The 274,154-nt window shown below is 47.1% G+C and overlaps 1 protein-coding gene, 1 long non-coding RNA gene and 1 pseudogene across 4 annotated transcripts; 2 read left to right on the forward strand and 1 right to left on the reverse strand.

Annotated features, from left to right (window-relative positions):
• The first annotated feature begins 41,928 nt into the window (after positions 1–41,928).
• Positions 41,929–208,835, forward strand: Atxn10 (ataxin 10). 3 transcript variants are annotated; one of them, XM_045152030.1, is made up of 12 exons: positions 41,929–42,049; positions 61,931–62,122; positions 66,289–66,371; positions 81,993–82,089; positions 85,082–85,240; positions 94,218–94,298; positions 110,093–110,258; positions 120,431–120,539; positions 124,719–124,888; positions 183,452–183,515; positions 207,943–208,130; positions 208,553–208,835. In XM_045152030.1, exons 1-12 carry the CDS (start codon positions 41,934–41,936, stop codon positions 208,553–208,555), a joined length of 1,428 nt encoding a protein of 475 aa, XP_045007965.1. In that variant the 5' UTR covers positions 41,929–41,933; the 3' UTR covers positions 208,556–208,835. The 3 variants fall into 3 exon arrangements, with proteins under 3 accessions (XP_045007965.1, XP_045007963.1, XP_045007964.1); XM_045152028.1 differs by lacking the exons at positions 207,943–208,130; positions 208,553–208,835 and adding exons at positions 183,707–183,766; positions 192,231–192,475 and having other exon boundaries at positions 183,452–183,575; XM_045152029.1 differs by lacking the exons at positions 207,943–208,130; positions 208,553–208,835 and adding an exon at positions 183,707–183,942 and having other exon boundaries at positions 183,452–183,575.
• Positions 101,458–101,741, reverse strand: LOC123461436 (annotated as a pseudogene).
• Positions 208,836–222,348: 13,513 nt separating the features above from the next.
• Positions 222,349–227,765, forward strand: LOC123461706. The gene is made up of 3 exons (XR_006637805.1): positions 222,349–222,444; positions 227,233–227,351; positions 227,621–227,765. It is a non-coding gene; the product is annotated as an uncharacterized LOC123461706 (long non-coding RNA).
• Positions 227,766–274,154: the final 46,389 nt, after the last annotated feature.

Raw genomic sequence — 274,154 nt, forward strand, 5'->3', positions numbered from 1 at the left:
CATGAGCCCCCCAGATTTCCCCACTCAGGCCTCTTGACTGGGGGGAAGGAGACGTGGTGGGAGAGGAAAAGCAAACGTGCTTGAAGTGAACAAGATGGAAGGGCACAGCAGATGCTGAGTGAAGATACTTCAACTTGAAGCTGGTGAAATGTTTCACCCCTCTTGGCCCCTGAGGCTGCAGCAGGTGAGGCCAGGGCCGAAGGGATATGAGTGTGCACACATGTGTTTTTCCGTAGCCATGGGCTCCAGGCACAGCTTGCTCCCACATACGGCTCTCACCCCCAGGGAGTGGCTTCCCAGGCTCTGCTCACACAGGCTGGGTCTCACCCTTGAATTCCTTGCCTGGGATTGTGAAAAAGAAAACAATCCCCAAACGCCCGCCGCCACCACGTGCGAGACACAAATCGATGAGCCTACAGCCACTGGGCACGCTCGCTTCTGGAACGGGTTTCTAGAAGCCCAGGACACTCCCCATTCCGGTGGCCGGGACGCTGCGAAGGCGGCAGATGATGTGTTGCTTGCTTCTGGCCAGGACTGACCTTCAAGTGACTCTGGAATCACTCGAGAGAGACCCGGGGCCCCACAGCACACTGACTAACAGCAGAAATACAAACCACGCAGTGACTGCTTCCACCAAAGTCTTCAAACTTTAAGGCAGGAGTTAACAAAAATAAATAAAAACAACATGATTACAAGTGGCACTAATTGTCCCATCACAAGGACAGCGTCTGAACTGGACTTTGGCGTCCTCCAAAGAGCTCCTTGGTGTGTGTGCATGTTGTTGTTTTGTTTTTTCTCTCTGTGTGATGCAATATTAGAGGCTTGCTGAATAAAACTCACAGCATCTCTTAAGAGAGATACAACAACATATTTTTAAAATATTTTTATTTATTCATTTATTCGAGGGGGGGGAGAAAGGCAGCTAAAAAGAGAAAGGATGGGCATTCCAGGGCCTCTTGCCATGCAAATGAACTCCAGTTATATGTGTCACCTTGTGCATCTGGCTTCACATGAGTCCTGGGGCATTGAACCTGGGTCCCTTGGCTTTGCAGGTGAACACCTTAACCACTAAACCATCTCTCTAGCCCAACATACGTTGTTTAAAAATGGTTCCAGGGCCTGTGGTATAGTTCAGCAGTAGAACCCCAGGCTAGCATGTGGGGCCTGGGTTTCATCTCCAGGACTAATAAAGAACTAGTGTAGAAATAATATGGATTCCGGGGATAGGGTTGCAACACAGCGACAGAAAGCATGCGTGCAATCCTGGCTTTGACCTCCAGCCCCACCAAAAGTAGTATACGTGGAAACAGCTCCAGGAAGACAACCTCTTGTGCAGGAAACAGACTGTGGGACGAGACAAGCCTGAGCTGAGTGAGGCAGCCATTTACTTGACAGCTACGTGGGTTTGGACAAGTCTCCTCAACTCTCTGGGCCCATTTCCTGGTGGGTCAGATGGAAACAGTGAGGCTTGCCTTGAGCTGCGGTTAGCTCACATGAATCAGAGAGGGAACTTGGCAGAGTTGTGTCCTGAGTGTGTGCTGGCTGGCTTTGTGTGCAGTCACGCCATTGTTACACTTTATTGTGTGATCTTTCCTTTAACTGTGGTTGGAGATTGGAACCACAGCTTCTACTGAGAACTTTCTAGATCCTGGGAAAGTCTGAGGGAGGTCAAGTGACTTGGTCAAGGTCACAAAGCTGGTAAGAAGATGAGCAATAATTAAAAGAGAGTTCCTGGGCTGGAGAGATGGCTTAGCAGTTAAGGCATGTGCCTGTGAAGTGTAAGGACCCAGGTTCAATTCCCCAGGTCCCACATGAGCCAGCTGCACATGGTGGCATATGCGTCTGGAGTTATTTGCAGTGGCTAGAAGCCCTGGCGCATCTATTCTCTCTCTCTCTCTCTCTCTCTCTCTCTCTCTCTCTCTCTCTCTTTCTCTCTCTCTCTCTCCCTCTCTCTGTCTCTAATAAATACATTTTTTTAAATCTTTAAAAAACAAGAGTTCATTCCTTTCTTCCTATCTTCTTCCTTCCCTTTTTTCTTTTCTTCTTTTCCTTTTCTATTTAAATTTTCCCTAAAGTCTCAATGATTTCAGTTTATATGAATGTGATTTTGTGGTAGTGATTAGGGGCAATATTCACTTTGTCCCCACACAGTAGTTGCAAGGGCAGAAGTTAAGGACCACATTAGCATTCTGAGATCTCTACATGGCCACCGTCAGGCAGGCCACACCTAACTAATCTAGCCAGATAAGTGTCAGGTAGAGTTGGCATCACTGGCCTCACATTACTCCCTCGTGAATTACCTTCTTCCCTGTCCACACTGCTTTCATAACATATGCATGCTTCTTCTGAGGGTCTCTGAGCAAATTTAAACCATCCGGGCAACTGAAGGATAGGGAGATGTACAGAACTTTTGGCCCCAAAGGGCTGAGGATTAGCCACCCATGGGTGAGACATGGTAAGGGCCACTCATCATCCAGCAGCATGTCAGGAACCCAGGATCACCCTCAAGCCATGACTCAGAGGGACACACCTGATGTGCCCGTGTTTTAAAGCAGGGCTGGGCAGATGGCTCACTGGGTAAAGTGATGGAGTGATCACCGCGCAAGCATAAGGTCTGAGTTCAGATCCCCAGCACCCGCATAGAAGCCAGGCATGGTGACAAGTGCCTGTAATCTCAGCACCAGGAAGGCAGAGACAAGAAACTTGAGTTTACAAGCCTACACACTGGTGAGCTCTGTGTTTAGTACAGGATCCTGTCCTGAAAATAAAGCGGAGAGAAACTGAGGAAGACAGCCAACTTTGACCTCTGGCCTCCACATGCACATGGGCACCCACATACCAGTGAACACACATACACACATGCGTGCTCACACAGCACATGCACAGACATAGGCAAAAGGCAAAATACATTAAAGGGGCTGCGTGTCATTCACCTCTAATCCCTATACTCTGAGGTAGGAGGATGGAGGGCGTGAGGCTGACCTGTGCTCCATAGAGAGACTTTCTCAAAACAAAGCGCTGAAGAGAGGAAGCAGGGCAGAGAGAGGGAGAGAACACCTGCTTCTTTGGCGAGTGGTCCGGGAGGAGAACGAGGAGGGAGAATGGGAGGGCGGGGGAGGGGGGAGACACCATGCCTGAGGCAACAAATGCATTCAGACACGTTGTTGATGGAGTGCGTGGGCCACAGCCCCACTGGATTAAAACACCGGGACCCTGTCGTGACAGTTACTGCGGTTAACGATCACCCCCGCAGCATCACCAGAAGTGGAGAGGTGTGAGCAGAGGTGTGAGCAGCTGAGGGGCAGTATGCATGGAGAAGAAAGAAGAGGCAGAAGGAACCATCCACGGGTGTGGGGGGCACAAACAGAATAAACTGGAGGGAGCTGCCGGCTGTTTCCTGCTGAGGTGAGAGCTGAGACCACAGAGGCTAATAAATGCTAAGGGAGATGTTGAAGGAGGGTCTTTTAAAAAAGACATCAAAATGGTAGGGGAGAAGAGAGGGCTATGTGGAAGGGGCATGGGAGAGAGGGGACCAGAGAGTGATGGGAGGGGATTATGATCAAAATACATGATATGCATGTATGAAGATTGTCACTAAATGTTCAGAAAACAAAATAAATGCTAAGGGAGGAGGGTGGCAAGGACAAGGGAGGGAAGGGCCCAGCTCCCAGTTACCCAGGCAACCAGACCCATCCTTCAGGAAATTAGAATGAAAAAGCCACATGCAAATGAGGCAAACTACAATTAGAAGCATTAGCACGCACCAGGCCTGGCATGGAAGCCCAGGGGAGGAGGACGAGGGGCATGCAGAGCAGACAAAGAAGACCCTCTGAGAGTAGCCTAGGGGGTGTGGAGGGCTCCAGGAGTCCTGGTACAGATGCATGAGCAGGGCCAGGCGTGGCTGTGCAGGGCAAGGCTGCCCTTGGCCTGTGTCAAGCCACTTCTACCTGGACCCAGAGAAGTCACAAGTGCCGGAGTGACTTCCAGCTTCCAAGTGAGAAGACTCCGGTGGGAGGATTTCGTGTGGCGCATAACCTCACATGGTTGCCAAGACGGAGGCAGATTTGAAAGCCACTTTCTCCAGGAGGCTTAGATAAGAGTTCAAAGCCAGCCATCGCCACATAACAAGATCCTGTCTCATAAAATAAAATAAAAGTGAGTCTATGGCAGAGGAGTGAGGTCAAAATTAGTGTACAACGTAATCAAGTGCTAGAAGATGGACACGGTTGTGGTTATCTCCTGTGCTGAGACCAACCATAAAGCAGCTGACAGAAGGACGGTATTTATTAGGCTTACAGTCGAGGGAAGCTCCCTGATGGCAGGGGAAGGCATGGCACGAGCAGAGGCTGGACATCACCTCTGCCACAGCAGGTGGAAAATAACAGCAAGAGAGTAAGTGGGGGCTCGGGCTATGACAGCCCTAAGCCCTCCCAACAACACGTCCCCTCCAGCCAGGCTCCACCTCCCATCAGCTGGGAACCAAGTATTCAAACCACATGGGTTTATGGGGGGACATCTGATTCAAACCACCACAGACAAGGAAACTAGAATTAGCAGTCCTCAGTCCTCCCCAGTGAGGGCTGCATCTGGCAAGACAGGCTTTGTACAGGTTTTGCCATTGAGCTTCTGATCTTCCTCCCAGCTCTGACACACATCCTTCCTTGGAATTCTCTCTTAATAAATTGTCTATTCTCTAGCACTGCCTGTATGTTCCTGGTGGGTGTAATTCCTTTTTCTGGGACAGAGGAACTTGGAAGTCTTACTGGGTGTCATTTGGAGTTCAATATCACCTAGAGCAAGTCTCCAGGGCAGGCAGACCTGACTCACTGAGAACCCCAGGTGGTATCCACCCCATAGCTAATCCCCATACCCAAAGTATAAGACTCTTCTCCAAAGATGAACCTCATGCACTGTGACATTTAAGAGCTGCTAACTTTGTCACTCTAAACTGAAACCGACCAATGGGTCCTTTGTGGTTCACTATAAAATGTAAGACATTGAACTTAGAGCATCAAGACTATGTGAACAAGCTGAAGGTGAATCTCTGAAGGAATGAAAATATGGACAAGAGCTTCAAAAGCAACAACTAAGTCGGGCATAGTGGCCAAGCCTTTAATTGCAGTCCTTGAGAGGCAGAGGTAGGAGGATCACCATGAGTTCAAGGCCACCCTGAGACGACAGAGTGAATTCCAGGTCAGCCTGGGCTAGAGTGAGGCCCTACCTTGAAAAATCACACACACACACACACACACACACACACACCTCACACACAACAACTAAGACCTAAGTAGGGCGACTGGGGCACTTGCTTACAAAGCTTGCTGGCCAGGGTTCAATTTCCCAATAACCATGAAAAGCTGGACAGGCATTCAATGCCAGCAGCAGGAGATCTCAGTAAACCATATACACACTAACTTAAATAATTAAACAAATTAAAAAAAAAAAGCTGGGTGTGGTGGTACATGCCTTTAATTCCAGCACTTGGGAGGCATTGTGAGTTTGAGACATCCTGGAACTACAGGTGAGTTCCAGATCAGCATGATTATAGTGAGACCTTACCTAGAAAAAAAACAAACAACAAAAATCCCAAAACCTAAGCAGGCTTCTTAGAGAGTCAGGAGAAAACACGACATTCATCAAACAAGATTAGAATCATCTGAGGAAGGAACGTCCTGAACTCAAGAGAGGACCTGTGTGCAGTGACAGACAGAGAGAGAAACCACATGTAACACGCATGCAGTGAGAGACAGAGAGAGAGAGGACATGCATGCAGTGAGAGACAGAGAGAGGACACGCATGCAGTGAGACAGAGAGAGAGAGGACCTGCATGCAGTGAGACAGGGAGAGAGAGGACACGCATGCAGTGAGAGATAGAGAGAGAGGACCCGCGTGCGGTGAGAGATAGAGAGAGAGGACCCGCGTGCAGTGAGAGAGAGAGAGAGGACCCGCGTGCAGTGAGAGACAGAGAGAGGACTGTTGTGGAAACAAGCAGGGCCAGAGGAACCAAAACCAGCCCTCCTACGTGGACCAGGAGCTGAGTCTACTACCGTGCATCATGCCACACAAAGCCCATTGGTGACCTGATGACCAGACATAGGAGGAGCATCTTAGATTCCTGAGGACAGTCACGTCTCAAGGAGTTAGCCAGGGTCACTTGGCCTTGGCCAATGGCACCCTTGGGGAGGACTGCATGTTGAGGAAGCAGCCCCGCTTCCTGCACTCGCACTGTGTTTAGTACAGGAGAGCTTTGGCTAAGCTGAAAAATCTCACATGAGGGCTGGGACCCGGGTTCAATTCCCAGCACCCACTTAAAATACTGGGTGTGGTGGCTTGCACTATAATCTCAGCATTGGAGAGGCAGAGACAGGACAATCCCTCGAGCTCCCTGGCCAGCCAGTCTAACCTAACTGATGAGCTCCTGGCCATTGAGAGACCCTGTCCCAATGGAGGTGACAGTGCCCTTAAAGATGGTGCCCAAGATTGTCCCGTGGCCTCCACAGCACCCCATCCAATAGTGCCTGGATGTCTTTGTCTTGCCAAACCAGACCAAGGCCAAGGGCTGTGTCTTACCCTCTTTGGGTTGAAAAATAAGCAAATGGCTCTTCTTTGAGCTGCTCTCACCACTAGACTTCACCTTGACCTCAGACTCAAGCTTAGGCAACTGCTGCAGGAGAACAGGAGAGATGACGTAAGAATTCAAAGATGGGCGGAAGAGGTAGCTCAGTGGTTAAGGTGCTTGCCTGGAAAGCCTAGCAACCCGAGTTTGATTCCCCAGTACCCATATAAAGCCAGATTCACAAAGTGGTGCATTTGTCTGGAGTTTATCTGCAGTGACCAAAGGCCCTGGTATGCCCATTCTCTCTCTTAGAGAATGGTGGCACACGCCTTTAATCCCAGCACTCAGGAGGCCAAGGTAGGAGGATAACTGTGAGTGTAAGACCAGCCTGAGACTACAGAGTGAATCCCAGGTCAGCCTGGGATCAAGCAAGACCCTGTCTTGGGAAAAAGGAGGAGGAGGAAAGAAGAAGAAGAAAGAGAGGGGGGGGCTGGAGAGATAGCTTAGCCATAAAGGCATTTGCCTGCGAAGCCAAAGGACCTCCATTCAATTCCCTAGGACTCATATAAGCCAGGTGCACAAGGTGGCACAGGCGTCTGGAGTTCATTTGCTGTGGCTGGCGGCCCTGGTGCACCCATTCTCTCTCTCTCCCTTTTTCTCTCTCTGTGCCTCTTTCTCTCTCAAATGAATAAAAATTAAAATTAAATAAACAAGGCTGGAGAGATGGCTTAGAGGTTAAGGCATTTGCCTTCGAAGCCAAAGGACCCAGGTTTGATTCCCCAGGACCCATATAAGCCAGATGCACAAGGGGCACATGCATCTGGAGTTTGTTTGCAGTGGCTAAGGGCCCTGGCGTGCCCATTCTCTTTCTGTCTGTCTCTCTTCTCTCTATCTGTCTCTGTGCTTGCAAATAAATAAATGAAATAAAATAAAGATTTGTAAAAAAATCTTCAAAAAAATTTAAAAAACATTGAAAAGAAAGAGAGGAAGAGATGCCCACCTCTACAGGGAGATGCACTGTAAGCCCTGTTCACTGCTGGCTGAACAATAGTTTAGGTTCTTCTCAGCAAGTAGATTGTCTCCTCTCTGCGCCACCCGCCCACCGCAAAGGGAAAGTTACAGACCCCTCTTAAAGGGATATTCCCTGCGGCTGTGGCTGTGGCAGTCAGGGAAACGCGATCGAGTTGGGCGTGAGCCTTAATCTATAGTCATTCTATTCTCAGCTGCTTACGTTCGTCCGTCTGACCAGATTCCTTCTTAAGTAGTTGTACCAAGGAAATATGACTCACTGCCATTTGATCTATTGTGAATAAATGGGCTGCTTTGTGGTTGTTGTTCTTAGCTCTGCAAATCCAGAACTTTCCATCCTCGTCAACCAACATTCTGTGAGCACTTGTCTGTAGTACAGCCTTGCGCATGTGCAGTAAGATGACTGAAAATTTTAATGTCAACTAAGAAAATACATCAACATTTTCATTTGCTGGTAATAAGCTATGACGTGTGTGTGTGTGTGTGTGTGTGTGTGTGTGTGCAAACATACATAAATAAATGACACCCGCTGGTGAGAGAAATGCTGTTTGGCTAAGACTAAAGGCATGTTGGGAAGGAAGGTAGTGGAATTAGTTGTCGCTACGGTAGGTATTTCAATGTCACGCCTCGATGGTAATGGGAAGGAAGGGAGGGAAGACAAACGGCCTCTTTAGAATGCATCTGTTTATCATCTTCCCATTGGCAAACACTGGAGAGCAAGCCAGACTGTATACTTTTCCTTGAGGGCTGCCCTTTGGTTCCCAAAGAGATGAAGTCTGGTCTGATGTCAAGGTTACTAAGGAAACGATGTGTGCTTATGAGTGGCAAAGCAAATAGATACACACAACTCGAGTAAATCATTAATTCATTAATATCATTATTGATGGCATCTGGAGAGACGTCCCTATTCCTTCTTTCTTCCAGGCTCTCAAAAGTTTTCTTTCATCACAAAGTCAACACTTGGATGGCCACTTTATGATAATTATTCCCTCCTTACTTGGCACTCCAGAGATGAAGAAGGGCTCACTCTTGGATTTTAATGGATCAAAGAAAGTGGCAAGCCAGGGAAGAGAACTGCTTCATGGGCTTTCTTTCTTTCTTTTGCTGTTTTAATTGACGGCTGTGGTTTTGGTGGAGAATGGAAAATACATTAAGGACGTTTTGACTAAAATGTGAAGCATCTTTACCTTTGACAAACAGGGTTGAGTACAGGCAAGGCCCACCATCTGGCCCAGGAGCATGTCTGTTTCCGGGGAGCCTTTTCCCCTGGTCAGATTTTGTGGCAGGAGGTGGGGCAAGAAGGAGCCCATGAGAGGTGCGGGCTGCAGGTGCTGTTGGGGTGTAGAGATGGCTGTGAGGGTCGCCAGCCAGTGTGCACCTGTGCCTCCATGTAGATCCAGTAGGGCATGGGCCTGGCATGGGGCAAGGCCGGCCACCCCTGGGAAGCTGTGGCAGTGTCCAGCTTCCTGTCAGTCCCAGCTGGCCGTCAGCCCTGGGATTACAGCAGAGGTTAGCAGTGAGTGGAAGGCAAGCTGGGTCAACCATCTACCCCCCTGACCCTCCACTAGGATCCAGGCCACCCTCAGACACGACCCTTGTCAGTGCTGCCTTGCCTCTTGCCCCTCACGTTCAAAATAGCTCTGAGATCCCAGCACCCTGGGGAAAAGGAGGCTGCTGCCAAGGCTGTTCCCCCGAGGGCCGACTGGGGGTAGCAGAGAGGACTGGTCACGATCTCGCCATCGCTCCACCTGCGCGCGCCGCTGTGCGGTCAGCGCCAGCGCTTTATCTCTTTGGGCCCCGACTTCCTCCCCCGCACGCTCTTTGCTCCTTGCAAAGCGCAGCTAGAGCTCTGTGCACGCAGCTTTGCACACGCGGCAGTTACCACAAGTGCTCCAAAGCAGAGGCCGGGGAGACCACAGTGCCGTACCATCACCGTGTTCTGGCCTCTCCACTGCTGTGGTTCACTGAGCCCCTGTGCTGCTGTGGATGGAAGGTTCCCCCGTAGGTCTGCGTGTTTCGAAGACTTGGTCCTCAGCTGATGTAAGTTTGGGAGAGTCGTGGAGCCTCTGGGAGGTGGAGCCTTGCTGGGAGGAGGGTGTCACTGGGGGTGGGCCTTGAGGTTCATTCAGTCCAGCCCCTTGGAAGTCCAGACCTAGGTCACTCCTGCTGCTGATTGTGAAGATGGAGCCACCTGCTCGCTCCGCCATGCTTTCTTCCCCTCAACGAGACTGTAACCCTGCAGTGAACCCTTCCCTCCTCTAAGCTGCTCCTGGTTGGGGGTGGGGTGGCTGAGACAGCCCCCGTACAACCTCAGATGAGGCGGGGCCCTCATACAGAGGGGAGAGCCTCCTCCTTTAGAGCAGGCAGGACAAGCGGTTTGGAATAGCGTTTCCTCTCTGGGAAGGTTGCTCAGAGATGAGGGATGCCAAGGCCAGGACAGCCCAGCACATAGCCAACAGGTAAGGAAGGCAGGACGTGTATATGGATTGACAAAGCCCAGCCCTTGTTTGTGGGGAGGTTTCACTGGAGAGGGAGTGTCTTCAGGAAGCTCCTCCACCACCATGTGCTCCGCAGGCTCTCTGGTCACCTGAGAGGAGGCTACAAAAACAAGCCCAAGGGGTGGGACCCACAGGCCCGAATTTGCCCAGCGCTGCTCATGTGCTGTTCTGAAGCCATGGCTTTGGTCTAGGCTCACTTGTGGCCTTTCATGGCAGCTCTGTGGCCCCAAAGCCACTGGGCTTTGCAAGGACAGGGCTAGAGCTGGGCTCCCTTTGGGCTTGTGGTAGAGATCACATGACTCAGAACGAACACAGATGTTTGGGTTGTGCCTAGTAGTCAGGTCCTCCCTGTTCCACCGGGAGCTAGGCCTTGCAGTGAACTGCCCCAGGCACCTCCTGAGAGCTGTGGACAGACTCACTAAGTCACAGGGCTCAAAATGAAAACCAGCCAGGCATGGTGGTGCATGCCTTTAATCCCAGCACTCAGGAGGCTAGCCTGGAACTACAGAGTGAGTTCCAGGTAAGCCAGGGCTAGAGTGAGATCCTACCTTGAATAAAGCAAAAATAAAGAAAGAAAAGAAATTCAAAATGAAAACCAATTCCTGGTCTTCCAGAAGACCTGTCTACACCCAATTGTGGGGGATGGGACGGCCTTGACCCTCTTTCAACAAGATACGTTTTGTTTTCAAGTAGGGTCTCACTCTGGCCCAGGCTGACCTGGAATTAACTATGTGGTCTCAGGGTGGCCTTGAATTCACGGCGATCCTCCTACCTCTGCTTCCTGAGTGCTGGGATTAAAGGCATGTGCCACCACGTCTGGCATCAAGATACTTTTTATTTCAGCTTCTGGTTTTATGTGTGATGCTTCCAAGTTCCTGTTTTCTGAAAAAGCAGACCAGACACCAGGCCTGGATCTGCATGAGGGCAGCCAAGGCCCTCCTGGATGGAGGCTTTTTGTTTTCACGGCTACCCCTGCCCCTGTGTGCCTGTACTGGCTCTGAGAAGGGTTCTGTGTGGCTGAGTAACCAAGGGCCACTTGAGGAGAGGACTCAAAATTTTGTGCCGAGATGTCCCACATGCTGCCTGGTCTCACCACAGCCTCTGCACAGCCGACAGCTCCCCAACAGGCCCTTCCCTCAGGAACCAGCCTCTCAGGACAAGAATGGGCTCGTTCCATCTTAGCAGCCTGAATTCTAACTGACAAATTGAGTAGGTTCCCTACGGCAAGGTTTCCTGAGCTGTGTCATTCTCACTAAAAATGTGATTTATAATCTATTCCTATTTGCCAGACACTCCTTTCCCAGGAATGAATGCTTCACACAGAAATGGGAGGTCTGCTCTGTGTCTTGACCCCACACACAAACACACTGTTCCAAGCTTTTCCTTAGCAAGTGATCAGAGCCACATCGGTGGACGCACAGCGTGGTCAGATGGGTTTATTTTCATTCCGTTTTACTGTCACCTTAAGCAGCCAAACTTGGGGCTGGAGATGCAGCTCAGTTGGTAGGGTGACCACCTACCATGCACGAAGCCCTGGGTTCCAGCACTGCATAAACAGGGCGTGGTGGTGCACACCTGAAATACAGAGGCAGGAGGATCAGAAGTTCAAGGTCATCGTCAGCTACATAGTGAGTTCAAGGCTAGTCTGGGCTAACAAAGACCATATTGCAAAACAAAACAAAACAACAACAACCAAACAGTAATCCTTGAAATTCAGGTCAGGTCAAGAGTGTCCACATTTTAGAAGTTCATGAAGTTCATGTTTTAATGAAAAGACCTAAATGTTTGACAAAAGAGACTGAAGTGGGGCTGGGGGTGAGCTCAGTGGCAGACCGCCTGTGTAGCGCGTGCACGGCTCTGTGTTTGATCCTAAACATAGGAAAGAAAGGCATGAAGAAGGAAGATGGTGGAAAGAAGGGGAGAAAGAGGGTGGAAAGAGAAATTATACTTTTTATTTTATAACAGAAAAAGTGTTTTTCTTTTTTTTTAATTTTTTTTTCTGTTTTTCTTTTTTTTGCTCCTTGAACAATCACTATTTACAAATCAGCCAGTGTTGTATGTTAGAGCTCAGTCCATGCCCGCCAAGCTTCCTCCAAGGCCTCGGTCAAAACCACACACAGGAAAAAAAAAATTAATTAATTAATTTTTTAAAAAAGAAAGAAAAACACCACACACAGGGCTGGAGAGATAGCTTAGCAGTTAAGGTGCTTACCTGCGAAGCCTAAGGACCCAGGTTTGATTCCCCAGGACCCACATAAAGCCAGATGCACAAGGTGGTGCATGCATCTGGAGTTTGTTTGCAGTGGTTAGAGACCCTGGTGTGCCCATTCTCTCCTTCCCTCTCTCTCAAATAAATAAATAAAAATATTTTTTTAAAAACAAAACCACACTCACAAAGCAGGCGAGTCATCGGGCTTCTCTGGGCAGTCTCGGCTAAAGCTGCAAACCTGTTCTGCCCGGGCCAACCACCATGCGCCGCCTCAGTGGCAGAAGTGGGTTTGATCTCTGCGACTGATTGCTTAGCAGAAGTCAAGCAGCCAGAGTTTTCAACAGTGTCTCCATATCGCGAAGCTTCCTAAAAGTCTTCACGGGGTAACCCGAGCCGGTGAAAAACGACTCTGAGTGTCGATGGGACAAAGCTCCCTTCCAAGGTATAATTAGGGCTGAAGTGGGCCTTTCACATCTGACTTGACGGGAGTCTCCTCTCCGCTCTGCCTGCTCTGGAGGGCTTTAGTGGGGCTTTGCCACTCCTTTGTTAAAGGGGTAGCTAAAAAAATATTTATATAATAACCATTATTCAAGATTGACTCCATCCAATGTGTATGTTCGTCTTATCCACTTTGTGTGTGTGAAAATAATACTGGGTTTTCTGAGTAACGTGTATCTTTTACTTAGATGTATGCATATTTGAGCTCCAAAGTTCTTTGTTCAGAAGCACAGACTAAAGGCATACTGACCACAAGAGCCAGCTGCCAAGGACCCTGCTGCTGAGGGAAGACTATGGTGAGAGTGGCAGGGTGCCCAGAATCTGTGATCGCAGGCAGTCAGGTCGGGTACAACACAGCTATAGAAACACAGACCAGTCCAGATCCAGAGACTCTCACGCTGGGCTTCCAGCCCTCAGCACTGCTGACATTTTAAAGGCCATTTGACTCTCCTGTGCCCAGGGGATGCCATCCTGTGCACTGCCAGCCTCTTCCCACTAGGGGTCAGCAGCAACCTCCCTCCTGCTCCTGTGATTGCTAGCCATCAAACAATGGTCCTGGGTTAGGAGCCACTGCCCAGAGGAAGGCCAGCAGGCACTCTTCATGTACTTACCATGAAAAGCAAAAGCTGCACACAGAATAAAAATTATCAAGTGGCTTCAGAAGGCAGAGTAATACCAAATGGAACAAAACCGTAAAACCCATCAGGGGCCTTTCCCGCTGGACAGCTGGCTCGCGGTCCCGCTGCTTGTGTGGCTAGCACCCGTAGGGTCCTGGCTCAGGACTGGGCTCCTTCCTGCCACAGATGGCTCTTTGTGCACGTCGCCATGCGGGGACCTGGGCCTCTGGGTGACACTGAATCTCTGTGAGGCGCAGAGGAAGGCACGTGCATGATGGGCTGGTGATGGCCCATGGTGAGAATCGCAGGGGGACCCTCTCCTTTCGTTTGGACGCACACTAATGACTTCTAGCCTGGACTAAGACATCACCAGAATCCAGTCCTGACCCAACCCTGCAAGAAGGCATTTCCCAAGGTGGCCACCAGGTGGCACCCTGTGGCTTCTGACAGCGGCTTGTGCCTCCGCCAGCTGGTAGCTTTCTCCAGGCTGGTTTATCTCCCTTTGCTTCCAGCACAAGCATTTCATTCAGGAATTCTCTGTGGCAGGTAGTTAGGCTCTTCTTAGCCTACCATCGTTCCTTCCTGTCTTTCTCCTCAACAGGCTCCTCTCTTTGGGGCCCCTTTTCAGCTGCAATGTGGTCACTGAGCAAAAGAGTAGTTCCCCGGTTTAAAACACTTAGACCTCCATGGAAACAGTCCACTGTGAGCCCCCCGAGAGAGCAGATGTGACCAGCTTCCAATGTCGGTTCTTGTGTCTTCCTGATGTGCAGGGCGCGTCTTCAGAATGGTGTCTCAGACTTCTGATATTGGCATGCCCACGATTCCTGCTTTAGTGTGTCTCCCTATTCTGGACTGTGCACCCTGAGGTTTCCCAGCTTTATGTATATATGTAGGGTCTCACTCTAGCTCAGGCTGATCTGAAATTCGCTCTGTGGTCTCGGACTGGCCTTGAACTCACTGCGATCCTCCTACCTCTGCCTCCCAAGTGCTGAGGTTAAAGGCGTGCGCCACCATGTCGGGCCCTCTCCCAACTGCTTTACTCTCTACACACAGTAGAGTGCAGAGTGTTTAAAGAAAAACCATTAAACAGATAATTCAGACAAGGAAACATATTCAAAACTATGATAGCTGAAACAAGGGAAAGCTGGGCGTGGTGGCGCACGCCTTTAATCCCAGCACTCGGGAGGCAGAGGTAGGAGGATCTCTGCGAGTTCAGGGCCACCATGAGACTACATAGTGAATTCCTAGGTCAGCCTGGGCTAGAGTGAGACCCTACCTCGAAAAAACAAAACAAAAAGGTGAGGGACACTGGGAGCCACGCATGTGTCATCAAGGAGCATAAGTCCAGGCTGGCTGCAGGGGTCGGCTTGGAGAGGCTGGCTGGGGGTAGCATCAGTTGGCATGGTGGAGCAGGCCTGGGCAGGGCACCGGGGAGGGACGCCAGGCTCCCAGGTGCAGGGCAGGGCTTGCGCTGTCGCTTGGAGGCACAGTTGAGAGACGTCTGTGTGGCGCAAAGAGCTCTTGGCTGTAGAGAAGTGCCTGGGAATTCCTGCGCGCCTCTAAGTTATGAGGGCTGCTCAATCGTCTCCCCACCCCAGTCTTGTTTCCTGACATCCCAGGTCGTGTACAAACATCTCCTCTCCTAGAAGCCTAGGATTTTTTTTTTAAAGGTGGGGGAAGAAAACAAACCATCAATTACTTAACATTTTCTTGTGGGCAGTGCTGTCTGTGTGGCGCGCGGGGGGGGGGGAGTTGTATGTGGCATAAAATGACAGAAGTCTCAGAAAACAAGTTGGAGAGTACCTGAGGATAGAGGAGGTCACTCTGGATGAGTGTCCATCCTTGAGGACATCCAGGCCCCTGAGTCATGGCACCAACCAGAGGGTCAGAAGACAAAGATGCACCTGGAGGGAACTTGAGGTAATGATAATAGCTCATGTGTTGGCACTGGCCACAAGACAGACATTTTCTCTGACTGTCCCTCACCCTTCCACCGAGCTCTCACACTAGCCATTGTCCACCTGCACCTTTTGGAGCAGACAGATAGCATTAGGGTTCTGTGGGGACGTGTCTGGGTCCCATGGCGGGGGCGCTCCTGGCAGGGCTCTGACGTTAGTCTTGACTGCGTGGCTCCAGTCTATAGACAGGCCTCCAGCAGAGGCCTGCGCGGCGCAAACGAAGTAGTGTCTGAGGTGAATTTGCACTTGTGCCTAGACTGGAGGGGTCCATGGTGGCCGTGCATGTGTTGTAAGAAGTTGTGACAGCCAGACGTGGAGGCGCATGTCTATAACTCCAGCACCAAGCCACAGAGTGGGGAAACAAGAGCTCCATACAGCCCGAGCCACAGAGAAAGACTTCGTCTCAAAAAGCAAAAGGAAAGCGAGAAAACAAGAAGTGAGGATGGTTGGAAAGAAAGATGAGGAGGAGGGAGGAGGGGCAGAGGCGGAGGAGGAGGATGAAGAGGAGATGGAGGAGGAGATAAAGGACAAGCGGATAGAGAGGAGCAGAACAGGGAAGAGGAGAGTGGAGGAGGAAGGGGAGGAGGCGCAGTGACAAGACCGTATTTATCCATTTACTCGAGTCACCATCCTCACTGGCTGGGTGCCGGGCACCCTCGGTCACATATGCATTCACTCACTCTACCAACCGCGCAGTGAGCCAGGCACGCATGTCACACGACTTACGTCTGGGGAACAGAATCTGGGAAGTGAGTTGGGAATGGAGTCAAGCTGGACTCCAGTCTAGAGCCTCCTCCTCCTCCACGGTGGGGAGGGCCCCGGGGGGTCATGATTTATCGGGGCCAGCACGATTCTGAGGTTTCACTTTCTGGAGGTCAACCACAGCCTGAAAATATTAAACGGAAAATTCCAGGAATAAAGAATTCCTAACTCTCTGTTCTAAGTAGTATGATGAAAGCTCCCTGCCAGCACTGGGCATCCTGTGCACAGCGTCCACGTGGCATGCGCTACCCTGCCCTCAGTCGCCCTCTCGGTTACCCACCAGCCACCTCCTTACCAAGCCACTCTTCAGCGCCTAAGTCACTTGTCGCGTTGTCTCATCAAGTAGGCGCGGTGACATCTCACAGCGTCACACAGAAAAGGTAGCAAGTACAGCACAGGGAGAAATTCTGAACAGCCGTATTTGCATCACTTTTATTATAATATTTTGTTCATATACTTCTACTTTATCATTTTATCTTTGACATTTCTCTTTTCATCTGTTTATTTATTTAGAGACAGGGTCTTACGTAGCCCAGGCTGGCCGCAAAGTCACAATGTCCTTGAGTATGACCTTGAACTTCTGATCCTCCTGCCTCAACCTTTCAAATGCTTAGGATTATAGACATGCGCCATCATGCCCAGTTTTAAAAAAATTTACATTTACCATTTTGCAAGCAGAAAGAGAGAGGCAGTGAGAGAGAGACTGGGCACGCCAGGCCCTCTTGCCTCTGTAAACGAACCCCAGATGCGCGTGCCGCTTTGTGCGTCTGGATTATATGGGTGCACATAAAGCCACCAGGCTTTGCTGACAAGCACCTTGAACTTGGGAGCATCTCTCCAGCCACCGTGCCCAGTTTATGTGGTTCTGAATATTATACCCAGGGCATCCAGCATGGTGGGCAAGTGCTTTGCCAACAGAGTGCCAACCCCTTTTAAATTTTGAATGTTTCTTATTTGTTGTTGTTGTTTTTTAATTTGAGAGAGGGAAAGAGGCAGAGTGTGTGCGTGAGAGAGAATGGGAACACCGGGGTCTCCAGCCACTGCAAACAAACTCCAGATGCATGTGCTACCTTGTGCATCTGGCTTACATGGGTCCTGGGGAATTGAACCTGGGTCCTTTGGCTTTGCAGGCAAGCGCCTTAACTGCTAAGCCATCTCTCCAGTTCCACTTATTCATTTTTTGAGACAGGGTCTTGCTAAGTAGCCTTGGTCAATCTAGAACTCACTATTGTAGACCAGGTTGGCCTTGAAATTGAGGCCGTCCTCCTGCTCCTGCCTCAGTGCTGGGACCACAGGTGTATACCACCACACCTGGCTTTCTATTTTTATTTATTATTAGTAGTATTAATCTCTTGCTGTGCCTAATTTCTAAATTGAACTTTATCACAAGTACGTATGTGGAAGAGAAAACGTCGTGTCTGCTGTTGATAATGTGCGTCTATGGTCGTGGCTGCAAGCACCTACTGGGGACGTGGCATATCCCTTGGAGATAAAGGAGGCTGTGGTACCTGGTACGGGCCAGGAATATCAATGGCTACTTTCAACTAACACTTTGCTTCTTAGGTATTGTTTTCTTTGCCTAAATGAGGCTGTGCGATGTGGTTTCTCTACCGTCCCCATCATGACTTCCAGAACACACCTGTGAGATGACAGGGCTGTGGATCTCTGCCTGCTCCAGGGCTCCTAGCCTGTTTCCTGTGCGTCCTGTCTAGCATCATCCCAGCCCTTTCTGCTTAGGTGTGTGTGTTAGGACTCATTCAGCTTTGGCAGCTAAAAATAGAAAGGAAGGCCCAGAGCTTAGGAATGTTCTGGACACGGACTGGACGTGGCTCAGTAGTGAGTGCCTGGCCAGTATGTGCAAGACCGTGGGAGGCTTCCAGCCCCAACACCGGGACTGAAGTGGGGGTGCGGATGAATGTTATGGACAAAATAATTCATGAGGCTTTGCAATAAATGAGACAATGGGAGCCAAGCCAGCAAAGGGGAGGAGGGAAGGAGTGACACGAAATTGGGGGGTTGGGAAAGTGATGATGGGGTGGTTTGAAGGGGAACTACTCAGTATAAAGAAAATGCTTCTGTCCGAGAAAGGTCTCGAGGTGTACAAACATGGTTCACATGTCAGAAAGATGGCAGGATGTCAAAGGAGGAAGGGAGGGTGAGAGGTGTGGGAAGAGAAGCCCACGTGTGAGTCACGAGTGGACAGCAGAACCCAGATGCCAGCCACACCAGGCCTCCAGGGGGAAGGGCCAGATCTGCATGCCCTTCCCACCCCTCCCCACCCAACCTTCACCTCTGCCGCCCACGACCCAGCCCAGTCATCACCAGATGATCCCAACTGTTCTCTGCGATCCCACTCCTTGACCACAGCTTCCGAGGTTGCCAGGCCTCTCACGCCTCCAGCCCGTCCCAGCCCTTGACCTTGTCTTGATCCCAGCTGCCTGCACTTTCCCATGGCACCAGCCCCCACTGGCTACCCACCTCTGGGCCTCCTGACCACAGGCATCATCTCAGCCCCCCTCTTGCCAGCACCCTCAACTGCTTGGCCCTTGTCCTTCCGGCCTGCTCATCCGGCCTAGCGGGGGATTTAACATCACTCGTCTCTTCCACCCTCTCCCACTTCATGAACCTATGGGAGAAGGCCCACACTGAGGAAGGTTGTGCCCACAAAGCCATGATGCCCAAAGCCAGCTGTTTGCTTTGCACCCTCAGCAACCTCTTCTCCCAGAGTCCCTCCACCAGCAGGTGGCTCTGCCTTCTAGTTCACAAAGGACTGACCCCCGGGAGGGCAGGTGCAGATTGCCTGGCTCTGTGCCCCTAGCTAGAGCACATGGCCTGGTATGAACTCCACAAGGCATCCCACTGTCCTGGGCCTACAAGATGAGAGGACATGCCCGAGGGCCACAGGCAGTGGAGGGTGCCATGGGTGCCCATGGGTGCCACCATGTGTTATTTGCTCTTCTTGTTCCATGATGTGAAACCTGACAAAAAAAAAAAAAAAAAAAAAAAAACCAGCCCAAGGAGGGAGGGGTCTGAAGGAGATATCACGGCTGGGAAGCAATGGTGGCAGAAGTTAGGTCACGTCCACAGTCAGGAAGCAGAGGGCCATAAATGCTGGTGCTCCGCTGGCTTTCTCTGTTTATTCAGTTTGGGACCCTGGCACCTATATTCAGGGAATGTCTTCCCTCCTCACTTAAAACTTTCTGGAAACATCATCATAGATGTACCAGAAGGGTGTTTCCATGGACATCTAAATCCCCTCAAGTTGACAATGAAAATATCATCATCATCTGGTGCATCCAATGGAGAAGGCTCCTACCATCCTGAACCTTTTGCTTTAGAAAGACAGATGGACATTAAATAAGGAAATGAATGACCACAGTGAGCAGTTCCAGCCTCGGTAAGTGCTGTCAAAGGAAGACTGGGCTCAGTGGCTGGCAGCCAGAGCTCCCTGGCTCAGGTAAGGTGGTTAGCAGACACATCGGTAGGAGTATGGTTAATGGCCTACTGCCCTTACTACTTTTCTCCTGTCCCAGAGGACACTAGTGCCAGCTCCCGAGTATCTGAGGACAACGGGGGGTGGCTAAGGTCATGGATACCCGGGTCGGGTAGTGCCCCTTCTGCTCAGACACTCTCTGCTGGCTAACGTATGTGCTGCTGCTATTTTCTTAATGCTGGGACAAGACACTTACCAGTCAGCTATAGTCTTTATTTCAGGCTTCACAGTTTCTAGGGGAGGTCTCATTGTGGTGGAGAAAACATGGCAGAGCAGAGGCTGGGCATCCCATCGCGTCACGCCAGCTGTGAGGTACAAGGAAGGGTGAGCTAACCCATGAGTTCCCAGTAGGGCTGGACTAAGAAACCTCAAGGCCTGGCACCTCAGGGACACACCTTCTCTAGCAAGGCTCCACCAGCTGGGGGCTGAGTTTGAGGCTTAATCACAAATACCTGAGGCCATAGGGGGACGTTTCACATTTGAGCCACTACACCGTGATACAAAGATCTTGCCTCTTGGTGCCTTATCTTCCCTGGCATCTTTCTTCCCCAGCTAAATAGATGATCTCAATCTTCCAGCGTTTCCTCTGTCTAATTTCTTTCTTTGAGAGAGCGTGAGTGAGTGAGTGTGGGTGCACCAGGGCCTCTGCCACTATAAACAAAGTCCAGACACATGTGCTGCTTTGTGCACCTGGCTTTACATGGGTACTCAGGAATCAAACCTGGCCAATCAGGCTTTGCAAACAAGTGCCTTTAACCACTGAGTCATCTCTCCAGCCCTCTTCTTTTCAATTTATGACTTGGTTCTTTGTCACTGCTCCCAAATCTGTGATAGTCCAACCCTGGGCTACTTCTCTTCCCAAGTAGATGGCCTGGCACACTGATCAAAACTGTCCGGGGCCAGAGAGAAGGCTTAATAGTTAAGGCGCTTGCATGAGAAGCCTAAGAACCAATGTTCTACTCTCCAGGTCCCACTTTAGCCAGATGCACAAAGGTGAGGCAAGTGCAAGGTCGCACACACCTACTAGATGATGCAAGTGCCTGGAGTTTGATTGCAGTGGCTGAGGCCCTGGAGGACCAATTCTCTATCTCTCCTCTCTCTTGGTCTCTCTAAAAACAAACAAAAAAACCTTTGTCTACAAATATTTCAACTCTGGTGTCTTTCAAAGCCATCCTAGAACAGGGTGGCACTATGCATTCTGCTTTTGGTCTATGCCCCCCTATCAAGGGTGGTGAGCAGAATGATGTCACCCTTGGGCTGGAGAGATGGCTTAGCGGTTAAGGCGCTTGCCTGTGAAGCCTAAGGACCCAGGTTCAATTCTCCAGGTCCCACATAAACCAGATGCACATGGTGGCACATTCATCTGGACTTTGTTTGCTGTGGCTAGAGGTCCTGGCACACCCATTCTCTCTCTCTCTGTCCTTCTCTCTGTCTCTGATAAATAAATAAATAAATAAATAATTAGAAAAAAAATTAAAAAAAAGAATGATGTCACCCTCCCCCAGGAGACCTCCTCATCCTCATCTCTGGCACCTGCGACTATGCTGCACATCATGGGAAGGGAGAAAAGGCTGCTGATGGAACAAGACTGCTTGCCAGCTGATCTTGAGATGGGTGATGGTCCTTTATTAACCAGTTGGGCCATGTGTAGTGATAAGGGTCCTTCTAAGGAAAATTAGGAGACAGGAGAGTGTTAGAGTCAGAAAAGGAGATGAAACCATGGAATGAGAGCCAGCAGCATCCCAAAGTGAGCAGGTGTCAGCCCTGTGTTGTTAGCTTTGAAGACAGGGGGAGAGGCCTGGAGGTGAGGAATATGAGCGGCTGCTAAACTAGAAAAACCAAAAGCACAGAGTCTTCCATAGAGACTCCAGAAGGATTTGGTGCCTTTAACTCCTTAACTTTATCCCAGTGAGACTCACTCCAATATTCTGAACTCCCAAAGAATAAGGCATTAAATTTCAGGCAACCCAGGCTGGACAGATAGCTTAGTGGTTAAGGAGTTTACCTGAGAAGCCGAAGGACACAGGTTCAGCTCTCCAGGACCCATGTAAGCCAGATGCACAAGGTGGCGCATGTGCACAAGATGACACACGTCTGCAGTTTGATTGTAGTGGCGAGAGGCCCTGGCGCCAATTCTCTCTCTCATAAATAAAATAAAATTAAAACAGAATTCAGGCAACTCCATCTAGTTTGTTGGGTCATCCTTCAGAGAGTAGTGTGCCAAATAGTCTCATCTGTGATCCAAGTCTACTCTTCTTCCTGTGACCATAAGAACTCCTGCCTGTGTGGCCATGGGACGCGAGAACTTGGAGGTAGGCCAGGGCACTGGTGGTAGATGGCAAGAATTTGAGCCACTGCCTTGTGCTATACATCTCCCTCACTGTGGCCTTCCAGGCAGGCAGGCACCTTAACCACTGAGCGATCTCTCCCGCGCAAGATGAATTTCTTGATGATAGCCAATAGATGGATCCTGTCTTCTGATCCAGCCTGTTAACCTCTGTCTTTTGGTTGGGGAGTTGGGTCCATTGATGTTCAGACTTATAATTGAGAGGTGTGAGGTAATCCTGGTCAAGTTGAAAACTTTATGGACTTTGGTGTTTCTTTTATTTTTTATTTTACCCTTATGTAGATTCCTGAGTATGTTTATTCTTCTTTTCTATGCAAAGTACTCCATTCTATGTAGGGGTGGTTTAGTGTTCATATATTTGTAAAGCTTGCTTTTATTATGGAAAAGTTTTCTTTTTCTTATTTTGAAAGATAATCTTGCTGGGTATAATAGCTTGGGTTGGCAGCCCAACCTTTGGATGGACTTGCCTTTGTAACTGACAAGCTATTTTTCTCTCGTAGCTTTTAGAATTTTTTTTTTTCTGTGTTTTGTGCTTTAAAATGTGACATGGGAATTTCTCTGGTCCTATCTATTTGGTATTCTGTATATCTTTTGTACCTGGTTAGGCCTTTCTTTTGAAGTTTAGAAATTTTTCTTCCATAATTTTTTTTTGTTGTTTTTTGTTTTTCAAGGTAGGGTCTCACACTAACCCAGGCTGACCTGGAATTCATGATGTAGTCTCAGAGTGGCCTCTAACTCAAAGAGATCCTCCTACCTCTACCTCCAGAGTTCTGGGATTAAAGGCATGCACCACCATGCCCAGCTCTTCCATAATTTTTTGTTTTTGTTTTTGTTTTTGTTTTTTCAAGGTAGGGTCTGACTCTAGGCCAGGCTGACCTGGAATTCACTATGTACTCTCAGGATGGCCTTGAACTCTCAGCGATCCTCCTACCTCTGCCTCCTGAGTGCTAGGATTAAAGGCATGCACCACCACTCTTAGCATCTTTCATAATTTTTTTAAAAAATATTTTTATTTATTTGTAAGCAGACAGGAATAGAGAGAAGAGAAATAGAGAGTAAGAGAGAGAGAGAGAGAGAGAGAGAATGAGAATGGGTGCACCAGGGCCTCCAGACACTACTGATCAACTCCAGACATGTGCGCCACTGTACATGTGGCTTTACATGGGTCTTGGGGATTTGAACCTGGGTTGTTTGACTTTGCAGGCAAGTGCCTTAACCACTGAGCAATCTCTCCAGCCTCCAAAATTTTTTAAGTATTTCATATATTTATTAGAGGGCGAGACAGTGAAGGGCAGATAGAGAGAATGGGTGTGCCACGGCCTCTAGCCACAGTGCAAATGAATTCCAGACACATGCTCCACCTTGTGCATCTGCCTTATATGGGTACTAGGGAATTGAACCTGGGTCCTTAGGCTTTGCAAGCAAGTGCCCTAACCACTAATCCAACTCACCAGCCCTCTTTCATAATTTTCCTGAAGATATTTCCTGTGCCTTTGATGTGTAGTTTTTCCCCTTCTTGTATTCCCATGGTTTGAATGTTTTTGATCTTTCTCAAGGGTCACACAGTTCTTTCACGTTCTCTTTCCTCAGCCTACTTCCTCCATCTTTACCTCAAGTCCTGATACTCAGTCTTCCACATGATATATTCTTCTGGTGAGGCATTCTTAGGAGCCTTTTCACTGAGCTTTTTTATTTTTAATTTGCATTATGTTTAAAAATTTTTTTATAAGAGAGTGAGAGAGAGAGGAAGACAATTGGCACGTCAGAGCCGTCAGTCACTGCAATCAAACTCCAGACACATGTGTTACCTTGTACACATGTGAGACCTTGTGAGCTTGTGTCACCTTGTGCATCTGGCTTTCATGGGACCTGGAGAGTCGAACATGGGTCCTTGGGCCTCACAGGCAAGTGGTTTAACCACTAAGCCACCTCTCCAGCCCTCCATTAGGTTTTATTCAGCATGTCTATTGTGGTGCATTTGCCTTTCTTGGTTTAATTTTCTCATTACATCTAGTTGATAGTCAATGCTCTCTTGACATTCATTCAAGTCTTTGATCATGTCCTCTTTGAAGTCTTGGAATTCATTCTGTTGTCTATTGAGTTCTCTTTGTCTACTCTCTTTCATTTCATTCAGTTGTTAGTTCATCTTCTCATTAAATTTGTTGAATATGCTTATTATAATGACATTTTGGAATTCTTTTCCTGGAGTTTCCTCTAGGCAGGCTTCAACTATGGGACTAGGCATTCTTGGTGGGGAGATCTTGCCATAGTTTCTTGAGGTATTTGTTTTGCATTGAGGCTTGCCCATCTAGAAATAATCCCTTTGTCTAATGGAGAATGTGGCAACAGTGGCTCCACTGAACCTCGCGTTGAGTACCCTGGTCGGCCTTACTCTGGGAAGACCTGGACAAGCAGTCGACCTGCAGGTCTGGGCAGGATTTGGGTGCGGGGAGTGCTGTGGTGCCGCTTGCCCATGAGGCTTAGTTTGCCTTGCTCAGGACAAGAGTGGGCAAGGAATTGGGATGAGCCTGTGGTGTGCTGCCTTGCTCAGGGCTGGAGTGAGCAGGTGGTCGTGGGCACATCTGAGTGGGGTGAATGTGGGTGGGCTTATCCGGGTTCTGTGCAGCCTAGCTTGCTGAGCTCCAGGCAGAGGCACACAGCAGTCTACACGTGGGTTTGGGCAGGGTAAGCTTATGACATGCTATTTGGCTTGGCTTGTTTTTTATTTTCTTTTTTATTTATTTATTTTTCTCAATTTTTATTAACATTTTCCATGATTGTAAAAAATATCCCATGAGAATACCCTCCCTCCGCCCTCCACTTTCCCCTTTGAAATTCCATTCTCCATCATATCCCCTCCCCATCTTAATCATTCTACTTACATATATACAATACCAACCTATTAAGTACCCTCCTCCCTTCCTTTCTTGTTCCTTTATATCTCCTTTTTAACTTACTGGCCTCTGCTACTGAGTTTTTTCCTTCTCACACAGAAGCCCAATCATCTGAAACTAGGATCTACATATGAGGGAGAACATGGGCACTTGGCTTTCTGGGCCTGGGTTACCTCACTTAGTATAATCCTTTCCAGATCCATCCATTTTTCTGCAATTTTCATAACTTCATTTTTCTTTACTGCTGAGTAGAACTCCATTGTATAAAGGTGCCATATCTTCATTATCCAATCATCAGTTGAGGGACATCTAGGCTGGTTCCATTTCCCAGCTATTATAAATTGAGCAGCAATAAACATGGTTGAGCACGTACTTCTAAGGAAATGAGATGAGTCCTTCAGATATATGCCTAGGAGTGCTATAGCTGGGTCATATGGTAGATCAATCTTTAGCTGTTTTAGGAACCTCCACACTGATTTCCACGATGGCTGGACCAGATTGCATTCCCACTAACAGTGTAGAAGGCTTCCTCTTTTTCCACATCCCCACCAACATTTATGATCATTTGTTTTCATGATGGTAGCCAATCTGACAGGAGTGAGATGGAATCTCAATGTAGTTTTAATCTGCATTTCCCTGATGACTAGTGATGTAGAACATTTTTTTAGATGTTTATATGCCATTCATATTTCTTCCTTTGAGAACTCTCTATTTAGCTCCATAGCCCAATTTTTGATTGGTTTGTTTGATTTTTTATTAGTTAACTTTTTAAGTTCTTTGTATATGCTAAATATTAATCCTCTATCAGATATATAGCTGGTGAAGATTTTTTTCCCATTCTGTAGGTTGCCTTTTTGCTTTATTCACAGTGTCCTTTGCAGTGCAAAATCTTTGTAATTTCATGAGGTCCCAGTGATTAATCTGTGGTTTCATTGCCTGGGCAATTGGGGTTGTATTCAGAAAGTCTTTGCCAAGACCAACATGTTGAAGGGTTTCCCCTACTTTTCCTCTAGCACTTTTAGAGTTTCCGGTCTAATGTTAAGATCTTTAATCCATTTGGACTTAATTCTTGTGCATGGAGAGATAGAAGGATCTATTTTCATCCTTCTACAGATACATATACAGTTTTCCCAGCACCATTTGCTGAAGAGGCTGTCTTTTTTCCAATGAGTATTTTTGGCATTTTTATAGAATATCAGTGGCTATAGCTACCTGGGCTTACATCTGTGTCTTCTATTCTGTTCCATTGATCTACATGTCTGCTTTTGTGCCAGTACCACAGTTTTTTGTTTTTTTTTTTTTTACTATGGCTCTGTAGTACAGCTTAAAATCAGGTATGGTGATACCACCAGCCTTATTTTTGTTGCTCAGTATTATTTTAGATACTCGAGGATTTTTGTGATTCCAAATGAATTTTTGGACTGTTTTTTCTATTTCCATGAAGAATGCTTTTAGAATTTTGATGGGGATTACATTAAATGTGTAGATTGCTTTTGGTAAGACTGCCATTTTCACAATATTGATTCTTCCAATCCAGGAACAAGGGATGTTTTCCCACTTCCTAGTGTCTTCTGCAATTTCTTGCTTGAGTGTTTTAAAGTTCTCACTGTAGAGATTCTTTATTTCCTTGGCTAGGTTTATTCCAAGGTACTTTATTTATTTATTTATTTATTTATTTATTTATTTATTTATTTATTTATTGATGTAATTGTGAATGGGAGTGATTCTCTGATTTCATCCTCTGTGTGTTTGTTGTTAGCATATATGAACGCTACTGATTTCTGTGTATGTATTTTGTATCCTGCTACATGGCTGTAGGTGTTTATCAGCTCTAACAGTTTGCTGGTAGAATCTTTAGGGTTCTTTATATATAGAATCATGTCATCTGTAAATAATGATAACTTGATCTCTTCCTTTCTAATTTGTATCCCTTTTATGTGTGTCTCTTGCCTTATTGCTATGGCTAAGACTTCCAGAACTATATTAAATAAAAGTGGGGACAGTGTATACCCTTGTCTTGTTCCTGATTTTAGTGGAAAAGCTTCCAGTTTTTCCCCATTTAGTAATATGTTGGCTGTAGGCTTGTCCTAAATAGCCTTTATTATGTTGAGATATGTTCCTTCTATTCCCAGTCTCTGTAGGAATTTTCTCATGAAGGGATGTTGGATTTTGTCAAACTCTTTCTCTGTGTCTAATGAGATGATCATGTGATTTTGTCCTTCAACCCATTTATATAATGTATTACATTTATAGATTTGTATATATTGCACCATCCCTGCATCTCTGGGATAAAGCCTACTTGGTCAGGGTGAATGATCTTTCTGATATATTCTTGTATTCTGTTTGCCAATATTTTGTTGAGAATTTTTGCATCTATGTTCATGAGGGAGATTGGTCTGTAATTTTCTTTTTTTGTTCTGTCTTTGCCTGGTTTTGGTATCAGGGTGATGCTGGCTTCATAGAAGGAGTTTGGTAGAATTCCTTCTTTTTCTATTTCCTGGAAAAGCTTAAGAAGCAATGGTGTTAGCTCTTCCTTGAAGATCTGGTAAAATTCAGCAGTGTATCCATCTGGGCCTGGGCTTTTATTAGTTGGGAGATTTTTGAGAACTGTTCGGATCTCCATGCTTGTTATAGGTCTATTTAAGTGATTAATCTCATCTTGATTTAATTTAGGTAGGTCATATAAATCAAGAAAATCATCCATTTCTTTCAGATTTTCATACTTTGTGGAGTATATGCTTTTATAGCATGTCCCTATGAACTTTTGAATTTCTCTGGTATCTGTTGTGATGTTACCTTTTTCATCTCTGATTTTATTAATTTGTGTCTCTTCTCTCTTTCTTTTGGTCAGATTTGCTAAGGGTTTATCGATCTTGTTTATCCTTTCAGAGAAACAACTCTTTGTTTCATTAATTCTTTGGATTTTTTTTGTTTCTATTTCATTAATTTCTGCCCTAATCTTTATTATTTCTTCCCAGCTACTGATTTTTGGTTTGCCTTATTCTTATTTATCCAAGGCTTTAAGGAGAAGCATTAGGTCGTTTACTTGCGACCTTTCTAATTTCTTAATATAGGCACTTAAAGCTATAAATTTACCTCTTAGAACTGCCTTCATTGTGTCCCATAGGTTTTGGTACGTTGTGTTCTCATTATCGTTTGACTATAATTTTTTTGATTTCCTTCTTGATTTCTTCATTGACCCATTCATCATTTAGTAGTGTTTAGTTTCCATGATTTTGTGTATGCTCTATAGCCTTTCTTGCTATTGATTTGTAGTTTGATTCCATTGTGGTCAGAGAGAATCCAAGGAATTATTTCAATTTTCCTGTATTTGTTAAGATTTGCTTTGTGTCCTAATATATGGTCTATTTTAGAGAATGTTCCATGTGCTGCTGGAAAAAATGTATATTCTGCAGCATTTGGATGAAATGTCCTGTATATGTCTGTTAGATCATTCCTTCTATGACCTCATTTAGTCCAGATGCCTCTCTGTTTATTTTTTCCCAGGATGACCTGTCAATTGATGAGAGTGGGTGTTGAAGTCACCCACTACCACTGTGTTTGGTGTTATCTGTGACTTTAGTTCTAATAGTGTTTGTTTGATGAATTTGGGTACACCCATGTTAGGTGCATATATGTTTAGGATTGTAATGTCCTCCTGTTGGAGTGTACCCTTAATCAATATAAAGTGACCTTCCTTATCTTTCTTGACTAACATTGGGCTGAAGTCTACCTTGTCAGATATTGGGATAGCAACCTCTGCTTGTTTTCTAGGCCCATTTGCTTGAAACACTGTTTTCCAACCTTTCACCCTAACATAATGTCCATCCTTTGTAGAAAGGTGAGTTTCTTGGAGACAACAAATTGTAGGATCCTGCTTTTTAACCCAGTCTGCAAACCTATGTCTTTTGGTTGGGGCATTGAGGCCATTGATATTAAGTGATATTATTGAAAGGTGTGTATTTATGTTTGCCTTTTTTTTTGGTGGTTCCGGTTCTACCTTTGCTCTCTTGTGTTAATTAGTATTTGAGTATTGCTTGTTTTTTCCAGGTTCCTTATATGTGTGCTTTTCCTTCTCTTTGGCATGGAGCAGTCTTTCAAGTATTTTCTGTAGAGCTGGTTTTGTCTTCAAATACTCCTTTAGCCTGCTTTTGTCATGGAATGTCCTTATTTCTCCGTCTATTTGAATGGATAGCTTTGCAGGATAAAGTAACCTCGGTTGACAGTTGTTATCTTTCAGAATTTGGAATACATCATGGCAAGCCCTTCTGTCTTTGAAAGTTTGTGTTGAGTAATTTGCTGTAATCCTGATGGGCTTGCCTTTGTAGGTAACTTGATTTTTCTCTCTGACTGCTTTTCTGCTTTTAATATTTTTTCTTTGTGTGTTTGGTAGTTTGATTATAATATGGCGAGGAGAGGTTCTTTCCAGGTTTTGTCTACCTGGTGTTCTAAAGGATTCCTGTATCTGCATTCGCACCTCTTTCCCAATTTGGGGGAAGTTTTCTTCTGTGATTTTGTTGAGGACACGTACTATGCCTTTGGAATGAAATTCTTCTCCTTCTACTATGCCCTGAATTCTTATGTTTGATCTTTTCATAGTGTCCTGAATATCTTGAAATTCCCATTCATACTTTTCTATTAGTTTGTCTTTCTCTTTGTTGGACTGTATTAGATCTGCCACCTGGTCTTCTAGCTTAGATATTCTCTCCTCTCCTTCATCCATTCTACTTGTGAGATTTTCTACAGAGTTTTTTATTTCATTAACTGTTCTTCATTGCTAGTAATTCTAACTGTTTTTTCTTTATTATTTCTATTTCCTTATTTATGTCTTGTATTGCCTTCTTTATTTCATTAAATTGGTGTCCTGCATCTTCTTTGATTCCTTTGATTTCCTCTTTGTTTCTTTTGATTTGTTCTTTGACTTCTTTGAACATATTTACAATCATTCTTTTGAAATCTTTCTCAGGCATTTCCTCCAAGTCGTTCTCACTGGAGGTCATCTCTGATGCATTAATACTTTTTGGTGGATTTATATTGTCTTGATTTTTGGTGTTTCTTGTGTTATAATATATATATTTTTGCATCTTGGATTAAGTTAATGCTTGGATTTTCTAGTTTTCTGGGTATTCTTAGCTGTATCAATTGATCTGATTTATATATCTTCACAGTAGGAGATTAAGATGTTAGGTGTGGCTCTTAACACTCTCAGAGTATCTAGAAATGTGTTCCTAGGGGTTGAGTTTGCCTGCTATGGGAGTATTCAAGTAGGCTGAGTGGAACAAAATACAGGTAGATTCTAAAATTTAACTAAACACTGTATACATTCAATCAACACCAGCACCGAGTATTTATGCAAGAGTAGGTGTTATAACAACCAGATCCTTTATCAACAAAGAGGTTATGATTTCTGGTCTGTTGAGGGTTTCAAGTCAGCTTGTGACCAAGTGAGACCCTTCCCTGGTGCAATCCCAGTTACCTTTTTGGATGATTTTGGTCTCAGTCAAGTAGGCTGGCTAGGTTGCTGGACTGCTGTTCTGTTTTCTGGAGCTGGACACTGGCTTTTCCTGCGGGGCAAACCGAACCTGGCAACTGTGGCTCTGCAGATGGGCACCCCCGCTGCTGCTGCTGAAGCCGCCATTGCTAGAGCCGCTGTTGCCCGTGCCAGAGCCGCTTAGGCCTGCCTTGTGGGCTCTGGATGCTCTGGGACTCTCCTATTTCTCTGCTGCCATTTTAATTTCTCATACACCTCACATTTCAGTAAAAGTGTGCATTTTGGTGGGTTTTCTTTGGCTTTTTCTCCCCTAGTCTGCTTTGGCGTGGTTCCTATGCCACCATCTTAACTGGAAGTCTGGCTTGTTTTTTATTACTGGATAGTGTTCTATTAGATGAGTATATTGTGGAATTTTTGCCCACTCACCACTCGATGGGCATGTGGGTTGCTGCTGGCTCAGGGCTGTTATGCATAATGCTATTATGAATATTTATGTACATGTCTGTGTGCATGTATGTGGAGATCCTGGGGACATGTAAGTATATGGTGAACTTTTAAAGATGTTATCCTACTGCTTTTCAAAATGGCCATGAAGTGTTTGTGTGAGTTCCATTTGCCCTGCAGTCAAAGGCACCTACTACCAGACATTGCTCTGACTTCAGCTTTTCTCATGGCTACACAGTGGCGTCTCATTGATTGCCCCCTTTGCCTTGATAATGTTGGTTAAAAACTATTCGACAGCACCATGTACATGCCTGCAATTATAGCATTCAGAATGTGGGGACAGGAGGATCCCAACTCAGAGGCCAGCCTGGGTTACATAGTAAAATTCCAGGCCAACCTAAGCTGCAATGTAAATCTCTGTCTCAATAGCAAGCAAGAAAACAAACAAACATGTTCCAGCTAACTATCTAAGCTGGGAATTTATTTCTGGACTTGATTCTGCTCCTTTGAGTGATGGCAGTTTTCTTACTGTTTGATGCTGTTGCTGTATTATAAGTCTTCAAATCAAACACTCCAAGTCTTTCAGCTTTGGTCTTTATTTTGAGGTAGAGTCTCATTCTAGCCCAGGCTGACCTGGAACTCATTCTGTAGTCCCAGGCTGGCCTGAACTCACAGCGATCCTCTAATCTTTGCTTCACAAGTGCTGGGATTAATGGTATGAGCCACCATACCCAGCTCAGCTTCGGTCTTTGAAAAAGTTATTTTATTTATTTATGAGAGAATGGGTATGGACATACCAGAGCTTCTTGCCACTGCAGACAAACTCCAAATGCATGTGTCACTTCATGGGTCTGGCCCTACATGGGTGCTGGGGAATTGAACTTGGGCTAGCAGGCTTTGCAAGCCAGTGCCTTTAACTGCTGAGCCATCTCCCCAAGCCTGAACTTTGTTCTTTTTAAAAATTGCTTTGTATATTCTGGGTCTTTTGTTTTTTTTACATACAGTTCAATCAGCCTTTCAAACTCCTTTGCAAAGTTATTATCTAATTGGAATCACATTGACTTTATAGATCAGTTTGAAGACTAAGATCCTAAAATACAGTCGTTTAATTTATAAACATGGTCCATTTTTTCTATTGTTTTATTTTCATTGTGTAAGTCTTACACATCTTCCTTGATTTTTTTTTTTTACTTTATAATAAGGGAAGTTGTCGAGTAGATTTATAATTGCTCATTGCCAGCATATAGAAATATAATGATTTTCATGTACGAATCTGGTATTGTATACCTTGAAACATTAGTCTCTTCTCTGTAGTAGCGTTTTCATAGACTCATTAGGGTTTTGTCTTTTTATTTGTTTGTGGGGTTACTTTTGTTGTTTTTGAGGTAGGGTCTTGGTCTAGTCCAGGCTGGCCTCGAACTCACAATGATCCTACCTCTGCCTCCTGAGTGCTGGGATTTAAGGCACATGCCACCACAACCAGTGTTCTTTTTGCATGTTTATATGTATATATGATGTGAATGTGCATATGTGTGTATTCACATGTGTCTGGGTACGTGTGCACATGTATATACATGTACATGAAGATCAGAGGATAATCTAGGGTGACATGCCTTAGAAATACCGTCCACTTCTTTTGTTGTTTTATTGAGGCAAAGTCTTACTCTAGCCCAGGCTGACCTCAGACTCATGATGATCCTCTTGCCTCAGCTTCCTAAGTGCTAGAATTAAAGGCATGAGCCACCATACAAGGCAATCCCTCTTTTAAAAGTTATTTAGCCGGGCGTGGTGGCGCATGCCTTTAATCCCAGCACTTGGGAGGCAGAGGTAGGAGGATTGCCATGAGTTCGAGGCCCCCCTGAGACTCCATAGTGAATTCTAGGTCAGCCTGGGCTAGAGTGAGACCCTACCTCAAAAAACCAAAAAAATTATTTATTTATTTATTTGAGTGAGACAGACAGAGGTAGAGAGAGAGAGAAAGAGCGAGAGAATGAGTGCACCAGGAGGACCTGTATCCACTGCACACAAACTCTAGATGCATGTACCACTCTGTGTTTCTGGCACTACGTGGGTAATGGGAAATCGAACCTGGGTCCTTTGGCTTAAAAGCAAGTGCCTTAACCGCTAAGCCATTTCTCCAGCCCAATCCCTCTTTTTGAGACAAGGTCTCTCCTTGGCCCAGAGCTCACCAATTAGGCTATACTGGCTGATAGGGTCTTGCTATGTAACTCTCACTGGTCTGTTACTCTGTGTAGCCCAGATTAGCCTAGAGCTCATGACAATGCCCCTGCCTCAGCTCCAAAGTGTGGGGATTATAGGAATGAGCCATCATGCCTGCTAGAGATGGTCCCTTGAACGACCTCCAAGCACCAGCTGGGAGAGAAGAGGATGGGAAGTCCCAAGGTGATGCCGTGATGGTCTGGAACACAGCTACATGAGGGCCGTTTCAACCTGTCAGTGAGGGTCAATGCGCTCTACCCTGGATGGCCCCTTCCGTGGTGAGGATGTCTGCTCTCCAGGCCCCGGAGTCTCTTTTCTTCCGTCTCTGATTGTCCTAGCTCTCACCCTCCCTCACTGGTCTGCTGGCACTGTTTCGAGCACCTGCACGGTGGCAGGCAGTATCTGGGTTCCGGGGCTTCTGTCTTGAAAGCAGTCACTCACTGAAAAACAGTCTTTGTTTCCTGTGGCTTCTTATCAGCCTTTTGTCTTTCTCTACAGTTCTACTGTGACGTATCCACGTCTAGATTTCTTTTCACTTGTTCAGCCTTCTGTTCACTGAGCTTCCTAAACCTGTGGTTTGAAATCAAAGCATCACTTCTAGATATGGCTTCTGACACTCCAGTTACTTGAGGAAGACTCAGTCTATTCTTTGCATTGATTGGGCCATCTTCATTATTTTACCTTTTTCTAGATAAAGTTTTTATTTATTTATTTATTTATTTATTTTTGCTTTTTGAAGTAGTGTCTCGCTCTAGCCCAGGTTGACCTGTAGTTCACTATGGAGTCTCAGGCTGGCCTCAAACTCACAGTGATCCTCCTACCTCTGCCTCCTGAGTGCTGTGGTTAAAGATGTGCTCTACCATGCCCAGCTTTTTTGGTCTTTTCAAAGTAGGATCTCACTCATTCTAGCCCAGGCTGACTTGGAACTGGACTTGAATTCACAGTGCTCCTCCTACTTCTGCCTTCCAAGTGCTGGAATTAAAGGCATGAACCAACATACCCGGCTTAGATGAGGTTTTATGTAGCTTAGACTGGCCTTGAACTTGTGATATAGCTGCGGATGGCCCTCAACTTTTGGTCCTCCTGCCTCCACTTCCCAAGGGCAAGGATTACAGGCGTGCACTGACATACCCACCATGTGCAGTGCTGGGCCTGAACTCAGAGCCCCATGCACGCTAGCCAGGCACTCTACCAACAGAGCCTACTCTACCAGCAGAGCCTACTCTACCAGCAGAGCCTAGCCCCAGCCTAGATATATTGATGATTTACAAGGAGAGGGAGATAGAGGGGAGGAATGGGCACTCCAGGGTCTTGTGCCACAGCAAGTAAACTGCAGATGCATGTGCCATTTATTTAGCTTTATTTGGGTAATAGGAAATTGAACCCAGGCTGTCAGGCTTTGCAAGCAAGTGCCTTTAGCCATTGAGCCATCTCTCTAGCCTCCTTCTGTACTTCTAATATTTTTGTTTCTTCTTGCTGGATAAATTCATCCTCTCTCTCTCTGTGTGTGTGTCTGTGTGTGTACAATGCACGTGTTGTATATGGACATGTGTGCGTGGATGAACATACCTTGAGGTCAGAGGAAGACCCCAAGTGTCCTCCTCTATCACTTGTCCACCTGATTTTCCTGAGACAGACTCCTCACTGAGCCTGGAGCTCCCTGGTTTTCAGCTCAATTGGCCAGAGCTCCAGTGACCCTCCTGTTTCTGCCTGCACCCTTAGCATTGGAGTTACAGGTATGCACAGCCATGACTAGCTCTGAAATTTATTTATTTATTTCAGAGAGGGAGGAGAGATCATGGGTACACCAGGGACTTTTGCCACTGCAAACAAACTCCAGACACACACACCACTTTGTGCATCTGGCTTTACATGGGTACTGGGGAATCACATCCAGCCCAGCAGGCTTTGCAAGCAAGTGCCTTTAACTGCTGGGCAATCTCCCCAGCCCAATGCTTGGCTTTTTCTGTGGGGATCAAGCTCAATGGTTCCAGATTTTGCAGAAAGCACTTTTACCTGCTGAACCGTCTCCCCAACCTCCTGCAGGATTGTTTGTTTGGATCCTCCAGCTCATTTACTCTCTCTAGGTTTTTTCTTTCACCCTATGAAGCCCACCCATTGCAGTCTCACTACACTGGCCTTTCTTTTGCAGCTGTGAAAATGTCTATTTCTGGACTGGAGAGATGGCTTCGCAGTTAAGGTGCTTGCCTGCAAAGCCTAAGGACCCATGTTCTACTCTCCAGATCCCATGTAAGCCAGATGTACAAAGGTGAGGCAAGTGCAAGGGTACACATGCCCATTAGTTGGCACAAGTGTCTGGAGTTTGATTGCAGTGGCTGAGGTGCACCAATTCTCTCTTTCTTGCTTTCTCTGATAAAAAATTGTCTATTTCTTTCTTTTATTAATACAAGATTTCACTTTCTTTTCCCCCTGGTATTTCAAGGTAGGGACTCACTCCAGCCCAGGCTGACCTGGAGTTCATTATATCATCTCAGGCTGGCTTCAAACTCACAGTGATCCTCCTACCTCTGCCTCCTGAGTGCTGGGATTAAAGGTGTGCGCCACCAAGCCCGGCTCAGGATTTCACTTTTTAAGGTTTATTCTTTGGTTGGGCTTTTGGATTTTATTTCTTTGAACATGGTTAACATGCCATTTCCTCCTCTATATCTGGTAATCTCAGGTTCAAGTGCATTTGTTTGCGTTGTATGTTGCTTCCGTTGGTTCTCAAAATATCTTGTTGCTTTGAAGCACGAGTTATTTTTGTGTTGCTCACTGTTCTGGAGAATTATTTACAGGCATAGTTGGTGGCTTTCATGTGCTCCATCATGTGGAGTACAGTGCTGTGTGGCTCAGTCAACCCCCACATGTGTGATGTGGTTAGGCAGCATGGATCAACTGGATGACAATAAAATTTTTGAAATGTTTCATTTAGGGTTTTTAAAAAGTATTTTGTTTATTTATTTGAGAGAGAGAGAGAGAAAGAGGTAGATAAGAGAGAGAAAGAATTAGCATGCTAGGGCCCCTAGCCACTGCAAACAAACTCCAGATGCATATGCCACCTTGGGCATCTGGCTTATGTGGGTACTGGGGAATTGAACTTGGGTCCTTTGGCTTTGCAGGCGAGTGCCTTAACCACTAAGCCATCATTCCAGCCCTGGGGTTTCTTTTTAATACTGTTCTCCTTTAACAAAAAAAAAAAAAAAAAGCTGGGTGGTGATGGCATACATCTTTAATCTCAGTGCCTCAGACTACATAGTGAATTCCAGGTCAGCCTGGGCTAGAGTAAGAACCTACTACAAAAAAAAAAAAAAAAAAAAAAGTATCCCCCTTGTTCAGAGGATAACTTTAAATAACATGACTTGACATTACAAAAGTTGGCTCATAGGTGGTAGTTTGCCTATTTTTACTCTGATTAATTATGTTATTTTTCACCTCTTTCTCAATTCCCCAATTTCTCAGTTCCAAACATCCTTGCAGCACTGCTCTTAAGCCCAAGGCTGGGGTGCAGAAGACAAAATTCCTGCCTTAGGAGACCTCAGATGTGGAAGACAGGCCACACACTGCACATCTTTACTACACGCTGACGAGAAAGCTGGCACCAGAGAGTGGCTCTGACCAACGACAGCATTTCTGAAGGCACACAGGTCTTGTGGAGAGGCTGTGCTTAGGGAGAAGTGGCAGATTCAGGAGCCAGCAGAGGGCCGGGCTTTCTCCTCGCTTCTCACTTGCCTCCATTCTCTGCACCAGGGCTTGCTCCTTGTCTTTTCCTGCCTAACGCCACGGCGTCTTGTTCCAATGTGGCTTTGCCTTATGCGTCACCTACTTTCTGATTTCCCTTTTCTCTTCCCTCAGTATTTATTTTACATTACTTATTTTCATATTTTCTTGACACAGAACCATTCCTAATCCCTTTGCTCTGTAGTGGGCTAGAGACACAGATGCATGGAGGATGAGTTCATCATGTACACCAGCAAGGTGGCACATTCTTGGTTTATCTAGGGCCAGTGGTAATGTAATATTAAAGATGCCATTGGGGCTGGAGAGATGGCTTAGTGGTTAAATGCTTGCCTGTGAAGCCTAAGGACCCCGGTTCGAGGCTCGGTTCCCCAGGTCCCACGTTAGCCAGATGCACAAGGGGGCACATGCGTCTGGAGTTCATCTGCAGAGGCTGGAAGCCCTGGCGCACCCATTCTCTCTCTCTCCCTCTATCTGTCTTTCTCTCTGTGTCTGTCACTCTCAAAAAAAAAAAAAAAAAAAAGATGCCATTGAACCCAAATGGAATACTAACTCAGTGCCATTAGTTGTCAAGGTTGAAATCCTCTAGTCAGTCTGGATGGTCAATACTATCAGTTTGACCAATTTAATTTTCATTTGTTTCTCTTGTTGATACTTCTTTTTGTCTGTCTAATTTTTCCTTTCTCTTCTTCTTTTCCTATCCTTCTTTCTTGCACTGTTGGAATGCTGTCTTCCTTCTGGGTACATTTCTTTTATCCTTTCTTTTTTGAAAATACAGGATACTTAAAAATATTCTTTGTGGCTGGAAGGATGGCTTAGTGGTTAAGGTGCTTGCCTGCAAAGCCAAAGGACCCAGGTTCTATTCCCCAGGACCCATGTTAGCCAGATGCACAAGGAAGCGCATGCATCTGGAGTTTGTTTGCAGTGGCTGGAGGCCCTGGTGTGCCCATCCTCTCTCTCTCTCTCTCCCTCTTTTTCAAATAAATAAATACACAAATAAAATAAAATGTCAAAATATATTCTTTGTGGGCCAGGTGTGGGGCGCATGCCTTTAATCCCAGCACTCACTTGGGAGGCAGATCACCGTGAGTTTAAGGCCACCTTGAGACTACATGGTGAATTCCAGGACCCTACCTTGAAAAACAAAAACAACAACAACAACAAAAATTCTTTGTGGGCTGGATAAATGATGGTTCAGCGGTTAAGGCACTTGCCTGCAAAGCCTAACAAGCTGGGTTTGATTACCCATGTAAAGCCAGATGCACAAAGTGGCGCATGCATTGGGAGTTTGTTTTCAGTGACTAGAGGCCCTAGCATGTCCTTTCTTTTCTTGCAAGTAAATAAATAAAATTGTTCTTAATTAATTAAATAAATAATTAAATTAAATATTTGTGGATCTACTACCACACAGTAAGTCCTTTTCTAGGTGCTGAGCTGTAATGCAAAACAAAAAAGTAGACAAGAGTCTCTACTTTTGTGGACCCTGACTTCTAGCAGCAAACAATAAATTAGCAACAGCAAACAAAATAGATTTTTGAGAGCCAGGGAGATGACTGAGCCATGAAAGGTGTTTGCTTGCAAGAGTTTGACTTCTCATCACCCACATAAAACCTGATACAGAGCTGGAGAGATAACTTAGCCATTAAGGTGCTTGCTTAAGGTTCAATTCCACAGTACCATGTAAGCCAGATGCACAAGGTGGCACATGAGTCTGGAGTTTGTTTGCAGTGGCATGCCCATTCTCTATCTGCTTCTTTCTCTCTTTCTTTTTTTTTTTAAATGTTTATTTATTTATTTATTTATTTGAGAGCGTCAGACACAGAGAGAAAGACAGATAGAGGGAGAGAGAGAGAATGGGCGCGCCAGGGCTTCCAGCCTCTGCAAATGAACTCCAGACGCATGCACCCCTTGTGCATCTGGCTAACGTGGGACCTGGGGAACCGAGCCTCGAACCGGGGTCCTTAGGCTTCACAGGCAAGCGCTTAACCGCTAAGCCATCTCTCCAGCCCTTCTTTCTCTCTTTCTAATAATTAAAAAAAAAAAAAAAAGCCTGATGCAAAGTGACACATGCATCTGTGATCCCAACATGCCTAGGGCAATGGGCGGCAGAGCCAGGAGAATCTGGAAGTCCTGGCACAGCTAGTCTGCTGCACACAAAGAAAAGCAGCAAGGATTAAATAACAGGGACTCTACTCTGTTAGTGAAGTGGGGGCGGGGAGGACAAATACTTTGTGGTGCTCTTCGGGCCTCCACATGTGCACCGTGACCCGCACATATCCACGAACATGTATTAACTCACTTGATCCAGGCGTGGTGCCAGGCTCTGCTGTCTCAGCCTCTCGGGAGGAGGAGGTGGATCGTTTGGGCACAATCATATGAGATGAGCGTGGGCAACGTAGGAGCTAGACACCACCTCAAAGGACAGAGGGCAGGTGGTGGGCAGGGAGGGAGGGGGAGCTGGAGAGTATTTGGGCTGATGAACCACATATCACCTAAGCACCGGTGATGCGGTGTTCTGTGCAAAAGGCGCAGCAAACGCAATGTCCCGAGGCAGGAGGACTCCCTGGGGCCAGTGTGGGGGAAGCACAGGAGGAGGGAGATCTGAGCACACGTGGTCGAGGTGTATGGGAAAGACAAAGCCAACCATCTAGAGGACTTCCCTTTTATTTTAAATTTTAATTAATTAATTTATTTGCAAGCACAAAGGGACAGAGATAGGATGGGTGCACCAGGTCCTCTATCCGTTGCAAATGAACTCCAGATACATGTTTCACTTTTTGCATCTGGCCTTACATGGATACTGGGAATCGAACCCCAGCTCATTAGGCTTTGTAGGCAAATGCCTCAGCCACTGAGCAATCTCTCCAGCCTCCGAATTCCGAATAGATCTCTATGACAGATTTTTCACTGAGTGAAATGTTAGATTGTTTTCAAAATATGGGCAAAGGGCAGGGCTATCCTCCTGCACAGGAAACGAGGGTGATCACCATGGAAGCCAAAGGACCCAGGCTTTACTCGCCAGAACCTACGTGAGCCAGATGTCCACAGTGGAGTATACCTCTGGAGTTCATTTGCAGTGGCTAGAGGCCCTGGCGCACCCATTCTCTCTCTCTAATAAATAAGTAAAAAAAAAATACATACATACATACATACATATATATATATATATATATACATATACATACATACATATGTGTGTGTGTGTGTATATATATATATATATATATGTATATATATATATATATTTCTTTTCAATTTTTTTTTTTTTTTGGTTTTTCGAGGTAGGGTCACTCTGGTCCAGGCTGACCTGGAATTAACTCTGTCATCTCAGGGTGGCCTTGAACTCATGGCGATCCTCCTACCTCTGCCTCCTGAGTGCTGGGATTAAAGGCGTGCGCCACCACGCCCGGCTTCAAATTTTTTTTATTAACAACTTTCATGATTATAAAAAATATACCATGGTAATACCCTACCTCCCCCCACTTTCCCCTTTGAATCTCCATTCTCCATCATATCCCCTCCCCCTCTCAATCAGTCTCTTTTATTTTGATGTCATGATCTTTTCTTCCTATGATGGTCTTGGGTAGGTAGTGTCAGGCACTGTGAGGTCATGGATATCCAGGCCATTTTGTGTCTGGGGGGAGCACATTGTAAGGAGTCCTACCCTTCCTTTGGCTCTTACATTCTTTCTGCCACCTCTTCTGCATTAGACCCTGAGCCTTGGAAGGTGTGATAGAGATATTGCAGTGCTGAGCCCTTGGGTCACTTCTTTCCAGTACCATGATGCCTTCTGAGTCATTCCAAGGTCACTGCTATCTGAAAAGATTCTCTGCCAAAAGTGAGAGTACCATTAATGTAAGGGTATGAACATTAAGAGAAGTGCTTACTGGGCAGTTTGATAAGCACAGTATCTACATTTAGCCAGACAGTATCAGATGTTACACCCCCAGTGCTCATGACTACCCCTGTTTTAGGTTTTCAGTGTCAGGGATGTATTTACCCCCCATGGAGTGGGCCTCCAGTCCAATTAGAGGGCAGTTGGTTTCCACTATGACAGATGTGCCACTATTGCAGCCGTTGGCTCATTTGGTCTGGCTGGCCAAATATAAGGCTTGCAGTGTCCACTGTTGAGGATCTCCACTGGTGATTTCTCTCTCCCATTGAACTGCATGCTGAATGGCTTTTTCCAGCTTGCTGTCAGCTGGTCTACATGGAGGAGGTGATCAGGCAGGATCCTGATCTGTCTTCTCAGTGGGGGCTTGTGTCCCAGCTCCCTTGGCCAGGATCTCCCCCAAGGGAGACTCCTCTTCTCTGGCATCTCCTTACCTTCTGCCTCAGTCCCCCTTCTCAGGGGACATCTCTGCCCAGTATCACCTCCCATGGGGGAGTCTCTTTCCCCAGGTCGCTTCTCCCCAGCATTTTGTCCCATGGGGGTGGGTGGGAATTCTCTGTCCCAGGTCTTCTCCCATGGCGAGCCCCTGTTCCCAACATCTCTTGTCAGGGACAGCTTCTCGATGAGGTCCCCTCTCAAGAAGATCCCCTTGGCTTGGCAAGCCATGGAGGGGGGTGGGTGACTTGTCTCCCACCTCGTCCCCCTGGGACACCTCTGCTCAGCAATGCTCCCTTCAAGGACAGCCGCCATCCCAGGTTCCCTCCCACGGGATGCCCCTCCTCAGCATCCCTTTCCCAGCTCTCCTGACTGCAGCATCACCTCGCCTGGGAGCGGGGGGTCTCTGCCCCCCATCTTCTCTCATGGGGACATGTCTTCCGTCCAGCACCCCCCTGCAGGGACAGCCTTCGCCGCGGCCCCTCCCCCGTGGCGGGAGCCTCGCTCCTGGGGCCTTTCCCACGAGGCCCCCGCCCTCCGCAGGGCGCCCCCTCCCCACGCGCGCTTCCGCCCGCGCCCCTCCCCGCAGGCGGGACTTCCGCCGCGCCCCCCCCCACCGCGCCCCGCCGGCCGCGCCGCGCCTGTGCAGCCCGTCCCCCCTCCGCCCCTCCGCGGCGCCCCGGGCCTCGTCCGCCCCCCGTTCCCCCTCCGCGGCGCCCCGGGCCTCGTCCGACCCCGTCCCCCCTCCGCCCCTCCGCGGCGCCCCGGGCCTCGTCCGCCCCTCCGCCCCTCCGCGGCGCCCCGGGCCTCGTCCGCCCCTCCGCCCCTCCGCGGCGCGCGGCAAGCGACGGCAAGATGGCGGCGCCCAGGCCTCCGCCCGGCCGGCTGTCGGGCGTCCTGGTGCCGGCGCCCATCCCGGACCTGGAGGCCCTCCGCGCGCTCACCGGGCTCTTCAAGGAGCAGCGGAACCGGTAACGACCGCGGGCGGGCGGGCGGGCGGGGGGACGCGCGGCCTGTCGCTGCCGCGGAGGCCCCGGAGCCTCGGCCGCCGCAGCCGGGCCGCTGACCGCGCGCCGTCCTGAGGGGGCCGCGGGGCCGCGGCCGCGGAGAAGCCCGAGCGACGTCCCGGGACCCCGCCGCGGCGCCCTCGCCTGTGGGCGGGACGGTGTTGGACGGCACCTCTCCGCCTCGGGGCGCTTGCAAGCCGCGCTTGAGGGAACGCCGGGGCACCGTTCAGCACTCGGGCACCGGGAACTGAGCCGACGCGAGCCGGCGTCTCCCCCGCGTCGGTGGTACTGTGCCGGCCGGCGGCGTGGGCGATGAGGTGACCTGCAGTCGCCCGCTGTGGACAAAGCAGAGCAGAGAGAAAAGGACCCCAGTCCTTTGATCTCTAGTGGCCCTTTTTTTTTCTTCTTAATATACTTCATTTGAGGAAGAGGCAGAGGAGGAGAGGGAGAGAATGGGCGGACCAGGGCCACCAGCCACTGCACAGGAACTCCACACGTATACGCCCCCTTGTGCATCTGGCTAACGTTGTTGGTCCTGGAGAATAGAACCAGGATCCTTTGGCTTTGCAGGCAAGCACCTTAACCGCTAAGCCATCTCTCCAGGCCCCTTTCTTTTTCTTAAAGATTTATTTTTATTTGTTAGAGACAGAGAGATGGGTGTGGGGAGGGGGAGAGAGAATGGATGCACTAGGGCCTCTGCAAACGAACTGCAGACACATGCGCCACCGTGCGCATCTGGCTTACGTGGGACCTGCAGAATCGAACCTGGGCCCTTAGGTTTCACAGTCAAGCACCTTAACCGCTAAGCCATTTCTCCACCCTCTCCTCCCCCCCCCTTTTTTTTTTTGAGAGCGACAGACACAGAGAGAAAGACAGATAGAGGGAGAGAGAGAGAATGGGCGCGCCAGGGCTTCCAGCCTCTGCAAACGAACTCCAGACGCGTGCGCCCCCTTATGCATCTGGCTAACGTGGGACCTGGGGAACCGAGCCTCGAACCGGGGTCCTTAGGCTTCACAAGCAAGCGCTTAACCGCTAAGCCATCTCTCCAGCCCTCCTCCCCCTTTTTTAAACTGGACCCCTGAGCACTTCTGGATTTCCAGTCACAGTAGAAGAGTAGAGCTGCTGAAAGGGTGTTGAAGGCCCCAAGGTGCTGCTCCGTGGGCTTTTGGGTAGAATGTTAATTTATGTGATACCGCTAGGAGAAATGTTGGCTGATTTGATGCTTAGACCCACCTGTTCCCTGCAGGGCCTATATATACTATAGTCATCACTTGTTGAGCACCCCTCATAACACCCCTTTGCACAGTGCCGAGAATACAAAAATGAATGTGACAGGATTCCTTTAATCGAGTGTGTTAGGGAATAGCATGTTACATAAACCAATGCGATGGAGGTCTACACAAGACGAGGTGCTGACTTGGTCATCCAGGAAAGGCTGAAATGAGTGTGGATGTGAGGGCTAGCTGGAAAGAACCGTGTCTGATGAGCGCCCATGCACTGATTTCGCAGAGCTATAGAGCTGATTCAGTGAGACAATGGGAGACATTCAAATATCAATTCCTTGATGTTACTTCATGGAGAAAATTCAAGGGCCTGCATTTTCACTTAGTCTGTTCTTAGGGGGTTATTAGGATCCGCTGATTGTTTCTTTTATTAAGGGAGTGGTTTGATAAAAATCTGCATATTAGGAAGATCTTTCTGGTCACCATTGTAGAGAATGAAAAACAGAAGGGTGAAGCTAGAGGCTTTTCAGCTAGGACCTTTCAGAAGCCGTGTGAGAAATCCCAGTGGAAGAAGTGCCAGAATGGCAGTGCTGTGGGCTTGGGTAGGAGAAACATAGAAGGGTTTATCAGACTGGAGGACAATCCAGATTGCTAGGGGTCTGGGGTGGGGGGGACATTCAGGCTGCCTCCTATATTTGGATCTGGTTCTTCTGGGCACTGTTCCTATTTCAGGCAGAGACTGGAGATGATCAAAGGTGAACTGGTGGGCAGGTCCTGGGATGGAGAGACAGTTGTGTGGGGGTGCAGAATTCTTGATGACTTACAAGGACATTCTGGGACTGTTCCTGTCTTTTTGTTTTTGTGTGTCTTTAAGCTTGTACCTATAACATCTCATGTTTTTTTGGTCCCAGAGTCCAGTGTGTCTGAGAGGATCCTTCCAGTCCTCACACTGTAGGGATCTTTGGAAGGTGTTTGGTTTTGGTGGTGGGATAATATTCCCTCTGTGGTAGGGCCCAGTGCTGTTGCATAGCATGAACAGGAAGGCAGGTGGACTTGTGTAGGATAGGCCAAGACAGCAGGAGCTGGAAGAGACGTGAGTGAAACAAAATGAGACTCCTTGGTTGTAAATAAGCAGCAGCTGCCAAAGTGCGGGCACAGGTGGGGAAAGGGCAGATGATCTCTGCTCTGTGTACTTGGTGGTCCTTCTGAGACCTTGGATGGTGTAAGATAAGCTTCTGTCTGTTTAGTGCATGTGGAATCATGCACGGTCCAGTTACGCAGATCTGCATGTTTTGTAGACTTCCTGTTCCTCTCAAAGCTGTGCGTCTTGTTCTGCAGCGCTCCCACCCATGGCTCTAAACACCGTCATTCTCGAAGCTGCTTTCTTAAGGCACTGATTACATTCCGACAGTTTATAGAGGCAACTTTTATTTATCGAAGAACTGTGAGGGCAGAGCTATTTGGCTCCTTTTATCCTGTTTGGATATTTCTTTGATTTGATGTCTTTGATCAGTTTGGGAAATGTCAGCTTGTATGTCTTCAAATGTTGCTGTTTTTTCATTTATTCCTTTGCTTCTGGGTCTTCAGTTATGCATGTGTTAAACCTTTAACTACAGCTCTGTGTCTGATAGGCACTTTTCTGTATTTGTCATTTTTTTTTCCTCTCCAGGCTCAGGCTTAAAAATTTTGTACTAACTTGCCTTCTACTTCTCTAATCATTTTTTTTCTCCTTTTGCATCTAACCCATCATTGTATTCTTAGAGTCAGTTATTGTTATTTATTTATTTATGAGAGGGAGAGGGAGAGAGAATATATAGGCATGCCAGGTATTAGACACTGCAAATGAACTCCAGATGTGTGTATTATGTGGGTTCTGGGGAGTCGAACCTGGGACCTTAGGCTTTGCAGGCAAGCACCTTAACCACTAAGCTATTTCTCCAGCTTCAATTATTGTATTTTTGAATAAAAGTGTTTCTGTTTCTGATTGCTGTACTGTATTCAAATTGGTCTTGTCATTTGTCTTAACATATTACAGGTAAAAGCATGTACCTGATAACTTTCTATTGTCCATTTTATCTCTTTAAAATCTTTATTTATTTACAAGGGGGGAGAGGAAGAATGAACATGCCAAGGCCTCCTGCTGCTGTGAATGAACTCCGTATACAGGCAACACTTTATGTATCTGGCTTTAATTGGGTACTAGGGAATTGAACCTGGGTTGTTGGGCTTTGCAGGCAAGTGCCTTAACTGCTGAGCCATCTCTCCAACCCTGTTTTTATCTTTTTTTTTTTTTTTTTGGTGTGTGTTTAGTTATTTGATTCTGTCTTTTTTTTTTTTTATTGAATGCTGAGTATTATCTGTGGACAAATTGAGGTCATAACTCCATACTCTGAAATTCACTGTGTAGTCTCAGGGTGGCCTCAAACTCACAGTGAACCTCCTACCTCTGCCTTCTGGGTGCTGGGATTAAAGGTGTGTGGCACCATGCCCAGCTTTTGTTTTTAAATTTTTTTGTTTATTCATTTATTTATTTGAGAGTGACAGAGAGAAAGAGGGAGAGGGAGAGGAAGGGAGGAAGGGAGGAAGGGAGAGAATGGGCGCTCCAGGGCCTCCAGCCACTGCAAACGAACTCCAGACGCATGTGCCCCCTTGTACATCTGGCTAATGTGGGTCCTGGGGAATTGAGCCTTGAACTGGGGTTCTTAGGCTTCACAGGCAAGTGCTTAACTGCTAAGCTATCTCTCCAGCCCCCAGCTTTTTTTTTTTTAATTTATTTTAATAATTTATTTGCAAGGAGACAGAGAGCATGAGCGAGCATGAGCCAGATTGGCAGGCCATTACAAATGTACTCCAGATGCATGTGCCACCCTATGCATCTGGCTTTACATGGGTACTGGAGAATTGAACCTGGGCTTTTAAGCTTCTCAGGCAAGTACCTGAACCACTGAATTATCTCTCCAGCCCCAATTATGTACCTCTTTTTCATATTTTATTTATTTGAGAGAGATAGAGAAAGAGGCAGATAGATGGGCAGAGAGAGGTAGAGAGAGAGAATGAATATGGGCAAGTCAGGTCCTTCAGCCACTGCAAATGAAGTCCACAGGCATGCACTATCATGTGCATCTGGTTTACGTGGGTACTGGGGAATCCAACATGGGTCCTTAGGCTTTGCAGGCAAACGTCTTAACTGCTAAGCCATCTCTCCAGCCCCCTGCATGCCCTTTTAGTTGGCTATTATTTAAGATGTTTAAAAGAGCAAGTATTGAAGACGTGGAGAAATCTGAACCCATTTACATTGTTGGTAGGAATATAAAATGGTATTACTTACCATGGAAACCAACTTAGTGACCTCTCAAAAAGCCAAGATAATTACCAATAAATTAAAGGAGATTAAAAAAAGATGAATATTGTATGATTCCACTTATATGAAGTGTAAGACAAATTCAGAGACCTGAGTAGGTTATAGGCTACCAGGTTCGGGGGAGGGGATGAGTTATTACTTAATGACTAAAAATTTATTGAGGGTTAAAGTTTTAGAAGGCCTGGGGCCATGGCTTTGTTGGTACTGTGCAAGCAAGAGGACCTGAATTCGGATTTCTACCACCCATGAAAAAGCCAGGTATGGCAGTGCACACCTGTACTCCCATTGCTAGGGAAGAGGTAGAGGCAGGAGAGTTGTAAGGTTTTCTGGCCAGCTAATCTAGTCGAAGTCGTGAGCTCCAGATCCAGTGTGAAGACCTCTCTCAGAGAATAAGGTAGAGAGTGATTGAGGAAGGCACTTGGCTCAACCTCTGGTCTCAACATGAATGTGTACACATTTGCCCTTGCACATACATGTGTGTCCACACACATATACGAACATGCATACATAAACATACATCACACACTCATAACAGGTAAAAATGATTTGAAAAATTGAGAAATAGTAGGAGTGATTATTGTACTATTGTGGATGAAATTAAAGCCATTGAGTTAATTATAAGCTTAAGAGAGGTCTATGTGGTAGGCTTTATGCTATGTATATATTATTTGCTAAATTAATAACAACATGAATGCCAAAATTCATTGAGTTGAATACTTCAGGTGGTAGAGTTGTATGCTCTCTGGACAATACCCTTCTAAATAGGGTGGTCATCAACATGTAGGAAACATAATGTGCTTGGAGCCCACTGTGGTGATACAGTCCTGTAGTTCTAGCATGTGGGAAGCAGAGGCAGAGAGTTGCCAGTTTGACTCTAGCCTGGACTACATAGTGAGTTCCAGGCCAGTCAGGGATATAGAACAGGACTTTTAAAAAAGCTTTAAGGTCTAGGGAGATGGCTCAGCAGTTAAGAACACTTTCTATTTAAACATGAGGGCCTGAGACCAACCAAGTTCAACTCTGAAGAACCCATGTAAATAAAAAGCTGGGCATGGACACACATGTCTGCATGTCTGTAGCTCTAGTGGGGAGGAAGTGGGAGGGGACCTGAGAATTGCTAGAGCTTGCTGACCAGAAATGACAGCTCTGGGTTGTCGGAGAGACCCTGTCTCAAGAAAGATGAACATTTGAGAAGGGGGTGCATGCAACATGTATAAAATTCTACATCACAGTTATTCTACACACAAAAGCAAAACACAAATGAACAAAGTCAGAGAACAGGGCCAGGTGTGGTGGCACATGCCCTTAATCCCAGGCAGAGGGTTGCCACGCTGAGACTCCATAGTGAATTCCTTGTCAGCCTGGGGTAGCTGGAAACCCTACCTTGAAAAACAACAAAGAAGAGCCCACTCTGGCTAAAACAAGAAAACCTCTGGATGGGGAGCGGCTGCCCGTCAGGGGACAGCACTCAGGCGGCGAGGGCAGGACAGCCGGGACCCTCGTTGGTGGGGGTGAGAGGTGCCACTGCTTTGGGAAATGTGTTGGCAGGTTTTTATAAAGTTAAATGCATATCTGATAAAGCCCTAGGTATTTACTCAAGAGAAACGAAGCAGTGGAAAGAGCCAAATGCTGGAAACAACTCGGTTTTCGTCATTGCGGAGAGGGGCTAAAGTACTTGGTAATTCAAGCGAATGCATCACTGGTGTGCACAGAACAATAGGGGAAAATCTTAGAAATGTGTTAAATGGAAGGAGCCAGTTCCAGAGTAGAACTGCTGTTGGTGTTGAGAGTGATGAAGCCGCCCGGGCCCTGGGCTGGACTAGCTGAGGGTTAGAGCGCCCCCAATTCTCCAGGCCAGTGGCTCTTGAGCTCTTGGCTTACAACTAGCAGAGAATTGGCAAGTATAGACATACAGAAGGGTAAAGCATGAAAGATTTTTTTTTAAAAGGAAAATAAAAGCAGAAAAGCCAAGCTAGGAGGGGTACTGAGTTGTTAAATTTGCACGGCAATTTGGATCAGATTTTCTTACGACCTAGGAGATGTAAATTAGGCGTCAAGTTGGAACGAGCCTCACTGGCAAAGACCGGATGTGCCACAAACTAGGAGGGTTCCAAGAAGGAAAATCTCGGAAACCCCAGCAGTAACTTGGATCAAGTCTCTTTCTAAATCAGGCATCCAGTTAGGATGAGCCTCATTGCCAAGTTCAAAAGACCTTGATTGGTCGCTGGGCCCTGGAGGTGAGCACAGACTCAGAAAGGCCGGTCCATGGGGAAAGACTGACAACCCCTCAGGAGAGGGAAGCAGGAAGCCATTCTGTATAGACCGGGCAGTGCTGGTCTGGGAGTGGGTAAGGGCAGCAGCTGGCTTTAGTTGGTGGTCCTTTTCTCTTTGAACCTTTTGTTTGTTGCCTTTCATTTAAAAATGAGCCTACTACATTGCTCAGAGTGGGGAGGTGTTGAAGCGGGAGCATCGTACCACCTTCATTTCATAACAGTATTCTTCTTTCTACTGGTAGCACCATTCTTGAGGGCAAGGACCTGTCTGTGGCATCTCCCATAGCAGCAGAATTTTGTGTACTCAGTAAACGTGGAGTAGAGCATCGAGGAAGTGCCACTGGCTCCATTGAGAAAATCTGTTTCTAGCACTGACAGTACCAGTCAACAGTAATTACTCAACGTACTGAAAAGCTGTCCAGGTTACCATGTCATTCATTCATTCATTCATTCATCCACTCAACCACCTTTATTTGTAACTTTCTCATGGCTGTGATCAAATATCTGACAAAAGGCAACTTAAGGGAGGACTTACGAGTCACCCCCACCCATCTTGGATGAGCAGTGGCTGGCTGCTGGGGGAGGGGTCATGTTCTTCAGTGGTACACCCACTGGCTATCTGTGCTCAGTGTGTAACCCACCCATGTTCGTGTAAGTGACCTGATCAACCCAGTGGGACACACCCATGCACACCCACAAAGTGGGAGGGACTGGCTGGGAAGAAGGGCTGCAGTGGCAGTAGGAGGGGAAGGGAAGGCAATAGGGAGTGAATATGATGAAAATGCAGTATACATGTGTAAAATTGTCACAAATGCTGACATTTAAAATGCACAGTTTAAGGCAGAGTTACTTTGGCTCCCTGTTTAAGGGACTTGGTCTGTCATTTGGTGGCACTTGGAGCACGAAACACGTTTACATGGTGCCTGCAGTCAGCACACAGGTGAATGCTAGTCTCAGCTGGCTCCCTCCTTTTTGCCCTTTGTTTAGTCTGGGGTCCCAGTGGGACCCTGCGGGACGCTGTTGTGTAAGTGAAGATTGACTTTCGTGCCCCCACGCTCGCTACCCACTAGAGCCTTGTGTGTGTGCTGAACCGGCTGCAAGTGTAGTTCATACGGTAACTTGAGGTATCTCTAGCTTGCTTCCAGTTACTAACAAAGAAATAGTGCAAATGTTGTGATATCAAATTTTTAAAATTTAATTTATTTAAGAGTGAATGGGTGTGCCAAGACCTTCTGCCACTGCAAGTGAACTCCAGATACATTAGCCACTTTGTGTGTCTGGCTTTATGTGAGTACTGGGGAATCAAACGCAAGTAAGTGCATTTAGCCACTGAGCCGTCTCCCTAGCCTGTGCAATTGAATTTATAAATGTCTTGTGCTTTTCTCTTCTCTTTGCTCACATATTTTGAGATTAAAAAAATAAATAATTTATTTTGAGAGAGCAAGTGAGAGAGTGAGAGAATGAGAATGGGTGTGCCAGGGTCTCCAGCCACTGCAAACAAACTCCAGATACATGCGCCCCCTTGTGCATCTGGCTTATGTGGGTCTTGGAGAATTGAACTGGGATCCTTTGGCTTTGCAGGCAAACGCCTTAACCACTAAGCCATCTATTCAACCCATCACATATACACTTGGGCTCTTTCATCATGAAGTAATCAGCATCTCACTTGTGTTGTGGTTTGAATGTGAAATGCTCTCTTCTAGTTGTTGTATTGAGGGCTTGGTTGCCAGTTGGGCTTTGAGACAGGATTCGGTCCTGAAAGCTCTGTCCTAATCTGTGGCTGAATCATTTGATGCATAATGAGCTCACTATTAGAAGGTGGTGGAAGGCAGAGGGTGGGCCTAGCTGGAAGTTGCTAAGTAGGCTGTGCTCTCGGCGTTCTGGCTGCTGTGAGGTGAATTGCTCTTTTTGCCACATGCTCCTGCAACATTACTATGTTCTGCCCAAGAACATGGGGCCAACAGCCATAGACTAGAGCCTCGGAACTGGGAGCCAAAGGAACCTTCCTTCTTTTCAGTTGTTTCTGTCAGGTATTTGGTTACAGTGAAAGCTCCCTAATTCCTGTGCCTACCCTGTTCTTACCTCTTGCCAAGAATGTCACAGCATTGTAAACAGACAATTGCCCATTAATCCAATTGGAATGAAAGCAACCAAGGAACAGAATTCTTTGTGCCTGTATAGTCTCAGTACTTTACATCTTGTACATAATAAACATTTAATAGTATTTGAATGATTTTCTTAATTCATTTTCCTGAGTCATTAGATGCACAATAAAAGCATAGAAGAAAGACTAGTGAGGAAGTTTCAGGAAATACCAATTATGGTGCGACTGATTTCAAGGGATAGGAAGTGACTTGGGATTCTGATCTGAATTGCTTGCATAATGTTGACTAAACGTGGTGAAGAAAACAAATAGATTAAGCATTTTAGAAGTCAGCATACCACAGAAGTGAAAAATAAACCCCGTCCATCTGTGTATACACATATACACATGGGTTTCCCCCAAACATTACCAAGCCTGTGGTCAGCAAGTCTGACTGCTCCAAAAGAACAAAACAAAAAACCCACAGGAGTCATCGGCTTAGCTGAGGGTACATGTGGCATTGTGACTACACCATGATTCAGTTCAACTGTGTTGAGAGAGAATGTCAGTTAAGGTGCGCTATAAAAAGAACTGTGTGATGGCAGCCTCCTTTCTTTTTACCTGTGCCATGAGCTGGAGTAGCACAGGGAGCTGTTTGGTGAGGTGTTCTGACTCAGCTTCAAAACACTGAAGTGGTCAGTGTGAAGCCACCGCTCACTCTTCCTACCCTCTGAGGAGACAGGAAAAGAGTGAACCAGCAAATTAAACAAAAGAGGGTAGGATTGTGACTACAGAACCCAGGGAAGTCTTTTATCTTCTCCATTCTTCCTGCCTTTTGTAGTGGTCACCAGACTTGAAGGCTTAGTCACTGTGGGCATGTATACCAAAGAGCCAAGGAGCCCTGGGACTGTCACTTGCCTGGAATAGGCTCTCTGATGGTTGCAAGACTACATAAGCTATAGTTAAAAAGATGACTTGTGAATGAGTAAATGATACTTGCTCATTATAGCTGCTGGGGAGTTTATGGGTACAGCACCAAGAATAAGGTCATTGTTGTTTCTTTCCTTGTCAAAGCTATGTGATCATCACTAAGTTTGCACCAAAAGTTGCAAAAAAACTTAAGGTTCAGCAGTATATTGTAGAAACCTCAGGAACAGAGTCATTAACTCTTCCCAATTGACCTGTGGATTCAGTGCCATTTCGAAGAAAAACTCTGTAAGCATTTTGCTAGAAATGTGACTCCCTGCTGAGGACAACCTCTCCTAGACTTAAAAGTGAGAGGTGGGGGCTGGAGAGATGGCTTAGCAGTTAAGGTGCTTGCCTACAAAGCCTAAGGACCCATGTTCGACTCCCCAGTTCCCATGTGAGTCAGATGCACAAGGTGACGCAAGTACAAGGCCGCACTTGTGCACAAAGGTGGCCCACATGTCTGAAGTTCAATTGCAATGGCTGGAGGCCCTGGCGCGCCACGTCCTGCCCATAGAACCACAAGTGGGGTGGTTCCCTCTGCTTCGTGCTGCATAGCATGGTAGGGTGGTAAATACTTACCTCGATTGTCATTGCTGCTGTCAGACTCCTCTCCTCACACACACCCTACCTCCTTTTTTCTTTGTTTTACATGTGTGTATGAATGTTTGCATGTGTGCAGGTGCACATGTGTGTGCGCCAGAGGACAAACTTGGTGTGCTCCTCAGTTGCTCTCCACTTTGTATTATTTTGAAGCCGGGCTCTCACTTCAGCCTAAGCTGACCTGGGACTCACTCTGTAGTTCTCAGCCTCCCAACTGCTGGCAGGAAAGACATGCACCATCAGGCCTGGCAGCTTTTTGTGACGGAGTCTTTCATTGAACTTGGAACACACTGACTTGGCTGGAAAGTTCCACACAAGATCCTCCTGTCTTTGCTTCTGTAGTGCTGGGTTACTAGTGTGCACCGCTGTGCCTCTCTTCTACATGGGTTCTGAGACCTGAACTCAGGCCATGCTTGTGCAGGAAGTACTTTTCTGACTGAGCCATCTCCCTAGCCCCTGCTTTATTTTCTTTTTAAATATTTTATTTATCATTTACAAGGAGAGAGAGAGAGAAAAACAAAAAGAAAGAGAAAGGAAGAATGCACAGGAGCACACCAGGGCCTCCTGCTACTGCAAACAAACTCAGATGCAATCACCACTTTGTCTGTCTGGCATCATGTGGGTTTTGGGGAATTGAACTTAGGCTGACAGGCTTGGCAAGCAAGCACCTTTAACTGCTGAGCCATCTCTCCAGTCTTCCTTCCTTCCGTCCTTCTGTCCTTCCTTTTCTTTTTTTGAGATAGGGCCTTGCCATGTCGTCTGGGCTGGCTTTACACTTGCAGTTGTCCTGTCTTAGCCTCCTGCATGCTGGGATTACAGACGTGTGCCACCTTGCCTGGCTTCTTCTCTATCTGACTTTTCTTGGTCTATGCCATAAGAGTATACATTATACTGCTGTCGAATCCTTTTTGTACTTTGAAGATCTGTTTGGTCATTCCAGCTCATTCTTTAAAACTTTTAGCCTGGACTCACTGTGCCACTTGACTTGTCTTAAATCTTGGCTCATGTTTGCCTAGTGCGATGCTTGCTCTTGCTTGTCAATGTGAGTGGCTCTAGAATCACCTGGGAGACACACTGTGCATGTCTGTGAGGGGCTCTCTAGATAAGGGTGATTGAGATGGCATGCTCCACCCTAATTGGGCCACAGCATTCCATGGGCTGGGCTCCCAGACTAAAAGGCTGAGTATAAAGAAAGACTCATTTTTGTTTTGCTCAGTGAGCCCTGATTCTCCGGTCTCCATCCTTACCTACCTGGGATTACAGACATGTGTGACCACACCCAGCTTTTCACATGGGCTCTGGGGAGTCAAACTTGTACAGTCTTAGGCCCTCCCAAACTCTCCTATGTAAGTGGCAAGTGCTCTAACTGCTGAGCCATCTTCCCAGATGTGAAGTAAGGTTTTAGTAAAGTTCTTAGTAAAGTCTTACATGTAGTGTTTCTCTTTCTAAGGCTGTGAACTCTGCCTACAGTTGGGTGGTTCGCAGCTTGGTATTAGGAAGTGTCCTTTTCAGCTTTGCACTGTGGCCTGTCACAGCACTCTTGATTGGGGAGCAGCCGATACTTCCCGACAAGTGTCTTTTGTGCACCCTTGCATCCTTGTGTTGAGTTCTTGTGTCTAGTTCAGGTCTATTCTTGTAGCATAGGATGTCACCATGCCTGGCCACAGTAGTGTTTCATGGAAGCTGGCGATCCGTACTTACTTGTTCATGGCTTTCTAGGGCTGCCTCTGTGATGGAGGACAGGGTTAGAAGTGTTGGGGACTTTACAGCTGCCAACGCCTGGAGTACTTTCTGTGATGTCCTTTACAGAAACACATGGTAACCCTGTGAGATGGGCTGGTCAGGCTGCTGGGACCAGCCTGAGTCCTAGATGTTACGGGGATGGGGATGGTTCTTGCTGGTGTCCCAAGGGGTTGAGAGGTTGGAGTTCAGAGACGGATTTCAGGATTTTGCCCTTGGCTGTTTATGGCAGGTGATAAAATGCTTTTTAAAAAATATTTTTTATTTCTTTACTTATTCATTTATTTGAGATAGATAGATAGATAGATAGATAGATAGATAGATAGAGAGAGGGAGGGAGGGAGAGGAAGAGGAAGAGAAAGAGAAAGAATGGGTATGCCGGGACCTCCAGACACATATGCCACCTTGTATATCTGGCTTACGTGGGTACTGGGGTATGGAACCTGGGTCCTTAGACTTCTCAGGCAAGTGCCTTAACTGCTAAACCATCACTCCAGCTGGATAAAATGTTTTCATTTTTGTTTTTAATCAGCCAGGTCAAACTGATGAGTAAGGTTTATGGTTTTATGTAACAGTCAGTATCCCCCCGCCCCAAATCTCTGAATTTCTGTGTGTTTTAATCATCTTTCTCAGCAATATTGGTTAAACTAAACCACATAGGCCTACTTTTAATGTGGTGGGAGGTATCAGAATAGATCTTTTGTTTAATCAAATGTGAGTTAGTTGTAGACGTACAGTGACTAGCAGTTAGCTTCCTTTTCAGTAGAGGTCCACTTGATAAACTCACTGTGAAGTGTTTATACATATGGTCTATCAGGTCTGTCTAACTTGTGAACCTGTGATCACAGTGAGTTTTCTTTAATTTTACTTGAACAGGACTTGCCAAAATTAAGCCTACAGATCTGTTGAAACATGAAGGAAATGAGATCCTACCTTTTGTGCAATTCAAAGGATTTTTTTTTTGTCCTGTAATGTAACATTTCTTTTATACATTGTCTTCAGGGTACACATTCCTATCTAACAGGAGTTCTAACGGCTGGGTTGTAATTGCCTTCTTAAGCACTTTCTGCCTTCTGTGAATGAAGTAGCAAAGCTTTTAAAGCCTCTGTGAATATTTTTTGTTTGGTTAAAGCAGAAATGACAGTGATGATCATTAATATTTGTAATATGGGAATGACCTACTAGTCTTTACCAGTTCTTTTGTTGTCATTAATCATGACATTTGCATCTTCTTGACTGTGAGCACAAGCTTTGCAGACAGAGTCCACTAGGACCAGGATGTTTTCTGTCCTGGTTGTAGGGGAGGTCAAGATGGGGTAGGGGTTGACTGCCGTTGTCCTTGAAGGGGAGCTGCTTTTCCCTGTGGGGTGAAATTTGCTCGTGGGCTATACTCCATAGGAGTGTGATGAACAGAATCACAGCTATTTGGGTTGGGGAGAGCTCCAGGGTAAAGTGCTTTCCTTGCAAGCATGAGGACCTGAGCTTGATTCCTATCCATGCAAAAGTGCTGGGTGTGGCGGTGTGTGCCCAGCTTTGGGGAAGCAGAGATGAGGACCCCTGGGACTCCCTGGCTATTCAGTCTAGTCTAATTGGGAAGTTCCAGGCCAGTGAGAGACCCTTTCTCAAAAAGAGGTGGGCAGCAGACTGTCCTGAGGATAATGCCTGAAGTTGTTCTCTGGCCTCTACATGCACATGACTGAATGCACTCAACCCCTCCCCCCAAAAACCTCCCTGCCTCTTTACTGTATGACTCTAGGAGTGTCTAACCCGCAGCCTGTGGAACTTACTTGAAACCGTGAGGGTTTTGTTGTTGTTGTTTTGGTTTGGTAACATGACTGCATAGTTCCTCAGAGTGAACTTAGTAAGATGACAGTGTGTTATGATATCCTGCAGAATAAACATACCTACGTACCTACACTCTTACAACCCTGTGAAGAAAGCATTTTTCCCTTATTTTTTAAAAGGAAATCCATTAAAAGCATATTACATTCTCTGCTCTTAAGAAACAGAAAATAGGACTGGAAAGATGGCTTAGTGGCTTAAGTGGCTTTGCCTGCAAAGCCTAAGGACCCAGGTTCAATGCCCTAGTACCCACATAAGCCAGATGCACAAGGTGGTGCATGTGTCTGGGGTTTGCAGTGGCAGGAGGCCCTGGCAAGGCCATTCTCTCTATCTGGCTCTCCCCCTCCCCAAATAAGTAAATAGTAAATTTAAAAAATGTTATAGTTCTGTCTCACAAGTTTTATCTGTTGTAGTATTTAGCAAGGAAGGGGAAATTGGATATGTTGATAGGAATCACAGGGCATCTACAAGATGTCTACATCTTATACTATGACTGTTTTTCAAATTTCTGCATGTAGCTGGGCATGGTGGTGCACGCTTTTAATCCCAGCACTCGGGAGGCAGAGGCAGGAGGATCGCCTTGAGACTACATAGTGAATTCCAGGTCAGCCTGAACTAGAGTGAGACCCTACCTCGAAAAACAAAGACGAAAACCCAATTTCTGCATGTAGGATATATGGATCTTGCAATGGAAGAGAAGTGCTGAGCGAATGGCCTCTCTGTAAGGAACTGCCTCAGTGCACACTGACCCCTGGAGCAACAAGGTGCAGGGATGGGCCACTGCCAAGCCTCCTTGTGGCCTGTTTGGACTGAGCATGTTCTGTCAGTGAGGGCCAATTCTGAGCTCTATAAGCTAGTCCGGGGGTGTGGGGTCAAACTGCAGAGAGGACAAGTCATTATTAATAATGCAGATGAGTTATTCCAGTCTTCAGAACAGAGTTCAGGGCACAGAGATGGGAATAGCAAGGGAGTTTCACTAGGGCTGTGATCCTTAATCAAAGGTGAGTCACAGAGGGCTGAGGGTATAGGTCAGTGGAAGAACACTTGCCTTAAACACAGGAGAGCCTGGTGTGGTGGCGCACACCTTTAATCCCAGCACTTTTGAGGCAGAGGTAGGAGGATCACTGTGAGTTCGAGGCCATCCCGAGACTACATAGTGAATTCCAGGCCAGCCTGGACTAGAGTGAGACTCTACCTTGAAAAACTAATAAAACAACTCCCCCCTTGCAAAAAAAAAAAAAAAAAAAAGAAAGAAAGAAAGAGAAAGAAAAGAAACAGGAGAGATGGTTTAGTGGTTAAGGTGCTTTCCTACAAAGCCTGAGGACCCAGGTTTGATTCCCCACTACCCACGTAAGCCAGATGCCAAGGTGACACATACTTCTGGAGTTCATTTGCAGTGGCTGGAGGCCCTGGTGTTCCCATTCTCTCTCTATCAGCCCCCCTCCCCAAATCCATCCACCCATCCAACCAACCAACCAACCAGCCAGCCAACAGATGTTAAGTTCTCCCAGGCAGAGAATGGTGTACGGACAGGTGATAGGACATTTTGGTGGAGAAGGGCAGATTGACCATAGGCACAGAAGACTGGCAGTACATGGTGATTTTCGGTATCCATGGTTTGCATCCTGCAGGGAGCAGGCACTGACCACTGTCCCATATTCTTTCTTCTTTGTTCTACAAATTATTGGGTGCTAGATATATGGTGCTGTATGCTGTTATTATGTATTAGTAATTAATGGTTATTGAGACTTTAGGAGTCTTTTGGTTGGTATTAGAGTTATCATCTATCTATCTATGTATATTTATTTATTTATTTTTGGTTAAAAGTACAATAAAGGTCCAGTACCTATGTGACAAATTACCTTGTGACATTAGGAATTACTTGTAGCATTTACAAATTACAAACTTAACTGCCCTATGGTCTGAATATCAGTTTTTCTAGAAGAATGCTTTTCTTCTGTCTTTAGTCTGCCTTTAATTTTTTTTTTATTTCAAAGCTTGTGCTGTGCCAAATGTTAATCTTGACTAAAATAGATAATTCTAGGAACGATAGTATGGCATTGGCATTATTCATGTGAGAAGTCGAGCACAAGGGAACATCTGAAAAGACTGACTGCCTTCTCCGTAACAGGTATAAATTCACATTTCTTAGCCATCTAAGGAGAACAAGGAGGCATTATTTTAGATTTGTCAAGTTGTAGAGCTCTACTTTTACTTGTCTATTTATTTTAAAAATATCCATCTTGGGAGGGAGGAAGGGAGAGGGAGAGAGAGAGAGAGTGAGTGTGTGCGCACGCATGCATGCCAGGGTCCTCCTGCCACTGCAAATGAACTCTAGATGCGTAGACCACGCTGTGCATCTGGCTGTACGTGGGTGCTGGGAATCAAACTTGGGCCTGACGCTTTGCAGGCAAGTGCTTTAACTGTTGAGCCATCTCTCCAGTCCTTATTTTATTTTTTGAAGCTCTGGGGATTGAACTTTGGTCTTGTGCATGCTAGGCAAGTATTGTACCACTGAGCTATATCCTCAGCCCTCTACTCTCTCACTCCCCAGGTAGGGTCTTACTCTAGCTCAGGCTGACCTGGAATTCACTATGTACTCTCAGGGTATCCTTGAACTCATGGTGATCCTCCTATCTCTGCATCCTGAGTGCTGGGATTAAAGGCATGAGCCACAATGCCTGGCCCTCAGCCCTCTGTTTTTATTAAGATAGAATAATATCATTAAAATGGTACATATTAGCTGGTAGAGGTAATTAGATTTATTCTTTGATATAGAAATTATGATTATTTTTGCTATTCTCCATGGTGCTTTAAATTCTTGGGTATTTTTTGTAATTAGGTAATCCTTAATGCTAGAGTGAGAATGTTAGTGTATGTGGTTTCAGAGCAGTATTGTTAGTCAGAATGTTTCAAATAGTTGCTGAGACTAGTTTAATGCTGTATTCTTTTTAAATTTTATTTTAAATATTTTTAAAATTTATTTTTGAGAGAGAGAGATAGGAAGGTAGAGAATGAGTGCACCAGGGCCTCTAGCCACCGCACATGAACCCAGCTGCATGTGCCACCTTTTGCATTTTGGTTACGTGGGTCCTGGGGAATCAAACCTGGGTCCTTAGGCTTTATAGGCAAGTGCCTTAACCGCTATTCCATCTCTCCAGCCCTATTTTCTTTTTCTAAAAATCTATTTATTTGAGAGCAACAGACAAAGAAAGAGGGAGTGGAAGAGAGAGAGAGAGAGAGAGAGAGAGAGAGAGAGAGAGAGAATGGGTGCGCCAGGGCTTCCAGCCACTGAAAACGAACTCCAGACACATGCACCAACTTGTGCATCTGGCTTATGTGGGTCCTGGGGAACCGAGCCTCGAACAGGGGTTCTTCGGCTTCACAGGCAAGCCTTAACCGCTAAGCCATCTCTCCAGCCTCCAGCCCTATTTTCTCCCCCCCGCCCCCGCTCTTTCTTTCCTTCCTTCCTTCCTTCCTTCCTTCCTTCCTTCCTTCCTTCCTTCCTTCCTTCCTTCCTTCTTTCCTTCTTTCCTTCTTTCCTTCTTTCTTTCTTCTTTTGTAAAGGCAGGATCTCACTCTAGCCCATGCTGACCTGAAACTTCCTCTGTAGCTCAGGCTGGTCTTGCTCATGGTAATCCTCTTGCCTTAGCCTCCCAAATGCTGGGATTAAAGGTGTGTGCACCATCATGCCTAGTTTAGTGCTGTGCTCTTGAATTTCATTCTTTTATTTGGTCATTTCGTCACTGAGACACCAGGTCAGAATTTCATGACCCCGTACTTAGAGTGCTGCTTGAGGGAGAGAGAATTATGTGCATTGTTCCCATTCTTTTTAATTTTTCTAAATAACTTAAAAAATTTTAATTTTATTTGAGAGAAAGAGAGAAAAGGCAGAGAGAGGATGGGTGCATCAGGGCCTTCATCTGCTGCAAATGAACTCCAGATGCGTGCGCCTGTGCCCTATTGTGCGGTTGTGCTGCTGTGGCTTATGTGGGACCTGGAGGTTTGACCATGAGTTCTTAGGCTTCACAAGCAAGTGCCTTAATTACTAAGCCATCTCTCCAGCCCCCCAGATTTAATTAATTTATTTGACAGAGACTATGAATGGGCACACCAGGGCCTGTAGTCACTGCAAACAGACTTCAGATGCACACACCACCATGTGCACTTTGCTCTATGTGGATACTGGGGAATTGAACCTTGGTCCTTAGGCTTTGCAGGCAAGTGCCTTAACTGCTAAGCCATTTCTCCAGCACATTCCCAACTTTTAATTAATTAATTTATACTCTGTCTCTTTCCTGAAACAAATTTGATAGGCTTTAAAAATAAGCACTATTTTAAAAATGAAAGATAAGGGAGGGGCGGAAGAGATGGCTTAGTCGTTAAGGTGCTTATGGAGTCCAAGGACCCAGGTTTGATTTCCCAGTACCCACATAAGCCAGATGCATAAGGTGATGCATGAGTTTAGAGTTCATTTGCATTGGTTATAGGCCCTTGTGCGTCCATTTTCTCTTTCTCTTTCTCTCAAATAAGTAGATAAATAAAATACTTTAAAAAAAGATAAGGGAGAAGGCTGGGGATGTGACTCAGTAGTGGAATACTTGCTTAGCATGTAGGTTTGGCTCCTACTTTCCTCCAGAAAATAGATGAAGAAGGAAATCGAGAAGGGCAAAGTCAGCTAATGGAAGTCATACTGTTGTTAACATGGGCCATCTATGTTACTTTAGACTTATGAGAGACCTATCCAGAGGAAGCTGGATATGACGAGCTATGACTTGTGATCTCTGTTGTATCTCTGTAAGACAGAAACACTCCATGTGATATACAAGAAGCCATGCTGCTGAAACTCAGAGAAGTGTCCCCTGGCCTTGGAAATGAAGAGAATGTGTAGAGTATTTCCATGGTGTCCAGGTAGCATGGTGTCATGGTATGGCTTAATCCAAGGATGCAGTGAAGGGTTCCGTGACTCCACAGTGAAAAGAGGGAACATTCATGTGGTCTCTTAACTGTCCTACATAACAGTTTTTCTGCCATCAGTAGGACAGATTGCTGTGTCTTCAGGGGATCTGTAGAATGAAGAGACTGGCTTGCATTTAGGTACAAAGTTGCCCAGAAGATTCTTTTCAGACCTCGGGAATGGTAGTGTAGGCCTTCCTCCTGGCTTGAGAGGCATGCAGTGACCAAGGTGCTTGGAAGAGCAGTGGCAGGGTTGTCTTTGGACCTGGCATGCATCCTCGGAGAGCTGGCGTGCTTCACACCCTTGCTGGCACACTTTGAATATGTGACAGCTTGGCTCAGGTGCTGTTGGCTTTCACTGTACCTGAGGAGCAGATAGTGCCCTTGACGTCTGGTGGTCTTTGGGAGTGCTGTTTCTCATAATTGCCCATGGGTACAACCCGGGTGATGGCAGATCTACAGGCAAGAACATTGTACCTGAGGTGGATCTGGATTGTCATGGGGGTGCAAATCCCGGAGCCAAGAGACTTCAGCTGGACTTGGGGCTCTAGCAGTCACTGGCTGATTGATGTCTTCTGTCTGCTTTCCTCATCTGTGTGGATCTCAGTAAGAGCTCAGAGCGTGCTCTGTGCATAGTAGGCATGTGATCTACACAGCTCATGTCTTCTTTGTTATAATCAAGGAACTGATCAAGTTTAGTCCTTCCCTGTCCCCAGAGTAGATTAAGCAGTTTGGGGGATGAGACATTTGGAATTAGACTCTTTTTCCCTGGTTTGTAACAACTTTATCCTCTTACAGAGAAACAGCACCCAGAACGATCTTCCAGAGAGTCCTGGACATCTTGGAGAAGTCCTCTCGTGCTGTTAAGCTGGCCTGCAGGGACCCGTCCCAAGTGGAGCATCTTGCTTCCAGCCTGCAGCTGATCACGGAATGCTTCCGGTGCCTCCGGAATGCTTGTATAGAGTGCTCTGTGAACCAGAATTCAATCAGGTAGTGCTTCTTGTACTGGTGTGTGCTCCTGTCTCTGGGTCTTATGTATGCTAACTATGTCATACTTAATGGCTTGATAGTATCACTCATTGTTTTTATGAACTCTGTTTATCTCTATGGGGGAAAAGTCTCCTGTTCCTGTTATCTTTGAAATCACTTAGATCATTATAGGGTGGCGTAACCCGTAACAGTATATTTGGCATAGGAGGTATTTGCATTTATTTGTCTTTCTAACATGTTTTGAGGTTTGAATTCTGTACATAACAATATTTTAAAATTGATTATGATCCTTTGTTCCTAGATTCTGACTGCCCAAGTTCTTGAACTCACTCCCTTTACTTATGAATATTTTAATTACTTTTAATACCTTAGTTATCTGTGTGTTTACTTTAGAATAAGCATGTTTTGTAAATTTCTGAGATGGTATCTTATCTCCTTCTGGTGGGCTTACACACTTTTTTTTTTCACGGTAGGGTCTCACTCTGGTCCAGGCTGACCTGGAATTCACTATGGAGTCTCAGGATGGTCTTGAACTCACAGTAATCCTTCTACCTCTGCCTCCTGAGTGCTGGGATTAAAGGCATGCGCCACCACGCCTGGCCTTCACACATTTTTAAGAGGAGTTAAACATGAGCAAGAGGATTGCCATATTGTTCTTTCTTACACATAGTACTTTCTTCTGAGGACTGAGCACCCTTCCTCTTTGTTTTCATGGAATCTGCTCTTTGTGAAGTGCTTTTACTTGAAATGCAGTCAGAAACCACAAGCGGGATGCTCACCTTTCACTCTGAGTTTGCTTGGGGACAGACCCTTGAGGCTGCCTCTTTACTGATGGGTAAAGGTGGGCTGGAGCAGAAGCCACTTGACTCCCTTGGCTGCTTAGACAGTCTTATACCTGAGGCTTTAATATGATTAATGAGGTTTTTAAGATCAAAGGCAATGAGGAAAAAAAAAGCTGAAGTTGTTTAACATCAATGCTAACCTAAAAACCTGCCATCCATTTGCAGAAAAATGGCTAGAAGTAGTAATCTTGATAATAATGGTTAATATTTTAAAAGGTAACTAGTTATGGCCACAGAGTGGGTAGGAAGGCCCTGAGGCACAGTTCTTCCCCACCCCATCTCAGGGCCTGACTGAGGCCTTTGTGACCCCACAGTGAATACCATAACCTCAGTGAGGAGGGCTTCCAATATAACAGGAGCATGGGTGAGGGGATAAAAGGGTATAAGCTGTTATCATATGTATGAATCAAAATATAATTAAAAAAGATAACAAGTTATGTGTACTGGAAACACTTGTCAGAAGGTTAGTTTCTTTTGTGTTTTCCTAAGCTACTAAGGGGAGGGAGGAGAGTCTGGAACACTAACAGTCCATATACCCCTCTCCCCACCAGTGGCATTCAAAAACGTAGACTGTTCTCACTTTGCTGGCTGTTGCCATTAGCCTGGCAACTGTTGATCTGTGTTAGTGGCAAGAGCAGGAAGAGAGGGACAGGACAGCCTCCTGTCCAGCATGCCAGTGCCATACTCTTCCTCACTGTGTCCAGCTGCCTAGGAGAAGAGGCGGGACAGTGGCTCTGAGCACCTGCCCTGGGGAAGGACAAGAGCGCCTTTGCACGTATGTGCTGATACTGACCATTTGGAAATGCCTCTGCTAATCAAATTTGGAAATTTGAGCCTTGTCAACCAGTCTTTCTCTTTAGGATAAATGTGGAAGCTTCATTCTAACACCTGGCTTAGCAGGTAAGGTGCTTGCCTGTGAAGTCAGAGGACCCAGGTTCGATTCCTGAGAACTTATGTAAGCCAGATGTACAAGGTGGTGCATGTGTCTGGAGTTAGTTTGCAGTGGCTGGAGGCCCTGGTGTGCCCATTCTCTATTTCTGCCTCTTCCTCTCTTTCATTCAAATAAATTAAGGAAAAATAAGATGTTTAAAATTGTATTTTTTTTTAAAAGAAAAGAGTTAATCAAGGGGCTGTATTTTCTGTTGCTGCTATAACAAATTAGCATAAATCTAGGTTTAAAATTTTATGTGTATACATATATATATATATATATATATATATATATATATATATATATATATATATATATTGTTTTTGCCTTTTTGAGGTGTGGCCTTGAACTCTCGGGCTGTCCTCCTATCTCTGCCTCCTAGTGCTGGGATTAGAGGTGTGGGCCACTACGTGTGGCCCAGTAGAACATTTTATTTACATCTCTGGGAGAGGTCCTGAGTCCAGAATTAGTCCAGTTGGCCTAAGGTGGAGCGTCTGCAGAGCTGCTTCTTTGTGGAGGCTCCCAGATGAATTGTCTCTTCTGCTTGTCTTGGCTCATGGCCCTTCTTCCATCTTCAAGGCAACAGTGTAACATCTAATAACTTTTTTTCCCTGGCTCTGACTTGTTATTTCCCTCTCATAAGGACTCTTACTACTAGAGCACACCTACCTGGATTGCCTAGTATAATCTCTCTATGGTAGTTTGATTCAGGTGTCCCCCGTAAACTTAGGTGTTTTGAATGCTAGGTTACAAGCTGATGGAGATTTGGGAATTAACACCTCCTGGAGGTGCTGTATTTGGGGTGGGCTTTTGGGTGTTAAAGCCAGTTTCTCCTTGCCAGTGTTTGGCACACTGTCCTGCTGCCGTTGTCCACCTGATGCTGGCGAGGAGGTGATGTCCACCCTCTGCTAGTGCTGCTGTTTTCCTCTGCCATCATGGAGCTTCCCCTTGAGTCTGAGCCAAAATAAACCTTTTTCCCACAGGCTGCTCTTGGTTGGGTGTGTTCTGCTAGTATTGTGAACCTGACTGCAACACTCTCCATCTCAAAAAAGTCATTAATTTATATGTAGATATTTTCTTGTTTTTGGCACCAATTTTGAATCTTAGAGTGTTTGACAACTCACTGCTGTTCTGAGCCTATGTGAGTTGGCAGTATCTGATACCATCACTTAGAGGCTCATTTTCTGAAGACTGTTGACCAGCTGGAATGAGGTACCCAGGCTGACTGCATTTCTATGTGGCTGACTGCAAATAAGTTTCTCGATTCTCCTCAGTGTTAATTAACTAGAAGGACTCGTGGACCTCAAGAGAGCAGCTTCTGGTTTATTACCAAGGACCCAGCCCAGGAACATCCCAGTGAGAGGATATGCGCAGGACAAGTGTGGGTGGGGCACAGCTTTGGTGCCCTCTGCCATTTTCTGTTTTTTTCTTTCTTTTGTTTTTTCGAGGTAGGGTCTTGCTGTAGCCCAGGCTGTCCTGGAACTCACTATGCAGTCTCAGGCTGGCCTCGACTTCATGGCGATCCTCCTACCTCTGCCTCCCTTTGCTGGAATCAGAGGTGTGAGAGCACAGGTCCTAGGACTATAGCTCCCACCGCTCCCCTTGCTCCAGTTCACGCAGCTGTCGGGTGCCAGCCCAGGACTCTTGCCACTGTAGAGCACGGATCACCTTTCTTCTCATCTCTAATGACATGTTCTTACTTCCTCTGGCTTCTGCCAGCTGTGCCTTCATGAGTGCCTTTCTACCAGCCATCTGTCCAAGGCTGTGGGGGCTCTTTCTGTCATGCTTCTCAGAGTTCTTCTAGCCTTCAGCAAATGCCAAAGTCTTGTGCACATTTTCAGGTCTTTGTCACTGTAGCACCCACTTCTGCGACTCAAATACGTATGCTTTTATTTGCTGCTGCTGTAACATATTACCAAAAACTTAGTGGTTTAAAGCAGCGTGCATTTATTAACTTAGGATTCTGGAGACGTCCACACGGGATTGGCATGGCTGTGCTCCCCTCTGGACTCTCTGGGGAAGGATTGGTTTCCTCCCTTGCCAGCTTTCAGCACCACTGCATTCCTTGGCTCATGGCCCCCTTTCCCCTGGTTCTGACTTGCTTGTGATTCTTCCATAAGGATCTCTGTGATTAAATTGGGCCCCCACATAGCTCAGGACAATCATCTCAAGATTCTTAATTTGTTTTGTCTATAAAGTCCTTTTTACCACATAAGGTAGTAATTACAGATTTTGGGGATCAGGACATGGCTGTCTCTAGAGGCTGTTATTCTGCCCCGCCACAGAAACTATTAACCAGTAGCCTCAGCATTATGCACTAAATCATTTTTTGAAATGCATTGTAGGAAAGAGTGCACATTTAGTTTAACTTTGTCTTTTAAACTCTGCTACAGGGACCTGGATACAATTAGTGTTGCTGTTGATTTGATTCTTCTGTTTCGTGAACTGCGAGTGGAGCAGGATTCCCTGTTGACAGGTACGGTACGGTATAGTTCATGGATCATTTGTTATCTTGAAAAATGTTTAAAACCAATGCCATGTTACTTCAATCGTTGAAGCACTTGTTCTTTATTTCCTTTTAAAAATAAATTTATTTAAGAAAGCGAGATGGAGAGGGAAAGCATGGGCACGCCGGGGCCTCTTACCACTGTCAATGAACGCCAGGCGCATTCACTACTTTGTGCATCTGGCTTTAAGCAGGACCTGAGGAATGGAACCAGCCTAACAGGATTTGCAAGCACGCGCTTTGTACGGCTTGGCCACCTCCTGAACCCACATTCTGTATCTCCTGGGCAAGTGAGACTTGGTCAATGAAACACAGGAAAATTACAATGACTTCTGTTCCTTGTCATGGCTGAGTTGTCTCTTCCCAACTTCTTCATTTTTTTTTGAGGTTGAGTCTCACTCTAGCCCAGGCTGACCTGGAATTCACTATGTAATCTCAGAATAGCCTCGAACTCACAACAATCCTCCTACCTCTGCCTCCCAAGTGCTGGGATTAAAGGCATGCACCACCATTCCTGGCCAGTTTTACCTTTTGTATTTATTGCAAGATGGACCACAGAATGTGAACTGCTCAGCTCACCGGATGCCACGTTGTCCTCTCTATGCACAGCTGGCAGCTCTGTGTTGCTTGTTTTGTGTGTGTGTGTGTGTGCATGCGCGCATGCATATTTGAATGTGTATACACACACATATGGAGGCCAGGCTGACCTGGAATTCACTATGTAGTTTCAGGGTGACCTTGAATTCTCTGTGATCCTCCTTCCTCTGCCTCCCAAGTGCTGGGATTAAAGGTGTGTGCCACCATGCCTGGCTTTCTTCCCAACTTCTTATGCTGAAGTCTTTTGTAGTCTGTTTGAAACTCTGTAGCAAAATGCTTAGCCTGGATTATTAATAAACCATAGACATTTATCACGTACCGTTTCTGAAGGCAGGAAGTCTGAGATTAAGGCACCCCCAGTTTGGATCTGGTGGAGACTTGCTGCAGTTCTGCCTCAGTGAAGATATCTTTCTGCATCATTCTCACATAATGGAAGGACAGAAGGCAAAGGAGCTCTTGACTTCTTACAAGTGCACTAACATTATGATCTGGTCACCTCCCAAAGGTCCTACCTCCTACTGCCAATACATGAGAGATTTGATTTTGACATTGATTTTTAGGGGGACTCAAACATTTCAGACCATAGCAAAATCCTACTTTTTAGTTCCTAGAATGTGACTGTTTGGAGACAAGATATTTGAATAGGTTATTAAACTACAACAGAGCAGTTTGTTATTGTTTTGAGAAAAGGATATGAACACAGACATGAATAAAGCCCATGTAAAGACACAGGAAGCAGATTGCCATCTACTGGCAAGAAGAGTGGCCTCAGAAGAAATCAGCCCTGGCTGCACCATGATCGTGAACTTGTAGCCTCCAGAATGAAAAGACAGATATGTTTGAAGCTGCCTGGTCTGTGGTTCTTTGTTAAGGCAGCCAAAACTCACTAGTACAGCCTCTCTCTCTGAAGAAAATTACCTATCATCCATCCATCCGTCTGTCTGTCTGTCTGTCTGTCTGTATATCTATCTTCCATGTATCTATCTATCTATCTATCTATCTAATCAATCATGATCTATCTATATATCCATCAATCATCTATCTATTTATCTTCTGTGTGTGTCTGTGTGGGCATGCCAGGGCCTCTTGCTACTGCAAGTGAACACCAGATGCTTGCACCACATTTTTTTAAAATTAACGACTTCCATAATTCTAAACAATATCCCATGGTAATTCCCTCTCTCCCCCCACTTTCCCCTTTGAAACTCTACTCTCTGTCATCCCCTGCCTCTCTCAATCAGTCTCTCTTCTATTTTGATCTCATGATTTTTTCCTCCTATTATGGTGGTCTTGTGTAGGTAGTGTCAGGCACTGTGAGGTCATGTATATCCAGGCCATTTTGTGTCTGGAGGATCACATTGTAAGGAGTCCTACCCTTCCTTTGGCTCATACATTCTTTCCACCACCTCTTCCGCAATGGACCCTGGGCCTTGGAAGGTGTGATAGAGATATTTCAGTGCTGATCACTCCTCTGTCACTTCTTCTCAGTACCATGGTGCCTTCTGAGTCATCCCAAGGTCACTGCCATCTGAAAAGAGAAGGTTCTCTAACCAAAAGTGAGAGTACCATTAATACATGGGTATGAACATTAAGAGAAGTGCTTATTGGACAGTTTGCTGAGCATAGTATATACATTTAGCCAGGCAGCAGCAGATGTTACACCCCTAGGGCTCATGACTACCCCTATTTTAGGTTTTCAGTATCAGGGATGTATTCCCTCCCATGGAGCAGGCCTCCAGTCCAATTGGAGGGTGGTTGATTTCCCTCATACCAGACGTGCCACTATTGTATCCATTGGCTCATTTGGCCTGGCTGGCCAAATACAAGGCTTGCAGTGTCCACTGTGGGGTATCTTCACTGGTGATTTTTCTCTTTCCCATTGAACTACATGCAGCATAGCTTTTTCCAGCTTTCTGTCAGCTGGTCTACATGGAGGAGGTTTTCTGCTCAGCTCCAGCAGGATTTCTCAGTGATCTTGCAGCCCAAGTATGTGGAGTCTTCAGCAATAGGGTCTTACCGTCTATTCCTGATGGGAAACCAAGGGCCTCAGCAATGGCCTATATTGTTTTGGGGCATCAGGGATCTCCCTGGCCAACAACTCACTGGGAGGTATTCCATCCCTGGCACTGAATATTTTAGTCTATGGCTCCTGAGTGTTCCATTGTCCAAAAAAGTAGGTTTCCGTATGACTTATTTATTTATATCATCTTAGATTTTGATTAGCCCTCCCCCCACCTTTCCTTTACTCAGTCTCTTCCCTTGACCTCACTTAAGCCTTTTCACACCCATTAATGTATTCTTCTACTTACATATGTACAATACCATCCCATTAAGTCCCCCTCTCCCTTTCTATTCCCTTTATATCTCCTTTCTAGCTTACTGGCCTCTGTTACTGAGTTTTATTTCTACTCACATGTAAGTCCAATCATTTGTAGCTAGGATCCACATATGAGAGAGAATATGTGATGTTTGGCTTTCTAGGCCTGGGTTACCTCACTAAGTATAATCCTTTGCAGATCCATCCATTTTTCCTGCAAATTTTATAACTTATTTTTCTTTCCTGCTGATTAGAACTCTATTGCGTAAATGTTGCACCATTACTTTTTTTTTTTTTATCTGACTTATGTGGGTGTTTTTAAAATTGAACCTAAGCCAGCAGGCTTTGCAAGTAAACGCCTTACACCATTGAGTCATCTTTCCAGCCTTACATCTTTGATACTTATGCATGTGACAAGTGCTATTTAAGGTACTGGTTGTTACTGTGGTTTGAATGTGAATGTTCCTCATAGACTCACATATTGAAGGCTTGATACTCATATAGTAGTGCTGTTTTATTAAATGTTTTGGACACAGGGCCTGGCAGCTGATGCAGGGCTTATATGTCACAGCTTGCTGATGTTCTACCTGAGTTCTCTGTCTCATGGCTGTTTATCACTATAACCAGCCACTCCACACTCACCATCCCAGCCGTAAGCTGCTTCCACCTTCCACACTATTAAGGATTGACTCTCTAAGACTGTGAGCCAAAATAACTTCTCCTTCCTTAAGTTACTCACTGTGATTAAACAGCTGAGAAAAGTAATTAATACAGGCATGTCTCCACCAATGACCAAAGCAGACAAAAATGTGCTCTTAGGAGCTCACATTCCAGTGAGAGCAGAAAATAGCAAATCTATCAAGTAATCGAATACCTAGTGTGGCAGAGGGCTATTAGCTCTGCTTTGCTTATAGCTGTTGATGTAGACTACGGGCAACAGCTAGCTTACTAGCTTGAAGCGTTAGAAAGTTTCTAGACTATTCTGAACATGCACAAAGATTATTATTTTACCATAACACTAAAAATCACATTTACATATGCTCTGGTGTAAGGAATTGAGATAATTACGAGTAACTGAAAATCATTTGATAAAATCTTAATGTAAATATCTACATTAATGTAAATATCTTATTAGATATGCTAGATTATAGCTTAAAGTTTTTTATAATAAAGAATGCCTTTAACCTTATAAAATAATAAAATGAAGTAAACTCCAACTGTATTTAAAATATGATTTGACTTACAAATGGATTTACATGTAGTTTTCCATCCTTGTGCTTGTTCTGTGACATGAAGCATGCTCATAATAATGCTACTAGGCCTGGCCTGCTACTTTTAGCAAATTGGTGAGATTTAGAGGTGAGACTCTGTCTGCATGCACCAAGACTCCAGCTGATGCTACGTCAGTGTGGTATAGGCACAGCATGATGTCATTTAATTCCTACTCTATGTGTTTCTTGGTGTTTGAATTTTAAATTCACTTCACTAAAATTTTTAAGTTTTCTGTTTGGTTTAGAAAACGTCTTTTGGAAAGTGATTTCATAAAATTAATTACATCATTTAAGAATTTATACATTACATGTTTCTTAAGTTTTTCTGAGTAGCATATTTTTAAGTTGTAAGAAATGATAGTATGTAGAATTTAGCTGTAAAGAAGTGTTTTTAAGATCATTTACATTTAGAGATGCTTTTGTTGCTCCATTTTATAATAAAGGAGCTTTGGTGTTCAGAATTGGAAGATTAAACCTAGCAGCGGAGCAGCACATTTTACTGTGCTGCACAGAAAGGCAACATTTGAAAGTGTCTGAGGCATGGTCAGTTCAGTCCAGTTCAGCATGTACTCCATTGTGTAACTGCTGAAAAATACTGCTGTGCTCGATACAGTGTCACTGGCAGGGCTGGGGACACTGTGGTGGGCAGAACGTAGGCTTTTTCTTCTTAATGGTGTAGTCTGAAATGAGCTTGCTAGTCGTGCTGTGCAAATGCTGCCATTATAGGGCTGTTTTTGTGCAGCCAGCGCCTCCTCTTCACGTGTTGGACACTGGCCCCGCTTACCCACTTAGAAGCCTTTCTCCTGCTCTACCTCCTTTGTTCTCAGCTTCCGGGGGCTCCCTCTGCCCACCGCCATTCCTAATCTGTATGTCCTGTGCTCTTCTGCTCCCTGTCATCAGAATCATTCCCGACTCTGCGTTCTCCTTCATCTCATTGTCCTTTTCTTCTGTGCTTCCAGTATGGAGTATTTATTTTGTTTTCACAGATATGTTGGATGAGTGTTTCATTCTTTTTTAACTGTGTCTATGTAATCCAATCAAGTGGAGAGGAGCAGATATCTAAAAATGCCTTTATGATACAGTGTGTGGTAAAGGTTGGTGTCAGAGTAGCTGCTTACGACCTCTTTGACCACTAAGTTGAACGCAGGGCCTCACACAGTCTAGACAATAGTTGAACCGCTGGCCTCTGTTGCAGCCTTCGGTCTGTTTATTTAAGGCAGGTCCAGAGTGGTTACCATTTACCAAGAACTGTGGCACTGTCAGTTCAGTTTCCTGTTTTTTTCTGGCAGTGCCGAGGTAAACTTAGCAGCTACCACTGAGCTGTGTCACCAGTCTGTTTGATGTAACGTAAAATTAAGCCATTTAGGGTTGGAGAGATGGCTTAGCGGTTAAGCGCTTGCCTGTGAAGCCTAAGGACTCCGGTTCGAGGCTTGATTCTCCAGGACCCACGTTAGCCAGATGCACAAGGGGCACATGTGTCTGGAGTTCGTTTGCAGTGGCTGGAAGCCCTGGCACGCCCATTCTCTCTCTCTCTCTTTCTCTGTTACTCTCAAATAAATAAAAATGAACAACAAAAAAAATTAAGCCATTTAAAGTGAGCAGTTGAGTAGTGTTTAGAACAGCCACAATATTGTTTTAACAAAGCCTGTACCTAATTAAAAATATTTTCGTTACTGCCAAAGGAAACCCTATTTTTTTTTAATCCATTTATTTATTTGTGAGGAGAGAGAGAAGAGGAGGGAGGAAGAATAGGTAGGTACGCTGGGGCTCCTCCACTCCAAGTGAACTTCAGCTGCATATACCCCTTTGTGCAATCTGGCTTTATGTGGGTACTGAGGAATCCAACTTGGGTAGTTAGGTTTTGCAGGCAAACACCTTAACCATTGAGCAACCTGTCTAGCCCACAAGACCCTATTTTCTTTTTTTTTTTTTCCAGCTACTCTCTGGTATTTCTTTTTTTTTTTAATTTTTATTAACATTTTCCATGATTATAAAATATATCCCATGGTAATTCCCTCCCTCCCCACCCCCACACTTTCCCATTTGAAATTCAGTTCTCCATCATATTACCTCCCCATTACAATCATTGTAATTACATATATACAATATCAACCTATTAAGTATCCTCCTCCCTTCCTTTCTCTACCCTTTATGTCTCCTTTTTAACTTACTGGCCTCTGCTACTAAGTATTTTCATTCTTACGCAGAAGCCCAGTCATCTGTAGCTAGGATCCACGAGACCCTATTTTCATTATGTAGTTTCTCTCCATTTTTCTCTTTCTCTGCATTTGATAACTAAAGCTGCTTGTTCTGTCATTATGGACTTAATTTGTTCTGGATGTTTTATGTGAATGGAGTGTAAACTTCTTTTTTGTTAAAATATTTTTAAATTTTTATTTTATTTATTTGAGAGAGAGAAGCAGAGGGAGAGACACAGAAAGAGAGAGAGAGAGAGAGAGAGAGAGACAAATAAAGAGAGAATGGTGCACCAGGGCCTCTAGCCGCTGCAAAACAAACTCGAGACACATGTGCCGCCTTATGTATGTGGTTTACGTGGGTCCTGGGGAATCGAATCTAGATCCTTTGGCTTTGCAGGCATGCACCTCAATGGTTAAGCCATTTCTCCAGCCTGGAGTGTAAACTTGTGTCAGAGTAGTTTTTGAGATTCCTCTATATTGCAGCATGCCTCAGAACACTGTTCCTCTTTGTAGCTAGATCATATTACATTGTTTTTATTTAGCCATGCACTGATGGAAACATGCTTGTTTCCCCTCCCCCCCTTTTTTTAAAAGGTAGGGTCTCACTCTGGCCCAGGCTGACATGGAAATCACTATGTAGTCTCAGGGTGGCCTCAAACTCATGGTGATCATCCTACCTCTGTCTCCTGACTGCTGGGATTAAAAGCATGCATCACCACCCACAGCTCTTTGAAAAAAGAAATTCTTAGTTACTTGAAAGAGAAAAAGAGAGAGGAGAGAGAGAATGAGAATATGACAGTATGTCATGGTCTCCTGACACCATAAACAAAGTCCAGATGGGCTTCTGGCATTATGTGGATATTGGGGAATCGATCCTGGGCTGTTAGGCTTTGCAAGCAAATGCCTTTAACCACCGAGTCATCTCTGCAGCCCTGTTTCTACCTTTTGGCTGTGGTGAATAATGTTGCAGTGTTCATGTGCACCTGTTGAAGTGACTGTGTTCACTCCTTTGGAGTATATGCCTAGGACTAGAATTGTAGGCCTTTGACTCCTCCATGTTTAGCATCCTGAGGAGCCATTTATCTCTCATCCCAGTGAGCTTGTTCTTGTTCCCCATGTCCATCCTGGTGGTATGAACTGATGCTCCCTGTCTGCTTTTTCATATGTGGCTTGGGCATTTATAAATCTGAATATGTATGTCTGTTTGAATTCTTTGTCTAGTTTTTAGTTATAGTGGTATTTTATTGTTGAATTGTGGCATTGCTGGTATAATGTAGACACTAGGGATTATGTTGCATCTTTAGATTGAAGAACAATGTTGACTCATCTGGTCTATGAAATGATGTAGGCCATCTCATTTCTCAGGTATATTAGCTTAAGTAGCAGGTCTGGACAGCTGTTACAGAGTTACTACGAGGCAGCGCGGACAAGGAAAGTTAAAGATGCCTCTCACCACCTTCTTGGAGAAGACTGATAGAAAAGCCACTGATTTTTATTTGGAATTCAACAAGGACATTTGGATTCAGCAGAACAATCAAGTGTTTTTGTAATGTGCTGGCTCAAACCTAATACAGTAATCTATAAACAGTCCTCTGGTGTCTGTGAAGTGCCTGCACTGTCTTTTTTAAAGAGATTGTTGCCGAGGTAACTGTGCCAACTTTTTGTTACCACTCCTGAGGTGTAAGAACTGTAATTACATTGTCAAAATAATACTTAGAGTATTATTTTCAGGGAATAATTGCAGTGGTGTGACAAATATATTACGGTCATCAAATTTTATGTAAACAAGCATGAGTTATTTTAATTGAGTTATTGGTGTTGTTTTTGGCATTCATTCTTTGCTAATCTGTGAAAATATACTGGCAATTGAGGGTCTTTGTGTTTTTTGCTGTGTTTCCATAGAGATCAGCTGATGGGCTGCTTGGTAGAAGTAAATGGTCCTTTTACTTGCTGAGTCTTTTCTTGTGCCTGGGTGCCTTTAGTCTTTTCCTTTCTGGAGTTTTGCTCTGGCTTTTCAACAGCTGTTGTGTTGGCTTTGATTTGCCTGATGAATTGTTGAGCCATTTGGCCTGCCAACCAGCTTACCCTGTTGGCCTTTATTTATTTTTAATTTTTATTTATTTTAAATATTTTATTTTTATTTATTTGAGAGAGAGAGGGGGGGGAAGGAGGGAGGGAGGGAAGAAGGGAGGGAGGGTGGGTAGGTGGGTAGGAGGGAGGGTAGGAGGGAGGGAGGGAGAATGGGCACGCCAGGGCCTGCAGCCACGGCAAACAAACTCCAGGTGCATGTGCCCCCTTGTGCATCTGGCTTACGTGGGTCCTGGAGAGTGGAACCAGGATCCTTTGGTTTTGCATGCAAGTGCCTTAACCGCTAAGCCATCTCTGCAGCCCTATTTATTTCTTTTAATTTTATTTATTTATTTATTTAATTTTATTCGAGACAAAGTGGGGGGGGAGGGAGGGTGGGTGTACCAGGGCTCCAGCCACTGCAAACAATCTCCAGACACATATGCCACCTTGTGCCTCTGGCTTATGTGGGTCCTGGCGAGTTGAACCAGGAGCCTTTGGCTTTGCAGGCAAGCACCTTAACCGCTAAGCCATCTCTCCAGCCCTATTTATTTATTTTTAAAATTTTATTTATTTTATTTAAGACAGAAAGGGAGAGAGAGAGGGGAAATGGAGGGAGAGAGGGAAGGAGGGAGGGAGGAAAGAAGGAAGGGAGGATAGGTACTCCAGGGCTCTAGCTACTGCAAACGATTTCCAGACACATGCGCCACCTTGATCATCTGGCTTACGTGGGACCTGGAGAATCAAACCTGAGTCTTTAGGCTTCCCAGGCAAGTGCCTTAACCATTAAAATATCTCTCCAGTCCAATTTATATATTTTTTAAAAAATATTTTTATTTATTTATTTAGTTAGTTATTTGAGACAGAGAGAGGAGAGGAGAGGGACAAAAAGAATGGGCACACCAGGTCCTCTAGCCACTGCAAACAAACTCCAGACACGTGTTACCATGTGCATCTTGCTTACATGGGATCTGGAGAATCAAACTTGAATCCTAAGGCTTTGCAGAAAAGTGCCTTAATTGCTAAGCCTTCTCTTCAGCCTGGCTTTTATTTATTATCTTTGGCAGAATTTTTTTGTTTTATTAGAATACTTAAAAAATAATTTATAGCTGGGCATGGTGGTGCGTGCCTTTAATCCCAGTACTCATAAGGCAGAGGTAGGAGGATCACTGTGAGTTCGAGGCTACCCTGAGACTACATAATGAATTCCAGGTCAGCCTGGGCTAGAGGGAGACCCTACCTTGAGCCCCCCTCCCAAAATCATGTATTTATTTATTTATTGAGAGAGAGAGAGAGAGCAAGCGTGAGAGAGGCTAATAGAGAGAATGGGTATGCCAGGGCCTCTAGCCACTGCAAACAAACTCCATGAGCCATCTTGTGCATGTGGTTTATTTGGGTCCCGGGGAATTGGACCTAGGTGCTTAGGCTTCTCAGGCAAGATCCTTAATTGTTAAACCATCTCAACAGCTCTCCCCCCCACCACTTTTTTTTGAGGTAGGGTCTCCCTCTAGCCCAGGCTGACCTGGAATTAGTATCAGGCTGGTCGTGAACTTACAGTGATCCTCCTACTTCAGCATCCTGAGTATTGGGATTAAAGGCATGTGCCATCACTCCTAGGAGAGAGAGAGAGTGAGGAAGGACGGGTGTGCCACTTTGTGCATCTGGCTTTATATGGGCACTGGGGAATTGAACTCTGGTAATCAGGCTTTGCAGGCAAGTGCCTTAACAGCTGAGCCATCTCACCAGCTCCCTATTGGCTTTTTTTTGGCCTGTAAAATTTTAGATGTTTGGGCTGGAGAAATGGCTTAGTGGTTAAGTGCTTGCCTGTGAAGCCTAAGGACCCCGGTTCGAGGCTCAATTGCCCAGGACCCACTTTAGCCAGATGCACAAGGGGCCGCATGCATCTGTAGTTCGTTTGCAGTGGCTGGAGGCCATGGTACACCCATTCTCGCCCTCTCCCTGTCCCTCTCCCTCTCTCTCTCTGTCTGCCTCTTTCTCTCTCTGTCGTTCTCAAATAAATAAATAAATGAACAAAAAATTTTTTAGATGTTTGAGTATTAATTTTCTAAAATATTCAGTGAAAACATAAATACCTTTAAAAATTCTTACTTATTTGAGAAAAGGTTAGCACTTTTCTGTATAAACACTTAGGCATTTATTGAAGACTGATTTTGAAAAACTGAAAAAAGTAGATAAAAGAAAAATAATAGCTACAGGCTGTACGGCACACTTAATTTTTAAAAGTTGTATGTTTTTCAGTTTTTGTATATGTGTAGGTATGAATGTGTACATGTAGTTGTTTTTTTTTTTTTTTTTTTTTGGTTTTTCGAGGTAGGGTCTTACTCTAGCCCAGGCTGACCTGGAATTCACTATGGAGTCTCAGGGTGGCCTTGAACTCACAGTGATCCTTCTACCTCTGCCTCCCGAGGGCTGGGATTAAAGGCGTGCGCCACCATGCCCAGCTACATGTAGTTTTTTATTCAGTGTCTTTAATTCAGTTTTGAGGTGCTTGGTGCACTTTTTTTTTTTTGCATGTGTTTTCCTATTTTGCCTGTGTATGTGTGTGCATGTGTGTATGTTTTTGTATGAATGTAGGGATACATGTGTGTACACATGTGTGTATGTGTTTTTGTATGCATGTGGGGGTACATGTGTGTGCACATGTGTATGTATTTTGTGTGTGTGTGTGTGCACATGTATAGGTGAGAGGTCAATGTCAGGCATCTTCCTTGATTGCACTCCCCTTCATTTACTGAGACAAGGTTTCTCTGTGAACCCAGAGCTTGCCCACTCAGTTAGCCCAGCTTGCCAGATTGCCCTGAGGATCTGCTATGTCTGCCTCCTGAGCACGGGGGTTACAGGCCGGCTGCCATACCCCTGGTTGATGCGGCTGGTGGGATCCAGACTTTGGTCCTCCCACTTTCATGGCATCTCCGCACCCTATTCGCATACTTTGAAGGTTTCAGTGTTTTGGGGTGTTTGGCCACAGTTTTGCAGTTTTTCTTTGAGGTTTGCTGTGGGAAAGGGCACAATGAAGAATTAGCATCTGCCGCCTTCCCTTGCTCCTCACCCCTCTACCTTTGATGGCGGGAGCCAGCAGCCAGCAGCATTGTTGCTGGCAGTCTGCCCAGCGCTACTTGTAAGCTCCAGGAGAGAGAGGAGCATGGTCTTCTCTGGAGCCATGGGTAGCCCCTCTTCTAGGCAAGCAGAGACCTGACAGCCAGTTTGCTTGCCCCGAAAACGTCTTCTGTAGGAGTTTCTTCCTTTAATTGGTTAAAATCTTCCGAGTCACCTCAAGGTCTCATGTTGTTTTCACCTTCTTCCATTAGCTTGGACTCCTACTGGGGCCAAGAGGCTTCTCTTGTGTGTGCCAGACCCGTTCTACTGCATGTAGGCTTTATGATTCTGGGCAAGTTGAGGGAACTTTGTGAGCTTTGGAAATGGGGATTCTGTTAATACCCACTTCATAAGGTTGTTATGAGGTTTAAAGGAGATGATATAGCCTGAATACATTGTCCATACTAGACACTACCCAGGGGGTTTGTCTCACTTGTGTTGTGTTGTCTTGTTACTGGGGCTTCAATGTTGGGTTCAGTTCCTCAGCACTGCTCCATTTCTCTCCTGCCTGTGGCCCTTTGTACTTATTTTAAAAGTAGCTAGCTCACAGGGTGGGCACTGGCTGGCACTTTGTCAGTTTAAATGGCAGTGGCAGAGTGAGGCCATGGGCGGCACACTGGATTGATAGTTAAGGGCTGCATCTTATGCAAGATGGCTGGAGCTGGGGTAGGGACGAGGCCAGTTGACTTAAACTTTAGAGTCCAGACCTTCTAGTATACCAAAAGATAAAGGGCAGAGATTCAGCCAGCTGGCCCAGAGATGTCAACGCAGAGTAGGATATTCCCTAAATGCTTCAGAGTCCTTGAATGGTGTTTGGATGAGCTCCTACTGGCTGTAAGGCCGTGCGCAGCAGGAGTGATCTCTTTGCTTCTCCTTTACTGTTCTGGAGAGATGAGGTGCATTACCTGCTTTTGAGTGACAGTCAAGGAAGAGTCTATGTGCCACACTTGAGAGGGACCCAGAGCGTGCCAGTGACTACCTGGTGACTACTCATATTGGTCTGGCTGTCTTCCAGCCTCATCAGCTCCAAGTTTATCATACACTCTGCTGCGATACTGGACCTGGATGTTCTGTAAACTCATTGCTCCTTTGCTGGCTGTTAGCTTTGGCCATGTGGGAAATTGGGCTTCTGGAAGAGAGGACTAGGTTGTCTTTCCTTAGTAACTGTCTTGATTTGTAGGGAGCTCCAGGTAATTGCACTTCCTGCCCATGTTGCATTAGACCACAGTTACCTGCCTTGTTCTTCCCATAGATCCTGTGTCTCTCAGTTTCCTGGTTCTCATACTAGAGCCTCTTCCCCTTAGGCCTCCATTTGTGAGGCCAGTAGCTGCTTCCTGTGCTCAGTCTTTCTGTGACCTTAAGATCACCTTTTGGTTTGATTTCTTATGTTATATTTGGTTAAAATAGCTAGCCTGATTTCAGTTTACCTGAGTTGGTCTTGGCTGGTTAAGCTGTTATTATTTTGTGAGGCTAGTGCTTAATGTCACTTCTCTCATTCCCACAGGTCCTTCTTTTCTTCTCTCCACTCACTCTGCCATTGCAAGTCTCCCTCCCTCCCTTCCCCTTCCTCCCTCCCTTCTTCCTTTCCTCCCTCCTTCCCTGCCTCCCTTCCTTTCTTCCCAGGCTGGCATCAAGCTTGTGATCTTCCTGTCGCCATTCTCAAGTGCTGGGACGACAGGCATTCGGACAGGAAGGTCGCATGTAAGGAGTCACTGTTGCAGGGCTTAGGTTAGTGCACTGACTAGTAAGACGTAATGAGAATGCCGGAGAAAGCAGGAGTTACAGGTAGATGCAGCCTCCACTCCCAGGCCTGCAGTCATGGGGTAGGGTGTAGCTGTGGCTCACTGGGTACTAGAGAAGGCACTGAGTGGAGTATGCTGGGATCTACTCTCTGGTGCAAGGGGACCTTGTGAATTTCCTGAGGAAGTGTAGGTTGTCAGCATTGCTGATGCTGCACTGCAGAACTGAGCCTGGACATGCGAGGAGGGAACCCTTAGCAGATGACAACCGGGGTGGCAGGTTGACTGCAGAGATGCCTTTGAGGGATCTGCCCTTATTTTCACCGAGCAGACAGTTTATCTGGAGCTGGGAGGCAAAGTTAAGACCTGGTAGCCACTCAAGAATGTTTGAGATGTGTCCTGTGTCACCACTCATGCACCCTCGGGACCTTGAGCTTCTCTGCACTGCATCCTCACCACCTGCTGCGCTGCGTTCTTTCTCCTTGTTGTTTGGTTGGTTGGTTTTCCAAGGTGGGGTCTCGCTGTGGCCCAGGCTGACCTGGAATTCACTATGTAGTCTCAGGCTGTCCTCGAACTCATGGTGATCCTCCAACCTCTGCTTCCTGAGTGCTGGGATTAAAGGTGTACGCCACCATGCCTGACTAAATTTTTATACTTTTTAAAGTGGTATCTTAGCTTAGTTTTGTCAGAAATGACTAAACTTTTCCCCAAAATGTCTGTACCATGCTGCATTCCTGCCTTCAGTAGATGCCAGTTTCTGTTGGCTCCTTTCCCTCCAGCATTTGGCATTGTTGTTCTTCTGAAGTTTTGGCCAATATTTTGCAGTTTTATAGGGTGAACTATTCCAAATGTTAGTTTCTTATTAAGTCTTACTCAGATCTTTCATATGTCTATCCATCCATCCATCCATTTATCTGTCTGTCTATTATCTATCTAGCAGGGTCTCACTCTAGTATAAGATGACCTAAAATTCATGGTGATTCTCCTACCTCAGTCTCCTGAGTGCTGGGATTAACCTGTCTGGCTTATGTGGATATTCTGTGTGTTTCTTCTAGAAGTTGTTGAGAAAGGGATTTTTTAACTGTGCTTCTTGTCAGCTATTCTCTTCTTCATTAATCAGTTTCTCTTTACATTTGGTAGCATATTATTGGGTGCATTCCCATTTACAATTGGCATATGTTCCTGATAAGTTATTCTGTAATGACTAAAACTTGTTCTATTATTTTGTTTTGTCTTTTTAAACATTTATTTTATTTTATGAGAGAGAGATTGAGATTGAGAGAGGGATGGAGAGAATGGGCATGCCAGGGTCATTCAGCCATTGCAGACAAACTCCAGAATGCATGTGCCATTTTATGCATCTTACTTACATGGGTCCTGGGGAATTGAACGTGGCTCCTTTGGCCTTGCAGGCAAGTGCCTTAACCTCTAAGCCAACTCTCCAGCCCTTACTTTATTTTTGAGTCAGGATCTAACTCTAGCCCAGACTGAACAAGAACTTACTATGTATCCCCAGATGGCTCAAATTTAGGGTGATCCTCCTATATCAACCTCTCCCAAGTTCTGGGATTATAGGCATGAGCCACTGTGCCTTCTGTGGAGTGAGACTTTTATATTAAAATAACAAAAACAGGGCTGGAGAGATAGCTCAGCAGTTAAGGGACTTGCTTGCCTGCAAAGCCTAAAGGCCTAGGTTAAATTCCACAGTACCCCTGTAAAGCCAGATGTACAGAATGGCACATGCATCTGGAGTGTGTTTGCAGCAGCTGGAGGCCTTGGCATGCCCATCCTCTCTCTGTCTGCCTCTCTTCTTTCTCTCTCTGCTTGCAAATAAAAATAATAAAATCCAAAAACATGAACTTCTATTAATAATATGAGAGACTTCTTTTCTTTCGTTTCCTTTCCGTTTCCTTTCCGTTTCCTTTCCGTTTCCTTTCCCTTTCCCTTCCCTTTCCCTTTCCCTTTCCCTTTCCCTTTCCCTTTCCCTTTCCCTTTCCCTTTCCCTTTCCCTTTCCCTTTCTTTTCCTTTTCCTTGCCTTTGCCTTCACCTTCCCCTTCCCCACCCTTCTCTTCTCTTTTTCCCAAGGTAGGGTCTCTCTCTAGCCCAGGCTGAACTGGAGTTCACTCTGTGGTCCTAGGCTAGCCTCGAACTCACAGTGATCCTCCTACCTCAGGCTTCTAAGTGCTGGAATTAAAGGCGTGCACTACCACACCTGGCTTGAGATTTATTACGCTGTATTTATTTATTGTGTCTAATCCAGTGTCTTTATTTCCGGTACTGCTAGCTTTTCGCTGTGGCCTGCAGTTTTTAGGCAACATTGCCTCACGGAATGAAGATTCCCAGTCCATTGTTTGGATCCATGCCTTCCCAGAGCTCTTCATGTGAGTGTGTTGAGATGTTTTTTCTAATTTATGTAAATATGTGATTACAGTAGCATTTATGTGGAGTTTGGAAAGAGGAAAACAAAGCTGTGGTGATAGAATTCAGGCAGTGCATCATCTTTGTTGGGTGGCAGCAGGTAGGCGCGTATGGGTGAGGGGAGGGAGGAGACTGCCCTGCCAGTGTTCTGTGTCTTGCTCTGGGTGTTATTTCCATGATGTGTGCATGTCTGAACATTCTTTGAGCTTTGTACTAGGATGTATGATCCTTGACTACATGTTACATTACAGTTGGGGCTGGGGAGATCGCTCACTGGGTAGAGTGCTTGCTATGCAAGCATGAGGACCTGAGTTCAGAACCTGCATGTAAAACGCCGGAGATGGTGGTCTGTTGCTGTAATTCCAGTGCTGGGGAGGCAGAGATAGGGAGTCCCTGGGGCTTACTGGCTAGCTAGTCTGAGTTGGTGAGCTTTAGGTTCAAGCCTGTCTCAAAGAACCAGGTGGAGGACTGAGATCCCCAGCATTGATGTGCTGGGATTAGGAAAACTGCGATTGACATCTAGCTCACAGAGTCTCTCAGGATGCCTATAGGAGGGTGTGTGTGTGTATATATGTGCTTATATACATTAAAAATCTTTTTGTTTAATAATAACTGAGCTTGGGTAGAAGAAATAACAAGATTCAAGACACAGTCACACACATTCCTTTTTGTGAGGACTCACTCCCATACAACATTGATGGACTCACGCCTGCTGTGTTACGGTCGGGTGATTGGCGTACAGCATAACTTAGGTAAAGACATCGTCCCACAGGTTACGTGCTTTAGTTAGAGAAGTAAAGAAACAGCAAATGCATGTAGCGTAGAACTGTATATTAGGATAAATTCAAGGCATAATAGATAAACATAGTAGAGGCCCTTGAACAGATAGTAGTCCTAATAGTTATGTGATACTTTTATATTTTCTCATTTGATTTCTACAAAACCTCTATGAGATAATTGGAGAAAACTACTGAAGGAAGTTATGTGATCTGCATTTATGAGACAGATAAAACCACATTTAAACTCCAGTTTTGGCATTGTGCCCTTGGACAGGTGAATTTAACAGTTATTCATCTGTAAACCATGGAAATAACTCCTTAGACAAGTATTGTGAAGTGGAGTTTTGTTTGCTTGCTTGCTTTGCTTTTGAGATAGGGTCTTCCTGTGCATCCAGTCTGATCTGGGACTCAGTACCCCAGTTGTTCATAAACTCAACTCACCATCCTTCTGCCTCAGCCTCTTGAGTGCTGGTTTGTAGGCATTTACTGCCACACCTGGCTGTGAAGTTTAAGTAGGGAAATCCTGTGGTGAGAGGCATGAGCCAGGCTGTAACTGCTAGTCAATAAGTTATTGACCTTACTACGGTCATGTAGCTGAAAGAAGAGCTAGGAGTTACATTAAATTTCTTCTGTTCTTCAGACTTGATTATTTAAGAAATGCTTTTAGTCTTTTTTAAAAAAATACTTTATTTATTTATTTGAGAGGAAGTGACAGGGAAAGAGGCAGAGAGAGAATCAGAGAGGGAAAATGGGTGCACTAGGATCTACAGTCACTGCAAACAAACACCAGCACATGTGCCACTCTGTGCATCTGACTTAGGTACTGGGAGGGTCTTAACTTCCGGTCCTTAGGTTTTGTAGGCAAGCACTTAACCTCTGACTCATCTTTCCATCCCCCATTTTTTTTTAAATTTTTATTTATTTATTTGAGAGCGACAGACACAGAGAGAAAGACAGATAGAGGGAGAGAGAGAATGGGCGCGCCAGGGCTTCCATCCTCTGCAAACGAACTCCAGACGCGTGCGTCCCCTTGTGCATCTGGCTAACGTGGGACCTGGGGAACCGAGCCTCGAACCAGGGTCCTTAGGCTTCACAGGCAAGCGCTTAACCGCTAAGCCATCTCTCCAGCCCCATCCCCCATTTTTTAACCTATTGTTATTTTTTGTAATAAGAATGAGCATCTTTAATACTTTACACATGTGATCTTTTTATTTTTATTTATTTAAAAAATATTTTTATTTATTTCTGAGAGGGAAAGATGAAGGGGGGGGGAGAGAACATGAATATGTGCACCAGGGCTTCCAGCCACTGCAACCGAACTCCAGATGCGTGCGCCCCCTTGTGCATCTGGCTTATGTGGGTCCTGAGGAATCAAACCGAGGTCTTTTGGCTTCACAGGCAAGTGCCGTAACCGCTAAGCCATCTCTCCAGCCCCAATCTTTTTTATTTTTAATCAATTTTTTTTAGCTTTTTGCTTCTGAGTAGTAAGTCAACTGTCATTTTTTTTCAAATTTTTTTTTTATTTATTTGAGAGCAGTAGAGAGAGAGAGGGAGGGAGGGAGGGATGGAGGGAGGGAGGGAGAGAGAGAGAGAGGGAGAGAATGGGCACACCAGGACCTCAAACAAACTCAAGATGCGTGTACCACCTTGTGCATCTGGCTTATGTGGGTCCTGGGGAATTGAGCCTCAAACCAGGGTCCTTAGGCTTTAGAGGTAAGTGCTTAACCGTTTAGTCATCTCTCCAGCCCTCAACTGTAATATTGTTATTGTGACCTAATATTATGTTTGCTATTTTTTTTAATGAGAGAGAGAGATTGGTGTGCTAGGGCCTCCAGCCACTGCAATCAAAGTCCAGATGCGTGTGCCACCTTGTGCACATGTGCAACCTTGCACGTGTGCCACCTTGTGCTTCTGGTTTACCTGGGATCAGGGGAGTCGAACATGGGTCCTTAGGCTTCACAGGCAAGCGCCTTAACCATTAAGCCATCTTTCCAGCCCTGTGTTTGCTATTTTTATAGAAAATAGTATACTGGTTTTAAAACATTCTAAATTTTCATCAAATCCTTACAAATATCATTGTGTACTGAACTGCCATTGGTCACTCTTACTGGTAGGTGATGATCATATTTTGTCATATTGCTAAATTGGACTAAAACCTCACTTCTGTCTTTGGAAGGTCTTGCTTAAATCATCCAGACAAGAAAATTGTCGCCTACTCTTCAATGATTTTGTTCACATGTCTTAATCCTAGAAGAATGAAGGACCTGGAAGAAAATCTTAATATTGCAATTAATGTCATAGAAGCTCACCAAAAGCAGCCAGAGTCAGAGTGGCTGTAAGTATTGTGCTAGAAATCTGACTGCTGAACGGCGTCTGTTCCCTTCCCTATGGAGGTTTTATTATTTTATTGAGACAGGTGCTTGCTATGTTGGCCTATTTTTTTTTAATGTGTGTATTTATGAGTGTGTATGTTCATGTGTTGGGTGCGTGTATGCATCCACACACACTCAGAGGACAAGCTTGGGTGTTGTTCCTCAGGAATGCTGGTCTCCTTTTTTGAGATAGAATCTCTCACTGGCCTGGAGCCCACCAGTTAAGCTAGATTGGCTACCCAACAATCTCCAGGGATCTGTCTGTGTCCACCTCCCCAGTGCTGTTAAGACAAATGTGTACCACCAAGGCTGGCATTTCCTGTGGGTTCTGTCTGGGGAAAGGCAAATCACTTTACCAGCTGAGCCATCTCCCTGTTCCTACCATTTGCGCTTGCCTGTGGTAGGTACTAGGGAGCTAAATCTGGACTTTGTACAGACTTGGCACTGAGTTACACAGTCAGCCCTCTTGTAGAAGTTTTAAGTAAAAACTTGAATTAGTTGGGCATGGTGGCACACACCTTTAATCCCAGCACTTGGGAGGTAGGGGTAGGAGGAGCGCTGTGCGTTGGAGGCCAGCCTGGACTACAGAGCGAGTTCCAGGTCAGCCTGGACTAGAGTAAGACTCTACCTCAAAAAAGAAACAAAAAAAGTCTTGAATTATTATTGAACCCTAAAGTTTAACATATGGTTGACAAAGCTAGTGTTTTTGTGCAGAATCTGGAGGATTTGTAGAAGAGGTAAAGTTAGAGTTGGACTTTGATATATAGGAGAGTTTTAAGATAGTAAGGGGGGGGGAAGACAGTCTTGGCATATGAGAGAGAGGCTGATCTGGCTCTCTTGTTCATTGTGTAAATGAGATACCTGTTGCTGTTCACAATATGCCCCCAAACAGATGGCCTGATTTCTTTCTGATTGTTTTTAAAAATCTCTTTCTTTTTTCCCTCCCCTCCCTTTCCCTCCCCTCCCTTTCCCTCCCCTCCCTTTCCCTCCCCTCCCTTTCCCTCCCCTCCCTTTCCCTCCCCTCCCCTCCCCTCCCCTCCCCTCCCCTCCCCTCCCCTCCCCTCCCCTCCCCTCCCCTCCCCTCCCCTCCCCTCCCCTCCCTTCCCCTCCCCTCCCCTTTCCCCTTGAGTTTTTTTGAGCTTGGTCTTTTGGGAATTCTCTCAACTTCTTGAGTCTTGTAGTTTTTTTTTTTTTTTTTAATTTGGGAAGTTTTCATGTATTATCTGCTTAAATACTTTAAAACCCTATATTCTTTTTTCTTTCCTTCTGGGTCTCCATGTAAGGTACCCACAGGCCAAGGTAGAGCCATGTTTGCTGTGACCAGTAAAGACAGAAAATTAGATGAGCAATTGATAGGTTTAGACAGTTTGTTACTTAAATGGACACAGAGACAAGAGCCAAAGGGGCCGGTTGCCTGTGGTCCTGGTCCCACACACCTGCAGTGGCTGGGTAATTCTGATTTGTGTAGAACCCATTGCCAAGACTGCATGAAGCTGCTTTCTGTTCACAGAGACTGTAGCAGAAGCTGCTTACTTCATGAGCTGTTCCTTCCATCAGAATGTATTTTACAATAGCCTGTCTTAGGAAGGACCTCAGGTCTCCTATCTTTTCTTGTTCTAGGGACCATCACAAGCAGTTCAGCCAAGATTCAGCTGAGCTGATGTGTTTGGCCTATGTGAGTGGATATGTGTAGTTACCAAGGCATTGTGGAGGTTTCTCTAGACTCTGAAGATATCAATGTTGTGTTTTGTTGTTCCACAGGTACTTTAATCTCTATTCAGTAGTTTTTATTCTTTAGCATTCATTTCCATTTTTCATGTCAACAGTAATAATTCATAGAATTCTGGTATTGTTTTTACTATATCAGGTTAGTAGGATTGTCTCTTACATTCTTGACATCAGCGATTTGAGTTTTTCTTTTTGTCCTGGGCAGTACAGCTAAAAGTTTATCTGTTATATCCCTCCTCCTGCTGTCTGTGTTGGTGCCCAGAGACGGAAGCTAGATCCTTGGCGTGGGCTCTCCTTTCAGGCCAGGCATTTCAGCGTCTCTCCCTGTGCGCACTGCTCTCTGTCCTTGACGTCTCGCTATGCTCTGCTTCTTCCCAAGTCATGTGCTACTTTCCCTAGGAGTTCTTGAACCCCCTGGTTATTGAAGAGTTGATTTAATTTCCACTTATTTCTCTCTTTCCTAAATTTCCTCTTAATGATCTTTAGTTTCACTCAATTTCAGGTAAATACCCTTTGTATGAATGTTTTTGGTTTTCTGAGGTAGGGTCTCATTCTCTAGCTCAGGCTGACCTGGAATTCACTATGTAGTCTCAGGGTGGCCTTGAACTCATGGTGATCCTCCTACCCTGCCTCCCAAGTGCTGAGATTAAAGGTGTGTACCCCACGCTTGGCTTTAATTTAAGATTAAAAAAAAATTAAGTCATTTTCGTATGTGCATGTTCACTTGTGTGTGTGCATGCCAGTAGAAGCTAGCAGTGGATGTCAGTTGTCTTCCTCTATCATTTTTCAGCTTACGTGTAGAGCTCCCTCTGCTGCAGCTAGCATAGCTGACCAGTGAGACCCTTTGTGTCTCCATTTCCCTAGCTGTGGGATTACCAGTGCACACTTTCATACCAAACATTTTTTTGTGGGTTCTGGGGGTCTGCATTCAGGTTTTCATACTTGAATAATAAGTACTTTATCCACTGAGCTATTTCCCCATTTTTATTTTTACTTTTAACTTTCTTTTTTTTTCAAGGTAGGGTCTCACTCTAGCTCAGGCTGACCTGGAATTCACTATGGAGTCCAGGGTGGCCTTGAACTCAGGGCAGACCTCCTACCCCTGCTTCCCGAGTATTGGGATTAAAGGCGTGCACCTCCATGCCCGACTCTTAGTTTTAACTTTTATTGACAACTTTTATAAGTATAGACAATAAAACTATGATAATCCCCTCCCTCTGCTCCCATTCCCCCCTTATCTCATTCTTTAAAAGTTATTGAAGCTATTTTTGGCCCACCACATGGTTTGTCTTAGAGAATGTTCTATGTACATTTTAAAAGGTGTGTTTTGTTGGGGTGTTTCATTAATTTCTTTCTACGTACCCCCTTTTGGTTTTTCGGTGTGCATCGCCATGCACCGCCTTCCTACCCTCCTGGCCCCCTTTTTGAACAGTCTTGCCTTGTAGCTCCAGCTGGCTTTAATCCTCCTACCTCAGCTTCTCAAGTGCTGAGGGTACAGGTGTGTGCAGCCCTGTCAGCCTCCCTTTCAATACTCTAGTATTTGGCAGTTTTGTTCCACTTATTTTCAGGATCTGTTAAAGTACACATACATAGAAATACATGTTTACAGGGCTGGTGAGATGACTCAGTGGTTAAGGCGCTTGCCTGTAAAACCTAACAGTCAGGGTTCAGTTCCCCAGTATCCATGTAAAGCTGGATGCACAAAGTGATATATGCTTCTGAAGTTTGTTTGCAGTGGCTAGAGACCCAGGTGTGCCTATATATGCTCTCTCTCTCTGCTTGCAAATAAATGAATGAAAATATCTAGAAATACATGTTTACTATTATTACTACTTACTTATGTATTGATCCTTTTTTCTTTATAAAACTTGTCAAAAGTTTTACTGTTTGGGTCTAGAGAGATAACTCAGTTGTTAAGATGCTTGCTTTGCAAGCATAGGACCTGGGTTTCACCCCCAGTACAATGTGAAGGCCGGATGAGTGGCTGTAATCTGAGAAGGTAGATCCGGGCGCTAGATGGCCAGCCAGGGAAGCTCAGGACCTGCCAGGCAGGCACTTGACTGACCGAGCCACCTCCTTGGCTCTGCATTTTATTTTTGTTCCCATTTTAGTAGTCGTCTTCTGTTTACCTAGGTGTTTCTATGGGTGTGTTCTCAAAGTGGGCATTATGTTTAGGCTGTGGGTGGCCTTTTGTGGTGGGACTTAAGAGTTGTCTCTGATCCCACTTGCAGTCTTAGGTGAGGTTTAAACCTTTTTAGTTTTGGCTTCTTGATGTGCACTATTACTATGTTGAAGTTCTATTTAAGTTTAAAATTATCTGCTTTTCTGAACATTATTGGTACATGAAAATACTCGTTTTTGGTGGGGGGTTTCGAGGTAGGGTCTCACTCTGGTCCAGGCTGACCTGGAATTAACTCTGTCATCTCAGGGTGGCCTTGAACTCATGGCAATCCTCCTACCTCTGCCTTCTGAGTGCTGGGATTAAAGGTGTGTGCCACCATGCCCGGCTAATACTGTGTTTTTGACTTGGAACATATCCCTCAATATACAAATATGGCCTTTGAATTAGTATCAGCTAGATGAGTTATTACAGTGGGCTTACTTGAACATGTTTAATTGTTTTAATTTTTAAATATTTTATTTACTTGCATGGGGTATCTTAACTGCTTGGAATAAGGGGTAAGGTCATAATGAGAAAAGTACAAAGCTGGCTTCAGAGTATCTCAGAAGCTTCCAAAGGTAATTAGATAGAATTAAGATAGGAGAAAATGGGAATTAGTAGTAGTCAGCTGCTCTTTTCTGCAGACCAGGTTCTGTATTTGGTAAATAGTGAGATGACAAACCGTACGTTGACCTCCAAAACATTATGTTTATTGTTAGGTCTGAACTGAATCCTGACCATTGGAGCATGCTTCCTCCTGCCCTTCTGATGGCTGACAGAGCTCCAACTGTATGATCTCAGAAGTCATTTCTCTCATTTCTTTCTCTTTATTCTTAGAAAGGACAGATGTATTAATAGCTCTGGGTCTTTTTGTTTGGATATACTGGAGTAACAGGAAGGTGTAGGTGAGAAAGTTTGGCACTGTATTCAGTTTGAATTATTGGAATAGTGTCTTTCTAAAACTGCTTCTTTTATTTACAGGTGTGAAAGCTGCTTTCAAGTCTTTAGATAATCTTCTGTGAATCCAGGGTTCTATTTTGAGTTCATCTAAATCTGACAGGAAATGAACATTGGCTTGTTAGAAGAGCCCACGTGAGTCAAAATGAAATAACACAGGAGAGAAGATAGGAGGGAGCACTTCTTGCTTATCTTGTGTGAAGGAGCTTTCCATGTGCCATCTTGCTCTCGTGTGATTTCTGTCTTGTGAGTTGTACTGTACCACCACATACATAAAGATGGTGGCTTCTTGGCAGGCAGGATGGAAAGCTATACCAAATTCAAAGACTTATCACTTTTACTATTACGCATATTACCTCTGTTTTTTTGGGGTGGGGTGGGGTTTCACACTAGTCCAGGCTGAGCTGAAACTTATTCTGTAGCCCCAGGCTGGCCTCAAACTCACAAAGATCCTGCTATCACAGCCTCCTGAGTTCTGGGATTAAAGGCGTACACCACCGTGCCTGGCTGTGACACACACTGTAATGACTGGTTTTTAGAGTGAGAGGTCTGTTTCAAAGGAGAGACATGAGCTCTCAGTTTTGGTCCTTTAGGATAAACTTTGGTTATTCGTTCTGTTGCTGCGGTGTTTCATTTTTGAGGTGGGGTCTCACTGTAGCCCAGGCCGAGCTGGAATTCACTGTGTGGCCTCAAGCTGGCCTGGGACTTACAGTGATCCTTCCTCCCTCTGCCTCCCGAGTGCTGCCGTCATCATACTATGGATGAACTTATACCTTATTTCTTTCTTTCTTTGTTTTTGAGGTAGGGTCTCACTCTAGCTCAGGTTGACCTGGAATTCACTATGTAGTCTCAGGGTGACCTTAAACTCATGGTGATCCTCCTACCTCTGCCTCCCAAATTCTGGGATTAATGGTGTATACCACCACGCCCAGCTGAATTTGTACCTAATTTCTGTAGAAAAATGAATTTATAACTGAGTAAAGCATTATTTCCGGTTTATTTTTGGTTTATCTAATTGACTTATTTTGCATGAGAAATGTTCATTTCCATACTGTCTTGTTTGTAGGGATGTTTCCTGCTTAATGCATACACACATTACTGTCCACCTAAGTAAAAAACATCAGAAGGGGAACACAATAATCTTCCTTCTTGTTCACTGAATTTTGTTCCCCACAGCTTCTGTGGTGTCCCAGTTCCATAGCGCTTAATGCATTTGCATCCATTAGACTGTGGGTTCCCTGGTGGCAAGATTAGTATTGCTGTTGGATCTTTAACAGGATAGCTCTGGTGGTGTGTGAAACATGTTAGTTTCAATCCTGTGACTCAGTCACTTAAGAACAGTTCAATAGCATGTACACAAAGGGATTCACTGGCTTCTACAACTAGAGTCCTGGGATCATTGGGTTTAGCCACAGGGGCCAAATCACTGATCAGAGTTCCCTGAGCACTGGTGATATTTTCCTTCATGCAGTTTCTCTTAAGTTCTTTTCCCTCTGATGTAAGTGTTCTCTCCTCACACTTCTCCCAGGGATATACAAAACTCTTCTTTATCCTCTTTAATCTGCTGTCCTAGCCCTGCCCTTCACCTCTTTTGTACTAGGTCACTGGTTTCTGTACCCCATTGTTGTAGTGACCTTCTTGTTGCTGGGATAAAGCACTTGATCAAAAGCAGCTAATAGGAGGAAAGGATTTATTGTGACTTACAGTCTTGAGTGGAAGCTCCATGATGGCAGGGGACAACATGGCATAAGTAGAGGCTGAACGTCACCTCTGCCACAGCAGGTGAAAAACAGCAGTGGGAGAATGAGCCAACTAACACTGGCAGGCTAGGGGCTAAATAAACCTTAAGGTCCACCCTCATCAATATACCTTCTCTAGCAAGGCTCCACTTCTCGACTGTCACCAGCTGGGGACCAAGCATTCAGAGCATGAGTTTATGGGGGACATGTGATTTAAATAGCAATACTCATGATGCACTTGGTATACTTTAAACATTCTTCTGTGATTATCTGTTTTTTTTTCTTTTCATTTTTTGAGGCAGGCTTTTTTAGCTCAGGCTGACCTGGAATTCACTATGTAGTCTTAGAGTGGCCTTGAACTTATAGCAGTCTTCCTACCTCTGCCACCTGAGTGCTGGGATTAAAGTCATGCACCGCTACACCTGATCTTTTGTGATTATCCTTATGTGGCTCTTTCTCTGCTGTTTGGAAAGAATATGGTAGCTGCTGACACAGTATTTATAATATCGTGGAATGGTTTTCTTTTGATGGGAGTGGTATGGGTGTACAGAATTGGTTTTTTTTTTAAATATATATTTTTTTAAATTTTTTATTTATTTGAGAGAGAGACACACACAGAGAGAAAGACAGATAGAGGGAGAGAGAGAGAATGGGCGCGCCAGGGCTTCCAGCCTCTGCAAACGAACTCCAGACGCGTGCGCCCCCTTGTGCATCTGGCTAACGTGGGACCTGGGGAACCGAGCCTCGAACCAGGGTCCTTAGGCTTCACAGGCAAGCGCTTAACCGCTAAGCCATCTCTCCAGCCCAGAATTGGTTTTTTTCTTTTCTTTTCTTTTCTTTCTTTTTTTGGTGGGGGGAGGTTCGAGGTATGTTCTTACTCTAGCCCAGGTTGACCTGGAATTCACTATGGAGTCTCAAGGTGGCCTTGAACTCACAGCGATTCTCCTACCTCTACCTCCTGAGTGCTGGGATTAAGGGTGTGCGCCACCACACCCCGGCTTTAGAATCGTTTTCTTTTGATGGGAGGGGTATAGGTGGACAGAATCTTGTTACATAGCTCACCTCAAACTTGCTGTGCAACCCAAGGTAGCCTGGAAATTGGCAATCCCCCTGCCTGAGTCTTCTGAGTGCTGGGGTTGCAGACGTGTTGTGTGGTATGCAGCTTGAGTGAATGTTCTGCTTTCCAGTAGCTGAATTATGAGAGAACTTTAGCATCTCAGTTTTATTTGTGAACCAAGGTTGGAATGCATGAACTGTGATTTCAGCTTGATGGCCTAAGTGAATATGAATACTTGAAAAATTTGATTACTATCATTGCTAATTGATTGAGGCAGGGTTTGACTCTAGCTCAGGCTGGCCTTGAACTCAGAACAGTTCTCCTTAGCTCAGCTTCCCAAGTACTGCTGCTTATAGGTATGAGACACCATACCCAGCTACTCTCCATTATTGTTAGAAATAGCTTATATCCAAGAAGTCAGTGGCAGTTTTAAAGGTTACAGAAACAGTAGAACACTTAGTTGGGTTTTAATTTTCCCTACTCAGTAGCGGTGGTGGTAGACCTGTAGGGCCTTGTGTGTGGAGTTGGCCACGAGCAATGTGCCCAGTCCCAGGTGTGCTGTGGTAGGCAAGGGGCTTCGCCTGGTTTTCATATTTAAGAAGAAAGTTAGTATATTTAATACTTTGTAGTTAATAACTAGTTATAAACATTGTATTCCTTAGGTTTTAAATCTTTCTCTCAGATACCTTTTGGTAGATACAATTCAGAATTAATATTACTCCTGTCTTTTTAGATGTCACAGTTATGCTTTGGAGAAATATGCCTTATAATCTTTGCCCGAGGGCTTCCATGGTGGAGTTTTTAAATTCAGATGAGCACATAGCTTGACAATGTGGATGTTTTCTTGGTAACCTGAGAACTCCTGAAGAGTGGGCGATCCAGCCAGGCTCCTCCCTGCGTGCCTGTGGCCTCAGCCTCATGTCTTGGCCGCATTGTGCTTTGCTTCTCTGCTTCACCCCCAGCACCACCTGACTAAGCGCTGTTTTGTCTCCGCTCCATTTACTGTTTCTAGTGAAGGATGTCCCTTCAACCTAGGTAAAGCTGCAGGAGGAATGTGTTCTATTTGAATCAACTTTAATTATTTCAATAAATTTTTCAAATGTAAAAACTAAAGAAAAATGTTTCAAGGACTTTTTATCATTTTTGCTGCTGGTACAAAAGTAGTATGTGAACCTCCTAAAACCTTTAAGATTGTATCAAAATGAGGTGCTTTTTATGCAAGATGTGACTCTTACAGTAGGTAGGCACATGTCTGTTTTGCTGTTTCTCAAAGCTGAATCTTTTCCTCTTCCTCTCAGGTTCTTAATCGTCACAGACCACTTTCTGAAAAGCCCGGAACTGGTGCAAGCCATGTATGCCAAGCTCAGCAGTCAAGAAAGGTAACCCCCAAACCGGTGTGGTGTTGAGTCTTGAGCATTCCATATGCAGCGTGGACTAAAAGCAGCGTGCTTTCTTGCCAGCACAGACCTCTCAGGACATGCGCTGTGCCATGCTCCTTTTACTGTGTGGGTTGACATCACAGCTCAGCCACAACACGCAGTGCTTTACATGTGGTTGTAGAAGTCAGGATGGTACTGCCAGTACATGTATGTTTAAAAAAGTCCTTGATTTTTGGGCTGGAGAGAGAAATGGCTTAATAGTTAAAGTGATTGCCTGCAAAGCCAAAGTATACAGCTTTGGTTCCCTAGGACCCAAGTAAAGCCAGATGCAAAAGGAGGTGCATGTGACTGGAGTTCGTTTGCAGTGGCTAGAGGTCCTGGTGTGCCTATTCTCCCTACCTGCCTCTTTCTTTCTAATAAATAAACAAATGAAATTTTAAAAAATCCTTGATCCTTATAATGACAGTTTATTCAACTGTCTGTTATAGCTGTATATTTAAATGAGCTAATTTCTTCATACTAATGTGAGTATATGGGCTCTACACTGCTGGATTGTAGTTTCTGGTAGAGAACTCACACAAAATAAATTGATAGCTGTCTATGAATTTATACTCATTTCACTAGGAAGTTCTGAAACCTTGGTTCTGTCTTTTTGATACTACTTTATGGGTCCTGTCACCTGGCTTTGATTTAGCTTCATGACCTGTAAAATTAGAGGATGGAAGAAAATAATTTTCAGTGTATTTTACATTCCAATTGAATGTGTTTCCTGAGCTTATTAGAGATACCTCCTTAGGAAAGAATAATATTTACTCAGAAATCACACGTTAGAAGCTTGCATATTTTATAGATTGCAATTGTAGCCACAGTTTTCTTTGCAATGAATTTGGAACCTCTTTGATTTTTTTTTTTTTTTTTCGGTGAGTGTCTTGTGTAGCTTTGGCTGGTCTCAAAGCTGTGTTGATCTTCCTGTCTCTGCTTCCTGAGTGCTGAGGTTATGAGCTTGCAGTGTGTGATACTAGGCCATTTGTCAGGAGGGCAAGGATTTGGTCCTTTTTTTTTCTTCGAGTGTTCACCTGTCCAAATAGTCCTGAGCATGTAGCAAGTATTCAAAAAAAGTATTTTTTTAAAATCAAAACATGAGTTCATGAGTGAGCAAATACCTGTCAATTAAAAGCTTATTTAGTAGACTGATTAGTATATAACATCATTTACTGAGTTAGAAAACTTCAGACGTACTCCCAGCTCTTCCCTGTTACATCATCATCTCAGTATCCCAGGAATCTCTTGTCTCTTGTCATAGCCCTGCCTTGCCCTTACGACATCTTTGACACCAGTTAGCACATCACCTGTGTGAGTGCTGGAGTTGCTTCCTTTCTCTATCCCGTTTCTGTGACCAGCCATCATTTCATAGTTATCTGTTCCAGTAATAGCCTTTACAGTGGACAATATAAACCTAGTGAAGCAAGATGATATTATAACATTTACTTGTATTATAGCTTAAAAAAAACAAAGAAATTAAACTTTGCTAATACTTCATATCTGGTTTGACAGTAACAGGTTTGCTATAAAGTACATGCACCAGTGGTGTGACATGCGTATCTTTATAAAATTTTTTTTTTGCTTATTTTTATTTATTTATTTGAGAGCAACAGGCAGAGAGAAAGAGAGAGAGAGAGAGAGGGAGGGAGGGAGGGAGAGGGAGGGAGGGAGAGGGAGAGAGAATGAGAGAATGGGCACGCCAGGGCCACCAGCCACTGCAAATGAACTCCAGATGAATGCGCCCCCTTGTGCATCTGGCTAACATGGGTCCTAGGAATCGAGCCTCGAACCGGGGTCCTTAGGCTTCATAGGCACGTGCTTAACTACTAAGCCATCTCTTCAGCGCAATGCATATCTTTTTATTGAACTAAAACTTTGGAGATCACAGAACCCAAAGAATGCTGCTACTGGAGTATGTGCTGAGCTGTTGTCTTTTTCTTTCGTTGTTCCTTCATTTTCAAATACATTTTAAAGTTATTTATTTATTTATTTGAGAGAGTCAGAGAGAGAGAGACAGACAGACAGAGAAAATGGGCATGCCAGGGCATTTAGCCACTGCAAACGAACTCCAGACGCATGTGCCACCTTGTGCATCTGGCTTACGTGGGTACTGAGGAATTGAACCTGTATCTGTTGGCTTTGCAGGCAAATGCCTTAACCGCTAAGCCATCCTTCCAGCCCTGAGTCATAGTGTCTCCTAGTTCTGTCTGTCATTTGTAGACAGTGTATTGCTCTTTATTCAAGGCTGACCTTGGACTCATGACAGTCCTCTGCTTAACTTCTGTGGCTTTGTGCTTTGTACATGCTGGGCAAGCACTCTACCAACTGAGCTACCTTCCCAGCCCCGCTTTGCCTAACTTTTTTTTTTTTTTTGCTTGCAATAAAGGGTTATAATTAGCACTAACAGTGATTTAACAGTATTTCACCAAACCTAACAATGTTTAACTCCTGTCCCAATATCCCAGGGAGCAGTGGGTCCTTCTAGTCTTTTATTTTTAAAATTTAATTATTTTTTTATTAGCAACTTCCATGATTATAAACAATATCCCATGGTAATTCCCTTCCTACCCCTACTTTCGTTTTTGAAACTCCACTCTCCATCATATCCCCTTCTCCTCTCAATCAGTATCCTTTTATTTTGATGTCATGATCTTTTCCTCCTATTGTGATGGTCTTGTGTAGGTAGTGTCAGGCACTGTGAGGTCATGGACATCCAGGCCATTTGGTGTCTGTGGGGGAGCACGTTGTAAGGAGTCCTACCCTTCCTTTGGCTCTTACATTCTTTCCGCCACCTCTTCCGCAATGGACCCTGAGCCTTGGAAGGTGTGATAGAGATATTGCAGCACTGAGCACTCCTCTGTCACTTCTTCTCAGCACCATGGTGCCTTCTGAGTCATCCCAAGGTCACTGCCATCTGAAAAGAGAAGATTCTCTACCAACAGTGAGAGTAACATTGATATATAGGTATGAACATTAAGAGAAGTGCTTCCTGGGCAGTTTGCTGAGCATAGTTTATACATTTAGCCAGACAGCAACAGACATTACACCCCTCAGGCTCATGACTACCCCTGTCTTAGGTTTTCAGTATCAGGGATGTATTCCCTCCCATGGAGCAGGCCTCCAGTCCAATTAGAGGGTAGTTGGTTTCCACCATGACAGATGTGCCACTCTTGCACCTGTTGGCTCATGTGGCCTAGCTGGCCAAATATAAGGCTTGCAGTGTCCACTGTTGAGTATCTTCATGGGTGGTATCTCTTTCTCCCATCGAACTACATGTAGAATGGCTTCTTCCAGCTTTCTGTCTGCTGGTCTACATGGAAGAGGTTATCAGCTCAGTTCCAGCAGGATTTTTCAGTGTCCTTGCAGCCCAAGTATGTGGAGTCTTCAGCAATAGGGTCTTACCATCTATTCCTGGTGGGAAACCAAGAGCCTTGGCAATGGCCTATAATGTTTTGGGTGCATCTGGGACCTCCCTGGCCAACAACTCACTGGAAGGTATCCCATCCCTGGCACTGAAAATTTCCTAGTAGCGATCTACAGCTCCTGAGTGTACCATCTTCCAAAAAAGTAGGTTTTCTACAAAACTCCTTCTACAAAGCCAGCATCACCCTGATACCAAAACCAGGCAAAGATAGAACAAAAAAAGAAAATTACAGACCAATCTCCTTCATGAACATAGATGTAAAGAATCTCAACAAAATATTGACAAACAGAATACAAGAATATATCAGAAAGATCATTCACCCGACCAAGTAGGCTTTATTCCAGAGATGCAGGGATGGGTCAGCATATGCAAATTGATAAATGTAATACATTATATAAATGGACTGAAGGACTAAAATCACATGATCATCTCATTAGATACAAAGAAAGCGTTTGACAAAATCCAACATCCCTTCATGATAAAAGTCCTACAGAGACTGGGAATAGAAGGAACATATCTCAACATAATAGAGACTTTTTTTGACAAGCCTACAGCCAACATATTACTAAGTGGGGAAAAACTGGAAGTTTTTCCACTAAAATCAGGAACAAGACAAGGGTGTCCACTGGCCCCACTTTTATTTAACATAGTACCTGAAATCTTAGCCATAGCAATAAGGCAAGAGACACACATAAAAGGGATACAAATTGGAAAGGAAGAGATCAAGTTATCATTATTTGCAGAGGATATGTATCTATATTTAGAAGACCCTGAAGACTACCAGCAAACTGTTAGAGCTGATAAACACCCATAGCCATGTAGCAGGATACAAAATAAACACACAGAAATCAGTCACCTTCCTATATGCTAACAGCAAACACACAGAGGATGAAATCAGAGAAACACTCCCATTCACAATTGCATCAAATAAATAAGTAAATAAAGTACCTTGGAATAAACCTAACTAAGGAAGTGGAGGAGGATTTCTACAATGCAAACTTTAAAACACTCCAGTGAGAAATTGCAGAAGACACTAGGAAATGGAAAAGCACCCCTTGTTCTTGGATCGGAAGAATCAATATTGTGAAAATGGCAATCTTACCAAAAGCAATCTATACATTTAATGCAGTCCCCATCAAAATTCCAATGGCATTCTTCACAGATATAGAAAAAACAATCCAAAAATTCATTTGGAATCACAAAAAATCTTGAATATCTAAAACAACCCTGAGTAACATAAATAAGGCTGGTGGTATCACCATACTTGATTTTAACCTATACTACAGAACCATAGTAACAAAAACTGTGGTACTGGCACAAAAGCAGACATGTAGATCAGTGGAACAGAATAGAGGACCCAGATGTAAGTCCAGGTAGCTGTAGCTACCTGATACTCAACAAAAGTGCCAAAAATACTCAATGGAGAAAAGACAGCCAGTTCAGCCAGTGGTGGTGGGAAAACTGGATATGTATCTGTAGAAGGATGAAAATAGATTCTTCTCTCTCTCCATGCACAAGAATTATTTCCAAATGTATTACAGACCTTAATATTAGACCTGAAACTCTGAAACTGCTAGAGGAAAAAGTAGGGGAAGCCCTTCAACATATTGGTCTTGGCAAAGTCTTTCTAAATACAACCCCAATTGATCTTGCAGTAAAACCACAGATTAACTGCTGGGACCTCATGAAATTACAAAGATTTTGTGTGGGAAAGGACACTGTGAATAAAGCAAAGAGTCAACCTACAGAATGGGAAAAAATCTTTGCCAGCTGTACATCTGAAAAGGATTAATATCTAGGATATACAAAGAACTCAAAAAATTAAATAATAAGAAATCAAACAAACCAATTAAAAATGGGCTATGGACTAAATAGAGAGTCATCAGGGAAATGCAGATTGAAACTATGTTAAGACTCCACCTCACTCCTATCAGATTGGCTACCATCATGAAAACAAATGACCATAAATGCTGTCGAGGATGTGGAAAAAGAAGAACACTTTTACACTGTTGGTGAGAAAGCAATCTGGTCTAGCCATTGTGGAAATCAGTGTGGAGGTTCCTAAGACAGCTAAAAATTGATCTACCACATGATCCAGCTATAGCACTCCTAGACATATATCTGAAGGACTCATCTCACTACCTTAGACATACGTGCTCAACCATGCTTATTGTTGCTCTATTCACAACAGCTGGGAAATGGAACCAGCTTGGATGTCCCTTAACTGATGAATGGATAATGAAGATGTGCCTAACTTTTTAATGGAAGGTATAGTGTAGGGTTTCTGTGGTGTACTCAATGCTGAGAATATGTAGCCTAACACACTAGCATTTGAGCAAGGATACTCCTTTTTCTGTAGCATGACTTTGTGTGTAGATGATAGTGACGCTGTGGTTTTGGAGCAACTCAGTTAAAAACAGTGGTAGAGTCCCTGAGACTTGGGGCTGGCAGCCTCAAGAGTTTATCTGCTGTTTGTGCATGCTCTGTTTGTATCCAAGGGCAGCAATAGGTCAGAACTCCAAGGAGGGGTTGGGGAGATGGCTCAGCAGTTAAAGGTACTTACTGGCAAAGCCTGATGGCCTAGGTTTAATTTTCCAGTACCACATAAAGCCAGGTGTACAAACTGGCTCATTGTTTGGAGTTCCTTTGCAGTGGCAGAATGCCCTGATGCATTGCCTGCCTCTCTCTCTTTCTCTTCCTTTTCTCCCTCAAATATATAATTATTAAGGCAAAAAACAACAACAAAAAAACAAACTCCCAAGGAGGCACAGTCAGGCCAGGATGAAGTTAGGGAAAAGGTCTGTTATCCTTGGGCACTGCATAGCATTGAGGTGTTATGGTGATACTCAGGAAAGACTTTGTTCTCTCAGAAGACTTTTATTTACAAATATGTGGTTAAATCTGAAGTTTAATATTTATTGGCCACTTTATAAATGTAGAAAAATGTCATTTTTTCGTTGCAAATACTTTTATTTATTTTTTATTTTTTAAAATATTCTTTTATTTATTTGCAAGCATCTGACTTTATGTGGGTACTGGGGAATTGAACCTGGGCCTTTAGCTTTTCAGACAAGTGCCTTAACTGCTGAGCCATTTCTCCAGTCGGATGCAAATACTCTTAATAAAGTATATCAAAGACAACTTTGTGTTTAAATGTTTTTTTTAAATTAATTAATTAATTAATTTGAGAGCGACAGACACAGAGAGAAAGACAGATAGAGGGAGAGAGAGAGAATGGGCGCGCCAGGGCTTCCAGCCTCTGCAAACGAACTCCAGACGCGTGCGCCCCCTTGTGCATCTGGCTAACGTGGGACCTGGGGAACTGAGCCTCAAACCGGGGTCCTTAGGCTTCACAGACACACGCTTAACCGCTAAGCCATCTCTCCAGCCTGTGTTTAAATGTTTTTGAGGGCTGGAGAGATGGCTTAGCGGTTAAGCGCTTGCCTGTGAAGCCTAAGGACCCCAGTTCGAGGCTCGGTTCCCCAGGTCCCACATTAGCCAGATGCACAAGGGGGCGCACGCGTCTGGAGTTCGTTTGCAGAGGCTGGAAGCCCTGGCGCGCCCATTCTCTCTCTCTCCCTCTATCTGTCTTTCTCTCTGTGTCTGTCGCTCTCAAATAAAATAAATAAATAAAAATTAAATGTTTTTGAGCCCATTCAAGAGTGTTAAATTACTGAGAAGGACTTGAGACAGTTACTCCATCTGAAAAAAGCTGTGCACAGATGCAAAATAATCATTGAAGGCTGATAAAATAATGAATTTCAAATGAGTGGTGTAACTGTCACATACCACAGTTTTTCGTTTTGAAGTTGCCCCTCTGTGTGTACTAAGTCTTTTTCAACCCACTGCTCAAAACCAATAGGCTCTTTAGACGTGGTCTTTTCAATCCTCAAGGTCCTCACTAAGTAGCTTTGTATCACAAGCTTTTTAATCTTTACATGTTTGTGAAAACAAATAATGAACTCCTGGGGGAACATTCCAGTGGTAGTCCAAAATGTTCCTGATTTCCCATCAATGATATTCTCAGGTGTGTACTTTTCATTACATGTCATTTTAAGAAGGAACTTCATTTTTAATTCTACATTTTGTGCTTTCTTGTGTGTGTGTGTGTGTGTGTGTATGATTTATTTATTAGAGGCAGAAAGGGTGGTGGAGAGAGAGAAAAAAAAAAACATAGGGGTGGCAGGGCCTCTAGCCACTGCAAATGAACTCCAGATGCATGCGCCACCTTGCTTATGTGGCACCTCCTTAGGCTTCACAGGCATGTGCCTTAACTGTTAAGCCATCTCTCCAGCCTCATTTTGTGCTTTCTGTTAGTAAATACATTATGAGGAAAAGCAGTGATATGTTTTTCTGAGCAAGTTTGGATACAACTCTTGTTATGTAAATCAGGAATTATTTTAAACTGAGCCAGGCATTGTGGCACAAGCCTTTAATCCCAGCACTCGGGAGGCAGAGGTAGGATCGCTGTGAGTTCGAGGCCACCCTGAGATTACATACTGAATTCCATGTGTGGACTAGAGAAACCCTACCTCGGGGGAAAAAAAAGTAAAGGAATTATTTTAAGCCCTTTATACATAGTAATTATCTTACTCTAGAAGTCCTCTGCTGCTGACATACCCACATTACAGAAGTGTGCGCTTTCAGGTGTGCTCTTCATTGCGAGAGGATGAGTACATGTGTGCACTGAGTGGACGACCTATCTACAGTGTGGATGTGTGCACTGAGAAAGGTGAAACACCGGTGTTGCAGAAATTTGCGTTGAGTCAGTAAGAAAGCCAAGTGTGACTGAAAGAGGATGTCCCTCCTGTAGCTTCCCCTCATCATCCTCCTCCTAGTTGGTCCCAGCAGTTCCAGCAAAAGGAACAGAGGTAATGGTGACTGTGGTGAGGATTTTAGATCTAGTGAGGAAGAAAAATTTAAATAGAAAAGGATCAGTAACAGGTTTTTAAATCTAATATGTACACTTAATTTTTCATTCTCCATCATTCCTACAGTGTAGAAGTACAGTATAGATGTGCACACTGAGGATGGCGACATGCCCACAGCGTGGATGTGTACCAGTTATATCCCGTGTGTTAGAAGGAGCTGCCAGAGTTAGTGGTACACAGGCCTGCTACCTACCCTCAAGGATCCTGCGGACTTGGGCGAATGAGTATGTTAATAAAGGGTCATGGGGTGTGTTTAGGAAATGGCACTGCAGAGGAGCCAAGCTGGTGCTTCTGGAGAAAGAGTGGGAGAGGAGAGAGGAAAATTCTTGTCCTCACTACCTCTCAATGATCTTGGAGGCTAGGCAAGGTTTTGTTAGGCTTGTGGGAAGAACAGGACATTTTCCCAGCTGAAACAATGACCTAATCAGCTACAGATGATACAGAGGAAGGAGTCTTTGGATGTGTTTTAGGGGACAATGAAAATTCCATTTTTATTGGAATAAAAAGAGAGCAACGGGAGATTGCTGAGCAGGCAGACCACTATTGAGCTTTGTTTTGGTAGTGAGAGCTTGTGGTTCATGCAGCTATGTCTACTGAATACACCAGCCTGCTGTCTGTGGGGCCTGTGTCGCATTGGTGAGACTAATAAAACAAGTAAGTCATGCACTGTGCTCCCTGGTGATGCAGTGAAGCAGGGAGGGGTGCTATCAGGTGGGGCAACTTCCTACCTGTGGAGTCCAGGATCCCATGTCTAGGGATTGAGGGGTGACCTATGAGTGCTGAGGCCTGTGTGGTAACTAACAGTAACCACTAGATGTAGCACTTATTAGTGAGTTATTTGTTGATGATGTTTCTGCTGATATAGAGGGCCTATCCTGGGAGGAGGGCCTAGGGTTTTGGTAGAAATGCTGAGAATTCCAAGTACTGTAGAAGCTTGGGCCTTGGCCACCTTCTGAGGGAGAACAAATGTGTTCTTTGTTCAAAGCTGTTCTTTGGCAGGTCAGTGGGGCTAAAGTGAGCTTTTCTCAACAAGGTTATATAATAAGCAAACTTGTCTCCTTTGTGTGGGAATCCTTGGGAGAACCAAGAAGATAAGAACTTACCTGAAACATTTCCCATGTTCTGGAACAGTTGAGGAACCTCACTGGAGAATGCTGGCAGGATACGTGTTCCTCAAGCAAGCACACACATCAGAACCACCTGAGGTGCCCGGGCTGTTTCCAACCTTCTGGGTTAGAATATCTGAATTGGGTCAGAGCTGTTAGGTTAAAATCATTGGTGAATATGTCAGTTAAACACAACCAAGTATCTGCCAGTGGTTCCTGAGGTACAGTGCTGAGCAGCATTGAGCACAGCCCTACGTGGTATGGTGGGCAGTACTGTGTTTAGTGCCTGTGTGAAAGTGCTCTTTGTGTGAAGTCACTCTCAGTGTTGTCAAGGATCCGGCTCTTTTGTCTTGGGGCTGGAGCATATTGTTTAGTGAGGACCTCATGGATTTTTACAAGCTTCATTCAGTCAGTGTGGTATGACTCAGAAAAAAGGAGAGCCCACATTTATGTATGCTTCCTGGTGAACCAGCATGGAATACTGTCGATGGTATAGGCCACTTTGACTTGAGGGCTGTGCATACTCAAGTCAAAGCTACATGTATGGGCTGGGTGTCATGGCCCATGCCTTTAATTTCAGCACTTGGGAGGCAGAGGAAAGAGAGTTGTGAGTTTGAAGCCAGCCTGGAACTACAGTTTTGAGTGCCAGGCCAGCTGAGCTAGAGTAAGACCCTACCTTGGAGGGGAAAAAAAAAAGGTACGTGTATGAACAAGGAACTAGAACAATGGACAAATGTAATTTGGGCCATGCACTTATTTAGATGAGTTACTTGGCCTTTCTGGAGCTATTGATTCCTCAGGGAGAACAGGTAATAATCACCTGATGAAATGGTTGTGCTGACTAGCTGAGTCATATTAAGAGCTCAGTGCTTGTCTTCTCCTTAATCCATCCCTCCTCCCTCATCCCTTGTTATGTTGCTCGGGCTGGCCTCAAACTCTGCTGCAGCTGAATCCTTCCATCCTAGACCCTAGTTGGGATTACACTGGAACTGCAGCATGCACCACCGTGCTCAGCACGAGCTGCTGATTCTGCTTCCAGTATTACTATTGTTGCCATAACCACAGCTCTGCCTCCTTGGCTGTCCTTGGCTTTCCTCCCACACGTGATCCTGTGTCTCTGGGAGGCAGTGGCATGACAAATACTGTGATGAACATGGGAGACAATGTGTTTGAAGGAGGAACGGTTTATTCTGGCTGATGGGTTAAGAGGCTGTAGCCTGTGTTCACTTGGTTCTTAGTGTTTGTCATCTTGTGGTGGAAGCAAGTGTTCTCCTCCTGTAGGCTGGAGGCAGAGGGGGAAAAAGAACCCACTTCCTCCATCTAGTCGTAGGGACCAAGAGCCATTTGAGGATAGCTCATAGTCTAACTAAACACCACTGTTGTCTCAAAGCACCGCAGCTCCTGCATTTCCCACACGGGAGCCTAAGGCTTTGTAGGTACTGTGCTTACCCACGTACAAAGGGGCAGCATGCTGATTCCGCTTTCTTAATTTCTGAAGATACAAAAGAGACTGTGAGCAGCACTCACCATCTGTCATGGGTAGCTTACTGCTGAGGGGTAATGCAATTTTTAGCTTTTGTGACATATGCTATTTAACCAGTTATACATTAGGAGAAGTTCAAAATGTAAATTGAAAATTTGTTGGGGATGTCAGTCCTTGAATTTGAGTTATAGATACTTTATTTTCTATTCTACAATGCTCATGAAACACTCTTTCCCCTGTCTCTGCCTTTACTCCAGGTCCTCATAGAAACCACCATTTTAGGATGGTATGTATGTGGCGTTAAATGCTAGCCTTCATGAGTTTAAGCATAACTTTGATTTTTTGCTATAGAATTCTTCTCCCAAATCCCTTGTTTTAAAGGATTTGCTTTAAATGTTAATTTCTTTAAAAATAAAACAAAAATCATAATTTTGAAGGGAGAGTGTGTTACAATTAGGTTTCAGCTGAATTAGAAAGAATGTTCAGGGCTGGAGAGATGACTCAACAGTTAGGTGCTTGCCTGCAAAGCCTGACGACTGGAGTTCAGTTCCCCAGTGTCTGCCTGGAGCCAAATGCACAGCATGGCACGTACGCCTGGAGATCGTTTGCAGTGGTTAGAGCCACTGGTGAACCCATGTTCTCTCTGTTATTTGTAATGGTTCACGCCTCTAATCCCAATACTCAGGGGACAGAGGTAGGAGGATCACTGTGAGTCATAGCCATCCTGAGACTACATAGCAAATTCCAGGTCAGCCTGGACTAGAGTGAGAACCTACCTCAAAATAAATAACCAGATAGATAGATAGATAGATAGATAGATAGATAGATAGATAGATAGATAGATGGGAGTGTTCATGATGATGAGTGCTTGACTAGGAAATGAGGGTGTGTCTGGGGTGCCTGAAGTGCCCAAGTGGTGGTTCTGTGGCTGGGAGGAAAAAGACTGAGTCCCATGTGCGAGATCCTGCTGAGCCTTCAGCCAGGTGTGCAGGTTCTGCATCCTGTGTGCTTTGAGTATGTGGCGTGATGAGCAGCATCTGTTGGGCCAGTTATGTTTATCTGAAGAGCAACATAGTCACACGACACATGGTACTTTGGTCTGCAGTGAACTGCATATATGCCAGCAACCCCTTAAGATTAGAATAGGACTGAAAAATTCCTAGAACATCTTATCTGTGAGACCTTAGCCACATGATTTTGGTGATACTGGCACAAACATACCTACTTCCTCGCCAGTTGCCTGAAAACAGCATACATCTGGTTATTCACAGTGCACAGTACTTGGTCATGAATGGCCTATGTCTAGTATACTGGTTATTGCTATTAGGAGCGTCCCCAGGAAAAGAATTGACTGTAACAAAGTATGCTGGTTTCCACCAGCAGCAGTCTTACCCATGTTATTTTCACCATACTCTTCATGGTATTCTGATGCCTGCTGCATCTTGGAGTTTCTCAGTGACTCAATGAGGTTCAACACAACCAAGAAGTCACCTAATGATGCATTCATCAGAACTTGTCCTTGTTGTCAAGGGATACCACTTCTGAGTTGAGCGTGGCTTCCTCCTGCCTGGAAGAATCAAGCTTCTGCATTGTAGTGCACATTCCCAGTGGTGCAGCACCTTTTGGAGTGTTGCAGTCCGGTTCGCATCGCTGGTAGAAATCACCCAACCAAGAGCAGCTTCTGGGAATAAGAGTTTTATTTTGGCTTACAGGCTCGAGGGGAAGCTCCATGATGGCAGGGGAAAACGATGGCATGAGCAGAGGGTGGACATCACCCCCTGGCCAACAGAAGGTGGACCACAGCAACAGGAGGGTGTGCCAAACACTGGCACGGGGAAACTGGCTATAAAGCCAATAAGCCCGCCCCCAACAATACACTCCCTCCAGGAGGCATTAATTCCCACATCTCCATCAGCTGGGAACCTAGCATTCAGAACACCTAAGTGTATGGGGGACACCTGAATCAAACCACCACATGGAGTGTGTGCTTTCCAACGCAGAAGGAGGGCAGCAAGAGCAAAAGACAAGAGCTGCCAGCTTCAGTTCGCGTAGCTGCCCTGCTCCTGCAGCTGTGCTGTTTGAAGAGCAGGGCATTATCCTCGTAGCTGGAGGGAGGGTTTGCGGCGTTGGTGGAGGTGATATGGTCCTGTGACCACACAGCTTTTTTTTTTTTTAAATTATTTTTTAAATTTGTTTGAGAGTGACAGAGAGAGAAAGATGGGGGTGGGGGGAGAGAGAGAGAGAGAGAGAGAGAGAGAGACAATGGGCGCGCCAGGGATTCCAGCCACTGCAAATGAACTCCAGATGAGTGCACCCCCTTGTGCATCTGGCTAACGTAGGTCCTGAGGAATCGAGCCTCGAACCGGGGTCTTTAGGCTTCACAGGCAAGTGCTTAACCATTAAGCCATCTCTCCAGCCCCCACACAGCTTTTGTGTCAGCTCCTCAGCAGCTTCTTGGAATATGGCACGAAACATCTGTTTGCAGATGATATTCAAAGTTACTTTGCTATTTTTATGTACTGAAGATTTGTCAACAGTTTTTCTTTCAAAATTACTCTTCTTAGGCCTCATTTCAGATTCATTTAATCAAGCTTGCAGAGGTGGTTTTGATAGAAAAAAAGCTAAAAGTTGAACTGATTCACTGAGTTACTATAAGAGTTAATTACTGAGGAGCTAAACTTATCTGTCAGCAGATGGAAAAATCCCAGAGAGAGAACTGTCCAGAAAAGGCCCAGAGGGATGATCAGAAGGAAGGAGTTTAGGCTGAAACAAGGTGAAATGGAGTTCATTGTTAGGGTGGCCTGACTACAGAAATGACTGATGTGCCAATTGCCATGTCGTATTTGTTTACTGACCCCTCTCCTCCTTCTGAAAACTACAAAATGGAAATAAGTTCTCAGCTCAGGGCAGAGCTTTTTTGGAGAGCTATGTTAAGCTCTTTGGCCCCTGGGTAAATAAACTCTTCTACCTTCACTCATAATGGTGTTGGAGTGATCTTTCCAGAGAATTTCTACAACAGTTTTACCATGCTTGGGAGGTGCCTACCAGAAGGATTGAGTTTGCAAACTTTTCTTTTTCCTTTTAGCTCTTGGAAATCTCCTTTCTGTTCCTTCATTTGGACCTCCAGGGTCTTGCTAAACAGCCAAACAACTTTGTAAACCACCACTGTGTGGCCTACCTTTCCTGCTTCACTCTCGCAAGGCTCCATGTTGATGATCTGTCTGCCCATTGTTGGATTCATCTCTCCCGTTCTAACCTGTCTGTCTTGTTTCTCATTTCTCTGCATCCCTATATGTAGATGCTTTTGATTTAATATGATAAAGTTATATTGTGTGAAATAGTAAGATGCTAAGTTCCCAAAGCCAAGGATCATGATTTAATATCCTCGCAGTGGCTGCCACTTTATCTGACCCAGTGATTAAGAAATGCTTTGAGAGCAGAAATGGGACTGCATACTTGGTGATAGTGAAAAATGTGGCTCAGTGGCTTGGGATTCATTTATTCTTTCTTTCTTTTTTTGGGGGGAGGGTCTTTTTTGTTAGTTCTGGGGCTCAAGTCCAGGGCCTTGCACATGTTAGGCAAGGCCTCTGCCCGAGTTAACACCCCCAACCTACCCTATTCATCCTTTAAAGATGATTAAGGGAAAACAAAAAGTAATGTGTGAATATTGTGCTCAAGAAAAGGATTATTTGCTTGTTTACTTGCATTAATAACTGCTTAAGAAACTTCAAATTTTGGGTGTTTTGAAAACTGCTCAGCTGCTGCTTGTTCCCTTCATTTGGTTTTGAGATGAAAGCATTCTGCACAGCTTCCTTCTTACCTGAAGCAGTCAGTTAGCTGAGTCTTAGTTTAACCGCTCACTTACATGACACTGATGAAGTTAGCTAACTTCACTAAGCTTCTGTACGTTTTAAAAATATTTTATTTATATATTTGCAAGGAGAGAGAGAGAATGGGCAAACCAGTGGCTCTTGCTGCTGAACATGACTTCATATACATGTGCTCCAGTGCACATCTGGCCTTACATGGGTACTGGAAAATTGAGCCTGGGCAGTCAAGCTTTGCAGGCATGTGCCTTTAACCATTGAACCATTTCCAGTAATTCCCTCCCTTATTTAATACCGTAGCTCACGTAGCCCAGGCTGGACTCAAACACCTGATCTTTCTGTCTCTACCTCCCGTGTGCTGGGATTATGGGCATATGCCACATTGGCTAGCTACACATATTTAATGGAAGCTAATGATATTACCTACCTTGTGGAGGCTTGTGAGGATTAAATGGGATAATGTATGCAAAAGATTTAGCAGTTTTAAGTGGTGAATAAATGATACCATACTATGTTTTGCTATCATTGTTGTGAATGTGTTCACATTCAACTGGCATGTATTCACATTCAATTGGTTTCTGAAATGTTGAATTATTTCAGTGTTAAAAGTACTTGTTATTAAAGTGTTCCTGCTCTGGTAAGTGATGTCAGAAACACCAAGAACAAAAATGGAGAATTGATGAAGATTAGTTATATTCATAAAATGTTTTTCCTACCTAAATAAAAAGTTCCAAATGAATATAGTTTTTTAAAATTGTCTTTATAAGCTGTGTATGGTGTCTCATGTCCTTAGTCCCAGCACCCAAAAGGCTGTGGTAGGAGGATCACCATGCCTTCAAGACCTGCCTGGGGCTACAGTTAGTTCCTAGGCTAGAGTAAGACTGTCTCAAAAAGCACACACACAAAGTTGTCTTTATAAGTTACTCATATATTGCACAGCTTAAATGCTATGTGTTTATGTGGAATTTTCTTGTTTTACAGGGTCACCTTCTTAGACATTATGATAGCCAAGATGGTGGGCGATGAGCAGCTGACCAAGAATGATGTCCCTCTATTTTTGCAGTATGCTGAGCTGATTGCAAGCTCCTTTATGGATCAGTGCAAGACTGTGCTGAAATTGACCTCGGAGCAGCATGCTGAGGATGAGGTAAGAGACGGATCTTACTGGCCCAGAGGAGGAGAGCAGGCAGCCACATCCTCTCTGAGGATTCTTTATTAAAAGCTTATAAATGTATTCCATGGTATGTCTCTATAGTAAGAGACTGAAGAAATTATAGAAAAGGACACTTATTTTTTCCAGTCCAAGTTAGTGACTTGAAGAATAATTCTGGCTGATACTTTCCTCAGGCAGATAACATGGAAGACAGGCATGCATACACAGACGTGTGCACGCACCTGTGTGTTAAAGTGGAGGTGTTATGTGCCATCTACATCAGTTCCATGTTTTTTCTGAATATAGGTGCCATAGGGCAGAAGTTCAACCATGCTCATAGTGTCGTGTGTGTGTGTGTGTGTGTGTGTGTGTGTGTGTGTATGCTCTTAGCAAATACCGAGTGAACAAATAAAAAGTATGTTGTGAATGCTTTTTAAAAATGCCAGTATGGGGCTGGAGAGATAGCTCAGTGGTTAAGGCACTTGCCTGCTAAGACTAAGGATCTGGATTCAGTTCTCCAGTAAAAACCAGATGCGCAAAGTGGAACATGCATTTGGAGTTCATTTGCAGTAGCTAGAGGCCTGGGCACACTGATTCTTTTTCTTTCTCCTTTTGTCTCTACTGGCAAAAAATTAAAAAAAAAATTAAATGCGAGTGTAACATTCAGGTAATTATATTCCCACCTATTCACTGGACAGCTTCTCTTTGTATCTTTCTCCTTCTGTCTGAGTTAAAGTCAGAACCCTTTTCTGTCTGGGAAACAGCTCAGTGGAAAATGAAAGCATTCCTGGAGCAGTGACAGAGATGATCCTAACGGTGCCAAGTAAGGGCCCGCACGGCAGTGGTGGAGCATGACTCCATTTCTGTGAGATTCAGTAGTAGGCCCAACTTACTGATAACGACATATGAGCTGGGGCTGATGCCACGGGTGAAGGGATCTCAGGGGATCTTGAGGAACTTTTGGGTAATAGAAATTTTACACATAACTATGTCCCTGTATGGTTCACTTCAGGACATGACTTCTTTGTATATAAATCATACCTCAATGAAGTTAGTTTTAAACACATTTTAAGAAAGATAATTATAGGTCATTTGTGTGCTGATAGGAATGATCAGGTAGAAGGGAGTGTCAGCACTAGCTGAGACAAGATGGGAGGGGCTCGAACCCAGAGTGGACACACATCTGTTGCCAAAGGGGCATGAGGAGTCAGAATGGGATCATGCGCTGAGTGTGGTCTTGCGCGAAGGAGTCATGCGACACTCGACACTCTTGACTCCTGTCATAGCTGCAGTCATGGTCATAGCAGTTGGACCATAGGAGGACATTGCTTTTGTACCTGTGCCTGGGTTTAAGTCATTTTGCTGTTGACTGTTACTGCTGTGTCCTATAGACCAGGTATGGTCTTACTCATTATGCTAATATTTCTCTTTTCCTGTGATAGCACAGAAGAAGTTCTTGGCTTGCTTTTCTGGAAATTGAGTTGCCTTTATTTCCAGCAGGTGGAGCAGTGAGTTGTGCTTTTTTAAAAAATATTTTTTGTTCATTTTTATTTACTTATTTGAGAGCGACAGACACAGAGAGAAAGGCAGATAGAGGGAGAGAGAGAGAGAATGGGTGCACCAGGGCTTCCAGCCTCTGCAAACGAACTCCAGACGCGTGTGCCCCTTTGTGCTTCTGGCTAACATGGGACCTGGGGAACTGAGCCTCGAACCGGGGTCCTTAGGCTTCACAGGCAAGCGCTTAACCACTCTCCAGCCTGAGTTGTGCTTTTTAAAATGTTTCAAATATTGGTTTTCTGGGAGACAAGAGAAAGTCCCAGAATGCAGTACTTGTGAAGTTCACATGACTTGTGTTTAAAGTGATTATTTATTAATGAGACAGAGAAAATGGGTGTATCAGGGCCTCCAGCCACTGCTAACAAATTCCAGACACATGTCACCTTGTGCATTTGGCTTACATGGGTCCTGGAGAATTGAATTTTGATCTTTATGCTTAGCAGGCAGGTGCCTTAACTGCTAAGCCATCTTTCCAACCTGATTTATTTTTTATATATAAGATAATTTTTATTTTCCCTTCAAATCGTTTTTGTGAGGTGGGAAGAATTACATGAGAATTGACTAGAAAATTGTAGGTAGTTTTCTTTTGAAAAGCCAACATAGTTCACTTAAAAATTATTTTTTTCTTTATATTCATGACTTGTGTATATTAATGCATATAGTTTATATTTAAGGTAGAAGTGGGTGGGGGGAGCTCCAGTAGACCTGAAAAACACTCCTGGGTCAATATTTCAGTGTACTGTATTCTTAGATGAGTAAACCCGGGCTTATACGTTTCTAGAAATGGAATTACTGGGTCAGAGCATGTTCTTAAAACTTTCTAGAGATACGTTTTAATGATTCACTGATTCAATATAAGGCTGTGGGTTACATGACTCTGCACATCAGGAAATTTTTTTTTTGGTGTGTGCACATGCATGTGGATGTCTGGACAACCTTGGGCCATTCCTCATGAAAACCTTTCTTTTATTGAGACAAGATCTTTCATTGGTCTAGAACTTGCCCACCTGAAGTGGACTAGCTGGCCAGTGAGTTCCCAGTACTGGGATTAGAGCTTGGACATCTACACTCTGCTTTTGAATGGGTTTTGGGATTGAATTAGTTCTTAGTGCAAATTGAACAGTTTACCTACTGAGCTGCCTAAAAATCTGATTGAATTACTGTTTTATTTTGATATTTTTTAGTGACCAATATGTTCATTTGTTTTGCACATTAGGTTTTCTTTTAAGAAGTCTTTATTAAAATATTTTTAGAATAATCTTTCTGGGGCTGGAGAGATGGTTTAGCCATCAAAGTGCTTGTCTACAAAGCCTAAGGACTAGGTTTGATTCCCCAGTACCCATGTAAGCCAGATGCATAGGTGGCACATGCATCTAGAGTTCATTTGCTGTGGCTAGAGGCCCTGATGTATGCAGTCTGTCTTTCTCTCTATTTGCCTCTTTCTCTCTCTCTAATAGATAAATTTAAAAAAATCTTTGTGTGATACAAACTTTTTCATGTTTAAATTTATAATAGTCAGCTTTTAGAAAGTTATTTATTTGTTTATTATTTAAGAGAGAGAGAGAGAAATAAGTGGAGGGGGGCGAGAGAGAAGGGGTGTACCAAGGCCTCTAGTGCTGTAAGTGAACTCCAGACACGTAAGCCCCCTTGTGCATCTGGCCTTTGTGGGTCCTGGGGAATTGAACTTGGGTTCTTTGGCTTTGTAGGCAAGCACCTCAATTGCTAAGCTGTCTCTCCAGGACCCCACCCCCACTTTTTTTAAAGAGGGACCTTGCTGCACAGCCTAGGTTAGACTTCAATTTGATCCTTGTGCCTTAACCTCCCAGGTGATGGGATAGCAGGTGTGGGCCATCTGCCTGGCTATAGAGTAAATTGCATATTGGATCCATTTCTGGATCTTCATCTTTTACAGAGGGAATCAGTAGGACATTAACTGGAGGAAGGAAGTCAGAAAGCCACATGCTTACATGCAGTGAGCAATGGTGATAGGAGCATGCAAATACGTGTAACACTGATCCACACACAGGGTGATAACTGCATTCTCATCAGTCACAACTAATTAGCATTTCAGTGGGCAAAATATTTGCTTTATTAGCACATATTGTAAAAACTACCTCAGGCACTGAAGAGCAGGTGATGTTAACAAGATTGATAAGGTAGGACAAGACACCATTTCCTTTCTTGTTTCCCTTAAAAATTTCCTTTCTTGTTTCCCTTAAAAATTTCTTAGAATGTTGTTCCTTTGATTTTGCATGTCTTCCCCTTTTCACTTAATTAGTTCAGTTTATTTTATTAACTTTAATTCAGTTTATTTTGACTGTGTGTGGTGTGTGTGTTGTATGCACATGTGTGTGCAGATGCCCATGCCCCGAGTGAACAGCTGCGGAAGCCAGAGCACACTGTCTGTCTTCATTTGCTGCTCACTGTGTGTGTCTGAGACAGAATCCTTTGCTGGAATTGGAGCTGGAGCTGCCATTCTCAGTCAGACTAGCTGCTCAACGAGCCGGTGCAATTTTTTGGTCTCAGCTTTCCACAGGACTTGGGGTGTAGGTGTGCATGGCCATGCCCAGCCTGTGTGTAGGTGCTAAAGAATCAAATTCCAGGTGCATCAGCTCCTCTTAGGTCCTCACACTTGCACTGCCAGCATTTTATTGGCTGAGCCATCTCCAAAGCACCTAGTACAGTCTTATAATACCTGTAAATATTTTATTTTTATTTATTTATTTGAGAGAGGCGGGGGGGGGTATGAATGAGTGCGCCAGAACCTTCGGCCACTGCAAAGGAACTCCAGATACATGTGCCACCTTGTGCATCTGGCTTACATGGGTCCTGGAGAATTGAACCTAGGTCCTTTGTCTTTGCAGGCAAGTGTCTTACCCACTAAGCCATCTCTTCAGCCCCTTTTAAATATTTTAAAGGACATTTTACTCGTTACTCTTAGCTTTTCAAACATTTTTATTTATTTGTTTATTTATGAGAAAGAGGAAGGCAGAGAGAGAAAGAGAGAGAAAGAGAGAGAGAGAATGGATATGCCACGGCCTCCAGTCATTGCAAATGAATGAACTGCACATGCATGCCCCCACCTTGTGCATTTGGCTTATGTATGTCCTGGGGAATTGAACCTGGGTCCTTTGGCTTTGCAGGAAAGCCCCTTAACTGCTAAGCCATCTCTCCAGCCTACTCAGCTTTTTTTAAGAGAAGAATTTTTTGAATAATAAACTAATATACTGTTGACTTTATTAATAAAGGAATATGTCATATGAATATGTAGGATTTGATTAATTTCTTTCTCAGTTAATACAGAGTTTAGGAGGTGAAAAGGAACTTTTGGTTAATCTCTTCCAAGCCTCTAACTTAGACGTTCTGTCCTGGAAATTTCAAGCCTTGAGTAAGGGAAAGAAGTGCAGTAGAGCCCACGAGCTGCCACCCGCTGCAGCAGCAGCAATGAGCCTCTTGCTGTGTGGACAGGCCGCGCGTGCCCCTTGTGCCATTGGACCTGGACCCAAGCAGAGTTCCACCGTGGCTCACCAGGCATTAGAGTTTTAACAGTGCAATGCAAATGCTCATTTGAAGAACTAATATGACAGTTTCATTTATTTTGATGAATCAGAGTAGAAGTTATGGAACCATACTTTTGATTTGATTGATGTGTTTCCACTCTTCTTTACTATGAGGCTTCCATTTTCTCTTTCCTTTTTCCTCTGTACTTGTTATTTGTTGGAGAAGCTCCTTCAGCGGTTTTGATTTTGTTGAGCGTGGCTCCTGGTAGTGGTTTGCCTGACTCTTTCCCTTACACTTGCTGGGATTGATGAGTCATTGGATGACTGGGCTGGCCTTTAACTCTTGTTTCAGCTCCCATGTGCTGTAGTTAGAGGTGATCACCCTGGTAGCAAGTCATATTTTGTCACTAACAGTCCTCAGTTACTGACAGGAGTATTTTATGAAGAGAAAACCCCTGCTTTCCCCAAGTAACTCTTCACTTATTTATTCTAAGCACATCTTGACTGAGCACGGCGGGGTAAGTGCTTGACCCTCCCTTCCGTGGCCAGTCTTCAGAGAAACACGCTTTGTGTCCTCAGCCAGAGGTGACCAGTGACTTGCTCTGCCTGTGTGTCACTTGAAGTCGTAACTTTCAAAGTACTTGATTTACTTTTCACTCTTCTTCTCTTTCTTTTTTTCCCCTTTTTTGCTTTTGATCAGTTGGAATGTTCTGCTTTGCCCATCCTGTCCAGTGTGAGCCTGTTCCTGTGACTTCTGATTCCTTCATGTTCTCTGGCTGTATCCAGGGTTATCAGGTGCATACTGTGTCATACACCCCAAGTTAGCCTGCCATTTCCTGAGCAGTGATGGTGTCTGGAGGTGACCATCTGGGTGATGACTCCCTAACTGAAGCTCTGCCAGGTTGATGGGTTTGCTTGAGACTCTTTGCCCATGCTTCTGACTTCAGACTTCTAACCTAAATCCCCACTGACTCTTTGACTAGCAAAGGATAGCTGTGTAGTAAAATTAATGACCCAAGAATGAACATTGATTATTTCTTGCCATTTATTTTCAGATGTTTAGAATCCTATAGTACATAGAATTCTCTTTAAATTTTCTAATTACAGAATGGTCTCATTTACTGTTAACACAAGTAATCTTTCTTCTAAAGAATGTTCTCTTTATGGCGTAAGTTTATATCTGCCACTATGTTTTGTCAGACGTGTACTTTGTGGGTTTCGTTTGTTTGTTTTTGACACAGGGTCTTATGCTGGCCCAGGCTGACCAGGAAGTCACTCTGTGCTTTCAAGCTGGCCTTGAATTCATAGCGATCCTCTCACCTGAGCCTACGGAGTACTGGGATTAAAGGTGTGAGCCACCATGCCTGGCTTGTTTTGTTTTGTTTTTCAAGATAGGGTCTCACTCTAGTCCAAGTTGACCTGGAATTAACTCCATGGTCTCAGGGTAGCCTCAAATTCACGGCCCCCCAAGTGCTTCAGATAATGTGTAATTTAAAAGCCACTTAAAAATCTTCAAAAATCAGGCTGGAGAGATGGCTTAGTGGTTAAGCACTTGCCTGTGAAGCCTAAGGACACTGATTCGAGGCTCGATTCCCCAGGACCCTCGTAAGCCAGATGCAGAAGGTGGCGCATGCACCCGGAATTTGTTTGCAGTGGCTGGAGGCCCTGATATGCCCCGTTCTCTATCTGCCTCTTTCTCTGCTTGTCTGTCACTCTCAAATAAATAATAAAAATTTAAAAGTTATTTTAAAAATCTTCAAAAATTGCTAGTCATGGTAACCCCTGCCTTTAATCACGGCACTTGTGAGGCAGAGGTAGGAAGATCATGGTGAGTTTGAGGCCAGCTTAGGGCTATAGAGTGAGATCTTACCTTGGAAAAACAAAAACTGAAATTTTAAAAATTACATTTTGGGAGCTGGAGAGATGGCTTAGCTGTTGAGGCACTTGCCTGTGAAGCCTAAGGACCCATGTTTGATCTCTCTCCAGATCCCACATAAGCCAGGTGCACAAAGGTGATGCAAGCACAAGGTCACACATACATGCACACTAGGTGGCACAAGTGCCTGGAGTTAGATTGCGGTGGCTGAAGCCCTGGCGAGCCAATATTCTCTCCACCCGCTCTCTAAAAGAAAAAAAAAAAATCTTTTTTTTTTTTTTTTTTTTTTTTTTGGGTTTTGAGGAAGGGTCTTGCTGTAGCTCAGGCTGACCAGGAATTCACTATGTAGGCCCAAGGATTTTTTTTTTTTTTTTTTTTGAGGCAAGTCTAAAAGGCTGGCCTTTTTGCTTGCTTGCTTCCTTTTTAATGCAAGAGAGAGAGAATGAATTGGCGTGCCTGGGCCTCCAGCCATTGTAATTGAACTCCAGATGTGTGTGCAACCTAGTGTGCGTGTGCCACCTTGTGCATTTGAATCATGTTGCCTCTTGCTTACTTGGGACCTGGAGAGTCAAACATGGATCCTTAGGTTTCGCAGGCAAGTGTCTTAACCTGTAAGCCATCTCTCCATCCCCCAAAATTACATACTTGTAATATATATAGGAATATTGTAATGTCATTTATACTTGGTAATTTCTTAGTCATATTTTCTTTTTCTTTCTTTCTTTCTTTTTTTTTTTTTTGGTGGTGCCTGCCTTTAATGGCAGCACTCGGGAAGTAGAGGTAGGAGGATCGCTGTGAGTTTGAGGCCACCCTGAAACTACATAGTGAATTTCAGCCAGCCTGGGCTAGAGTGAGACCCTACCTGGAGAAACTAAATAAAAAAAAAAATTTTAAAACAGCCAAGGCAAACATAAAACTCTGTAGCTCCAAGTCCAACAACTTTAGACAGTGAGAAATCTCTAAGTCCAGTAATTCTAAGCATCAACAAGTCTCTGGAGTTCCAATTCCGCCCCTTCAGTTAGGCTACTCACAGTCCTGGAAAACTTCATTGGGCCGGCAGCTTTCCTTAGCAGCCATCTCGTGGTCCCAGCATCTCCACTGGGTCTCCACTGCAAGCTACGGTTCATCCTCATGGCCCCATGGGGTCTCCATGCAGGCAAACAGCAAACCTGCTTCACACTTCCCATGGCCGTTTCCAAAACAAGACCATGTTGCAAACTCAATGACCCTCTCTTTCCTGCATTTCTTATACTCCACAATACCAGGTAGGGTGCCAATTTGTTAATCCAGGGGAGAATAAAGCAGACTTTGAAGAACAGGACACTCCTTGAGCACTCAGGCCCCCTTAAGATAGTCTATATTCTTCCTGTTGCCTCAGTGCAGGTCAGCTGATACAAGCTCAAAGGTGATCTCATATAATTGCAGCTGGAAGGGCAGAAGTTTCAACCCAAAGATTTCATTTCTGTGTCATATTCCTCTGCTTACACTAGTCCATTTCTGTGCAAAGCAACCCTGCACAACCTCACAGGACACGGGCATAACAGCAAGCTTTTCACACCAACTGCTAACCCAGTCCAAGCAAAGCTCTTTCTCACCCTCTTAAGCCAAACTTCACAGTCCATAGTTCTTACTGCATTCAGGTCATTTCAGCTCTGACCAGAATATTCCATCAAGCTGTATTTACAGCACTGCAAGGCAGGCATCTCTTAGGCCACGGTTTCAAATCCTTTCACATTCCTCTTGAAAATCAGCTCAAAAAGGCCAAAGCCACAGAGTTAGGTGTCTAGCACCAATCCCAGTCCTTGGTACCACTTTATTGTTGCAGTCAGGTTCACATTGCTGGTAGAAATCACCCAACCAAGAGCAGCTTGTGGGGGGGGGGGGGAAAGGTTATTTTGGCTTGCAGACTTGAGGGGAAGCTCCATGATGGCAGGGGAAAATGATGGCATGAGTAGAGGGTGGACATCAACCTCCTCTCCTGGCCAGCAGTATGTGGACAACAGCAGCAGAAGAGTGTGCCATTAGTCATGTTTTCTATTTCCTCTAAATTATGTATATTGTCTATGGGAGCTAATATTCTCAAATGTTACTATCTTTTCTGACCCACCAAGATAGTGCATATAGAATTACGTTTTTGCTCAGAAATAGCCCAAGTTCTTAAAGCTAGTCATCTCCCTGCCCCCTCCCTCCATAAAGGACTTTACAGGGTTCTTATGGACAGGAAGTTAATGTATTTCATCAGATCTTTCCATCTTTAAAGTAGAGCTTGCATACTGAGAATGCTTTAAAAGAAAGTATCCACATAAATGTGATGTGCAGCTTGTAATTTTGTACATTTACCCACTGTTGGAAGGTGCTTTTGCTTGAATCAGAGCTTTTCTGACTTTTAAGAAGTTACATCATGACACATACTTTTGCATCCTTTAAAAAAAACCCGTTTATTTATTTATTTGCAAGCATAGAGAGAGAGAAGACAGAGAGAATGTGCATACAATGGCCACTGGCCCCTGCAAATGAACTCCAGATGCATGCACCACCTTGTGCATCTGGCTTACATGGGTACTGGGGGATCAACCCTTGGTCCTTTGGCTTTGCAAGCAAGAGCCTTAACTGCTAAGCCATCTCTCCAGCCCCTACTCTTGCATTCTTTTCTTTTTTTTTTTTTTTGAGGGGGGGAAGGGATTCTGAGGTAGGGTCTCACTCTAGTTCAGGCTGACCTGGAATCCATTATGGAGTCTCAGGGTGACCTCGAACTCACAGTGATCCTCCTGCCTTTGCCTCCTGAGTGCTGGGATTAAAGGGTGTGTGCCACCACACCTGGCTTTGAAGTATATTTTTAAAATTTATTTTTATTTATTTATTTGAAAGTGACAGAGAAAGAGGCAGGTAGAGAAAGAGACAGAGAGAGAGAGAATGGGCGCGCCAGGGCCTTCAGCCACTGTAAACAAACTCCAGACGTGTGTGCCCCCTTTGTGCATCAGGCTAATGTGGGTCCCGGGGAATTGAGCCTCGAACCAGGCTCCTTAGGCTTCACAGGCAAGTGCTTAACCACTAAGCCATCTCTCTAGCCCTCAAGTATATTTTTAATACTTGTTTCATACTGCCTAGTTTTGTTTCTTCAGATGTTATAAGTACTGACTTAATATTTATTGTAATGTCTCATTTTTTTATTGTTAGAACAATCAAACTATTTAATTTCTGAGAGTTGAAGAGAGGTCTCCTTGTCTTTTTAGGATGCACTGGCTACAATCCGGCTTCTGGATGTCCTGTGTGAAATGACAGCCAACACAGAGCTGCTTGGCTTCCTACAGGCTTTTCCTGACCTGCTGGAACGGGTGATTGGTGAGGAAAATAGCACACGGATACTTTTGATTAAGAGATCTTTGATTTATTCTGTATTATAAATCCAAACCTAAATCCTCAATCTTCACTGTTTTGGTATACATTTTGTTTTGTTTTGCTTTTTTGAGGTAGGGTCTCAGTCTAGCCCAGGCTAACTTGGAATTCACTATGTCGTATCAGGCTGGCCTCAAACTAACAAAGATCCTTCTTCCTCTGCCTCCCAAGTGCTAAAATTGCAGGTGCGCACCATCACGCATGCTGCACTTTGTGCATCTGGCTTTACATGTGTCTGGGGAATCGAACTCAGGTTGTTAGGCTTTATGAGTAAAGCACCTTAACTACGGAACCATCTCCCCAGCCAGCTTTTTTGAATTTTTGTTCTTGGGTGGAATTATGGTATCATGGGAACAACTCTGGCCGAACAACCTGAGGCCAGCTGTGGTCTTAGCCCTCTTCCTGGTGCAGCTTGGGCGTCTGCTGAGTGGGAGGACATGCAGGCCTGTCTGCAGTTACCTGCACTGGCGTCACCACGAGTGCTGCTGATGACTGAGATGGTGGGGGAGTGTTAGTTGTGAGAAGATACACAGGCCTGTCTGCAGTTACCTGCACTGGCGCGTCACCACGAGTGCTGCTGATGACTGAGATGCTGGGGGAGTGTTAGTTGTGAGAAGATACACAGGCCTGTCTGCAGTTACCTGCGCTGGCGCGTCACCACGAGTGCTGGCTGATGACTGAGATGGCGGGGGGAGTGTTAGTTGTGAGAAGACACACAGGCCTGTCTGCAGTTACCTGCACTGGCGCGTCACCACGAGTGCTGCTGATGACTGAGATGGTGGGGAGTGTTAGTTGTGAGAAGACACACAGGCCTGTCTGCAGTTACCTGCGCTGGCGCGTCACCACGAGTGCTGCTGATGACTGAGATGGTGGGTGTGTTAGTTGTGAGAAGATACACAGGCCTGTCTGCAGTTACCTGCGCTGGGCGTCACCACGAGTGCTGCTGATGACTGAGATGCTGGGGGAGTGTTAGTTGTGAGAAGATACACAGGCCTGTCTGCAGTTACCTGCACTGGCGCGTCACCACGAGTGCTGCTGATGACTGAGATGGTGGGAGTGTTAGTTGTGAGAAGACACGCAGGCCTGTCTGCAGTTACCTGCGCTGGCGCGTCACCACGAGTGCTGCTGATGACTGAGATGGTGGGTGTGTTAGTTGTGAGAAGATACACAGGCCTGTCTGCAGTTACCTGCACTGGCGCATCACCACGAGTGCTGGTGATGACTGAGATGCTGGGGGAGTGTTAGTTGTGAGAAGATACACAGGCCTGTCTGCAGTTACCTGCACTGGCGCGTCACCACGAGTGCTGCTGATGACTGAGATGGTGGGGAGTGTTAGTTGTGAGAAGATACACAGGCCTGTCTGCAGTTACCTGCACTGGCGCGTCACCACGAGTGCTGCTGATGACTGAGATGGTGGGGAGTGTTAGTTGTGAGAAGATACACAGGCCTGTCTGCAGTTACCTGCACTGGGCGTCACCACGAGTGCTGCTGATGACTGAGATGGTGGGGAGTGTTAGTTGTGAGAAGACACACAGGCCTGTCTGCAGTTACCTGCACTGGCGCGTCACCACGAGTGCTGCTGATGACTGAGATGGTGGGGAGTGTTAGTTGTGAGAAGATACACAGGCCTGTCTGCAGTTACCTGCACTGGCGCGTCACCACGAGTGCTGCTGATGACTGAGATGGTGGGGAGTGTTAGTTGTGAGAAGATACACAGGCCTGTCTGCAGTTACCTGCACTGGCGCATCACCACGAGTGCTGGTGATGACTGAGATGCTGGGGGAGTGTTAGTTGTGAGAAGATACACAGGCCTGTCTGCAGTTGCCTGCACTGGCGCGTCACCACGAGTGCTGCTGATGACTGAGATGGTGGGGAGTGTTAGTTGTGAGAAGATACACAGGCCTGTCTGCAGTTACCTGCACTGGCGCGTCACCACGAGTGCTGCTGATGACTGAGATGCTGGGGGAGTGTTAGTTGTGAGAAGATACACAGGCCTGTCTGCAGGTAGCTACACTGGGTGCATCACCATGAGGGATTGGAGGTTTGCAATGGTGAGAGGGTGATTTTTTTTTTAAAAAAAATTATTTTTATTTACTTATTTGAGAGAGAGATTTTGAGAGAATGGGCACGTCAGGGCCTCCAGCCTCTGCAAACAAACTCTGGACACATGCACTACCTTGTGCATCTGGCTTAGGTGGGTCCTGGGGAATCAAACCTAGGTCCTTAGACTTCGTAGGCAAGTGCCTCAACTGCTAAGCCATCTATCTATTTAGCCCCCATGATTTTTATTTTTAGTATTACTATAGCTTTTTAAAATTTGATAGTAAATTTCCCCCAATTATACTTCAGAACATGTGGAATAGTGTTTTTCTCATGCCTTCAGTTCTTATAACAAAATCTGAATTCAGTTCTTATAACAAAAACTGAATTATTTGGGCTGAGTGGTAGCTTAGTGGTTAAGGCTTTTGCCTGCAAAGCCAAAGACCCAGGTTCAATTCCCCAGGACCCACATTAGACAGATGTACAAGGGGGATGCATACGTCTGGAGTTTGTTTGCAGTGGCTGGAGGTCCTGGCGCATCTGTTTATTCTCTTTCTCTCTTCCTCTGTCAGATAAATAAATAAATAAATAAAAATCAAAACATTAAAAAAACTGAATTATTAGAAATCATTAGAGAAGCCGGGCATGGTGGCGCACACTTTTAATTCCAGCACTTGGGAGGCTGAGGTAAGAGGATGACTATGAATTTGAGGCCAGTCTGAGACTACATTGTAAATTCCTGGTCAGCCTGGGCTAGAGTGAGACCCTACCTCAAAACAAAATTATTACTAAGCAGGAAGCCACGAAGAAGCTCCATCATCTTTACTGGAGAGCTACTTCATAGTGGCCCTGGCACAGTTTGCTTCACGTAGGCAGCTTGGTCTGAGTGCTGCTGGTTCCGGGTTGTTCATCTAGAAAGATCGTCCTTTTTCTTGTTGCCACTGTGCTAGCAAAGGTTGCTTTGAGTGCATCTGAAAGTTTAGGTTGCACCTGCAATCATCTGTAGGAGGCACTTAGGATTTGTATCGGTTACTTGTGTGTTGCTAGGACAGAATATACAACCATAAGCAGCTTAATGAAGGAAAGGGTGTAATTTTGGCTTAAAGTTTTGAGGGGACGGATCCATCATGTTGGGGAAACCGTGCCAGGATCAGGTTACACTCTGTCCAACAGCCAGGAAGCAGAGCAGAGGGCTGAACATGGAGTGCTCAATGGCTCTTTCCTCTGTTTGCATCCCAGAACCCCAGCGCACGGGCTGCAGCCAGCATAGGTAGAGCGCTCCTCCCACCCCAGCCCTTCTAATCTCAAGGTCAGACATGACCAGAGGCTTTGTTTCCGTGGTGGTTTAAAAACCTGTCAAATTTTCAGCCAGAGATAGTCTATCACAGAATTTTATCCCAGAGTTCTATGATTATCACTTTCAAAATGAAGTGTGATCAGACTGGGGGGTCCTTGTGGAGCCAGAACAGTGGTAGGTTGCCACCCCAACTCTGCCAAGTTACTAACTTATCATCAAACTGAAAAGGAGGGCTGGGTTCATGGCTTATTGGTAAGAGTACTTGCTGTACAACTCTGCCTGATCAGACACCTGTCCCCACATCGAAGCTGGAGCTGTGGTGGGCAGAGCAAGTGGGAGAGGAAGAGTATGGGCGCGCCAGGCCTCTAGCTGCAGCAAGCTAACTCCAGATGCATGCGCCACTTTATGCATCACCTTTATGTGAGTACTGGGGAATTGAACCCAAGTCATTAGGCTTTGTAGGCAAGTCCAAGTGAGGTTAATCTAATCATCATGGCCTGTCTTCCCCAAACTAGAGTCTAGGAAATGTAATACAAATGCAAAAGAGCTGTCTAGTTATTCTTGTTCCTTTAGTGGCTCTGGGAGGCCTGAAGGCTTCCTACGTGCTAGGCCGGGCAGTATCACTGCACTGCATCCTCCACCCTAATTGGTGTTGAAAGACAGCTTTCAGTTCTTTACCTGTTGTGCTTCAATTCATGTAGGTAAATTAGATTTGTTCATAGAAAATTTGTAGCAGATACTGTAAATTACTTTCTTATTAAAAATGAAGTCTGTTCTTTTGGCTCTAGATCTTTTACGAATGATTCATGTAACTGGAAAAGATACTTCAAACATCTTCAGTGCCTCTGGTTGCATAAAAGCAGAAGGTGACATCTCCAATATGGCTGAGGGATTTAAATCTCATCTTATTCGCCTGATTGGAAATCTGTGTTACAAGAATAAAGAAAATCAAGACAAAGTAAGACTTCACGTATATGGCTTTATTTAGAACGCATTCACTTTTTTAGGTTGAAAGCTCAGGTGCTTAGAAAGTAGGTTGAGAAAAGGCCTCTGTATTTTAACATGCAACATGCTTTCTTCCTCACATACAGTTTGTTGTATTTGTAGTAGGATTTATATTTTTGTAGTATTTGTCTTGACTATGTCCTGAGTGTGTGTGAGTCAATCTCTTTTCTTTTAAAATATTTTTATATACTTACTGGGGTAGGGGAAGAGGCAGATAGAGAGAATGGGGGCACCAGGGCCTCCAGCCACTGCAAACAAACTCCACATGTATGTGCCACCCTGTGCATCTAGCTTATGTGGGTACTGGGGAATTATGCAGGCAAGTGCCTTAACGCTAAGCCATCTCTCCAGCCCTTTTTATAAATAAATGATTTTATTTATTTATTTGAGAGAGAGGGGAGAAGCAGATAGAGAGAGTGAGTTGGCTGTCTCTTTTCTTATAATTGTCACTATTTGTATCCGTATTTGTATACACTCTATCTTTTAGAGAACAGCTGTTTAAAAACAAATCTTTGCCGGGTGTGGTGGCACAGGTCTTTAATCCCGGCACTCAGGAGGCAGAAGTAGGAGGATTGCAATGAGTTCAAGGCCACCCTGAGGCTAGATAGTGAATTCCAGGTTAGCCTAGGCTAGAATAAGACCCTACCTCAAACAGACAAATATTTTAGAAGTTTAGACAAAATTTAATACATAGACATTTCATAAACCATGAATTGAGCATGGTAACAACGCATGCTTGTTATCTCATTCCTTTGGGGGCCAAGGAGGCTCACCAGTTCATGGCTGGCCTGTGCTACAGATTCTATGAAACCTGCACTTCCTTGTTGTGAATGACATGGTCCTAAATTATGAGGCCTGTGGAATCTCCTCTGTGCTGTGTGTAGAACTGATGGTGCTGTGCTCGCTGTGAGGGAGACAGTGATGAGAGACCTGCATGAAGATTAGACCACACAGCACGCAGCACAGGGAACTTGTGTGCCTGTGTCTTCCTGGAGGTTGACTTTTGTTTTGTTTTGCTTCCTTAACTGTTAAATCTGTGGCAGATTATATTTTCCAACATGTAACATGTTTGTAAAGATTCATGTCACTTTACATCTACTTCTGAATGTTAATCCCCACCCCCCAGCCCCAGCCCCAGCCCCATGGAGGGCTGGCATCTATTTGTCAGGCCCTTGCGACTGCTCTCAGCGAAGAATGTGGTGGGCATAGTCATGCAGCGTTTCTGGCATGGGTCTTCGTTGATCTGGCAGATTCTCGTTTCCTGCTTCTTAGTCACCATGGAAACAGTCCTCATTCCCTGAGTTCATGTTGCTGTGACTTGAAGTCCTGTGGAGAAGTCCAGGAGGATGGGATGTGGAGAAGCAAGACACTAGTTAGGAGAAGCAGCACTGTTCCAGCGCATGTGCGAAGGGAGCCATCTGGAGGTAGATCAGCAGCCTTTGTTCATCCCTTGACCTGTTTATGGTCCAGGCAGAGGCTTTTCTGATTCATGTGCCACAGCTGTGAGAAAAAGTGAAAAATTTGGAAATATGCAGATTCTGCTGGTAATAGTTCAGAAAGCTACTATTGGCCTTGACTGTGGACAAAAGACGCTGGCACTTGACACAAACTGGTAGAATTTGGAGTGGAATTGCCACTTTGAAAGGAACAGAACAGAATGTGACATACAGAAAAGAACATCGGCAGCCTCTTTTAGCTTGATGAACCAGGGAACAATTTGGGGATAGCTCTTTGGGAATGAGGAAGAAATCATGAAGAGGCAAAAGCCAGCCCCAGATTCTGTTTATCAACATCCTAAGTCTGTGCCTGGGCTCGAGGCACCCATGTGGCGCGGGCTCCCAGCAGCTCAGCTGTGGGTGAAGTGCTTAGGCCAGAACTTGCCGTGTCCCTCTATAGAGTTTAGAGGTAAGCCCAATTAAGACAACTGTCCAAAGTTATAAGCACTTTAGAATGTGTGAGGGGATCCAGAGTGTCAGAGTCAGTACCAGCGTACGGAAAAGTGCGTCCCAGTCAAGAGAGCCGGTAGTCAGAAAGAAACCACCTGTGACCACACGGATGTTGACAAGGATCTTAAGAGAGCAGTTGTAACCGCCTAAAGATGTGAAGGAAATTATGCATCATAGGAATGAAGAGATAAGATGTCTCAATAGAAACAGGAAGTAGGGAAGGAACTAAGTGGAAATTGTAGAAATGAAAAAGAAAGACAGAATCTGAAACTGAAGGATTTCTGAAAACAATAATGTTGTAGCTATGCCAGAGGAAAACCTATACTTTTAAAGATATGTTAGTAGAAATCATTCATTCTGAAAAAGAAAGGGTATAAAAGTTGAAAAAGTGGGGGTGGGGATGGGGAGATGGTTCAGTCAGTAAAGAGTTTTCCACACAAGTATGAGGAGTTTGGATCCCCGGCACCCATGTAAATGCTGGTTGTCCTAGAGAACACCTGTCGTCCCAGGTGTTAGAGGCAGAGACGGGGACCCCTGGGGCATGCTGGCTTGCTAGACTAGTTGAGTCAAGGAGCTCTGGGCTCAAGTGAGAGAGCCTGCCTCAGTCAAATAAAGAGAAGAGTGATGGAGGAAGATGCCAGATGTCAGCCTCTGGTTTCCACCAACACACACACACACCCCACACACATAACACACATATACATTACACATACACATACACATACAAGAAGAGAAGGAAATAGCCCTTTTTTGGGGGATGCTAAATTTTGGGGTCATGAGCAGCTGATGGTAAGAGTAAGATACGGCCGAGCAGAAAGCCTGTGTCTCTGTGCCCCAGTCTGGCAGTCCTCCTTTGCAGTGAGCGGCATGAGTCCAAAGCTACTGATCCCCTCTTGGAAAATTACTAGACTGATTTTTGTAAAGGAAAGCTGATAGAGAATCAGACACTTTGCCTTTTAATGACTAAGACTGCCTTTCTTTAGAAGCACAAAAGAGCTTTTTTTCTTTCTTGTGTTTAATGATTCTTTTGTTGGTAATTTGGATTGGCCTCTTATAGGAACAAAGTGTAGGAACTCTTGAAAGGCTTATGAAGTAACTCACAGGAGTCAGGACCAGGTTCGAGCTAAGTAAGTGTGGGGTGCAGTCTGTGCTGCTGTGTGGAGGCCCTCGGGGCCCCCAGGACATCTGTGCTGTGTCCTCTTGCTCTCATGCATTTGCTAATAGCGCTGCAGATTTCTGAGCAAACACTTGAGGGATGGGGAGTTCATTCTCTGAGTGTGAGAACGCTTTCTTTCTCCTTGTTTCTTTCCTGTGCCAACAAAAGGCCCAGACCTGAAAGCATTACCTCTTGGATTTTTTCTCCTTTTCTCCTTACAAAGGCTCAAAGACAACATCAGATATCACTCTGCAGATGTAGGGAGCGTCTTTATTCTTGTAGCCAGGTCTCAGTTCCAGCTGGGTGTTGTATGCATTCGTCTGGGCCATTGTTCTCAACAGATAGGGCTCAGGCGTCAGGTGCTGACCAGGTGTGTGGTCATGGCGCAGTTCTCTGGCAGCAGGCCACTGGCTCTCAGTTTGTGGTTTGGGTGGCTTGCCCCACTTCTGTGCAATGGGGACCTACAGGAAAACTGGGCTCTATGTTTGCACCAAGATGAAAGAGCTAAGGCGAGGGGATTTTGAATCATTTCACTTGGAAAAAGAAAAGGACTGGATGACGACTTACTCACTGATGATCCACTGTCTCCCTTCACCGTGCCTTGTGTCCAGCCTTGCGTGCAGCAGCCTTGCAAGTCAGGTTCTGTTAGCCACACCGGACCAAGAGGTTGTCCAGTTGTGTGTTGATGGAGCTCAGAGTAAAACTTGGATTTGTTGCCCATGAGTTTCCAGGTCTCTGTCATTCTCCTATTCCCTAAGCCCCTTATTTGATAGTTCTCTAAGACCTTGGAGGAATAGACTTGAGATGTGGGTGCCCCAGGTAGACCTCTGAGCTCCCCTTTCATAAGTCCAAACCTGCAGTGACCCTTTCATCTGCTTCTCGTTGGTCCCTCATCACATGTCTCCAGCCTTAGGGATCTTGCACCAGACGGTTCACCTCCTGTGAAGGCTGTGTTCTAGAGCATCTGGGGACCCTGTCTCTTTGACACATAGTCCTCAAAATATTCATGGCACAAACTTTCCTAGAGTCTGTACACACTGCCTGGTTTCCTGAAGTTTGGACAGAAGCCTTTTAAGTCCTACTGTGTCTTTGCTTGTCTGTGTAACTTATTTATTCTGATAGGTTTTGTGCCCTGTGCTGGATAAAACCCCTTCTCTTCTTTTTTTTTTTTTTATTATTTTTATTTATTTACTTGAAAGTGACAGAGAGAGAAAGAGGCAGATAGAGACAGAGAGAGAATGGGCGCGCCAGGGCCTCCAGCCACTACAAACAGACTCCAGATGCGTGCACCCCCTTGTGCATCTGGCTAAGGTGGGTCTTGGGGAATCGAGCCTTGAACTGGCTTCACAGGCAAGTGCTTAACCACTAAGCCATCTCTCCAGCCCCAAACCCCTTCTCTTCTATCTCCCTATTACTGAGTCCTTTTCATCTGTATGAGGTCACTGGTGCCTTTGACTCCTGTGAACAGGGCAGAAAAGGCCATCACCGTTTTCTCAGTGAGGAAGCTAGAGCTCCAGGGAGGCGTCGGCGGTGTGTACTTCAGCTAGCAGCTGCTGAAGGGAACCTGCACTGCGTCCTGGCAATGGCTTCACTTCACAAGGGGACAGTGCACATGGGGCTTCCCAGTTCTCTGGCTGTCCATGGCAGAGTAGGCTTCTCGAAACAAAGCTCAGAGCTGGACTTACTGGCTTTGCACCTTTGGGGAAGAATTAAGAGAGCCATGGTGCTTGGCCTCAGTTGAAAATCTGCTCAGACATTGATGCCCCCGTCTTCCCATGGGCTTGAAGCGGTTCATCCTGTACACACGACGAGTTGTGGTGTTTCCTAACCTGTAAAGGCATTGCAGACCTCCTTACCAAGTCGTGGCAGGGGTGCTCTGAGACCCTTACTCCATTGCATAGCTTGTCTTTGCAACAGCCGGAGTGGGTAGTTTATTCTTAACCCTCTGTGCACCCATATGGAGATCATTCTGTTTTGGTTTTATTGCAAGCGGTTCATGGATTTTAATGATGCAAAAATGAAGAAAGCATTCTCTTCTGGAATCAGGAGTGTATGGTTTATTCTTCTCCTCCCCATTCTTCAGTTTTTTTTTTTTCAAAGTCAAAACTTCTTTAAGTAAAGTAAATGGTTTATTTGTAGAAAAACCAAATATTTTTATTTCATAAAGCTAAATGTATTATTTGAAGTGGACAGGCAGATAATCAAGTCTGTCTACTTTTCCATCCAAAGACAACTCACATTGACTAAAGTGGGTCACTGCCTCGTTAAGAGCTTATTCTGCTGAAGGAACAGTCCCCCCACACCGTGTTCCGTCCCCCCCCTTGCCGTCTTGTCGTGCTCACCAGCCGTCCCGTGCGGGCTGCGTGATCCCTCTGCTAGGTGTGCGCAGAAGCGCTCACTTAGCATCACCTCATTGAAAGTCAGTCAGTCCTGTGTGGGAAGCGTCTGCTGTGAAGGCAGTTCTCCCATGGCTATTCTGGAATGGTCAGAATTGTCATTTAGAAGGTGGGTCTCATTAATGTCCATAAAAATGCATTTCCGGTTCAGTTTGTTTTGTTCATTGTGTTATACCTTTCTAAATTTTATGTGGTGAACAGTCCATATTCACTTAATTTTTCTTGAATGATAATCTCCTGTTTGTTGGCATGTATGTGTAGCATATGTGGTTTATGCATGTGTGCATGCAGATGCCATGTGCCCTGTGTGATCATGTGTGGAGACTAGAGGAGAATGTTGTATGTCCTCCTCCATTGCGTATCTGCCTGTTTCCTTGAGAAGTAGTTTCTCACTGAACCTGGAGCTGCTGTTCTTTGGTTGGACTAGCTGACCAGCAAGCCCTAGCAGGTTTCCATTCTCTTCTCCCGTTAGGGCTGGGGTTACAGGTGTGTGTGATCACACCTAGCCATTATGTGGGTGCTCGGAATCAAACTCAGCGAATCAGGCCCTCTCAGACCCTCATGCTTACGTGATAAGCACTCTTACCACGGAGCCACCCCAGCCCCGGCAGTCTGTCTTTTGAGATTCTGTGTATAATTTTTGTTTCTCTAGTTGTTTTAAGTTAGCATACATAGTGATAAGGCTCATTTGGCATTTCACACGCATCTGTCATTAGACTTTATTCTTACTCATCCCCTTCACCTTTGCCTCTTCTGTCCCTTCTGCTCCTCTGTGCTGACCTCCGCTCCCTGAGATAGTGCTCCCATCAAGGTTTTTTTTTCCTCTTCCAGTTGTTATACTATCTCATTTGTGTGTTACTGGGGATGGAACCTAGGGCCTTGAGCATGGTGGGCAGGGCCCTTTCTATTGTGCAGCATCACCAGTCCCCGATAAGAGTTTGTCCTGGAAGTATTTGTTGTATGTCCACAAAACATGGAGTGTGGTTTTTAGGTTCTGAAGATGAAAAGGAAGGAAGTTACTGGCAAAAATGTAAATTTAAAATGATTTTGCAAATGAAAACTAATGTTTCTTTCAATTCTGAGTTGTGTAATACTTTTTGAAAGTCCTTATGTTTAGGTTAAATTTATGTATACTTCAACTTACCATAGTTTGCCTTTTAAAAAAAAAATATTTTCTATTTATTGGAGGGAGGGAAGGAGAGAATGGGCACACTAGGGCCTCTAGCCACTGCAAACAAACTCCAGACGCATGCATCACCTTGTGCATCTGGCTTTATGTGGGCTCTGGGGAATCGAACCTGGGTTCTTTGGCTTTGTAGGCAAGTGCCTTAACCACTAAGCCATCTCTCCAGCCCTGTAGTTTGTTTTTTAATGTTGTTGGTTTAGTGTCTTTGTATATATGTGCCTTTTAGCTTTTCATTGTAGATAAGAGGAGTCAAGAACAGGCAAGATGATCCTCTTGGGATTTTCAAGCAACATGTTTGCCTAGCAGATCTTGAAACTAGAAACAAATCCATGGCCATGTCCAGTTTTTTCATGAGTTGGCTGTTCTTAGTGAGAGTTGGTGACTGCTCACTGTGCCTCTGTGTGGGGCGATCTTCCACTGATTGTTCTGCCAAGAACTAATGCCTGATTAGCATGTGTTGGGCCATGGACAGGGCCAGTTTCTGTATCTGGAGCCTATACTAGTACTCTGTAGACTCCCCAACATTTATTCTGTATGCCGTTGACCTTAACTTCAGGAGTTTGGAACTTAAGGTCATAAGGTGACTTTTCTGCAAAACCTCAGGTTAGCACAGAAACACTTTTTACTGCCCTGTGTACTTTGTTGTGCTCCTGTTGCTCTCACTTTACCTCTTTCTATAACTGGTTTCTGGGCTGGAGAGATGGCTTAGCAGTTAAGCACTTGCCTATGAAGCCTAAGGACCCCGGTTCAAGGCTTGATTCTCCAGGACCCACGTTAGCCAGATGCACAAGGGGGCGCATGCATCTAGAGTTCGTTTGCAGTGGCTGAAGGTCCTGGAGTGCCCATTCTCTCTCTCTCTCTCTTTCTCTGTTGCTCTCAAATAAATAAACAAAAATAAACAAAAAAATTTAAAAAATATAATTGGTTTCTGTGTCACTATATTTTAGGTGTAATTTCTTTTTCTTTGGTTGTGTTATGTGTTCATATGTCTATGGACTCCAGAGGACAACCTTCATTGTCACCCTCAGGTGCCCTGTCCACCTTTTTTTAAAAACAGGGTCTGTCTCTCATTGGCTTGGAGCCTGCCAATTAGGCTAGACTATTGCCTAGCAAGCTCCAGGGATTGTCCCATTTCTACCTCCCTGGTGTTGGGTTTATAAGTGCGCACCTCACACCTGGCATTTCACATGAGTACTGGGGATCAGACCTCATGCCTGTGAGGGAGGTGCTCTCTCCTCAGCCCTCACATGCACATTTCAGCATGCATGTGTTTTTGTTTTGCTATCTTCAGTGTGCATACATTGGTCAGTACACAAACTTGACTTAGCTTTCACTCTGGCAGGCGCAGTCCCTTCCTAGTCATACCCTCAGACACTCCACCTTCTTGGTTCTGTTTTCAGGTTCCAGCTTTCATGAACCCCCTCCTCTCTGTGTATCTTATGGGTGATAATAGCTGTGCCTCCTGTTCATCAGGCATGTGAGTTTGGCTTCCTAAAGGGCTCAGTGCTCAAACTGCTTGACTATGGAAATTTGAAGTTGGCTATGTTCTGCTGCTGTCCACTCTGTCATTACAGCAGCAGAGCTTGCCAGTAGTGTGGAGGATCCGGATAAGACCTTAGAGTTAAGTAAACTCAGACCTTCTTCTTAGCCAACCATCTGCTAACAGTAAATAGCAACACAAATTTAGTCTCTCTGATTTTCAGTGGTTTTGCTTATAAAATGGGGACAGAGGTTGGGAGATTTGAATGTGGTCATGGATATAGTGTATCTAATAGACTGCCTGCATTCTCTTACCAGCTTTGTCTTAGCCTTCCTATTAGACTGTGATTGTTGAGTGGATCTAGCACATTTCATTGTCTGACAGTCATATGTATTTAAATAGAAATTTGTAGGTACCATGTGGTAGGTATGCATGGAATGTAAGGTAGTCCTCATTCTTGTCTCTGTAAGTGGGACCCTTTGAAAGGCAAAAAAGTGGAAGCAAGTAAGAGAACCTTCTTAAGGACAAGAGTAAGTTTTTCTTGTTCTTTCTAACACAAATGCTGTCTGAATTGAATTAATCTCTTGATATTATCCTATGGAGAGCTGACATACATATATACATACATACATATATATATATGGACTCAAAGTCTATCCTTGGTCTGTTCTGTTTTTGTTTGCTTTTTGAGGTAGTATCTCACTCTAGCTCAGGCTGATCTGGAATTCACTACGGAGTATCAGGGTGGCCTTGAACTCACTACAATCCTCTTACCTCTGTCTTCCAAGTGCTGGGATTAAAGGCATGTGCCACCACTTCTAGATAAAACTTTTAAATATGTACATATAATTTATTTATTTTATTTGAGAGAGAGAGGAAGAGACAGAGAGAGAGAGAGAAGATGGACATGCCAGGGCCTCCAGCCACTGCAAACGAACTCCAGATGCATGCACCCCCTTGTGCCTCTGGCTTATGTGGGGCCTGGAGAATCGAACCGGGATCCTTTGGCTTTGCAGGGAAACGCCTTAACCGCTAAGCCATCTCTCCATGTGCCCCCCCCCCTTTGAGGTGCAGTCTTGCTCTAGCCCTATAACTCACTGTGTAAGTCTAAGGTTGCTTGGTCAATTCTGAATATGTGGAGGACTCCAAGATACAGGTCTGTGCTCTCAGTCTCCTGTGTTCCTGTCAGAAGCAAGTTGTACAGAATCAGAGCTTATTATTGATTTGAAAATTGAAGGTACAGGCAAGATCTGGCTTGCTTAGAGTTCCACTTCTTTGTAATGTAATCCAAGTTCAAGAAATATGTCAGGAGTCATCAATCAAGCTGTCACGATTAGTTTCCTGAGCTTACAGTTCCTGTTACAGTAAGTGAAATTAAAATTCCTGTCTAGAGGACACCATCAATGTTTACTTTGTTGCAGCTGTACATTTTTCACTTTTAAAGGCATTTCCATTTGACTCCAAAATTCCCTTTTCTATACAGGAATAGTCAGCTTGTGCTCTTGTGAGAAGGGCCTAACATTGCTTAAGAAAAAAATCTTACCTTCTCCTCAGCCCTTCCATCCCGACCCCAGGTACGGTTTTACTGTAGTCCAGGTTGACCAGGAATTCACTGTGTAGACTCACTGGCCTCAAACCCATGGCAGTCCTCCTACTGCTGCCTCTTTATTTTATTTTTATTTATTTATTTGACGGGGGGGGGGGGAGAGAATGGGTATGCCAGAGCTTCCAGCCACTGCAAACGAATTCCAGATGTGTGCACCCCTTGTGCATCTGGCTAATGTGGGTCCTGGGGAATAGAACCTGGGTCCTTTGGCTTTGCGGGCAAACACCTTAACCTCTAAGCCATCCCTCCAGCCCTACCTCTGCCTCTTAAGTGCTGGGATTAAAGGTGTGCGCCACAGCGCCTGGCCTAGCAGAATCTTCTGAACAGTACAGCATGACAGTAACAGGCAGCTGTGGCTGTTAGTGTGTGTGTGACACTGTTGGTGTAACTGATGCGTGCAGATAGGCTCCCTTCTGGGATGTGCTTTGTGTTTCTTCATGGCCCCTTGCGACCCCTCTCTGGGTCTCCAGACTGTGAGCTCCTTGAAGGCACACGCACCATGTCTGGCTTGTTACCCGCCATAATACTTGCACATCCTGTGATGGAACGAATGGGCAGGACATTGTTATCCCTGTTTCACTGATGAATCACATCACTGACCTGGATGATTGGAAAGCAGAACCCCACTTTACCCACTAAGCCCCTCAGTTCTGTGCTCTTCACTGTGATCTGAAGTATTTCAGTTGAAATAGATGCTTGAGACTTGTATATTTCACAGCAGACATGAAGGGGAACTGCCCACCAGTGAAAGTTCACTTTTCTGAACTGCTCTACAGCTGTGTGACCACTTACAAACAGGAGCAGTTCACAGTAGGGGGAGGTAAAAACAACCATGTCACCCTTCTGGGTGAAAGTCCAGGAAATTGTAAGTATGTCATTTCTTGACTACTAATTCATTTATTTTTACATAGCATTTCATTTAGCCCTGGCTAGCCTCAAACTTTTTTTGTATATAGTTGAAGATGATCTTGAACTCCTGATCCTCCTGTCTTCACCTCCCACATGCAGGATTAAGACATGGACTGCCAGTAACATACATACATACATATGTATGTGTGTGTGTGTGTGTGTGTGTGTGTGTGTGTGTACTATTATATATTATATTAATGTATAATTATATATTAATATATATTATATCAATATATTATCACAGTGCCAATTGAAATCCTACTAAAGAAGAAAACTTGGAATTTTGACAACAAAATGAAGATAATTATTAGGGAATTATTAGTGTTGTCAAAGCAAAATATAGTTGAAAGATAAAATAACAGCACACAGGGTAAGTAAGTTAGTGAAAAGAAGTATACTTTGGAGATGGGCCCTGAGAAATTATCAAAAGTTACCATGTGGTAAGGATAATGCAAGAGCCTAGAGAAAAAGGGAAAGCTTATCTAGGGATTATGGTAGGTTTTACAGGGGAGTGGTGTGGAGATCGAACCCACCCAGGCCCTTGAGCATTCTAGGCAAGTGTTCTGTACCACTAAGCTATAGCCCCACCCCTAGAAATCTTACCTAAAGGTGGACCACGGGCTGTTGTGAACCGCTGAGAAGTCCACTCTCCTGCAGTGGAGCCAAAAGCAATTTGGGATTGATTTTAAAAACGAAATGTTATAGAATATGACCAAAGAAAACCCCAAAAGTAATGCTGAGCATTTTGTGATTGAAAAATTATGAAGGTAGGGCTGGGGAGGTGAGTCAGTGGGGAGGTGAGTCAGTGATCAAAAGCACTTTTTTACAAAGCCTGCTGGCTCCAGTTCAGTTCCCCAGTACTTAACATAAAACCATATGCACAAAGTGGTATGTGCACTTGGAGTTCATGTGCTGTGGCAAGAGGCCCTGGTGCACCCATTCTCTCTCTCTTTCTCTGGTTTAAAATTAAAAAAAAAAAAATCAAACTAAACACATGTTCTTTTAAGCCAGGTACACACGTTTAATCCTGACACTTGGGAGGCAGAGGTAGGCATATCACTGTTTGAGACCAACCTGAGCCTGCAGGTTGGCCTAGGCTAGAACAAGATTGTACCTCAAAAACCCAAAAATAAACAAAGAAATAAATAAATAAGATAAAACAGGGACGATGGAAAGGATAAAGGTTATTATAGACTTGGTTGTAGTCATAGAACGACTGTGTAAAACCAGTCTATGAGATTAGGCCTGTGTGTTCAACGTTACTTGGCCTCCGTGGCTTGGTATACTGAGCAAGTAGTAGAGTGATGCGTTTGTGGCAGCGGGTCATTGGGGGTAAATGAGGAAATGCAGGATGCACAGTAAGCACTCAGTCCAGCCCGGCTCTCAGCCCTGGCAGCCAGCTCTGACTAAGTTCCTAATTATTTTTGTTTCAACATTATTGATATTATTGGAAGTAGGCTTTCCCATCAGTAGAAAATGTTTTAATAAGTTATGGTATATATACAGTAAAAGTTATATGGTCTTGATCTCCTCTTCCTTCCTCTGTCTTTCCCTGCAAAAGAAATATTAATTCCTACAATATTAAGAGTGGCCATTTCTGGCCAAGACAATTAATGATTGCTTTCTTTTCCCTCTTTACAGTACATGAATTACTTTAATTATAATAAATGCTACTTTTAAAGAGAGGTGGTGTCACAATCCTAGAAGTGGTGGTCTTTTCTCTTTGATCAGAGAAGAATAACAAGGTTGTTAGTGAGCAAAACCACTCTTTCTTTGTTCTGTTCTCACATAGTAGTGCGTACATTGTGCTTTAACCCTTCCTCAGCCGGTGCCTGGAGCTTTGACAATTAGAATTTCAACTATGCTTTCATTGAAGAGTAAAACAAACACAGAACCTGGAGAATTTTACTCACTGAACTAATTAGTGGTTGGTATGGGATGGCTGGGCCCATCAGTTTGTATTTGCTGAGGTGGGCAGAGGGGCCAGAAGACAAGCACGCACTCTTGCTAGTGCACTGACCTTCCTTCCTGTCTGCCTTGACCTCGGCCGTCAGGTGTTCTCTTTTGAGTGTGAGCTGTCTGAGCCATTGGGTTTTTCAGGTTCCCGTGACATGTTTGAATCTAATGAAAACCCAACTATTTTTGACATTGTGAAAGTTCCTTATATCTCCCTAGGCTTCATGTCTTTGGACAGATGAGAAAATGCTCTTATTTCAAAAGTTAAAGTAATTCTGTCCATTTTCGGGGGGGGGGGGGGAGATGGAACTGCCTGTCATATGTATGTAAAACAGTTTTGATCTTTAGCGTGTTTAGCTTCATTTTTTTCACCCCCTGGCAACAACTGAAAATTAAGGGGATCAGAGTTACATTCCTATAAGTAACTTTTCTTATTATCACACCCGTTCCTTTAAAAGTCTAATTGGCAGGCTGGAGAGATGGCTCCGCGGGTAAATGTGCTTCCTCCACAAGCATGAGGGCCTCAGGGGTAAAACTGCCAGAGTTCAAATCCCCAGATCCCACTAAACAGCTGGGTGTGGCCATTCAGGCCTGTAACCTCAGTTGTATAAAGGGGAGCAAAGACCAGGAAACTGCCTGGGTTTGTGTGAGCAGCGGTGGGGGAGAGATGGTGGATAGTAAGTTCTTTATCAGTTAAAGAGACTCCAGCTGACCACAGAGTGCTGGAGCAGGACACCGCACATTTGGCTCTATCCACCCAGGGCAAGCTCTCCTGCCTGCCACTGGCAAGTGTGGGTGATGCCATGAGGGCACATAGATGTGCCTACATTGCCACTCGTGTCCCCCCCACACACACACAAGCAAGCCAAAAACATGTCTGTTGGCTTATCTTACTGTGATAGAGTTGATTTCCTGCTCATCATGATGTAGTAGCTCAGAGTGGCATCCAGTCTCACTGCACTTGGAATGAACACCTTCTCTTCTGTTCTCCACTAGGACCAGCATGCTATTTTGGTATCACAGCAAGACTTTCATTCAGTTTAGTTCAGCAAGTGTGGATTTGCCATTGCTCTGTACCAGCTGGTATTCTAGACAGTGGGAATGCAGAAATGGATTTTGGCTTAGTGCCCTCTCGGGAACTCGAGTGCAGGGGTAGACAGATGTAAAAACATGCCATTTTAGTGAGTGAGTGAGGAAAGCCTGAGAGCGGGCGGGGAGGGGCTGCAGTGGGTTTCTGGAAGAAGAGCCAGCTCCCTGAGCTTTAGAGGAGCCTGTGCCGGCGTGAATGGGAGCCGAGGCTGTGCCGGCCTCCCTGGAGCTGTGGTTCGGTCAGCGAAGCGGCAGGATTGCCAGGCCTGCGCCCTGCACGTGCCTGCTGCCCTGTTGGACCCTTAGGCCTTAGGAGCCTCCATTGCAGCCTTCGTTTCTAACAGGGCCTCGTGCTGTTCTGGAGACAAACTTGCTCCCTTGTGCTCCTGTGTCCTGGGTGCTCTGGGGTTTTGTCATTTGACACAGGCTGGTGTTCTCACGGACATCGCTGTTTTTCCTAGCCCTTTGCACATGGGTCCTCACTTGTGTCGGTGACTCTGTTCTCTCCCCCCCATCCTCCCTTCTCCTTGTCCTTGTCTCTAAAGCTCCCAGTGGTGTGTGGACTTTTAACTTGTTTCCATTTCGGTGGAATCAGTTCTTCCACGGACAGCCTGTGGTCACTGGCTTGTGGGCTTGCCCTAACGTAGTATTTGCTTTTGCTTCCATCTCCTGGGGTCATAGAAGGTATACCCACCTCTTGCCAATTTTACTAACAGTAGGGATTCTAGTACCACATTGACAATTAAATTTGGGCCCATGATCTCTTGTGGTAATTGTCTTTCTTTGCTCTGATTGCAGAGGTCTACCTAAATCTTCGCCTTGTTGACTGAAAACTAGTGAGTGGTCCAAACTAAACTGGAGTTTCTTGTTTTTTGTCATTGCCCTACCAAATGCCACCTATCCTAGAGGTACGGCCTCTGCAGTGCTGAGGCCACAGCCTCTCCGGGCCCTGACCCAATTGCATCCTGGTTACTTCTTTCTTGTTCTCACTCTGACATCACTTCTGTCCTCTCAGAATGATGCAGATGCCACCAGTGAGAGGTCGACACCAGCCTCCAGAGCCCTGCCAGGATTATGCAGCAGTGAGTCCTGCTGGCCTTGCAGGAACTGCTGAAAACAGTACTGAGCCAGGGTCTGCAGGCTTTTTTCTCTGCACCTTCCCCTGGCTGCTTTCTTACCTGTACTTCAGCACAGTGCAAATTTTTAAGTTTAGAGAGAAAAGTCAGTTTAAATTCCAGGACATTTTGCTTACTCATTAGGCAACCATTCACTTGTTTAACTTTTGAGTCTCATTTCGTGTAGAAAATAAGAGATAATTTTCCTGACCTCATGTTTATTATGAACAAATTATAATTTGTACTGTCAGTAACTGTCTTTTGTACGTGGCTCAGTGCATACTCCAGTGGGGTGTTTTCTAATCCAGTTTTATTGTATCCCATGCCACCCCAGAGCTTGCATTCCACTTGCTTTTCTGACTTCTGCACCCAGAGATCACATGCTGGGTGGCACGTGGTGGCCTTCCCATGGCCCTGTAGGCAAGATCCAGCACACTCTGGGCCAGGCTCTTGACCAAGGCAGTGCCCATGAGAGGGTGCCATGAGTGAGCAAAGGCTGTGGTCCATGCCAGTTTCTTCTTCGCCTGTGGACTGAGATCTTCCCTGTCCAGGATCTGACTGGTTCTCTTGTAAGCCAGTGTCTTGGTGCTCAGGAGTGCTGGTGCTAGGGCTAGAAAGGGAACCCTCAGCTCACTTGTTGCCATGTGTAGCAGTCAAAGCAAATCTCGTTCTCTCCTCCTCTGTGTGTTTGCACAGAGCCAGGAAAGCCTGCGGCACAACTGCCCATCCAAGTAGGCAAAGGCCTGATGGCATTTTGCCATCTTCCTGATGTTTCCATCATGTTACAAGTTCTGTTGTTTCATTTCAGCCTTAGCTTTCATTTTCTCTAACTCAGATATATGTAAAAATGACATTACATCTCAGTTGAGAAACATTTTACACCACCATGGTACATTATTTGTGTGAAAGTATTTTTAATCTCTTCCTGGCAGCAGACATAGTGAGGAGAGTCTTGGGGATGGAGGAGTAAGAATGCGGGCTGAGTTTTCTGTCCCCGTCACCTGCTGTCTGCCTCCATGACTGCTGTCCTGCCCTCACCCCTTCAGCCCCTCCTAGATTGAGGAAGGGGGCCATTTACCATATAACCAGTACCTTGCCTATACGTGTGTGTGTGTGTGTGTGTGTGTGTGTGTGTGTGTGTGTGTGTGTGCGTGCGCGCGCACGCGTGTGTGGGTGTGTGTGCACATACATGTGCATGTGTGGGGTGAGAGCTTAACACTGAATATCTTCCTCAGTTGCTTTCCACCCCATTTTCTAAGATAGCATCTCAGTGAGCCCGAAGCACAGGGATTTGTGAGTCAGCTAGACGCACTGGCTGGCAAGCTCAGCCCTCGTCCACGCCTCCCCAGCGCTCAGGTTGCTGGCGTCACATCTGGCATGTCCTTGTGTGTGTGTGTGTGTGTGTGTGTGTGTGTGTATCTAAACCCCGGTCCTCAGGCTTGCACAGCACGCACTTTACCACCTGTGCTGTCTCCAAAGTCCTCTGTCTTATGCTTTCTCTGCCACTGATTGTAATAATTTGTATGCATTTTGAGGTGCCACATGTCTTTTTAGGGGGAAGTATTATTAACTTAGACATTCAATAAGACTGTAAAAATAAAAAGTTGAGCCTTGCTCCAGATCCTGTAATAGTAAATTACTTCCAAGACAAAGATTGATTATAACAATCACAGTAACAGCAAGAGTTGTGTAGTGTTTAATGTATATTGGCCTATCTCAAGCCTTTACTTGAATCTGTCATTGTGTTTGTAGGCACAGTGTTTTCTCAGTGGGCAATATTATCCTATCTTAATTTTGCAAACTAAGATGCCCAGATCACACATAATCAGTAGTGGAGCCACACAACAGCCCAGGCAGCCCTGCTCCAGGCACATACTCAACCTTCTCATCTGCCCACGCTTGATGTGGGCAAAGTTTGTCAAGTCTTCTTGGAGGAAATAGCAAATCACACAATGCTCCCGTTTCCTATGGTGTGATCACAGACCTGATTTGTATCTCAGCACGCATGCGTGCCCCATAGAATAGGCAATATCTTTCAGGATATACTGGAGTTATACTGATTTTTGTAAATTATGTTTAAAACAGGATTCTCATTGTATGTTGAATGGTCTTGAAAGACTGTCAGGTTTACTAAAGGAAGTATCATATGCCAGTGTCTTCACATAAGCAGGCATGTTTTCAATCATTTCAGAAAATGAACTGCTATACTATGAAGAGAGGACAGCTGAAGAAGAAGATGAGCTTCCTAAGGCTGTTTCCAGTCCTTGCTTGTCTGCAGTTTTCTGAGGAGGCCCTTAGGCCCCTCTGTTGAGAACTGTGGCAAACTTTGTGCAGGAGGGCCTCAGTGGAGGGGGTGGAGGGCAGGAGGGAGGGGAAAGAAGGGAGGAGAGAGAGCGGCAATGCGGCAATGCGATTGTCCTTTTTAGGTTGAGCTGTTTGTATTCCTTGTATTACTGCACATCTTATGTTACAAATCTGTCCACAAGCTGCACTTAGCTCATGTTACTCTGAGACATTTGAATAATTGGTTTAATGTGAGACTAATTTCTGGGGATGATTCATCTCTATTTACTTGGTATGTGTTAGTGACAATGTTGAATTTACCCACTGGAAAAATTCAAGAGGAAATGTTTAAATTAAACCACTAGCACGCAGAATTGTGCTAAGAGGAGGGATCAGAGCAGAGTTTAACTCTCTGCATGCGCGCACATGTGCGTGCGTACACATCCCGTGTAGGCATGCGCAGAGGCAAGAAGAGGACATTGAGTGTTTTCTCTTGGTCTTCCATCCTGTTTCCCTGAGACGGGGCCTCTTACTGAACTTGGAGATGCCCCTTTTTTGACCAGGGAGCTCCAGTAACCTTCCCATCTCTGTTCCCTTTGGCCCTGGCAGTTTTTTATATGGGTGCAGGGGATTGAATTTGGATCTTCATGCTTTCTCGGCAAGTGCTTTTAACCACTGTGCCATCTCCCCAGCCCAGCCTCCCTTTTTCTAATCACATACTGTCTATTCCTGAAAGTTCAGGCGATGGGAGGAGACCATGTGAGGAATGGAAATAATGGTGAGGGGTGTTGTTTCCAGTGTCCTCTGAAGCCAGCTGGGCCTCCTCTGCACAGTCGGAGTGACTGCAGGCTGCACCTGCAGCCTGGGACAGACAGCCTAGGGGCAGACCATGGAGGAGGAGGGCTGAGGAAGTCTGAGCTGGGATGTGGGTGGTGGGGGTGTTGACAGGAAAAATCCGACTGGTAGGACTGGCAGGCCCTGAGGAACAGCAGGGAGGAGAAAGGGCGTGTGCCTTGCCTGCTGGAATTTCAGCCCTGACAACTTTGAGTTGTCCCCTATGCTCTTCCCCCATCCCCAAGGGAAACGAAGCTTCTTTGCAGAAAGCAGCCATGCTGTGGGTTGAGACTGGGGGTTAGCAGTGTGAAGCCTGTGGGACAGCTGCCTTGTGTCTCCTTCAGAGAAAGAGTTCATGGGGCACCCAGGCCAGCTTCAGAGCTGGGCAGCTTGCTGCCCAGGGCTCCTGGAGAAAGATCTGCAGGGTAAAGGAGGTATTGGGTGCTTCACTGAGATCTTTGGAGGGAGGGGGAAGGCAGTCCATTCTGTCCTTAACAGAGGGATTTTTTTAATCTAAAGAAAAAACAGTAGAAGAAAAGATTTCAGTACAGTGTTGGTAGGTATGCACAAGATAAAGCATTTTCACATGCACACAGGATTCAAGGACTTTCATAGGCCTTATGTGTCAAATTGTTTTTAAATTGCTTAGGAGTTTCATAAGTTACTTGAAGCTTCCTTCTCTTTTAGGAGTTACTCTTGGTAATTTTATATACTAGAAAATAAGCTCTGGTCCCATATCTCCAACAGTCTTACCCATTTAACCCATGCTAATTCAGTTGACTTCTACTATGCACACAGTTGATTGATCTTGTTGTAATTTGTAGGAGAGAAGTAAAGTTGGGCCTTTGTGATATGCAGAATTCACACCAGGTCAGTGGTTCACAGCATGTGCAGCATACCGTGTGTTACCGCTTCCTCTGCAGCCTGCCCCGACCGCCCTCCGCCGCACGTGGCTGCCAGCCTTGTGTGTCTCAGCAGGTCTGCCCGCTCATCCCCTCCCTTCCATAGCTGCCCACTTGGGTTTATGGGGAGCTTGCCTGGGTGCACAGCACAGGCACACAGTACAGCGTCGGTGTGGGACCATGTGGGGCCTTTGCTACTGCAGCACGCAAGCCAGTTGACATCAGCACTCAGGAAAACAAGTGCTGCTTCTAGGAAGTGTGCATGGAGCTAAATGCAACATGACCTGAAGTTCAAAGCATCAGTCTTAAGCTGCTGATCTGTAGAAACTAGCGGTTCCCATGGAGCACCATAGTTTACTTCAGGGTTGCCTTTGGGGATTCAGCAGAAGCTTGGGAAGTTGGTGGTAAGTGCCAGGTTTCCTGCTTTTAGTTAGGTTGCAGGTGTTCATTTAAACATTGGCTGCATGCTTGCACTGCATACGCAAACTCCAGACAGTGCCAGGAGCTGTGATTTAAAGGTGAGCGGGCAGAGGAGTATGTAGTTTTTATCTTCCAGGCAAGATCCTGATGTACAGTTTCATGTGACATCTCGTTTTGTCAAAGCCTGAGGCATCCATAATCTTTACAGAAGAATTCTGGTGCTGCGTTATGTATTCTAAGCTTACTGTCTATCTTGCCTCATAAATATATGGCTTTATGGACTTATAAATCATGACAGTAGGACTCATACATATCCAAGAAGAGGAGATTTAAAGCTTTACAGTTTCCAAGGTTTAATGTAACTGGGACCTTACTCTTATTTAAAGGCAGTGCATCTCCTATCTTCAAATAGTGATTTTAAAAACATATTGCCAGAGAAACAAATATGGAAGAACATACTATGTGTGAAACTTTTAAGAGATTCTTGTGCAGTAGCAACCCTCAACTAAGAAGAAGACACTGAAAAGCAAGAGATCGTGGGGCTGTTTGCCTGGACAGTGCCTCCCCCCCCCCCCCCCGGTAAAAGCAAGAGATCATGGGGCTATCTACCTGGGCAGTGCCCCCCCAGTGAAAGCAAGAGATCATGGGGCTGTCTGCCTGGGCAGTGCCCCCCCCCCCAGTAAAAGCAAGAGATCGTGGTGCTGTCTGCCTGGGCAGTGCCGTCCCCTCTCAGTCTGTGAAGCGCAGGTGAAGGTTTCTTTCAGAATGAACAGGGTTAAAGAAGGCTGTCCTACACTCCCTCTTGCCCTTCTTCCCTTCATGAGGTTCCACCTCTGGGAGAGGGGCCACATACTTCAGCCTCATCTCTCTCAGCATGAGCCAAGGGGGACCAGTGGGAATATGTGGCAGTTCCATGCATCCTTGGTGCGTTTGCTCTTGAGCCATCTCCCCACCCACCAGCTTGACAGATGTGTTGTCCTCTGTTGCTCCATTCTAGTCACAGAGCTTAGACTGTCTTCAGGACAGAGATCTTCCCATTTGTTCAGAAAGCTTCTCCTGCTGAGATTGGCTTTTGTTCACCAGAGTAGCATGGTGTGTAATGTTTCTAAACAAGGAATGAGGAACAGAGGAGCCTTGAACTGCATTCTTCCCCTGGGTGGAGGCAGAGCTGTGCTAATCTCCCTCCCCCCAGGTTAATGTCCACATTATTTGTACATCCCTGAGAGCAGTAGTCCATGCTTCGTGCTTCTGACTCCATTCAGGGGCTTTAAGGCCACAGGACTTTGCACGTTCTACAGATGGTGGTCCTACCTCCTTCCTGTGCTGTAATTTAGCTGTCCTACAGGCCAGGCGTGCCCATGAGCATACCCTCACTAACATGGCGCTGTGTGCACAGTATGTGTGAGGTTTTCCAAGCCATGGGAATTGCTCACAGCATTCTGCCCCGTAGTTCAGCAGGACACTTATGGAGGGCCTGCCTTCTAGTAGGCTGTGCAGCTCCCAAACCGAGTCAGATGCAACCATTTATATTTACTGTTAGGTGGCTTATGATTTGCTATGAGATGTGGTAGTCAGAGCTGGGGGCAGGGGTCACTCACCCTGGCTTGCCAGCAGTGATGACAATAGTTACCATTTCCTGAGTGAGCCTAAGTGCCAGGCACAGGTCCCGATGTATTTTGCTTTCTTCAATTCAATTTCTTCAAAAAAATGCTATTTTTCTTAGGGTGCAGAAGAGACTGAGGTCTGAGTGCTAAGAGTCGTGTCCAAGACTGCAGTTGTTAGATAGCACTTTGTTATTTTAATTCCCTTATGTTTCTGTTGCTTGCTCCTTGCTCGCAAAGTCACCGACTTCAGCAGTGTGGGTTGAAGAGCCACCCGTGCCGAGAATGTAGCTAAGGCAGCCACGTTTACCTGCAGCGGGGAGGCGAGGGAGGCAGCGGGTGGGAGGAGGACAGAGCTGGGAGACGGCGAAGCGGGCCCAGAGGACGGGTTTCTCTAATAGGCCACAGAAACAGCTGGTTTGTCATCGACTACTAAATATTTGTGTTTATAATTTTAAAGTCTCAAATTTGAGTGTCTGGCCTATAAAGCTTTGATTCTCCACACTGGGCTTGGCCTGAAGCAAGTAATCTGTCCATTTTTAAGGACAAACTAATGAATATACTTAACTTTATTTTTATTTTTTATTTATTTGAGACAGAGGGAGAGAGAGAGAAAAAATGGGCACGCCAGGGCCTTTAGCCACTGAAAATGAATTCCAGATGCGTGTGCCACCATGTGCATCTGGCTTATGTGGGACCTGAGAATCGAACCTGGGCCCTTAGGCTTTGTAGGCAAGTGCCGTAACCTCTAAGCCATTGCTCTAGCCCCTTAACTTTATTTTTTATTGCTAAACTTTTCCAAGCTTTTATGGAATACATTCTCTTGTTCTTATTCTTTCTATTCTTTATTGGAAGAGTAGGTGCAAAAAAGAAGACTGATTAAATTGTCATGAAGTATAAATATGTATAAATGCCCTTAAAAAGACAAAAATTATATGCAGTGTAGCAAAGTCCAGTTTGTGCTAGAGTATATTTCCCCTTTTGAACCTTCTGAATTCAGCTACTAGAGCATTGTATACAAGCCCCCACTATTTTTTATCATCTACTCCTAGTCATTATTAGTAATTACATAAAAATCTGTTTTAAGCTACACCTCAGGGAATAACAAAAGTTTGTTGTTTGATATAAATAGCCTTTAATTAAAGTTGAACAAAATTAGGCCTTGATGATAGAGCTCTCCTTTAAATGTTGCCCAAAAGCAGAAGAGGCTGATTTGAATGTGAGCAGGTTGGAAGTGTTTGTGCTTGAGTGACTGAAGCGGGCAGCATGTCTTCTTACAGAACACACCTGTTGGGAGTGTAGCAAGTCACGTCCCACCTTAAGCAGGTGAGCGGGGGCCGTGTGTGTGTGGCTTTAAGAATCTTCGGAGTGGCTCCACGTTCTTCTGAGTTCTATGCAAATTCCTATTAGACAAGCATGTTTTTGCTTCACTTGATGATTTAAATGTGCAGAGCAACAAAATTCAGTTGTGAAACATACTATTTTACCTACAATAATTATAGACAAAGTGACAGGTACAATGTAAATTAGTTTCCTTTGACCCTGGCATTTCTGAAGCTGTTTTTGTAATTCTTTCCTCTTCGTCTTCCCAAAGAAGCCTAGATTTCTTTCTTAAGGGGCCAGTACCTCAGCTTGTTTTTCTGTGTCTACAATACTTAACTGAGGGCCTGACCTAGAGTAGGCACTCAGATTTAATGAATACCTTCTCTGCTAGATGGAAGGAATGGCTGTTTCTTACTTATCTTTCCTATGATAGATAACAGATAAAGGATTTTTATTTCAGTCAGAAACAAATGTAAGCAGAGAATCTATTTGACTATTGTCTGTTCTTGGCTTAGTATTGATCAGCTCAGCTGGACTCAGGTGTGGGTCCTTGAGCTTGCTGGTCCTTATTTGATAGTTCCCAGGCTTCCTCTTTCTCAGGACCAGCTTCCTCATTGCTCTCAAGTGGGCTCAAGACATACTGGCTACAGTTGTGTTTTAAGGCAACACTGGGAAAGTGGGATTCTGGAGCAGGAACTGATAAGGCTTTGGGACTGTCCTGTGGTACCTTCAGGGTCACCAAGGGCCTCTTGTCTCCCTGTTCCTATAACCTAGCAGCATGTCTCCTCAGATGGTTTTCTTGTTATGGGGTGTGTATTGGGAGCCCTTGAACTCCAAACCCTCAGTTTGTATTTAACCAAATAATTGGGCAAACCAAACAGGATGATAATTATTATTATATTTATTTGGGGAAGTATAAAACCAAGAGAAGGAACATGGATACACACTGATGTGATCTGAGAGCCCACGTGATGGGAAGAAACATAAACAGGGATTTAGAAAGGAAAGAAAGTGCCCAGAGTTCCTGCCATGTGGAGGGCAGGAGGGAATAGAGAATGGCCAGAGGTTTTCTCCCCTTATCTCAGCCCAGCTGAGCTGAGCCAAAGGGAGACTTGCCAGAACCTGGAGGTTCAGGAGTGACAAATGGGCAGCCAGGTAAGGTCTATTTATAACCTTACTGTGGTGGGCTTCACCTGTAAGTGTGCCAGAGTGAGGGCTGAGCCAGGGGCTGCCTCAAGAAGAGGCTAGCCATGATGCCAAGTTCTGGGGCTGAGCTTAACCAACCATAATATCAGCATCAGATTTAAATTCTAGGCAAGAGGAACACCTTCCTAGGGAGGGACTCGTGTTTTTCTTAGAAAAAGAGGTTGAGGGAACTCTTAGGCAAGAAATAGGGAGAAGCCAGCTTCTCTGATCTGTAGCAAAGTAGAGAGCAAGGGCAGACTTAAGGACATTCCTGCCTTTACTTTCGGAGGCCCAGTCACCCTAACTGCCTCATTCTTACTTGGTTGTGGCTCAGCGTGAGTCTGTGTATCCTTACTGCTCTGCCTTGGAGCCTTCTGCTGATGGGCACCATCCTTCTTTTTGTGGCTCCGAATCCCGAGTGAGAATAATTGCACTGGCTTTAGCTGGGTCTCTTTCCATCCTTGAGGTGGCCCCTCCTTCTGTGTGCCCTGGGCCTGCCACTGAGGCCTCACCTATGGGTTTCTCTGCTATGCAGAACCACATGCCTCAGCCCAGACACCTTGAACCAGAAGATCCCACCAGGGTTTCAACGTACAGAGAAGTTTAAGAGGCACTTTGTTGGTTGTGGCCTCCCAACAGCTCTGAGAACAGTAGTTCCCTTTTCCTGGATAGGTGGTGGTCTTACTCTCTAGAAGAACCTAGAAAAGGACCTTGCCTGTGGCTGTCCCTCCCCCAATACATTCTGATAGCTCCCAGCTAGAGGGAGCTGGGGTTGGGCAGAGACCTATAGGGGCAGGAATGTAGGGCATGAGTTCATTCTTTTGCCAGGGCCTGAGGAACTGTAGGAAGAGTTATGTTTGTTCCTAAGAGATAAGGGTGGGTTAAGGTTTGGTGCAAGAGACCATCAGCTTCTAGATCAAGCTGAGCATTTCCTAGGCCTTTGTAGTAACTTTTTGCCAGTCTTAAGTCTTGCAGTGTTGGCAGCTGGCATGGGTCTTGTCCAGGGGCATGCCTGCTTCTCGCCCCACATTTCCTGCAGGGCACCCATGCCAGTTCTCAGGTCGTGGTGTTCTGACTCATAATTGGACCCATTTCTCCAACCCAGCGAGTGCACTGCTGCCCTCTCAGGCTTTTGATATTTTCTCACTCCTTGCCTTTCTTCTAGGAACGCTACACTCTATAATTCAGAAATGTGTTATAAATTGGTGGAAGTTTCTCTAGGCAAAAATCTTGTTTTAAAAAAAATTTTGTTTATTTTTATTTATTTGGGAGTGACAGACAGAGAGAGGGAGAGGGAGAGAGAGAGAATGGGCGCGTCAGGGCCTCCAACCACTGTAAACGAACTCCACACACATGCGCCCCCTTGTGCATCTGGCTAACGTGGGTCCTGGGGAATCGAGCCTCAAACCGGGGTCCTTAGGCTTCACAGGCAAGTGCTTAACCACTAAGCCATCTCTGCAGCCCATAGGCAAGAATCTTTATTGCAAAAGGCTGACATCCTTTCTCAAGTCCCCCAAGCAGAATTCAGATTTTGGAGATATTCCAGGAGACTAAGCCAGGTTTGCATAGCCTTGAAGAACCTGAGCATCCTAGCAGTCACTCTCACCCTGGCTCCTTCACTAAAGGCTTTTCCTTTGACCTCCACCCATCTTCCTTGAAGGACTGGCATTGAGGTCGGGGATTTTTTCTTTTAGCATCAACTCCTGTCTTCCTTTATAAAGAGCTACAGAAACTTTGAGCAACCGAAGAATGTATTCAAAATTATGTACAACAAGATATGGAGGGAACAAATAACAAGATTCCTAAGCCACACATGTACCTAGTAAGCCATGTAATTAGGGAAATTCAGACATTTTAATTCCACACATGTTTTGTTGAGTTCTCAGTGTCAAGCACCCAGATTTCAGAGCTATGATCTAGTGTACTGGAACCAAGAGAACATTTCTCTGCTTTAAATTTTAATGAGGTTTTTAAAATTGTGAACTGGCTCATGTAGTTTACTATCAATCAGCCAATGCTTGCCAGCCATTGTTGCTAGTAAACCTGTTTTTCACATCTTAAATCATCATGTGATACGCTTCCTGTTTTGTAAAAAATAAAAATCTCTAGGAGGAGTTCTGATGAGGTGTGTTTAAAGAGGTGTGCTGGTAGGAAAGCAGTGTGAGGTATGTCAGTAGTTCTGATGGGGTGTGTTTAAAGAGGTGTGCTGGTAGGAAAGCAGTGTGAGGCATGTCAGGAGTTCTGATGGGTGTGTTTAAAGAGGTGTGCTGGTAGGAAAGCAGTGTGAGGCATGTCAGGAGTCCGATGGGGTGTGTTTTAAAGAGGTGTGCTGGTAGGAAACAGTGTGAGGCATGTCAGGAGTCCGATGTGGTGTGTTTTAAAGAGGTGTGTTGGTAGGAAAGTAGTGTAAGGCAGGTCCCATAGAAACATCAAGAACATGACCTTTTGCTCAGCAGAGCTCACCTGGAACACAGAGAGAAGGTCTGCCTGACTGAGGGGCTAAGGAGCAGCAGTGGCCCCAGCCTGTGTATACATCAGGCCTATGTATACAAGCAAGCTGATGGCCTGCAGAAGCCAGCATTTAGATTTCACTCAATCTAGATTTTGTCAGGAGCCAGGGAGAAAGAATTTGGGAGAGCATTTTAACTTTTCTAAACTAAGTCTTTTTTTTTTTTTTTAATTTTTATTTATTTATTTGAGAGTGACAGACACAGAGAGAAAGACAGATAGAGGGAGAGGGAGAGAATGGGCGCGCCAGGGCTCCCAGCCTCTGTAAACAAACTCCAGATGCGTGCGCCCCCTTGTGCATCTGGCTAACGTGGGACCTGGGGAACTGAGCCTCGAACCGGGGTCCTTAGGCTTCATAGGCAAGCGCTTAACCGCCAAGCCATCTCTCCAGCCCTAAACTAAGTCTTAATTGCACATAGTGTCTCTGAAGGATCATGCTAGGCTAGATGGCTCCACTGTGGTGGCACTATCAAAGTTCTCCCCCTTTGGCTCCTCATGTCTTCAGGGCAGAGGTCCTCAAGCCCCTCCATTTCCCAAATCACTCCCCAAACACAAATTGCTTTTACCACATTGAAATGTTATTCTCACTATTGGGAATACTGGTCAGTCTCATCCATAAGACTTGTGCTTGCTTGGGTTGGAGGACTGTTTTCTACAGATGGCATTTCTCCCTATGTTCATGTATGATTTAAAAAATAATTTTATTTATTTGTTTTCAGAGAAAGAGAGAGAAGGCAAATATATGTATGAATGGACATACTAGGGCCTCCCACCACTCCAGGTGAACTCCAGATGTGCCAGTTTGTGTATCTGGCTTTACATGGGTTCTGGGGAATTGAACCCAGATCAATAGGCTTTGCATGCAAGTGCCTTTAATTGCTGGGCCATCTATCTAATCATCATTTAGTATTGTAATGTGATCTCAGCAATGCTCTTTCCTTCCCTCTTCTTTCTTCCCTCCCTCCCTCCCTCCCTTCTCCCCTTCCTCTCTTCTGATTTATTTATTGTATTTTTTTATGGGAGAGAAAAAGTGGGCATGCCAGGGCCTCCAGCTACTACAAATGAACTGCAAACATGCGCCACCTTGTGAATCTGGCTTACTTAAGTCCTAGGGAATTGAACCTGGGTTTTTTGGCTTTGCAGGCAAGCATCTCAACCATTAAACCATCTCTTCAGCCCAAACTTTAGTTTGTAAAAAGTTGGGAGCCACAGATGATGGAAGAGAATTGGGGAAGACTTATAAATTAAATTACAAAAAGCTTAGTACCCATAATGAAGAGAGTTCATGCAAATTAAGAAGAAGAAGAGCCCGGCGTTGAGGCAGAGGTAGGAGGATTGCTGTGAGTTTGAGGCCACCCTGAGACTCCATAGTGAATTCCAGGTCAGCCTGGGCTGGAGTGAGACTCTACCTCGAAAAACAAAACAAAACAAACAAACAAAAAATTTAAAAGAGAAGAAGAAGAAGACCAACAGCCCAATGGGAAGATGGATAGAAGATATGAACAGATGGTCTACAAAGAAACAGATGTGACGGAAAGGGCCCTTGGACTAACAAGGTAGTGGTTGACCTTGGTCAGGTGTAGAGATCTTAGGCTGGCAAGATTGCTTTGTCATTAAGAATTCTCACTGCTTAAACATAGGGGTCTGAAAGGTTCTGAGACCGCCTGAGTTCAGTTCCCAGAACCCATGTAAAATGCTGAGCATGGCCATGCACATCTGTAACCCCAGTCTGCTGGGGGTGAGGATGGGCAGAGACTGAAAACAGTAAGTGGGGGGTAAAGAAAAAGCCTGTCTCAAGCACACATGTGAATGAACAACAGGAAAAGGCACCCAAAGTTATCCTGTGGCTCTGCATGCTTGCACATGGTATAGTGCATGCGCCTCTTCACACACATGCACATGCCACACATAGTACACCACATCACACAAAGTCTGCTTGCATGTGCCAAAAAAAAAAAAAGAATGGGGGTTGGAGAGATGGCTCAGTGGTTAAGGTGCTTGCTGTGAAACCCAAGAACCCAGGTTTGATTCTCCAGATCCCAGATAAGCCAGATGCACAAAGTGACACATGCATCTGTTGTTTGTTTGTAGTGACTAGAAACCCTGGTGTGCCCATTCTCTCTCTCTCCCTCTCCCCCTCCATCTCTCTGTCTGTCTCTCTCTGTGTCACCCTCTCAAGTAAATAAATAAATGAAATATTAGAATAAATAAGTAAAAGAACAGAAATACTAGGGCTGGGGAGATGGCTTGGCCTGTGCAAGCTTTGGGACCTGAGTTCAGATCCTCAGCACCATGTTAAACAACATGCCTGTAGTTGCAACATGGGGGAGGCAGAGACAGGAGGGTTCCTGGAGCTTTCTGGACAGCTCATCTAGTTGAGTCAATGAGATCCAGGTTTCATGACAGACTTCATCTCAAAAAATAAAGTCTGGGGAAATGGCTTACTGGTTAAGGTGTTTTCCTATGAAGCCTAAGGATCCTGATTCGATTACTGAGGACCCACGTAAGCCAGGTGCACAAGGGGACACATGCGTCTGGAGTTCGTTTGCAGTGGCTAGAGGCCATGGCATGCCCATTTTCTCTTTCTAGCTGCCTGTTTCTCTCCCTTTCTCTCTCTCAAATAAATTTAAAAAAATAAGATAAAGGGCTAGAGAGATGATTCAGAGGTTAAGGCGCTTGCTTACAAAGCCTGATGGCCTGGGTTCTATTTCCCAGTTCCCAAATGGCAGATGCACAAGGTAGAGAGTGATTTAAGATGACACACAACCCTGACATCTGGTTCTTTCACACACACACTTGCACACACACCACATACACACAGAAAAGTGACTAGTACAGAATAAACCACACTGAGAGGTTTGGGTAGGGGCCAAGGAGGGACTGGTCAGACAACTGCCCTCAAGAAGAAGGCTGCAGGTGTGCAGCAGTGGGAGGATAGAGATGGCCTGGACAGTGGCATTTGGCTTGGGCAGCACTGGGGAACAGAACTGAGCAGGGCATGTCAGGAGTAGCCACTTGTCCAGCATAGGCACAAAGAGAGAGTATCTCCAAATCCGGCCGAGCATGCATGTCCCCCATTTGTAGGATATACAGAGTATTTAATTATATAACAACAAAACAGTAATAGTAAATGCATATGTAGTACGTGATAGTGATGTGTATACACAAACTTGTTAGGCAACTCTCTTTAGCTGAGTTACGTGGCTGAAGAGGCTGTGTAGACTCTTGAGAACAGGAACTCTGCAGTCACATCTGCTGTGGGAGAGCTTGGGCTCGGTTGGGACAGCGAGCCGAGATGAGCACACCTCTTGGTTGCAGGCCACGCCCACCTGATCTCTGAGGAAAGAGGACATTTTCACTTGTTAAGTCTTCCAGTCCACGAGCAAGGATATCTTGTCAGTGAGGTTTCCTTTGGTGTTTTCCGTCAGTCAGCTCTTGATTCATGTCTCGGTGTGTGCGACCTGTTCGGAGCTATTATGAGTGACCCTGGTTTATGATTGCATACTGTTTGACACAGAGATATGGGTACTGTGTGTGTGCTAACCTGGTACCCTGATCTTCAGCTGAGGGTGCTTGTTTGGGGCTTTTATAAAAGATTCCTGCAGCTGGGGAGATAGTTCAGGGGTAAAGTACTTACCCTGTAAATATGAGAAGCTGAGTTGGGTCCCGAGTACCCACGTAAAAATGCGGCGCGTGGAACTGCAGGCCTGTAACTCCAGCATTGCAGAGGCAAAGGTAGGATTGAATCTCTGTATCTCACTGGCTAAGGAGACTAGCCAGATCAGTGAGCTGTAGGGTCAGTGAGAGACCCTGCAAGTAAGACACCCAACACGAACCTCTGCCTTCCACACATATGTACTCTTAAGTCTTTACATGACATGCGTACACATATACACTACACTGCACTATATACACACTCACATACACTAGGGTTTTCTACATAAACAAGTAATTGTCTAAAAAGTGGTGACGTACTCCTTATTCCTTTTCAATCCATATGCCTTTTACTGCCATTTATGTTAGTTATTTACAAGGAGAGAGGATTAGAGACCATGCAAGAGCACGCATACCCCTCAGTGGGGGCAGGCGTGGGCTCCTTCCTGTTACTATGGGAACCAGAGCTGACTTGCAGAAAAAAGAAAATGATTATCTGTGAAAGAGAAGCTCAGTGCTGTGAGCTTCTGGGTATCTTCTCAGCCCTGATGTGATAGTATAGGAACCTTCAAAGTCAAGTGTCCAGAAATAAAAAATGAAGTTTAAGTTGTTTTCGTAACATGGGTGTATGGGCTTAGGAAACACTGAATGGAAGAATCTCTGTTTCTTCCTCTCCCCTTTGCCCATACTTCCTGTAGTTTGTACAAATTTAGTGTCCAATCACCTGAAGCAGTGACTGACTCCACTCTTAGGACACCCCTGTTTCAAGTGGAAGTAGATTCTGATGACCTGGGTTTGACTCTGCAGTACTCAGGTAAAGCTAAATGTGTCCTCAAGGACAAGTTTGTCATCCTACATTCCAAATACCCAGCTAGCGTACAGCACTGTTTAGTTTGTGTTACGCCGTTGCTACCATAGCTGGAATAGGGTGGGTGTTTAAACCTTTGTGAATTCAAGATTCTTTTATGATGATGGAATATTTCATGTTCTAATTCTTGTGATGCAGCATGTGTGCTCAAATATTTTACCAGGTATGTGGTTTTTACAGGTTCATATAATATATAAAATGCATTTCTGTTCCAAGAAAAATATAAGTGGTAAACAGTTGGGAGAGAGCTCACATATTTTCCTTTATTATCTTGACTGATGATTAATGCGCTCAGTTATGCTCACCTCACGTTTAACTAGGTTAGTGTTTAGTTTTGGTTAGGCTATTCTCCTTATGAGCATAAGACAAGCAATCCCAGGCCCCATCTGTCTCCCAGGTGGAGCCTTTGCATTGCCCCCAGATCACGGTGGTTAGTGTAAAGTCAGAGTTTCCTGAGAAAACAGATTTTGGATTAACTACATCTATGCACTTGCACACCGGCCTGAGTCATGTCCTGATTTCAAGACATGAAGGATGTTTCAGAGTCTGCTTTGTAGCCCACTGTGTAAAAATGGGATGCAAGTGCACAGTGAGCTGTGGCTATGGTTGTACCTTTCGTAGATGCTGCAGGGTGTGCTGGGAAGAGCCTTATTATCATGAGTAGTTAGGCAGGGCCTGGCAGATGATGATGGCATGTGTCTGTTCTTACAGACAGTGTCCTGGGATGTAGCCATGCCCATTTCTCCTGTGTCTGTGACCATCAGCACACTGACAGCATGGACAAGTGGTTGTAACAGAGGATACAGGGCTTATAAAATCCAACCAACTTATTTTCTAGCCTTTACTGGAAAATTTGGTGGTTCCTGGCTTGATGCAATAGATAACAATGTTATCTTCATCAGGCACTGCCTATAGGAATTGATTATGTCTTATAACCTTTGCATTTTCTCTTTCAATGTCACAGCCATTGATTTGGTAAATCTAGAGTTCTGCTCTAGGCTGGGGAAATGGAGCGATGAACACAGGAGACATGAATTGCTGTCTGCATGGAGCTTGGATTCCAGGGAAGCACACTGGGGGTGGGGAGTAGTAATCATGCATAGCGCTCATGGGGAGACCAGGTGAACTACTACTGTAAAAGTAGCATTTACAACATTCCTGTGCATTGTCAGAAGCAGAATAGGTTCTCAATGCTGCTCACATAATTTCATGTTTGATATAGTAAAGTTTCGGCTGGAAGAATGAAAAATGAGAAGTAAGAAGGAATGTACCTGGTGCAATTAGTTTAACATAGAGAAGAAAGAGTTCCTATGAAATCCTGACTCCACTAAGTGGATAAGCTGTGTCACTGCAGTCTTAGGTAATAGCAGTGCAAGGATGAGGGCTGGTCTGGGACAAAAGAGGTTCAGCTGAAGAAGTTGAGAGTAGGAAAAGCTGAAAGCCCAAAGCCTTAATAAGTTAATGTTTACTTCCAAACTTAGACTTAGTGTCTGGAATTTACATGATGACTCCATACTTTATAGTTCTCTTTAGACGGTAGGCTAGATCCAAGATCCGTTAGGTGCTGGAGGCTCTTACAGTCCATGTGCGTCATGAGCAGAGTGAGTGCATGGGAATATCAGCTCATGGTCTGTAAAAAGGTGGTTGTGTTTAGGAAGGAACATTAACAACATGGAATTACAATATTAATACTAGCCTTTTCATATGCACTGAGTATGATAACCTAGTTAGATCTCTTAAAAGTTTTGCAAGTGTGTGTGGTGTGCATGCATGTGTGTGTGTGTGTATGTTCACATGTATGTAAGTGCACATGGGTGTGGGTGCCTGTATAGACAGGTTGATGTCAGATGTCTTCATAATTGCTCTCCATCTTATTTCCTGGGGCAGGCCCCTCACTTGAAGTCAGGGCTTGCCTGTTTGGCTAGTCTAGTGGCCAGCTTACCAGGGACCCTTGTCTTGGCCTCCTGAGTGCTGGGATTGCAGGTGGGGTGACACGCCTGCCCAGCATTTGTCTGGGTGCTGGGGGTCTGAACTTGAGGCCTCATGCTTGGCATAGCAAACACTTCTCCACTGAGGCATCTCTCTGGCCCTAGACTGAGCTTTGTACCAGATCATCTTGAGCTGCATTGTGGGATCCTGTCTCAAAAACTGAGAAATAATAACAATAATAACCCCAATAATAATTAATAGTAAATAATAAACCCAAAGTAAATAATTAAAAGTAAGATGATTATAATAATGAAAAGAAAAGCCAAGCATGGTAGCACATACCTATAAACCCAACATTTGGGCAGAGAGGCAGGTGGATTGTCAGTTTGAGGCCATCCTGGGTTGCATAGTGAGAGCCTGTCTTACGATGAAAATGTAATAATTAGTATGATCTGTGACTTTAACATTAACAGTACTTCAGATTTATGGAATTTCAGCTAAAAGGTCTTTCAAAGTGACAGGCTTATTACATCATTTGTCAGTGTACTTTTTTTGTTTTTTCTTTAAGATAATTGTCTTGCTTTAGCCCAGGCTAACCTGAAATTCACTATGTAGTCTCAGGCTTGCTGCAAACTGACGGTGATCCCCCTACCTCTGCCTCCCGAGGGCTGGGATTAAAGGGGTGCGCCACCAAGCCAGAAGTGCTGAACTTATTTTAATACTGCTTATTTGTGTTGCGTCCAGAGAGCAAAAGCAGAGGGGTGGACCCTCACGGCCTACGTCAGAGTGCCCCTCGTGGTGACAGGTCTCGGAGCAGTGTGGCATTGAGCGCTGGTTCCAGAGTCAGGAAACCTAGGTCAGACGTGGGCCCAGCGATGAGGTAGGCCTGTGTCCTCTTAGGGAGGTGAGGCAATAAGAAGCCACGCTCTGGCACTCACAGCCGAACTGTGGTTCTCATTCACACAGGCATTTTGTTCTTCTCCCAAAATTAATCTTGGATGTGGACTTCTTTCTTTGTCCTACTGGGAGTCCTCTGATTCCTTCAGAGCACTACGATGGGGCTGAGGCTTGACTTCTGGCTTGAGGTCGAGTAGATGAGTTCTCCATAGGTCACCTGCTGAGGACCAGAGGCCTCAGGCCCCAGCCAAAGGCTGGTGAGTTCCTGAGCTTTTCTTGCAGTTGATCTAGAAATACCTATCAGTGGAGACCAAAAATTTCCCAAGAAAAGCCTGTAAAAATGGTTAGCTACTAATTGTCCCTTTGTAACCACACCCAGGAAAAATGGGCTCCAGGTTTCCAACAAAGGCTGAAGGGGAAGCCTCCGTGGAGATCTGGGTACATTGAGGTTCCTGTGATCCTGTAAGGCAGTATCAGGGAGAGAAGAACAGGGAGCCAGGCTTCTATACCCACATGGTAGTAATAAGACATCTCATGATCTAACCCTGCTGTGTGTTCGTGGGAGCTTGGACTCCCAGCTCTACCCAAAGGATGAGACCTCACCCCCATGAGTAAGGGACCTCCTTCTCTCTCCCCTGCCAAGTGTTGGAGGAATCTGAAACCTGGAGACTTACTGTAGATCCAGAGTTTTGTACCAGTGCACCCAGAATAGAGAATAAAGTGTTACACATTAGCCTGAAAGAGAAGAGGCAATGAACAGACACTACTACTTGGACAACATGGATGTCAAAGTTACTAATGGGGATTGTAAAGTAGCTACCATAGAGATACTCCATTAGGTTGTGGTGGATACACTTGAGAGAAATGAACAAAATTTCAGTAAAGAAGTAGATGATTGAAATTTTTTTTTAAAAAATGCCAAGCATGGTGGTACACACCTTTAATCCCAGCATTTGGGAGGCAGAGGTAGGCGTATTACCATGAATTCAAGGCCACCCTGAGACTACATAGTTAATTCCAGGTGAGCCTGGACCAGAGTGAGACCTTACCTCGAGAAAACGAAAAAAGAAAAAAGGAAAAGAAAGAAAGAATGAAAAGAAAAAGACAATTTTAGGACTAAAAAAAAAAAAAAAAAAATCACATGGGCTAAAAGTTAAACCCCCGGTGAACAGGCTCAGCCACAGAATGAGAATGACAGAGCTAGCAGCTAAGGAATTTGAGTGGAGTAAAATTAACCAATGTGAAAACAGTGAACCAGGAAAAAAGTTAACCCAGTCTTTAAGACATATGGGACTATAAAAAAGGAACCCCACATCACTCTGGTCTCCAAGAAGAGAAATGTAGGACTGAAAGATATTAAAAGAATAGCTTTTTCAATTTGGCAAAAAAGAAACAACAAGGAAAGAAAACCACAATCCTATAGGTGGAGGAGGGTCAGGACTGGTTTCTTGACAATAGCTTTAGAATAGTAAATGACTCAGCCTCAGCTCTGGAAATTTCCATGGTGCCATTAACCCACTCACCCTACTGAAACAAGAAGGGGTTTCCTATCAGTCTCTTATCCTACATGACTAAGACCTGCTTCCTTACCTCAGCCCAGGTTAAATCCACCAGCATCTCCAGTCAAAAGTATAGAAGTCAGCTTTCCCTTACAGCAATGACACCCTGAGACAGTCACCCTTACAAACAGGAAAAGGTTGTTTTGACTCACACTTTTAGAGGTTTCGCTTCATGGTCTCTTAACCCATGGCTTTGGGCCTGTGGTAACATGTGGCAGCAAACCATATTACCTCATAGGATCCTGAAAGCAAGGAGAAGAGACTGGTCTTCCTCAGTCCCCTTTGAGGACATGTCTTCCATGACGTGAACCCTCCCAGTAGGCCCCGTCTTACAGGATCTACATCCTAGTAGTGCTGAGCTGGAGATCAGTCCTTGAACACACAGGCCTCTGGGGAAAACCGCAAATCCAAGATAAAGCTCTATTCAGCCAAACTGACAATTATGTGGATATGTAAGTGTGTGTTATATATGTGTATCTCACTTATTTCATAGTAGCCCTAATCTAGAAACACTCCAATGTCTGTAGCTAATGGAATGAGTCAACACACGGTGCCTTCCTGTAGTGGGTAATGCATAGTCATGACAGGGAACTACCGGGATGGTGGCATTATAGTGTCTGCAGGAAACCAGGCATGAGAATGCCCATTGTCTGGCGTATTTATCCAAATCCTAGAACAGGCACAAGTGAGCCAAGGTGATAGAGGTAAGGGTCCAAGTTAGCATGAGGCTACTACTGAGAGGGACCCCAGGGAGCCTCTGGGAGTGGCTGTGTTTTCTATCTCGGTATAGGTGGAGGTTATGCATGTACATGTAACAAGCTTTGCATTTCAGACTTGTTCACATGATCAGGAGCAGTTTATACAAGGATAGTGTACATTTGCCTTTTCTGAAACGTAAGTTGCTATATAATCTGTTATCTTCAAGACAAAGTGGGAAATTACGAGCTTGGCCTCCAAGACATTCCATAATTGAGCTCACTGTGAGTAGATAAGGTGTTCCTCTGGTATTTCTTTTCTTTTTTTAAATTTATTTTTGTTTATTTTTATTTATTTATTTGAGAGCAACAGATAGAGAAAGAGGCAGAAGAGAGAGAGAGAATGGGTACACCAGGGCGTCCAGCCATTGCAAACGAACTTCAGACACATGTGCCCCCTTGTGCATCTGGCTAACGTGGGTCCTGGGGAATTGAACTTTGAACTGAGGTCGTTAGGCTTCACAGGCAAGTGCTTAACCACTAAGCCATCTCTCCAGCCTTCTCTGGTATTTCTTTATGCTTCATTTCTTCCTCCAGGGCTGAGCATTACTAGTGTGTCTAGAGCCTTCTCTCTTTCCTCCTCATTTCCATCTGACTTTGATAAGAGCACTATATGTGGCTCATATGTCCCTTAGTCCCCATTGGCTACTTGTCTGTCACAGAGTAGTTTTTCTTTAAATGCTTGTCATATGAACAGATAGTTGTAGATTGAGTTTCTGTTTTTCAGATGTAAGTGCACAAAAAATCAGTCATGAAGAAAGTCTCAAATATAGTGTTGTGGGGAAGGCAAGCTCCTGAGATCGCTGAACAGACGCCACAGTTCTTTTGTTCTGGTCAGGGCTGGAGAGTTTGGCACTTGAGATCTCTCCTTGGGTCCTGTGAGACTGCTGACCTGCCTTATGTGGTTCAAATGCCTGCTCCACAAGCAGGCCAGGACCTTTCCCATCCTGTGCACTTCCCACTGTACACATTGATGTTTTTCACATTTAATATTGCTTCTCTGTCCCTACCTTCCCCCATTTTTGAGACAGGATCTTGCCATGTAGCCCAGGGAGGCCTTAAACTCACATTGTAGCTCAGCAGTCCTCAAACTTATTGGAGTCCTCCTGCCTCAGCCTCCCAAGTTCTAGATTAATAGGCATGTACCACCATACTTGTCTACTTTTTTCCTGAAGGCTAGAAATGTTTTTCTGGAATTAAAAAAAAAAAATCAACGAATGACATTTTGATTGGACAGGCCTGGCCTTTCCCATACACTGAATTCTACAGCTGCGAACTAGCTGAGCATTGCAAGTCCTGTCTCCTTCACCTTCCAGGTGGGAGTGCTAATTGCTGTCTTGCAGACTTACAGGATCACCAGATCTCGGGTGCAAGATGGTTAACAAATAAGAAACACTTGACGTGTTTCCTTTTTCTCTGCCATTCCTCCCTTTTGAGCGTGTGTGATGTGTAGACGTGCACATGCCAAGCACACATGTGGAGGTGGGAGGACGACCTCAGGTGTTGATCCTCACCTTCTGCTTCCTTGGAGGCAGGGTTTCTTGTCCACCCCATTTGTCAGGCTAACTAGCAGGGGAGCTTCCAGCAGATTCTCTTGTCTCTACCTCCCTTCTCACCATAGGCATCGGGGATTCCAGATGCCTCCACAGCATCCAGCTCCAGGGGCGCTCTGGGGATCCAGACTTGGCTGCCCATGCTTGTGCAGTGTACACTTTATCCACTGATCAGCTTACCAGCCCCCACGGCCCATTTTCTTTGTTTTGTTTTCTGAGGGAGTGTCTCACTGTAGTCTATGCTGACCTGAAATTCACTGTGTAGTCTCAGGGTGACCTCTTCCTGTGCCTCCCGAGTACTGGGATTAAAGGCGTGGGCCACCGCAGGGCCCAGCTTTCACTTTCCATTTTTTATGTGCTACCAGCTCCGGAAGTGTATCTGCTTAATTCTTAGACCTGTCCTCCAGTCATACCATACAACCCAAGCAAGCATTTCCCTTGGTTCAGTGTATTCCTTAGAAGTCTGTGCCTGCTTGTCAGGCTGTGTGTGGAGCAGGCAGGACAGGCAGTTGGTTTCCTCAGGCTTTCCCTGTTGACTTCCTCCTTTGCTATCTCTGAGGCTGTCCGTACACATTGGAATTGCTCATGCACAGGCCGAGTGTGTTGGCAGCCAGACGGCCCTAGTGCTGGGCTCCCAGTGAGTGTCAACACCGTGAGCACTTTGATGAGTAGATTTCAAGGCTTCACCTATGAGTGAACAGGAACTTAGATCATAGCTAGCAATTGAGATTCTGTCCGTGGGTTAAAAATTAAAAACTGAATGTATTCAGGACAGAATTCTGTTAGTCCAGGCAGTGAAGTGTGACATTATAGATGATGCATTGTGAGTGGGAATTGCATCCTAAGTAGTCAAGGTGGCGTGCATATTTCTATAAGCTTGCTGTGTGGGTGGTTTTTGTTGTAAGTGCCATCGTGTGTGTGAGCACAGGTGTGCCAGAACAACTTCGCAGAGCCACCCATTTTCTCGGCCACTGCCGTGGTTGTTAATCCCTTTCGGTGTCATGCTTTCCAGGTTGTGTCTTGTGCTGTGTAGCTTCTGGGTGGAGGGCATGCGCTCGAGGGCATAGAGGAGTTCATTTCTTGATTCATGACAGTCATGGAAAGCTAATGCTGCTTATGCTTTTTTATGACTTGGCTAGTTTAAAGTTCCTTACAAAGAATGTAGAAGGAAAATACAAAACCCTGTTATATCTACCATTCAGGGCACTCTCTAGAAGCTAGGAGTTTTGCAGGAGTTTATTTACTTATTTATTTTTATTTTGTTTATTTTTATTTACTTATTTGAGAGCAACAGAGAGAATGGGCACTCCAGGGCCTGCAGGTACTGCAAACATACTCCAGATGCATGCACCCCCTTTTGCATCTGGCTAACGTGGGTCCTGGGGAATTGAGCCTCAAACCAGGGTCCTTAGGCTTCACAGGCAAGCGCTTAACCACCAAGCCACCTCTCCAGCCCAAGACTTTATTTTTCACCTTTACTGAAGTGATGCCCTCTGGTTGCAGTGGAGCTGATTGTCACATGAGGGAAGGTCACCTTTCCTCTTGGCAGTGCCAGGTCTCTGTCTTTGAACTGCCCCCATCTTCTGCCCCTTGCCTCTTGTTGGGGAGAAGTCCCCAGAGATGGAGAGGCTGAGTGAGAGCCTGTCTTGTAGAGAGCCTGTTATGCTCCATGTCTCTCGCAGGCATCTTCCTGCCGTCAGTTCCTAATGTTTGTGCTTAATTTGTATCTGGGAAGAATTGAAGCAAACTGTATAGGAATGTACTGATGGAGTTGTGTTACTGATGTTGTGTGTATGTGTGTCTGAGGGAAGGTGGGCAGTGGTTGAGGTCAGTGTCTTCCTCACTTGCTTTCCAATTTAGGTTTTCAGACATGATCTCTTACTGAGCCTAGAGCTTACTGATTCAGCTACGAGTAGTTGGCCAGCAAGTCTTGGGGATCCTCCCACCACCACCTTCCCTCCCAGCACCGGGGTGGTAGCACAAGCTTTCCCACCATCATTCCATGTGGGAGCTAGGGGCCTGAACTGAAGAGCTCATGCCCATTATCCACCTCCCTAGCCCACTGCTGATATTCATTCGCCAAATACTGAGTTTCTGCCATGTGCTACCCATTGTTTCTCATTTAAAAATAACCATATGGTGCATTTTTTTCAGTCTTATGTTCAGAAATATAGTTTCTTAAAAGCCAGCTGATTATTTTTAAACTCATATGCAGATACTGGTTAAAAATTACTTGTTGATCTTCCTGGAATTTCATAGCTGAACTTTGTCCTTCTGGGTATGCTAAGAGCTCAGCTATATATATATTTTAAGAAACTTGTTTTTATTTATTTATTTATTTGAAAGCAAGAGGAAGAGAGAGAGAGAATGGGCATGCCAGGACCTCCAGCCTCTGCAAACAAGCTCCAGACCTATGTGCCACCTTGTACATCTGGCTTATTTGGGTCCTGGGGAATCAAACCTAGGTCCTTAGGCTTTGCAGGCATTTGCATTAACCACTAAGCCATCTCTCCAGCTCCCTGGAATAGAACCTTTTTAAAGAGCAATTTAGCAATGTGTATCAAAGAAATTTCAAGATGTTTATAGTTTCTGACAAATAACTTATGTGGAAATTTCTCTAAAGGAAATAATCACTGATGAGGTCAAAGAAATTGTATGTATGAATGCTCATTGCATTGTTGGTGAGAGTTCAGAAATGATGGAAATGTCATGGAAAAGATACCATAGATTATAGAGTATTTTAGTAGTGGAATAGTACACACCACTTAAAATTTTCCTAAGGGGCTGGAGAGGTGGCTTAGCTGTTAAGCACTTGCCTGTGAAGCCTAAGGACCCTGGTTCGAGGCTCATTTCCCCAGGACCCATGTTAGCCAGATACACAAGGGGGCGCATGTATCTGGAGTACGTTTGCAGTGGGTGGTGGCCCTGGCGTGCCCATTCTCCCCCCCCCCCTTTCTCTCTCTGTCTCCCTCTTTCTCTCTGTCGCTCTCAAATAAATAAATAAATAAAAATAAACAAAATATTTTAAAATTTTTTCTAAGAACTTTTATCATATGAAAAGATAGCAGGTGTTACTACCCACTCCCACTACCCTGTGCTTTTCTTTCCAATCTCAGAGAAGACCAGCTCCAGCACAGGTCAGGTTCCTAGAATCGCACAGCGATATCTCTTTGCTCTTAGCATCCTTCCCTCACCTTAAGAGCTTGAAAGGGTATCTGATGGTCAGCCTACCCCTGTCTTCCTTTTCTTTCCTTTCCCGCTGTGGCCCAAGCCCGCATCGTCATCCACTGCAGCTCCTTTGCAGTTCTTCTGGGTTCCACACATTCTTCTTTACTCCCAGTTCTCCATTTAACTTTCAATCTAAATTGGGGCAAGAGAGATGTCTTAGTGGGTAAGGCATAGGCCTGCAAAGCCAAAGGATGCAAGCTGAATTTTCTAGTACCCATGTAAAGCCAGATACATGCACAAGGTGGCACATGCATCTGGAGCTAGAGGCCCATTCTCTGCCCCACTTTGTCTCATAAATAAATAAATTGGAAGTGGGCGTAGTGGCTTACATTTAATCCCAACACTAAGGAGGCTGAGGCAGAGGGGTCAGGAGGTCTAGGCCAACCTGGGTTGGTTCCAAAAATCAAACCAAGCTAAAACCCAATACAAAAAAGCTCTAAACTGGATTATTTCATTCACCTCCATAGACTCTTCAGTGGCTTACTTTATAATTAGAAAAAATTATTTTCCTGGCTTCCATAACTTTTTATACCAGTCTATTAGTGGTACATTGGAATCATATATTTATGCCAGGACCATCACCTCCAATTCAGATATAGTTGCTGAGAGGTGAGTGCAGACATGGATAATTTTGAAAGCTCCCTCAATGATGCAGTCACACAGAAAGGATTGGGAGGCTTAGTTGGGGGAAGGGGGATGCTAGTCCTAGGGCTTTTGATTCTGTTGGCCTGGCACAGGCCCAGGTACTTGCATATTCCGGTAAGTTGGGTTGGTGACGGTGCTGCTGGCCCATAGACCACACTTTGAGAACTTCACTGCGAGGTGTGGCTCCTCCTCCAAACTTTTCTACCATTTCCCATGGCTTCTGCCTGCCAGCGTGCTGCAGTCTCCTCAGCTCAGTTTGCTTGGCTCTTTCTGCCTCCGTCTCTGTGCCTCTGGCTTCCTGTGTCTTTCCTGATGTCTTCCTTTATATGATCCTCTTTCATGGCCAGATCATTCTCCATGCTGACCTCTCAGTGCAAACGTTGTCACTTTATTAGCAGGTCTTGTGAGTATCATGTCAAACAGTACCTTGGCAGTCACGCTGGTGATGATCCTGATTATTTTATTGGAATTTTCATAACCTGTATATTCACTTTATTCTCCCCCACCCCGTCTTGTCCCATTCCCCATTTACTGTTGCTTTGTTGGAATGTGCATGAGTGTTTGAAGGCGGGAAATGTGTGGTGGGATCAGTGTGAGATGTTTTATCTTCTTCACATACGCACATTTTAAAAGCAAGTGGTTATTGGTGGTCTTAGAGTGAGACAAAGGATACGAGAATCAGCAAGACCTTCTTGTAATGCTGTTGGAAGCCCCAGGGTCTAGTGGCAGTCGCAGGGGAAAGGAGGCAGTGAAGGACCTAGAGAAGTCAGGGCCGCTGGTCAGTGAAGCTCTCCTGTATAGAGCAGGCATGTTCTGACGCAGCAGGCCTTTGCTGTTGTGGAGTTGGTATGGGCTTCCCCAGTGGTCACCTGAAGACATGGCATGTCTTCCTTTGGGGAGCAGCCTGGTATGCCCTCTGCTTTCCTGCTGCTCTGCCTGTGCCAGCCTACTCCTTTCCTTTCTCTTACCCACTGGAGGGGAGTGACCCCCAGGAGACAACACCTGAATCGCATTAACTCTAAAATCACTTTGGCTTCAAGGCAAAGAAATATATGCCATCCCGTGATACTTAGCAAGAGGCCTGGATCATTATAACAATAAAATGCCCCCAAGAAACACTCCATATTTGAATATTCGAATTCATTATCAAATTTCCAGGGAGGTACTAAAATCTATAGATTACATTTCATTTTAAATTAAATTCAAATTCTCTTGTCCATGTGTGTTAAAATACAAAGAAATCTAGTTCTAGTCTCAGTCTGCGTGTCAGAGAGGATTACAAGCACTCTCCACGGCTCTCGGCCTGCAGAGGCCTGGCTCCTGCAGGTAGGCGCCTGCACAGTTGCATCCTGTTTCTCCCCTGCTGGAATAGATGTGGCTCTTTCAGGAACCCCAGTGCCAGACCTCTGCTGTACCTCACTTCTTAACCTTAAAAGTTACCTGGGCACAATATGATAGAGGTCAGCTCATACCAGTCAGGAGGCAAGGCATCTTCTGGTCTTATGGTTTCCACCTCTGTAGCAGGATGGCCCCAGACACCAGCACTTAGTATTCATCTGTGTTCTGGCCAGCACAGAATCGGGAGATGTGAAGGAAGGAGGGCCGCGGGAGAGGCAGCTCCCTTTGTGCTTGCCTTAGGCTCCACGGCCTCAGTGTCCTAGGTGATGCCTTCGGTCCTGTTCTCCTGCGTGTCACTCTGGTGACTCTAAGCCTGCCTGTCTTTCTCTCCCAGAGTTTAAGGGACCCTGCCATGCTGATACTCTGTAAATGCAGAGACCTCCCATTCCCCGAAGTCCAGATGCACTGTGGGCAGAACTCAGCCCCTTTGTCTCTTTCTCCTGACCCCAGTCCTGTCCCCTGTTTTATGTGTAATCTTGTCCCCTAAGCAAACCAAACAAAGCCCTCCTCTTTAGCTAGTCTTACTGCTTTATTTTGTCTAATTACTCCACTATTGTGGTTCTGATGGTAACCCCAGGTATTCTGTCAGTGGTCTTGGTCCTCATTGGATTTTTAGATACAGAATGTTCCAAATACCTTTTGTTTTAATATCCCATCAGATTAGTTTTTCTACATCAGCACTTAGGAATAGTGTTCACATGTTTTCCTGTTGTTCTTCAGCAGGCGTCTGATGCAGCCTCTTTCCACTAACAGTGTTCTGTTCTTCTGAGCATGAGGAAAGCCCTATGTCGGGGCTCAACTTGATTACAGCTTTTGTTCACAGGTTGAGGTGAACGTGATGAAGGCGTCACATGTTGCTGTGGATCTCTACCTTGCCGCATCCTCATCTACAGTACTTTTGCATTTTTTGAGAAAATTCCTTCTGATCTTGGGGTGTGTGCGTGTGTTTTCACTGTTCCATCTAGCTAACGTGTGAGTTTGGGCCATGCTAATATCTTTATTACATTCAGATTTTTTTCTTCTATCTCTCTGCTTACAAGCAAATTTTTTAAAAAAATGTATTTTAAAAAACAAACTAAGAAACGTAATTTGGGAGCTGATCATTGGATTCATGCCTGAGCCTTGGCTTATCTGCTATCTGCTATCCTTTGTTGTGCATGGCCCTAGATGCAGGTCAAGGCCAGACCATAGCTGGGGCCTTGTGATCACAAGCCCTGGAGGAGGAGCGCTCTACGGAGGGACAAGTGAAGACCTTGATGAGGAGCAGATACCTCAAAACCAATAATGGGTTGAGCACCAACTGGACGATCGCTCCATCTGCACTTGGGTCTTCACCTTTTCTCCCCATCCGTAACAGAATTCCACAGGAAAAAATGGATTCCGGAATATTAAACAACAAACAATGAGCCACAAAAACTGAGGTTAAAAATCAAAATATTTCTTTTTTTTTTTAATTTTTTATTTATTTATTTGAGAGCGACAGACATAGAGAGAAAGACAGATAGAGGGAGAGAGAGAATGGGCACGCCAGGGCTTCCAGCCTCTGCAAACGAACTCCAGACACGTGCGCCCCCTTGTGCATCTGGCTAACGTGGGACCTGGAGAACCGAGCCTCGAACCGGGGTCCTTAGGCTTCACAGGCAAGTGCTTAACCGCTAAGCCATCTCTCCAGCCCAAAAATCAAAATATTTCTTACTGTACAGTCATAACACAGGAAATATTAAGGATTAGATTTAAACAGTACATATATATTTCATATTCTTAACATCATAAAATGCCCAAGAGAAGCTAAAATTTTATGGACAATTCTGTGTTGCAAGGATGCTATTTTTCTTCAAGTCAATCTGTGAATGAACATTATACCAGTCTAAATTTCAGAAGTTTTTTTTTTTTTTTGTAAAAAATGATAAACTGACTTTAAAATTGATTGGGAAATGCAAAAGATTTAGAACAGCTGTTGTGTGTTGAATTGTGTATCCTGCCCTTCATATTTGAAGTGTTCTATATGCCCATATTTGGAAGTGGAGTCGTTACAGGTGTAACTAGCTAAGGTAAGATGAGGTATACTGGGTGGGGACGGGGCCTCTAACTCAGCATGACGGTTGTCCTTATAAGGGACAATCTGGACAGAGAGCACGTGCGCAGGCCAAGCACCACGTCAAGATGGAAGCAGAGGCCTGCAGCAAGTTCTCCTTCATGGCTCTCAGAAGGAACCAGCCTGCTGACCCTTCATCTTCTACTTTTGCCCCCGAGACTGTGAGACAGTGAGTGTCTGCGCTGTGTGCTGTTTGGCTTGGGCTGCTTTATGCATTAGCCTTCTCAGCCTAGGATAGTAGCCAAGGCAGTTTTGAAAAATAGCAAACAAAATAAAATTGGAGTATTATAATTCCTTTGTTACTTACTTTAAAACTAGTTTAGACAGTACAGTTTGAACATAGCTGTGTGTGTTAGTGGAAAAGATTAAAGTCTAGAAATAAACTGGAGAAAGAATACTGTTGCACTTACCTTCTCATTGCCATCACCCAATCAAAAGCAGGCTGACGTAGAACTTACTCTGTATCCCCAGGCTGGCCTTGAACTTACAGCAGTCCTCCTATCCCAGCCTCACAAGTGCTGGGACCAAAGTCATGCAGCACCATACCCAGCTGTTCCTAATTTAAAACCAAAACATATTTATTTGTGTGTATGTGCCCAAGTGTCAGTATGTTTGGACACAATGTTACCTCTTTCCCCTTCAAACAAATGCCTATCCACCTTTACATGGGTGACTGAGGAATTGAACCCAGGCCAGCTAGCTTTGCAAGCAAGCATCTTTAGTCACTAGGCCATCTCCCCAACCCTACCTTCTCATTTCTTTTTTTTTTTTTTTAACAATTTATTTTATTTTATTTTTATTTATTTATGAGAGAGATAGAGAAATAGAGAGAGAGAGAGAGAATGGGCATGCCAGCGCCTTTAGCCATTGCAAACGAAGTCCAGATATGTGTGCCCCCTTGTACATCTGGCCGGGGTCTCCAGCTGCTGCAAACTCCAGGTACGTGTGCTATATTGTGCATCTGACTTTACATGGGTACTAGGAAACTGAGCCCTGGTCATTAAGTTTTGCAGACAAGTGCCTTAATAGTGCTGAGCTTGCCTCACAATCCTTCCAAATTCTAAGCTTGCAGGATAGGGCAAGTATGCTTTCATATTCTTCTTCTCCACTGGTTATTAACTCTCTGTCCCTCTTTCTGTTGTTCAAGTGGTTATGCTAGGATTCAAAATGAACATCGATAACTTGCTGTAATGTGTCTATACATAGCACTATACTACTTCACCTCCAGTATAGAAAGCTTACAGTGTATGTATGTCTGCATAACCTTTGAGCATCTATTCTTACACATTTCTCTGATATAATTACAGACTGTAAAAATAACACTATTAGCCAGGCGTGGTGGCTCACGCCTTTAATCCTGGCACTCGGGAGGCAGAGGTAGGTGGATGGCTTTGAGTTCGAGGCCACCCTGAAACTACATAGCGAGTTCCAGGTCAGCCGGGACTAGAGTGAGACCCTACCTCGAAAAAAAAAACACTATTATGACCATTTAAAAAACTGTTATGTCTCAAAATATTAAAAGACAAGAATATAGATATTGGACTTTCCCCATATTCTTTTCTGGCTGCTGGCTCTGAACAGGCTCACAGCAGTGTGTTGTCACGCCCCTTACCTCACAGACCCTCCTCTAACATTCCTGCCCTGTGTGGATGGTGACAAAGTCTGTTTCTGCTCCTCTGGAAATGTTCTCTGCTGATACTTCTAACGACTATTTTGGCTCAGGGTAAAAAATCCTAAATCAGGGCTGGAGAGATGGCTTAGCGGTTAAGTGCTTGCCTATGAAGCCTAAGGACCCCAGTTCGAGGCTCGGTTCCCCAGGTCCCACGTTAGTTAGATGCACAAGGGGGCACACGCGTCTGGAGTTTGTTTGCAGAGGCTGGAAGCCCTGGTGCACCCATTCTCTCTCTCCCCCTCTATCTGTCTTTCTCTCTGTGTCTGTTGCTCTCAAATAAATAAATAAATAATTTAAAAAAAAAAACTTTAAAAAAAAATCCTAAATCACCAGTTCTCTGCCAGTACCAGTCACCTGATTCCTGCCTTGTGTCATTTCTAAGGTGAAGCAGAATTTCACTCATATCCCTGGTCTTCTAGATTGGTAAGCTAAAGGCAGTGAACAAGTAATAATGCTATAGAAGATTAACCAAAACCAAAAGCTGGTTCCAGTAAACATTAACAAAATGAAAGAATTCTGTAAAGACCAAGGAAGAAATAGACACCCTTTCAGTTCTCAAAAAAAAAAAAAAAAATTACAAATACCTATCAATAAATCAGAAACAAACAAAAAAAAACTGTTCTAGTGATTGTCACCAGGTGGATGGATATCAGAACATGGGAAAGGACTTCTTTTGATGACTTTTATTTATTTAAAGTACTGACAGAAAGCAGATCGGTGGTTGCCTAAGGCTGGGAGGAGGTTAAGTGATGGGATTGCCAGGATGCACAGAAGATTTGTGGTGGTGAAAAGGTTCCATGCCTTGACTTGGTGGTCATGGCAATGCAGTGGCAGTACTGTGTGAGGTGATCTCGGTGAGGTCTGTGTCAGAGGTGACAGTACCGTGTGAGGTGACCTCGGTGAGGTGCGTGTCAGAGGTGACAGTAACGTGTGAGGTGACCTCGGTGAGGTGCGTGTTAGAGGTGACAGTTCCGTGTGAGGTGACCTCAGTGAGGTGCGTGTTAGAGGTGACAGTTCCGTGTGAGGTGATCTTGGTGAGGTGCGTGTCAGAGGTGACAGTAACATGTGAGGTGATCTTGGTGAGGTGCGTGTCAGAGGTGACAGTAACGTGTGAGGTGATCTTGGTGAGGTGCGTGTCAGAGGTGACAGTAACGTGTGAGGTGACCTCGGTGAGGTGTGTGTCAGAGGTGACAGTACCATGTGAGGTGACCTCGGTGAGGTGCACGTCAGAGGTGACAGTAACGTGTGAGGTGACCTCGGTGAGGTGCGCGTCAGAGGTGACAGTAACGTGTGAGGTGACCTCGGTGAGGTGCGTGTCAGAGGTGACAGTAACGTGTGAGGTGACCTCGGTGAGGTGCGTGTCAGAGGTGACAGTAACGTGTGAGGTGATCTTGGTGAGGTGCGCGTCAGAGGTGACAGTAACGTGTGAGGTGATCTTGGTGAGGTGCTCGTCAGAGGTGACAGTAACGTGTGAGGTGACCTCGGTGAGGTGCGTGTCAGAGGTGACAGTAACGTGTGAGGTGATCTTGGTGAGGTGCGCGTCAGAGGTGACAGTAACGTGTGAGGTGACCTCGGTGAGGTGCTCGTCAGAGGTGACAGTAACGTGTGAGGTGACCTCGGTGAGGTGCGCGTCAGAGGTGACAGTAACGTGTGAGGTGACCTCGGTGAGGTGCGCGTCAGAGGTGACAGTAACGTGTGAGGTGACCTCGGTGAGGTGCGCGTCAGAGGTGACAGTAACGTGTGAGGTGACCTCGGTGAGGTGCGCGTCAGAGGTGACAGTAACGTGTGAGGTGACCTCGGTGAGGTGCGCGTCAGAGGTGACAGTAACGTGTGAGGTGACCTCGGTGAGGTGCGCGTCAGAGGTGACAGTAACGTGTGAGGTGATCTTGGTGAGGTGCGTGTCAGAGGTGACAGTAACGTGTGAGGTGACCTCGGTGAGGTGCGTGTTAGAGGTGACAGTTCCGTGTGAGGTGACCTCGGTGAGGTGCGTGTTAGAGGTGACAGTTCCGTGTGAGGTGATCTCGGTGAGGTGCGTGTTAGAGGTGACAGTAACGTGTGAGGTGATCTCGGTGAGGTGCGTGTTAGAGGTGACAGTTCCGTGTGAGGTGATCTCAGTGAGGTGCGTGTTAGAGGTGACAGTACTGTGTGTGGTGACCTCGCTCAGGTGCAGAAGTCTGGAAAACAACAGCTACACAGGCAGCGTGGAGAGCACAGCTCACAAGTCCCACCTGTAGCTTTAGCTGGTCTCACAGACCTTGGCTTAGTAAGTGCTCTTGCTTGGGTGGATCATGTCCTACCTCAGCTGCATCTTAGAGTCACCTAGAAGCTTATCTAAGACACCGATGCCCAGGGAGTCAGGTGCATAGTTCTGGGGTTAGGAATCATCATTGGTGTGTTTTCAAACCTCCGCACACAGTTCCAGTGTGTAGCTTGGGTTATGAACTGTTGGCTAGGCTTCTGCTCTGAGTTCTGTCTGAGCAGTGACTGCAGAATGCAGCCTGTCTGCCTGCTCACTGTCCCCAGCACTAGAGACAGAAGCAGCAGCTCGCTCCCAGAATGGCCGCCACTAAGCTGCACAGCACAGCATGGATCAAGGAAGTCAGCAGTCAATGGCTGTACATTGGTGTGAGGCTTGGGATCACCAAGTAAGGCAAAAGCCAGCAGAGGAGCATGGGTGGCGATGATAATGCAGAGTTATGTCAGCTTAGAGGACAACGAGAGCATGATCTGAATATGGAGTAGCTCACATCCACCAAGGTTCTTTCAGCTGCAGAAGTGTGCCTTTCTTTGTTCTGTGTGTACGCATGCATGTATAAATTTGTGTGCATGCATATTTAAGCATATGTGAGGAGGCACACATGCACACACATGGGCATGGGAGCCAGACATTGACATGTCTTCCTCAGTTGCTCAGCCACCAAGTTTTTGAGACAGGGTCTCTCTTTGAGTCTGGAGCTCACTGAGCTGGCTCGACTAGCCAGCCAGCATGCCCAGGTCTCCTCTTGGCTCTACCTCCCCAGCAATGGCATTGCGGGTGGATGTTGCTGCCTGGACTTTTACCTGAGATCTAAGGAACCCGAACATAGGTTCTCCTGCTTGCGTGGCAGATGCTTTACCAACTGAGCCATCTCCTCAACCCCACTGCCTCTTTCTGGTCTGAACTTTGTTGAAGGACAGCTCATCGTTGGTGAGGATTACTATGTCCACCTCTTTTTAAGCTCACGGTGAAAGAAATATTTGGAATCTCAGAAACATGTCAGTAGTGCTACAAAGTGCCGCCATTTCTTGGTTCTTGTGCTAGTTGCCCTGCTAAATGCTTTCTTAAAACTTCACCAAATGGCTGTGTTCCACCTACAGAAACCTGGACTTAATGAAGTTCACGGGCCTGAAAGGCTGAGCTGGAATTCTCTGTGAGCCCGTGTTCGCTGTGAAATTTGGTCATGGTAATTGAGTCCCCTCAGAAGTCCTGAGTCTCTGCCATCTCCTAGGAGATGGTCCTGTCATCATCCCTCCACTTGCTTAGCTGGCTGTCAACTTGCCTCTAGGACGTTGTCCTACATGGATGCACAACTAGTCTGCCATGCTCACGTTGGTTATCCAGTCCTTTCGGCATGAGAACTGTTGATTTCTGGGTCTGCCTGCATGTTTTTAGGAGCTCTACTAAGAATACTTTTCTTTTTTTTAAGTATGGTCTGATCTGGCCCAGGCTATGTGGAATTCACTATGTAGTCTCAGGATGGCTCGAACTCATAGTGGTCTTTCTACCTCTGCCTCCCCAGTGCTGGGATTGAAGGCGTGTGCCACCATACCCAGCAAGAATATATTTTTGCCAAATGCTGAGAACTGAGTGGCGAAGATTACACCTCATGCTAATACTATGAGTCTGCTTGACTTTATTTAGGTTTCTGTGTTTTGTATCCACCATTCATTGAACACACACACAGTAATTGAGGGAAATCCTGCCAGCCTGAAGCATGTTCCTGAAAGAGCTTGCTCTCAGTGCTGTGTGCTTTGTAGCATGTGCCCTCTGCCATCCATACCTCCTGTGGGCAGAAAAGGAGCATGCTAGTTAGCCGTCTTCTGTCTGCACTGTTTCCAGAGGACAAGTGTTGTCTAATCCAGGCTTATTGTGTTGGTAGACAGCATCACCATGTACAATACAGCAGTGTTGACTGAGCTTGGCTCCCCAGATGAACTACAGCTCATGACTCACTTATTGCAGGTTTACAGGTGGCTCCCAGCGTGTGAGGTAAAGAAACAAACAACTTCCTTGTTTTATGGAGTGCTAACAGGAGAAAACTCGTTAATTTCTTCATTGTTCGCCCTTGCCCCCGACGTCAGCTCTGCACTGGCAGCTGCGCGGTAAACGTGGGCTCTGTAATGGCGTGCAGGGGCGTCGAGCCCCTGGCGGAAGTGTGGCCCTGGTGCTTGGCTTCCTAGTGCAGAGTTACATGTTTGTCATTTGTGTCGAGAATAGCCCTTTGGGGTTGAAAACAGTTCGTGGATTTCTATGAAAAGTTTCTTCATGTGCTTTCGTAACGCAGCAGTGTGAGTAAGGTGTTTACCTAGGAGCATATGTTCCTGCTGTGGGCCTAAAGCTTGCCTGTTGTGTAGTGCTGATGCTCAAAAACTCTGACCAGGTCGCGTGCTTAAGTTTAAGCATTTAGCATGCAATTTCAGTTCCAACAAAGAAAATCTTACCCATTTGACATTTCAGAGTTCTTTTCTTTTAAATTGTTAGGTTTCTTTCTTTCTCTCTCTCTCTCTCTCTCTCTCTCTCTCTCTCTTTTTTGCATTGAATAAAAATCCTGAAAATGGGCTGGAGAGATGGCTTAGCGGTTAAGCGCTTGCCTGTGAAGCCTAAGGACCCCGGTTCGAGGCTCGGTTCCCCAGGTCCCACGTTAGCCAGATGCACAAGGGGGTGCACGCGTCTGGAGTTCGTTTGCAGAGGCTGGAAGCCCTGGCGCGCCCATTCTCTCTCTCTCCCTCTATCTGTCTTTCTCTCTGTGTCTGTCGCTCTCAAATAAATAAATAAATAAATTTTTTGAAAAGTGTAAAAAAAAATCCTAAAAATATAAAAATCCTAAAAAATAATAAAACTGCTGTTTTAGAAGCTGGCAGTTTCCATACAGAATGACAGTGTGAATTTGGCTCTATGGAAGCTGTATCTGTTTCATGGACTTTGAGGACTCCCCAGTTTCTTATTGTAGCCAACAGTAGTATGACCCTTCCACCCCAAGGCCCTTTGAGAGTCCCCGTGCTCCCAAGCTCACCAGATGTTGACATCCATCCCATTGTCACATTGCCTCTGAAGTAGGCCCTGGTGCCCGCATTTTTAAGTCTTCAAGGCCCCAGGCTTGCCCCTTGGTCCTGCCGCACTTGTCTCCTATTCTAGAGTTCCGTGCCCCTGCTCTAGCTGTGGTCCTGGCTCTTCCTCTGCTAGCGCCCCCTCCCCACTCAGCTCTTTCCTGTAAGTCCCGTGCTCCATGCTCCCTTGGCTAACCTGGGGATTGAAAACTCCCCTTAGTCTAGCACGGAGACACGGCTGTTCTAGAGAGGTTTGGGTCATCCCCTCACAGGGAGCTGGTGAGGCTGGCCTGGTGTGTTTGGTCTCTGTCATAAGACCTTTGCTCATTGTCTGGTCCTTGCTTGTCATCACCCATCTGTCAGTAGCAGTTCTCCTTCCCCATAGGTAATCTCTTGTTAGCATTCACCCTGCTGTCTGAAGGTGGCAGGTTACTAGAGTGCAAGTGAGAGCTCCTTCTAGAAGCTTTGGTTACTATCTCGAACATGGTCATAAAATGCCCAGGACCCTTTCTGCAGAGTGGTCAGACCTGTCCCTTCTTCCTTGCTTCACACACTGTTCACAGTGATGAATGGGGTTTTGCCCCTCAATATTTTGTAAAATATAAAATGATTTACCAGAAAAATAAAAATCAGCTTCAAATTGTATTATAGAATTCATCAAGCTGGGTATAAATGTCAAATTGCCAGTAGTGTGCTCTCTTATCCTTCAGCGTGTGTCTTATGAACTGTTGGTATCCTCTAACCTGGCTTGATTCAGTCACCCTAGTAGATAGTAACCGTAGAGACGGGTCTGACTGAGCCTTACTTTCCTGCCAGTACTTCTCGGCAGTGTCATTAGCATGTCTGTGACTGCCAAGCATAGCCAGGTGTCTACCAAATAGTACTTCATTTTACATCCCCTCGCCAGCACCTAAAAGAAAAACAACATAAGTCAAATGATTGCCTATGATTTATTCTCTTCTTCCTGGTATTTGTGAACCCTCCGTGAGAATAGTTGCTAGCAAGTCTGCTAAAATTCCCCTGGAAGTTAGTGTAGCTATTTAGTCGAGTGCTTGATGCTACTGGGTTTCTGTGCATCCAGGTCTTTCTGATAAACTGAGCTAGGAGAGAACAGTCATATCATGAATTCATAATACTTCTAATTTAAATGTAAAATTAATTCATCTGGTCCTTCCCTTGTAGGCTAGAAATCTTGGTTGCTAATGGCATCCATGGCTCATGTGCTTTAAGTTAAATAGATTAATTATCATTCAAAATAACAGTGTGGGCTGGGTATGGTGGCTCATGCCTTTAATTCCAGCACTTGGAAGGTTGAGGTAGGAGGATCACTATGAGTTTGAGACCACCCTGTGACTACATAGTGAATTCCAGGTCAGCCTAGGCTAGATGAGACCCTACCTGGAAAAACCAAAAATTTAAATAACAGTGTGATCTACTACTGATGTTCGGATGACTAGGTAAAATTAGCTTCTGCTAAGTATAATAAAGTCAAAACACTGAATTCTATGAAATAATTTTTCTTTGTTTAATATATTATGAGATTAATTTGTTTTTCATTTTATAATTTCAAAACTTTTAGAAATTATATAAAACAAGATTTCAAAATCATAAAATTTTATAATCAAGTACATTGGTAGAGTACATCTGTGTAAGGATTATTATTTTTTTTTTGCATAACCCTCCCCCCCTTTTTCTTCTGTGAGAGAGAGAGAGAGAAAGAAGGGTGGCCAGGGCCTCTAGCCACTGCACCCGAGCTCCAGACATGTGCAAAGGTGCGGCCTTGCGTGCCTGTGTCACCTGGTGTGTCTAGTTTACTTGGGACCTGGAGAGTCAGTTAAATATGGATTCTTGGCTTCACAGACAAGCGCCTTAAGCGCTAAGTCATCTCCAGCTCTGCTTAACCCTTTTTTTAAATATATTTTAAAAAAATTTTTATTTATTTATTTGAGAGTGACAGACAGAGAGAAAGACAGGTAGAGGGAGAGAGAGAGAATGGGCGCGCCAGGGCTTCCAGCCTCTGCAAACGAACTCCAGATGCGTGCACCCCCTTGTGCATCTGGCTGACGTGGGACCTGGGGAACCGAGCCTCGAACCAGGGTCCTTAGGCTTCACAGGCAAGCGCTTAACCGCTAAGCCATCTCTCCAGCCCTTAACCCTTCTTTTAAAAGATTTAAAAAAAAATTTTTTTTTGCCAGCTCATCTTATTTTTTTTATGGACGTGTTTTTTTTTAAATTGTTTTAATTGACAACTTCCATGATTCTCAACAAAAAGCCATGATCATTCCCCCCCACTTTCCCCTTTACAAATCCACCCTCCATCATATCCCCTACCCCCTCAATCAATCTCTCTTTTATTTTGATGTCATCATCTTTTCCTTTTATTATGAGGGTCTTGTGTAGGTAGTGCCAGACACTATAAGATGATGGATATCCAGGCCATTTTATGTATGGAAGATTACATTGTAAGCAGTCCTACCCTTCTTTTGGCTCTTACATTCTTTTCACCACCTCTTCCACAATGGACTCTGAGCTTTGGAAGGTATGATAGAGATGTCTCAGTGCTGAACACCACACTGTCATTTCTTCTCAGCACACTGGTGACTTTTGAGTCATCCCAGAGGTCAATGCCATCTGAGAGTAGCATGAGTATATGGGTATGGACATTAAGAAAAGTACAGGGTAGTTGGTGAGCATAATACATTTATTCATCCAGACAGCAGTAGGCGATACTCCTCTAGGACTTATCTCCCGTCACATACTTTTGACTAGGTTTTCAGTTCAGGCATATATTCCCTCCTGTGGAGTGGGCCTCCCGTCCAATTAGAGAACACTTGGTTTCCCCCAAAACAGACATGCCACAATTGTACCTGTTGGCTCATTTGGCCTGATTGGCCAAACTTAAGGCTTGTAATGTCCACTGTTGTTTATCACCACTGATGGCTTCTCTCTCCCATAGGACTGTATACAGCGTAGCTTTTTCCAGCTTTTTGTCAGCTTGTCTACAGGGAGGAAGTTCTCATTTGAGCTCCAGCTTAATTTCTCAGTGGCCTGCAGCCCAAGTATGTGGAGTCTTCAGCAATAGGATCTTACCATCTAGTTCTGGTGGGGAAGCAAGAGTCTTGGCATTGGCCTATAATGTTTTGGGGGCATCAGGTACCTCCCTGGCTAACAACGCAATCAAAAGTATCCCATCCCTGGCACTTAAATTTTTCTAGTAGCAATCTATGGCTTCTGGGTGCACCATTATCCAAGAAAGTAGGTTTCTATATGGCTTATTCATGACATACTAAATTTTGATGAACCCTCCTCCCACCTTTCCTTTACTTAATCCCTTCCCATGACCTTACTTAGGCCATTGCATTCCCAGTGAGTTGTTCATCAACTTACACATACCCAATACCCTCTCTTTAAGCACCTCCCCCCATAGCACCTTTCTAGCTTACTGGCCTCTGCTACCAGTTTTCACTCGAACTCACATACAAGTCCAGACATTTGTAGCTAGGTACTGAGAAGTGGGGTCATTGCTGCTAGAAAACTGATTCTGTGGTTTTGGTCAATTGGAACTGATTTGCAGGGGGAACGTGGACCATTTTGAAACCTTGGCCTAAGAGATGCCTTGCAGTGCTGTAAGTACAGCTTGATGGACCATTCTAGTCAGAGTTGAAAGACCTGAATGAAGTAAGAACTATCAACTGTGAGGTTTGCTTATGAGGGAAGAAAGAGCTTTGCCTGGAAGCAGTTGGAGAGGCTTGCTATTATGCCCATGTCCTGAGAACTTGTGTAGGGTTGCATTGTGTAGAAATGGACTGGTGTGTACAGAGGGATATGACACAGAAAAAGAGGAAATCTTTGGACTGAAACTGCTACCAGTTCAGCTGCAATTGTTTGATAGATTACAACCACTGAGATTGGACTAGCTGATCGGCATTGGAACACAGGAAGAATGTAGAATCATTTGAGGGGGTCTGAATGCTGAAGGAGTGTCCTGTTCTTCAAAGTCTGATTTATTCCCTTCTGAATTAACAAGTTGGTATAACAAATGCAGAAAAGAGAGGGTCCTTGAATTTGCAACACGGTTTTGTTTTTTTGGAAATGGTCATGGGCAGTGTGAAGCAGACTTGTTGGATTATCTGTGTGGAGGCTGATGGAGCTATGAAGATTAACTGTGGGTTTTTCAGTGGAGAGCCAATGAGATGCCAGGACTGTGGGATGGCTACCAAGGAGAGCTGCCAGCATCAGATGTAGTTTTCCAGGAATATGAGTAGCCTACCTAAAGGGGCAGAATTGGAACTCCAGAAACTGGTCACTGATTAGACTTGGAGAATTGTCACTGGTTAGAGGTGTCAGACTTGGAGTTACCGTTTGATGTTTTCCCTGGGTTTTTTTTTTCTCAATTTTTATTAACATCTTTCATGATTATAAAAAATATCCCATGGTAATACCCTCCCACCCCCACTTTCCCCTTTGAAATTCCATTCTCCATCATATTCCTTCCCCATGTCAATCAGCCTCTCTTTTATTTTGATGTCATGATCTTTTCCTCCTCTTATGATGGTCTTATGTAGGTAGTATCAGGCATTGTGAGGTCATGGATATCCAGGCCATTTTGTGTCTGGGGGGAGCACGTTGTAAGGAGTCCTACCCTTCCTTTGGCTCTTACATTCTTTCTGCCACCTCTTCCACATTAGATCCTGAGCCTTGGAAGGTGTGGTCGAGATATGACTCAGTACTCCAGTCACTTCTTTCCAGCACCATGTTGCCTTCTGAGTCATCCCAGGGTCACTGCCATATGAAAAGAGAAGATTCTCTACCAAAAGTGAGAGTAGCATTAATATAAGGGTATGAATATTAAGAGAAGCACTTACTGGGCAGTGTGATAAGTGTAGTATATACATTTATCCAGACATCAGCAGACGTTACCCCCCTAGGCCTCATGACTACCCCTGTTTTAAGTTTTCAGTATCATTGATATATTCCCTCCTATGGAGCGGGCCTCCAGTCCAATTAGAGGGCAGTTGGTTTCCACCATGACAGATGTGCCACTATTGCACCCATTGGCTCATTTTGCCTGGCTGGCCAAGTATAAGGCTTGCAGTGTCCACTAGTGAGTATCTTCACTGGTGGTATCTCTTTCTCCCATTTAACTGCATGTAGAATGGCTTCTTCCAGCTTTCTGTCAGCTAGTCTACAAGGAGGAGGTTATTAGCTCAGTTCCAGTACAATTTCTTTGTGGCCTTGCAGCCCAAGTATGTGGAATCTTCAGCAATAGGGTCTTACCATCTATTCCTGGTGGGAAACTAAGGGCCTCAGCAATAGCCTATAATGTTTTGGAGGCATCAGGAACCTTCCTGGCCAACAACTCACTGGAAAGTATCCCATCCCTGACACTGAAAATTTTCTAGCAGCAGTCTACGGCTCCTGAGTGTTCCATTGTCCAAAAACAGAGGCTTCCATATGATTTATTTATATCCTCTTAGATTTTCATTAGCCCTCCCTCCACCTTTCCTTTACTCAATCTCTTCCCCTGACCTCACTTTGGGCCTTTTCACTCCCATTTATCTATTCTTCTACTTATATACAATACCATCCTATTAAGTACCCTGGTTTCAAGTAAGTGTTTAATCACTAAGCTGTCTCCCCAGCCCAATTTTTTTTAATTTTTAAATTTTTATTAACATTTTCCATGATTATAAAAAAATATCCCATGGTAATTCCCTCCCCCCACCCACTTTCCCCTTTGAAATTCCATTCTACATCATATTACCTCCCCATCTCAATCATTGTACTTACATATATACAATATCAACCTATTAAGTACCCTCCTCCCTTCCTTTCTCTTCCCTTTATGTCTCCTTTTTAACTTACTGGCCTCTGCTACCAAGTATTTTCCTTCTCACGCAGAAGTCCAATCATCTGTAGCTAGGATCCACATATGAGAGAGAACATGTGGCGCTTGGCTTTCTGGGCCTGGGTTACCTCACTTAGTATAATCCTTTCCAGGTCCACCCATTTTTCTGCAAATTTCATAACTTCATTTTTCTTTACCGCTGAGTAGAACTCCATTGTATAAATGTGCCACATCTTCATTATCCACTCATCAGTTGAGGGACATCTAGGCTGGTTCCATTTCCCAGCTATTGTGAATTGAGCGGCAGTAAACCTGGTTGAGCACGTATTTCTAAGGTTATGCCTAGGAGTGCTGTAGCTGGGTCATATGGTAGATCACTTAAAATTTTTATTTATTTATTAGAGACAGAGAGAGGGAGGGATGGAGAGAGAGAGAAAGAGAGAGAGAGAGATATCAAGCAAGTGAGCATGCCAGAGTCTCTAGCCACTGCAAAACTCCAGATACCATGTGCCACCTTGTGCATCTAGCCTACGTGGGACCTGGAGAATTGAACTTGGGTCATTAGGCTTTACAGGCAAGTGCCTTAACCACTAAGCCATCCCTCCAGCCCTTTAACCTTTTTTTTAATGTACTTGAGTTTTTGTGTGTGTGTCTGTGGACTTGAATTATAGCTAGGAAGTGTCGCCTTACTAGACAAGGACCCGTGTTGATCTTCTGGCAGCATGTTTTCATTTGTAGGTTGGAGCTCAGACGTCTGGAAGCTTATCCTGGTGAGGCATCGTTGGAAAGCAGGCTACCTGACATGTCTGCCAGACTGCCCTCATGGAGTGATGGAGGGGGCAGATGGAGTACACTATGGTTTTTGTTTTTTTGGGGTTTTTTTTGTTTTTTTTTGTTTTTTTTTTTTTGAGAACAACAGACAGAGAAAGAAGCAGATAAATAGAGAATGGACACGCCAGGATCTCTGGCCACTGCAAAGGAACTCCAGATGGCTTGTGCATCTGGTTTATGTGGGTCCTGGGGAAGCAAACCTCAGACCGGGGTCCTTAGGCTTCACAAGCAAGCACTTAACCACTAAGCCATCTCTCCAGCCCTGGAGTACACTTTTATTCACATGTCTGCTTAGGTATTGCTGGGCTGATAGCCTGTGCGGAATGTGACTGTAAATCATGTTGTAACACTGTCAGCCTGACCTGGTTCATCTTCTTTGTAGGTGAATGAGCTGGATGGCATTCCCCTGATCCTCGACAGCTGCCACATCGATGACAGTAACCCCTGTATCCTTGCATGTGACTCACAGCAGCCTTGGTGCCAGAGCCTGTCCTGGTGCTTGTTCAGTACGTCACTAACTTGTGGGGCAGGAGTGGCTCATCCACAGCCCCCATGTTGCATATGATCTTGTCACCTTCCTAAAGTGTGTATGTGGTTCTTGAGGTAAGAAGAAACAGCTTATCTGTTTTCACCGCAGGAAGCCTTCGTATCCAGCCAGGTGCAAGAACGACGTCAACAGCAGATGGGCAGCACAGAAGTGAGGAGCATTTCCTTAACTCAGCTCCTGTGTTCCAAGCCCGTGGTCCTCTCAGAAGTGGAGCTCTGCTCTTTCCTTTCCTTTCCTTTGCTGGGTCAGTCCTCCATGGAGGGCGTTTTGTGGATTCTTGTTTGTCCCTTACGTGGGACCAGGAGAGTTGAACATTGGTCCTTAGGCTTTGCAGGCAAGCACCTTAACCTCTAAGCCCTCTCTCCAGCCCTCCCTGGAGGATTTCCTTGGGACTTGATTATTTCCTGCACTCCACCAAGTCATAGTGCTGAACAAAACTGATTTAGCATAGTGTTGAGATGAAACCTGTAATTTAACTTTAAGAACTTCCTTGGTGAAGACAAACTCAGTCCTGGTCCTTGCCCTGGGCCCTGAAGGGTCTTGTCTTCATGCTGGGGAGGGAGGAAGCACAAGCTGACTGGGAGGACCCCTACCTAGGACTGAGAAAGGGGTGTTTTACCCATAAGATTCTTTCCTTGTGGGCTTCTGCCAAGAAGAGAAGAGGAGCTCACTGAAGCTCCTGTGTTTCAAAGCAAGTGAGGAATCTCGAGCGTTAGGGTGAAGCTACTCCCATTTGTCTGAGTTACAGTAGGGAAATCTTAAAGAGCTCATGAAATGGGTCAGGACAAATCAGAGCCTCAGGAAACCCTCTTCAAGGCTGTGTTTAGGTGACATGTTACATACATTGTCATCAGTCATGTGACTAGACTCGGCAGAGACTTTGGGCTTTTTTAGCCCAAAGAAGAAAGATTCTTGTCATGGAAAAGCAGTACAAGAATATTGAAGTATAGTTGCGTTACCAGTCAGAGAGCACACTCGAGAAAAAGGAATTCTCCCACAGTTTACGTTTCTGTTCTCTGCGTTGACCTTATAGTGAGGAAGGGTTTTCCTAGTTACTCCTCGGCTTTTACCAGAGATTGCCCACAAGCCTAGTTAGTGTTCAGGTTTGCTGCATGGCACCCGTGCTCACTGTGCTCACTGTAGCTTCTTGCCAGATGCTGATGGGCCATTCATTTCCTCACACACCCTTTGCTCAGCTCTTACCTTATGTCTCCATATTGACATTACTTAGTTCTGACACCATGTGAAGCAGGTGCTGATATAGTCAGATCACATTTTCTAGCTGAGAAAATAAATGAAGACTTAGTGACTTGTCTTAAATGTGATTCCTACGCTCTCCAGTACTGTCTCCCTGGGAGTCGCTGGAGGTTATGGTCATTTGAAATGCTCACGTGCAAGGGTCAGCTGTGGGCTCTATTTCCTGAGCAGCAGGAGTATCAAGCAGGAGCCTCTTCCCCCTCCTCGCAGGAAGGGAAGCATGGGACCACTTAGCATCCGCTCTTAGGTGCTCTGCACGTGTATCCAGTTTTCCTGCCCTTAACTACTCTGCCCGTCTACATGCATTATTTTCCCCTTATTGCAGACCTTTAGGAATCCCCTTGAGGTGGATGCATTGGTGGCAGAAAATTTGTTTTCCAGTGTCATGCTAGCAAGCAGGTGTGTTGTGCTTACTATATTTGGATTAACCCATTCTTCCAGCAGTTTATACCCAACACATTTTCATGAGGTGTAGACCTAGTCTGTGTTAAGAACGGTAATGTTTTTGGATTATCTGTACCGTTCTCTGTCCCCTGGATAGCCTGGCCCTGTGCTGTCTACACGCATCCTGTGCAGATCAAGTTGGAGCCTGGGAGGCCTTCCAGTGGCCATCTTTTCACAGAGTAGGTTTGTGGACAGCACCATGGAAGACCTCCAGGTTCGCAGTCATCTGGAGACACGAGCACCAGGCTGTCAGCGGTGCAGTGCCTGAACCAGCCTGGGTGGAAGCAGGGCCCGTGCAAGGGAGGGTTAGGTTCTACTTTCTGGAGGCAGCCTAGGCGGCCAACAGGGATCCCACTTCCAGGGAAATGTAACAGATCAGAGGAGAGGGCTTGGCCCAGAGGCCTGCCCTGGTGCTCCTGAGCCAGGGACATGAACCCAGCCAGCACCCAGCGTTCATCACCTCACTTACTTTTGGGTCCCCACAGTAATGACAGAGTAGCTGCTGCCATGGGGAATTCCAGCTCTGCTACCACAGGCACTTTCTTATTTGTCAGCTTAATGTGGCAAGTGGGACTTCCTGTTGTTTCCAAACAGAAAGGCTGAACTTTATTTGAGATGTTTTTCTTTTTCTTTTTTGATCTGTGTTTTGATCGGTTGTCCTTGATGTGGGTTTTTTCATATATTGTTTTTATTGGGGGCATCGGGTAGGGACAGGAATAGAATGAGCTCAGACTGGGTTGTTCTATTTTTTTTTTTGGTTTTTCGAGGCAGGGTTTCACTCTAGCTCAGGCGGACCTGAAATTCACTATGTAGTCTCAGGGTGGCCTTGAACTCATGGCAATCCTCCTACCTCTGCCTCCCCAGTGCTGGGATTAAAGGCATGCACCACCATGCCTGGCCTAACATTTTATGGTATTTTTTAAAGTATTTTTTTGTTGTTTTTTTTTCTTTTAGCTATATTTCATACCCCCTTTTGTTTTGAAATACCTTTTTGCAATAAAATAAATTTACTTTAGATTGAAAATATACAGTATTAACTCAACAGTCCTTATAATCCTATGCTGAGGGAAGGTGATGTAGGGTAAGTGTGCTTGCTCGGGGGCCAGGCAGGCCTAGACTTCCTCACTTAACCTCTGTGAGTGTTCACTTCTCTCTCCAGTGGGACCCCCCCCCCCAGGTTATAGTGACTCTGAAAGGTTATCTTGTTTATAAAGCACCCTGCATTGTTTCTAGCACATAGGTGTTCTTGTGCAAGCACCTTGGATCCCTATGAGGAAGGTAAACTTTCATCTGTGACGTCCATGTGTCAGTACTGAGACTCCATAAGGACATCCAGGACACAGTGAAGGGTGCAGGAGAACATTCCCACCAGCAGGGTGGCACCGAGGCGCTCTCTGAGGGAATGGGGATGCCCTGTGACCCACTTCACACCATTCAGGAAAGTTAATTCAAGATGAGTCATAGTCTCACTGAGACAATAGCCTCTGGAAAGAATCAGAACAGTAAATTTATTTTGAGGTTGGACAGAAATTTCCTAAACAAGATACAAAACCCCTAATGGGGTAGCACTAACTGTAGGAGAAAGACTGAAGCTGTTTACATTAGCTGCAGATGACTGTGGGTCAAGAAAAGATCCACCATTCGGTTCTATAAGATGACAAAAGGCATGCATGGCATTTAACAAAAGAAAGACCCAAACAGCTGCTAAACATCAGAAAGAGCCCCACATTGTTAGTCACTGTGGAAGTGCACACTGAGTCCACGTCAGGGCTCCGTCCCACATCCCGATAGCTGGGGAAGTACTGGCAGGCAGTGCCACGTGACGGCAGGGCTGCCCAGCCACCTGAGCCTTAGTGCATTGCTGTGGAGAAGGCGATTGGAATGGTTTTTGGCAGTGTGTGCTGGCAGCAGTAACACTGGCTCCATGACCCAGCAATGTACTGCTAGGTATATCCTCAAGGAAATGTGTGTGTCTGTCTGCGAGAAAACGTATGCTAGAATCTTCAAGGTGGCATTATTCCCAAGAGCCTGCAAGTGAGATAGCCAAGTGCTTATCAGTAGCGGAACAGAAAACAGTGTAGCTTGTTTGCACATGGAACGCTGTGTCCCAGTAAAGACTGGACTGCCACATGCAGGGGGTAGACAGATTTCATTCGTATGATCCAGAGCAATAGAAACCAGACACACAGGGCATATACACCGCGTGATTCATCCACAGCGACAGGGAGAAGAGCTTACACCTGAGATGTGAGCATGAGCACCGTCAGCACACACCTTCACCCACAGCGACAGGCAGAAGAGTTCACACCTGAGATGTGAGCATGAGCACCGTCAGCACACACCTTCACCCACAGCGACAGGGAGAAGAGTTCACACCTGAGATGTGAGCATGAGCACCGTCAGCACACACCTTCACCCACAGCGACAGGCAGAAGTGTTCACACCTGAGATGTGAGCATGAGCACCATCAGCACACACATTCACCCACAGCAACAGGGAGAAGAGCTCACACCTGAGATGTGAGCATGAGCACCGTCAGCACACACATTCACCCACAGCAACAGGGAGAAGAGTTCACACCTGAGATGTGAGCATGAGCACCGTCAGCACACACCTTCACCCACAGCGACAGGCAGAAGAGCTCACACCTGAGATGTGAGCATGAGCACCGTCAGCACACACCTTCACCCACAGCGACAGGCAGAAGAGCTCACACCTGAGATGTGAGCATGAGCACCGTCAGCACACACCTTCACCCACAGCGACAGGCAGAAGAGCTCACACTTGAGATGTGAGCATGAGCACCGTCAGCACACGCGTTCACCCACAGCGACAGGCAGAAGAGCTCACACCTGAGATGTGAGCATGAGCACCGTCAGCACACGCGTTCACCCACAGCGACAGGCAGAAGTGTTCACACCTGAGATGTGAGCATGAGCACCATCAGCACACACATTCACCCACAGCAACAGGGAGAAGAGCTCACACCTGAGATGTGAGCATGAGCACCGTCAGCACACACATTCACCCACAGCAACAGGGAGAAGAGTTCACACCTGAGATGTGAGCATGAGCACCGTCAGCACACACCTTCACCCACAGCGACAGGCAGAAGAGCTCACACCTGAGATGTGAGCATGAGCACCGTCAGCACACACCTTCACCCACAGCGACAGGCAGAAGAGCTCACACCTGAGATGTGAGCATGAGCACCGTCAGCACACACCTTCACCCACAGCGACAGGCAGAAGAGCTCACACCTGAGATGTGAGCATGAGCACCGTCAGCACACGCGTTCACCCACAGCGACAGGCAGAAGTGTTCACACCTGAGATGTGAGCATGAGCACCGTCAGCACACACCTTCACCCACAGCGACAGGCAGAAGAGCTCACACCTGAGATGTGAGCATGAGCACCGTCAGCACACACCTTCACCCACAGCGACAGGGAGAAGAGCTCACACCTGAGATGTGAGCATGAGCACCGTCAGCACACGCGTTCACCCACAGCGACAGACAGAAGTGTTCACACCTGAGATGTGAGCATGAGCACCGTCAGCACACACCTTCACCCACAGCGACAGGCAGAAGTGTTCACACCTGAGATGTGAGCATGAGCACCGTCAGCACACACCTTCACCCACAGCGACAGGCAGAAGAGCTCACACCTGAGATGTGAGCATGAGCACCGTCAGCACACACCTTCGCCCACAGCGACAGGCAGAAGAGCTCACACCTGAGATGTGAGCATGAGCACCGTCAGCACACACATTCACCCACAGCAACAGGCAGAAGAGCTCACACCTGAGATGTGAGCATGAGCACCGTCAGCACACACCTTCACCCACAGCAACAGGCAGAAGAGCTCACACCTGAGATGTGAGCATGAGCACCGTCAGCACACACCTTCACCCACAGCGACAGGCAGAAGAGCTCACACCTGAGATGTGAGCATGAGCACCGTCAGCACACACCTTCACCCACAGCGACAGGCAGAAGAGCTCACACCTGAGATGTGAGCATGAGCACCGTCAGCACACACCTTCACCCACAGCGACAGGCAGAAGTGTTCACACCTGAGATGTGAGCATGAGCACCGTCAGCACACGCGTTCACCCACAGCGACAGGGAGAAGAGTTCACACCTGAGATGTGAGCATGAGCACCGTCAGCACACACCTTCACCCACAGCAACAGGGAGAAGAGCTCACACCTGAGATGTGAGCATGAGCACCGTCAGCACACACCTTCACCCACAGCGACAGGCAGAAGTGTTCACACCTGAGATGTGAGCATGAGCACCGTCTGCACACACCTTCACCCACAGCGACAGGCAGAAGAGCTCACACCTGAGATGTGAGCATGAGCACCGTCAGCACACACCTTCACCCACAGCGACAGGCAGAAGTGTTCACACCTGAGATGTGAGCATGAGCACCGTCAGCACACGCGTTCACCCACAGCGACAGGCAGAAGAGCTCACACCTGAGATGTGAGCATGAGCACCGTCAGCACACACCTTCACCCACAGCGACAGGCAGAAGTGTTCACACCTGAGATGTGAGCATGAGCACCGTCAGCACACACCTTCACCCACAGCGACAGGCAGAAGTGTTCACACCTGAGATGTGAGCATGAGCACCGTCTGCACACACCTTCACCCACAGCGACAGGCAGAAGAGCTCACACCTGAGATGTGAGCATGAGCACCGTCAGCACACACCTTCACCCACAGCGACAGGCAGAAGTGTTCACACCTGAGATGTGAGCATGAGCACCGTCAGCACACGCGTTCACCCCACAGCGACAGGCAGAAGAGCTCACACCTGAGATGTGAGCATGAGCACCGTCAGCACACACATTCACCCACAGCGACAGGCAGAAGAGCTCACACCTGAGATGTGAGCATGAGCACCGTCAGTACACACCTTCACCCACAGCGACAGGCAGAAGTGTTCACACCTGAGATGTGAGCATGAGCACCGTCAGCACACACCTTCACCCACAGCGACAGGGAGAAGTGTTCACACCTGAGATGTGAGCATGAGCACCGCCAGCACACACCTTCACCCACAGCGACAGGCAGAAGTGTTCACACCTGAGATGTGAGCATGAGCACCGTCAGCACACGCGTTCACCCACAGCGACAGGGAGAAGAGTTCACACCTGAGATGTGAGCATGAGCACCGTCAGCACACACCTTCACCCACAGCAACAGGGAGAAGAGCTCACACCTGAGATGTGAGCATGAGCACCGTCAGCACACACCTTCACCCACAGCGACAGGCAGAAGTGTTCACACCTGAGATGTGAGCATGAGCACCGTCAGCACACACCTTCACCCACAGCGACAGGCAGAAGAGCTCACACCTGAGATGTGAGCATGAGCACCGTCAGCACACACCTTCACCCACTGTGACAGGCAGAAGTGTTCACACCTGAGATGTGAGCATGAGCACCGTCAGCACACACCTTCACCCACAGCGACAGGCAGAAGAGCTCACACCTGAGATGTGAGCATGAGCACCGTCAGCACACACCTTCACCCACAGCGACAGGCAGAAGAGCTCACACCTGAGATGTGAGCATGAGCACCGTCAGCACACACCTTCACCCACAGCGACAGGCAGAAGTGTTCACACCTGAGATGTGAGCATGAGCACCGTCAGCACACGCGTTCACCCACAGCGACAGGCAGAAGAGTTCACACCTGAGATGTGAGCATGAGCACCGTCAGCACACACCTTCACCCACAGCGACAGGCAGAAGAGCTCACACCTGAGATGTGAGCATGAGCACCGTCAGCACACACCTTCACCCACAGCGACAGGCAGAAGAGCTCACACCTGAGATGTGAGCATGAGCACCGTCAGCACACACCTTCACCCACAGCGACAGGCAGAAGAGCTCACACCTGAGATGTGAGCATGAGCACCGTCAGCACACACATTCACCCACAGCGACAGGCAGAAGAGCTCACACCTGAGATGTGAGCATGAGCACCGTCAGCACACACCTTCACCCACAGCGACAGGCAGAAGAGCTCACACCTGAGATGTGAGCATGAGCACCGTCAGCACACACCTTCACCCACAGCGACAGGCAGAAGTGTTCACACCTGAGATGTGAGCATGAGCACCGTCAGCACACGCGTTCACCCACAGCGACAGGCAGAAGAGCTCACACCTGAGATGTGAGCATGAGCACCGTCAGCACACACCTTCACCCACAGCGACAGGCAGAAGAGCTCACACCTGAGATGTGAGCATGAGCACCGTCAGCACACACCTTCACCCACAGCGACAGGCAGAAGTGTTCACACCTGAGATGTGAGCATGAGCACCGTCAGCACACACCTTCGCCCACAGCGACAGGCAGAAGTGTTCACACATGAGATGTGAGCATGAGCACCGTCAGCACACACCTTCACCCACAGCGACAGGCAGAAGTGTTCACACCTGAGATGTGAGCATGAGCACCGTCAGCACACACCTTCGCCCACAGCGACAGGCAGAAGAGCTCACACCTGAGATGTGAGCATGAGCACCGTCAGCACACACATTCACCCACAGCGACAGGCAGAGGTGTTCACACCCGAGATGTGAGCATGAGCACCGTCAGCACACACCTTCACCCACAGCGACAGGCAGAAGAGCTCACACCTGAGATGTGAGCATGAGCACCGTCAGCACACACAGTGTTCTCTGGGGCTGGCTGTGTTCTGAGCCACGGTGGGGGGACACAAGGAGGAACAGCTATGAGGAAAGTGTCAAGGTGTCCATTCTCTTGCACTACATCTGAAAAATTGTTGCTCATTTGATTGGTGCTTTTCTGTATGCCAAACCCATTGTGCCCATTACCTTGCACAATTTTCTTCGGAGTCCTTTGTTGGAATCATTGTTTCCATTTTACAGATGAGGAAACTAAAGCCCAGAGAGTTAAAGGAGCAGTCACAACTCTCCCAGCACACGTGTGTTGGGACAGGAAGGTAACCCCAGGTTTGTCTGACATCATGGCCAGAACTTTTATCCTATTTAATATGTCTAGGCTTGGGCCTGGGTCCTTTCTTTGCTTCCTGTCTGTGTTTCTGAGGGACAGGTGGGCACACTGCAGTGTGCGTTTATCCCGCTGGTGCATTTCCTAGGCCATAGTAATCACCCATAAAAAGTGATGCCTGTTTGACCTTCACTAATAATCAGGGTCAGTATCTGAGTGCCGAGTTGGTAACCCTCTTGGATTGTATTTCCAGCTCCTTCCTCCTTTAAGACTTAAGTTGTCTTTGTCTCCTAGATTCACAATACCCCTCACCAAGCCGAGTGCCTCAGTTGGGCCTGGGGTACAGTTGTGTTGCTCTGTCACACCATGAAAGGTCACGTGAATTACCGGCAAGGTTAACCTTTCCTGCTAGGAAACCCATCCCAAGTATTTTCTTGGTCCTGTACTCTGATGTATCCCCCACATTGGAATTGGGGCCCAGGGAACTGACCAAACTGTGCTCCCATATTTTAGACTGTAGTTTCTGAATAGGTAATATGTCAGAGATACCTTTAAATTAAAAAAAAAAAGTCACTTCATGGCATCTTGTGTGGTCCTGTGTACATGGTGGAACCCTACTTTGGGGAAACTGGAACATAGTTCTGGATCTTGGTGGATCTAGGAAGTTTAGAGTAAACATAAGGCTTTTTTAATTCTATTCTGAGCTCCTCCTCCTGGGGAACACAGTTTGTGGTAGCAGCCAAACATCAGAGGAGGAAGGAAGGCTGTACACCTCTTGGGAGACTCCACAGATAGGGCTGGTGTGGCTATCCACAGACCTCCACAGCAGGGGGAGTAGGCTCTGTTGGCTGATGGTTGAAGCAGCTTAGATACAGTTGTGTGTTAGCATCTCACTGTGCCTGTCCCCCTCACAGGATATAGTTTGTGTACATACATATACATGTACACACACACACACATGTATGTATGTATGTATGTATATATCCCCAGAAGATCCCTTAGGTTGAGTCTCATTTCTGTCAAAAGATACCAGTCTACTGATTGTCAGGGAAACATGTTGATCCTGCAGGTGGCAACTAACTTCTCACCTCCCTTTCACTAGTCAAAGTAAACCCAAGATACAACTGTCTTCATGAAGAAAATTTATGGGAGTGGTGTGGGCATCATGTCTGATTCCAACTATGATGTCCTCTGATCTTTTTTCTTCTTCTTTTGAGAGGTAGAAAATGTGCGTGCCAGGGCACCTCCAGACATGTGCATCCCCTTATGTGCATGTGCAACCTTGCACACGTGGCCACTGTGTGTCTGGCTATGTGGGATCTGGAGACTCGAACATATATTCTTAAACTGCTTAGCCATCTCTCCAGCCCTCTGATCTTTTTAAATTTTTTATTTAATATAATTTTTTTGAAACACGGTCTTACTGTAGCTCAGGCTGACCTAGAACTCACAACTGTGTAGTCCCAGGCTGGCCTCGAACTCACAGCCATTCTCTTACCTCAATCTCCAGGTGCTGGGAGTAAAGGTGTGCACCACCACACCATGCTTTCTCTAATCTTTGATATCATGTATTCCCTACTTTCTAAAAATTGCATTACCTGAAGTTTAAAGAAAACATTTTAGAAGTCCATGCCTAAATGATTTCACATTTGCTTTCAGGAGCAATTGTGAGTTTACTATCTTAAGAAAGCGTTTTTAGTTTAGGAAGTACAAGAAATTTTGTCGAAGTTGTTTTCAGACAGCGGTTACACGATAGCCATTGCAGTTCTCCCCCCTTCTGTGCAGTGCATCGCGCCTCTTTCAAAATGCTTCACTAGGCCATGTCACGAGCTCCCTCATCCCGCCCTGGTCAGGCAGACAGTTCCCTGAACAAGTGTCCCAGAAGGTGAGGGTTACCTGCAAGCCAGCTGCTGGGCGTAGAGGACGAGGGGTGGGAGTAGGGCTGCGCTGCCCAGGGGCCTCCTGGGAAGGAGCGTCTGTTTTCTTGTGAAGTTATTTTTTGCCAGGTTTGTGTTGTGTATAAGCTTTATTTAAATCAGTAGTGACTGGGTATGATTAGGAAATTAATAAATAACATATTAAAATTGTATAATTAGATTCATTGTCATACACAGTATATATTTATTAAGAGATTTGAAAAATTGGGGCAGTTGACTGGCATAGAGAAACATGTTCCAGGTAACTCTGACTAATTGTCACAAGTTTTGCCCAAAATGGCAGTAGTCAAATTTAGCACTAATGGAGGGCTTTGGTCCAAACACTGGTGAAACACACAGCCATTCATAACAGTTAAATAGTAACTCATTGGCTATTTTATATTATTCCTACCAGGAAGTATTACATTCTCTGTACCAATTATTCCTCTAGAGCCAGTGCATTAAAAGAGAAAGAAATGTTCAATGTGTTTGTGCCTGTGAGGAATTTACATCTTTAGGACTTAATGAATAGGCACTCATTAATTCCTGTGATTAAGTTACAGAAGCAGTTTGCTTAGCCGTTAGACTACTTAGTCCAGGAAGATGTAAGCCCTGGTCATGTCCAGCTTGAGAAACAGACTCTTCGGTACCATTTGCAGGACAGAGGGCTGAGGCAGGTGAAGGATGTGTTCACAGCCCATGCAGTTCTCAGCCAGCCTGAGACGACAGAGTGAATTCCAGGTCAGCCTGGGCTAGAGCAAGACCCTACCTCAAAAAAAACAAAAAATAATTTAAAAAGGAAAAAATATATGAACACTTATGTGCCTGATACACTCCGAAGCATGAAATAAGCTGAGAGAAGAGAAGGCAGTACTGGGAGGACTGAAAGAGCCTGTTAACCCGACTTGCTGTGCAGGCGCGGGCTCGGCCTTGCACCGGCAGTCTGTCTGTCTGCTCGGATTCGCTCGGCAGCGTACCGGTAAGGTAGAAACAAAATAAAACGTTTATTTCAAACAAGATCGGCTACAAACCAAATTCAGAAATGATACAAGGACGTTAATATGAAGGCTACTGTGGACAGTTGCATACCAACACATTGGGTACCCTAAATGAACAGATAACTGGGACATGGAAAGCTAACAAGACTGTATCGCTAAGAATTAAGCATACCTGTAACCAGTAAGAACATGAGATCTATGGGTAAGAACCTCCCAGCAGAGAGAAGCCCTGGGCCTAATGGCTTCATTTGTGAATTGCATCAGACATTTAGAGTAGAACTAACCCCAGCCATTCTCAGCTTTCACGAGACCCTAAAGAGGATGACACTTCCTAACCTGCACTGTGAGGGAACGTGGTGGTGCACACAGCCGGGGCTTGCTGGCAGTGGCTACAAGCCCTGGCACACCCATTCATTCTCCCTCACTGCCTTTTCTACCTCCCAAATTAAAATTTAAATTTAAAAAAAATTGATAATCCTGGTGAACCATGTTAATAGAACAAAGGGAAAGATCTCATGATCAATTCTTTCGACGCACAAAATGTCATTGGCAAATTATAACACTGTTTCATGACTTAAAACACACACAGGGAACAGTTTTAACAAGCTAGAAATACAGAGCACCTATCTTAGCATAATAAAACCTATATAAGAAAAATCCCCAGCCAGCATCATGCTCAGTAAAGAAACACTAAACACGAAACACTAAACACCTTCACTCCAAGGTCAGGAGCAAGGCAAGGCTGTTTAATTTCACCACTTCTACTTGACATAGAGTGGAGATTCTAGCCAAAGGTATCAGGCAAGAAGAAAATAAAGGACATCTCCATTGTAAAGGAAATGAAAAGGCTTTTTTCACAGTTGTTGGAATCTTCTAAGGATCCCAAACCATACTATTAAAACTAATAAATGAGCTCTGCAGAACAATACAAAGTTAGTACTCGGAAATCACTTGTCACTCTATATACTGATAATGAGCAGTCAGAAAAGGGATTTAAACAATAAAACTCTGAAAAAATTCAGCTAGGTAGGTAAAAGCCCTGTGCAATCAGATCTATAAGACATTGCTGAAAGAAATTAAAGAATACCAAAGTGGAAATACATCTCACCATGATGGATTGTTGGTCCTGATTTGCTGCAGCTCCCAATTCTGCAGATCAGCAGTCATCATTACCCCATGGAAAGCCTATTCTGAAGTTCATACGGGGTCTCAAAAGACACTGGATGGCCAACACACAGAACAAAGCTGAAGTCTTCATACTTCCAATTTTTGCAGCTTAATCTAAACCATCTTAATAAAAACTGTGGTGCTGACATAAAGGTAGATACATATGCCAACAAATGGAATGCAGAGCCCAGAGATATACCTTTGAATAAATGAGCAAATAAGTTTTGATAAGGATGCCAAGGCAAAACCATTCACCTGGAAAGATAATCTGCTGAACAAATAGTGCTGGTGAAGTTAAATAGCCACGAATGAAAGAAATTGAAAAGCTGAGTGTTTTGACATGTGCCTGTAGTCCCAGCCATGTGGGATGCTGGGACAAGAGGACTGCTTGAACCTAAGAGTTTGAGTTTATCCTGGAGAACATGAAGGGGGGGAATGACCCTGTCTACTGTCATACACAAAGACTGACCTGACCAAAAGCTTACAAGTCTCACTACAGCCTGTAGACCAGAAAGATACATGGGACAAAAGCGTCATGTCAGTAGATTTTGTAATGGTTTCTTTGTTTTGATGCCATAGGCAGAGTCGACAGACAAATTGGACATTATGAAAATTTTAAGACTAAGTCAGAAGACCCGATCAGACTACAAAGGATAACAAACTGTGCATTGGGAGGAAAAGGTTGCAAATCATTTGCTGAGAATATGAAGAGAACTCTTAAAACTCATGGATAAGCCAGTTTCTAAATAACAAAGGACTGGATAGCCCATAAAGAGATGCTTCTCACCACTGTTCATTCTACACGCAAAGTTGTGAGATGACTCCTCACAATCCTCACGGAGGCTTCTATTAAAATACAGAAAGTAGGAGGCAGAGGTAGGTGTGTCGCCATAAGGTCGAGGCCACCCTGAGACAACAGTGAATTCCAGGTCAGCCTGGGCTAGAGGGACACCCTACCTTGAAAAGCAAAACAATACAGAAAGCAATGTCTTGACACAGCTGTGGGGAGCCGGAGTCCTGTGCGCGGTTGATGGAGATGGTCACTCAGCCGTTGTGGAGAACAGCATTGCTGCCCTCACAAAGTGAAGACAGAATCGCCGTGTGATTCCGCTGTGTGCTTCTGGATCTCGCTGCAGAAGAACTGAGAGAAGGGGTCAGAGATTCTTGCACCGTTCACAGTAACTAAAGTGTGGAACCCGCCCAGTGTCCATCAAAGCATGAGGGGAAAAGCAAAATGTGGTCTGTGTATCAAATAGAATATTACTTGGCCTCAAGAAGAAAACCAACTTTGTTATATGTTATGACATAGATGAACCTTGAGGCCAGTAAGTTTGCCAAAATAAGTCAGTCACAAGGTGCATACAATCTGCCTATTAAAATAGCCTCACACACAAAAAAAATTGAGACCCAGAGTAGAAAGGTGTTTTCTGGGGGCTGGTAAAAAGGGATACTGGGCCGGGTGTGGTGGCGCACGCTTTTAATCCCAGCACTTGGGAGGCAGAAGTAGGAGAATCGCTGTGAATTCTAGGTCAGCCTGGGCTAGAGTGAGATCCTACCTCAAAAAACCAAAAAATTAACATTAAAATTAAAAAAAGGGAGAATGGAAATTTACTGCTTCATGGGCTTAGACTTAAGTTATGGACACGTTTGTGTGATGGGCAAGTGACCTGTCTAATTGGTAAGAGATTAGACTTGGTCTACAGCCAAGGCTCAGAACAGTTCTGGCCAGACAAGATGAGATGCAGAACATAGATCTGGCAAATCTTCAGAGCAGACAGCAGCCAGTGAGCGAATAGGCATAGGTGCTCACTCCCTAAGCTAGGAAAGCACAGCTCACAGGACAGTGAAAGGCTGGCCCCTGTGCGGTCACACTCCTGTGCATCAGGCCAAGGGTGAGACCATGGGGTGACACGGGCGGTTCAGGCCCACCTCTGCCACGTTACAAGCTAGTGGTTCATGAAGGCAGTTCTCTGCCTGGAAGCCTGGACAGACCATGTCAGGAGGCCCTGAAGAGAGCAGTCTTAACATCTTGACTGGGACCTGATGCCCAGATCTAGCCACTTGCCTTTCCTACTGCACATTTTCATTTCATCTTAAACGTGAGCTTCGCTACTTCCATTGATACTTTGCAGAGGTAGCTGGTTGATTTTGTCATGTGAAGTTTTGGGAGTAAAGGAGACCATTTTAAGTGTCTCGTGTGCTGCTCTTCCTTGATGTGTAGGCAGGGCTAGAGCTCGCAGCCAGAATGCTGGGAGGCTGTCCTGCCCCTTCTCTTGGCTCACTGGCTTCCGTGGGTTGAGCAGTGTGTTTGGAGGCCTTGAGGGTAAACAGAGGGTGCTGGGACCACAGGCCTGTGTGCAGGCCCTGGCTCCACCACTTCACATTGCAGGACAGATTATTCCGCTCTTGGTTTCCAATGTCTTGGTTTTCTCATCATAGGATCAGTGCCATCATGAGGGCTTGTGAGGACTGGAAAGTCTGAGTGCTTAACGTAGCTGCAGACACCCGTGCTGGCTTAGTGAGGCTGCTATTGTCTTTGCGTTGCTTTCCGGGTTCAGGCAGAGATGCTGACAGGCCCATTTCTGCCACGACGGCGTGGGGCTCTGCTTAGAAAGCTCTGCTGTGCTGAGTGTGCGCAGTGCTCCGAACAGACTCCCGTCAGCCACACGTCTCATGCGACCGCAGCGCCAGCGCCCTGCTCCTCACCTGGCACTGTCTGCTGTCCCTGGTTTCTGTTTCCAGGTTCTCTTGTCAGGCAGCAGAGCTCACCCATGCCATTGTTGACGGGGACCTGGGTGTGATGGGAGCTCTCAGCATTAGTTATTTTCCTAAGAAATTTGTCCTCCTCCTTAAATGCCTCCAGCCAAGAAAAAAAAAAAGAGGAAGCGTGAAGGTGACTGGCATGCATTCCTTCACACCTTGAAGTCCAGACCTGACGGTAGAGCTGGCGAGCCTGTCCTGGTCATCAGACACGAAGGGAGCTGGTTACTCCCACCACTCTGCAGGAGTGGGGAGCACTGAGGAGGCACCCCTGCGGGCTCCAGAGCACTGCTTACGCTCCCAGTATTGAATTCACGTGCTAGAGGCGCTGCTGAACATGTTGCATACAGAGCCTGTTAGCTCAGAAGTGACACTGGAGTGCTGCCCCAGATACAAATGGAACCACTTGTGGCCCCAAGACCGTTTGGTGTGGTTTAAGTTAGAAGTGGTAGTGGTTGTTTTTGATCCTGAAACCTGTAGTGCGATAGGGATGCCAGACTGTGCCTGCCTTGTACCACACTCTCCTTTGAAGTGGTTAGTAAAATGATTCCAGAACATGAAATGTACAAAATTAGTTTCAGTGCCATAAGATGCTTTACCACCAAAACCCCGTGAATGTGAGGTACCTGTGACTGCACGCCTTGTGGGCCACAGAGGCATCTGGGCAGTGTGTGTGATGGCTGTGTCTGGCAGACCAAGAATGTCATCTTCCCATGACTTCACTGCCAGCTGGATGGGCCCACAGTGTGTGCTTTTTCTCATCTTGGATGTTGGGTGGTGTACATTTGGGATTGAAGGACAGCACAGACTCCAGCCAGGGTCCAGATGGAGGACGGTACGTGGCACAGTTCCCTGCCCTTCCCACAGATGCTTCCAGGAAGTGGGGGCTTTCATAAAGTGGAGAGATGTGTGGGCTTCTGGGAGGAGGTCCATGAAACAGAATATCTAACTTCTCCCTGAAAAGGTCACCCTAGGGCTGGAGAAATGGTTCAGTGAGCTCGCTTGCCACCCCAGTAGGAAGGCCTGAGACTACCCGAGCCTGACCCGACCCCCAGCACCCATGTTCAAAGCTTAATGTGGCCATGCATACCTACAGCTCAGTCCTGCAGGCAGAGAGAAGAGAATCCCGAGGGTCGGCCAGTTTTAACTGCACAGAGCAGCTCCCGGGTTAGAAAGAGACTATCCAGGAGATAACGGCAAAGAGCACCCAACATTCTCCTCTGCTCGTCGTGCACACGTGCATGCAGTATACATGTATGCGCTACAAATAAGCCACCAAAAATTAAGTAGTAGAAATAAAAGGTGTTGCTGGGGAGATGGCGCAGTGGTTAAGAGTGCTTGCTTGCAAAGCCTGCCAGCTGTTTAATGTTCCAGTATCCACATAAAGTCAGACACACAAAGGTGGCATATGTGTCTGGATTTTATTTGCAACAGCAAGAGGCCCTCATGCACCAATGCGTACTTGCTGTCTCAAATTAAAAAAAAAAAAAAGTGACTAGAAAAAGTAAGGTGCACATAGCAAGGACAGTGAGTGTGTCCTCCTCCCAGACACCTATCTGGGTGGCCTGTTCCCCGGTGCCTGTGTCATTCTCTGCATTTCAAGGCCCTGCAGTGTTGCACCACACCCTGTGATGTTCCGTCTCCCTAGCAGCCAGGTGGCCTTTGAAAGCGGTGGCAGTCGTGAGGCGTCTTCTCCACCTGTGCAGATGGACCCTGTAGCGCATGTGTGGCATGGGTATTGTTCCACATCCTTCATATCATGACGCAGAATTTACAAATCTGGCAATTACTTCTCCCCCACAACCCCGCTTCCTCGTTGCCACTTTCAGTGTTGGCAGCTGACCACTAATTGGTTAGTGAGTGGCACACGTGACTTCAGCTTTGGCTTGCAAGTGCTGTTAAGACAACAGGCCATAAACCATGGCACAGACAGGCAGTGCTCACTGAAACTCTAGTATTAAAATACAAAAGGCAGAGGAAATTAGGTATCTGAGGATCCAGCAGTTTGGAGCAGCAGGAGGGAGCCAGAACGGGTGGTGTGTGGTGTTACTGCACACGCTGGTCCCAGCAGTGTGCGATGGGCTCTGGGGACAGTGTGCCCCATGATGCCATCCTCCTTAGTTTCTGATTGAGAAGAGTATGTACTTGAACCAAAAACCATGAACAAGAGTTGGGAACCAACAATAAAGAAAATAGATGAGGGGGATAGCATTAACTTTCCACCGAAAGCAACAGAAATACCCCCAGGCTATGCAGAGTGACCTGTGGCTTTGAGTGCTCCTGTCCTGTCAGCCCTGCCTCATGCTCTCCCAATCATGTGACCCCTTCCTTCCCTCCTCTGCCCTGAACATGGTCTGTGGGTCTTTCTGCAGCATCTTTAGCCTGGGTAGCACTTGAGGCGCACCCTGCTCTCCACTGAGTACACCTTGCTTCAGAGGGCAGGATGGAGACCATGGGACTCCCTCCATGGGGAAGTCGGAGGGGACTGGATGCCTTTTGTCCCAAGTGCATACCCTCAAGTTCTGTCCTCCCTGGATGATGGAAATTGGTTTATAGTCATGTGTTTCCAGAACAATTGTAAAACTGAACTACTTGTCTATACTCTTAAAAGCCAGAGCTCTACTGTGGTCTGAAAAGACTGCTGTTTGGACATGACAGATCTTTACCACTTCCTCTTGTCTTTCGGTGGCATGGCTTACGTGTACATAGTTTGCAGAGGCCTGAAGCAGGAGGCCTGTCTAGTGCCAACCGCCAATTCACAGACCAGCTTCTTTTTTAAAAAATTTTTTTGTTTAGTCTTACTTATTTATTTGAGAGCAACAGAGAGAGAGAGAATGGACACGCCAGGGCCTCCAGCCCCTGCAAATGAACTCCAGACGCATGTGCCCCCTTGTGCATCTGGCTAACGTGGGTCCTGGGGAAGCGAGCCTCAAACCGGGGTTCTTAGGCTTCACAGGCAAGCACTCAACCACTAAGCCATCTCTCCAGCCCACAGACCAGCTTCTTCAGAGGGTTCTCATGCCTGCTCTCTGCCTGACAGGAGGAGTCCCCAAAAAGTAGTACAGACATAAATCACTTTCCTTCATGGGTTTGCTATCTAAAAATAACTTTTTTGCATATTTAGATATGTATTATTTGTAGTATGTATCACACAGATACTATATAAATTAGACATATCATATACCGTAAAATGTGAGCAAAAAATGTTTTTAACATATTTAAGTTGTTTTCAACTGAATGTGTTTTCCAACCTCAGTACTTGTAATCTTTGTCTGTTCAACAGTTGTCGTTGCCTAGAGGGCAGCTGGGGGGGAATGCCTTGGCTGCGCAGGCCCCACCGTCTTCCCGAGCCGCACAGCCCCCACAGGAGACTCGCAGGTGATGGGGTCTGGCTGTGTGCTGGAAGAACTCTTACTTGTAGAGGCAGAAGTTGGAATTTCAAGTAATTTCCATGTTAGTATTGTCCTTTTCATTTTTTTCATCAACAAAATAGGAATGTTACATGAAATATGTAGAACTGCTTTTAGTTTCTACCCAGTATTTGCTGGCCCCATTCTCAGCAAGCTCCTAGACACAGCTGTAACCCTTGATCCTGCTCACCTGTAGGTCCTTAAGTACTATTGGGTTGATAACTGGAAACATCCTACTATGAGTTAGAGAAAGTCTGTTTATCAGAAAATTTGGCTTTAATGTTTTAATTCAATTGATTATGCTTGAAAATTGACTTGGCACATAAATCTGTGGGTCCATACTGAGCTGGTTGTGAGTTTTCTCTACATTTCTGCCGTGCTAATACCCTGTCACCTAATTGGTACAAGACCATGGGCTCAGCATTGACCCGTGAGGCCCTATCGGCATGAGTGCTCTCTGTTCTCCTCCTCAGCTTCCTCGTACAGCGGCAGCAACAGCATGGTGCTTCCTGCCACCATGGTCTCCATGGCCCGGGTCACGATGCCAGGGTGCTCTACAGAAGAGCTGGCCAGCCTTGCCGAGTCCTCACTCCAGTGCTGATTGCGGGCTCTTTCAAGGCAGTTTTGCAACAAACAGGCTCATGCCTTCTATTTGTAGTAGCTATGGAAACGAGAGAAGCCTTCTCTACAAAGCTAAGCGTACAATGAAAGACTTCAAGTGTTGGTAGGATTAGAGACTTTAGAAGATGTTTAATTTTCTCCCCCACTCTTTCTTGCTCCCTGTCTCTTTAGAGAGGGAACAAGAGGGCAATGTGAATATTAACTGGGACCTGCTTTAATCTCCTTGTGACACTTAAGACTGTCTAGGTCTGCCCTGGCTGCCCAGGCTCCAGCCTTTCATAGCACACTAACAAGGAACCCATACATATTCATGACCTGGGCCTGTGGATCAGACGGCCCTTAAGACTATATTTTACAGTGTTTCTCTTTTAACTCTACTCTTGTGAAAGAGTACTTTCTTTTTTGTCATCTGTGGGTACTAAGTTAAAGTCAGATAAGAGTAATAAATTCTGGGCTGTTGCATAGGAGGATGACTCTAATAACATCAGTGCTCGTTAAGTTTCGAAACATTTGGAGAAATGATACTGAGTATTTTACCATAGAGAAGTAATGATATTGGAAGGGATAGGTATGTTTGCCCTGATTTAAAATTATAATGTGGCTTTCAGAGCGCGCCTGCAGCATCTGGGGACGCTGATCCAGGAACAATTGCTGACATGTTCCCTCCTGTCTCCATTTACTGTTGCAACAAATAAAGAGTGTTTGCACCTTTAAAAAATACGAAAATTACAATGTGCACATAGATTGACATGTCACATGTTGCCCCATATGTTAAAAAGAAAAAATAGTCCATATCCCTAATAAGAATAAACTTTAGGGCTGGATGGCATAGCAGTGAAGGCACTTAGCTGCACAAAGCCTAAGGACCCATGTCCTACTCTCCAGATCCAACATAAGCCAGATGCACGGGGTGACACAAGCAGACAAGGTCGCATATGTGCACTAGGTGGCACACGTTTGGAGTTTGATTCAGTGGCTGGAGGCCCTGGTATGCCAATTCTCTCTCTCCCCCTCATGCTCACTTTCATTCTTGCTCTCTGATGAAAACAAATTTTTTTTTAATAAGCTCTAAAAGTGTGTGCAGGGCTGGGTGTGAGGACCAGCTATATACAATAGAATTTGTACTTGCTGAATCTGAAATGCTGGGCATCTGAACCCAAATGTTCTTATTAGAAAGAGGAATAGGCCAGAGGACCCTTGGGTGGTATTTGTTCTGTGAATGAGCGACACCCTCGTGAGGGGGTCCTTCCTTTCTGCCGAGAGCCTGTGTGCAGGACTTTCAACTTCATGGTTCTCCTCAGAAGCGAGTGGTTGATGTTGCTGATAACATGAAAGGATGTTAAATACACAGTCAAGTGACAAGTGCCAGGGTGTGCAGTTGTTCCTTTATTTCTGATTTTCAAGGCACTGAGGAGTTGGCTCACGGCACTCTTATGACCACACTTCCCAGCTCCTCCACTGCCTTCATGTCCCCTGGGCCTCCCGGCGTCCTCTACCAGGTTGTCATTTCTGTCATGTTTTGTCCTGGACCCACCGTGTTCAAACAACACCCGGCTGTGAGCAGAGCCCTGCTGCAGGGTCCTAGGGCTCCTTGTCAGTCTCACCCTCTGCCGTCACCTCCCCTCCCGCAGGCAGTAGGTATCACATCAGGCCTTTTCTATACAATCAGCTCTTAAACAGGGGTGGCTGGTGAGAAAATACCATGTTAACAGTGTTTTCACAAAATGTGGTAAGTCCCCTTCTGCCGTGAAATGAAGGTGATTGAAGGCACTTTCTTGTCCGGCACCAGGGCCTCCTGCTGGTGTGAAGCTGTTGTGAACCTTCTGTTTGCACACTCAACATCCTTGCCCGGTTTGCATTTGTATTGATTTGCTTCCCTGGAATCCCAGCCCCACATAAGCTCAGGAAACCACTGCGCTGCAAGAGCAGTGTCGCTGGTGGGGCACTGCAGCACTGCCCCGTTGGCATTGGAGAAGGTACACTTGCTTTTACACACGCTACTAATGCTTGCCAGCCCATGCTGGGACAAAGAACAAACAGGGTAATATGGCACCAGTCCTGTTGGAGGAGCGCAGAGTCATCCGGGCAGATGGACGTACAACAAGTAACGATAGGTGTGTCATTTTCACAACTACTGTTGGGCTGGTGCTTTGTACCGGGACCAGACTGGGTTCTGGGGATATGAAAGTGAGGTGGGTGTGGCTTCTGCCCTTGAGGGGCTCGTAGATAAGTGCAGCGTGTTATGATGAGAACTCTTACTTAGAAAGTGCTTGGAAACCCGCCACAGGCTGAGCAGCTTCACCTGGTGTCAGGAAAGGGGAGACCACTGGAGGAAGGCTCCTAGGAGCTGGCACTCAGCTGAGCCCTGCAGACTGGGTGTGCCCTCTGAGAAAGGAAATTGGGAGGGGAGACGAGAAAGACTTGCCAGGTCAGGGACAGGGTGTGGGAAGACAGAGGCAAGCCCTAAGGTGTAATAAGACTGGCTGGGGTCTAAGTGGCAAAGGGCCCCTGGCAAAAGAAAGATGTGGGGCTGTTGGGTTGGTCCTGGCTTGCCGTCCAGGAAGCTGATTTGATAACTTGAACCTTGGGTGGTGGCGCTTTACCTCCAGCACCTGCGTTCTTAGCTCGTGGTAACGGTGCTGAGCCGCTCAGCCTCCGAGTGCGGCCCGCCATCCCCGGTTTGCCCACGCTCGTTTATCTTTAAGTGAATGACCAGGAAGTTTTAGAAAGGAAAAAAGCGTTTTGCTTCTGTCATTTACAGCTAGAGAGTTATAAGCATAGGCCAGTCCTACCCCTCAGTCCTCCATGTTTCCTTGCCTGAGTTTAAATCTCAGATGTCCTTGGTTCTCCAGATCTCTGCTTCTTGTTTTACATAAAAGTGAGAAGACGACTGTTACAGGGATAGTGTCATCCCGGGTGTGAAGGGTTCGTTGTTCAGAAATGACCTCGTGTGCTCAGAGTGTCTTGACACCTGTAATTGTTAGACTTTCCCATGCTGGCACAAAGTGGAGGTTCAGTGTTGGTGGAAGACGACGGCAGAAAGGCAAGTCTGGGTTCTGAGACATCAGCGTATTTGTATGGATTCAGTCTCCAGACAAGACATGCAGCCTTATACAGTCACTGGGCTTTGTCATGGTGGATGACAGACATATTGCCAAGTGAAAACATTCCCTACTAAAGCAGTGACTAAGCACAGAGTCAACATCCGCTGGGCAAGTGCCGTCCCTGTGCTGAGCCTTCTGAAAGTCATTGACACGTCAAGTGGTCTCAGTGATAAACCTTCAAAGACCAGTGGGTCATTCAGTCAACCAAGCCCTCCAAGCCCACAGACATGAGCCCAGCCCTAAACTGAGGAGCTAGGAGAGGCCAGCCAGAGGGGGGATGTGGTCAGGAACAGAGCTGGCCCTTGGTCTCTGGAATGGCTTGGCAGGGGTGGGCTTCGGGGTCCAGGATGACACCGCCTTTTAAAGCCTCACAGAACACCTCCTGATGATGCCACACCCCTGCTTTGATGCTCGGGTTCTCTTCTGCGGGCAGGCTTACGGTTTACAGTTTTCTGTGAGGTTACTGATGGAGCGAGAAACAGTTTTCTTTTCTAAGTAATACTAGAGAGCCACCAGCTTGATGGCTGCTGACGGCTTCTCGGCATCTCACTTCGGGGTGGAGATCTAGAGCTGTCTCTGGGCAGAAAGTCCAGAAGCCTGCCTCTTTGGCCCTAGGCTCTGTTGTGGCTCGTGGATGGAGCGCGCCCCTGCTCTGGCTTTGGGGCAGCCTGAGTGTGTGCGTCTGGAGGCCGTCAGGACATGGGTTGTTTTTTTTGTCACCATCTGGCCATGGGAGAGGAAGCATTTTTCTTAGAACAAGTACGGATTCCAGCCTATGCCTGTGGCTCTCTCTGGACCAAGGTACAGGCCCAAATAGGAGCCCATTCTCAACAGTCTCATGTGTCCCTGGTTCCAGCCACCGAACCCAGGTCTCAGTGGCTGTTTTCATAGGTCTCTTGTACAAAGGTGTATAGTACAACTTAATTTTCCCTGCAGGTCACACAGCTCCTGATAGCTAAGTTACATTCCACATGAGTGATGCAGTGGATGCCACCCCAGCCTGCTGGTCATCTTCATTCTCATGAGCAGGACACGGAGCAGGAAGCTTCATTTGAGAGTCGGGGCATGAGGAGAAGTGAGGGTCTTGTGTTCTCCAGAGTGTGAGTATTCACACTGGACCCTGAAAACCCTTCACAGGCCTCAGGCTTTGTCTCTGAATTTCTGAATGGGGGGAAGTTCCACACTGACTCCTAGGAAACCATTCTTACTGATAGCCACGCCTACTTTAAACATATCTTATTCCTGTCTGATTCTGACCCAGTGCTTCCAGTGGGTCTGCAACCCTCGCCTTGCCCTTCCCTGGTTAATCAGCATAACTACCAACACGTGTGCTTGTGTGTCTGCCCACCCTCGAACCTCAGCAGTGACACCCCAGCCTTCACCCCCCTCGTGGTGTTCCTCAGAGGCCAAACAACTGCTCTGGGCTGATCACTGGTGTCACACAGTGCATGTGTAACATCCATGTGTAGCGTGTGCTGTTACAGCCTTTCCAGCGATCCGCTGGTGCATAGCTGTAGTCCGCCTACCCTGCAGACAGGCATGTCAGCCGTCCTCCTCTCCCCTGCTCTTGTGCCCCCTGCTCTTTGCTGGTGGCACTCGGTGTCAGTCCCACAGCAGACGAGCACACTGTCATATTCCTTCACGCTAGCTCCAGTTCTTATGCAGTGGGTGGTGTATGCCATCCGAAACCTGACTGAAGACAACAGCCAAAACCAAGATGTGATTGCAAAAATGGAGGACCAGGGACTGGCAGATGCATCCCTGCTGAAGAAAATGGGTTTTGAAGTTGAAAAAAGAGGGGAGAGGCTGATTCTAAAGTGTACTAGTGATCCCCCACCGCTGGTAAGTGTCCCTCCTCTGCTCACTCCCAGGGAGCTGTTTTCACACCCCGTGGCCTCAGCACCACGAGGGCTTCCGTGAGAACACGGAGACAGGAGAAGGTTGCCCTCCGACTTGATCACCAGCAGCCTGAGGAGAGCTAGAGCTGCAAATCACTTTTTGGTCAGGCTTTATGTCCCATTTGCTTAAAACTGAAAACTCATGCTGAGCAACATATACAAAGACATGCTGGAATTTACAAGTGGTCTAAATAAGTTCCTGACGGAAATGAGGGTTTCTTTAAAAGGCAGCAAATGCCCGCTACTTGTGAAGAGTAGGAAGCCAGGCCGCTACTGCTGTGCCGTGGCAGGGCCAGGTTGCGTGTGGCCTTGGTGCAGAGCTCTGAGCTTGTTTCCTCATCTGATCCTGTTTCTGTTTCTTTGTAGTGAATGCCTCCTCAGCAGAGCAACTCGGCAGCACGTGAAGTGACAAGCTTGTGAAGATGTAGTACTGGTTCTGGACTTGGACCCTTAGACATTAGCGCTTGATACATGTAAGCTATAAGCAGAAGTCCCCAAGTGTCCCCATTTCCTTGCAGTGACTGTAACTGTCTGGCCTGCTTTTGTCGCCCTGGACAGATTGTGTATCCTTTGATCTACATTGTTCTTACTGTTGTGGCAGATAATAAACCTTGCCAAGGGTACAGCCCTTATTTGGCAAAGACTATGACACTTGCTTGGATTATATAATGTCCGTCCCTTCAGACAGCAAGTGAGCTTCATTCTTTTGATTCTCTGCCTCTGAACTCTGGCAGGCACTTGAGTAGTTTCTCACTGTGATCAATTCTCTTGTCACCCCCTCCGCCTTTCAGAAAGATGGCCATGACGCCTTTCCCATTCCTTCATGGGGAGCCCTTCCTCTTTGTGTTCAGTGTTTTCTATCACTGAGCCTCCTGTAGAAGATGTTAGGAGTGAGGAAGCATGTAGTCGCTTAACTCTGTCGTCACTGAGCCCCCCGTGGAAGGTGGAGGGTGTGAGAGCGAAAGGGTGCGCACACTCAACTCTGCATGCTAGGTTGTCCTAGAAGCAGAGCTCCACCCTCTGATTTAAAGTCAAATCCTACATCTTGCCCATCTTTGTGCCTCTGAAACTCATGAAAGAAGATGGGTATGTGCAGTGCCGCAGTGGGCAAGGGACATCCCCATTGTGTTCGGTTTAAAAGCACCGGTTTCTAAAAGATGCCGCTCAGCTTTAGCTGTGGTTTGCTAGAGCCACAGGTGCTTGAGGGAGCAAGAGCTGCTGACATCTAGCTCCCCAGCTGCCTCGGCATTTGTGTCAGAGGTGAGACTGGCTCGGGCAAGCACTGGACTGTAAGCACCGGGATCACTCGGTCCCATCTCCACACCACAGTGGGAGGTTGTGCTGTGAGCAGCCTGCTGTAAATGGAGATGTCCAGATTTCACAAAATTCCTGTTGAACCTTCTAATAAAGTGAATAAAGTCCTTCCTGAGTTGGTTCACAGATACACTTGACTTGTGTTTTAACAATGGCTTCAGCTTGTTGAGAATGGAAGGCAGCCTTCCTGGAAGCTGTCTGCCCCACTCCGTAACAGAAGAAGCATCAGGTTCTAAGCCTACAGTGGTTATGACTCATTCCTGGGATGTTTAGCCATTAAAAACTCTAAAATACACAAACAAGCCATTCCCTGCTGGGGCACAAAGGGTTAAAATCTGTTCTGTCCATAGAGATTTGGCCAAAGGGGAAACAGTGGGAGTCCTTTCTCCTTCTCACAAGTTTGCAGTGGGCGTTCTTCCTCTCAGTGGATGTGTGCACACCAGTGGAATCACACAGACATGTCGGTGTGCTCCAGATAACAACAAACACAGGGAAATAAAGGGAGGTTTGTGAGAATGTGGCGTGGGGCGCACAGTGGGCACTGAGTGGGAGGTGGGGGCTTGCGCATCGAGAACACGCTGGCGGCCGCACTGCGCTGCTTTTCACTCCCGGGGAAGTCGAAGGCTTGAGCCCAGCAGCCTGTCTGTGCTCCCAGAGCCTCGTCACACATGCTCTAGGGGATTAAGTCACCCCCTCAATCAGCCCTTCAGCGGGGAAGAAAAGCAAGCCGGCCCCGCAGAATTTGTAAAGATACAGAATGGTCACAGCGAGCGCGCTTTGTGACTATTGTCTTCAAGAGCGCATGAACAAAGCTTTGGGCCTGCGTCATGTCCACAAATGGAGGAGGAAGGGTGCTGGGCTGGGTGGTGAGGCCAAGCGCTCTCCGTACTTCTCCAACAATGCCTAACAACGGGTAAGGTTTCAGGATTCGACTGCTGTGCTGTTCAGTTTGTCCATGTGCCTCATGGTGGTTTGGGGGATATTTAGAAACGGATGTCATGTTGCATATTTCTGTTCAGAAATTTCAGTCTAACCACAGGACTTAGGGAGCTCCTAAGAAATGTCCTTTTACAGTGTGGATATAGAGAAGTGGTTAAGATAATGGATGAGCTACTAGTTAGCAAACTTTAAATTAATATTGTTTCATGTGTGTCTTGTCCATTCTCCTTTGAAGCCATTCATAACATCACCTGGCATTTGAAGTTTTATAAATGGCTTTTTTTTCCCCCAACTCTTGTAATTTCTATCCTAGAATGAAAAATAAATAAAAATGATAGGCTAGCCAGGCCTGGTAGCACTTGTCTTTAATCCCAGCCCTTGGGAGGCTTAGGTAGGAGGATTGCTGTGAGTTCGAGGCCAGCCTGAGACTGCATGATGAATTACAGGTCAGCCTGGGCTAGAGTGAGACCCTACCTCAAAACACCCCCTCCAAAAAAATGCCAGGCTTTATACAGGAAGAAAATATTTTTAAAAATGTATTTCAACATGGGTACATTCCCACAAAAGAAATCTCTGTCTGCATGTCAAACAGTGGAATTAAGGCAGAATTTGAAAATGCAGAAAAGTGGAGGGAAAACCTTTTTTACATAACATCTAATGAAAAACTAGTCCATTGAAAGGGGCCAGACGCACTCTGGGTGCTGTCCGAGGTTCTGACAGCGTCGGCTCGTCTGAGTGTAAACCTGAGTCCTCGGCACGGGTTTGTGGAACTGTTCTTTCAAGACCACAATACCTATTTCCCTCTTCCTTCCGCTTTTTACATTTGCTTGCCTTTAGGTCAAGTGTGACACAGTGTTGTACAGTATGAATGTGATTTTCCATCTACACTGAGTTTTAAATTAAGCTTCTTCTGTAAATGTCATGATTGTATAACTCCTTCATCACACTCTGTCACATCAACATGAGCATGACTTTTTGAAGGTTTGTAATAATTGTTTTGTTCTTTTTTTGTTTTGTTTTTGCTTAGTTTTTTTGAGGTAGGGTCTCACTCTAGCCCAGATGATCTGGAACTCAGGGTGGCCTCAAACTCACAGCAATCCTATCTCTGCCTCCCAAGTGCTGGGATTTAAGGTGTACACCACCACACCCAGCAATAATTGTTTTTAATCTTGCTCTAACTAAAACCTGATTTTTTTCTGTCTGTTTAAAACAAATAGCATGCATACATTCTTGTTCCTCGCAGTGGTGAGCATGTGTGTCTGACCTCACTGGTGTGGGAGCACAGGAGGATGGTCCCAGCTCACAGCCCTACCCACCTCACAAGGCATGGAGGGAGAAGTAGAGTCACAGAGAAGTCCAGAGTTCCAGATCACAAAGCAGTAAGCCTTTAATGACTCATTGGTACCGTTAGCTGGAAGGGAATCAGTGGAGAAAAAAATAGGGCTTCTTGTAGCAGAAAGGCTGGAACGTGAGAAACTGGGCAGAATGTAGACACGCTAAAGTCTACTGTCGGCTCCCCTGCTTGCCAGCTGTTTCTCCTGAAGCAGCGTGGCAGACTCTGGGCTCTCCGCGGCAAGCAGGACGGACACGACCCTACCCACACAAAGCCTGCATTCCAGTGAGGCTGACAAGGGCACAAGTGAACTGGCCCGAAGCAGGAGCAGCACACTGCCGTCAGCACAGGAGGAGTGCAGGCTGATGGGTACGTGTTCTGAGCAGAGGCCAGAGACTGGAGAAGAGACTTTCGGACAAGGGATCTGCAAGCATCAGGGCCAGCACTGGGGCCAGGGCCTAGAACCACAAGGAGACTGGGGTAAGACTGGTCAGAGTGTGAGTGGGGCGAGAGGTGCCCGGCCTCCAAGGCGCTTCACTGAATTTTACTTGAACATGCTTTGTGAGGGTGTGGAATTGGTTGGCCAAGGGGTGGGAAGATTGTACTTTGGTTTAAATGCCTCCTGTCAAGGCTGTGCAGGAAAACTATGCGTGTAAACCAGATGCACAAGGTGGCACTTGCATCTGGAGTTCGTTTGCAGTGGTTAGAGGCCCTGGTGTGCCCATTCTCTCTACGTGCAAACAAACAAATAACTTCCACAAAGAAAACTCCAGGCCCAGGTAGCAATCAGTTCTACCAACATTTCAAGAATGTATGCTGATTACATGCAAAACTTTCCAGAAAAACAAGAAGACTGTTTCATGACTCACATTTTAGGAGGCCAGGATAGCCTTGATAAGGATTCATGAAAATGTACTTGGAGAAAGGGAAACCAATCTTGTATATGGATGTCGTTCCACAAACAATACTAACAAGTGTCAGGGTTGCAAGAATAGTATAGTGCCAAGCGTGGTGGCGCCTGCCTTCAATCCCAGCACTCAGGAGGCAGAGGTAGGAGGATCGCTGTGAGTTCGAGGCCACCCTGAGACTGCATAGTAAATTCCAGGTCAGCCTGGGCTAGAGTGAAACCCTACCTTGAAAAACCAAAAAAAAAATAGTGTAGTATGGCTTTAAAACTGGCTAGTAAACCTCACCATGTTAACAAATTAAAATCATCAGTCTGTACAGAAAAAAAAAATATAAATATATATATAAAGGCAGAGGTAGAAGGATTGCCGTGAGTTCAAGGCCACCCTGAGACTATGTAGTAAAACTCAGGTCAACCTGGGCCAGAGTGAGATCCTACTTCAAAAAACAAACAACAACAAAAAAAAACCCCAACAAATTAGGAATAAAGGGGTGCTTTCCTGATAATAAAGTTGAAATTTTTCCTTTTGATAATAAAAATGAAGCAAGATTATGTACAGTTTACCATTGGTAGTTACTTGTATTGGAAAAGTGAAACAGGCAGTGAAATACAGAGGTGTGGAAGGAAGATGAAGAGGGAACTAATAGGAAAAGAAAGCAGGATTCTTTATAGCTGATGGAACAAAAAAATAAAATGAGAATGAAACAGCAAGGTTGTTGGATATATGGTAAATATACAAAGGACCATTGAGCTTAAACCTGCTGGCAGTGTAATTAGAATATAAGGTTTTAAAATAAATTATAAACAAGGGATTTTCAAAAGATGAATAACAGGTATGTTGCAAGAAAAGCCTGGCTGGGGAGGTGCTCCATGGATAAGCTGTAGTTCAAGCCCTGGTGTCCATGTGTCCTCCCCAGACACAGTGGACAAGGCAGAGCCACGTGATCTTCTGTCACCTAGCAATTGACAGCAAGAAGGGCAGGACTGATTCTCAAAAGGCTACCCTTAGCTACCTACTCCTCCCTCCCTCCATCTGTCTCTCTCTGTCTTGTGCATGCATGTGTACACATGCACTTAAAAAATTGGGCTGGGCATTGTGGAAATCAGTGTGGAGGTTCCTAAAACAGCTAAAGATTGATCTACCATATGACCCAGCTATAGCACTCCTAGGCCTATATCCAAAGGACCTGTCTCATTTCCTTAGAAGTACGTGCTCTACCATGTTTATTGCTGCTCAGTTTATAATAGCTGGGAAATGGAACCAGCCTAGATGTCCCTCAACTGATGAGTGGATAATGACGATGTGGCACATTTATACAATGGAGTTCTACTCAGCGGTAAAGAAAAATGAAGTTATGAAATTTGCAGAAAAATGGATGGACCTGGAAAGGATTATACTAAAGTAACCCAGGCCCAGAAAGCCAAGCGCCACATGTTCTCTCTCATATATGGATCCTAGCTACAGATGATTGGGCTTCTGCGTGAGAAGGAAAATACTTGGTAGCAGAGGCCAGTAAGTTAAAAAGGAGACATAAAGGGTAGAGAAAGGAAGGGAGGAGGGTACTTAATAGGTTGATATTGTATATATGTAAGTACAATGATTGAGATGGGGAGGTAATATGATGTAGAATGGAAGTTCAAAGGGGAAAGTGTCAGGGGGGGAGGGAGGGAATTACCATGGGATATTTTTTTATAATCATGGAAAATGTTAATAAAAAATTAAAAATTAAAAAAAAAATTGGGCTGGGGAGACAGCTTAGTGATTAAACACTTACTTGAAACCTGGGTTCATTTTCCCAGTACCCAACTGCACAGAGTGACACATGCATCTGGGGTTTGTTTACAGAAGAGAAATGCCCTGAGGTACCCATACCCTCTCTCTCAATTCACAAATGAATAAGAATATTAAATAAAAACAGGTGATAGCCCCAGGAGGGAAGCTGATGGTAGGATGCCTGTCAATGAACTGAAGCACCAGGGTGCCCAATGGCTGCAGCATGGCCCCTGGAGAGATGTGGAAGTGTATAAACTTATTCCACCCTGAAAAAACAAAAGTCAAAGCAGCAAGAGGAGCTGCCCAACTGACTCTAGGACTGAGGCTGGAGTGGGGTTCAGCTTTGCCTGTTATTGATGTGACAGCCCTGGGTACCATCCTTAGCACTGCAAAGGAAAAATGTCAGAACTATGACATGCAAGATTCTGTTACTATTATACTGGAACCAGGATCAATCACAGAAGTCTATAAATAGATCCTGGTATTAGGATGTATAAACTTTTCCAGAATTATTTTTTTCTTTGAAGGCAATTTTAAGGGCAGGATAGCATTTCTAGGATTAATGAAAATGTATCACAGGAAGTACTGAATATGGCAGGGACATCTTGACCCCAGCATATAAAAATGACCTTTCTGTAGTGGAGGAGCACTACATCACATTTCTGACCATGTGTGTCAGAGGGCAGGAAACCCACATAAGACTCCAGGGCTTTCTGCCCCAGCACAGTGTCTAGGGATTCCATGTATTATATATAGCTCAGCATCTCTTGGCTAAAGTGAAAAGGTGTATCATGATCCTCTAGAAATCAAAACACTGCCAAGTGCTTAGTGCCCTCTGGATTTTGGGTGCAAGGTACCCCTCATTTGAGCGTGTTGCTCACTGCACAAGTTGCTCAGCCCACGAGGTTGCTAATTAGGAGGGGCCCACAGCACAAAGCTCTGTGGCAGGTCATGGCTGTCTGGGCCATTTGGTTCAGCAGGTCCAGTGGTGCCTAACATGCCATTAGCAGTGGCCCTCACGGCAGGGGTGGAGTTCGTAATGGGCTCAGCAACATGCACCTATCCTCCCAAAGGTCATCTTGGCTACTAGGGCCACTACTTAGTGGCCAGTGAACTCATGTCATGGCTCCGCTTCCAGGTTGATGAGCTTCTGTGATGAAGGGCCAGCAGTTCCTCTTGGATCTGCCGTCTGTGCTCGTAGCGTGACAGAAGGTGCTTAAACATGTCAGCCACAACCATAGGACTGACTGCTGGTTAGGGCTGTTTCTCATGACTACTCCCTTGACTTGTTAAGAATATGTGTTATATGTATAGCACAGCAAATATCTTTCCCATTGTATCCTCATTATGCCGCATAGATATACTGACTTCATGTTACCATGCTTTTAATTAAGCACAGTTAACTTTGCATCATAGAACTTACTCAGTTGCAGGATATCGAGGAAATGCACATCACTGAAGGACGTCCTCTTCTGATGAAGAACTAGTATGTTTTTGGAAGTTTGTGAGATATGGTATCATGTTCCTGTCTTCATAGGATGTGATTCATGATGTACTGGATGGTGCATGGGTATCCAGCTACAGAATGTCAGGTGTGGACAGGCCACGGGATGTGCGGATTTCTGAGTGTGTCTTAACCTTGGAGGTAGGACCGCAAAGGTGCAGGCAGCCCTCTCTATGGATTCCACACCCCTAGATCAGAAGTGTTAGGGGGAATATTATATCTATTTTTCTTATCAAGAATCTCCAAAATATTATGCTATGACAAGTATTTAAAGAGATTTACATTGTGTTTGGAATTATAAGTAATCTAGAGAGGATTTATACTACACTGATTCTTTGCAAATATTATACTATTTTAAAGAAGGGTCTTTAGCATTTGTAAGTTACTGGCATCTGTATATTCTAGCCATGTATTTTGGACCTGGTAAGGCACCACAGAAGGGAGTCAGAGACCTGTTAAGCGCCCCTCCCCCTCCAGCAAGCAAGAGGACCACCCTTACCACCTATCTTTGCTTATAGGCCTGTGAATACACACAAGGCCCTGAGATGAAGTAGAATGTGAGCCACAAACAGGCACTCCAAAGAACTCCAAAAGCTTATGTGTGTGGGATGGGTGTGCTCTGGACAGAAGTGCATGCGGGTGGATGTGCTGTGGACAGGAAGTGTGTGTGGGATGGATAATATGGTGTGGACAGGAAGTGTGTGTGGGATGGATATGGTGTGGACAGGAGGCGTATGTGGGATGGATGTGGTATGGACAGGAGGGGTGTGTGGGATGGATATGGTGTGGACAGGAAGTGTGTGTGGGATGGATATGGTGTGGACAGGAGGCGTATGTGGGATGGATGTGGTATGGACAGGAGGGGTGTGTGGGATGGATGTGGTGTGGACAGGAGGCGTGTGTGGGATGCAATGGTATGGACAGGAGGGGTGTGTGGGATGGATGTGGTGTGGACAGGAGGGGTGTGTGGGATGGATGTGGTGTGGACAGGAGGCGTGTGTGGGATGGATGTGGTGTGGACAGGAGGCGTGTGTGGGATGCAATGGTATGGACAGGAGGGGTGTGTGGGATGGATGTGGTGTGGACAGGAGGCGTGTGTGGGATGGAATGGTATGGACAGGAGGCGTGTGTGGGATGGATGTGGTGTAGACAGGAGGCGTGTGTGGGATGGATGTGGTGTGGACAGGAGGCGTGTGTGGGATGGAATGGTATGGACAGGAGGGGTGTGTGGGATGGATGTGGTGTGGACAGGAAGCGTGTGTGGGATGGAATGGTATGGACAGGAGGCGTGTGTGGGATGGATATGGTGTAGACAGGAGGCGTGTGTGGGATGGATATGGTGTGGACAGGAGGCGTGTGTGGGATGGATGTGGTATGGACAGGAGGGGTGTGTGGGATGGATGTGGTGTGGACAGGAAGCGTGTGTGGGATGGAATGGTATGGACAGGAGGCGTGTGTGGGATGGATATGGTGTGGACAGGAAGAGTGTGTGGGATGGATGTGTGGACAGGAGGCGAGTGTGGGATGGATGTGGTGTGGACAGCAGGCGTGTGTGGGATGGATGTGGTGTGGACAGGAAGCTTGTGTGGGAGGGATGTGGTGTGGACAGGAGGCGTGTGTGGGATGGATGTGGTGTGGACAGGAAGCGTGTGTGGGATGGATATGGTGTGGACAGGAAGCGTGTGTGGGATGGAATGGTGTGGACAGGAGGCGAGTGTGGGATGGATGTGGTGTGGACAGCAGGCGTGTGTGGGATGGATGTGGTGTGGACAGGACGCGTGTGTGGGATGGATGTGGTGTGGACAGGAAGCTTGTGTGGGATGGATGCGGTGTGGACAGGAGGCGTGTGTGGGATGGATGTGGTGTGGACAGGAAGCGTGTGTGGGATGGATATGGTGTGGACAGGAGGGGTGTGTGGGATGGATGTGGTGTGGACAGGAGGCGTGTGTGGGATGGATGTGGTGTGGACAGGAAGCGTGTGTGGGATGGAATGGTATGGACAGGAGGCGTGTGTGGGATGGATGTGGTGTAGACAGGAGGCGTGTGTGGGATGGATGTGGTGTGGACAGGAGGCGTGTGTGGGAGGGATGTGGTGTGGACAGGAGGGTGTGTGGGATGGGTGTGGTGTGGACAGGAAGTGTGTGTGGGATGGAATGGTATGGACAGGAAGCATGTGTGGGATGGATGTGGTGTGGACAGGAGGGGTGTGTGGGATGGATGTGGTGTGGACAGGAGGCGTGTGTGGGATGGATGTGGTGTGGACAGGAGGCGTGTGGGATGGATATGGTGTGGACAGGAAGCTTGTGTGGGAGGGATGTGGTGTGGACAGGAGGCATGTGTGGGATGGATGTGGTGTGGACAGGAGGCGTGTGTGGGATGGATGTGGTGTGGACAGGAGGCGTGTGTGGGATGGATGTGGTGTGGACAGGAGGCGTGTGTGGGATGGATGTGGTGTGGACAGGAAGTGTGTGGGATGGATATGGTGTGGACAGGAGGCGTGTGTGGGTGGATGTGGGTGTGGACAGGAAGACTGTGTGGGATGGATATGGTGTGGACAGGAAGCCTGTGTGGGATGGATTTGGTGTGCACAGGCATGTGTTGGATGGATATGGTGTGGACATGAAGTGTGTGTGGGATGGATTTGGTGTGGACAGGCATGAGGAACATTAGTTTGGTGTGGACTTGCAAGGTGGAGATTCTGCAGCTCAGGAAACTAAAAAGGCTCTGGCCATTTGGTTAGTTGACGACTGAAATGAGCTGAGATGTGGCCCACAGTTCTGTTGCTGAAAGTGCAGCCTCTGTTCTGGCAGGGATTAAGGATGGGCCACAGAGGCTTGCAAAGCTTGCTTTGCTCCAATGGGTTCGTCCCTTAACACCTAATCATCCTCACTTAAAGGCCAGGGGACATATTTTTCACACAACTGAGGAGCCGACATCCTTCAAGGTGAGGAGCTAGACTGCTGTGTCGTGTGGCTGAAGCTCTGGACAGGAGGAGACCCTTTCCCGCCCCCAGGGAAGCACAGCCTTCCCAGTTCAAACAAGGCCGCACACGCTCGTTGGAGGGCATTCTCTGCTCAGTCTACTGATTGTGTGTCTGTGCCATCCAGAAGCGCCTTTACAAACAGCCGAAGACCTGGTCATTGTCCATTTGGGTGCACTGTCCTCTTCTGTGAGGGGAGGGAGTACAGGTAACTGCTTTCAGTGGAGTTCTTCCATGGCTGGGTTGGACAGAGGGAGACAGGTGCTGCCACTTGGTCATAGGGAAGGGACCCTCGCCTTGTTCTCTGCCATGTTAGCTTGACTGCACTCCACGGGGATAACTCGAGAACGGGCTGCAGAGGTCTCTGGTGCATTCTTAGTTGTGACTACTTGCAGAGAGAGCACAAAAGGAGACACCGTGGCACAGGGGCACAGAGAGACAGTCACAAAGGAGAGAGCAAGAGGGCAGCATCTGTAAGTCAAGAAGAAGCCTGTGATGACTTGGACTTCCAGCCTGGAGCAGTGGGTCACAGCGGCGCTAGTAAGCACGTCCGTGCTGGTCACTGTGCCGAGGAGAGACTCGTAGGAAGCACCTCGTGGCCGGCCGTGGGCTGTGGAGCGCATCCCGGAGTCAGGGCAGAGCCGTCAACAGGACACTCACTGAAGTGCTGGTCCGTGACCACAGGGACTTCATGAGAGGCAGCAGGGTGGATGGCTCTTATGACCATTGGCATCTTGCATGGTTTTACTTGAGGCAGCGTCTCATGTAGCCCAGGCTGGCATCAACCTGAGCTTGCTTCTAGGCATGTGCCACCACACCCTGTGTGTGCAGAGCTAGGACGGAGCCCAAGACGCGCACGTGGGACCGTCACTTCCAGCCGAGCTGTATATCATTGTACCCCTGAAGCAGAGTTACGGGGAGGACGAACGCCAGTGGTGGGGTTTATTTAGATGACTTGTTCCCCATGTCTCTGCTTCCTCAGTTGGTGCTCACTTTCTCTGGGAGCACCTGTTGATCCCTCCCAGGCCCTCCAGGGTCTCCATCAAGACGTCTGCAGGGGCTTGTGACCATGTGATCAGTACTTCCACTCATCCCAGGGACATGCCCCAGTGCCATAGATCATTTTATGTGTGAGGGTCATGGCTCAGAACAGGGGCTGGGTAAGAGGCAGACTTGACACTACAACAGAGCAAATCACAGGCTCTGGAGAGTCATGCCTTCCACAGCTGTGCTTTGGTGGTGCCCTGGCTCTTGTCTGGCTTTCCAGCCCCTTAGCCAATACAAGGTGCCAGGCCTGGCCAGCACTGGGCCTAGGCTGGCAGTGGTTCAAAAAGATGCTCCTGTAGTAAGTGCCTAGTGATTCCTGGCTCTGTGTCAAGTGGCCACATCATGCCACACAGTGGCTATTGAACCTTGACCTTCCCTTGCACTCATTCCCCCAAGGCCTGTGAGGAGATCCCCAGCTTCTTACCACCAAGCCTTCCAGCCTCTTCCGACTCTGTTTCCACACACACCCTCCCCACAGACAGGCAGTCCTTCCTTCCCTTCCCTTCCCTTCCCTTCCCTTCCCTTCCCTTCCCTTCCCTTCCCTTCCCTTCCCTTCCCTTCCCTTCCTTCCCTTCCCTTCCTTCCTTCCTTCCCTTTCTTCCCTTCCCTTCCTTCCTTCCTTCCTTCCCTCCTTCCTTCCCTCCCTTTCCTTCCCTTCCCTTCCCTTCCCCTTCCTTCCTTCCTTCCTGGCAGGCTGAGCCCTCACCCATCTTAGAAGACGTCCCAATTCCAGGTAGCCTTTCACTCCTTCCTTAGCCTGCTGTCCTCACACCCTTTGTTCACCTCTGAGAGAACACTGGAGAAGTATCCCTCAACACTCAAATTGTACTGAAATGTTTGTCTCTATAGCAGGTAGTAGAGACACTGACCAGTACTGTTGAGATAAAGATGTAGTGCTCAGCAAACCCACTCTAAAGAGCACGCCTTCAGTCCCAGCACTCAGGAGGCAGAGGTAGGAGGATCGCTGTGAGTTCGAGGCCACCCTGAGACTACATAGTGAATTCCAGGTCAGCTTCAGCTAGAGTGAGACCCTACCTCAAAAACAACAACAACAACACTATGCTGGAAGAATGGTTTTAAAACCAATAGTCTGTGTCCACCATAGACAAGAAGCAAGTGAAACAAACTTAAACTAGCCAGGTGTGGTGGCACACACCTGCAATCCCAGCACTCAGGAGGCTGAGGTAGAAGGACTAAGTTTGAAGTTAGCCTGGCCTACAGAGTGAGTTCTAGGTTAACCTGGGCTAGAGTAAGACCCTGCTTCAATTAAAAAAAAACACTAATGCAAATAAAAACATTTGTCAGTAAAATATAAAATACGCAAATAATAAAGACAATGATGTTTGAAAGATGCGAAGCCGATCATTGTCCAGCTAGATCATGACGAGAGACCCACAGACTTGAGCCTGGCAGTGGACGATGAGACCGCATTATGCATCTCTGCTCCTAGGAAGAAAATGGGGCAGTAGTCTAATCAGATACTTTTCCTTCCAAAATGACATTGGATGGAATGAATGATTTCTGCAAAAGATTATTAAATGACATAGATTAATATAAGATCCAAATTGTCTCATACATGTAAAAGAAATTGAACTTGTGATTCTTGCCACAGGCAAAATTCCATTCCTCTGGTTCAGTCTTACTCCCTCTAGAGCAGCCTCACCTGCTGACCAACGGTCCTTATCTGGAGTGCCGATCTGACATCATCCTTCCCTTACCCAATTCAGTGGCTTTCCCCACCCCCACAGAGTAGTCAAGGCCATTTATGCTGCAGCTGCGGTCTCCCCCTTGCAACCCTCATCTCTAACCATTGTCCTTCACTGCCCAGCCCATACTGGTGTGCACACTTACCTGATTACCCTGACCCCCCCCCCCGCTTTCTGGTGGCAGTACACTGCACTCCCACCAGGTGGCGCTTGGGAGTGTGGGAGTATGACTTGTCCCAAGGGATGTCACATTTAGGGCAGGGCCCAGGTGTCACACATCCAGCAGGGCCTGGAATAGGCCCCACGGTGAGGCATCACCTCAGAATGCGGGCAGAGCTACTGAGACTCAGCTGGACCAATGGAATGGTTTCGTCTTTGGAAATTAGATGTGCCATTAACTCTGCCCGGAGCCATTGCTCACCTCTTCTCCACCTGGGCGATTCTGACGAGGCTGTGCTGCGCTGTGTAAATCTTGCTTCTTGGAAACCTTCCTGGACAAATGCCCAACAAATTTATTGCACCAAATTTGTCTCCCCACCCCCTGTTTCTTAAAAAAAAAAAAGTCAAGTTCAGTTGTAGGAGCAGAGACTTTTAATTTGAATATACTCCGAAACAGCAGAGAGGGAGGAAATGCTAATATTTACTCTGTCACCATGGCAAAGCCTCTCTGCTCCTCTCCTCTCCCCATCTGATGTCTTCCCGCGTCCTCGGCACTGTGCGGAGCTGTCCGTACACCTGGAGCTGCACGGATGCGGTAGGTTCTGAGTTCCCCTTCCGGCCCTCACCTCCACTCACCTTTGCTTTCCACTCCAGTCCACTCATCTTTCTGTCCCAAGTCCCAGCATGTGAACAGCTGACTATTGAGGAGCCCCTGTGCCTGCCCCTCCCGCAGCCCCAAGGCAGATGGATCCTGGAAGGCAGGACAGAGCCCACCCTTAAGACCAGAGAGGGCAGGGGTCATTCCGCCACTCCTCAAGTCAGGGTTTGCCAGAACCCATGGCAAGGGCAGCTTAACATCAGCTTGAGGATCAGTATTTTTAAATTTCCCATTGGTAATTATGGGTTATGGCATTATTGAAATCTGAAAAAGTTGAGGAGGGAGAGAAGCTCCCCTGGGCTGTCGTCACCAAGTCTTCTCTGCTTAAGTGCACGGCTGTCTAGAGACTTGTCAGTCAAGCAGGAGGATTAGCCTCGCCCATGTGAAGGGAAAATTAGGAAGGGAAAAAAAAATACCGTGTCTGAACTTGAAAATGAAAATGCTGATGTGGTTTTTATCCCAGAAACATATCTTACTGATTAAGAGTGAGCATGGAGCGCTACTGGCTCGTGGGTGGGCCGGCTGTAGCTGCTCCTCACTGGGCTGGGCCGGGCTCCACCACAGGATGCTTGGAGGCGGAGGCCTGTGCGGCTTGTGCAGGTGGGCACTGTCATGTGCGTGTGCAAGGCATGAGCTGGGCATGTTCCTGCACTCTGCGTGTCCATTTCAGCTGTGGACCGAGGCAGCTGTCGCCATGGAAAGAGCACAGACCTTAGTCACAGGGGGCTGGGCTTAGCCACTCGGCCGCTGAGTGGCCCTGGCTGATGACAGGTTCTTTGTCTTGTGCCCTCAACTAGGAAGCAGAGGTCATGGCACCAGGGTTGTCTACGCAGCCCGTGACACGCGCTAGCATAAAGTATGCTCCCTGACTGGTCACCATACCTATCGCCAAGATGGTGGCCTCCGGTCTTACAAGTTGTCCACGCAGCCCTGATCCTTCCATTACGGGTAGAGCTGCAGGTGAGGACGGAGCCCTCGTGGGCCTTAGTTTCCATGACTGTAAAATGGGGCCGACACCTCTGCACAGCGACCACACAGGACTTGTGGCTTGGCATGGCTGCAGAGGCTTCTGCCAGGCAGGCAGCCTTCGCCAAGAGCTGGATTCCTCCGGGCCCGGCCCAGCTGGCATTCTCTCCAGTTTCATTGGGTTGGGTTGCAGAGCGATGTAGCCATTGATAATGGTGTAATTGGGGTGACTTGGGTATTTTCCTAGGTACTGCCGCTGATGACTCATGCTTGGTAAGTCCACATTCCACTGCCGTCAAGCACAGGAGGCAGTTAAATAACCTAGTCAGGTATTCGGGTTTCACAACTCCGGTGTCTGAATGTGAGGTCCTTGAGTTACCCAGAGATTCCACACCTCAGGAGATGTTTGCGTGGAGCCTTTGTTCCCAGAGTCCTACGCGGATAGGGTTTTCTTTGAGGCTTTTGGCTGGCACTGAGAGGGTTTCCAGCTGCAGTCTGTTCCCAGCAATTAACCTGCAAGTGATAAACCCTGTTGGTGTGGTAGCCAAGCTGGGCCTCTGGCTCCTCACCTCTCCGGTGGCTCTCTCAGCCCTCCCGCTGCTTTTCCTTCTCGGTGCTTCTGCCCCTCTGATCCCACGCCTGCCCCTCCTCTTCCCTTCCCCGCCCCTCCCTGCCACCTCTGGGTCTCTCTCTGCCTCCCAGAGGCCTCACTGCCCTCTTTCTTCCTGGCTCCTGTTCTGGTGCACACACCTTCTGCCCTGGGAGTTGGCATGTGGTGGGAACAAGTGACAACCCAGAGATGGAGTCGTCCGCTATCCGAGGCCTGGCCCAGCACCACCCACTCACCACTTGTCTGTCAAGGCCAAGCTCTCCAGCTGGTGGCTGCAAGGGGCAAGAAATGTGCTCTTCCACTGAGTCACTGGACTGTCAGGTATATGGTGTCCAGAGGGCACGAGAAGAGGTCTGATGCAGGAGCATGCAAGTGGCATTGTGCCTGCCCACAGGTGGCGGCCCTCCAGCCAGGGGCTCTACTTTCTACAAAAGCTTGGTGCAGAGTGGGCCTGAGCCAGAATCCCAAGCAGTCAGAGGTGGTCACCACAGGCCTGACCTGACCAGCAGCTTCCCAGCTCTCCTGGAGGCCCAAACACAAGTTTCGAGATCATTGGCTGAGATGAGAGCTGAACCAAAGGGGGAACCCCAGGCTGAGGAAAACAAGTGGGGGGAACCAGACACTGTTTTCCCACTGCAGTGAAGGGAGGAGTGGCTTCCCCTCCAGTGATACTGCTAATGGTGTCAGGGCGGGTCCCGAGTGGCGTGTGTAGAACGACCTGACCTGCACCTGCTTTAAGCAGCAGGAGATAGAAACCAGAAAGGCCTTCAGAGCAAGCGCCAGGCCAGGCTGGCTGGCAGCCCAGCTGGGTAGGGATCCCAGCCGGGGGAGCTGCCTGGCCAGAGGTGATCCTGTACTGCCCTCTGGGGGATGGCCTGGCCCAAGGAGGAGGCCGGCCAAGCCTGCCTGCTTCCCACAAGGTCAGCAAGCCTGATCCCGCCCCCTTGAAGTCCCCCCCCCCCCAAAGCTGAGAGTAATGGGCAGTGCCTCTCTGCTCTTTCCAGAGCTTCGCCTGGCCACACTTTCAACCTGGGTAACCCAGCGCGGGGAGGCAGGCAGAGAGCTAAGGCAGAGACCCTAGCACAGCAGAACCGCCCTGCCGGGGCACAGCTTGAATGTGCCATTGCTGACGAGCTGCTTGTCTCCCTGGTCCCAGCCCTAAGGCCTCAGCGTTTCCTCTCTAACCTCCCCCAAGGCCCCATGTCCTTGTCATCACATCTTCCTCTCCACCACACATACCCTCCCTGCCCTGGCCCATCTCCACTTGGAATTCTCTGGCACAATCCCAACCCTGGTTAAGTGCCACCTCCTCCTGCCCATTCCATGGTGCAATCTGGTGGCACAGGTGACACTGACCCCCAAAAACCCAAGTGCCTCTGCCACCTCAGCACGCCTACCGCTGTCCCCCTCACCACGTGCTGGTCCCCGCATACTCAACAGCAGCACCCAGAGCTCCTCCCCAGACCCTGGGCCCCTCCCATCGGAGCCTTGGGCTCCGGAGCCGCCTCCTCCAACAGCCTCCACGGCCAGTGTCCCTGCCCCGGGCTCTTTCCCGGACCTTCCATCTTAAAACCCCTCTTCAGGCACGCCTTCCCTCTCACCAACTCCCTTTGAAAGCAGAGCCCTGAGTGTCCTGTTTGCCTCTCCGTCGCTGTCCCCGCCCCCTCCGACTGCCTCGCTCTTCTCCATTCCCGGCTGCTGGAGTCCTGGTGCTCAGGCTGCAGCCTACCCCATCCTGGTGCGCCCGCCCGGGCTTCTCTGCCGCCTCACCTCCTCCCCCAGCTTATAGCACACAGCTGGCAAGCTCTGCCCCTCTCTCTCTCTCTCTCTCTCTCTCTCTCTCTCTCTCTCTCTCTCTCTCTGAGTTTATCCAGTCTCAAGGCTTTAAGCACCAATGGCCCTGAATGACAGCTGCCCTAAGCTCAGATCCCTATGTCCCACTGCCTCCCAAGTGTGGTGTCCCAACATGGAGAGGGGCCACGCTGCTCCTGCTTCAGACCCACCCCCACCCGAGCCCTCTCAAACTCAGAGTGACTGGCCCGGAGTCTCCACAGACATCCCAGGCTCTCTCTCTCCCAACAAGACCTGGGGCACCACTTTTCAGACTTGTCTCAGATCTGCTACTTCTCACCTCTCCGGCTGGCTGGGCCACCTAACTGATTGTCCCAGTTTCATTTTCTCTGCTATCCCTGCCTCTGCTGTGAACACGATGCCTGGTCCTGATGTCCTCCTTGCCGCTCTGAGCATCCAGGTTCTGCCAGGCTTCGGGCACTCTATAGGGACACTCTTCCCTCACCTCCTTCCTGATTCATCAGAATGTCACCACAGTGGCCCCTTGCCATTCCTCTCCTGGTCTGTACTATCTTTCCATCCCAACGGCTAGGTCATACCTGGTCTGGCTCATGAGGACATGGGCCATGGCATCGGCACCTAGGATAGCCCTAGTGCTGGTGGCTGCCCAGAAGGCCTCTGCCAAGGCTTTTGCTCCCTCCAGAAGCGGAGGGCCTGGGCGCGTGTTCTGGCCCAGAGCACCTTTAGCCTGTCAGGGTTTTGAATCACACCCAGTGTTTCATCCAGGGCTAGAGCGGGTGGTCCTGACCTTTCACCCTAGACAGTCAGAGGGTCCGCATCAAAGCCGGATTAGCGCTCCAGCTTAACCCCGACAGCCGTTCTTGTGGCAGGTTCGGGCTGGGGAGGCTTGGCAGTCCCTGGCCCAGGCTTGGACGCAGGCACTCCTGGTCACTGGCCACGCCCAAGCATCTCAGCGTCTCATGCATTCATTCTCCCTCCTTCCCCCTGCTTTTTATTTTTTTTTTTTTTTGAGGTAGGGTTTCGCTCTAGCCCAGGCTGACCTGGAATTCACTATGTAGTCTCAGGCTGGCCTTGAACTCATGGTGATCCTCCTACTTCTGCCTCCACGCCTGGCTTCCTCCTCCTTTTTCTTTTCCTCCCTCCCTCTCTCTCTCTCTCATACCTGCTAGTGCTGCCATCAGTCAGGGGGCCAGGGGTCCTCAATTTTGCTAAGGACTCGTTGAAGCTGACATTAGAATGAACCCCAGGAGAGTTCTTTGTGCCAAACCACCATATCTAAAATCTTATTTGTCCAGAGAGTCTGTATTGGTTATGCCTCTGTTGTTCCCAATTCCAAGGATGGTGTGGTGCGGCTCCACAGTGGCCATGGTGAGGGAGAGTTCCACTGGCCTGGATACACTCCAGCCTCAGTCACTGCTCTCCCAAGGCAGGAGGGACACTGTGCAGACCAGACAAGGTAACCAATGCTCAGCACCCAAAGCATGCGGCTCGGAGGGATCCAGTGGTGGGCTGGTGAGGATGGGCTGCTGTGAGCACAATTCCAGGCCCCTCGTGGTGCAGCTTAAATTCCATCATCTGATTTGGCTCCGCCATGTTGTTGCCGTATCTTTCATCCACCTGGGTGAATCCATGTCTGCCTCCTCTTGGGCTGCTGTACTTTGTGTTTGGAGTGTGGGGTCCTCAGGCTGTCACTCAAATTTGGGGGAACTGTCTCCATTTCATCAGTAATGTCCACATGCCATGAGGAGTGTTTAGAAAGGAAGTCATGATACCAGAGGAGAGCAGACCCACGTGGGACCAGAGAGCAGTGACAAGCAACGTCCACGTGTAGGAACAGAGAGCTGCTGAAACCTCCCTAGAGGACAACTGGAAGATGGTGAGGCGCCCCGCACTGAGGGGATGGGAGGCTTGACATCATTTTATCTCTTGTTTCTTTTTTAATTTTTAATTTTTATTTATTTAGTAGAGAGAGAGTATGGGTGCATCAGGGCTTCCTGCAACTGCAAATAAACTCCAGATGCATGTCCCACCTTGTGCATCTGGCTTACGTGGGTACTGGGGAATTGAACCTGGGTCCTTAGGCTTTGCAGGCTAGCCTCTTAACCACTAAGCCCTCTCTCCAGCCCTCTTATTTTAATAGTTGCTTTAAGGTTTGTATTTGTATATATCTTTTAGAGCAGATTATTATTTTTTTGTGATGGGGCTCCTGATCCTCTTGCCTCTACTTCCCCAGTGCTGGGATTATAAGCATGTGTTACCACACTGGGCAGGGAGCATTTTTTTCCTATTTATTATTGACAATTTTATACATGCATAGAATGTGTTTTTATCACATTCACCTCCCATTATCTTCTCATATCTTCTTCCCACTCCTACTGAACCCCTTTTCTTCCCAACAAATCCTCTTTCTGCCTTGATGTCTGTTTTTGGTGACCTGCTGAGCTTTATTAGGGCTGCTTATGTAAACATGGGTGGGGGGCGATTTTCTACAGCACTGGCAACTGACAGTAACTAACCCACTGAAGAATGTAACATGACCCCCTTCCCTAAATCCGTCCCCCTTCCCTCCCCCCCTCCCTCCTCTCCCTCCTTTTTTCTTTCTTTTACAGCTTCGTGATCTCCAGACTAGTCTCAAACTCATCATGCAGCTGGGGATGACTGAACTTCTGATCCTTCCGCCTCCACCTTCTAAGTGCTGGGATCACAGGTGTGCACCACCACGTGGGGTTTATATGGTCATGGGGACCAAACTCAAGGCTTTCTGCCCACTAGGCAAGCACTCTACGCCGAGCCACACCCCCACCCTGGGACTTCTGTTCTAGACCTCTGACTTCACGTGACAGCCCACAAGAGCACCAGTACCAGAGCCGCATTATGGCTTCCTGCTCCTCCCCTCCGCCTCACGCTGTCTTTATATGCTTCACTTACGTGCTGGTTTAGAGTCCATTGTCTTTCTAAAAAGCTGAAGTGAAATTTACGTAAGTAAACTAGCCAATCAGGAACACTTGGAGCATTCATTCATTGGATGACCACTGCCTCTGCTGAGTCCCGAAATATCCCCACCAGCGCTTGAGCGCAACCCCACATCTAAGGCGTCACTCCAAGGGCTCCATCCTGATCCTGGTCCCCTTACTCTTGCCACACCAAGCTACGTCCTTTGCTATGGACGAATCCATTCCGGGAATTCCGTACAAACGGGGTGGAATGCAGTCCTTCTCTCCGCACGCTTGTGAGGGCCAGCCGCATGGCAGCGTGTCTTCACTCCACACTCATCTGTGAGCGAATGGTCTTCCACTGGGTGTGGTAGTCAGCTTCACATTGCTGGGATGAACCTCCAAGCCAGGCATAGTTATGGGAGGAATGGGGTGTATTGAAGCTTGTAGATCCAGGGGAAGTTCCATAGTGGCAAAATGAAAAAAAGAAAAAAAAAATCATCACCAAGAGCAAGAGCAAAAATCCTTTCAGCCAAATAGCAGGCAACTTGGGCTGCTATCTGCATACCTTCGGCTGCAACTCCAGTTCCGCCCCCAAACACCCCTTGGGGCTGGACCCCAGGATCTGCTAGGCAAGTATTCTACCACCAGGACACATTCCCAGGCCTTCATTATGCCTCTGATCTGAAATTCCCCAGTGATTAATGTTGAAGCTTTTTTCATGTGCTTGTTGACCATTAGTGTATCGTCTTTAGAGAAAGCAAAAGAAGGCAGAAGCTGGTTAAGATCCCAGCACAAGGGAGCATGACTGGGCTATGTGATGACTGCCAAGCCAGCCAGGGTTCCATAGCAATACCTTGTCTCACAGAGAGGGAGGATGGGAAATGGAGAGGCCATGGTAGAAAAGGAAGGTAAAAAGAAAAAGGATAGAGGTGAAAAGCGGGGTGATGGCACAAATCCAAGGGTGTCAGCAGCCACATTAAATGTGGATGCCCCACTCCTCCCCTCTTAGTCCACATGGCTGCTGTGACTGCCTTGGGCCAATGCTGATAACAGAATTCCTTGCCGGTCTTGGAGCCTGGAAAGCAGTCATTCCAGTGCCTGGAGAGGGCTTTCTCTGCTTCAGAATGTTTTCCAGCATCTTCCTCACATGGCGAAAGCGAGACACAGGAGCCCATGAGCCTCCTTGGGAAGAGCTCTGCCATTCCTGAGGGCAGAGCCATCAGTGATCCACATATGATCCTTTTAGGTGTTAGGGTCAAATGAATTTTAAGAAAACACTAACTTTCAGAGCACAGCGATCACCAACTGAAGGTCAGAAGGGATCACACTGGACTGAAAGCTCAGGAACTGTTCATCACCCCGAGAAGTTCACCACAGCTGTGTGCAGGGGCTACACCTGTTATCCTAGCACTTGGGCTGAGGCAGGAGGTTCGTGAGCTCCAGACCAGCCTGTGACACATTGTAAGACCCTTAAAAATGCACTTTAGGACTAGGGAGATGGCTCAGTGGGTAAGAGTAATTGTCACAAACATGAGAGCCTGAGAGGACCCGGGATCAATTCCCTAGCATCCACGTAAACAGCTGGGCATGGACACACATATCTGTAACCCCAGTCCTGTGGGGAACAGAGACTGGAGATTCACTGGGACTCGCCAAACACAGCAGCTCTGCGCCAGAGACTCCGTCTCAAGGAAATGCAGGATGAGTGATAGAAGGCTATCCACCTGCAAGAGCATGTGCACGTACATGTACATATGCCATACACACGTACCAACATACTACACACATGCAAAAAAAGGTACCTTAAAGATGCCAATAGGATTAAAGTAAAAAGAAAATAAGAGAAGCTCTCCAGGGGTTGGAGGGATGGCTTAGCAGTTAAGGTGTTTGCCTGCAAAGCCAAAGGACCCAGGTTCAATTCCCCAGGACCCACGTCAGCCAAATATACAAGGGGGCGCATGTGTCTGGAGTTCGTTTTCAGTGGCTGGAAGCCCTGGTACACCCATTCTCTCTCTCTCTCTCTCTCTCTCTCTCTCTCTCTCTCTATCAAATAAATAAATAAATAAATAAATAGAAAGTATTTTTTTAAAAGTTCTCCAGGATAACTATAGACAAAAAAAATCTGAGGCATATATACCATTCAAGTAAATTTCAGAGAACAGGCTGTTATAGGAATAAAGAAGTTCATAATTATAAAAGTGTCAATCAGGAGACCATGCAATGTTAATTATCAATATAGCAACCGAGCTTCAAATTTCATGAGTAAAAACTCAGCTGAAGGAAGACATACATCATAATAATGACCAGAAACTTCAGTGCTCCTCGCTAGTCAGTGCTGGAAAGAGCAGACAGAAAGTCAGCCATGGTGTAGAAGAGCTGCTGGACATGATCAGCCAACTTGACCTGATTATGACTCGACTGCCCCACTCAACAGCAGCAGAACAAACATTTCCAAGTGCACATAGGATGTTTACCAAGATAGACTGAGTTATACAAAGTGTGTTCTCTGACCGTCTGGAAACCAAAACCAAAATCCCAGAATAATCCTCAAATATTTGGAAACTAGTAGACTTATACCACAGGAGCCAAAGAAGAAATCAGAAGTAAAATCAAACTTTTAAACTGAGTGAAAATGCAAAAACAATATGGCAGAAATTTGTGAGATAGTGTGAGGCAAGGCTTAGCTTAACTTCAAATATAGGCAAAGGCTCACATTAGAAGAGAGGAGCTGGGGAGCGGCGCCGTGTGTGAAAGCCCCTGCTACCCGATCATGGGGACTGAGTTTGAACCCCTGCACCTCTTGAAGAAGCTGAGAATGAACATGCAGTCTTGTGGCCCTAGTGTTGAGGAAGGTGGAGCTAGAAGGATTACTTAGTCCAAAAAAACAAAAAGCAGTGAGTTCCAGGATTAGTGACAGACCCTGACACAGACATAAGAAGAGCAATAGAAGCGGTCATGCACGTTCCCCTTCACACTTGTACATGCACATCTTGCACATGCATCAGCTCACACACACTCACATGCTACACGCATACACAAAAAAACCCTAAAAATAAAGAAGCCACGCATGATTATAATCCCAATATTGCACAGGCTGAGGCCAGAAGATTGCTATGAGTTTGAAGGCAGCCTGGGCTACAGCGTAAAACCTTGTCTCAACAAAACAAAGCAAAAAATTAAAGAAAAAAAAGAAAACTATCAAATTCATGACCTTAGTTTTGCCTTCAAAAACTAGAAAAAAAAAAAAAGAGCAAATGAAACCCAAAGTCGAAGAAATTCAATAGTAAAGATCAAAGTGAAAACCACTGAAATAGAAAATAGTAGAGGAAGAGAATGAGCCAGCCACTGGCTCATTAGGAAGATCAAGAAAACTCATGGACTCTACAGACTAGTCTATTGGGGAGGAAAGAGGAGGCTAACACCGAAATGAGAAAGAAGACATTGCTACAGATTACACAGCTATCAAAAGATAATAAAGGAACCATATTTATACCTATAAATTTAACAGCTTAGATAAAGTGAACTTCTAATGCTCACTCAAGATGAACTAGGTAAACTGAAATTTCTATAAGAGAAATTGAAACAATATAGAGAGAACTCTTGTTTTCATTAGTGAATTCTATGAAACACTTAAAGATTTCTACATGTGTTCTGAAAAACTCTGTAGCTATAAAGAAATTGAAATTACGTACAGAAAACTCTAAGCCTTGTCATGAGTGAATTCTGTGAAGCAAAGCTTCTACCTGAGCTCTCACCCGTGAAAGGGAAGGATACGTTGCACATCTTGCTCTGTGACAATACCAAACAGAACCATGGCAAGACACACACAGGACACATTCTGTCAATAACATAGCTGCAGAAATTATAGGGACTTCAAGTTGAATCCAGCAACATGTAAAAAGGATAACACATCATAACCAAGCGGGATTTATTCCTGGGATGCAAGATTGATTTCCCATTAGAAAGTCAATGTAGGCTGGAGAGATTGCTTAAGGCATTTGCCTGCGAAGCCAAAGGACCCAGGTTCAATTCCCCAGGACCCATGTAAACCAGATGCACAAGTTGGCACATGCATCTGGAGTTCGTGTGTGTTGGTTAAAGGCCCTGATGTGCCCATTCTTTCTCTCTCTCTCTCTCTCTCTCTCTCTCTCTCTCTCTCACACACACACACACACACACACACACACAACACACAAACAAAATTTAAAAAAGAAAATTAATCTAATTTACTATTTTAGCAAACTTAAAAAGAAACACATGATCATCTTGTAGTCACAGGGAAATCTTCTGACAAATAGCCATTTAATCCTAGCACTCAGGAGGCAGAAGTAGGAGGATCACCTGAGTTTGAGGCCAGCCTGAGACTGCATAGTGAATTCCAGATCAGTCTGGGATAGAGCGAGACCTTACCTTGGAAAACAAAACAAAAGAATATCCACTCTTTGCACGTGTTGGTATTGGAAGAGTGCACTGTTCATGTGATGTAATGTTGGAACCTTGCACTCTTTACATACATTGAGCTACTTACATACAGTCATATTGGAACACTGCACTATTGAGGGCTCATGAGAAGGCTCAGTGGTTAAAGGTGCTTGCTTGCAAAGCTTGATGACCTGGGTTCAATTCCCCAGAATCCACGTAAAACTAGATGCTTAAAATGGCACATGTGTCTACAGTTTACAGTGGCGACAGTCCCTGGTGGGCCCATTCTTTCTCCTCTTCCTTTCTCTGCTTGAAATAAATATTTTTTTTTAAAAAAAGAGCATTGCACTACTTATATGCAACGGTATTAAAGCTCTGCACTATTTACATGCAAAACAAACACTAAGGAGCAAATGTCAAATCACACCTGGGCCCATGGATGAAAGCAGCCAGCAGTGGACCCAAGACTAAATGTAGAGCCTAAAACCACTGACAAACTTCTTGACATTAGATCAGCTTTGACATCAAATACATTATTCATAAAAGAGTAAATTAGCAAATTTGACTTCATTAGCATTAAACATTTCTAGAAAGGTGTGGTGGCACACCTTTTATGCCAGCGCCTGGGAGGCAGAGATAGGAGAATCACCGTGTTGCAGTCAGGTCTGCATTGCTGGTAGAAATCACCCAACCAAGAGCAGCTATGGGAAAAAGAGATTTATTTTGGCTTATAGGCTCGAGGGGAAGCTCCACAATGGCAGGGGAAAACGATGACGTAGGCAGAGGGTGGACATCACCCTGTGGCCCACGTAAGGTGGACCACAGCAACAGGAGAGTGTGTCAAACACTGGCAAGGGGAAACTGACTAATACCCATAAGCCCCCCCCCCCCCCAAGATACACTCCCTCCAGGAGTTGTTAATTTCAAAACCTCCATCAGCTGGGAACCTAGCATTCAGAACACCTACATTTATGGGGGACACCTGAATCAAACCACCATATTCCATCCCTAGCCCCCATAAACTGATAACTATATATGATGTAATATGAAATGCATTCATCCAACTTTAAAAGTACTCATAGTTTTTATCAGTTCCAATGACATTCAAACATCCCCGTAATCCAAGGTCTTTTAACTGAGCCATAATACCAAAAAATCCCAAACAAAAAGCCATAATGGCACAGAGTAAACATTCATACTGCAAAAGATGGCATAGCAAAGAAATATTCAAGCAATACAAGATTTAAAACAACCAGGGCAGGCCAGGCGTGGTGACACACGCCTTTAATCCCAGCACTTGGGAGGCAGAGATAGGAGGATTGCTGTGAGTTCGAGGCCACCCTGAGACTACATAGTGAATTCCAAGTGAGCCTGGGCTAGAGTGAGACCCTACCTGGGGGGCAGGAGAACAGGGCAAACATCAAACTCTGCAGCTTTAAGACCAACAACTCTAGCTGGTGACAAATCTCCAAGTCTAACCAGCAATAAGTCTCTGGAGTTCCAGTTTCGCCCCTCCAGCTAGGCCTGCATCTGCATCTGGGCCTGCAGCTTTCCTTAGCAGCCATCTCGTGGTCCCAGAATTTCCACTGAGTCTCCACTGAAATCCACGGCTCATCCTCATGGCCCCAGGGGGTCTCCATGCAGGTGTCTAGCAAACCTGCTTCACACTATCCATGGCCATTTCCAAAACACAAGACCATCTTGCAAACTCAACAACCCTCTCTTTCCTTCATTTCTTATACTCCACAATGCCAGGTAGGGTGCCAATTTGTTAATCCACGGGAGAATAAAGCAGACTTGGAAGAACAGGACACTCCTTGAGCACTCAGGTCTCTTCCAAAGAGTCTACATTCTTCCTGTTGCCCCAGTGCAAGTTAGCTGGCCCAGTCTCAAAGGTTGCAATCTCTCAATTGCAGCTGAATGGGCAACAGCTCACCCAAAGATTTTTTTTCTGTGCCATATCCCTCTGCTCACACCCATTCATTTCTACCCAAAGCAACCGACACAACTTCTCAGGACACGGGCATAACAGCAAGCCTCACACAAACTGCTAGCCCAGTCCAAGCAAAACTCTTTCTCACCCTCATAAGCCAAACCTCACAGTTGATAGTTCTTACTGCATTCAGGTCTTTCAACTCTGACCAGAATAGTCCATCAAGCTGTACTTACAGAACTGCAAGGCATCTCTTAGGCCAAGGTTTCAAATCCTTCCACATTCCTCTTGAAAAATCAGCTCCAAAAGGCCAAAGCCAAAGTCAGGTGTCTCACAGCAATGCCACTCCTCAGTACCACTTTACTGTTACAGTCAGGTTTGCATTGTTGGTAGACATCACCCAACTAAGAGCATCTTGTGGGGGGAAAAGAAGTTTATTTTGGCTTACAGGCTCAAGGGGGAAGCCCCACAATAGCAGGGGAAAACGACAACAATAGCAGAGGGTGGACATCACCAGCTGGCCCACATAAGGGGTACCATAGCAACAGGAGAGTGTGCCAAACACTGGCATGGGGAAACTGGCTATAACACCCATAAGCCCGCCCCCAACAATACACTCCTTCCAGGAGGCATTAATTCCCAAATCTCCATCAGCTGGGAACCTAGCATTCAGAACACCTAAGTTTATGGGGGACACCTGAGTCAAACCTCCACACACTGAGTTTGAGGACAGCCTAGGACTACATAGTGAGTTCCAGGTTGGCATGAACTACAGTTAGACCCTACATCAAAAAAAAAAAAAAAAAAAGCAAAAATAACGAGGGGCCTGGAGAGATGGCTTAGCATTTAAGGTGCTGGCTTGCCAAGCCTAAGGACCCAGGTTCAATTCCCCAGTACCCAATATAAGCCAGATGCACAAAGTGTCACATGGGTCTGCAGTTTGTTTGCAGTGCTGGAGGCTCTGGCACACCCATTCTCTCTACCTGCCTTTTTTTCTCTCTCTCTAAATAAATAAACAAATAAAATATTTTTTAACAAGCAAAAGTAAATATTTCTACTATGGAAAGACATTGTAAAGAGAATAAGACAAGCTAAAGTGGCAGAAATAACTTTAAACCATATGTCTGACAAATGAATTACATCCAAAATATACAAAGCATTCAATAAGGAAATGCTATTTTTAAAAAATTTTTGTAGACAGCTTCCATAACTATAGACAATAAACCATAATTCCCTCCCTATGACCACTTTCCACCTCATAAATCTACCCTCCATCATATTCTCTCCCCGTATAAATTATTTTGATGTCATCTTATTTTCCTCCTATTATGATGGTCTTGTGTAGGTAGTGTCAGGCACTGTGAGGTCATGGACATCCAGGCCATTTTGTATCTGGAGGAGCACGTTGTAAGGAGTCCTACCCTTCTTTGGCTCTTACATTCTTTCCTCTACCTCTTTGCAATGGCCTTAGAAAGTGTGATAGAGATATTTCAGTGCTGAGCACTCCTCTGTCACTTCTCAGCACCATGTGACTTCTGAGTCATCCCAAGGTCACTGCCATCTGAAAAGAGAAGCTTCTCTAACCAAAAGTGAGAGTAGCATTAATATGTGGGTATCAGTTTTAAGAAAAGTGCTTGCAGGGCAGTTTGGTGAGCACACTATATGCACTGAGTTGAATGAAAGCAGGCGTTACACTCCTAGGACACATGGCCTCCCCTGCCATAGGCTTTCGATTAGATTTTCAGTACCAGACATGTATTCCCTCCCATGGAGCAGGCTTCTAGTCCAATTAGAGAACAGCTGGTTTCCCCCATAACAGGCATGCCACTATTGTTCCCATTTGGTCATTTGGCCTGGCTAACTGAATTTAAGGCTTGTAGTGTACACAGTTTTCACTGCTGATAGTTTCTCTCTCCCATAGGTTTGCATGCAGTACAGCTTCTTCCAGCTTACTGTCAGCTAGTCTACAGGGAGGAGGGCTTTACCTCAGCTCCCCGTTGTCTTCTCCCTCAGGAACTGCTCAGCTGGTCCCCGTTGTCCTCTCCCTCAGGAGCTGCTCAGCTGGTCCCCGTTGTCTTCTCCCTCAGGAACTGCTCAGCTGGTCCCCGTTGTCCTCTCCGTCAGGAGCTGCTCAGCTGGTCCCTGTTGTCCTCTCCCTCAGGAGCTGCTCAGCTGGTCCCCGTTGTCTTCTCCTTCAGGAACTGCTCAGCTGGTCCCCGTTGTCCTCTCCTTCAGGAGCTGCTCAGCTGGTCCCCGTTGTCTTCTCCTTCAGGAACTGCTCAGCTGTCCCCGTTGTCTTCTCCTTCAGGAGCTGCTCAGCTGGTCCCCGTTGTCTTCTCCTTCAGGAGCTGCTCAGCTGGTCCCCGTTGTCCTCTCCTTCAGGAGCTGCTCAGCTGGTCCCCGTTGTCTTCTCCATCAGGAGCTGCTCAGCTGGTCCCCGTTGTCCTCTCCTTCAGGAGCTGCTCAGCTGGTCCCCGTTGTCTTCTCCTTCAGGAGCTGCTCAGCTGGTCCCCGTTGTCTTCTCCTTCAGGAGCTGCTCAGCTGGTCCCCGTTGTCTTCTCCTTCAAGAGCTGCTCAGCTGGTCCCCGTTGTCCTCTCCTTCAAGAGCTGCTCAGCTGGTCCCCGTTGTCCTCTCCTTCAGGAGCTGCTCAGCTGGTCCCCGTTGTCCTCTCCTTAAGGAGCTGCTCAGCTGGTCCCCGTTGTCTTCTCCTTCAGGAGCTGCTCAGCTGGTCCCCGTTGTCCTCTCCTTCAGGAGCTGCTCAGCTGGTCCGCGTTGTCTTCTCCTTCAGGAGCTGCTCAGCTGGTCCCCGTTGTCTTCTCCTTCAGGAGCTGCTCAGCTGGTCCCCGTTGTCTTCTCCCTCAGGAGCTGCTCAGCTGGTCCCCGTTGTCTTCTCCTTCAGGAGCTGCTCAGCTGGTCCCCGTTGTCTTCTCCCTCAGGAGCTGCTCAGCTGGTCCCCGTTGTCTTCTCCTTCAGGAGCTGCTCAGCTGGTCCCCGTTGTCCTCTCCTTCAGGAGCTGCTCAGCTGGTCCCCGTTGTCTTCTCCCTCTGGAGCTGCTCAGCTGATCCCCGTTGTCTTCTCCTTCAGGAGCTGCTCAGCTGGTCCCCGTTGTCCTCTCCCTCAGGAGCTGCTCAGCTGGTCCCCGTTGTCTTCTCCTTCAGGAACTGCTCAGCTGGTCCCCGTTGTCCTCTCCTTCAGGAGCTGCTCAGCTGGTCCCCGTTGTCTTCTCCTTCAGGAGCTGCTCAGCTGGTCCCCGTTGTCCTCTCCTTCAGGAGCTGCTCAGCTGGTCCCCGTTGTCTTCTCCTTCAGGAGCTGCTCAGCTGTCCCCGTTGTCCTCTCCTTCAGGAGCTGCTCAGCTGGTCCCCGTTGTCTTCTCCTTCAGGAGCTGCTCAGATCTTCTCCTTCAGGAGCTGCTCAGATGGACCCCGTTGTCTTCTCCTTCAGGAGCTGCTCTGCTGGTCCCCATGGTCTTCTTCTTCAGGAGCTGCTCAGCTGGTCCCCGTTGCCTCCTCAGGTTTCTTGACTCTGTGAGGTTGGTATGCATGGAGAGTCTCTTCATCATAGTTGTGCTCCTGCATCTCAGACAGGGATAGGCAAGTAGCTCCTCCCAGTGGACTACCAGAGCCACATCTGGAGCTGATTTTGGCTGCTTGTATGGCTGCTAGAAGCTATGGGTCTCTCCTGTTTCTCTACTGGGTTTAATAATTCCTTATACACCTTCACTTTTCAGTAGAGGAGTGCATTGCACTGTTTTTTGCCTCCCCCAGCCCACATACACCCTGTAAAAGGCTGCTTTGGCATGACTACTATGCTGTCATCTTAACCAAAGTCCAAATTTTTTAAATGGACAAATTATTTTAATGACATTTCAAAAATGACAGTCCATAAAGAGCCAACAAACTCAAGGAAAGATGCTCCTGTCACTTCCTATGTTACTAGTCATCTAGGAAGTCAACATTCAGGTGACAGGTGAGCTACCCTACCAACCGTTAGAGGCTCATACTAGGCAAGCGGATGATACCGAGTGCTATCACAGGTGTGGAGGGACATGGACCAACTCTCTGCTGGTGAGAATGAGTGTAAACTGGTATGAATACATAGGAAACTGGCAAGTTCTCTAACAGTTAAGCATGTACTGGCCATAGGACTCAGGCCTTCCAGCCCTATATTTCCAAGAGAAATTACAGCAGCTATTCCTGCAGAGACTGGCCCATGAATATTCTAGCAGCTCTGTGGGTAACTATGCTGTTAGGACCATAATGTCCATCAGCCTAAGTGTTCATCTTCCACAGAAAGGGAAAGTAAATTGCAGTACGGCCCCCAGTAGACACACAGTGCAGAGTAGACACACCGTGCAGAGTAGACACACCATAATCAACGCGGCACAGACATCAAGCAGCCACACAGCAGACACACCATGGTGTAGCCATGCCCACTGGGCAGTAAGAAGGACATGCTGCTAAACTATTCTAGGGCATGGATGACTCTAGAAAGAATTGTGCTGAGTGGGAAAACCTAGAATTTGCATGAAATTCTAGGAGATACACATGCATATGTTGCAGAAAGCAGATGGGTGGTTGCTGAGGGGCAGGAGGGAAGACTGCTCACAAGGGAAATTTGGGGAGAGGCCGTCTGTTACCTGGAGTTAGTTGCAGTGGCTTTGTGGGTTTCAAAATATCAGATGGGTGCTAGGGAGATGGCTCAGAGGTTAAAGGCACTTACTTGCAAAGCCTGGAAGCCAAGGTTTGATTCCCTAGTACCCATGTAAAGCCAGATACAAAAAGTGGCACATGCCTCTGAAGCTTGTTTGCAGCTGTCCTGATGTGTACACTCACGCACACAGACAGACAGATAAAAGTATTTAAAAATAATCCAATGGAAAAACATAAATGCATGCAGTTAACTGTTGGTGGTTATACATCCTTTAAGCTGCTCTTAAAAGTAAAACAAGGATATTCCAGAAGTAAGCCTCCATTCTGCCCAGACTGCGACACAGCCCTGAAACCTGGCAGCAGAGGGTGGAGGGGGGATCTGTGTCCCTGCCCAGGGCATCCTTGGACTCCAGAGCTTCTGACCAAGCTCTGGCCAAGAGGCCTCTGCCGGACTCAAAGGGTGGGATATTCTGCCACCCCAGATAACATGGTGGGACCCCTCTCTCCACAAGAGCACCTGGAGCGGAAGAAGAAACCACTCAGAGTCCTGGGATGCGCTCAGGGGCTGGGAACCTGCTGACCATGGGTTTCCAGCTGCTTGGGGGAATAGAGCCAGAGCTGGTTGTAGACACACTGCCTGGCATATGCCCACAGAGCACAGACCTCCACTGCATCTGAAGAAAGACATGCAAGCAGAGGCCCTACAGGTCAGCCTGGGCACCTGGGCAGAAGGTGATGGGTCCTGACATAGGAAGCGCCACTGGCCAGGCTGCTGATGGCCCCGGATGATAAGCATGCTCTGGCCTGGACTGAAGCTTTGCTCCCTGGCTCCCTCGAGAGGTTGAAGCTACCCTTTACCCGTCAGCAGTACATGAGGTCCCTAGTGCAGATTGTATCTGTGGCTTGTTTCTCTACTCTCCAAGCATTCATTGAGAATGAAGTTTCCAGAAAATTCTGTTTTTCTGAATTTTGAAAGAGGACAGTAAGAGAAACAGAGAAAGATGTCCTTGATCAGACGGCCAAGGAAGCCCCGCACAGCAGTATCTGTGGACTGCCCCTTGTGCCTGCTGGCCTGCAGTCTCCCACTGTCCGAAGGGAGCGGGTGGCACCATGCGTGGTGAAGGCTCTTCACAGTTACTGTGACCTCATGGCTTCCTCTCCCCTTGGTGGTTCTGCTGTGACATTTGCCATCAAGGATTAGGGTGAACCACCCACAGCACAGAGCTGCAAACCTTTTCCTAAATTAAACTTTTTGCTGGTTGTGGTGGTACACACCTTTAATCCCAGCACTCTGGAGGCAGAGGTAGGGGGATTGCTGTGAGTTCCAGGCCAGCCTGAGACTACCTAGTGAATTCCAGGTGAGCCTGAGCTAGAATGAGACCCTACTTCGAAAAATAATTGTTTTAAATCAGGCTGTGGGGAAATGACTCAGTGGTTAAAGGTACTTGTTTGCTTAAAGCCTGCTGGCCCAGGTTCAATTCCCCAGCACCCATGAAAGCTGCTTGTGGGTCAGATTTATTTTCAGCCCATACATACATGCACACAGAAATAACATAGAACACAAATAAATAAAAATGCTGGCAGGCGTGGTGGCACACACCTTTAATCCCAGCACTTGGGAAGCAGAGGATCACTGTGAGTTTGAGGCTACCCAGAAGCTACATAGTGGACTCCAGGTCAGCCTGGGTGAGAGTGAAACCCTACCTCAAGATAATAAATAAAATATTTAGGTAGTGAACAAAATAATGGATTTCATTATGAGACTTCATATTTATTTCCACATTCAATACATCATTGTACTTGGTTCATAATCATCCCCACAACTTTCTCCTGTCCCCTTCCTCCCCCAGATGGCTCCCCATTTGCTTTCATATCATATGTGGGTATGTGTGCTCTGTGTATTCATTTAAATATAGATTCCACATATTCCACACATATAATGTGATATTTGTTCTTCTGAGTCTGGTTTAATTCATTTAATATGGTGATCTCCAGTTCCACCCATTTTGCTGCAGATAACAGGAATGTGCTCTTCTCTTTGGAGGAGCACATTGTGAGCACGCACCACCTTTGCTCTATAATGTGTCTCCTGATGGGCTCCCAGGTGGGCTCCGTGTCTTGCCTCCTTCCTTGGAAGCAAGACATACAATCTGGGTTTTAGCCAAAATGAGTCCCTAACCCTTGCTGGCCTTCAATTCCCTCCTGTGTGTTGGCCTCCAAGCCACCAAAAAGCCCCAGTGAGAAGCTGCTGTGGAGAGAGCTACCTTCATTCCCTCGCTGACTAGTGGCTGCTGTGGGTTTGGCCGCCACAACGTTGAGTCTTTCGTTTTCTTTGAGACCAGTTCTGCCTCTTCTAGGCTCTCCAGCCCCGAGCACACCTCTTAACCTCTCTTAGCCTCCATTTTGGTTTCCTTCCCTCACAAAATCAAGGTGAGCACATGACTTTCCAGGGCTTATGACCAAGGTTTGATGAAACTAAGGTAGATCCTAGACCCTGCTGCTGGATCACTTCAGCCTGTGGGGGTCCATTGCTCTCCATGGTGGCTCAGGCCATGAGCTCAGAAAACCTAGGCCAGATTTGTGCTGAGCCCTCAGATGCTGTCTGCTGTCCAGGAGAGACCAGGCTCAAGGGAACCTTCGACAAGTTCACTTCCTTCCCTAACCCTCTTGGAGGCCCAGGCAGGCCTGTGGCTGCCTGATCTGAAATGGGTAACGGAGTAAAGGAGGGAGGGGTGAGGTACAGCGGATTTGGGGTGCCACCTTATGTGCTTCACACCCCAGGAGAATCCCCTTCCAATCAGGAAGTGTTCCCATGGCAACCCTGCAGCCTCCATGCCAAAGGCCTCCCCACTGGCCTTCCTCACCCTGCTCTGGGCGTGAATTCGTCTTTTCTCCCTCTGAAATATATGGAAACACGTTCAAACAGGGACATCCTCCCAGCCAACACAGAAAACACCCAACCCCCCAAACTACCCACTCACTTCACGACCGGTCCCCGCCTGCCCCAGCGGGACAGATTGTCTTGGCGAGGTGATCGCATTATAATTAGCACTAATTAACGCCGCAGCAGTCTGCGAGACAAGTCACCTGTCGCCAAGTCGCCTTCTAGAGAGCTGAAATGATTCCTGCCGGTTCGAAACATCAAAGGGAGCAGAGCTGAGCCAATCCCGATCTGCCCAGAGCAATCAGGCTCCATCTTTTGTGTAAGTGGTCCACCCTTCCTGCCCGCACTCTTGAAAGCTCTTGTCTGCCAAGCGGGCCAGCCTCAGCAGCAGGGTGACACTCAGGTGGTGCTGAGGGAAACCAGCAGCTGCCCCCGCCTTCCGCAGAGCCTGGCTCAAGGACACACGGCCTCTCCGTGGACGTCTAAGCAACCCCGGCACCGGTGGCAAAGGAAAGTAGAGGCCTGGGGGACGGTCGCTACCCCGCCAAAAAGGCGAAGCTGCTATAAGTGGAGGCCAGCTTCCTCCACCACCTGCCTCGAGCCAGCTCTAAACCAAGTCCAGGGATGGTGGTGAAGGGACAGAGGATGCCTGCTGCCTGGGGGCCCACAGCCCGGGAGAACTCCCAGACCTGGTGGACTTGGGCCCCCACAATTCTGGGAGAAGAGGTGTAGGGTTGAGGGCTACAGAGAGACGGGCCAGTGGGAGGTGAGCACGCGTGCCAAGGCCCGGGCACACAGTGGCCCTCTGGCCCTCAGGTTGCCACCGGCGGTTTCCCACAAGTAACTCCCTCCCTTCCTCTCTCTCACCCTTCCCTTCTCTTCCTTTCCTTCACCAGTTGGTGAGTGCACGGCACACTGCTTGGCCTCTGCCTGGGCATAGGGTCCGGGACACCATTGCGTTTCTCAGCGCCCGACCCTTCTGGCTTCACGCAGATGCCTGGAAGGACGCGCAGGCCCAGCAAGCCTCATGGGCCACATAGCACTTAGAGGCGACATGGAATACCAGGGACTCCTCATCCTGTTCCAAGAAAGACCTGGGGAGATGGCAGAGGGGCTCCGCGTGTCAGGACAGGCTCTCTTTCCTTGGGTGGCTGCCACTGCTCGGAAGCAGGAGGCAGGTGCCACTAGGAAAGAGGGTCAGGGTATCTCCATAGCTACCCCATGACCTGGTGGTGGCACTCAGGAGCAGCAGCTTTGGGAGACCCTGAAAATAGCCTGGGGAGGGCTGGTGACAGAGGCCAGGAGCACGCAGTCCCCACTGCTGCCAACGCACCACAGACCCAGTCACCTGCGGCGACTTGTGTGGGTCCGAGGCCCAGGCCACCTAGTGGCTGCTCCTGACAGCTCTTGGCGGTGGCCAAGTCTCTGAGTAGGAGCAGAGGGGTCAACCCTGGTGGGTTGCAGGGGAAGAGGGTGGCACAGTGATTCAACCTCATCTTGCCTACATCTGAGCTGGTGGGAGGTGCCCAGGCTGGCCCCATCTGCTGGCCCCTGGGACGGTCTAGCTTTCCATTAGGGTCTGTAAGGCAGGAACAGGTCACGACTGGATAAGCTGTATTTGCAGTTATTGGCTCCCCACTGCCCACCTTCCCTGAGTGCATCCTGTGTGCTCATGTGCTTGGGAGGAAAGAGAGGTGGGAGGGAAGGACGCTGCACAGGGACCGTTGATCCTGCTGGCTGGCTCGGGGTGCGGGAAGATGTCGTCTTTCTTTAGCATTTCTCTGCGTGCTGTGTGGCTGGGCCGAGGTTTCTTCTTTCCTAATTGAATTCCATTTGTGCAGGAGAGAACAGAAAAAATACTGTTCATCGCCACTGGCCCCTCCCCCATGTGGCTCAGAGGAGGACAGAGAGGCCAGGGGCAGCCTTTCAGCCCATGTGAATGAACCCTAGCAGCCGTGACCCTGCATGCCGTGGTCGGCCAGCATGGGACAGGTGTCCCAGGGGACAATTCCTAAAAGGCCCCTGGGCAATGCTCTGGGGCAGTGGCAGGGCCTGGGGCTGGGGACCACCCCCGGGGGGAGAATGCTGGAGGCAGAAGGGGCCCTGGGGGTGGGACCCCTGATAAATGCAGCCAGCTGGACATGAATACCTATTCAGAGCATGGTCCTTGTTCTGTGTCTCCGGCCTGGGCGGCCACAGATGTCCCACAGCGAGTCTGAGGAAGCCTGGGACAGAGGCACTTTGCGGCCAGGCGGGGATGTTTCCTTTGGGGTTTTCTTGCTCAAGTCAGCGAGGCGAGGAAGCATTCGCTCACACTTGAACGCCTGGCGGCTCCCCACAGCCTGCCAGGCCGCAGGACCTCTGACGGTTTTCAGTAAGCAGAGTGTCCAGGCCCCAGGGTGTCATTGCCCCAGCTTGGGCTATCCCTCCCTGGAGAGCAGAAGCAATGATGGGACAGTCCCTTGCTCACAGCAGCTCATGGGGATCTCTCCATGTTTAGGTCAGAGAGATGTCAAGACACCTGCTGCCATGCCTGCAGAGACTCATGGGTGTGGCTGGTGTCCCCCAACCTGAACTGTCTCTCAGAAATATGTCCCTGTGAGGAGACCCTTAGGTAAAGTGGACAGGTCCCCTACTGCTAAGCTTCAGTTCTATCTGATCCTCCAGGGCCTGAGGCCAGAGGACAACCCCTTTCCCCTGGCCACATGTCCCTGATGTCTATTGTCCCATTTGAGAAATGAAGTCATGTAACCATGACTGCTCAAGAGAAGAACTTGGACCCCAGTGGACAGTTGCACTCACTGTCACACAAGCCAGGGTGGGGATCCCGTGCAGGACAGTGTCTATGGCTGGCTTCTGCCCAGCAGGTGGACAGTTCTGTGTCTCCCAGTCACACCAGCTCAGGCTTCATTCTGAGGCTGAAATGATACGAACAAATATCACATATTCCCTCCAACCAGGGCACAGTCCTGACCACGGCTAGTCCCTGGGGATACAACAGGACCAGCATCCCCCCAGGGCCACACTTTGTTCCTGTCCCTTGGGAGCCCAAGATGAAAACCTGCCTGTGGGTGGTTTGCTGTCTGAGGAGCCTTGAGCTGGCCTTGTGAACAGCCTGGGAAGATGAGTCAGGAAACCCACCCAAGCACGGCCTGTCCAGGTGTGCTGAGATGGTCACCCATGAAGACACATGGCCCCTACTGACTGTCCTGAGCAGTAGTGACACTTCTGTCATTGCCACTGTTCTTGTATGCCATCCCCAGGCCCAACCCTACGCTTCAAGACACCGCAGGCTGGACTTCCAGCCGGCCCCCCATCTGCTCTGGGGTCATTTCCCCCCAGCCAGCTCCCAAGTGTGAATGTGCAAGTGAGTGTGTGGGGGGGGTGTCTTTGCACACATTTTCTTAACTCCTTTCAACAGTGCACAGAGAGGCTTAAAAAGTCCTACTTTCAGAGTGCCCTAAGACCCTCCTTTGCCCCAGAGAGTGCCACATGAACCTTTCTCCAAGCAATGGCCCAGGTACACGGCAGCCCTGGGACCCACCTCTTGCAGGCTGAGTGACTTAGGCCCAGCCAGCTCTTCTTCACCCAGCTGTGGGCACTGGCCAGGCCGAGGACCAGCGCTCTGTAATTTCCCATGTAGCTGGGCATGTGTGTGTTATCGGGTGATACTTAAATCGTAACCTTTTCAAAAGAAAACCCAAGTAAGTACATATTTGGGAACCGTAATTCCAAGCTTGGAGGCCTCCCTTGGGCGGATGGGGAGTGTGGCGTCACGACCGCGAACTGGTCCCTCCGCGGCCTTGGTTTACAGCCGCCGTATGCAGCTGGGAAGTGAGTGACTGCTACCAGCTCCAGTCCTAGCAGTCCCGGTGCGGCTCAAGACGTGACAGCTGGGTGCGGGGGGATCCGCCTGATCTCTATCCAAAGAGGATCACCGCTGCGTTCACAGGGCCAGGCACCAGATGAAGGGAAAACCGCTTCCATCCTTGGTGAGCGTGGAGGAGGGGCGAGAGCCCAGGGCAGCAGGTGGTGGCCCCTTCCCATATTAGAGGAGTACAGTGCCTCCACCACCGGGCTGAACGGGACCTGCCACGGCAGCAGAATCCGATTCTGCTGCCTGACAGTGACGTCACGTGACGCCCAGGCTCCAGCGCCCAGAGGCCCGGTGAGAACAAAGGCTGTGAGCTCGGTGACCACCAGTGACCGAGCATTGCGGGCCGCTTCCCTGCTCTTTCCAAACACATTAGAGGGCCTGGGGACTGAGGCTCCCTCAGGCCTCGTTATTCATGCTGTTCCTGCCTTTCCTAGGTGACAGCAGCACGCTTGACTTAAATGCCCACAGCCCAGGCAGACCCTGCCCTGTGCATATGGAAGGGACAGAGAGGGCCTGGCACACGGGCCATGACAGGCCTGGCTGCACCTCCCCACACAGAGCAGCCCAGCTCTGTGCATGTTCTCAACGCATTGAGGCCATCCGCTTGCTCAGGGGATAGGAGTTACCCAGGCCCTCCGTGTCAGCTGCTGGGGAGTGAGAGTGTGGGGTCATCTGTGCCTTGCTCGGGGACATCCCAGTCCTCCTTCCTACTACCAATAAGCGGGTGTCAGTGCACTCCACACAGACTCCCTGTGCAGCTCCCCTCGGGCCTTTACCCAATGCTGGCCAGGCTGCAGCCAGCTCTTGCCGCTCTGTCAGCCAGACTAGGTAGGCTCAGCCTGCACATTTATCCAGGGGTGCTATCCCTCATTAAGCCTTCCCTGACTGTACCCCACCCAGTCCAGCGAGCTGCTTGTGGAGGCGCGGACGTCACGGCAGGGCCCCACAGCCTCCTTAAAGGAGAAGCTTCTAGCTTCAGCCATGCCCTGGTTATCTTGATATCCTGGGCTTGTGGTAGGAAGGGCTGTAGGAGATGTTTATGAAATCTGTAGAGAACCCAAGAAGAGGAAATCCCATGTGGTTTTACTGCAAGGGGCAGAGTAGGCACCCCTGGAGAAGCAGAGTGGTCTGGGTCAGTATGCGTGAGATCAGTCACGGTGGTCCCCTGGTACTGTGGGCAGAATTCACCCTGATCCAACACTTGGGAGTCTCTCTGTGCCTTGGTTTCCTTGCATGTAAATGGCATAGCACCCACTGGCTTTGTAGAGCCTTCTTCTTGTGGGTCCCTGGGGTGTCTGGGCCCCTCAGAGAGCAAGTTACCACTGACTGAGCAATGGCTATGGACAAGGACAAAGACAATGCCGGTGATTTGTGTAAATCGCCTTGTGTCCTTCTGTTTGGCAGGAGAGCCAGGGAGAGGCTGGCTCAGAAAGGAAGCAGACTGCAAACAAACTGGAGTCTGTAAGAGCAAACACCTGACCCCTGGCAGAAAAGACCAACCTTCTCCCAGCCCTGGACCCCAGCCGTGGACACACACATGCATGTATTTACACATGGCTCTCACACCCTTGACCCTCCACGTACCCAGGACCCCTGGCCTGGCTGCTATCCTCCAGGCAGCCCACAGACCTTGGCAAGCCTTTAGTCACATCCTGACGGAAGACGGAACCCAGCAGCAGCCAGGGCGGGTGGGGGCCTGTGTGGCCTCCCCAGCACCACCTGATGGGAGCTGGACAGGCCAGGCTGCCTCCTCATCAGAACTGCCTTCAGTGCTGGGGCAAAGCCAGGCCTGTCGGCAGCGGCCGGCCCCTGCCGCTGTTTTTCCTACTCCCACGGACACCGCACGCTCTTGGCCAAGGGCGAGGCTGATGGGACCCAGATGGGAGCTGGGGCAGCCTCAGAAGGCGGTAGTGCTGGGTGAGGCCAGGGGCTCCACCTTCTGGTTTGGGGACCCTGCTCTGCCCAAAGGAAGATGACGCCAGCCCTGGCTAAGGTCCAGGTGCCTCCCAGTGGCCAGGCACCAGCTCCAGCATCAGCCATGAGGCTCTGTGCTGAGGGCCAAGGTGAGTGTCCCAGGCCTTGCAGGGGTTGGGGGCATGTCGCAGGGTCAACTGTGAGTGAACTCCATGAAGGCGGCCTTCTGCCACTGGACACAGAGCCCGTCCTGTTCAGGTACTATAGATCACTTGGTGCCTCAGTTTCCCTGGGTATAAATGACATGGTGCCACTGGCGATGGCTTTGTGAATTATGCATCACAGTTAGGATGAATGAAGAGGCTGTCCCTGGCTTGGCAGGTCAGGCCATGGTCCCCAAGGTTGGGTATCCTGGTCAAGCCCTCCTTCCCATTCGTCTAGGGACTTCAGATGGCTGTGGTCAGTATCATCCCTCACCTTAGTAACCCCAGAGTCTTAGGATATTGCATCAGTCACCCCATTGGTGCACCCTGGCTTGGCTCTGCAGCCCTATTTCAGCCCACTCTCCATGCCAACAAGGCCTAGACCCAGAACAAAGCCAATTTCTTCCCCAGCACCCCTCACCAAACCCTTTGTGGCATTTGGGATCAGGTGGCCCAAGCTCTGCAATGCCCATCAGGGCAGAGGGCACACTGTAGTCCCACAGCGCCCTCCCTGCTGGTCCATGAGCCCCGCAGGCAGAAAAGCAGGAGCCCCTCCCCCACTGCCTTCTGCCACTGGCCCACGGATCTTGCTGGCAAGTCTCTGCGTCCCCACCTCACCCAGGCCAGCCTCGTGGATCTCAGGCACAGAGCTGGAGGCCGCTTGTCTGGTGCTGGGCCCAGGCCCCACACTACAATATCTCTGACCCCCCCCCCCCCCCCCCCGGTTAACTCCAGGGCCTGCAGAGCAGGGCAGGCCTGGAACAGCCAGGAACCTACTGGACCTCCTGCTGTGCTCCCGTCCAGACAGCTGCTGACGTGGCTCAGGGACCCTTGCTTCCCACTGCTGTCTCCTTTCCTCCCAACTCTCCCCTGCATCTCAGACCTCACTGTGACCCTCAGCATGCTGGCCAGAGCAGAGACAGCCCAAGGAAGGCCTGGCCTGACACCTACTCTGTACTCACTCCCTGGACACCTGTACCTAGGACAGTGCTGGGTCACCTGAGTTATCTGAATGACAAAGACAAGGGGCTCCAGTCTCAGCTCCATCTCCCACCATCCCCGCTCCACTGTGCGCAGCCCTTGAAGACAGGTGATACCCTTTCTCCCGCTCTGCTGCCTCCCTGCCTCCACAGCACCCACAATCTTCGCTAAGACATTGGAATTAACCCTTGCTGCCAGAGCTCTCTGAGGGTTAGGAAGGCCTGGTCGTCAGCATGGTGACACCAGCCGGGGATCCGGGGCTTGTTAGCCACCATGTGCTGTCCGGGTTGGTGGCCATGGTGATGGGGACCGAGAGGTAGGCCCCTCTGGGACCTCTGCTGCTTGCTTTAAGGGCAGGCTGGACTCAGGTGTGTGAAGTTGTCCGGGGGACAGAGGGCCCATCGGAGTGTCTGCCCCCACTACATTTTGCCCCCCTCCTGACCGGAGGCTCCGGTGGGGCCCCTCGGCCCTCCCTTGGGCCGTGACTAAAGAGGAGCCCCCGGGCCGCCCCACTGACGCGGGCTTTGTGCACCAGGCCTTTCTTTCTGCGCCGGACCATGGAAAAGGCCGCGTCAGCGTCCGCTTTGTCTGCCCTGCCCGCCGCCGCTGTTCTCAGGGCGGACAAAGCCAGCCGGTTCACAGCCGCCCGGGCGGACGGAGCGATTCACTGTTTGGATAATTCGACCACAAAACCCATGTGGCCCTTTTGCCTCCATCAGCTGGACTGGGCACCCCGCCCCCTGACGGCCTTTCAGGGCTCTCCGGAGAGAAAATTCCCACAGGCCCCAGGGCAGGCGTGAGCCCTGGACAAACAGGGGCTCAAGCCTCACACATGCCATCCAGTCCCACGCCGGGCCCAGCCCGGGGCCAGGAAGCCATCCCAGCGGGGACATGGACGAGCCCGGGCCAGACACAAGGTCTTGGGCAGCAGAAGTTTCTTCCCTGTCAGCCAGGCAGTGCCCACATTCCCGCCCTCTGGCCTCAGTTTCCAGAGTTGCAAGCTCTGAGGCTAAATCACGTATGTATCCCAAAGCATCCCGAGGCCCAGGTGGGACCACCAGACTCTGTCACAACACGTGCTCATTACGGAGGGGTCAGTCTTCCTTCCCCTCGCCAGGCTCCAGCTGATCCCACCAGAAGCCAGACATGTGGGAAGGAACAAGAGGTCATTGACTGCCACGCATGCCCCTACAGCTGTTCCACCCCCGAGGGCTCAGCCCCACTCTGTCTTCCACAACCCCTTCATGCCCTACGTGAGCAGCCATCAGCCTAGACCTGTCTTCCTTTCCCCGGTGAGGACCTCGACCCACAGCTGGCCCGCCTCCTTCCCACCCCCTCTGGCTCCTCCCGGCCTTGGTCTTTTTCCTCCCAGATCTTGGCCCAAACCTGGGCTCTTCCTTCTACTCCAAGCCCACTCACCAGCAGATCCTACCAGCTCAACCTTCATGAACCAACTCATCAGATGTCTAGAATCGGAGCCCCCGCCCCTCTTCCGGTGGCTGAGCAGTCCCCACTTCCTCTCTGGTGCCTTAGCCCCTCCCCTTTCCCTCCCTCTGCTGGGTAGGTGTGTTTGCAGTCCCAGGGCCCCTGGCACCAGAGCCACTATGCCTGTTGCCTGGCTTCATCTGGGCACACGACAGCTTCTTAGATTGTGGGTCATGATCCCATCCATTTGTGGTCACATAAACTGAATGTGGGGGTAATGAAGATTTTGGCAACAACAAAAGATTTTTGAGTGAACAATAACCAAAAATGAATTCAAAATCAAAGGTGCAATGACCGTACGCACCAGTGTTGCACGACGCTGCCTCAGTGCAGCCTTGGCTCTGAACACACTCCATGTGCCCCATGCACACGCATCACGATCACGGCACGCCTAGGCTCAGGTGTGAGATTACTGCGTGCTATGAATCAAGGGCTGCTTACTCTACATGCCATGCTTTCTGCTCTCATAGAAAAGCGAGGGCTTCATTATGGTAGACAAAGATTTTTAAATAAATTATTTCTCTGCTATCATTCTTTAGCATGTAAGATAAGTATCTGATTAGTATATCTTTAGATTGTATTGTGTTAGAATGCTTGATTTTAAAGATTGCTGTTTGAGTTACTGGTGAGTTCATAAAAAAAACAAAAAGTTAAATGGGGCTTGAGAGATGGCTTAGTGGCTAAGGTGCTTGCCTGCCAAGCCAAAGGACTCAGGTTCGATTCCGCAGAACCACGCACAGTACAGCCAGATGCACTAGGTGGCGCATGCGTCTGGAGTTTGTTTGCAGTCTGCTCTGGCCATTCTCTATCCGCCTCTCTCTCTTAGATAAATAAATAAAAATAGTTTTTTAAAGGTTAAATGAATTTTGACTTGGGATTAGAACAGACTTTCCAACAATGTCTGAAATGTCCCTGAACACACTTCTGTCCCTGCATTCGGTCTTCCCGGCACTGGCAACTAATCAGCTAAAAACTGAAGTGTTAACGCTCTACAGGGGCAAATAATCAGCCAAGAATTAATTGTTTTTGAAAAAGTTGCTTTCATCTTTAATAAGTAGTGAAATTATATGTATACTAATAAATTGTTTTTAAACAATTTTATGATTAATAGTAGTAAGTTTAATTTGTATACCTATACACTTGGGATCACATAAAAATGTCTTGGTCAGCCGGGTGTGGTGGCGCATGCCTTCAATCCCAGCACTTGGGAGGCTGAGATAGAAGGATTGTTGTGAGTTTGAGGCCAGCCTGAGACTTACCACAGGTCAGCCTGGGTTAGAGCAAGACTGCCTCGAAAAACAGCAACAACAACAAAATCTTGTTCAAAAAAGTGTTGCAAGTTGAAAAGGTTTAAGATCCCTGGTCCACACCATGCAGCTGACTATGCTGGTCCCCTCGCCTTCCCCACAAGCTGCCACCTCATCTCTCAGATCTCAGCTGGGACTCTTCTCAGTGAGCCCCACCCCTCTCCACGTCTAGGTCCCCAAGCCCTGTGAGGCATTAGCAGCCTTCCTCCCGTGCCATCCTCAGCACTCCTTCTTTCTTTAGTCTCCGCACTGGACTGGCAGGTCTGGAAGGGAGGTGCCACCAGTCTGTCCTCTTCACTGTGGTGGCCAAGCACCCAAGACACCCTGGTGCCTGGCTCAGGCTCAGGGATACTGGAATGTGAGTGAAAACAGGTCCCATGGGTCCTCTGCCCAGGGGGCCTTATGCCCTGAGAACCGGAGACCCCTGCTTTCTGTCCCACACCAACCACACACCCTGAATGCCTTGGTGTCAAATGAACCAGCGAGCTTGCAGAGCTCAAGGTCCTCGTCCTCCCTCCTGCTGTGGTATTGTGGAATTGGCCCAGGACAGTCCCAGGGACTTTTGGGACAACTGTGGCTGCCCCCAGGCCTGCTCCACAGGCAGCTCCAACCCTCCCTTTGCTTACTCAGTCCCTGGATCCTGAACTACGTTGAGCACCATCCTTGAACCCCAAGGGTCATCCAGACAGCCCTTGAAGATAGCATTTCTGGAGGGTGAGACTGGCCCAAAAAAGTGCATGGCTGGCCCCGGGGCCTCGCCCCTGACTACCCAGCTACTCTCAGCCACCCAGTAGCTTCTTGAGAGCTTGTGTCAGCCATGTGGCTCCAACAGATGAGCCCAGGGCTCCGCTTCCCTCTGTGCAAGCCTCTCTCAGACCAGGGTCTCCTCCGCCCTCTGTGATGAGCCCCCAGCCTCATGGCACAGACACTGCATCCTCTCTCAGCAGCTGGGCCCGGTTCTCTTTCCTGCTCCTGGCTTCCCCTGGACTCTGGGCCCTGGGCCGCCAGGTCTCTGAATGATGAGCTTGGCACTGACACTGGCATGGTGGCTGCATGGGCAGCCTGCATCTGCGGGGCAGGTCTGGCTGGGAGATGTGAGCGGCCCCGAGCGCAGTCCCCATCCGCCCTTTCTTGCTCTGCACACCTAAGACCCTGCAGCATGAGGTGGGGCATCCTGCAGCTCAGCCACTTCACTGTGCAAGTGGAGAAACTGAGGCAGCGAGGGCTCCCACCCCACCACTGGAGGCTGACGAGGGAGCACTCCAGACCACGACACCTTCGGGAAGTTCTCTCTTCAGTGACTCCTAATGCAGGGACGTGCTGGTGATTCTTAAACTGCGCTCCGCAGATCCCAAGGCCTGAACCTCTCGGCCATGGAAGGGCTGGGTTGAAGAATGTTAGGAGACATTACAAGATGTACCAAGCCCTGGCACGGAGTCATGCCAAGCTGGCAGAAGTGGCTCTGAAGCTGGGACACTCTAAGGGAGCCATTGCCTCTAGGTCTCTGATGCCCATCTGCAGCTTGCCACACGTCCCTGTGCCACTCTTGCTCCCTGATTCAACTTGAGTGAGGTACTTGTTAGCTCAGAGCCTCAGTTTCCCCAGTGGCTTCTCAGGGGACTAAGTCCCACTCATCCCTGCCCCCAGTCTGTGGGTAGCTGTGGACCATCATAAAAAGCATCATTGTTATGAGAGGTCCTGCTCTGAGCCTGGTCCCCGGGACGCCCTGCACCCTAGCAGCTGGGTGCAGTGAGGAGACTCAGGAGAAATCATGGGACTGCATGGGAATGCCAAGGGCAGCTATGATGTTCTCTGATTTACACAAGGCAGGTAACACTGTCAGAGTTAATTCTGTGTGGGTGACTCAGCTGGTGTGGTTGAGAACGCACCTCAAAGTGATGATGGAGATACAAATTCCTCGGTGGGGCAATGTTCTCAGAGTCAGAAGCCAAACGCAGGCAGCTAGAGCATCCGCGTCAGTAGCAAACAGGAGCTGTGGTTCTTAGCGTCCACTTGGCACTCCTGGTGTCCAGCAAGAGGAGCCGCTGGCCATCATGATGATGCATGTGAAATGTGCACACACAGACTGTCCTTGTGGCCAAAAGCTCCAGAGCCTCTATAGAACCAACCGAGACCCACATGTGCATGAGGGATTTGGGAAACAGATTCTCTAAATCTTACTGGAAAGTCCTTTTTTTATTTTATTTTTTTAAAATTTTATTTATTTATTTATTTGAGAGCAACAGACACAGAGAGAAAGACAGATAGAGGGAGAAAGAGAGAGAATGGGCGCGCCAGGGCTTCCAGCCTCTGCAAACGAACACCAGACGCATGCGCCCCCTTGTGCATCTGGCCAACGTGGGACCTGGGGAACCGAGCCTCGAACCAGGGTCCTTAGGCTTCACAGGCAAGCGCTTAACCACTAAGCCATCTCTCCAGCCCTGGAAAGTCCTTTTAAGAAATTAGTTAGAGCCTAGGGTGCAGAGTAGCTGCCTAGCATATGTAAGGGCCCGGGTTCCACTCCTGGCAATGAGTTTTAAAGCTCAATTACGGGACTGGAGAGATGGCTTAGCAGTGAAGGCAATTGCCTGTGAAGCCTAAGGACCCATGTTCAATTCCCAGTACCCATATAAGATAGATGCACATGGTGGAGCATGTGTCTGGAGTTTGTTTGCAGTGGCTAGAGACCCTTTCTATCTATCTGCCTCTCAATCTCTCTCTCATAAATTAATAAATAAGAATTAAAAATTAAGGAAAGCTCAATTAGTGCTGGAGAGATGGCTTAGCAGGTAAGGCACTTGCATACAAAGCCAACAGACCCAGATGTGATGCCCCAGGACCCAAGTAAGCCAGATGCACATGGTGGCACATGTGTTTGGAGTTCATTTGCAGTGGCTGGTGGCCCTGGCACACCCATTCTCTCCCTCTCCCTCTCTCTTTCTCTTTCTGTCTCTTTCTCTCTCTGTCTGAAATAAATAAATCAAAATTTAAAAAATATTGTTAAAAACTCATTTTTTTTTTCTTTTTATGAAACAGGATATCACTATATAAGCCCAGGATGGCCTCAAACTCACCCTGCCTCAGCTTCCCAATTACTAGGATTTGTGAGCCACCGTGACTGGCCTCAATTAGGAATCTTTTCATGTGTGTGTATGTGTGGGTGGGTGAGTGGGTGCACATGCGCATGTGGGGGCCAGAGGTTGATGTTCAGTGTCCTCTTCAATCTCTCTCCTCTTGACTTACTAAGGCAGGGCCTCTTGCTGGAGCCCAGAGCTCACGGGCTCAGCTAATCTAGCCGGCCAGCTTGCTGGGGTTGTAGACCCGCTGCATTTACGCAGACACTAAGGACACAAACTGGTCCTCATGCCTGAGCGGCAGGTGCTGTACCATCTCTCCAGTCCCTTAGAAATCTCTGCTCAAGTGCCTCAACCAGCCAAACACCCGAAGGTTCAAAGCAGACATTGGGCTCATTCATCCATTCGCGCCTGCCAAGGCAAAGGAGTAGCTGGTTAGGTGTGCCAATGGAGCTCAGGAGGGGCTGAGACTCCCCTGGGAGGCTGCGCCCCCGCCCTTGGGGCAGTGTGGCCCTGGGAGGCACCCGGGGATGGAGGTTCCCACCATTTGCTGGAAACATCTACATTCCTGGTGGAATGGAATGCCACTGGGGAGGCACAGCCCTGCAGTGTCCAGAGGTGAAGAATCACGAAAAGGAACCTGAAACTGACAATTTCCCTGTGAGGTTTGCACGGTGCTTGCTGGATGAATGGAGGCCAAGCAGGTCTGTGGGAAGATCTGGGATGTAGCACCAGCCCCGCCCCGCGTTGCCCCACCCCACCCTGCTGAGGAAAAGAACCTCCCTGCTTTAGGGTGCTAGTGAACTGGGGCAAGTGCTGGACCACCGCCTCACCGGCCCGGGGGAGGGGCTCCCTTAGGGAACGTTACTGTCTTCCAGTCACATTTTAGGGCCATAAGTGCAACTTTGAAGAAATTTACAGGAAAATGAGCCAGGCATCGTGGCACACACCTTTGATCCCAGCACTTGGGAGGCAGAGGCAGGAGGATTGCAGTGAGTTCAAGGCCACCCTGAGACTACATAGTGAATTCCAGGTCAACCTGGGCTAGAGTGACACCCTACCTCAAAAAAAAAAAAAAAAAAAAAAGGAAAGTGGATGAAAATAGACCTGAAAAAAATTCAGGGACAGAGAGGTTCAAAAAACACCTGGTGAGGTGCCAGGTGTGGTGGCACATCCTTAATCCTAGCACTTGGGAGGCAGAGGTATGAGGATAGCTATAAGTTCAAGGCTACCCTGAGACTATATAGTAAATTCCAGGTCAGCCTGGGCCTGACCCTACCTCCAGAAACAAAAACAACAACAACAACCAAATCCCACCTGGTGAATAATTCACATTCTATTTATTTTACCTTGTCATTTTAGATGTTATGTGGGAGAAGTACACTCTGACATAATTTATTTAAATTCTTCCAGAAAACTTACTAATTTTACAACTTTTTTGTGAGATTTAAGGAGCATGCTGACCCAGCCTAGTTTTTGAACACAAGATCCTCCTGCCTCAGCCTCCCAAGTGCTGGGATTACAGGCGCCCAACTTTTACAAAGGTTTTGAACAGAAGTATTTTATAGGTTTACCAGTATGATCCAACTCAATTGTTGGCCAATGGATAAATACTCAAACTGTTAGGTGACTTAAATGATCTTTTCTTATTTTTTCGAGGTAGGGTCTCTTTCTGGCCCAGGCTGACCTGGAATTCACTATGTACACTCAGGGTGACCTCAAACTCATAGTGATCCTCCTACCTCTGCCTCCCAAGTGCTGGGACTAAAGGCGTGCGCCAACATGCCCGGCTTGACTTAAATGATCTTTAGAGTCCCTATTTTTATTATTTTTTCTTTAAAAATTTCTTTGGGCTGGAGAGATGGCTTAGTGGTTAAGGCACTTGCCTGCGAAGCCCCAGGACCCAGGTTCAATTCCCCAGCATCCATGTAAGCCAGATGCACAAGGTGGTACATGCATTTGGAGTTTTTCTGCAATGGCTGGAGGAGGCCCTGGTGTGTCCATCCTCTGCCTCTTCTCATTCATAAATAAATAAACCTTCCCTTGCTTGGATGACAGATTCTTTGCTGAGGCATCCCATGGGCCAGTCACCACTTCCTGCCCTCTCACCAGGGGGCTCCTTCTCCATTCTGCCTTCCCTAGGCTTATGTAACCCCTTGTCCTGCCCATCTCATGAGGTACCTGGGCTCTCCATCCCTCCCCCAAGTCTCCATCCCTCTCCTCTGATGCGTCCCCAGGACTGAGGAGTTTGCAGCCAGTGTCCCGGAGTTGACACTGGGGTCCCCGGATGGCGCCGCAGTGAGCTGCAGACCACCTCCGTGTGCCACGTTCCCTGTGTCCTGTCACGGAAGAGGCTGTTTGCTCAGTTCTGCGGCCTTGAGCCGTGGGCCTGAGAGTCCCCATCGTGCTGCCAGGCAGTGTCTCCTGTCCGCTCTGCTTAGCTTGCTGTCCTTCTCTGCGGGGTGGCAGGGACAGTGAGGTCAAGTGACGTGCTCCATTCCGGCCATGCCACTGATGCCTGTGTGGGGCTGCCAGGCCTGCTTGACCTGAGCCACCACTAAGGGACGCCTTAGAGCCTGGCACTCACTCCTCCATGTTTCCTCACCCCCACAGCAGGACAGCCAAGGACTCTTAGAAAAGGCACAGAGCCTCTTCTCAATGTCACGCACCCAGCAGTAGAACACGGCTCAGTGCGGCTCTGGGTAGTCAGGATTTCCTTCTCTTCCCTGTACCTGTTTCTTCATTACCTCCTCCAAGCAGTCTACCTGGCTTCCAGGAAGGGCCCTCTGGCGTGTCGTTTCAGAGCTGAGCAGAGCCCATCTGGCAGGGAAGTGAGACCAAGGCCCTAGGACCACCTGTGAGTGGCGGCCCATCTTCCTACAGCTAGCCTGTTGGCAGGCCTCAAGAAGGGAGCAGCTGGGCTGGAGAGATGGCGTAGCGGTTAAGCGCTTGCCTGTGAAGCCTAAGGACCCCGGTTCGAGGCTCGGTTCCCCAGGTCCCACCTTAGCCAGATGCACAAGGGGGCGCACGCGTCTGGAGTTCGTTTGCAGAGGCTGGAAGCCCTGGCGCGCCCATTCTCTCTCTCTCCCTCTATCTGTCTTTCTCTCTGTGTCTGTCGCTCTCAAATAAATAAATTTTAAAAAAAAATTTAAAAAAAAAAGAAGGGAGCAGCTGCTCCGAGGTAAAGTGCAGGCCAGCAGCACCTCCAGTCTTGGGACCCTGTCTCACCGTCTCCTCCAGGCTGCATAGCTGAATCCCCAGGCCCAGACGAGTGTCCAAATACAGTGTTGGCAATAGGTGGTGTTGGGAGAAAAACGGCTCCAGGCTCTGGTGACCGACAAGGCATCAGGCCAGGGAGGGGACAGGGCTTGCAGTAGCTGAAGGTAGACAGAACTTGTGTGTCTTACAGAAGGGGGTCCCTGGGCATGGCCCAAGAAGCCACAAGTTCATGGAGAGAGAGCAACGAGCAGAGATCTTGGGACTTCTGTCCTCCAGGGACCTGTCCTCACCATTCCGAGGGGAAACTGAGGCCCAGAAAGAAGCCCTGGCTACCTGGCACCTTACAGAGTCACCTGTTCCCAGGTAGGACAGGTCCCTGAGTCACAGCTGGGTCTCTAGAAAGTGTCACGCCTGCTGGGGACATAGAAGGAGGAGGCCAGGGCACGGGAAGGCTAGGGCGGGCTGGGCCCCCTGGGGAGAGGTGCGAGGTTGGGAGGAGGTCCTGGCTGGCCAGGCCTCCCTAGAGGAGGGAGCACAACTTCTTGTAAAAACTGAAGAAAAGCTGCCTTTGAACCGGTTTGGCCAGTTTTAATGTCTTCCCTGGGAACCTGAGTTCGTTGCACTTGACTGTCCCAGGCCTACTGTGCGCTCGCTGCCCTTGCAGGGAGGGGCTGCAGGCGCTCTGCCTTGGGCAACCCATTCACAGCTGCCAAGGGCCTGTGGTCCCAGTGTCCTGAGACCTGGACTGGCTGCAAGCCCTGGGCCAAAGTGATCATTGCTGGCCCTGTGTCCTGACCCATCAGAGCCTCCCCTCCACTCTATTTTAGCCTCACTATGGCCCCAGTGGGGTCAGTTTTCCCAGCCAAGGCAATGGCTGCCTTGGGAGGGGTTTTGTGAGTGGTCAAGAACACTCACCAGAGTGTCCCCCAAACCACCTGACCACTAGCTCAGGAACCCTCCAGGACTCGCCATTGCCAGGATCCAAACACCCATCTCAGGATGCATCTCTTTCTCCCGTTGGTTTCTTTACTTGTCTTGTGACAATGTCCCTGACATAAATAACCTAAGGAGGGCAGGCTGACAGTGGCTCATGGCTGCAGAAGCCTCGGCCATGGTTGTGTGGCCGCGTGTGCTTACACAGAATAGGATGCTGAGTCAGCATATGGTGACATTGCTCACCTCACAGTGGACAGGAGGCAGAGTGAGGATGAGGCTGACGACCCAGTATTATCCTTTGAAGGCATGCCCAGTGACTTACTTCCTCTAGGTAGATCTCACCTCCCAAGGTTCCCAGCACCTCCAAAACAGTGCTACCATTTGGGGCCAAGCCTTCACAACATGAGCTTGAGAACATTTCATCTCCAAGCCATAACCTGCTCTAGCTGAGTCCCTAAAAACTGGCATAATGTGGCCTCTGACTCTAGGCTGCCTGAGGTCCCACGCCAGAGAGATGGAGGTGCTGATTCAGGGGTAGCAGGGCGGGGATGGGAAGTCCATGGGTATGTCTGCTGAGTGGACACTGCGTAGAGATGAGGTTAGCAGAGTGGCCTGGGCAGAATGACTCAGCCTCCCACAGGGCGTCGCAGTGAGCTCAGACCTGTGCTAGGGATCTGAATTCCTTCAGCCCCAACCATCTGTTATTGTATTAGTTACGTTGTTTTCTTGTTTCTGTGACAATACTTTTCAAAAGTAACTTAGAAAAAAAGGATTTGGGGGGGAGCTCACAGTTTGAAGGAATACAGTCCATCATGGCGGGGAAGGCGTGGCGGCAGGAGTGTGAGGCAGTGGGTCACGCTGCATCACTGGTCAGGAGGCAGAGAGAGATGAGTTTTGGTGCTCAGCTCACTTTCTCCATTTTATTCAGTCCAGGACCTCCTCCCACAGAATAATGCTTCCCACATTTAACCCAATCTAAAAATCTCCCTCACAGACATGCCCAGAGGGTTACCCCCTAGGTGCTTCTGGATCCTGTCAAATTAACTGCCACAGAGGGCATGGCCTCAACCATCGTCAGGCGACAGAGCCTCTGCCCCTCTTCTGGGTAGGAGCTGTCATCCATGCCCAATCTGGGACTGGTAAGAGGATGGCCCTGTGGACAGGGCAGACGAGTGCTCTGTCAGGGTATATATCTTGAGAGATGTGGGGCGGGGGAGACAAGGCAAGCTGTCCAGTCTGCTCAGAGTCAAGTGCCCAGCAGCCATCTAGGCCACCCTGTTCATGGCCTGGTCACAGTTCCTAGGAGCAGGGGGCAATGTCTGAACTTAACCTGCTTCAGCCTGCCCTGGGGATGACCAAGCACATTGATGCTGGTGGCACACAGGGCGTGTGGGCAGGGCTGCAGTGGCACCAGATAGTTTACATGGCTTCCATGGGCCAGGTCGTAGCTGCTGTCTGTCCCTGGAACAGAGACTGCTCCCTCCTGGGGCACAAGGGGGCAGGTGATCCATGTGATGTCACGGGTCTGCTCAGGCTCAAGAGTCCCCTCTGAGACAAGGAACACCGTCTTCAGCCAGGAAGGGGTAAGCTATCAGAATGCCATAACAGGGAGAGGGAGGAAATTACCATGGGAAATTTTTTTATAATCATGGAAAATGCTAATAAAAATTAAAACAAAAACAGATGATCCTCAAAAACATATGCCATAATAGACAGGGGGACAACCCCATGTGTGACCACCTGCTGTGTGACCCCATTTTAGCAGTGGCCAGCTACATATGTACTGAACCTGCCAAAGACTGTGATGGAGCTGGGACGTTCTTATTGGCTGGTGACATTGGAGCCATTGTAATGTCATAGCATGAGTAAATACATATGTACATATGTGTGCACAGACATGGACACACACCATGTGTGCTGTGTGTCTGGCAGGTTGCATCCCTGACCCTCAGGATCTTTGTCCCTTCATCTGTGAGCTAAGGGAGACAATGCTTGGAATGGTCCCCTCACCCCATACACCCCATACGTGGATCCAAGGAGCTGATCTCGGCATTCGTGGCTCTGCCTAGCACCTTACAGTTTAGAAGGGCTTTTCCCCCATTTCTGGACTACACCCCCCCACCCCCGCCACCGCCATCTAAGCAGGTGAAGAGACAGACTCGAGGAGGGGCGTGGCTTGGCTGAGCTCCCACCGGGAACCTGACTCCTCTCCACACAGATCCCACGGGCCCTCACCAGCCTCCTGTGAGCCTCCTCGAGGACTTCTCGCCTTTTCACCACGAGGCACTAGAGACAGCAGGTAGGAGATGTCTGCTTCAGGACAGTGGGGATGCGCCCTGCCTGTCACTGGGGCTGGCCTCGCCGTGGAAAGGCTCTCACTCATACCTCTGCGTCCCTCCAAGGACATGCATTCACCATGGCCTGGGAAGCGAGTCCACCCCAAGGGGAGCAGTATATGTGTCCTCGCTGCCTGCAGAAACTTCCTGGGACCTAGGAGATGCCTTCAAGACCCTAGGTCTGGCAGAGAAGACACCCCCCCAAGCAGCAGGCAGCTGTAGGCAGAACCCTTCCAACTATAGTGTCTCTTTAAAAACAGTCATAGAGCCGGGCATGTGGCACACCCTAGCCACCCTGAGACTACATAGTGAGTTCCAGGTCAGTCTAGGCTAGAGTGAGACCCTACTTCGAAAACCCACACACACAAAAAATTAAATAAATAAATAAATAAATAAATAAAATGGCCATGGTGCTGAGTGCGGTGGTGCACGCCTTTAATCCCAGCACTCAGGAGGCAGAGGTAGGAGGATTGCCATGAGTTCGAGGCCACCCTGAGACTACAGAGTGAATTCCAGGTCAGCCTGGGCTAGAGTGAGACCCTACCTCGAAAAACCAAAAGAAGAAAAAAAGTCATGGGTTGGGGGCTGGAGAGCTGGCTCAGCTGGCCAAGTCCTTGCTATGTACAAGTGAGGGCCTGTGTTCAGATCTCCGACACCCAAGTAAAGCTGGTCTAACCCAGCTGGCAAGCGCCAGCCTCCGTGAGAGACCCTATCTCAGAAAGTAAGGTGAAGAGCAACCAAGGCTACCAGACATGAACCTCTGGTTTCAGCGTGCACATGAGTGTAAGAGCTCCTGCACACACACATGCATCAATGCACGTGTGAACATGCACACACACATACACATCACACCTCCCCTCCATAGCATTGGTCACAGCTCTAAGTTAAAAAAGGGTAGCTCATAAGACTTGTGAGAGGGAGGCTCTTCAGTCCGTGAATGGGTGAATAACAAGCAGTTCTCCTGCCAGTCCGGCCGGGGGATCCGAACACGAAAAGGAAAAGAATGCTCAGGCCGCAAGAAAAGGAGGAAACGTGAATGGATTTTCTTAAGTGTCAGAAGAGCTTCGATTCAGGCAGTGTGATGTATGGCTCAACTATGGGAGATGGTAGGAGACCTGTGACCCCCAGGGGCTCAGCGTAGGGCGGATGGGAGACCTGTGACCCCCAGGGGCTCAGCGTAGGGCGGGTGGGAGAACTGTGACCCTCAGGGGCTCAGCGTAGGGGGGGTGGGAGACCTGTGACCCCCAGGGGCTCGGCGTAGGGGGGGTGGAGGGTGAACCCGTGAACCACAGAAGCTGCTATGGGCGTAACTGCCATCATGGATCCCTGTCACCATGTGTTGGTCCAAATCCACAGGACCGCATGTGAGCCGACCATCACCTGGCCATGTTAGCTCATCAATGATAACTAACACCACCCAAGTGCAAGAAGCTACTAACGGGCAAGACTGGGAGGGACAAGAAGACTCCTTGTACTTTCCCCTCAGCACTTCTGCAAATTTAAAACTCCTTAAAAAACAAACAACAAAGTCTATTTAAAAATTAAAACGCAGCCCACGAGTTACAGTTTCTGAAAGCAGCTCAAGGGCCTCTGGCGAGGGCAATGCTCAGTGAAGCCACCCGAGAAGCCGAGGGCAGAGCAGAGGGCAAGGTCTGTGGGCCATGCAGGTGAGGAGAGAGCCAGGCATTAGGAAGCCACATCTTGTCAGCAGGGTGACCCCAAGGAGGCAGTGATGGGGGCACAAAGCTTTGGGGTAATGAATGTCCACCTTCTGCATGAATGGCTATAAGGAAGTTTGTTTTCCAATAGCTGGGCTATTCACTTCCCCGTGGGTTACCTATCATTAGAAATTTCCAGAGAAGGGGCTGGAGAGATGGCTTAGCGGTTAAGGCACTTGCCTGCAAAGCCAAGGGACCCAGATTCAATTCCCTAGGACCCATGTAAGCCAGATGCACAAGGGGGCACATGTACCCGGAGTTCATTTGCAGTGGCTTGAAGCCCTGGCGAGCCCATTCTCTTTCTTTCTCTCTCCCTGCCTATTTCTATACATCTCTCTCAAATAAATAAAATAAAACATTTTTTTTTAAAAAAAGAAATTTCCAGAGAAGAGTAGGACAGGTGGCAGGAAACTGAAGGTCCCAGCCTTGGACAAGATGTCTCCTTCATCTGTGTCCCCCCTGCTAAGGGAGTCCTGTGCCCCTTGACATCTACACCTTGGGTGCCAAGCCTGGCTGGGGGTCTCTGCTCTCTTGAGATGGTTGAGCTCAGGGTCAGCAGCCCCCCACCCCCAGCATGAATCATTGCATCTTGGAAGGGAACCTTGTGATCTAGGAAATGCCCCTCCCTGCAGCCACAGCCTGGCCTGGAGGCCAGGGGCATATGCTCCCTGCCGTGTAGGAAGGGCTCAAAGGTTGGTGGTCCCAGCTGCCCTAAGGGTGGTGAGGGCCACAGCTGAGCACCTGCATCTTCCCCGGGCACCCCTTCTTGACAGTCCTGAGCTCCCTAAGGCGTCCTGTATCCCTGGTGGCGGCAGGGCTGGGGCTGGGCCAGGCCGGAGCCGGGCTGGTGACATCATGAAAAAATCGCTGCCAGTTCTTTCCCGGCCTCGGAAACCCCAACACCCCACTCCAGGAACTGGCCTGCGGCACCGGCTTTGGCCAGCTGCCCCTGGAGTGTGGCAGGGAGGCCCCGGGCCCCTGCTACCCCAGAGGCTGTTCCTGAGGCCTCTTCTCTTCCAGAGCCTTCCAGGGATCCTGGGCTAGTGTGAGAACCAGCAGGGTCAGCTCTCTCTGTCCTGCCCCTGCCCCTCCTTTACTGCAAGGAAAATAAACAGCTGTCGTGCCTCTCTGAGACTGGAAACCCTGCCGCAGTGTGGCCTTGGCTGAGCCAGCTGCAGGCTGACTCACAGCCTGCCTGGGCAGAGGCAGCGCGCGGGCTCCATCCACAGCTGCCCCACAGCCCCACGGGACTTCGGAGCAGGCCCGCCGCTCTCGGAGCCTCAGGAAGGAGCGAGGACACGTGGGCCAGCCACACACACTGCGATCTTGCTGGCCGGGCTCTGAGCTCTCTTCTCTCCAAAGGCCTCGAAGGCCCACACCAGAAGCCAGGATGATGCCTCTGACTCTGTCCATGATGTGGTCAGGAAAGAAAGCTGGAAAAATAGGAATGCCAGTGTGTAGTTCAGGGGTCCCTAGGGGCCACTGATGGGCCTCACATAGTAAGGCAGGAAAACACTGATATTTATCCAGGGTAAGAATGAAGCCAGGGCTCCTATGAGCCCAAGACCATGCTCCCAGCTGTCTGACAGCCACTATCTCCTCTGCTCCTTCTATTTCCCTCCTTCTTTCTCCATTCCACCTATAGCCTTCAGTCTCTCACACCAGCAGGGCAGGAAGGCAGCCAGGGTCGCTCGTGACCACATGGGGCAACTCCTGACCCTCAGCCCAGCAAAGAACTGTGGAGTCGGCGTGCCTATTATGTGACACAGTGACCAGACTATCAGAGCCATGTGAGAGAGAGGAAGCCAAAAGGAAGGAGAGGGCCTTCAAGAGGTATTCCATGGCTGACAACGTTGGTGAAGGAGGGCAGCCAGGGCAGATGAGCAAAGGCGCTGAGGATGGAATGTGGACAGGACAGCCTGCCTCCCTGGAGATCACGCAGTCACACCCGCCCTGCCGGTAGGGGGGGCTTTGGTACTCCCTGCTTGGGGGTGACAGGGAGGGGCTGGAAGCTCAGCAGAGGGCCTGATGGGGCAAGGGCCAAGCAGAGGGCGACTGAAGCCCTGCTGGGTTCCCACGCTGGACAGCAGGGCAGGTGTGGCCTCAGGGTCAGCGAGCTGCAGGAGGTTTGGGGAAAGCCCAGGGCGTCTGGCCTGGCAGGCAGGAGCGTCAACCAATTAACCTGTAATCGCCCAGGGAGAAGCTAAGAGGATTTGCTTTTTGTCTGGCTAATCATTCTGCCTCAACACTTTCCCTTTCCATGGAGCCCTGGCCCTTTGCAGAGCTTTAATTAAAAAGAAGCCGCCTTCTCATCTCCCCCAGAGAGAAGATGTCCTCCTATACCCAGCCACCACAGGGTGAAGCTGACTTCCCTTTCCTCAAAACCCCCAGAGTGAAGCGTCCTCCCTTCCCAACCACCCCAGGTGAAGCCGTCCTCTCTTCCCCAGCCACCCCAGGGTGAAGCCGTCCTCCCTTCCCCAACCACCCCAGGTGAAGCCGTCCTCTCTTCCCCAGCCACCCCAGGGTGAAGCCGTCCTCCCTTCCCCAACCACCCCAGGGTGAAGCCGTCCTCCCTTCCCCAACCACCACAGGTGAAGCCGTCCTCCCTTCCCCAACCACCGCAGGGTGATGCTGCCCTCCCCAGCTTTTTTTGAAAGTCTAAGCACCTTCCTCTCTGACCTCTCCCTGGTGCTCTACCTCCCCTTAATACTGTAGGCTCCTTAGGTCCCTCTCCCCTAACCCCTACGGCTCCCACAAGCAGAGTTGGTCAAGAAGGAGTATAAGGTTGACAGTGGAGTGGGGTCCCAGGGAATCTCAAAAGACCACTAATATCAGAGCCATTGCTTCCTAAGTACCCCCAGACTTGTGGGAGTAAGCAGCATCCTTTTTTTTTTCTTGTGGTGTGTACGCACATGGATGCAAGTGTGTACACATGTGTACCTCTGGGTGCAGACCCATGTCTTTCTCAGTGCTGCCCATCTTGTTTATTGAGACGGCGTCTTTCGCTGAACCCAGAATTCAGAAATTTGGCAAGTCCAGCTAGCCAGCTTGCCTGGGGCACCTGTCTGTGTGTCCCTGCCCACCCCTAGTGCTAGAATTACATGCCCAACTTTTATGTGGATACTGGGGATCAAACTCCTGTCCATGCTTGTTTAGCGAGCACCTTGACCCACTAAGGCACCCCCCTCCCTAGTCCAGGATCTGCATCTTTAAGGAGTGAAGGTCTCTGCATGCTTGAGGACCTGAGCAGAGCTGGTGACACCTCATTTTCACTAGTCCCCAGCACTACTGAGCAGCCAGAAGGTCAGACAATGTCCGCTGCCCAAGGGGAATGACGTGCACTTTGCTCAGTGTGAGCCTCCAAGTCTTGGGACCTCCTGTAACTCTGATGTCATTCACCCAGGGTGGGTGTGATCCCCATTTCCCTGAGGAAAAAGCAAGTCCCAGTCAGTGCGAGCCAAAGGCTGTCCTGCCACAGGTCTATCCTCCACATGTCTCCAACAGCCTTCCTTGGGTATGCCAGGAGGTGCCCTGCTTCCCACCCCACCCCCACCAGTGCTAAGAACCTCTGTAAGAAGCTGGACTGCTGGGGCTGAAGGCAAGCGGCCTCCAGCTGTGGCCTCGTGTCCATTGCTTCAGATGCCCCCTCAGGTGAGGGGTGGTCGCCCTTCAGCAGGCTACCCTGCATGCCTGTGGCAGTCATTCATGAACAGCATTGAGCAGGGGCTCCCTGCATTCCCTGAGCCCTCACGAAGGTTAGTTCCTGAGGTGGATAATCCACTTTACAGATGAAGGACAGAGCAGTGGGGAACCAGGATGCCAGAAGCGGACCTGGAGGCCACGCTCTTCCAGCAGGCCAGGCTGCTGCGTTCTCCGCTCTGCACTGGGCCAGCCTGGAGCAGCTCTCAGGGTCTGGGAGGAGAGGAGGAGTGCCCCAGGCCTTCACAACCCCGGAGCTCTTGGAGACACAAACTCGTGTCCAGCACTGGGTGCTTCTTGGAGGAGGTGATGTGAACTAATGTCTAGTCGTGAATAGTTTGCCTGGCAGAGAGGAAACATGGTCACCTTGGACAAGGGATCACCAGCCTGTGGACCCAGGGAAGGACAGAGACATGACAAAGGGCCAGAAACCCTGTGGGTTTAAATATGAGCTATGTTTCTAAGGGATCTGCTGGTGTGACTGAGGTTCTAGGAATAGTCAAGACCTGATGCAGGGTCTATTCAGTCTCATCTATGCCTTCAGAATGGTTCTGCCCTCAACCCCAGAACTCCAGCTTTCTGCAGATGTCCTGGGCCTCTGGGAACCAGGCCATGTCCCATCCAGTCTGGGGCCATTGTAAACCCAAGGGAAGCTCTTGGAGACATGCAGGGCATAGACCTGTGGCAGGGTGGGTCTTGGTGTTTGTTCCTAAAGAACTGCTTCTGCTTGCTCACCCACCCACTCATTCCCTCATCTGCTCACACAATTGTCTGCTTATCCACTCACTCTTGCCCTCGCGTACTCACTCATTCCCTCACACACTACCCATTCACCCACCCACTCATTCACTCAATTGCTTATTTGTTCATTCACATCATCGTTCATTCTTCCACTGGCTCACTCATTCAGCACCTAGCCTTCATCTCACTGGTTCATGCTGTCACTTCTTCCTCCTCCTTCTTTTGTTCCTTGGGTGAGTGGTTTATTCTTTCCTGTTTTGTTTGCAAGACAGGGTCTCAGTTAGCCCACTGGACTTCACAGTGATCCTCCTACCTCAGCCTCCTGAGTGGAATTAAAGGTGTGCACCACCACACTTGGCTTTGGTTGGTTTTATTTCTGGGAGTTTTTATTTGTTTGTTTGTTTGTTTTTATTGGATTTGATTTTTCGAGGTAGGGTTTTACTCTAGACCAGGCTGACCTGGAATTCACTATGTACTCTCAGGGTGGCTTCGAAGACCTTGGTTATTTTAAATTAATTAATTTATGAGAGAGACAGAAAGAGGAAGAGAGTGTGAGTATGGGCATATCAGTGCCTTCTGCCACTCCAATGCCAACAAACTCCAGATACATGCATCACTTTGTGCATCTGGCTTTATGTAGGTACTGGGGAATCAAACCATCAAGCTTTGTAAGCAAGCACCTTTAACAGTTGAGCCATCTTCCCCACACTAGGTTTTTGTTTTGTTTTGCTTTGTTTTTGAGACAGGCTGTCACTATATAGTCCAGGCTAACCTCATACTCATGCCAATCTTGATACTTCAACCTCCTGACTGTTAGGATTATGCACAGGCATCACCAACACCCAGGGCTTCATTTGTTCTCTGGGAATCCCAAGGCAAGATTACTGTGGCTACAGAGGACAGCCCCCTCACACTACAGAGGACAGCCCCCTCACACTGCCAGGAAAGCCCCCTCACACTGCAGAGGACAGCCCCCTCACACTGCACAGGAAAGCCCCATCACACTGCAGAGGAGCCCCTCCCACAGTGCAGAGGACAGCCCCCCTCACACTGCAGAGGACAGCCCCCCTCACACTGCAGAGGAAAGCCCCCTCACACTGCAGAGGACAGCCCCCCTCACACTGCAGAGGACAGACCCCTCACACTGCAGAGGACAGCCCCCTCACACTGCAGAGGACAGACCCCTCACACTGCAGAGGACAGCCCCTCTCACACTGCAGAGGACAGCCCCCCTCACACTGCAGAGGACAGCCCCCTCACACTGCAGAGGACAGCCCCCCTCACACTGCAGAGGACAGCCGCCCTCACACTGCAGAGGACAGCCCAGCTCACACTGCAGAATACAGCCCCCATCACACTGCAGAGGACAGCCGCCCTCACACTGCAGAGGACAGCCACCCTCACACTGAAGAGGACAGCCCCCATCACACTGCAGAGGACAGCCCAATCACACTGCAGAGGACAGCCGCCCTCACACTGCAGAGGACAGCCCCATCACACTGCAGAGGAGAGCCAGCCTCACACTGCAGAGGACAGCCCAATCACACTGCAGAGGACAGCCCCCATCACACTGCAGAGGACAGCCTCCCTCACACTGCAGAGTACAGCCCCCATCACACTGCAGAGGACAGCCAGCCTCACACTGCAGAGGACAGCCCCCCTCACACTGCAGAGGACAGCCCCATCACACTGCAGAGGACAGCCCACCTCACACTGCAGAGTACAGCCCCCATCACACTGCAGAGGATAAGACCCCTCACACTGCAGAGGACAGGACCCCTCACACTGCAGATGACAGCCCACCTCACACTGCAGAGGACAGCCCCCCTCACACTGCAAAGGACAGCCCCCCTCACACTGCAGAGGAGCCCCTCCCACACTGCAGAGGACAGCCCCCTCACACTGCAGAGGACAGTCCCCCTCACACTGCAGAGGAGCCCCTCCCACACTGCAGAGGACAGCCCCTCACACTGCAGAGGATAGCCCCATCACACTGCAGAGGACAGACCCCCCTCACACTGTAGAGGAGCCCCTCCCACAGTGCAGAGGACAGCCACACCTCACACTGCAGAGTAGCCCCCCTCACACGGCAGAGGACAGCCACCCTCACACTGCAGAGCACAGGCCCCCTCACACTGCAGATGACAGCCCACCTCACACTGCAGAGTAGCCCCTCCCACAGTGCAGAGGACAGCCCCCCTCACACTGCAGAGGACAGCCCCCACACACTGCAGAGTAGCCCCTCCCACAGTGCAGAGGACAGCCCACCTCACACTGCAGAGGACAGCCCCCCTCACACTGCAGAGGAAAGCCCCCCTCACACTGCAAAGGACAGCCCCCCTCACACTGCAGAGGACAGCCCCTCCACAGTGCAGAGGACAGCCCCCCTCACACTGCAGAGGACAGCCCCCCTCACACTGCAGAGGACAGACCCCTCACACTGCAGAGGACAACCCCTCCCACACTTCAGAGGACAGCCCACCTCACACTGCAGAGGACAGCCCCCCTCACACTGCAGAGGACAGCCCCCTCACACTGCAGAGGACAGCCCCCCTCACACTGCAGAGGACAGACCCCCCCACAGTGCAGAGGAGAGCCCCTCTCACACTGCAGAGGACAACCCCCTCACACTGGAGAGGACAGCCCCCTCACACTGCAGAGGACAGCCCCCCTCACACTGCAAAGGACAGCCCCCTCACACTGCAGAGGACAGCCCCCCTCACACTGCAGAGGAAAGCCCCCCTCACACTGCAGAGGAAAGCCCCCCTCACACTGCAGAGGACAACCCCCTCACACTGCAGAGGACAGACCAATCACACTGCAGAGGACAGCCCCCCTCACACTGCAGAGGACAGACCAATCACACTGCAGAGGAGCCACACACACTGCAGAGGAGCCCCTCCCACAGTGCAGAGGACACCCCCCTCACACTGCAGAGGACAGCCCCTCCTACACTGCAGAGGACAGCCCCCCTCACACTGCAGAGGACAGCCCCTCCTACACTGCAGAGGAAAGCCCCTTCACACTGCAGAGGACAGCCCCCCTCACACTGCAGAGGACAGCCCCTCTCACATTGCAGAGGACAGCCCCCCCACACTGCAGAGGACAGCCCCCCACACACTGCAGAGGACAGCCCCCCACACACTGCAGAGGACAGCCCCTCTCACATTGCAGAGGACAGCCCCTCTCACACTGCAGAGGACAGCCCCCCCACACACTGCAGAGGACAGCCCCCATCACACTACTGAGGAGTCCCCCCACAGTGCAGAGGACAGCCCCCTCACACTGCAGAGGACAGCCCCTCTCAAATTGCAGAGGACAGCCCCCCCACACTGCAGAGGACAGCCCCCCTCACACTACTGAGGAGTCTCCCCACAGTGCAGAGGAGCCCCCCACAACACAGCCACTAGCAGCTCTGCTCACCCACTTGGTTTTGTCATTGGATACTTTCATTTTCTGCCACCTTCTCAATTTAGAAAACACCCATCCATTGGCTCAGCATCTTCATATTTCTGCCATGCCCTTCTTAGGTAGCAATGGTTACAAGCCAGATGCCATCATCAACCTGGCATTATACACTGTGAGAACCAGTCAGAAGCCTGTGCTGTGCCAGGCAGTGGGCTCCGCAATGAAAAAGGTGGCTAGGAACTGGGAGAGCTATTGTAGGAAGTGACGTCAGGGGAGGCCTGAGGAGAAAGAGGACAGCTATGGACAGAAAGTCCTGGGCACAGAGGACAAAGGGTGGACAGACTCATGTAGGGTCTTGCTTAAGGAAACCCAAGACGGGAGTGGGTGGGGAAATGGCTCAGTGTGGAAAGGACTTGCCTTACAAACACGTGTACCTGAGTTGAGAGCCCCAGCACCTGATGCCGTGGTGAGCTGGGAGGTGGAGACGGAGAATTTCTGGGAAGCTTGTGGAGCCCCTAGCCTGGTGAACGGAGTAGTAAACAGTGAGAAATCCTGCCTCAAAGAAGGTGGACATGAGGAGCAATACCTGAAAGTTGTCCTCTGACCTCTACACGCACCTCAGTGTAACAGTCTGCTAGCCACCCCCCCCCCCCCCGCGACCTGCCTGTGGGATTTTTGGTCAGCCATGAGTTTTGCTTTCCTTCCCAAACCTAAATTCTGGAAGCAGCCAACCAGAGTCCTTCTGTCCTTTGCTCAGAGTGAGCAGCCCAGGCTGTCTGTGGAGGCTGAATCATAGCCCCCAGAGACACCCCAAGGCACCTGATCCCTGAGCTTGGAAGCCTTCCCTATACAATAGATGTGATTCCATCCAAGACAGTGAGCCAGAAGGTTATCTAGCATTATTTCTGGGTCCCCAGCATGGTCTCATGAACCTCTGTGAGCCACAAAGGGATGTTTGAAGACTGGCCTTGAAGACCAAGCCACCGCACAAGGTCCCCTAAGCCCCTGAGCCAGAAGGGGACAGAAGGACTCGCCCTTAGAGTCCCTGCCCTACCTCAGTTTGAGACTTTTTGCATGAGAGGAATGTCTGCTATCTTAAAGCCCTATTTATACCAGAGCTCCAAGGAGAGAGCGAGGGTCCCCGGGGTTTTCTGAGTGGACGCCTAACCATGCTTCTCCGGCATAGGCTTATCTGCCCTCCGTGCCTCACCCCAAGGATGGGAGCTCCTTGGTGGTGGCTTGCTCATGTCGGTATCCTTGGCTGTCATGTCTTGGTAGGAGCCTGGGAACAGCAGGGGGCTCCCCTCTTTATCACCACCTCGTCTGATCCTCTCATTACCCCACTGCAGCTCAGGAGCTGAACAGTGGGATTGGCACCCCAGTGGAGAATATCTGTGTCCCCCATAACAGAGTCAAACACACCCTGCAGGGAGTCTCAAGTAGGTATGGTCCTGCAAGGGCTCCCAGGTGACCTCAGGGGACAGAATGGCCCAGAAGAAAGGAAGATGCCAGGGGAAAGGACCAGGGCAAGGCCAAGGGCACAGCCACCTGGCTGGTTCAGGAAAGACCAGCTTTCCAGCAGGGCACCTAGGTGCTGTGCAGTAAGGCTGGGCCTGGCAGGCAGTCGTGGGGACGGGTGGGACTTCCACTGAGCCCGTGTGACTCAGCCAGCTCCCCTAACCAGCCATGACTAGCACACCCTTTTAAGAATAAAAACAAATATTTGTGCCATGTGTTGTGTGTGATGGGATTGAGTTTTCTTCTTGAGGCTAAAAATAAAAGCATCTCAGGTCCCCGTCAGCCCACGGCCCGGAGCAGGATCTAGTCAGGTCTCGGTCTCATGGCAGCTTTGACTTCACCATCAGGGATGGAAGGAGAGGTTCTGGGAAATGGTGACAGGCTGAGGTTGCCCACCTTGGGTGGCATGGAGGATTGGCTATGGTGAGCCACAGACACCAGGAAGGAGGGGCAGAGGGACTCTGGAAGGCTTTGAGACTGTCCGACAACAAATGATGTCCTGCAGCAGCCCAGAGGATGACTGCGAGAGGGAAGTTATCCCCGCCAAAGGTCAGGTTGGAGCAATCACACTGGGCTGCTGCGGGGGACCTGAGGGGCACTGATTTTATCAGTGCAGAGGGTCAAAGAGATGGGGCCAGGGTAGGCCTGCTCAGAACACCTGATTGTTGAGATGCCCAAGGCAAGCCCGGGCCCTCTGGGACAGGGAAACAGAAGCATGGAGCAACAAGGAGGCCACTCTTGGAATGCTTTTGAAGGGTAGGGGGACCTTGCGAAACGCCCCAGCCCCTCAGGCCAGCTGGTTGACAGCTTCAGGGAGAGCCAGGACAAGCACTGGGGGCACAGAGCCCACCCCCTGACGGCTCCTGGTCGCCAGTGTTCTCCCTCGTGACCAGCAGGCAGTGAGTCCTTTGCCCAGAGGGGCACCAGGCCACTGGCCACCAGGGGGTGGGTGAGCCTTTCTGCCAAATGCTAGAGACCATGGTCCTTCTGGAAACTTCAAGAACCTTATTAGTTGGGT

This window comes from Jaculus jaculus, chromosome 6, assembly GCF_020740685.1.
Source record: "Jaculus jaculus isolate mJacJac1 chromosome 6, mJacJac1.mat.Y.cur, whole genome shotgun sequence".
In the NCBI taxonomy this organism is placed as follows: domain Eukaryota; kingdom Metazoa; phylum Chordata; class Mammalia; order Rodentia; family Dipodidae; genus Jaculus; species Jaculus jaculus.

Coding starts and splice junctions, on each gene's coding strand:
- Atxn10 (XM_045152028.1), top strand. CDS start 41,934: ATGGCGGCGCCCAGGCCTCCGCCCGGCCGGCTGTCGGGCGTCCTGGTG. Junction 62,123..66,288: donor GTGAACCAGAATTCAATCAG/GTAGTGCTTCTT, acceptor ACTCTGCTACAG/GGACCTGGATACAATTAGTG. Junction 183,767..192,230: donor AGCAGATGGGCAGCACAGAA/GTGAGGAGCATT, acceptor TCCATTTTACAG/ATGAGGAAACTAAAGCCCAG.